The 234,315-nt window shown below is 50.0% G+C and overlaps 3 protein-coding genes and 2 non-coding genes across 10 annotated transcripts; 4 read left to right on the top strand and 1 right to left on the bottom strand.

The window, feature by feature from the left end:
- Positions 1-6,227: 6,227 nt before the first annotated feature.
- On the top strand, positions 6,228-216,431 carry RNF220 (ring finger protein 220). Of its 5 annotated transcripts, none has more exons than XM_027892781.1 (14): positions 6,228-6,949; positions 133,187-133,316; positions 146,475-146,520; positions 156,069-156,164; positions 160,176-160,218; positions 167,657-167,700; positions 168,790-168,922; positions 184,607-184,703; positions 185,740-185,826; positions 187,539-187,594; positions 189,319-189,400; positions 204,671-204,779; positions 205,883-205,957; positions 214,333-216,431. In XM_027892781.1, exons 1-14 carry the CDS (start codon positions 6,325-6,327, stop codon positions 214,402-214,404), a joined length of 1,695 nt encoding a protein of 564 aa, XP_027748582.1. In that variant the 5' UTR covers positions 6,228-6,324; the 3' UTR covers positions 214,405-216,431. The 5 variants fall into 5 exon arrangements, with proteins under 5 accessions (XP_027748582.1, XP_027748590.1, XP_027748561.1 ...); XM_027892789.1 differs by having other exon boundaries at positions 6,231-6,949; positions 189,322-189,400; XM_027892760.1 differs by having other exon boundaries at positions 6,232-6,949; positions 167,657-167,778.
- A 6,653-nt stretch (positions 216,432-223,084) lies between these two features.
- On the bottom strand, positions 223,085-226,654 carry TMEM53 (transmembrane protein 53). 2 transcript variants are annotated; one of them, XM_027892809.1, is made up of 4 exons: positions 226,566-226,650; positions 226,523-226,532; positions 226,020-226,138; positions 223,085-224,163 (listed from the first exon to the last, which is right to left on the bottom strand). In XM_027892809.1, the coding sequence occupies exons 1-4, from the start codon at positions 226,629-226,631 to the stop codon at positions 223,501-223,503; spliced, it is 858 nt and encodes a 285-aa protein (XP_027748610.1). In that variant the 5' UTR covers positions 226,632-226,650; the 3' UTR covers positions 223,085-223,500. The 2 variants fall into 2 exon arrangements, with proteins under 2 accessions (XP_027748610.1, XP_027748619.1); XM_027892818.1 differs by lacking the exon at positions 226,523-226,532 and having other exon boundaries at positions 226,020-226,139; positions 226,558-226,654.
- A 2,983-nt stretch (positions 226,655-229,637) lies between these two features.
- On the top strand, positions 229,638-232,251 carry ARMH1 (armadillo-like helical domain containing 1). The gene is made up of 4 exons (XM_027894826.1): positions 229,638-229,665; positions 230,459-230,743; positions 231,593-231,780; positions 231,961-232,251. Exons 1-4 carry the CDS (start codon positions 229,638-229,640, stop codon positions 232,039-232,041), a joined length of 582 nt encoding a protein of 193 aa, XP_027750627.1. The 3' UTR covers positions 232,042-232,251.
- A 157-nt stretch (positions 232,252-232,408) lies between these two features.
- Positions 232,409-232,523, top strand: LOC114063017. The gene has a single exon (XR_003572487.1). It is a non-coding gene; the product is annotated as a U5 spliceosomal RNA (small nuclear RNA).
- An 844-nt stretch (positions 232,524-233,367) lies between these two features.
- LOC114063012 lies at positions 233,368-233,482 on the top strand. The gene has a single exon (XR_003572486.1). It is a non-coding gene; the product is annotated as a U5 spliceosomal RNA (small nuclear RNA).
- The last annotated feature ends 833 nt before the right edge of the window (positions 233,483-234,315 follow it).

Consider the following 234,315-nt stretch of genomic DNA (forward strand, 5'->3'; position numbering starts at 1 on the left):
CGCACCCTCGGCGAGCCCCGAGCTGCCCGGATCCTCCCCCCCGGTGGCTTTCCGAGGGGGACCGGTAGCCACCAGGGGGATCAGGTGCCGGGGGCCGCCGCGGCAGCCCGGCTGGGGACGGCGCACGGCGAGGGGGGGGCCCGGCCGGACCCGGAGACCGGCACAGATCCCTCGCTCTCAAATAGATATATTTTTTTAAACTCCTTTATTTTTTTCCTTTTTTTTTTTTTTCCTCTCCTTATTTTTCGGTGGGGCAAGCCGGGCAGTTATTTCCTCGCTTCCCTGCGCTGCTCCCGGAGCTCGCTCTCTCCACGGTCGCTCTGGGCAGCGACAATTTCATTTCCCAGCAGCTGCAAAACAAAAACTTTTTTCAAAGGAAATAAGCAGATCCACGCACCCACCTAGGGGTTTGTTGGTTTGGGATTTTTTTGTTTGTTTGTTTGTGGTTTGTTTTTTTTTTCTCTCTTTCAAATACACAAACTCAGGCTTTTATTTTGCAATAAAAGTATCTGGAAAAAAAAAACCAAAAAACAAAAAACAACAACCACAAAAAAGCAAAACACCCGCCAGGGTTTCTGTGCGCTCAAGCAACACTGCCCAGCCAGTAATTTTATTTACTTTGAAGCTTTCCTTTTTGCGATCGTACAGTCCCCGGGTGAACTTTAGTTTTAAGCCGTCCCCAAAATGTGCGATCCCTGCTCGAAGACCGATATATTTTTTTTTAACCGCTCGTTGTTAAGTCGCACTTAGCTTAATTTTGGACGCGGCTGAAGTTTGTCCAACATCCTCGCCCCTCCTCGGGTCCTTCATCCCTAAAAGGTTGTCGCCCTTGCCCCCGGCTGCTTCCAGGTAGGAACCAAGAGCCTGGATCTCACATGCGGTGTTGTTCTGGTTTTATTATTGCAGATAAAACAAAGGTAGAGAGGCGGTTTAAATTGGCAGCGTTATTCAACGAATGAGCTAAAATTACTCCACATGTGAATGGCGTAGCTTGGACAGCCAGAAGAGGTGAAAGGAATTATCCCTGTTTTCGCTTTAGGTTCTTTAGAAAACTTTCTGGATCATCCAGCGATGCGATCGAGAAATTGCAGGATTTTCTTTCTTTTAACCAGCAACCCCAGCTCTAGACCAGGGAAGTCTGTAAATAGGTTGGAAGCATGGAAAATAATTCTTCACCTTCAGATCTAAATACATAAAAACCATCTGGTTGACCACAATGAAATCATTAGGAACTGTCTACTTAAAGAGTTGTATTGAATGCTTATCCTTCCACACAGGAAATGTGTATGGTAAGTGATTGTTGCAATAAATCCAAACAACTCTGGGCATCTTCGCGTTTGATGATCTTCCTAACTCCGGGCTTAAAGAGGAAGAAAAAGTGGTGGGGGTGGGAAAGGCGACTTAACGGGCTGTACGGACCGGGCTGGCGGTGCCCCCTCCCGCTGCCCTCCCCGGGATTGAATAATTCCCGAAGCGGCAGGAGAGGAGCGGCCCCGGCTGCGCCCCGATCGCCGCTTCCCGACGGGGTCGCGCGGGACTGAGCCGGGCCGGATCGGACCCGTCCGAACCGGACCGGACCAGACTGGACCGGGCCGGGCCGGGCCGTGCCCGAAACCCCGGCCCAGCAAACACCTGTTTAATGCGCCGGCGGGGAGCGGGAAGTGGCGGGGCTTGGCGGCGTCGGTAGGCTCCAGCCCGGGGCTCACCCCCGACGGATTTTATTTTATTTTATTTGGGCTTACTGAACGATCCCCTCGGGCGGCGGAGAAAAGCCGGCAGCGGGAGGGAGAGGGGGCGGCAGGCGGGTGCCGGCCCGCTTGGCCGCCCGGGCGGGGCGCGCTGCCTGAGGGGCCGGTGCCCGGGCCGGGCTGCCCGCCGGAGCGGGGCTTCCCCCGGGGCGACGCCGCCGGCGATTTTCGTTCGGATTTCGCCAAAATCGGAAGCGGGGCCGAGGATGCGAGCCGGGGGCGAAGCGGCAGCGAACCCCCTCGGTAGGCTGTGGGTTGTTTGATTTTTTTTTTTTTTTTTCCCTTTTCCTTTCTCTGTTTTTTTTCCCCTCTTCTCGAACCCGCGGCGCTTCCTCTCTGAGGCAGCCGCCGCCGCCGCCGCGGGAGCGCCCTCACGGCCCGGGGGCTTTTCCCCCTGGTTTTTTTTTTTTAAAAATTGAGGTGTTTTTTTTTTTTTTTTTTTTTTTTCTGGAAGAAGTTTACAGGCGAACAGAAGCGGGGGCGCAGTCCGGGACCGGGACTGGGGCCGCTCCGCCCGGTCCCGCCGCCGCCTCCTCCGCTCCCCTGATTTTTTTCCTTTCCCCATTAAACCGGTTTCCACAGCAGCTGTCCGGGTGTGCGGCTGCAGTTGGCATATTTAACGCGTTGGAAAAAAAAAAAAATTAACTGTTTTTCCTTTGTATCTTAATCCAGTGATGAGAGCTCTCCTTTGTTGGCTTTCGAGCTTGCATTTGTTTTATTTATTATAAGGAAATCCAGTTTGGTTCAAATATATAATCCATTTGAGCACCTAAATCCCCAAACAGCTGGCATTATTTTGTTTTATAATCTTTGGCTTTTCTGCGCAGAGCATATTTCTGAATTCCTACTTGACATTTATGGGGAAAAACTTTTTAATGTAAATGGATATTGTGATTTTTTTTTTCCTGGGTGTTTCCTAATTTACATGCATTACCAATTTTCCTGGATTTCCTCATGTTTTAATCTTTTTTCCTCCCTCGTATCTTGCTAATTAATTTTTTCCCCAGGAAAACTTTTTTTTTTTTCTGGAGGGAGAAAGACATTAATTTGCCCCATTATTTTAATCTCTGGCATTTGGAAATGGTTGAGAGACCACAAAAATGCAACCTGTTGTAGAAGCCAGAGTGGTGTGTTTTATTTATTTTAATCGATAGCAGAGAGGTGATTTAGTAATAGGAACTCCGAGTAACATTTTAGTAAAAGATTTGCAGATCTGGTGGCTGTGCATGGGGTGTGCATGTGCTTGCATATGAGCGCGTTTCTTTGCAGGCTGATTAGCAAGTGGGGTTTACGCTTGTAACCAGCGGTCACTGCTGTTTTCTCCCCTTGCTGGGTGTTTGTGGTGCCTGCTAAACCCAGCTCTGTCATGGCTTCTCCTACTTTTATCAGACTTTCCCCTTAACTAATGCAGCACAGTGCTGCAACCTCTGTAAGCAGAGGAATCAAAACTGAGCCAGAGAGGACTGATTACAACTTGTTCCTTGGTGAGAGATTTTTTTTTTTTTTTTCCTGTGGTTCAGAGCTAAAGGCTCTCGATTCAGTTTGCCTTGGTTGTGGCATGTTTAGCCTTGTTGTTAGTAACATACATGATTACACGGGTAATTTGTGTACATCTTAAAGAGGGTAGCTCTAAAAACCAATTACTCTGCATATAGGTAGCCATGAAAAAAATAACAGTAAAAAAATCAGAGTTACTTTTCAGTGTGTCCGTCTAACCTTCATACTTGGTAGACAGTTTATGTAGCGTCCTAGATTGATCTCCACCCCTCCTCCATCTACTCCTTGTTTAGTTAATTCAACAAAGACTTTTTGCAATCTGTTTGGAGTTTGTCTGATGCCGTGGAAAAGTAGCTGCTGATTTATTTGGTTGCTTTTCGATTTCTGTCTCTAGCCCGTCTTTTCTCCTCCTTTCAGCGGGGATGTCAGCTGTTATTACTTCCTATTGATCCCTTTGCAAAGTGAGAAGTGAACTAAAATTAATGTCAATTCCACTGCTCGGATCAATAGCTGGAGTTATTTTAATCTGGATTTGCACGAGGTGCTAAATTAAAAAAAATCAGCATAGAGGCAGAAAAGTAGCAGCTCCTCACTCCACCTGTGCCCACTGCCTTCCCAGCACCCAAATGTTCCCTCCAGCTGATTACCCTGCAATCCATATTTTTTTAATTAAGGAGGTCAGTTAGTTTTCTTATTTTTGGGTTCTGTATTTAAACCTATGACATTTTGACATTGGGAGTGTATTAACGATAGATTTTCATAATGACTGGTCCGCCGCAGCCTAATCTGCCCGTGTTGCTGGGGGGTGGGGAGGTGCTGGGCGAGCAAGGAGCAAGAGAGAACGAAAAAGGAAGTGGGAGCTGAAAAAAAATTAAATTTGGCTGGCTGAGATATTGTAATGTGTTGATTTATTCCCGGTGTAATGAAGTTTGCAAACGAATAAACGGCCATAGTGATTCACAGTATCCTACAGGAGTGTCAAGTGTTGCGGCCAGATTACTAATTTATGAAATACATTTAACGTAATGGGGTGAAAGCACAAGTAAAAATAGAAAAGCGGGCAGAGGTGGCTGCTTTCTTTTTTTTTTTTTTTCCCTGGAAATCCATGTTTTTCCGTGATTGCTCAGTTTCGCTTCCATGTTAATGATTGTTTATTTCTGAGAACAGCAGCTCATTTGCACGCATTTCTTTAGATATATAACTATGTGCATGTGTATATATATATATATTTACATGGTTACACGAGCCCCCAGCCAGTGGCTGCAGTTTCCTGACCTCCAGGTTTTGATCAGCCTCGTGTGAAGCAGCAGAGCAAGTGTACCCAGGACTGCAGTGCTGACCAGGATGCCCTTGGCACCCCTCGCTCTTCCTCTCCCCCTCGCTCTCTGTGGCAAGAACTCAATGAGAAAGTTATTTAAAATTTGGAAGAGAGCAAATCCGTTAATGCGAGATACATAATCTGGTAATTTAGCAATGATGTCTGTAAGGATGGGTGCCAAATGAGGAAGCAGAGAGATGATGTCCACTCATCTTCACAATTCATAACAGTCAGTGGAGTGGCTGGGTACAGGATGGGAGAGAGAGGAAATGCTATCACTGAACTGCATTAAAGCCCCAGACTGGATTTCATACACTTTGTTAACCTAGGCTCCCTCATTCATGGAGTACAAAAGGCACTCCATTAGGGAGACACTCTTTCACTAAGTTTTATTTGAGATGTTTGACCCTCTGGATTTAAGAGGCACAATTTGTAACAGCTTTTTATTATTATATGATTTTTCTGGCCCTTTGAGCTCCAGCAGCCAGTATATTGTTTCAAAGTTATAGTCCTTGTATTTTAAGCTGGGTTGTGGGGCCTGAATGGCAGGCGGCGGAAGCTTAAAAGAAAAGACATGAGATTGATTGGGGGAGAAAATAACAACACAAAAAGCCACTGCGAACTGGGGGAGACACAGAAAGGACCATTTTCCCTCCTTTCACCCTGGGAGGGGGTTGTGGCTGGGAGGGTGGCTGCCGCCAACCTGGGAGGCTCAGCAAGATGCGAGGCAGAAATTTTGTTAACATTTTCCTCTAAATGTTAATGGCACATCCAGGGCAGTTTGCAAATCTACTTAAGAGTGAGTGCATTAGGAACTAAAATTACTGATCCATCCTCTCTTGTCCCCGACCCGAAAGGCAGACACTTGCAGAGATCAGATGGCAGAAGCGCCCATTATGATTTTAAATATTGCCAGAGACGCCAGGCATTTTACTGGGGAAGTCTCTTCTCCCCTGGCTACCAGGGACCGTGTGTGCACGCGTGGGTGTTTGTGTATTACACACACGCACCAAGGCACGGTCGCATTCCTACATTCCAATGATGTGTGTATATATATATATATATATATGATGGTATTGAGTGTTGTGTCTGTGAGTACTTATCTACCCATACGTACTGTGAGAGTGAGAGAAAATACATGTCTGCTGTGTAAGTCTCAGGCATCGTGTACAGTGTAACTGTGTGTGCTGGCTGGTTTGGGTTAACTGTGTACAAAGGATATTTTTATATTGGTTTTACACCTCCTCCCCAAGCAAATAGTGGTGTGTGTATGGGGGGGCTTTCTTAAGTTTAGTGCGGTTACGTATACATGCCACTTGCCGTATAAAATCCCAATTATAATTTGGAGTTACTATGTTAATTTTAGGCCGAACCTTTTTCATTAGTGCATTATTAAATCTGCATGTTATTATGTTTGGTTTGCCTTTCATTCATCTGCGCTGGATGATACCCTTTAACCTGGAGGGCCAGGGCTGATTCCACTAGTGTGTGAAGTTGTCTATTGATTTTCTTGAATGAGAACAGTGGCGCGTCTCCGGCCGGTGGCTTGTAACACATGTGGCCACCCTGCTGCTGGGGCGTCCCAGAGAGATGAGTGCAGCAGCCTAACCGGCTGTGTTTTCTTTCCTTTTCTGTTTCCTTGCAGTGTTCGAAGGGTGACGATGCTCCAGTAATTTCCCCCGCTCCACTCCTGGGCATCGCCTTGCTTTCCTTCCAGGGAAGATCGTTCTGCTCGTGACCCCGCTGAGGAAAGAGACTCCGATGGACTTACACCGGGCAGCGTTCAAGATGGAGAACTCACCCTATCTCCCCAACCCACTGGCCTCCCCAGCACTGATGGTTCTTGCCTCCACCGCTGAAGCCAGCCGTGACGCTTCCATTCCCTGCCAGCAGCCGAGGCCTTTTGGAGTCCCCGTGTCAGCAGACAAGGACGTGCATATTCCCTTTACCAATGGCTCATATACTTTTGCCTCCATGTACCACCGTCAAGGCGGGGTGCCGGGAGCGTTTGCAAACCGTGACTTTCCTCCGTCCCTGCTTCACCTCCACCCCCAGTTTGCACCCCCCAACCTGGACTGCACCCCGATCAGTATGTTGAACCACAGCGGCGTCGGGGCTTTCCGCCCCTTTGCGTCTACTGAAGACCGGGAGAGCTACCAGTCGGCCTTTACGCCGGCCAAGCGCCTGAAGAACTGCCATGACACTGACTCACCCCATCTGCGCTTCTCGGACACCGATGGGAAGGAGTACGAGTTTGGCACACAGCTCCCTTCCAGCTCCCCCGGCTCCCTCAAAGTTGATGATACGGGGAAGAAGATCTTTGCAGTTTCTGGCCTCATTTCTGACCGTGAGACTTCATCCAGTCCCGAAGACCGAAGTGACAGATGTAAGTACCTCTGTTGACTTCTTGGTGGTTCTTTAATTGTGCCTCATTGAGATACTCAACAGGTGATTGTCCCACAGTGCTGTGATACTTGCTGGAGGTGGAGGCAAAGCAGCCTTTCCTGCTTGCCAAGCTCAGCCATGCAGTATTACCTTGTTCTTCTGAAAGGACTGACAGGTTTTAAGCTGAGGTGCTTGTGAAGGAAACTCACCTTCCAGCACATTCTGGAGGGGTGATATTGACCATGCAGAAAGCTGTCCGTGCCCCATTGCGAGGCTATAGGTGCTGGTTTATGTATGTGTGTAAACAGAGATGCAGCTGGAGTGCACAGCCAGAAACTTTCCCAAAGCTTGCAGCAAGCGTGTGGCCCCTGCTTCTTCAGATGTTTCTTTCTGACCTTTTCTTCATGCACACCATTCTTGCAGCAAATGATTCATCATCAGGATTTGTGCCTCCAGTTAGGACAAAAATACCTTTTCCTCTGGTTAACTTAACAATATTTCTGGCCACTGAGCTCCCTCTTTAAGGCATAAATCCAAATTGTTCTTACAACTCAATAGGCTGTTGCATCATGTGCTTTCTCTGAGTGTTTCCCCTGTTTGGTGCCGGTTGAAAGGTGATGTGCCCTTTTGCAGATCGGTGATCGGACTGAAGGAACCCAGTCCGCTTGTTGATGACTGTAACTCCGTGCTCTCCCATCACCTTGTCTCTTGTGGTGTTGCCTACACAGAAAGGCAGAACTGTCCTTCGTGAAGGGCAGGCTTCCAGGTTTGCACAGCTGGGAGGTGACCCATAATGGGGAGTGGTCTGGGGGCAGCAGAGCGTGGTACCCCAAGGAAGAGCACTGACTTATGATTAGGGTTTTCCTGTAAACCCAGAGATGTAGATCAAGGAGTGAGTGGTTTGCTTTTCACATGGGCTCCTTTGTTCTGCTAAGTTTTCTTCTTAGAAAACCATTCTATTGTTGTTGTTGTTACTATTATTGCTTTTTTTTTTTTTTTTAAACCAAAAGCTGCTGCACCGTTTCTTCCTCTCCCTTTCAGACGTGATTTTTCTTCTCCCCTTTATGATACCGAGGAGAGTAATAGAGACATTGTGGCTCTCTCTCCCCTGTCGGCGCTGCTTCCTCAGGCTGTCTCCTTGAATTAGGCACTGTGCTAACTTACCGGCGCTAAAAGGCATCTGCCTAAACCCAGCGTACCTTTTCAATAAAAGTCATCATAAAATCAACCTGCCTTGTAAATCCATCGCGCTTTGGTTTTGAAATACGCTGCAAGTGTGTCTTTTATGCCGGCATTTGCGGGGGTAGGACGGTTCCCACCGAAGGCAGGAGCCGTGTATTTCTTGCAGTACCAATGCAATGATGTCTTATCTCTCTCCCCCCTCTCCTTCTGATCCATCCCTGACCGTGCTACTTTTTGTGCTGTAAGCTCCTTTCATTGTTCAGCATCTCCTCTCCCTCCTTTTGGGTCCGTGGGGGAAGTGGCTGTGGGTGGGAGCGCGTGTGGATGTGGATGTGTGTTAAGCTGGTAATGTAATTATCCTTGGGGGAGGCAGGTGAGATGGCAAGGCTTAGAGACATCTTTGTTGATGCTCCTTCCCTTATCGATATAACCTGGCTGTGAAAATGAAGCTTGCTTGAAAGAGTACTCTGGGAGATAGCGGCGGAGGAGCGGGTCCACTACCTAAATGAATTTAGAGCGCATCAGCTGCTGTGGATCTTGCTGGCAAAATCCTGTCAGATACCCCATTTAAGGAAGTAAATCTGTTAAATGAATTAGACCACATGGAGCGCAGCTGTGGGCAGGCAGACGGGTCCACATCCACCGCTGTGCCTCGCCTTTGCCAACAGCGTGTGCCGAGCGTGGGTCCGCTCCTTCCTGGGAGCAGACGGGGCTTTGCACGGGCGCGTGCAAGAGGCAGCCAGGGTGACACCAGCTCCCTGTGCCGCTGCCAGTGCCCAGGCAGGGGACTTGCGAGGGAAAGGAAAGCAGCATAAAAACTTTGCAGGCAGCTTGGAAAACTTGGGCAGAAGTGGAAGGTGTTTTGTCATACTGTTGTTAGATTTCTTGAAGATGCTTTGCTGCGCGGTAGAGCTGAGCGAATGCAACATCCCTGATGCTTCATCGACATTAAAATTCTTCTGTAACTACCGGGATGGTGTACACTAAATATGTCTGTTGGCTCTGTATCATACTCCTATCACGTGTAGATACAGCACCATGGAAACTTTGCTCCATTTAGACGGCGAGTTTATTTGGTGTGTGCGTACACACGTATGGGTGTGTTTACCGGTGGCCGAAAGAGCAAGTGGTAGAGATTTTTAGGGGATCCTAATGGTCTTTGATGCTGAGCATCAGAAAAGCAAAACTTCCCCGGTGAGGGACTCGAAAGATCCCAGTTTGCAGATGTAGTGGTGATCCTGTTTTGCATGAACATTTGCATACATATTTTTGGAGTTTCTATATAAGTGTGTACTTGGGGGAGTTTGTTGTCTCTGAGAAGTTTGGTGGATTCCTTGAGTGATTGTTGTATATAACCCTTTGTAAAAGCTGCCTACTTTTGCTCCTGATGGAGAATCTATTGCAGGTAGGTGGCTGTAGCTTCAAGGTAAAAATGTAATTAGGCTTTTCTACAACTGCAAGCAAAAACTGTAAAATTTTCTTAGATCAGCAACACCTTCCCATGTCTAATGGGGGCTTTTCAGGTTTGCAGAGCTCAACTGTTTCGTTGTATTTTTCGGATTGGTGAAAGGGGTTTAGTTACATGGAAGCTGAATTGCTATGATTGCTCTGTGTAGTCTTCTGCTCCACTGCGCCGAAGCCTTTTCTTAATAGCTCATTAAAATATTTGTTTTACCCCGTAGCTTAAATGGTAATTTTCTGAGAAACTTCCATTAAAAAAAAATTATTCAATCGCTGAGTTTTAATTTTCCTGAAAAACAGGTTTATGCTTGAAATACTTCGCAACAAAACAAAATTCAAAGTCAGGCATTTACACCGCAAGGAGCGTTTGGAAGGTGCTTATTTAGTCCTCTGCAACATGGGAAGAAAGTCTTGGCCTGTTTTCACCAGTGGAGGAAATTGGAAGAATTCAGTAACATTTTTAGGGTATGTAGTGATGTATTCCAGGTTAACACCTGTCCCTGTAAGATGTGTGTTTGTGCAGCAGGGATCGCTCAGCCTGCTGGGTGAACCTTTCCTTGCTTTTAAAGCAGGGGGTTGCTTGGGCCCATACCCCACATCCCCCAAAGGGACAGCATCTCCTTTGGGGTGCATTTGGGTGGGATTGTGCTCTCTGTTAATCAGTAAATGGGGCTGACATGTCTGCATTTGGATTAGTTGTCTCTTGCTGTAAAATGTAACATGTAAAATTCAGGACACCCAGAGTGATGGAGTGTACAGGGGGCACATAGAAAAGTGGAGTCTTCCCAGGGAGAAGCAGACATATCGTGTACTGGATGGGCCTTAGGTGCTTACTGGGAGAAATAATGCCATTTGTTAGAGTTTAGGAGCTTCTTGTAAAGCATGTGTTAAAGACACTGGAAGACATATTTTATGGGTTTCCTTTAATAAGCGTACAATAATTGAGATTCCTAGAAGGAGTGGAAATAAATGGCATGTTCCTTTCTGCAAAAGAGATCTATAGCCCTATTTTAAAACCAGGAAAAAAAAAAAAAAAGATTCCTGGTTCTGTTCTTTACTTCCAATAAAATTTGTCCCGATGCCTTTCTATATCCAGTCACTGTGGCATTGCTTTCCCACAAAGTGACACACAGAGGTCCATGCTGAAGCTGGAACCTCCTGGCAGACAACTGGACCTTGTCAGAGCAGATACTCCTGCCTCCCCTGTGGGTCTGCCCATGGCCCCAGCCTCCTTGGGATCACAGAAGATGGTTTCCCATTGCTCTCTGCTGCTTGATCTCCATCACATGTTGTCTGTGACCTCTTGTGGAGCACAGGCCAACGTGTGGAGGTGATCCTCTACAGCCTGGACACTGATTCAGTTTCCAGGCTCTGGCCAGAGCCTGGCTCTCCATGTCTCAGTTTCCCTGCTTGTGCTGGTGGCTCTTACCAAGCTCCTGGTGTGCCCTGAGGGTGAATGATTGAGCTGGGAGCAGGCCAGGATCCCTTGGGATCATCCCTTGGGTGTGCTGGGTATAGTGGGGGTGGATCTATTAACAGTATTTTGCTTAGCATTATTTTTGATAATCACATTTAACCTTGGTTATCTGGACACAGTTTGTGCTGCAACTGGTTTCTTTTCTGCGTGAGAAGTTGTGTGCCATATTAGCGAGCTCTTTGTTCCACTTTGGGGTTTTAAAGAACATCATCAGCATGGAGTGAGTTTTCCTTCTGAAACAACTGGTTTGTTATTGATCAAATGTAAATTGCACTTCAAGTGATTGGACATCAGGGCTATGATGACCACAGCATGAATTTCTGAATAACGTGGTGCTTTGGAAATCAGATCAAACCACCCGTTCAGACGTGTGTGTGTGTTGGGATTTGTGTTTATGGGCTGGGACCTATGTAGAGAGCTCAGTGTGTGTATGTACATGTGCTGGGGGGAAGAAGGGGGTTTTTTTTCCTTATATTTTATGGCAGAACAATGGCTTGGGTGGGGAATGCACATGTGCACACATCCATCGCTCACAACTCTTCCCACTGGGATGCCTCACTTCCAGGGCTGGTAAAACTTGGGGTCTGATGTGAAGCGATGCTTTGTTGCTAATAATAATCAGCCGTGACCATGGGAAATAGCAAGCTTAACTCTGCTTATGAAATAATGAAATAAATCGAGTGGAATGTTTCTTTCTGTTTTGCAGTGCCCTGCATGATGCAGGAGTGAAGGAGCAACAGTGGGTTTTCTGAAGGGGTGGGCAGGCAGATGGGGCAGTAGCAGAGACGATGGCTGTGCCGTCCATCCCTGTTGCACCACCAAAACCACGCTGTCCTCATGGAGTGAGCTGTGTTGCGTGGAGGGAGGTCTTGGAGCATGCGGCAGTCACCTCCTTGTCCCGCTTTTCTGGCAACAGCCTTCCTGCTCCCTCTGCAAACTGTTGCCGAGACTCCTTTCCATGCTGTTCGGCTTAATTGTCTTGTCGGGATAAAGAAATGTTTGAACAGTTAAAGTGGGGAAGGGCTGGATGGGAGCAGCCCCTGCCGGCTGCGGGGCCATCTGGCCTGCCTTGGATCTGCCGGTCTCCAGTTTATATTTCTCTTTCTGTTATTTGGGGCTATCTGGCGCACTCGGAATACCTAATCACCATGGTGAGAGGAGGGATGGAGCTGCCTCCCCCCGCCGCCACCCCTCTGGCCTCCCCTTCCCATCAATTGTCATGCAGAGCCCGGCCCGGGCGCTGCTCCTCGCAGCCCTCATTTGCTGTCCTCGCCCGCTCTCGGCAGAAGGATGGCTTTTAATTGATCGTTTGAGGGGGAGGGCTGGGGCTGTTTGCTCCTCCAAAATGTTTCCCCGCGCAGCCGCTGCCATCCGGCCGGCCTTCGTGTCGTCTCAGCCATGCCAGCAATGCCTTGTGCCCTTTCTCTTCCTGTTTGGGCTCCCTGGGAGCCAGTGTCAGGGCTCATAACCACTGTCCTCGGAGTGCTGAGCAACACCGAAATGTCATATTTATCCATCTCCTACTGGAGAGATGGGCATGGACACAGTAAATATTTATTGCTCCTCTTTTGCCCTATGTGTCTGGATGCTGGCAGGAGGGTATTTATTGTACAATTGCAGGGCAGCCCCCCCCCCTCCCTCCCCACCTTGCTCGGTATTTCCCATCAAAACCACGGCCCCCAAACCACTGGCCAAACCCTGCTTTTCGAGAAGGAATGAATCACATTAAATCCTCAGCCCCATCGATCAGGCTCGACTGCTGTCAGGGAACTGCGGCAGGAGAAGTGCAGGCAGACTTGGCGGCTGCCATGCTGTGCTGGGGATCGGGAATCCTGACCTCGGGCATGGCTTGGAGTCGCGGTTTCCCGATCCCTAACGGGGGAGCAGTGATACCCCCCTCACAGCGGAGCGTGCCGCTTTGATATCTTCTGACAGAAGACACCAGGCAAGGGCAAAGTATTAGTATTATTAATATAGTACAGTTAGTAGAATATTATGAACTATTATAAATCATTACTGCTAAACTACAGTTATTAAAGGAAATGGCCAAAGTGCACTTTGCGAGCCAGGATCTCTGACAGTTAAAACATTGTTTTATTATTTTACTTGCTAACTTGCAAAATTCGAGAGTTAGCAACAGTTTCCTGGTTGATTGGTAGCAATTGCGTAAGGAATTGGGAGAAGAGGGGGGGAATGGGTGAACATTTCAGGAGGGAGAGAATGAATGAGCCTTAGTGCCTCTGTGATTTATTTTTCTTTCTTTGATATTTTGAAGGTCTTGGAGGAAAGAGACATACTCAGGCATGGGCCTAATCCTGATCCATAGGAGTGAGAATGTTCAAGGCAACGAGGTCTTAATGTTTCTGGAATTCCCCAATCAAAAAAAAAAATAGAAGTGAAGGTGTTTGTGAATCACCGCTGGTTGTTATTTGTTTGATATCATTTAGACAAGTCCCATTAAACGCTAGCAGCAGATTCATTTTTCCCTCTTTGTTTGCCTTCCAAGGAGCAGAAAACAGACATAATTATATTTTACGTGAGACTGTAAGATTTCCTCTCATCTCTTTTTTTTTTTTTTTTCCCTGGCTAATATCTGCAGCTATAAAATAAATTCCATTTGTGCATACATGGTGTTAGACTGAGGTAAATAACTGTCATCTAAAATCTGTCTAACCTTAATCTGCATCAGGAGCACTATAGAGAACTGTACCCATTTGTATAATATTAAGCTTTATTTTTATTATGGATTTCTAATGCAAATTCATAGTGGGAGCAAAGTTGTTTTCTTTTAATGCCATATTCCAAGAAAAGCAGCCACTGAAAGCAAATTGTGACGATTTTTATCCCGTGGTTCATGTCACCGGTGGTCTTCTATCATGTCAATGTGCTTGATAGCCTGTGAATGTTTCATCTCTCTTCTTCAGGCTGGAACAGCAGATTTGGGGACTTCTGAGGACATTTTTCAGCTATGCAAAGCAATTAAATTTCTCCGGAAATAATGGATTTCTATTTGAGAAATTTAATGTAGGATTGGATTCCTATACAGCGTCCTGTAAAAAAGGGCATGTGCATTTTTTGTAGATCTACACATGTAAACTGTGCTGTGTCTTTCTGCCCTTTCAAGCAACCTCGCTGTTTGCCTGCTTGGCTCTGCTGGGTTTGGTACTATCCGTGCCCATCTTCATCTTCTTTGTCCTGTCTTTTGAAAACGTGGGTGGTGGTTGTGATGGTCTGGGAGCTCTTCTTAGCCATCACTTTCTCCTCTCCTTTGACCGTTTGCTGGCTTCTTGAAATGCAGCAGTGCCCCGAACAACAGAAGAGGGGGAAAGGAAATGTTGGAGAGGAGCAAAGCAAGGAGAGATTTATTGTCTTAAAAGCAGATAACGTGGGAGGGAGACCTGGTGACAGCGAAACTGCTCGTGGAGTTCAGGTGTGGGACACTTCCGTTGTATTTTTCCTCACTTGGGACACAGTTTCTAATCAGTGTTGTTTTAAAACCTTCCTTTTTTTGCTAACTTGAGGCTGAGAACAGCTTTCTCACTGAATTGCAGAGCAAGAATGTGCTTTGTACTTTTTTTTTTCTTTTTGTGAATATTGGGCTGTTTTGCAGTGGAGAGGGCACCACGTGTATACCCCTAAAAGGAAGAACTGGAAACTGTGTCCTTCCCCCAGCAGGTACTGATTGTTAGGAACTGTTTCTCACCACAGTAACAATATTAAGTTTTTAATTTGGAAAGACCCAAGAGCTTGGACCTGTGAGCTTTTTGCCTGTGCAATCCTGCGGCCTTACCTGGGCTTTCTAGATGTGCGGTGCCACAGCCCCGAGCAGGGCAAGGGTGGCAGGGCACGTCCAGCTGCAGCTCCTGGGCTGGGTGGCATGACTGGCTCCCTGAGCACGGGCTTGTTCCTTGGGAGGCAGGTGAGTGCCTCGTGGTGCTTGTGTGAAAACGAAACCAGAAAGCACTGGGGCGAAGGCTCCACGTGACAGCCTCCTCAGAAGCAATTGGTTTTGTAAACAGAGCAAAGAGTGAAACTCGTGGGACTGCCCCGACAAACCCATTTGTTTCTATTGGGATTTTCGGTACTTTGATTTAAGTTAAGATCTTTTTAATTAAAAAGGACTCAACCTTTTAATCTGATTTTTATGTTGCTTCCCTGCACTTCAGGAAACAACTTGCAAAGCCATTTAGAATGTGCAGTTGTCTGTCCTGTAACATCCCTCGCTATAAGAAGACATAGGATAACCATCCCTCATTGCAGAGAGCCTGCTTTGGCAGTTGTGCTGGGATGGGGAAAGCCCTGGTACCAGATCATAGCTCTACCTCCAGCCCAGCTTCCAATGCTGAAAGATTTCTTTTGGAGTTTTCTGTTCCAGTCCTGTTTGGGTGGACGCTCCACAGAATTTCCTACTGGAGGTCCCGCTCGAGCCCTGCGCCGTTCAGGGGGCGAGGTGAGGGTGTTTGTGAGTGAGAGAGGAGGAGGGTGAATGGGGGCTGATGGCACCCTGGGCACTGCACCTCCGGCTGGGTGAGTGAAAGCCTTATCAGGGTGGCCTGGCCGTGCTGCAGCAGAGCCGCCCCGCACCCAGCCCAACCTTTGGCCCACGCAGGCTGGAGGGAGCCTGGTCTCCTTGCTGCTGTTTGCAGTGTGGATGATCTGGCGAGGCTCTGATGGCTGTGGATGGGTGGAAATCCCGAGTGTTGGGCATCAGTGCAGGTCAGAGGTGTCCAAGTGTTGCAGCACCGTCAAGGGGGCTGTGGAACCTCTCTTCCTTCTCTTGTTTATTCTCCTCCTTGCGAACCAGCCTCCCCTCACATTGCCAGTGCTATAGGTGGGAGATAAACCCCCAGCAAAGTCCTTAGCCAGGGTGACAGCTTTTACCTCCAGAGCACTTGTCTTCAACCTCCCTGAGGAGGCAGTTTGACCACTGGCTTTTTTTTTTGGTTTTTTTTTTTCCACTGGGGAGATGAAGGAGCAATCAGTGACCTGGGTAACCCCGCACAGAGCGCCAGCAGAGGAACTTAATGGTTACAATCAAAAAGTTGCCAGCCTGAGTGGATTCATACATCAGGGGGTGCCCCTTGGGCGGGAGAAGGGGAGAATGGGCAGCCAAACTGTCGTAACCCTGCTTCTTTGCCCTCGGATTTGCGCTTTGCTCAGCACACAGCCTGTCCAGGACAGCTGGCGTTGCTCCTGCCAGCTCTGCTCCTGGGGACTGGTTGCCGCCGTCTGTGCTGCTCCTTCCTTTCTGCACGTTTGGGTTCATGCACAAAAGTGTTGCTCTCGAGGAGCTGATCTGGTTACGGAAGAGGGGAGGGGATGGGCAGCCTTCGCTCGAGATTTGGGGCTAACGTGTCCGGGGAGGCTTTGTGGAAGGTTGCTGGGAGGTTCAGTAGTGTGGAAAGCAGGGCGTCTGCAGACCAGAAATTTAATGTCAGCAAGAGGTGTTTGAAAGAGTGTGAAGTAGAAAAATGCTGTGAGTTATTTCTGTCTTAATTTGGCAAATGTGTCCAGTCCCACATTTGGTCCAGGACTGAAATAAGTATGATGATATTTGGATCAGGACAAGGCTATACTGGAAAAAGTAAGCCATGAAAGTCTGCAGATCTCTGTCTCCATTAGACAGAAGTAATGTTCCCACCATCTCATTATTTTCCCCTCTTAAAATGAAAACAATGCGTTGACTGTGGAAACAGGGGAGGATTGTGTTAGAGTAAGACAGAGCTAGGCAGAGAGAACTTGAATCGGCCTCACTTGCATATAACAGAGATGTCGTGGGTGTAGGAGCCTGGGAAGCTGTGCATGGTATGGTCCAGATTGGGCCCCAGGTTTATGACACATCTAAAGGAAGAAGGGATCTTAAACTAAAAAAAAAGCAAAAAAAAAAAAAAAAAAAAGGCAGCTTCACATTTGTTCATCTCTTCAGGAACACTGTGGGGACCCAATCAGCCCTTGGGCATGTGCATCTCCCACCCCAGGGAGCGGGCACGCGTTGGCAAAAGCTGGGGAAGGTTACAGTGTCAATGAAAAACATCTGTGTGTATGCTCTCCCAGATGTTGCCAGTTCTGTCTGGGTTGTTAGCTGCACCTGGGCAAAGAAGAAAAGGAAACCCCTGGGTGGTGTGATGGATTTTGCAGAGGAGAAGGCAGTTAGACACCACTTGCTGATAGTCTCTCTGCTATGTACTCAGGTGGCTTCTGACAATCGGGCGATCCAGGACCCACATTTTTCTGTGCCTAAGGAAATGTGTCATCAACTTGTCACATACCAATTCTTTCAGTTTTGTTGCACGTTTCTAACTTGACTAGTGTGTGTGTGGGAGTATTGAAGATGAAGGGCAAGTTTATTGGCAGAGCTGAGTGTGCCTGATCCTCGCAGCCATGTGGAGCAGGAAGAGGGAAGGGCTGCCTGGGCAAAGCCCTGAGCATAGGCTGTGCTTGTGCTGTGGACTCTGTTGACCTTGGACAAGCAGAGTAATTTCTCATCACCCATCTTTAAAGCAGGAGTTATGATATTCCCCTGCTGAGGGTGGTTATGTTCACGTTCCGGAGCTGCTCCGGTCCTAGAGCAGTTGTTATAACCGTGGTACCCGGATTGAAAAGGCTGCGTGGGGGGAGGGATGGAGGCTTGTTTAATAAACATGATAATTGGGATTTTTTTTTTTCTGAAGAAACAGTTGCCAAATATTTTTTTTTTTTTAATGAAACTTGGATGATCGGCTGAAAGCAGTGGCGAGGAACAGTAGAGAAAGAACTGAGGGGGAAATATTTGGAGTAAGGTAGATAAAAGTGAGAGATAAAAGAAATAATGCAGGGAAGGATGAGTAATCAACATTCTTGGAGTCGAAGCGCAAGCTCTGGCTTCCTTCCTGAGCAGTAAAATAAAATTAAAAAAAAAAGTCTTTAGAACAACAAAACTCTGGACGCGCTGGTTTCCTTCCTGACAGGCCCAGCCTGGTGGTGTTTCGATGAGTCCTCACTGGCAACCAGGGCTGATCTAAAGGCCAAAGGCAGAAAGATTGGGGGGAAGGGAGAGGAATTTAACTCCTTGAGCTCTACTGGAAAACCAGAGATCTCCCACTCTGTGCTCATTCCTTCTCCACTGCTGGAGCAGAACAGTGCTCACTGTGGTTCAGAGGTCTGAGGGGTGACAACTACACTTACCCAGGTGCTTGGTCACAGTCAGATGTTATAAAACAAAAGTGAGTATTTTTAATCCTTGTGGATAAAATTCCTAGGACTGTGAGGGGTACAACATGACACAACAGCACCAGTGAGCAAAGCGGGAGGGGACTCTGAGTAGGAAGCCCTGATACGCTGCTGTTGCCATCTCAAGGATGCTCATTTTACTCACAGCACCCAATTTATAGTAAAGTGCTGCTCTGGAGTCTTTCAGAGCTGGGAACGTGGGAGGGGAGGCTGTGTGTGTGTGCTAGACAGGTTGAATGGCTTGGGCAGAGCTTGTTTTGCAACTAACTCTCTGAGCCTCGCCGCTCTCCGCAGGGTTCCCCTCTCTGAAAGGTCGAAGCTACTTCTTAATTCTCAGCAGCTGACAAAATATTTATTTTCAGGTACTTAAAATATTATAATTTGAAGTGGAGTCCAGGGCCCTGGCTGGAGCTGAGCTTTTGTACTAACAGCTTCAGTGAAATGCCTTTTTCCTCCTACAACTTGCCAACAAATGCTTGGAAAATAATTGTGGGACAGTCATCCCTTTAGTGAGCAGATCAAGAAGATTTGAGACTTGCCAGAGACTTTCAAAGGACAGGCCAAAGGTTCAAGTTGCTGCCAGTTCTATTTGTCTTAGCCTTTATACTTACTTTTGTGTCATTAATTTCATCAAATGTCTGTGGGTAAAAGGCACCCAGCAGGCTGCTGCTTTCGCTGAGCTCTCTGGGTGTACTTGGACATCTCTCAGGAAATAAGCCCACCTTTTTGTCTAGGGAGAGAGATTAATCCCACCCCAGCTGTAGCAGAAAGGCTTATCCACTAAACTGACACGGAGCTGGTTGTGCTGGGGGAGGAGGACCCTGTTGTCTTCTCTGCAGCCCTTTTTAACTGGTTTTGGCAGAGACATGCACATATGCACCTACAGCACCCACAGAGACCTACAGAAATAAAGTGCCACGCTTGAATTTTGTGGAAGTTACTGAAGTGAGTGCTCAGCAAGAAGGAAGGGTGAGCACAGGCCAGGTGGAGGGGACCTCAGTGCCCCGGATCCTGTTCCTGGCCCCGCTGTTGGGTTCTCAGGATGATCATCTACGTTTTGGTTTGCTAACAGGTTATTCTGTTCATTGTGGTAGGCAGGGCATAACTGTGGAGCTCTTCGCAAGGGCTCTTCTTGCTAGATTAACAGCTCAGTTGGCACTGTCCTCTCCTGGGGGCTGTGTGGTAAAAGAAAGCAGGGAGTAGGCTGTTTTCCCAGCAGGATCCCTGCAGGCAGAGCTTCCTTGCCCTTCTCTTGTGCCGCCAGCCTCTTTCCTTGGTGCTCCCATCAGGGCCTGCATCCTGACAGCTGCTTTCCTACCCTTTCTGCCCCAGTGCAGCCGGCCAAGCACGTTAATTTTTCGGCAGAAGTGTTGTAATAATTAGGCAGCTCGTCGGAGGGTTTAGCAGTACTTAACCAGATGTGAGAAGACTCATCCCATGGTCCCCGCTCTCTTGCTGGGCTCCAGCCAGCTGCCTTTTCCCGCCTGCTCAGGTTGCCTAGAAAGGGCTGTAGGAGATCTCTCGCCTTCCCTGGCTCCTCTTGCCTCTCTTCTTATGTTAAACACTCATTTGTAAAGGAGAAAGAGGGAGGGTGGAAATCCTTGGGCTGTTTGGGAGAAGAGCAGCAAAGAATTAAAAGCAGACACCTGCAGCGCTTGGATTTGAGACCTCCATCATTAACTCTTCCCAGGGCAGCATCCCCCAGGCTTGTGCCCCGTCTTTTGGTGCGAGGCAGGGCTCCGTGGTGAGATGGAAGGGCTGGAGTGGGTGCTGCTATCCAGGGTTCTAGATGACTGCTTGTTATATATAATCTCCATCAAGTTTCATATATATATAGAAATGCGTGTTGTGTCTATCTAGAAGTATAATATTTCTTTATATATGTGAAAAATCTCCATCTCCCCTGCCTCAGTTTCCCTCCCTGCCCTGTGGGGACGATGCTGTTTCCCTGTACACTGTGATCTGTAAGCATTTATACACCAGGCAGTATTATTATCACTAAGGTGGTTATAAAACAAGGTTGTAGTAAACTGTATTGTCTGCCTAATCCATATTAATGGAAAAAACTGTTGGAGACAAGATATTGGCCTGGATGACCCTTGGATTAAGACATTCTGACAATTGTTACTTTTCTATGGTGAAGTTTTATAAATCCACACCGACACCCTATATTCTGTTTAAGAAAATCTATGTACAACCTATAGGTTCATGGTTATAAAGAGAAAAGACGTATTAAATCAGCAAGACCAAGGGAGCAGACAAGATATAAAAATGATACTGTATTATGCTGGAACTTATTGAAAATCCCAGCGCATCTTTTTTATGTAAATGGTAAATTCTTTCCTATGTTCTGAATATGTTTCCTAATGTGTGTCACGTACCAGAATAGTAGCATGGACACAGTTGCAAATACGGTGTGTGTTTTATTGTATTATACTGCATAGCAGAGTGAGGGTGTTGAATGCTGCAGTCAGTTATATACAGCTGTAAATGGGAGCTACCTGCTGTTCTGTATACAGCCAGCTGCATATTTATTAGTAAATACCAGTCTAGGTAAAATGAAAATAAAACAGGAAGTCGTATTAAAGACTCGAAGGTTTAAAACTAGTTTGCGCAAAGCTCCTGGGATCCCGCTGCGGGGAACGGTCCGGCATTTTCTGACATTAAGTCTTTTCCATCTGATTTTTCTCGTTCTGTGAATTTGAAATCCTCTGCTGAACTCCCCCGCTCATCAGTTTGTGGAATAATTCATCGGTGTTTCAAAGCAGGGTAAAGATTGGGTTTGAGGCTGGAGAAATCACGGGTTGGCTCCTTCCCTGGTGTATCATCTCCAGCTGAGCATACTGAAATCACAGAGTCGTAGAATCATTTAGGTTGGAAAAGACCTCCGAGATCGTCGAGTCCGACCATTAACCCAGCACTGTCACGTCCGTCACTGAACCGTGTCCCCAAGTGCCACCTCTACAGGTCTTTTAAATACCCCCAGGGATCAGAGTCTCTCTGATGGGTGAGGTACCGAGGACCTGTGGCTACATGCACACACATTGCATACAGAGCACGGATGGCTGAGTTGTGAGGGCAAAGCAAACCCCACATTTTCTGGGGTGCCTGTGGGTTTTCTGACTGACAGACACCTCTGTGGAGATAAAGGCATCAGGGCAGAGCATGGGCTCCCAAACGAGCGATGGCTCTGAAATACCCGAGTGTTTGACCTAGAGGGAGCTCTCTTACATGAAGAATAAGACTTGGCACAGCCTGCTGGAACAGCTTTTAGCGTCTGTATCTTCAGCAAACTTCTGCCTTCTGCATCCTCAGCTTGTCCTGCCGGGTACAGCATTCCCCTGAGAGATGTACAGAGGGGTTGGAGAAGTCCTGTGGGTAACTCCTGTGGTCCCAGTTCTGCAGGGGCCAGAGCCAGAGCCTCGCTTGTTCTCCAGAATTTGCTCCTTGTGGAAGTTAATTTCTTTTGACAGCAGAAGAAATTCTTTCCCTGTTTTTCCTGCTCCCAGCAGCACCATTGCACCTCACAGATGAGTCATTACTCTTGGGGTGCCAGACACTTGCTCCCTTCTCTGCCAGGAGGAGGAAGGGTTCCTTGGTGAGGAAAAGTCTTTTGTTGGCTGCTGAGGGTGCTGTTAGCAGCCTGAATCGCTATGGAGATATTTATGCCATGGGGTGGCTCTGTTTCTGCCCTTGGATCTCTCCTTTTTAAATGGCTTCATCTCCCCTCATCCTCCTTGGGGTAGGTCCATCTGCTGAATACAAATCCACGTTTTGGGGTTAGATGAACTGGTATATCCTTCCCTGGAAGCTGGGAAGTGCTGGAGGTGATAGAGATGGGTCCTGCGAGGGTAATTCCCCAGACCACGGTCAGCTCTGGCTCCAGCCTGTGGTGAGCCCTTGGAATTCCACCAGTCCTGCTGCTCCGGGTACCCATCCCAGCAGGGCAGAGGGGACATGGCTCTCCAGAGGTGTAGCTCTGCACCTCCAGGCTACCCACCGATTTAAAAGTGAAAGAGAAACTTGGCTGAAGAAACTGCTGGGGCAGAGGTCTTAGCGAGCCCACAGTGCCTGAGAGATCACTTAAAAAGAGGACTGGATAAAAGCAGGACAGTGCAATTCTTTCCTGGGTCCAGAAAGCTGCTGTCTGGGAAGGCAGGGGGGGCAGAAGAACAGCTTTGTGGTGCAAGGGTCAAGCTGGAAGGATTGAGAGTGATGATGCTTCCCTGCTCCTCCATCCCATCCCATCCCCGAGCAGTCCAGGTCCCCACGAGGCTGGGTTCAGCCTTTTCAATACCTGGCTTGCAGGGTTGGGGGGCAGTTGTTCTGCAGCCCCACTATCTGGTGGCTGCTTTAAAAGAGGGCTGCAGAGAGGCAAAACTGGGAGGGAAATTAAGGACAGATGAGGTAGGACAGCATGTATTTTCCTGTGGGTGCTTTTCTTTCTAATTTCAGGGTTTTTTTTGTGGCTGTTGAACAAAGGAGTTTGGGGAAGGAAAGGGTGTGTGAGGGTAAGGAGCTGAATGGGGAAGGTGGCTGGAGGGAAGAAATGGAGAAGTAAAACACCTTTTAATTCTTTTTTTTTAAAGAAAAGCTTTACACTAACATTTTGTGGGCCTTCAGTTTGTAGTCTGGTGTGTGTATTCCAGAAGAGGCAAGAAGAAGTGTGAGCAGCAGAGGCAGGAGAAGTTACTTTGATATCAACCCCCAATTTGGCTTGAAAAATGCCAGAGAAAAGTCAATGGGATTAGAATAAGCACTTTTCCTAGGGATGACTACTTTTCTGTGTCTCAGATGATAGCCATTCCTTCCCCATCCTGCTGTCCTTGGTTTGTCCTAGCAAACCATACCTGAGCCTCCATCATGCCCTTCTCCAAGTTGGCACAAGGAGATTATGGGAAGCAGCAATTTCAAGGCTGTCTTCCTTGCATTTCTCTCAAGATTAGGGGATGCTGTAGAATAGTGAGCCAGGCCAGTTGGCACAGCCAGCCTTGAGGTCTCAGCAAATGTCTCTGCATGTCAGTAGTGCCCAGGCTCCTCCCCATCCCCAAAATTTCTGTCTTTGACAGGAGGAAGCCACTCAGTTGAGTGCAGCTCCCACAAGAAACAAACTGCTCTTCTGACCCATGAGATGCTGCCTTTATACCTAAAGGTATTTACAGTGCAGAGACAACCAGGAGCAGCAGCCTGTGGGGAACGCAGAAAGGACTTAACGCTCACAAGTTGCAAAACAAGGGCAGCTCAGGACATTGGAGTGAGGTGCTGGAGTCTTGGATGACGTGGGAGTGTCTGTAGAAATTGGGAGCAGGGATGAAAGGACTAGTATGGAAGGAAACACTGTTGCAAACTGAGACTTGTTAGAAATAATCGTGGAAATAAAAAGTGGCTCAGGGAGTTCTACATGTATCTGTTGTTTGCGTCTCTGATGAAACCACACCCCCAAATGAGGAGGCAGGTAGGGGAGGGCGAGTGTGTCCTGCACATGCAGAAGAAGATGAGCAGGAGAATGGCTGTTTTCTCCCTCTGGGTCCAATCTGACTTGGAGCAGCTGTCTGCCCTTTTCTCCAGGCAGCAGGGTGATGCTCAGCTGCACAGTGGAGGAGCAAGGATGCTGCTGGCTGCTGCCTCGTGGCTCCTTTGGGCCCCTTTGTGACCCTCAGTATGGGAGAAGAGGACCAGAACATCCTCAGCAAATGGTTTTGCAGAGGCCTCCCTTTCTCTGTATGGCCGTGTTTTCAGCTCTTACCTAGGCTTTACGCTTAAAAGGTCCTAGCTTAGTAAGTCGGGAGAGATGCGACTTTGAATTGCAAACTTCAGGCTTGATTTAAACAAGAACAGCACTTTAAAAATAAATCCTTTTTCTCCCGACTCCCTAAGATACATCCAGGTAGGGCATGCTCACTGCTCCATTTTAAAGAGATAATTCTGGCCAAAGCCACCCTTCTGTAGTAGCCTATAATTAGCAATTAAAGCATAAAAAATATTTCCATCGAGTGACTCCTAAATAAATGCTTGTCACTGCTGATCAGAGTTGGTTTATTTCCATGTGTGTTTTCCTTCCTTCTTTTTTTGTATAACTTACAGCCCTGTAAATGCTCAGCAGCTGTTAATATGATTCTGTCGATACGTTTACCATGGTGATTTGGCTATATTTGGCGAGCGTGTGAAGAAATCACTCACCGGTTAGAAGAAGGAAAGACAAGCTGTCGATATCAAGGGAGAAATGCTAATAACCCCGGTGACAAATCATTCCTGGGAATCTCAAAGGGTTAAAAAAAAAAAAAAAGCAGCAGCACTTCCCAGAGAGAGGGGCCTTGGCGAGTGAAGGTGACTCATCCGGAGCTGCAGACACCAGCTGTCATCTCCAGCTCCTCCTGTGCTTAATCACTTCACTTTTCTAAAGAAATATTTTGTTCTAATTCAAACAGACCTGGGCTTGTTTGTTTTTTATGAATTATTTACTGGGGAGGAGAACCTCTTGAGGTATCCATCTTCACTCAGAAATAAGTGGACTCTCAGAGCCTGCCACAGCACTTTTAAGCACACAGCTCCCTCCGTGATGAGCCTTTCTTTTTTTTTTTTTTTTTTTTTTAACGTCCACTTAAAATGAATAATAAAGCCTAGAAAGTCAGCTCTGGACCTTGGACCATGCTGGATAAAATGCACACAGACTTTGGCCTCATCTAAGTGCTCTTTGAAAGGCATCCCTGCCCATAGGTGTGGGGTAGTGATGCTCCAAGTGACCCCTGGCACTGCCACTGGTTTCCCAGCGTGGAGGTGGAGATGTGCCCCCATACCTGACTTGCTCCTAGATGCATTCCCATGGGAAGCATGAACTCCCTGTGCACAGAGCAAGTGCATGAAGGGGCCTGTGTGTGTGCCCCTGACCCCCATCTGGGCACTGATACCCTCCAGCTCTGGGTGATGTTTCTATTACTTAATAAACCCGCCGCCAAATTCCACCTGGCTCTTCTTGACTTCTGCTCTTTGCACATTTATAGCTCTTCCAGTGGAAAGAGGAGCTTGTGTGATATTTTGCAGTCCCCAAAGGTCTGATCCTGCAGCCGTGGAAGTAAATAAATGGAAAAATTTGCACTGACTGGACTGGGCATCAGATTAGTCCCTAAATGTTAGTTGATCTGCTTTGGGGTTATGACAGACAAATATTGCCCCAAGGTTACTGCTACAGGAATAATCGATCTACCTGTCTTGGGTATGTCTGGGCTGCCTATCATCACTGTAGCATCTGAGTGAGTGTTACCTCCCAGAAAGACTGTGCCTGACCAGATAAGTTGCCTTTTCTTTGTGTGGTCTGAGACCAGAGAGTGCCGTTTTCAGCGTGTTTAAGATCCTTTCTGTTTGGCACTTATCTGCTCCTCAGGATATTGCTGCTTGACTGCGATGTCCTTGTTACCTGCGCCTTACATTTATTTTAAAATTCTGGTTTAAAATTTATTTTTTACTAGCATAAATAACATGATCTGTAAATAAATTACTTGATCCTCAAAACAATTTAGACAGACAAAGTGTCTTGAGTGTGATTTAGCTCGAGTGCCGTAAGTCGCACGCTTATACAAGCTTCAAAATGACAGGAAAGATAATCCCATCAGGCAGTTTGTAAAACAGAGCAAGCCTGGAGAGGGGTTTTCTTGTATACAATTACACTTATAGGCACAGGATGAGGAGGAGGGGGATTCAGGACATGGAGAGGCTGAAAAAGGCAGCTGGTTGTGTCCTGGGCACACACTTGCACTAAGGCTCCTTCCTGCAAGCCTTCACAAGCTGGAAAGGAGGTGGGATACATGGACAGTAGCTCTGGTGCCCCACCAGCGTGGGTTTGGCTGAAGGGTTTTGCACCAGCTCCGGCTGCAGTGCTGGGAGTGCCATAGGAATGTGCTGCATCCCGCAGCCTTTTCTCCATCCCGTAAGTTATGTGCGTTGGGGCATATTGCTGCCTCATTTCAGGGCTGCTCTTGTGTGAGCCAGAAGCCTGCAGCCTGCCAGCTGCCCCTGAGCACAAGAGACAAAAGTTCCCAGAAGTCCTCCTTTGTGCCCCATTTCTGTTTGGAGAATGGGAACATCCCCTGGAAAATAGGGCTCATGAAAGCGGTGCCCTCACCGAAGTCAACAATATATTTGCTTTTGATTCCTCCCTTTTTTTCTTATTCCTCGCAGAGGACCTTTTGACAAACACTTTTTTTAAGGGGCACTTTTGACACCAAGCCTCTTCTTCCTGCCTCCTTCCACCCCCTCCTCCCTCCAGCCCACACAATCTTCTGGGTTCCCTCGCTGCTCCCTTCCTGGAGCAAAGATAAAATATTTGGGGTAAGAACGTGTAAGTTAGCAGAATTTAGGACTTTGGGGGGATTTTTGCCACTTACTGTGAACTCTGGGATCCCACTGTTTACAAAGCAGCATCTGGTGGAAGGCACAAGATACAGCAACTGAGGTTCATTTCTGAGCCAGTTTCTTGCCTTTTTTCTTGTGTGAAAAGTTCCTGACTCCATGTTGATTTTCTTGAGATCATGTTTATTTAAATCAGGATAATAATCTTCCAAATATACCCTAAAATTATATAGCCATATAAATCCTGTCATAATATATTCAGTAAAACTGTCAGGTGATCATTCTTAATGTAAAATGAGACCTTTTCATTTTCATCCAGTCAGTTAGCACTAAATTAACTCCTTGGAGCAGGCTCAGAGTCATTCATTTGAGTAAATACCCCAGTTATTTATTGAATATGCAGCATTGCTGTCTGTCTCGGGGCTGAGAGTGAGGGGCTCCTGTCCTTATCCCAGCTCCAGCTCTGATCAGTCAGGAGGCTTGAAAACTTCAGTAACACCCACACATTTTGCTCTAAATCTCGGTTGAGTCATGAGCCAATTCCCAATGACAGGTTCAAGCCATGGGCTGGTCTGGAAGCAGGACTCCTGACAGCCTGGGGGCAGGAATTGTCCCATACGGGCTCAAATGCTTGAAAATGTGGGCAGGAACCGTGTCTTGGCCATGCAGCTGGGAATTCTCTGCCAGTGGGCTCCTTGGAGGTGGACTCTCACCAGTTGGACTGGCTCTGTTCTCCTCGGACCCATCACCTCAGAACATCTATTTGAAGGGGTTATTTTTCCCAACATTTTTGGTTCCCAACCAGAGCAGGCCTTCTAAACATCCAGTCAGGAACTGGTCTGGGCACATCAGGGCCTCTGTCTGCTCTTCTTGGGATGGAAAGGTGCCAGCAGGTGTGGGAGAGGTTTGCTGTGGGGTTCAGCATGCATGGCTGTTTGGATGAAGCATCCAGAGTAGTGCTGGAGTCCTGAAGGGCTGTCATTGAGATAAAGATCCTCAAAGAGCTTCAGCTCATACTTCATTAGGGTGGGTTTGAGGAGCGCCTGATGTGTTACAGCCTCCTCTCCATCCCCAGAGAGGTGAGGGCCCCTCCTTTACCCCTCTCCATCCCTTCTCTGGCTGCCAGGCCAGCTGGGAGCGCGAACGATCAGCAGATGCCTGTCCCAGAACCTGCCACAAAACAAGATGGAAATCAAAGTGCTGTCTGCAGGGGATTCCCTGGAGGACTCAGATATCTTATCAGCACGCACTGTTTAGATGTCCAGTCTTACCATGGAGCAGGAGGGAGAGGTGAGCTGCTTTCCTTGCATCCCTGAGCAGAGAGTGGAAGTGCCTCCAGAGATGCACTGGCATCCAGCCCACAGCCTGGGAAACACCAACTCAGCCAGGTTCAGGGAAGCGCCTTCCTTCTCCTGGACCTAAGGAAAGAGCCTTATCTGCAGCCCTGTGCTCAGCTTGCCAAACACAAAAGCCAAATAAAAACAAACGAATCAATGAATCAAATCCTGACTGTCCGGAACTGGGCTGCCAGGAGACACACTCATCCTGCTCTTCTGGGAGATCAAATTCACTACACAGATCAAAGAAAGAAGAGGAAAAGCTCTTCAAAAGTCAGGAAACAAAATCTCCTCAGCCTTCCTTTAAAGAAGGAAAGTTACTGGACTGCAGCCTCAAAGATCCAGAGGAGAAAGCATCAAAGGGAAGCCCTTAGTCACATGTGGCTCTGTGAAAGGTGAGGTCTTCCAGGTACTAGATGTCCAGTTTGAACTGGCAAACTTCAGCTCCCTAAGAGCAGTCTCTTATCCTGCCTACAGGAGCTCTGCATCTTCTTCTCCTAGAAAAAAATGAGAAGACTAGAGTAAGAGAAAAAAAGAAATTAAAAGCCTAGCCAGGTTTATTCATAAATTCTTGGTAGTCCTGCAGAAAATGGAGGACTGTTTCTTTCTTATTTCTTCTTGTTGATGCCCGTTTCAGCTGTAGCCTGCCTAAAACAAAGGCAGTGAGGGTGGTTGGACTGCTCTGTCCTTATGAGGCTGGAAAACAAATCCACCCTCGTTTGAGGATGGCGTGGCAGGTGGGCATTGCAGGTTGAGGAGCAGGAAGATGTGCCAACTGCTGATGAGGCAAGCAGTTGAGAGCTCAAACTGAATCCTTTCTGTCAGCTGTTGTTTTCTAGCATGGGGGTGACAGAGCAATGCAGTAGGCTGCCTAGGCAGTGGGGAGCACTGAGAGGTTTCAGGAGCAAATGAAGCAGAATTATTTCAGGAATGTGCTAAATTTAGCTGCTTCTGCTTTTGGACAGAAAGAAACAGATAACTTCACGTTCACCCTTCCACTTCTGCGTGATTTAGTGACTGTCCAGGTGTCAGGTTCTCACTGTTGTGCAGACACAAGGTGTGGAGCACTGGGTGCTCTCTCAGAAATGCACTCCAGTTTCTGTGGGAGCTCTCTACTGAGGTAACCTGTTGAGTGGGCTTTAATAAGCCAGAGGCACAGCAGGTTATAGTTACCCAGGTCTCAGCAGAGAGAAAGGCAGGATGCTGAAGCCTGTTATCTCTGTTATCTCTGTTTTCTTAGTCTGGCTGACCCAGGGTGATTCCGATGCCTAACTGGGATTTCATGTAGTTTGTTTTAGTTTAGTATGACATTGTTTAGTGTTTAAAGGTTACTTGTGTTAAAAATTTTACTGTTGTATTGATTGACCGGTCTTTTCTTCCTTGGTCCTGAAGACAAGAAGGCATTGAAAAAAATGTTCCCAATTCCCCCACCAAACTGAGGCACTCTTCCCTACGGGTAGCTGGAAGTCTTCTTCCAGCATTTTTTCCTCTGCTGCCGTCTTGCTATGTGCAGACATGCACACAAGGCACGGGCTTCTTCCAGGATTGCATGATATGCTTGCAACTCACATTTTGCACATTGCTTTATGTTGCTGCCGGTGCGACTTCCGCGTGTGGATACGCACGGCAAGGTTTTGAAAAATCCAGCAGTAACCAGCACGATCTTTTTGAGCAAAGTGTTTGTGCAGGGAAAGCAGACCAGAGACCACAGGAGGATGCTGTGCTTTACTGTAGCCTAGGCATCGTCTTGCCAGCACTACCTCTGGTAATGCAAGGGCATTAATGGACAGAACCACGCATGTTCATCCACTGGAAGGTGGTGGCTCTGGGGGACTGCTGCACACCGATTCTGTGGCAGCATCTGCTGCAAATTTGGTCCTTTGCTACTCTTTGAATGACTGGAGGGTTCCTCGCTGCCCCAGGTACTTTGCCCTAGGGTTGGTGTGTGTGATCGTGCCGTGTCGTTGCCCCCACAAACGCGGCTGGGGTGCTGCTGTCGTATCTCCTCTGGCCCTTTCGCTGTGTTTATTGACGCTGTGTTCCTCCATTTTAGTGTTTAGCAATCATGGTGATAAACAGCCCCATAACAGTGCCCCGTGGGCACCTCTATCCCTGTGCTGCAAGGTGCTGCTCAAGAAAACCTGGTGCTGCAGAGTATCTCCAGATGGGAGCTGGTCTGAGGGCTTGCGGCTGTGGTACCTCTGGAGGTCGTGGTCCAAGGAGGCAGGTGGGCAGCAGGCACGAAGTTCTGCCTCTCATCTTTCACTCTACCCACAGAGTGCTGGAAAGCACAAATTCTGTTGAGATTAAGTTATAATTTAAGGCAGTGAACATGTGCTCTGCTGGCAGCTATAAAGATTCAAATCATAAAGTTTTACAGTGGAATGGTTTCTGTAAAAGCATCGTTAGAAAGGCGGAATCGTGCCTTTAATTCTTACGACTTATGGGGCTGCCTGGTTTGTTTTGGTTTTAGTGGTGCTTGGTGTGACACGGGGTGGGGTCCCAACCCCATCTTTCCATTTAAAATCAGGGCTTTCTTCCCAGGGGGCCTGCTTTTCCACTGCCTTGAAAAGGACTGGAGATGGGTGCAGAGTCTTCTGTGTTCACCCCATCCATGCATCAGTTTGAGACCCCTAATGTGTGCAGAGCCTTTGAGCTGTTGAACTAGCAGGAAGGAAGATGATCTGCTGTGTGCTGCACACAACATGTCATGGTGTGGAGACTGGGGGAATCCACAGGCTGGGATATAAGTGCGTGTATATATATATATATATACATATATAATTGACAGCTGAACTGTCAGTGTAGGTTTGGGGTTGGGTTTCGCAACCTGAGGGCTGTGAGGCTGTTGAATCATAGAATTGTAGAAAGGTTTGGATTGGTAGGGACCTGAAAGATCATCTCCTTCCAACTCCTCTGCCGTGCACAGGGACACCTTTCACTAGACCAGATTGCTCAACGCCCCGTCCAACCTGACCTAAAACACTTCCAGGGATGAGGCATCCACAACTTCTCTGGAATAGGAAGATTAGCTTCCTCCTTTTTTCAGGCTGTGAAACCAAGTGAGGGCTCCCAGGTCTGGGCTTTGGAAGTGGTCTGACACAGATGGTGGAAATCTGCAGCTGCTGTGTGAAAGGAGAATGAATTAAATCATAATATGAATAATACAGTCAATACAGCAGCCATGAGTTGTTTATTTTTATGTTAAATTCAATGCATTTTTGTCGCCCTCATATTTTTAGTGATCAATAGGCCAAAGATTTTCATATTAACAATACTCAGCTGCATTGTAGAAGCAGGGGGAAGTAGGAGGTTTTGGCAGCTGGGTAGACACGTAAGGTTTTTGTCACCTCTTTGGGACATGTGGAAAGTAGTTTGAGATTATGAATAAGCATCATAGATACATATATTTGCTGAAAAAAATCAGCAGTGAAATTGTTAAAGGTATTCCCATTTCAATGGTTATCTCCAGCTCCCAGAATTAGCACCCCACTGGGGCGAGTTCACTCCAGCAGACCTTGCCATGCGGTTATAACAGGATGTTTACAGGGGAAGGAACACTCCACTAGTGTGACTACACTGGGTTCATCTTTCATTTTTATTTATAAATTAAAGCACAGGAACTTATTCTTAATGAAAATTAAGGTCGTTGGTGCAGGTGGCGTGTGTGTAATATTTGGAGTTTTTGACCCTGGGTGGAGGGCTTGTGTTCTGCTGAACTTTGCAGCTGGACGGCTGAGTGAAACCGAGAGGGGAATTAAGCTCAGCTGTTAAGTCAGCTGGGTTTGAAATGGGGGAGTTTTATGGTCCCAAGTCTTGGGATTTTATGTAATTCTGGCAAAGAGCTTGAATAGGGCACGTGGAGATAGGCATTTCCCAGCCTTCATCTGCGAAATGGAGGAGCAGACGCTTAGCTGAGGTGCTGTCGGTATCTTATGGATGGAAAGAAGGCATTTAATCTGCTCCACTGGGCGGTGGAAGTCACTTCCCAGCCTCGGCTGGCAGCTGGTGGCTGGCAATATTGCCTTTAAAGCTGAGTGTCATGGGATTAAATCGAGTCCTGTGGCATTATGGCCAAGTCTTGTCCTGCCTTTGAATCCCGCCTTTGCCGAGCCCGTAGATCAGCTGGGCTCAGGCTGTGCGGTGGCAGTAACCCGGCATTATTGAACCTGTCCTCCTCGCTCTCCCAGGCAGTCACACGTGCGTCTGGCCAGATTTGCAGGACTCAGCAATGGACAGCCCAGGCCCCACTTACTCAGAGGGAGCAGATCGATAACAGAGGCGGGTGATAGATGAGGAGAGTTAGGGATGGATAATCTGCTGAATTTACATGACCCAGGGTGGTCCAGGGAAGGCTTGCAGCTTTGCTGGGAGACTTTCAATGGGAGAAAGAAGTTGCCTTAGTTTCCAGCTGCTGTGACTGCATTTAAAAAAAAAAAACATTGCGGGGGTCTGTTTGGGTGGGTGGAGGGAACTGCCAATTGTGAGCAGAAAATAAGAAGTGGCGTGTCCCCGCCTGCCTCCCGCACTGCATCCCCCTGGTCCTGCTCAGCCAGCACTGAGGGAGAGGGAGCGTGCAGTGCCACACACTCATCTGGCCGTGCCATCAGCCTCCATCCCACGACGGGGTTTCAGAGAAGAAGAATTTATTGCCAGGATGGGCAGGACATGCTTTGAGATATTATATGGACACCTGTCCGGTATCTGCGTTGAATTGGCGGTGCTGACTCACTCGGTGAGAAGCAGAGAGTTTCAGCCTGAGAGCTCCACATTTCCAGTGCCTGGTTAGCAAGCACGTCATAAAAACATGCACCAGCAGATAGAAGAGAGAAGCAAAAAGCTGTGCTTTTAAATAATAATAATATTAATTAAAAAGATTCCGGCTTTCCAGTCCCATTGATATGGGGGAGTGGAGTTTTAGGGCTTAATCCTATCAAATGTTGCTAAATGCCTTCTGCCATGAGAACAGAGCATATGCCGGTGGCTGGCTTTTGGGGAGAAAACTTCCCTTGAATTGAGGCTGCCCTGTAACTGTTTACAGTGGTGTCTTCCTTTTGTCTTACTTCGTTTGATCTTTCACAAAAGCATCTGGTCTGGCCTTTGCTGGAGACACCACACTGGGCTGGAAGGACCACAGGTCACTTCTTCTGCCCACAAGTGACATCCCTGGTGCCCATAAAACTATAACCTTCCTGCTGGCTGGAGTGCACTGCTGACAGACCAGCACTCTTTGATTTAAGTGGTTTAGGTTTTTCTGTAATGTGTCTGTGTCATTTGGTCTCAGATTCAGTTTTTGGCAAGTAATAATGTTTACAAAACGTCAAAAGAAAATAAAAATATTAAAACAAAATATGAACAAAAAGCCAACCTTCCTCCTTTAAAAGCCAACCTTCCTCCTTCCCTTTCATCTGTTCATCTTGGAGCTCAGGCCTTGCAGCATGCACAAAACACCGAAAGATAAAGCACTGCAGAGCAACTGGAATCAAAAGTGAGGACAGCAAAAACTGTTTTCAATATGCAGTCTGATAAAAGAGACCAAATTCCTGATAGTAGGAAATAAAATAGATTTGCATGACTCTTCCCAGCACAACAATCTCAAAAGTTTCTTTAAAAAACCCACCAGATACTATTTTTTTGAAAAAACACATATGATTTTAACCAAAATATCTTTTTTTTATTATTTTACTGGATTAAGCCCCAATCCTACAGTTAGATGTATTTTGGATGCATCTGATTGAGAACCACCTTACTCCCTCTGATACCAGAAAGCCTTTGCTGTCTGTAGAGTCTGTTCCTCTGTATATGTAGCTGCAGAGTTGGTCTTGCAATGAAATGCTCCTACTCTGCTTGCAGATGCCGGTCTGCAGGTAGAGCAAACATTCTGGGGTCTGGGATCTTCTGGGGGGAGCAGTGCTGGAAAAAAAAAGCAGGACACTGCCAGCTACCTTGTGCAGGAGTGCATGGGGCTGATGAGGATGTAAAATTGTTCACCAGCTCTGTTTGTTTTCTCTACTTTGCTGGATATTGGAAGTAACCAGGAGTAGACCATGGCTGAGGAGGAGTGGTTTTCATATCAAAGATCATATGCTGCCAGGAGGGCATCAGAGAGTCCTCAGACCGAGAAAAAAATTGCTGTTCTAATGCAAAAAGATCTTAAAGGGATTGATTTTAAAGGCTTTTCCCCTTCCTTCCTTCCTCACCTCACTGTATATCAGCAAATATGAGTAAATGGTTGGGGTTTGGCCCTAAGGCAGGCTGTCCTACTGGGAGGGAGGCACTGAGCCAGGATGGCATGGGCTGACGGGCTGCTGGCAAGGCTGTGGGGATGGGAAGCGCTTGGCTGGGGGAGTCCTGCAGCTCTTTAAATCATCTGTTCGGGTAGGTGTGGTGCCACAGCATCCCAAAGTGGTCAAAAGTGATTGAAAGGAGCATCCTGGAGAGGGAAAAGGAGGTGTGGAAGGGTGGGGAGTTGACAGGAGAGCAGTGGTACCCAGGGGTACTCGTACAATGGTCTTGGTAAACATGTGCCCTCCAAACAAAGCGGGTGTAGTTGCTGCTGAAGCTCTCTGCAGGCAAAGTCTGTATCTGAGCTCTCTTCAGCACCTTTGGTTGCCTTGGCCTTCTTCCAAGGAAGCAGAAGGTGCATTGCTAGGACCTGGCATGGAGGGGTAAGCCCGTACCCGTGGGTGTGGGCACAGGGAGCAAGGGTAGCCCAGCAGTGACAAATGTGCTCGTGCCACAGCAAACCAGTGGTGCTGGTGCCGGGGGCAGCTTCAAGGAAGAGTGGGCTGTTCTGGTGTTTAAAGCAAAGATGTTCTGAGAAGGCAAAACTTTGTGTTTCAAACAGTTCTGTATGGCAGTGAAGAAGAGATGCTCTTGCTCAACTACTGGTTCTCTGTGCGTGCAGTGCACATATGCACTGGCATATATGTCTCTGTACAGGCACAGCTTATGTGTCTTATGAAAAATTGCAGGCATGGACGTATCTGGACACCCATAAACTCACCCAGACCCGGGGCCTTTGTACATTTGTGTTTATTGAGTGGGCTTAATACAGGGCAAAGTTCCCTTTGCTTTCTGCTTCCTGACATTTCAGGGAGAAAAATGTCCCGACATAGCCTCAGGAAAATAACTGAGTGAATAACTTAAAGGAAGAAAAAAAAAATATCCAGGATAGCTCCAGTTAAGGAATTAGCCTGCCTTGCCTCTGCAATAAAGCTCCTCTCCCTCTCCCTGTCAGCCCTGAGCACCCTCCCTGCTCCGAGTTTTAATTCTAGTCTCTAATCTCAGCCGCTCCTGTGATAAATTAATTGTAATGATAGAGGCCCCAGTTACGAGGTCTGCACCGTTTGCTTGTAATCTGAGCGACAGGTTTAGGGCCTGCTTTATTTAAGATGCGAGGGTAATTACATGGGAGTTAGCATATGCAGGCAGGGAGATATGATTCATTCTCCCAGCGACGGCCATGACACAGCTGTTTGTCGGATAAAATAGAGGAACCGTGTTGTTACAAAATGTTCCCCTTATTATACCTCATTAAAAACAAGGCTGCGATAAGTCAGACCTGGCAATGAATAAAATGTATTGCCCCCTGTAAAAGCTGATAGGGAGAGAAAGAGGGTCTTCCGAGCAGGCTCGGGTCATTTATTTATTTTTTGTTCTCTTTCACGCTCCCTCTTCTTTCTTTCGCTCTGGTTTTCTGCCTCGCACTGCCTGCTGGAGGAAAGAAAATGAAGTTTTCTCTTGCCTTCTCTCTTTTCTTCTTTCTTCCTTTCTTTGAACCTGCCTGTGCCCTCCCCTTCTGGGAGCGATAGCCGATAAGGCAGGGTCGGGCCAACGGCAATTAGCGAAGCCTTTGGCAGGGAACAAAAGGGGAGATTTGTTCCCATCGGCCTAACACGAGTTGTGCCTCTTCACCTTGCCTGAATGCAACAGGCTGAGAGGGATGGGGAGCTCCGTCTCCAGCCCAGGGACCGGGGCCTTCCCAGGCAGGTTTTTTTTAAAAAAAAAAAAAAAAAAATCAAAATAACACGAAAGCTTTCCTATCAGAAGAGGAAAAAAAAAAATCTTTTTCTTTCCCTTTCCTTTTAAATAACCCAAGAAGTGTAAGGTGATTCTCTCTCCCTTTTCATCTGCAGGAAAACAGTGAAAATTTAAACAATAAAAGCCAAAAGTGGGAGAGAGGGCCACAAGTGACTCTGAGAGCCACATCAGGGTGAGATGGATAGAAAGGGTCTCTCTGAACTGGCATGCCGGAGCAGAAGCATAAATCCGTCGCCTCTGAGAGTTCTGGGGCGCGGGAGTTCAAAGGATGGCTTTCACTCTCTCGCCAGCGCTTTTCTCTTTGTGCACACTTTAAGCTGTCAGACTCGGTGGGTTGCAAGCATTCCTGCTTATTTATTTATTATTTAGGTGCCCTAAGGATACAATGTTGACTTTTGTCTCCAAATTTTTTTTTTTTTTTAATTATTCTGGGGAAGATAGAGTAGTTTTAAAGTAGTAGGAGCAGTGAGAGGTCTTGCCCGCTCTGGAGGGCTGTCATTTGGGAGAGAGGCACCCACCAACTTGAGCAGAGCTCAAGGCGGGCAGCTGTGGCCTTTTTGGAGCTGTTTGTATGGGTTGCATTAAACCAAATGACGTGTGTCTGGGTTTTTCTAACAATTTTTTTTTTTTTAAAACCCTGATCAATACGTTCAGCTGCCTCTCCTCAGACCATTTGCTTCTCTCTTGCGTATGTTGCTCTTTTCTTCCCACAATAGCTGAGATGAATGAATAAGGCTGATTGATAGATTGGCTGGTTTATTTTTAACTTAAGCTATTGAGGTAGATTTGTAAAAGCATCATCATTTCCCTCTGGATGGATATTTAAGTTATAAACGCTGTAACATTTGACTAATAAGATATTGAGCTGCGTTCGATTTAAAAATTAGACGCAGTATCTTAGAAATAACTTATTGAAGTACCAGACACAGCAAATTGGTCCCCTTTTAGGTTCGTTCCCTTAGGAATGGGTCCTGTTTGTAAAAATGCATATCTGGTTTGCAATCAGAACACCAGGGTTTTGGCTGTACCCTGGCCCTGTGCTGCCACGTGGCTGGTGGTGGGTGTTAGCACTGGGCTCAGGAGTGACAGTGACAGCAGAAGGCATTGCAGTACCATGGGTGACCATCAAACCCGTTAGGGACTAAGAGTAGGTAGAGCAGGTGTCCTGGGTGAAGAAGAGCAGATTCCAGGGTGTAACCTGGGTTGATGTCCTATTGCTGCTCATGGCTTCTCCCATTACAGCCAGAGGAGGCACAAGTACTTCCAGGTTTTGCCTGTCTGGGGGTGGTATTATAGTGGAAACAGTGATTTCCGGGTGAGGGGCAGTATCAGCTCATGACAGTGATGGTAATAATGGTGTCGTGCACCTGCTGAGCTTTACAAGGCCATTTTAGCCGTGGGGAGGTCAGTCCTGTCTGTTCATGAAGAGCCTGTTAACACCTCCTTGTTCCATGACAGGCAGTGTGAGGTTGAGGAGGCCTCTCAAGGCAAAACATCCCAGGCAGATGTGCAGCCATACAAGACTCTGCAGCATTGCCTTGGATGGCAGTGGTGCTGCAAGTTACAGGATATGAGTGAAGGCTGATGCTGGAAGGCAGGGGAGAAGTCAAGTGCAACATACACAGCCCTTGGACAGTTTTTTCCAAACCCCTGGGTTAACCACACTTTCCCAGACTGGCTTGCTTGTCCCCTCACCTCCTCTTCCCACTTCTGTATTGATCCTCTGCACCAGTTCTCTTTTCTGAGTAGATCTTGTTTACAGAGATGTAATGAAGTGTCTTATTTCCAAATAAAATCTCAAACAAGCAGGAGTAATGGTTCACAGATTCAACCACTCCCACACTGGTAATTTACTAAAATTAAAACTTAATTAAGCCAGGCTCACTCAAAGGTTTTGCATAATTTAGTAGTCTGTCTTGGATAGCCAAGGAGCGGTACAGGCAGGCAGCTGAGTCAGGAGCCAGGTCTGTCATCTACCTCTGGATTCAGAGCTGTTACTTGGCACTCTGTACATCTTTTTCTTTCCACTTGTAAGATCTCAGAGCAGCTTAAAGGAAAGAGCTGGAATCACTGCCTCCCTTTTACTGAAAAGGGAAGTGAGGTCCAGAGAAAAGCATCAGCTGTCTGGGCTGGGTGCTGTGAGCAGTAGAGAAGAACCTGGTGTCTGCTCCCCCTCATCCCCCTTTGTGCCATTCTCAAGATTTTTTTAAGTGGATTATCACACGGTAGCAAGCATCTGAACTAGGACATGCCTCTGCTGAGGGATGCAGCTTGCATTTTAAGGTCACATCTTGGGGGAACATGTCCCCTTTGAGCACAGGACCACTTAGTGTCATTTGGGGATGACAGCTTGGCAGTATGGGCAGCCAGCTTGTGGTCTGGGTACCCGTGTGCTGCTGTGGATTAGGGCTCCTTTGCAGGAGAGCATGGAGCAGGGAGGAGAGCTGCTTCCAAGGATCTTACAGTGCTGGGGAGCATGTGGGAGCAAAGACCAAATCGATGGGCTGCTATCAGTGCGCGTTAGGCTGTGCCATCTCCCCCACCCCTGTCGGAGCCTGCTGTTGAACTGGGAAGAAATCTTTGTACCCACAGCTACTTTGTTTCTTTTCTTTATTTCGTAATGGGAAGCGACAGCTTTTGTCACTGGAACCTCTGCTGCCTCCGAGAAAGCTTTGTCAAAGTCTTGGCGGTAGAAATGCCAGGTCCTCCCTCTGCTCGTGTAAATGGCATCACTGGAGGCGCCGCTATGGGAGGTTATTCCAGAAAAGCTGGTGGCTAATGTCTGAAATCCATGGCTTTGTCAGTGCAGGTTTGCTCATCTACTTGGCTGGAGCTACCCAACAGCATCAGACACACCTGACCACCCCTGTGGAGCAGTTTGGGCATTAAAGCTTATCTACCTCAGTTGTCCCCTTGGCCACATGGGGACAATGGATGGGGTCTGCCCAGACAGGTCAGCAGCAAAAGGCTTTGAAGCCCAACAGGCCATAGGAGTGTTGTTGGCTTTCTGAAGCTTTTGAGAGATGCTGTCTTGGCTGCAGGGGATGGATGAGCTACTGGAGTTGGCTTCCTACATAATCAGGCATGATTATGGGGCTTACAGAGAAGACATATGAGGAGAATATGGAACCAGGGAAGATGCTTGAGAGGGAAACAGTGACTGTTTACATGAAGATGTCTATAGGGGAGCTCACCTCAAAAGAAGAGTCCTGAAATGTCTCTCCCAAAGGGAAGGGAGCTGCAGAGCTCGATGCCTGGACCTTGAGCACTTAATGGGACACCCCGTGCTGGTGTGGAGGGGAGGGACACCAGCTAGCTGAGAGGTTAAGGATCACCCAGAAGATGCCGGCTCAAGAGAAGGGCGGGACAGCCACAAAAGCTCTGTGTGTGTGTGTGTGTGCGTGTGTGTGTGTGTGTGTGTGTGTGTAAAACCAAAGGCCAGCCCTCCCCTCCCCCTCGCCCCATAGAAACCCACGGGGGGCCGGAGAGGCAGGTGAGTAAATCACCCGCCCGTCTCCATCACCGCCCGGCTCTTCTTTGTGTGCCGCACAAAGGCGGGGAGTGGGTTATTTCGGGTGCGTGCGGGTGTGTTTTGACGCTCGGGACCCCCCCGGCCGAGGACGAGCGGGACTGGGGGAGCGGGAGCGGGGCCCCCGCCGGGCTGGGTGCCCCTTGTCGCTGGCCCGAACCCGCCCCGGCCAGACAATGCGGAGGGTGGGCTGGGGGAGGCTTTTGTCTCCCAGTTTTATACACTCTCTTTTCAAGGTGGGGAGGAGGGAGAGGGGCTGAAAAAGTTTTTGAATTTCAATCAGGTTGGGCTTTGAAAGCCTTTGGCTTTTGTTGCGGGGAGAGGCGGGGAGGTTTACATTTCAGCTGAGCCTGGTGGCCGGGCACTGGGGAGGCGAGGGGGAGGGCGGGGGGCAGCCTCTCTAATGACATCAGTTTGGCTTTGGGGCTAGGCATCCAAAAAAAAAAAAAAAAAAAGTGTCATCCCAGAGCCTGCGGATTTGGCAGGCACAGGGAGAGGTTGTCGCGGGGACTATGAGACACTGCTGTGGTGGCTTTCTCAGTAGCTCCGAGACAGGCTATCCGAGGAGCTGGGTGTGACACACAAGCCTGCCTGAATGGCTTGTCCTCGCCAAGCACTGGCCACCCCCCGACCGGCTTGTTCCCCCACCCCCCCCCATCGGTGGTAGCTTTTACTTGCGTAAGCTGTTGAAGAATGGACCCACCCATGCCTAGAAATCCGCCTCCTCCCTCCCTCCCTTCCCACCCCTTCTCCCCGTTTCTGAGAGGTGTAATGGAGCAGATCTTACAGGGAGCAGCTGCCTCTGCCCCCGTGCCTGCCTGCCCCGTGCTCCGCTTTAAAACCTTGGGGTGAAAGGGGTGCGTGGGGTCCCTGGTACCCCTCAAGATGCGTGGCTCGGTTCCTCTTTCCTGTGCAGTGCCCCGGCTGTCACCAGAGCGCAGGCTTTGGAAAGATTTGTTGTTCTGGGTGCTGCAGCACCCCTCAGTTGGGCACATGCAATTTCTAATCTCGCAGCACCGTGACGGGGTGAGGGCAGCACGCCGCGACTTCCATGACCTGGTTCATCTCCCTCTGCACCCCGCTCACCCCCTCCACAGTGCAGAGGCAACAGGGGATTACCCTCTCTGCATGGCCAGCTCGGCTGGGGAGGGGTCTGAGTGAGAGGAGCATCGCTCATTCCAGCCTGTCATCGTCTCCAGTAATGTGTTCCTTGCACGTGGTGATGCTGCCCTTGCCCCCCCATCTGCCCCGTGGTAGGGGGGACCTGTACCAGCTTCCCTGGCTGTATCAGATGGTGCAGATGGCCCTTTTTTTGTGTGTGTGATGGCCTTTTTGTGTGTGTGTGTGTCTGCATTTGACTCTGCCATTCAGCTGCAGAAGAGCTTATTTTCCTTTGTTTTGAGTAGACTTAAGAAAAACACAAACCAGCACTTCCGAGAGCAGATCTCAACTCTCCCAACGGGGAACACTCAGGTGCACACCTCTGATACTAAAAACCAAACACTGCCCTCTTCTCCTAATTGCTGCAGTTCTTTGGGGGACAAATTTTGGAAACGCTCATGGAAAGAGGATGAATATGGTTTCACATGATGGTTTTTCATTTTTGAGGCAAATTCTAGGTCATAGTTCCCAGTTCTCAGGTGATAGAGTGGGATGTTCCTGGCTTAGAGAAAATAAGCCCAACAACCTTTGTTTTTTGATCAGAGATGTTTTATGTCCCAGTGGTGTGTGTGCTGCCAGACCAGTGTGCCCTTGGAAGCGAAATAAGTTCTTCCTCTTGTGCATCCATCAGAAGCAGCAGAACACAGGGAATAGAGGGTGCTAAGAGCAGGTCTTACCTCTTATCACAGGAGGTTTGGAGAACCCATTTCTGTTCCTCAGAAATCAGAAGATCCAGAACTTCTGTCCTGCCCCAAGGGCAGCTCCTTTTCCCAACCCTTATTTCAATATCATTTGTGAGGAATTTCCACAACACAAAGAGTGGTTTGAAATGAGTCTCATTTAATCCTGAATCTTTCTTTTTAAGTTGAGTCTTTTGACAAATACGGGCAGTCAAAGGGAACCCCAGCAGAGAAGCACCCGTGAGAGCTCACCAGCAGCATGGCAGCAGCTGTGTGAGGGTGCAGTCTCTGCAGGGTGAGGTGTCCCTCCATCCTTCCATATTGCCTTTGTGCATTTCCAGTGCCTCTTAACAGTACTTACTAGGTAAAAACACATACAAAATATAAATCATATTTCTCAGAGTAGCCTTGTCGTGTGCCCTTTCTACCTGGTGTGGAGTTTTCTTCATCTTTAAAACACTATGAAAATTCGTACTGATTGCCTTGAGAGTTATAAAGCAGCTTCACAGAATCACTGTGATGCTTGACACAGAAGGATGTGAGTGAATTTTTCCTGCCTTCAGTCTGTGATGTAAGCCCAGCACCTTCAATGGGTGGCTGGTAAGGAGGTGTCCGTGTTCACCATGTCCACACTGAGCAGCGTTGGTGGACAAAGAAGACTCACCATCTACCTGTAACCCAAGGGTATGCCTGCTGTCAACTCCTATATTGGACAGAGATTGCTGGCAGCTGCAGGTGCTTTGTATCCCTCATCATGAAGAGCTCTGGAAATGGCCTGTTGACACAAGGGTGGCACGAGTCTGAGGGTGAAGGAGATACCTGTACCTACCCAGGCTACCAGGATTAGTCAGGGTCTCACAGCCAAACCCACCCTCCCAGAACGTGACCCAGCATTGCTCAGAGAAGGGATATTGTTCAGAAGAGAAACAGGTTTAGGGGACAGGAACTTTGAAAACTGAGGTGTTGAGATGTTTGTGTATGAAACTAGTCAGCAGAGCTTGGTGGGCAGATGTTGACTCCTGGTGGGGCCGTGTGGATGTGCTGATGAGAGTTGGAGCTCAGGTAGGGTATGTGCCCTTTGTACATTAACCTAAACCACAGCTCTGGGAACTCCTGCTGTGACCCATATTCATGTTCATATTTTATTTTTATCTATTTGCCTCTCAATTTAAGCAAGATGGGAGTGGATGTCTCCTCATAGAGGACTCACTTTTGGCCTCAGTTACATCCTGCAAAGTCTGCAGGAGCTTCTGCTTCCAGAAGCATTACACCAGGATTTACGCTGGCAAGGTGGAAGTCAGAATCAGTCCCTGCAACCCCTCCATCTTCTTGTAGGAACCTTTTTGCTTTGTGGCTTGCCCATGAGTCCCATGCGACTCCTTTTTGCTTCTCTCTTCTTTGACAAAAAACCCCACAATCTAATTTTTAACTCTCTGGCTGATCCCGGGGCCTGAGGTGCCAGCCCGAAATAAAAACGCGTCCTCCCTTCCCCAGGTCCAAGGAAGTTGTTTTGCTCTGCATTCTGCAGCGCAGGTTAAACCAGTGCCAGCTCTGGTCTCGGGAGATTCCCTGCAACCCCCACTTGCCTCGCTCCGTCGCCGGCAGCTTTTTCATTATTTATTTAATGTCTTGTACCGTAAATAATGGTGACTTTATGGTTATTAGGAACGGGTTAAGGTACATGCGGGCAGCACCAGGCTGCCTTCAAAAGGAACAGGCCCGGCATAAAATGTTGCGATAATTGCTTTACTGCTGAGTGCTTGGTCTTTATTTTGTGTCCGATTTGTCTCTTAAGCCAGCGTAACATTCTCCCCGCTGCAGGAGAATGCAGAGAGCAAATTGAAGGTCTGAGCGTGAACAATGCAACATGGTGCACTGCTGGGTTTTTCTTTTCTTTCCTCTTTCTTCGTTCCTCTCTCGACCTCCCTCCAGTCATCTCTGCTCCCCCTCCCCCTCCAGCCTCCTCTCCCTCTCTGCCGCTCTGACTCTTCCACCTCTTGGCCCCCTGTTTACGGCAGGTGAGGTGGGAGGCAGGAGGCTCTCCGGTCCTCTTCAAAAGCAAAGAAAAAAAATATAACAGTGGAAAGTACCTTCTTATACAAAGCCAGGCATGTCCTTCAGCCTGAAGCCCCAAGAACGTGTCTGTCCCAACCCAAGAATAACGATGGCTTTTCCGTGGGGCTTTCGATACCAATGTGCACGGCAGGTAAGGATGCTCCTGGATGCCAATGCCTGCATGGCAGCTGCACATGTACCACAAGTGCCAAGGAGGAGGCAGAAGGGAACAGGTCTTGGAGGCATGTGGGCTTTTAAAACGCAGCTCCCAAGGTACCGTGGTCTGGAAAGTGTTTGTGTCATCCTGATGTACACGATAATTACCCTGTTAGAAGTAATTACATGTGGTGTCCTGCTTTCGTTTGTGATCCTTCCAAGGTGAAGCTTCCCTTTCCCTCCTCTAAATCACACAAGGCAGCTGCAGTTCACTGCAGACAATGGGAGCATCCTGGAGCCAGGCAGCTGTGCTTGGTGCATCAGCCATCCCAGGGCTCTGGTGGCTGACCCAGCTCTTTTCCCACCCGTCCCCTCCTCTCTGGCCTGAAACCATTGGAATGGCTTTCCCCTAAGATTTATTTTTGGCAGGGGGGGGGAAAAGCTGAGTGCCAGCCCAGTGGCACTGCAAGTCTGCTCTGGGCCGCTTCTGTGACCTTGACAAAGCTACTCAGTTTTTCTGGACCTCAGTTATCCTGGCTGTGAAATGGAATCATTGGCCCCAATCTGCCCGATCGTGAGTCTCTGTTTAATAACTCTGCAGAAAGTGCTGTACCAGAGGGACAGAGATCTGCTGTGGAGCCTCCTGCCTCTCCTCTGTCAGAGGTGGTGGAAGCAAAGGATGCAGTTTCTCATCTAATCTCTGGTTGTAGAAAAATCATTGCTTATTGACATGGCCTTGTGGACTCCTCTGGAGTGCCTGAGACTCCTTCATGATGGAGAAACCTCCTCTGGCTGGGAAGTCAGCAGTTTCCTGGTTTTGCAGTACGTGCTGGCAGGGTGGGATGGGGTGATGGGAGCTGGCTTGCTACAGGGCAGTTCAACAGCTCTTCCTAGCAGTGTTGGGGATGGGGAAATACTTAGTTTACTAGAAGGAAACAGTGAAAGGGGGGTCAGTTGTAAAGGAGTCCACAGCCTTTTCCTGGCTGTTTTCTGAGATGTTCAGAATCTCTCTCATTTGAGATTGGACCTTTGTGTTTTGGACATTCCACGCCTTAGCCACCTGATACAGGAAATTTTAATCAAAAGTATCCCCCAGGCAGATGTCAGCTTTGGAAAAGCTTTGGTTCGCATTTTGCTCTGCAGTTAAGATTTGGTTGTTATCCCAAGGACAACAGCTACTCGCTGAGAAGTTCATGTGGGCAAAAATTCAATTTTTTGCTCTGCCCTCTCTTCCTCTCGTATCTAAAGACATGATGCTTACTGGGAATTAAATATGAGGGAGTTTTACTTTCACTGGGCCTTTGGAAAATATAATTAGCAGAGCAAATTATTACACAAAAGAAGTTGTGGTTTGTTTTTTTTTTTTGTCTTTGCAAGGGTCCAGGAGTTACTTCAATCAGAAAGTGCTAATCATCAATTTAAGCTTAAGAATCAATGGGTTGTATCCGTGGCAAAAGCCAAATCAATGCTGAAAATCTGACCCATGGATAGGTTTGGTCCCCTTTCTCACACTCCCCACCTGCCTCCCTTCCCCCTCCCCTTGTCCCCTAGAGCAGCGACAGAGGAATTAATAAGGCATAAGGGGAAATATGAATGAATTGGACTGAGCGAGAGAAGGAAGAGCAGGAGGAAGGATTTGCTCTCTGTATCTGAACAGCCTTAATTAGCTGTTTCTTAGTCTCTTTGGTTTGGTTGCTTGTAAGGGTAATCCAGTTAAAGAGGCTGCCTTTCATCTCCCTTGGACTTTTCTCAGCAGAGAGGGATGGGTGAGCTGTGCCGGAGCTAGGGGTGGTGCAGGCGGGTGGGAGCCGAGGCCACCCCAAACCCCAAATGCAATTGTTTCTACAGGGCTGCCACCTTTAAAAACAACTAAAATAACCCAGCTCCGGTGCAGTCCTCTAGCTTGCCACGAAAGTCAGCGGTAAAATGGCCAATGTGCTTCTCTGGGCTTAATGTGTCCTGTTTTCTGACCCCGAAACGTTTTCTTTATGAAAGGATCAAGTTGGGAGCATTGTCCCAGCGCCTTGAAAAGAGCTGCACAGAATGCTCTTTTGTGTTAAGTTGCCTTTTTTTTTTTTTTTTTGAGCCACTGCCTGCTGTGTTTTTTTCCTCCCCCCTCCCTTCTGCATGATGGGGGGAGAGGCTGGGACGGACAGTGATACAGACAGAGACTGTCTTGATGAACCATCTGTGCCACAGTGTAATCCAGTGGAGCTGAAAAATTAAACAGCAGTTTCAATTAACTTTGTCTCTCTGGCTCTTTTTTCTTCTTCTTCTACTTCTTCTTCTTGGGGAGAAGTTTTATTTTAACCCCTTGGAAGCCACGGGGATGGGGAGGGATATCAGCGTGTGCAGGGCACATGTAAAAACACACACCTGAAACCAGCATCCAGGGTCCATGAAACTCAGCATCCTGCCTGGTGCAGGACACGCTGGCTGTGGTAGGGGATGGTTCAGAAAGGTGTGTGATTTGGGAATAAATGGTCCATGGGAACTTTTTCCTGAAGGAGTGTGTACTCCTTCAAAAAATGCCACTGGCGAATTTTGTTTACTCTTGTTGCTATAACCCAGGATGTTTCCATTATCCTGTTTAAGTGTTTTCTTTTCTCTCTCTGATCGTAGCCTCAGCGCTATCTTGTGGCAAGGAGTCCCAGGGGTTAATTCTGCATTGTCTGTAACTATTGCCTTTTTATCAGTTGTAAGGGATTTTTGCCATTCATCTTCTTCATTCATTTTCCTTCTTCCTTTGCCGGAGGAAAGATGTAGTGGGTGTTATTTTATTAAAACTACTCACATTCCTTGTTTTCTACATGTTCTTTGTGACCAGTTTCATTTCTGCTCTACAGAAAAAAAATGGTTTTATTCTCTTTGGAAAAAGGGTTGCTCTTGACCTCAGATGGTGGCTGTGGTTCACTTGAACACTTCTGTTTGCAGCAAAGGTGCAGCGTGGGATGCAGTGTCCCTGCTGCTGATGCATGTGTGTGTCACCCAGGTTGTGTTTACCATGGCTTTTTTTGGGAAGAAAGCTGCCTTTTTGCCATTGATGATTCTAACTGTCTTAGGTGCATTTTAGAAATCCCCAAAAAGTTGCCTGCCAGTCACTGAGCTGAAGCACTTTGACAGTTCCCACAGGGAAAAGAGTATTTGCCTTTGGTGTGTTAAATCATGGCCATCTGAACGCTGTCCTGAATTTGGGAACTGTTTCCAGCAAGCTGCCTGATACTGAAGTGGGGCTTTGCTCATCTGTAATCCCCATGGCCATCTTTTGGCCTCTTTGAGAAACATTACCAATGTTTTGCCCTCCGGTCCTCTGGCTTAGCAGTTGTGATAATCCTTGTACTATTTTGTTCTTGTAAGCTCCTTTTACGGCTCTAGGAGTCTCAGTACTTCACAGGAGAGATAAACCTTGTTAGTACTTTATTCTGAAGGAGAAATGAAGCTCAAGGAAGCAAAGGGACTCACCAGAGTAACCAGGTAACCAGCATCATGGCTGAGCCTGGTCCATGAGCTGGAAATCCAGGCTGTTCCCTGTGTTCCGTGGAGTTGAACTCCTGGTGTTGAGGAAGCCATCCAGCCCTGTCATTCCCTTGCTTTCGTCTCTCCTGGGCCTGGGAACTTGAATTCTTGTAACCTGTTTGCTGTGCACACACAGAGGCAGAGTGTCCCAGGCTCTCATTCCTCCAGCTTATCTCTTGCCTCCCCCTCAAGCATTCAGCAACCTTCCTGAGCCCTTCCAGCTTTACATGCTCCTCCTCAGCCTTCTTCTTCAACGAGTTCCCTTCTACCGCACTTGCAGCACAGCAGCAGCAGCAACTTTTCCCCAGCACTGATCTTATGGGAAGACCCACGAGGATGGCCCTGTGCCTGTTTCCCCTCCCAGTGCTCCCACTGGGGGCATGGAGGTGGCAGAGGGGTGGGTGCAGAGCCTGGGACCGGTTGTTGTCACTGGGTATTGAACGCTCCAGGTCTCAGTCCACAGCTTTGTCGGCTGGAGGCCAGGGAGGGAGAGCCTTTACTGCCCACCAGAGTAAACTCAGGTGGTTCCTGGACCCAGGCTACTCTGTCCCACTCTGCAGAAGCTGGGATGAGGGGGCTGTGGGCGACAGCAGCCTGTGCATCTCTGCTTCAGGCCTGTTCCATGCAGCTGGGTAAGCCCACGCAAAGCAAAAAATATGCCCCCCCCAAGCCAGCATCCCCAATCCACCGACTTCTGCAGCCAGGAGGGGAGGTCACTCAGGCATATGATCCCCTTAAGCCTCAACTTGTCACTTCTCAGGCTGGCAGACAAGTAGGGAATGCTGCCACTGGCTGCAGCGTTCCCAGCGCCCACTTGCCCTGCACCCCTCCAGTCGAGGCAGCCCGAGGGTCTCCCTCTCCGTGTGGGCAGCCTTCCAGTTACCAGGGGCTGCTGCTGGCATGACGGAGTGGGGGGAGAACACTCAGCAAATTGCTTTGCTGCACATCTTAAAGCAGCCCTTGATTTGATTTAAACAAAAACAAAAGGGGGCTGGTGGAAAGCGGGGCAATTGGCGGGCGCAGCCCCTCTTCTGTGTCTCGAGCACACACAGACTCGCATAAGTGACAGCTCAGTGGGCCGCTGTTGAGCGCTTTCATTGCACTGGCTCAGCCTTTCGGTGGGGAAAGCCAAAGTGTCTGTCACTGCGTCCCTCTCTGGCCCCCCCACGCCTTTTCTTTTGCTTCTCCCTTTCTTTCCCTCCCTCTCTCCGCAGAGGAATGGGCAAGACCTTTGCATTCAAAGGGAGGATGGCTCTGTGAGGTCTCACTGAGGGTGGAAATCGCTTTAGCAGAGATGATGTTTCTTTGTTTAGGGGCAAATTGTGCCCCTTCTCTGTGGCTCCAGAGTTGCCAGATGCTGTCATCTGCAGGGGGTCCCCAGAGAGGGGTGCAGGAGCCACGAGAGGAGAGGAGGGACTCCAGTTTGGGAGGGGAGCTGCAGGCTTTAACACTTTTCAATGGGAGGCACAGATACAAGGGACAACAGAGAAAGGTTTGGAAGATTTGTGGTCGGTGTCTGGGGAACTGCATGTGAGCAAGGGCCCGGGGAAGAAGTGCAGCTGGGTGGAAAGGACATGTGCTCCTTCCTCACATCGTGGGGCTGCAAGCTCCATGTGGTTTCTGAGCACAGGCTCTCCCTGGATGCTTTGGTCTGAGCTTCTGCTGTTATTTGATACCACATCAGATTCCCATGCTGCTTCTACCTCCAGCTTTGACCAAAATGGAGCCCTAGGACTGAATTAACTGGCACTGTGGGAGATGGATTGGGTATTGCATTTCAGTGTCTCTAGTTCATTTTATTGGAGCTGTTCTGACCTTATCCAGCTCTCATAAGCAAGCTGGGATAGATCTATCCCTTGGTTTTCACATGAACCTCACACAAAATGTAGGATAGTGGAATCAAGAAAAAGCAGTGAACACCATCAGTGAACACACAGTGTGTTTGGAGATGTGATGGATTTGTGCCTATTGCTGTTCTCCCTGGAATCAGCACCCACTGCACTTTGTGCCTGAGCACTGAGCACACTGCAGACAACTGCAGACATTGTGCACCCTCTCCCAGCATCCCAGGGAGAAGCTGGGCTCAAGAGCACCAGCAGAGCTTTTGAGGACATGCCTAGTAGCTCTCTTCTGATGTCCAAGCATGTGGTCTTGGCCGGCTGTGGCCAAGAGTGGATGTGTTTGGGATGATACATTCTCTTGAGTTCCAGGACCAGGACTGCTCCTACTTTGACAAGTGAGCAGCCCTTGCAAGTGCTTGTCCCTCATCATCCTTCGTGAGCTGTTGACCCCCTCGCTGAGCTCCCCTCTCGGTTGTTTTCATGGTACTCTCATTCCTGAGAACTGAGAGCATGGTCACCTCAGCCCTCCGCAATTAGTCATCCTTCCTGGGCATGATGCTGCAGTCTCTGCCTCGATGGCAGCAGTATCAGGTCCGTGTACCTCCAAGAATGTTCTCAGGTCACCTGCAGGCTCAGTGCCAGCACACTGGGTGAAGGTGCTGATGTCTGGAAGCAAACAGGGTAGCTGCTTCAGCAGCAGATCTCTGGATGGAACCCCTGGCACGGGGAGTGTGATGTGGAACACGGATTTTGTCTTGTGTGCTGCTCCCAGCAGCCTTTTTCTGTGTTCTCCACTCCCAGCAGCAGCATCGGGCTCACCACAGGTCTGCTTTGGCAGAGGGGAAGGGAAGCAAACATCTTCCCTGTGAGGGTTAAGGAGAGTGACTCATGGGTGATCCCGCAGAGTACTCCTGCCAGCCCCCGATTCTTATGCCTGGGCTGTTCTGAACGCTTTCTCTCGGTCCTTTGGCAACCTCACAGTTAAAAACTTTACCAGTTTCTTTCTCTTTTTCCCTTCCTTCCTTTTCAGAGTTGACAGGGGCAAAATAAAGGCTTTATTTTTTTTTAAACAATTTTGTTCCTTCTGGGAGTGATGGAGCGAGAGTGAGTGAAGATTATAGCTCTGTGTGCCGAAGACCTTCATAATGGGGGGAGAAGCAGTGACATAATGGGAACCTAATGGCAGTAATTGGCCCTGGTTTTGACAGGGCCTATATCACGGCTCAGGAAAAAAAGAGATGTTTAAAGTAAAAATTTACACAAAATTATACGGTTTCGGGGGTGAAAACGGCTGTTTGGTTTTTATCTCTCTTTTTTTCCCATTCCTCTGGGGACATTGCCTTGCACTGTGTTTGTGTGTCTGTGTGTTTTCATGTCCATCACTTAATCAAAGTCAGAATGCGGGTCCCTGAACAAGAGAGCCCTCTGCGCAGCACCCTGGTTTTTAGAGCTCGGGTCAGATGCTGAAAGCCAGTGCTGCTGAAGTCTCCTTCAGGAGAGGTGGGACATGGGGACCCCACTGGGATTTCTCCGAGGCTCAGCCAAGACAAGGGTGGTGGGAGAGTAAAGCGAGGAGCACGCTGGGGCACAGAAGCCAGAGCAGCAGAGAGGGGCTGGTGGGCAGGGGTGTCTTTCTTGTTGCTGCCCACACCACAGAGAGAGGTCCCTTCTACCTTTCTCCCCTTGTAGGGGCTGTAAGAGCCCGTGCAAGCAGAGGACAGTGAAAATTATGTACATCCAGCGAGGCAGGGAAGGACAGTACTCAGACTTTTGTGTGCATACTGTGGTGTAGGTGTGCTTGTCACAAACGTGGTTGTGCCAGCTCAGTGACAAAAGTGCATCGCTGCAATTTGGATCACAGAGTTATTCTAGAAGATACTGAGATGTTTCTAGAGGGCAGTGAGTGACATATTGCTCTGCCTTGAAGCTGGATGTAGCACAAAGAACTGCTGGCCTTACGACCCAAAAGATGTTGAATTGGGATGCAGGTCTGTGTGGTTTTTTTCTTGAAAAGGTCTCGATTCTTACCCTCTCCTGTCTTTAGGACCTCTAGATGTGTCTATTAAATAAGCTCAAGGCTCGCCATGTCCATCGCCCAGTGGAAGTTGGACAATATTCTTCAACGATTGACCCCAAGGGGGCAGCCTGGATGCACAGCAGGGTACATTTATCCCATGGGAATGGGCAAAGGATGCTTGAACAGATGTCTTGCCCCTGCTCTGACCGAAATGAAAGCAGTGGTTTTGCCGTAGTACAGTTTGAGAGAGGCAAGGAGCTTAAAACGGGATCTCTCCATGAAAATGCCTGAGGGTTGTTGTTACACCTCTGTGTTAAGGGATCAATAGTCATTTGGACCAGACTGAGCAGAGAAAAAACTGATCTCAGCAAGCACCATTTCGCATGTAGCTGGGTTGGAAGTGGCATGCCATGGTCCTGGAGAGTAACCTGGGCTCACTGGGCACTTGGTGGATTTGCAGGCCTCAGGTGTTCCACCGTGGTGTGATGTTTTAGGAATAAATAAGTACATCTGTCCTCTAAGCTGTGAGCACTGTCTGTTCTTCAGCATGGGCAGGTGACAGTGATGACACAAACTCTGTGCTTGTCCACCAAGCCCACATAGATCACCCATTGCTGTGGTCTGCCTGGAGAAGGTCTTTCCTTGGCCCATTTCCTGCAGCCATCTCAGCATCCCATATCTCTCAGGCAGGACAGAGAAGATGCTTAACTCCAGTTTAGAGATTGGAATGCAAAGTCCCAGAGTCTGTGTCACTGGCTGGCTGTGAGGAAGAGAAGTCCTTTTAACACTAAAGGCTGAGCACTGCCATAACTCTTCCCAGTGCTTGCTTTCCTTTACTCTGGGGTGCCTCTCTGCCCACCCCACTGTCGAGCTGGTGTGTGTGACGATGTGCGCCTGTGCGCATGCACCTGACTGACCTTAAACAAGTGTGCAAAACTCGTTTGCCTTCCCAGCTCAAAGGCAGCAGAGCTGCTGGGGACCTTGGGGGCAGGGGGGAAGGCAACATCTGTTCAAAACCAAACAGTACCTCCTGCTAAATGGCCTAGAAAGCTCCTGCAAGCGGAGTCCTGGGTGGAGGCTCCAACGCTGGGAATGTTTTGTCTGGAGGAGCTGGGAATCGGAGGTGGGTGTCCACGGGGGCTCCCACATCCTGAGAATGAGCCACATCTGGGGAAGTCGTTTGGCCGCTGCTGATGATTCCCCAAGTGCTCTTGGCTTTAATGACTCGTGGTGCCGCAAGAAGTGGTCCTGTAATGGCCATTCCATGCTTGGCCAAGGGGCACGTGCTCTGCCCCCACACCGGCGTGTTTCCTCATTCCCACGGGGGACCAGCACCTTCCGCTCTCCAGCTGCCCCAGGCAGGGCCACCTGGAGACCCCAGTGCCTTCAGGAAAGGTCTGGGGGATTTGCAGGTTGCAGTAAGGTGTGCTTCTAGTGGCCTTTCCAGGTGTTTGCTCTGGCTCTGCTGTACCCAGCACCAAGCACCGGACCGGTGTGAATTCTCCCTGCATGCAGAGGGTTCAGAGGTTCTGGCTAAGCTGGGCTGTGGTCTGCACCAGGAGTGTGAATCTGAGCATGGATCTGCTGCTTATGCTGGGAGGGAGAAGGGCAGCACGCTGACCCTGGAGCAACAGTCTTGGTTGTTCCACTGCTTGGGATCTGGGTTTTTAGTGAGGGTGCCATCTATGTTTCATTGCCTGTAGGAGGGATGGCCAAGCACCAGGACACCAGCACTGTGCTTGCCTGCTGGAATGTGCAAAGGGACCAAGCACCCCAAAACATGGCCCTGTGTTCTCATAGCCCTTCTTACTGTGCAGCTGAGAGGCGGTGATGGGACTTGTCCTTCTTGTTCCTTCCAGACTTCCACAGATCTCCATTCAAAAAGGTCCTTGCTTTGGACCATGCACCCTTCACACAGCTTGGAGAAACCCAGGCCATCTTGTCAGCCCAGCAGCTGGTGGGGTCTGCCCCTATGGCCATTTTCAGCTCTGCTCAGAAAGGTGAACTGCTGTGGGACTTGTTCTGCTGGGAAGCAAATTAAGTTAATCTGTTTAATCCAGCACTTTCCCTGCAATGGTGAGTGGAGCTCAGTACTCCAGCAAGAGTCTAAGTATTCTGCAGTTGGCAGTTTGGGGGTATTCCCCTCCAGTCCTTGTGCCACTCACTAATAGACTTCAGTTGAAATCCCTTGGCTGCGTGGCAAAAGCTAAGGCCAAGCTCCCTCGACTGGAAGTGGCCTCCTTCTGGGTTGGTGTCCAGGAGCCATGGTGCTCCTGTGGCTTTTCTACTGTCCAAGTTCCATCATTATTCCTCCATGGGAGGGTGTTGGTGGGCATACACTTTCTGGTGGTATGTGCACATAGGGGCAGGGAACTCTGCTCTCTCTCCTCTGGTCAGCCTTGACACAGAAGCTGAAGCCCAAAGAGGGGCCAAGGGGAACAAAGCTGGCATGTTCATCCTGGCTCTCATGCAGACTCTGAGGATGCTGCTGACCCCATCAGGTGTGTGGGGTTGCAGTGGGCTGACCCTGTCTCACTTCCCCAGAGAGCAGAGTGCCATGGCTGAGTACCCACCAGTCATTTTGTGTGCAGACACACTGTGCTTCAGCCTCCAGCTGTGGTGAGGAGGGACAGAGAGACACGGTCATTGCCTGGTGGCTTCTGTGGTTCTTCTGTGGACTTTCTCCTTGGCTGCACTGGTGTGAGGGTCTGCTGCAGTCTGCTCCCACCCTTGCTGTCTTGGCAGCGTCTAGATCCTTTTCTGGAACAGTCAACCTGACACTGTTGACTCTGCCCCTCTTCCATGCCTCCTGCTCCCGGTGTGAGTCGCCCTCCTTTGGTGGGTTCGCTTGGTGCTTTCCTGCTCCCCACCCAGACCCTGGCAGAAGATTTGTTTTCACACCAAACCAAATGTAAAGCTATGAGATTCACGTAGGCATTCGGACTGCTTGCAGGGCTCGGTTCCCGCTCAGCTCCGGGTCGCAGCATCCGGTATCCCATCCTGGCAGGAGCCTGTCCGCCATGCCGGTGGGGAGCAGGGAATTCCCTCCCCCTGCCTGCCTTCTGCAGCGAGTGCTCATAAAGCCGCAGGTGTGGGATGTTTGTTATTTAGTCTACAGCCTGGTATGTGACAGTTTCTTTTCTACTCGGAGTGGTTTCAGATAATTAGTACATTATGATTCCACCACCTTGAGTGGGGGAGAGAGGAGGGGGCAGCCCACCCTCAGACTACTTGTAATTTCACATCCTGTGTTTTATGGACCCGAACTGTTCGGGGCGGGGAGTTGGATGGGGGGGGGGATCAGAGAGCAAACTGCGAGTCCTTCCCCCACCTTCACCATCAACCAAACCCTGAGGTTGTTAGGATGGCCAAATGTTATTTTGCAGAGTCGCGACTAAGTTAACTCAGAGATGTTTGTTTGCGCCTTTTTCCGCTCTCTCTCTTTTTTTTTTTTTCTTCCTTTTTTTTCCTTTTAAGTCTTGAATGCCTTAAAAAAGGAAGAATGAGAAACAAGATGCTCTTTCTCCCGGCCTGTCCATGCTCCCCTCTCCCTTTTTATTACACGCTTATCGCTTCTTTCCCTCCTGCTTTTGAAATTGATTTCCTTTCCTTTCTCCCCTATTCAGGGCCTAAACGCTGAATGTTCGATATTTCATTTGAGGCCGCTAATCGCATTACCACCCTTGACGTTTTACAGATATCATATTATGGGCGCAAATTTGGCAAATTATTAGCGTTGTAATGTATAGCTTGTCAAAGGTATTTAAGACACTAAGAGCCCTGGGCTTATCAGGGTTCGCAGAGAGCTCTCGTTGAGCTTTTGAAATGCAGAGAGCCGGTTATAAAACACACTGTGACTCTCTTTTCAGCTTGTAAAAAAAGAGTGCGAGAGAGAAAGAGAGAAAGGAGGGGGGAAAAATATCATCCGTCTATCAGGGGCTTCCAGGGCTGATAACAAGCAAAATTCTTCTCTGTGGGTTTCACTGGAAATGTGAGAAGCTTTTAAAACATTTCACAAGCTGTCTGGGAAAGAGGAAAAATCTTTATTGAAAGGATGTAGCAATCTTTTTACTGAGGTCTATTTATCTCCTGGGAACAAGCTGTAAGTAGGAGTTTCCCTCCCGGTGACTGGAGGGGTTTGGGGAGGGAGAGTGGGGTCCTGCAGTGCTCCTGCGGTGACTCCTCTTGGCCCACCCTGGGATGCTGGGGTTGGAAATGGGTCCCGACAGTCCTCCTTCACCCTGATCGGTCGGGATGCTCATTTCGACTCCTGTTTGACAGCAGAGATGGGAGACAAATGTTTCTGTGCTCGCTGAAGGAGAGGTTTGGGGGAGAAACCCCTTCCCTGGTGCCCCAGAGCAGCTCTGGGGCAGGCAGAGTAGGACAGAGCCAGTGTTGGCATTTGCTCAGTGACCCTCTCCCAAGGGGGGAGGTGTTTCCTCTACGATCAGTTTATTAAAATGGTTTTAAGTCCTTTTAAAGCCCTGTGGGGGATTTGTGCCTTCCCTTGGTGTCGAGATGTGAGCGTGTGTGTTTTCCCCCTCTCTTTTCAGACCGAGGGAGGAGGGGGGCATGGCAGCGCTGGGTCACATTTTGCTCCCAATATTGTGATGCTAACAAGCTGCGGAGTTCGCCAAGGCGAAGCGCGGGGTGACGGGGTTGGCGTGATTCACTCCCCGCTGGCAGCAGAATGGATATCATGCGTCTTATTACGGAGTTAGACAGACAGAGCCCCACCACTGAGAGCTGTCAGTCCTGCCTCCGCTTGACAAAAACAAGCCATAAATAAGCAAATGCTTCACAGCAAGGGGGCTTGTGTGTGTGTGTGTGTGTGTGTGTGTGTGTGTGTGTGTGTGAAAGACAAGGAGAATGGCTCTATGTGAAATACCCGGGGGAGGGGGGGGCTGCATTTGTAACCCCTGTTTGTAAGAGGGAAAATGGGTGGGATTTGTGCGCTGGGTGTCCACAGAAGAGAAGGTCTGTCTTCCTTTTGACTTGCTTAAGTGTTTGGAAACATAACCTTTTGTACACCAGGCAGTGCACATCTGGGTCAGAGCGTGCCAGCACTGGGGGTGCGTATAAGCATGGCCACAGCAGTTTGTTTGGGAGGCAGTGTCAGCAGGAGAGGTAGTTGAGGGGTTCCTCTTGCAGAGGTACTTTGATGGGAGGACATAGTGGGATGCTGAGGTTGGTAGGAGCTTTAGAAGTACTTGTTGCATACAGCTGTGGGCCTAGCTGTGATGCTCATGTGCTGGGAAAATGCAAAGCAGTAGGTTCAGAGAGGCAACTGCTTTTCTGAGCACAGAGCATCACTGAAAAGTGCTGAGCGTGGACACGGGTTGTGTGTAGGCAGGGGTGAAGTGCCCATCAGAGCAGCAAGCTCTGCCTGTGCCTGTTAAGGAAGGAGAACGTGCAGCTCTCAAGGGCAGGGAGCCCATGCTGTCTGGGGCAGGAAGGGTCCATGGTCTTGTCAGAGCTTTTCTAAGAGAACAAAAGTGAAGGACCCTGAGTCCATGCCCCTGCATGTGCCCTGTGAAGGCTGCAGCCATGTCACCCATCCCTCCTGGGCTGAAACAGGGGTTAGCACGTGGTCCCTGTCTCTGCTGAGGAGTGCAGCAGGTTTTCCTGGTAGCCCCATCCAGCCCCTTTCACTTTGGGTACTGTGCCATTCACACCCTCCCAGCAGCTTTCAACCTCTTCTCATTTTGTGGTGCCCCGGCGGGTTTCCAGCAAAGGTGCAGAGCCCACATGCAGAGCACCATTTGATCCTCAGTTTACTTTTCTTGTTTGGCATTCCTGGGTAGCTGAAAAGTAATCCATGGGTCCTTGGGGGCCACAGACCAAGGGCTACAAATCCCTGCACTCCTCTTATGTCTGTCAAGGAGTTTTGCAACTACCACTGTGCCTGTGGGTGGGCAGGAGGTGGTGTCCTCTGACCAACCAGGTGAAGCAGTGAACCACACGATTTCCAAGACTTTCAGTGCCATAAAGAGGTGCTCAACACCCCTGTGCCATGCAGCAGTTTTTGGGCAGTGCTAAGGGCTGGAAGGGCAGAAACAGCATCCACAGGGCAGCCAGCAGTGCACGGTCTGGAGGGGTGCTGGGAACTGTGGTTCGTGGATTTGCAGACTGCTGGAGCAGTGATGGGAAGGAAAAGATGCAGCAGGATTTGGGCAAGGGTTCTGGGTTGGATTTGGCTCCTCTGAGGACTTTGCCTCATTGCTGGCATTATATGTGTCAAATGGAGCTACTTTTCTCTGGTCATGGTCCTACTGCCCTAGAAGAAGGCAGTGGGAAAACAGCTCTGCCCTGTCCTCAATTGGTTTTTGCTGGGTCGAAGTCCATCCTTAGGGTTTTGGTCCCGCTTCCCTAGCAGACAGAAGTTTGTTTGATTTGAGCGTGGAGCCCTGAGCTGCCTTCCCCTCTCAGCCTCCTAAGGATGCAGCGTTCACCCTCTCTCTCATATGAAATGGCGCATCGGTAAGTGCTACTTAAGAAAACACATGTTCTCCCCCTTGAAAGCAACCCCCCCTCACTCCCCCCTCACACCAACACCTTTCTTTATTCGACCCAAACCTCACCAAGGGGAATTTGCAACAACTGCGGTGATAAATCCGCCCGCAGATAATTGGCAAGAAAACAACACTTGTGCAGTATATAACGTTTTATGGTTGTTTCATGTACTTTATTATAATACTAATGAGCAGTTATATATCAGGAGCTAACTGCACGCCGGATTAGCTTGTTAGCATGATATGAAACGGCAGAGCAAATAGTCCAGTCCCCCTCACCCGCGCGCCCTCCCCCTACCTCTCGTTCCCATTTGCACTGAGTAATTAGTATGCAAATTAGACCCCGGGACCACACAAGTTCTAGTATATTACAAGGGCTTTATTATGCTCTTGTGAGTAGATGATGGAAGCGGCCCATGACAGTGTTTATCTCACTACCTCTCTCTCTTTTTCTCTCTCACATACATTGGCAGAGAGTAAACACACACTGAGCTGGGCCCCGTACCATTATGACTCCCTGAAGATGCCACCAGCTTGCCTTTATCCCGACGACCAGAGTTAAGAGCCTCCTCTGGAAACATCATAACAATGATGTTAATAATAATAATAACAACCCTGATGATGGTGATGCTAAGAGTAGCCTTGGCTCTGGCAGTCGTGGTGATGATTGCAGGAGCAAGAAGAAGGATCAGAGTGAGTCAGAATGAGCTCTTTTTCACCTGGGTCGTGCTGCAGAGGAGCAAGGTTTGGCCTCAGTTTCCAGGGATATCCTGCTGTCTTGAGCACAGGATTATGGTGTGTTAACTGCTCTTGATGTGTGATAGTCAGAGCAAAACATCTTCATAGTCTTTGGTGATTTCCAAGCTTTGGAGTGACAAAGCTCAGCCGAAGTATGCTTCTGGGCTCCTCTCCCCTTCTGTTTCCTGTACACCAATATTTGGTGTACCACTTTCTCTTTTTCCATTTATTTCTCATTGAGGTGGTCTCCAAACATGTCTCTGATGATGGATAGACCTCCCTGAATATAGGTGCTTTCCATTTAAATTAAACTGTAAGGCACCAGCAGCATCCTCTGTCTCTGCTGCCAGCATGACTCAGATGTCACTGAGGCACAGACTGAAGTCAGTCTCCACAGTCCATGGGTGCTGTGCTGGGAGACTGAACATGGTGCCATGGGGCTGTACTCCCACCCATAGGAGCTGCACCCTCCAGCTTGGGTGCCCAGCACTCTATGGAGCCGTTAGTTATAATTTCTGGTTGTTGTAACCAGGGCTGATGTCAGTCTGGTCAGCTGAGTGTGAATGCATACATTCTGATTCCCACCCCTGACCCAGCTTGCTCTCTTGAGGTCTGAGATCTGGGGTCTCACTTAGTTGAGGGTGAAGCAGTGGGTGTTGAGCAGCTGGCAGGGGTGAAGGAATGGAAGGAATCTCAACAAAACCACGTCCACACTTCTTGGACCCTTGTGACATGCAGTCACCTCCACAAGTGTGTGAGCTCCATCTCAGAAACAAGCAGCTTTTTGCCCGGAAGTTTTCCTCTAGAAAGCCCTGGCTGTGAAGGTCTTGGGCTTTGAGCAAAAGATGTTGTATGAGGGGGCCATGCACTCTGTGGAAATGCAGCCTCTTGCAGTCACCACAGTGCTTCTGCAGGTGCCTAGGACTTCATAAAGGTACATTGGAGCCACATGATGGGCCTGGGGTGAGGACAGAGAGACCTGGATTGGCACCAGACTCTGTGCTGGGCTGCCCATGGTGCAGGGCAAGTGTGGCAGAGATCAAGTGTTGAACCATCTGTGGGGAGCTGCCTTTTTGGAGATCACTGCCAGCATTCACTTTGGTTTGTTCCTATTTGCACCCGGCTTTTTCTCACCCTGAGAGCTGACCATCCTGGGTGTTTGCTGTTCTGGAGGACAAAGAGAAAGGGAAAACCAGAGGGGTGGTTTGCTACTCTGGGAGATGTCTTCTCAGGGCTTAAAGCCGAAGAACTTTGTGCAAAAGGAGAGAGAGCCTGAAATCCCAGAGCGGGGGAAAAAAATTGGCCACATTCGTCCTGAGCATAAGCGAAGGGCAGGGGAGGGAATCTGTAGAGGCGGCAGTTTTTGTAAAGCGCTGAAGTGCCCCACACATCATGCCCTGACAGGCCCTGATGTTAGCTCCCGGAATGGATCACAGGAGACTCATTAGAAAAAACAAATATTATCACACGCTGAAATGATTTATGGAGAAAAATGAAAAATTTTGTGTTGTTGCGTCCTCGCTCTCCGGCTCTCCTTTGCTTTCGCTCGGGGAAGTTATTTATGGCAGCGGGCCCTTAACAAGAGCAAGGCAAAGCGCCGAGCCGCTCGCTCCTGCAAACTGCCTGCATTTGATTTTTATTAGCGAGTTAAAACTTCCTTCTTTTCACCTCCCCCCCTTCCCCTCGCGCGCCTTTATTATCCCGGACTAGCCGAAATGCATTTTAATGCCTACTACTTGTGCTTTTAATAGTGATCCTATCGCCACCCCAGCAGCAAATAAAGTGACATTGACGGAGGGGGAGGAAGGCCGGACAGACAGCCGGGCAGACAGGAAGGAGTTACAGCCCACGTGCGCTCGCTCCTCGGCTGCTCGGCGCCGATACCTTCCCAGTAACCCGAGAGCCGTTTTATTGTCAGAGCAGCAAATGCACACACCCCACGGGTCACCACCGACGTGTTGGCAGCCCCGGCAGCGTGCAGTGCCCCCGGCATGTGGCACTGGGTCCCCGCGGAGGTGGCTGGTCCTCTCCCTCCCATCCAACGTGACCAGCAGCGTTGGGTGGGAGGCATCACAGTCCTCGCGGAAGTGGCAGATCCGTTGAGTCCCACCCGTGACCAGGGGCGGTGGGCAGGAGGTGTGGAGCTTCCCGCAGGCTTTGCAGGTGATCCTGGGTGGGGGCTCTGTACCCTCTGCTCTGCTGCCTGAGGGGAACAGCCCTGCAACTTCCCAGTCAGGGCCCTGGGCTCCTGGCCTCACACAGGATGCTCCTTCACCATGGCCTTAGTTGGACTGGGAAGAGGGGCTGGTGCCTTTCCCCTCGGGCACGCAGCCTGGCTACTGGGGCAGTTTTCCTGGCCTCAACCCAGCCAAATTACCACCCTTGGTGTCACCCAGTGGGAAAAACCTGGCAGGGGTCAAAGCCAGCCTCCGAGGTGCCATCCCCTCCACTCAGTTGCTAAGTGTTTCCAGGGCCACAGTGGCTATGCCAGGCTTTGACCCCCCCAGGAACTCTCTGTGTGGCTGGATGGATCCGTTCTTCCCCAGCCAAGCATCTCCGAAGCGGCAGGATAAACTTTCCGGAGCAATGGTTATCATCTGGCCTTTCCCTCCGCTCCCTCTTTGTGAGGGGCTATTCGTGTGAACCCGGTCCGGGCATCCTCCCAGCCTGGGGGTCCTCCCAGCCCTGGACACGACGACTCCCTTTCCCGGCGGTGTCCAGGGCTTTCAAGGGAGCTGGGATCCCCTCACTGGTTAATGCCCGCTGACACCTGCAGCTCCTCTGCTGGTGCTGCTGGCTGGGGGAGGTGCAGGGAGGGGGGATCGTTGGTGGCGTTATTATGAAGAGCTCAGCAGGCCTGGGGCTGTCCATTGTCCGGGTGGCAAATAAATAAATAGAAGAAAGCAAGTCTTCCCTATGGCTCGGCAACGGGAGGTTAACAGCTGGACATGACATGACAAATTAGGCTTTTTTTTTTTTTTTTTCCTGCAGGGGCTGATCCCAGCAGCTTGGTGTGAGGAGGAGGGATGAGGGAGAGCAGCTGAAGGAGGGGAGGGAGAAATCCGCTGGGTGAGGGTCCCACTGGCTCGTAGAGAGGCTTTGTCCCAAGCCGGCTGCCTCCCTCCCCGCCAAATCAGGTCCCCAGGACAAGTCTCTAGAAATATGTTGGGGTTATCCTCCGAAAGGGAATCCCAAACCCCGAATCACCCAGCTTAACCCCGCGCACCTGATTCACGCAACGACAGGTCCCCGCAGCCAGGCCCCATGTTGTGTCCCCCCTCCGGCGCAGCTCCGCGCCGAAATCAGGCAGCACGGTGCCTTTTAACGGCCAATAAAACCCGGAATTCTCCAGCAGGAAAAGCAAGGAAATTAATCAAATCGTGGATCTGCTGTGAATTACGTGCTCACCTCCCATCTGCCCGTTCAGCCGGCTCACCTTCCCCTCCCTGCCTGCAGCCCCTTTGGCTTGCTGCGGGAGGGAGCCTTTATGGCTGTGCCTGGAGCCCTTGCCGTTTGTCGTGGGCTTAATAGAAAATGTGTTAAACATACAGGAAATGGCCCAAAAGTTACCAGTGGGTCTAGTTTGCTTGATTTGTTTCTCCTTTTTTTGGGAGTGGTTGGTTTCATTTGGAAATTGCAGGATGCAATAGCAGCTGGTCTTGTTCTCAATATGATCCTTTATGGAAGCCTCTGCTGGGACAGTGGCCCTGACTCAGTGTGCTGCTGGTGGCAGTGATGTCGGTCACACAGAGTGCCAGCCCTGGCACTCCTGTTAGCTGGGGGTTTTTTTGAGGCTCCTCTCCAGGCATTTCTACCAAACCCATTCTCCCTCCACTTCAGACGGCTGCTGCACTGCATGTCCAGTGCTGAGGTACCTGGGCCCCTCACTGTGCTTTACTGTCTTCTCCTTGTCTCAGCAAGTGGGCACCTTGAGCCTGGCCTGCCTCCATGGCTTTTACTCCCACCCTCATGCCTCCCAGGACCTGCCAAGGGCCTTGGTGCCCCCAGGAGGGACTGCTGCAGCTCCTTGGTGAGCCTCCATGTGCAAGCACTGTTCTGTCCAGAATTGCTCTTGTAGTCCTTTCTGTACAGTACAGTCACTCTTTGCTGCATGGTGACTTTGCTGAAGGCTTTGAGAGGGCTGGAGTCTTCTTTGTGCCACAGGTGAAAGTTGGGTGCAGTTATGAGTTATTTGGTGTCACTCGTACTCAGTTTGCTCTGAGTTCCTGTCACTGCTTAGGTGTGGCTGGAGAGGATCTGCTTGCTCCCTTCCATCCCAGCTGATGTGCCTGGGACCCAGAAGGGTCCTCTAAAGCAGCAAACGGGACTCAGGCTACCCAGCAGAAGTAACCAGGATGTTTTATTTCTGTATGGTGGACACCAGTGGAGCCATCACCGTGACTGTGGTGTGGATGGGCCCAAGGGAGCTGGAGCCATGGTGGGTGGTCAGCAGGGAGACTCTATAAACCCCATCAATCTTCTCCTCTGGCTCCCATACATCTGCTTGCAAAGGGAGGGGGAGGCAATAACCTGGCTATCCGCTCACCATTGGCGCTCTGGGAGGTGGAAGGGGGAGGAAGGGGGGAAACGCCAGCCCCGATCCCTTGGCAACTGTGGTCTGAAATATTAACTGGAAGAATGTGCCCAAGACTTGTCCCCCACGCTGGCCTGCTCCGGCACTGCCTCCTGGGGGGGCGCAGGGAGGGGGCAGCCTGTTTGCACAGCCCAAGTGTCAACTAATTAATAGGAGTTTGCAGGAACATTTCCAGGGCAGCTGGCTGAGGAGCGGTGAGGGAAGCGCCCCATGTTTCTTGAATCCCAGCCGTCACCCAGTGCTCTTCTCTGCATCTTGGAGGGACAGTAGGTGATTTCATTTGTTTAGGAGTCTGTGTGACCAAAGCAGCCCAGCTGATCACTGCATCGCTCCTGCCTGTGCTGCCACCGTGCAAAGGACTGCCCGTGGCTTGTTCTGGGGAATTCCTTTGGTGCATATGGACACACTTCTCTTCCCAGAGTTCAAAGTGACTGTTGCAAGACCCAAGTGGGCTAATTTGTTAATGTGTGTGTCCTACAGCATTCCCTGAGCTACCATGCTTGGTTGAGGAGCAGTGAGTTTTACATCCTGTTCTCTGTCCTCCAAGGTACAGGTGCGGATGAGTCCATTCCAGACCATAATTTCTCACATTTTCTCAAATAACAGGAAAGATGCTTCCTGAGAAATGAATATACCCACAGTAGTGTATGTGCTGGATGGTCCCCTCAGAGCACGTGCTCTGCTTCCTTTTGTGTTGACATCAGATTGTGTAGACATCAGTGAGAGGCTTTGCTTATACAACTGTCCTAATCCATAGGATGTTCCTTGGGACCAGTTCCTCTCCTGTGATTCACCTGGTCATGGTGCAGGGATCTTACAGAGGCAGCCAGGATGGAGCTGTCCTGGGGTAGGGAAGGGCACAAGCTGGGGGAGCACCCCAGGCTGCAGGGCAACGCCATGGACCACACCACAGAGAGCGAGGCTGGAGACCCCTGCTCCAAGCATCCCTGAATTTAAGGCCTACCTGGCTGTGATCTTTGAACAAACCAATAAATGAAGTGTAATAACCAAAACAGTGATTGTTTTCCTCGCAGTAGCTGTGGAAATCTCCCCCAGGGGAGCATAGAGCTGCCAGCCTCAGGTTTTAGATCACAATCCCACTAACCTTCCTGTCCCCTGGGCAATAGTTTACCGCTGCTGCCCTCAGAGCTAGGCTCTATTTATTATATATACTGGCCTCTGTGTGTGGTGATGTGTTCGTAAAGCCTGATTGAGCTGTGAGGAAAAGTGCACTCGAGGGGAAGGAGGAGACAAATGCCTGATTTGGCCTGCCCTAAATATGGGCTTATAACCTCTGTGGGTGCTGCCAGAGGGTTCAAGTCGATCATACAGATGCAGCCCCAGCCCCACAAAGCTGTTCCTTGATAGCCATCTTCTGGAGGGGACCGCAGTTGTCCCTGCCATTGTAGCCACCCCTGAGGTGCCCAAAGGGCTGCAGCAGCACAGCAGGACCCAAATAGCTTTCTCTGAGCTGGTGCCTTGTCCTTTGCACGGATCTGCAAAGTCCAGTCTGGAGAAACTGAGATTCCTGACCCTGCAGGTGCAGCTTGGAGCAGCCAGCAGATGGGACCCCAGCACGGCTGGGCATCTGCAAGTGTTTACCTTCAGGTGACGGCTGGACAATCAGGCCAGTGTGGGAAGGACAGTGCTCTGATCTTCTGACTCTGCAGATCTTTAGTGTGTGTGTGTATCTGTGCACAAGTGTACACAAACCTGCCCAGCAGTGCTCAGCTGTGTGTTACAGGTCTGATATTGCTCAACTCTGGGAGCAAATCTTCTGTACCACTGCCAGCAGTCACCTGGTGTGGATGGCTGTGGGTCACGGCACTGCTGCCCCATCCATGGGGCCCAGAACAGCCTTTCCTGGGTGTTCCCATTTCACTGTGCCTGGTTTATCTGGTTTGATACGGATGTGAACCGAGACTGTGATAGAACAAGAGACAAAATAGATAGGGCCCTGTCAAACTGCTGGGGGATGGCATGGCTCAGGAAAGCCCCAATGGACAAGCAAGACACTGTTCTCCACTCCAAAACCCCACTGTGAGTTGAGCATCGGCTGTAATTGCCTCCAGGCTCTGGAACCGTTTACTCCTGGATCAGGACTTGGTGTTTCAGACCCATATTCATACCTGTATCCCAAAGGTCACTCCTCCTAGGATGGTTGGCAGTGGGAATGTGCTCTGGCAAACAACGTGGCTGGAGTCTTCAGCATTTCCCTGCTTGTCTTGCCATGGTTTCTACTGCAATGTGTGTGATAGGTGAGAGCCCAGTGCACTGATGTGGGAGCTGGCAGACTGGGAATGACAAGGCTACACCAGCCACTCAAGAGGGGGCACAGTGGTACAGCACAGACATAGTTACTCTTCATTGGGGTAACAGAGGGCTACAAGATCTTTCATTTTCCAGGAATCTGCTCCCTCCCCCTACATTTAGCTTTCCTATATAATATTCCACGCTGTAGCCTATAAATGCTGCTCTGAGCCCACAGCCTGATTGAATTTGGAAGCCTTTGTTTACAGATGTCTGGCTGTACAGGGGTATTTATTGAATTTTCCATGAAATGTTGCTCCTCTAATGCTGTAAAGCACAAGCTGCCCACATCAGAGGAGCTCCGTGTTAAGGGATCGGGTTTCGCAGAGAGGCATTGCTCACCCCATCGCTCTTCCTCGCCAGCCTTTCCCCTGCCAGGGGAGGAAGGTGGGTGCTGGAGTCCATGTGCAGCAGGGATTTCAGGGGACTCTGGCCCTCAAGAAGAGAGCTGGCTGTCTTGTGGCTCTGAAGAGACCTGATGTCCTCAGGGCTTTTTTTGTGCCTTCCTTCGAGGTCTGAAGTGTTGGGGTATAGCCAAAACAGTGGATAACTTATTGAGACATCCCTTCAGTCACTGTGTAAGAGGGTCCATCTTTCCTTGTTGATCTGATCTACTTCTGCCCCACAAGCAGAAGGCCCTTATCAGCAAAAGAAACAGGATTTTCTTCCTGGGAGACCTTTGTGGAGCCCCTTGGAGCATCCTCTGACCTTGTTGTGTCATTTTTAACCTTTGCCTTGAGAGGAAAGTGAGGGAGAATCTGGTCTGTGAAGGACACATCCGGGACCTGCCATACTTGTCGTGGTAGCTGGAGGAATGCATCTTCCTTCCTCGTGGGGGAAAAGTACAAAACCATCTTGCAAAACTCTGGGTCAGGAGCCCCAGGATCTCTGATGTAAAATAAATGATTCTCGGGAGAGAGCATGTGTTCACCATGTTAGAAAAACAAGCCCCCTGCAAACAGCACATACCAAACTCAGCCCAGAGGAAGGGACTTCAGGGGTGGACGGAGAGAGCAGCCTGAGCATCAGAGCACAGCCTGCCCCCCTCTCCCTGGCTGGATCTTCACACTGGTCCGAGGAGGAGGCAGGAGGGATGGGGGGCTTGTTTTCTCAGATTTGATTGGTTTATTTATGTTTGGTCCAGGCTCCCATCTGGTCCAACTTCAAACAGGGGCTGCCGTGAAGTGTGGAAGCCACCAAGAGAGAATCTGCAAACAACAGTTGTGCAAAGTACATAAATATTTCTGGACATAAAAATGACTGTGTCTAAGGAGGGATCAATTTGAGCTGGGATGCAGGGTTCCCCGTCCTGCTTGAGATAAGTCCTGGAGGGTGGCTGGATCAAGGAGAAATATGTGCTTATCTACAGTTTACATGTGCATGTGCAAGGGCAGAACCAGGCCTGCTGAGTGCTGCTGTGCTGGAAGTTCTAAGGCCAGGAGAGGACAATGGGGAAGTCTGTCTGTGTGCTCCTGATCTAATAGCATGAAAAAATGTCCACTGATCTGGGGGGGGCCAGAATTGGTTTTGGGGCTTGTAACTCATTGAAAACTCCAGCATGGTCTACCTCAGTTTCCAAAATATAGCAGATGATTTTGAAAAGTTTGTTGCAGATTCTGGACATGAACTTTCAGTTGAAGATAAGGGGAAAATCCAGTTCAGTTAGTGATGGTCTTTTGTGCTGTTTGAACAGCAATGAGTATGTGGACCAGCATCCCTGTGCATCCCAAAGTGATGCAGCTGGTGGCTTCAGAACTGGCTGATGGATTGTAAATCGGATCAGCTCAAAGATTACACTTTGGATGGCATCCCTTAAGGTAAAAAGGCAGTGGCCGGTGTTATGCCTGGCCTAAGCCAATGTGTGAGTTGGTGATGCTGAAGAGGACATGAGGGCCATGCAGAGGAATTCATAGTTTATGCTACAATGGAGGGAACTGCAAATATCACTGAGGGCAAATAAATAGTGTCAGGGTAGAGAGGACAGTGCATGCTAGGTGGGGGATGCTCAGGTGTGGGAACAACACATGGCATTCCCAGATGGGCTTCTCAGTATTCAGGTAATGGTCCTTCCTTTTGTGAAGCAATGTGTATTTCTGGCTGGGATGAGAAAAGGGGCAGGGAGGACACAGCCAGCCACCTCTGTGGACTCACTGTCAGCTCTGGAAGCATTTGAGGGTGATGGATCTTGTGGGGTTCACCGGGAGTGTGCCAGCCTCAGACAAGGCATTCTCCTCACTGCAGCTTCCCTGGGGCTCAGCTGTCCGCTGACCTCTGGCCACAGGGACGAGAACCAAACCATGTGGGAGAAATCCAACCAGTCTGATTGTTCTCCGATCAGACAAAGAAGAACCCAAAAGCAGATATTCCTTGAGTTGGGTCCTGGTCAGGAGGGAACAGGGAAATTCCAGATCAGTGGATTGAAATCTGAATGGTTTGTGTTCCCAGGATTCAGAGGTTTTAATCTTTGAGGTAGCACCCCCAGATGTGCCATAGGCAGCGGGATATATCTGTCCCTCCCTCAGAGAGAGCCAGGTGCTCTCAGCAGTGTGTGGAAGGACTGGTAACCAAGGACAGAAGTGACCTTGTGCCTGGTGGAATCATGTCCTTTCCTCTGCTGTGGAGCTGCCTGGTCGATGTCCCAGCCTTGCTTCAAGAGGAACATGGCAGCCAGAGCATGTTGGCATGGGCTCAGCCCAGGGAAGACGTGCAGCTCTCCCCAGGCTTGGTTTTTGTTGCAAAGTGCATCAGGCAACAGAGTTAGCAGCAAAGCAAAGCCAGAAAATCCCTTAGGAGCAGAGGCAGTTTGCTGAAATTCCCCATTTGCCCCTTTTTCTCTTAGCAGGGACCAGGATCAGCCCCATGTGAGCTCCAAAACCTAAGGCACAGGGAGCAGACCTGTGGCTCTCCCGCCCTGCAAACAGCACCAGCTTCCCACACTGGGGCTCCCCAAAACTGGCGAAGCCCTGCGGAAACTCACTTGAAAGATCTCAAAGTTGAACTCAGTTTTGGGATGGAGAGTGTCAAAAACGTGTCCTGCCCACGCAGAGCCCAGCCCGAGCCCCGGCCCAGCCGCCGGCAGCCGCTCTCTGCAGCAGCCCTCAGTTAAACCTGATCCCTCGCTTTAAGGGGCTGCCTGGCACTTAGTGGAGACCATAAATAGCGATTTATAAACGATCTTCACGCCGATTCCTCTGCCTCTGCTCAGACATCAAAGTCTATAATTCACGCCCTCCCGCGTCCTGAGCCTTGCAAAACCGGAGCCTTTGATGTGAGCCCCCCCCTTCGCTACCTGCGCGCGGGGGCCGAGCCTGGCTGGGCTGTGGGCATGTGCTCTGCGTGCAGCAAGGCGCCAGGCCCGCTCTGCGAGGCATTTTATAAGGTGTCTGCTGTCACTCAGCCTGTTCCTGAGCCTGTTATCCCCTTTGGCGAGGCCGCATGGGACGTCTGCGGAACAATGGGAATGGACCGGGGGGAGATTGCTGGGGGCAGCGTCCAGAAAGCACCTGGCCTCTCCTTCCCCCCCTTCCCCCCAGCACCTGCAGATTAATGGAAACTTCTCCTTCCAATAGTGCTGCCTGTGCTGTTTAACAAGTCCAACTGCACGCTCTGAGGGCTGGAAACCAGCCTTGCCTCTCGGGGTGCAGACGGCTCCCAGGATCCTTGCCCAGCCCTACTGCTCCTAAGGCAGGGGCAAACATTGGTGCAAGAACAAGTGGTGCAAATAGGCCATGATTTTATGTCATATGAGGCTAAGAAGGAGTTTCTGTAGGATGGACAGTTTTCCCTTCCTAGTACATGTGAAACTGCAAAATGGAGGCTTCACGCTGTGGTTGGGCTGAGATCTAGGCGAGATGTGTGGGACAGGTGTCCCTCACTAGCCTGGCAATCTCTTCCTCTTTCTTCTGCCTCTTTCTTCTCCGTTTTTCAGCCATGGAGAGTACTTTCAAGATGTGAAACCAGTGCAGGCTCTGGAGAAGGCACACATCCCTGGTCGCATCTGTATTGAACCAAATGGTTGTTCGAGTCCAATCAAAGGGCTATCCTTGACTGTGGTACCAAAGCGCTGTGAGAAGGGAGAGAGAGAGGGCTTAGATCTGTATCCATGATCATCTTCATCACTGCCAGTTCAGCCTCTTGGTTCCCATATAAGAACCTGCAGGGTCAGGCACCAGAGCTGGATATAAGTCGCATGTAAAGCACAAATGAAACTCTGTCCATAAAAAAAGCTGCCTGGTGTGGTGCGAAATACTTTGTCTTACAAGCCAGACACTGCAAAGTTGATAGAGGCGTTTGGGGTGTTGGGAGGATTTCAATGTATTTTGCAGCTGGGATGGTTGTGGCGTTTTTCTTTTATTTTGTTTTATGTTAAGTCTGTAGAAATGTATTGAGAGAGTCTTGCATGTGCCACAGGCTGACAAGTGGTGAAGAAAGGGCATGAATCATGTCACTCAGCTCTGTATTTAATCATATCAAACTGGTTTGGTTCTCCAACAAGTCAACATATATTATCTGTGTAAAAAAGGCGTTTTACAGGACTAGGAGTCTAAATATCATTTATAAATATTTAATTCTACAAGTGATCTTTGCAAAAGAAGAATAGCTCTTCATTATCATACCTGTGTCTATTGAAATATCACCATTATTTATTATCTACTGTTGGTGCAGTGTCCCACCTGAGCCTGGAAGAGTTGTTTTCTACTGGAGGTTACCATGGGACCGGTCTTGTACTTCTCCCCATGTGAGGCACTGTGTGAAATGGTACACAGAGCACTGGCATGGGTCCCCTTCTCTATGGCCCTCGACTGCACCAGCACAGCAGCAGGAAGGTCACACCATGGAGGTGCTCAGTGACCCAGTGCCTAAGCTTGGGGGAGCCTCATGCCATCAGGCTCCTTAACCAAAGGAACCAGAGCTGCCAAAACCCTCTTTGTTTGTCTGAGAGGTTTTGTGGAGCACTGGTCACCCATCTTGCTGTTAAAAGTGCCCTGCTCTGCTGCAACTGGACTGCTCTTACAGTGGCCAAAGTGAATCATAAAAAGCAGTGGCCTTGCACGCTCATCCTGTCCCCATCCCCATCCCTGTGGCTTTCTGCCTGTTTAATCTCTCTGACATTCAGCCCAGCCTTGCCCTGCTCTGTTTTGACTCCTGACAAGCCTTTCAATTTGCTTTCCTCTCTGAAGAGCTGAGAAGCCATTGATAGCTCTCCCCCTGCATTATTGAACCTCAGCGTCGGGTTTCGGGCCCCAGGGAGCAGCCCCACACGCTATTGATCTGCAGGGCTCGGGTTCAGCCTGCTGCTGGCACACGCCTGTCCCCGGGTCCCCAGGCAGCCATGGCTCCCTGCATGCACAACTTCTTGCTCTGCTGTAGGAGGAGACTCCCATCTTTTAGGGATGGGGCTTCAGAAGATGCCACCTCTGGGGTGTACATCCTGCACCATCGTCCTCCCTGTATTTGACAGGGGTGGGAGGAGACAGACTTGTTGGTGGCCACCTTCCCATTTGTAACCAGCCTGACAGCTCAGGAACCTTGAGCCCTCTGTGCCCCCAGAGGTGCTGTCGAGGTAGCACCAAGATCTTCTGTGGGAGCAGAGGGCCAGGAAGGGACAAAGAATTAGTCTGGTTAGAAGAGGGAAAACTCTGACTTCGCTTTTCTTGGAGAGACAAATCTCCCTGGAGGAGACCCAGTAACAGGGAGTATCTCATTTAAACCCTGCTGGGATCTTGCCCCAGCTGCCCAGGACTTTGTTCTTGTCACTGATGTGCAGTCTGATCAGAAAGCAGGAACCCCTTCACACCACAAATACCCTCGGTGTTCTCACACGCTGCAGTGAATTGTTTTCCCAAGACCATGGGAATGTCTGATGACAGGCTACAGAAGACTGACAGCCTATTTTGCCAAACTTTCAGTAGGAGCATTTTTCATCCCCTTTTTTCACTGCCACCCTTACAGCCACTAGTACCATGAAAGGGAGCAGAGATCACTCACGCACCAGCCCATGTCACCACGCGTGTCCCCTGGCACTGCTGAGCAGTGCTGATTATCCAGGAGAGGACAGCTATCTTCTCTATCCCTCCCTTACCCACTTTGGGCATGTTTAGCCCCTGGCCACTTCATGGTCCTTCTCCCAGAGGCTGGCAGGATGCAGCGGCATGAAAAGGGGCTGGCCTGGGAGCCAGAGTGCAAATGCATTTCAGTAGGGGGGGAAGAGGAAGGGCAAGTGTGGATTTTATTAAGTGATAACACATCTCCAAATCAGATTATGGGAAATTTTCGGGGGCACCTCAGCATTGATTGGCTGGGCCAGCGTTGGCGAGGCTGTGTGGGAGCACGTCGGAGCATGTGCAATCGGATCCCTTCCATTAGCCTGATCGATAGGCACCCTGTGGGGGGAGCGGGCCAGAGTGTGGACAAAACTGCATAAATATATACGCAAGAGCCAAGAAATCACATTACAGAGAAAGAATCCGAGCACAACATGGGTAACCCTTTCACCCCAGCACCCAGGGCAGGGGGAGCATTAACGCTTTCAGGGCAGCCTTCTGTCTCCAGTGCTGGATCAGGGGTTGACCAGGTTGTGGGTTGATGTAGCAGTAGGAATGACATGGCTGGGCACCAGGAGTGTGAGCAGTGTATGCACAGTGTCCCCTCCAGCGCTGTCCCCTCCAGCAGTGTCCCTGCTGCCCTTTGAAGTGTGGTGCTTGTTAGTGGGTTACTGTCAGACACAGGATCCATGTGATGCACAAGGAGAAGGAACTAACTGGCAAATATCTGGAGAGTTGCTGCACAGCTGAGCCAAGCCCAGCCTGCAGGCCAGGTCTTCCCACATCACTTCTCCACCAGCAATTTGTTGTGCAGCCACAGGAGACTGGGAGTTACCGATCTCCCTTCTGCATCATCGCCTGCAGCATCCCCCGGTGTCACAGGCAGGCAGAGATGGGTGCACCCAGTTCCAGGCAGCCTGATGGCAGCGTGGGAGAGGGAGGAAGGGAGAACAAACACTTCCCATGGGACACAGAGCAAAATGGGACGAGGGGATGTCAAGGGGAGAAAGACCGAGCGCTAACATCAGACAAATAACACATTTATAAAATCTTCTCTGCTTCATGCAATCCTTAGAATTTGTTGGAACGCAGAACAGATCTTGCTGTCCTCTGAGCCCATCTTCTTTACATCTCACATTTATGATTTCTGGCCAAAAAAGTATCCAAGAAGCAAAAATGCTGCTGTAGGGACCTTCCCATTCTCACCTGCAGTGCTGTCTGGAGCCCCAGGATTTCATCTCCCTTTCCACCAAGTCCCACTTATCACATTTCCAGTCTCTCCCCAGCCATGCCTGCCTTTCCAGTCCTGTTTTGACACTTCTAATTAGCAGACATTTAACACCTTGTTTGGCTTGGACTCTGCCTTCAGCCAGACAACACATCGATGGCCTTTGACTTCTCCCCTGACCCCGGCTAACCTGGCAGCGCGGCGCTCTTGGCATCACTCTGAACACATCCTGTCCAATTTCCTCCCTCTGCCCTCTGCCCCCCCAGGTCCCCACGGCCCTCCCCAGCCGTGCCGGGGCGATGGCACCGCAAGATGCGATGAGCAGCCTTTCCCTTCGTAAGCGCTTTCCTGAACATGATTTAAAGCACTGAAGCAAGAAAAGGTGGGGGGGAGAGGGGGGGAAAGGCCTGTAATAAAGTCAGCACTCTGCTTATTAAGGGGAAAAGGCTGTGCTTTACTTATACTAACATTAATTAGATAGATATATAGGGAGCAAAGAGGCCTCTAGGAGATTTATACGGGGGCCCTAAAGATGGATGTGAGGATTGACAGACAGCAGCTCCCTTAGAGTGCCAGGAACACGGTAACTGGGAAGTGGTGATGGGGAGCCAAACGGCAGTGCTCGCAGTGATGCTGAAGTGCAGCAAGTATGAGGGCAGATAAGGATGTTTGAACCTGCCAAGAACACCTGAGGGTGCCATAAAGCTGGAAGAACATGCAGATAGGCAGCACCAGGGAGGTTTCTGAGAGCATCCTCAAAGAGGAGCATGTCTCCCTCTCCTGTTCCCCTCTGTGGTACAGGCAGGCAGGTGTACTGCCAGCTGAAGTCTTTCACACAGTAGTTTGTCTTTCATTCTCCAGAAACCTGTGGCCACCTGGATGCCATTACCAAACTGAAGAGACACTCCAAGCTGTTTATTTTCATTGTGAGACCCTTCTCCCTTCCTTGCTGCATCAATAAAATATTTTCCTACCATTCCCAGCGCTGGACAGACAGCAGAGCAGGAAACTCTTCATGGCCTTTTCATGATCCCCCTGCAGAAGAGTGCTCTGTTAGCTCTGATCGGAGCAGGTCCCCTTCTGCTCTGTGCATCATGCTAAGGTGGAAGAGCCATCCCTGCCCCAGCTCCCAGCCACGTGCAGTGGGGCAGAACCATCTGCATGCCACACTAACACAGCAGAACAGGTGATCATCCTCTTGGGCCCTCTGCCCTCATGGCCCTTTTTTTGTGTGTTTCCATTTGTGAAGGTGACTTTAATCTGTGGGTCCAGCAGGAATAGCTGAGCCCATACCACCTGCATGCTCTGTGTTTTTCACCATCTTTCCTCCTTCCTCATCTGTCATCTTGGGAATAGCAGAACTCCTCACTGGTCCTTTCCCACCGATGCTTCAGTAAGGACAAGTCTGGAAGTGCTCTGTGACACCTTTGTAACTGTTGAACTTTCCGCTTTGTCAAGACAGTTAGCATTCTTGGGCTTTGTTCACTCTCCTCTAAGCACTTCTTTTACCTGCAAGGACAAAGTCTACCAAGGGCTACCTAGGGAGGCTGCAGCAGAGGTGGGAGTTCAGCTGAGGTCTCTGATCCATAGCCTTGTGCTCCACCACAAGCCCGTCGTACTCTCAAATTACGGCTTGTAAAAGGCTTGTGGCTGCTGCTGACAAGTGAAGGGTGAAGGCTCTGGGTTGTTTTTTTTTGCAATTGCTGCAGCCTGTGTCCGTGAGCTACGTCAGGGCCGCTCATCAGCTTGTCCCGTCTTTGCTTTCTGAACTGGATATCTCCATCCTGCCCAGGCAGTGCCCCCTCCCCTCTTTCTCCCAGCCTGGATTAAATATAGCAGCTAACTTTGGTGGTGATTAGTAATAAAATTTTAACAAGCATCCATATGAACGTCGTTCTGTCACTTTTATGAGGCCATTTACAGCAGGGAGATATAAGAGCACCTTAAATCTCCCCCTAACAGGAGGGGTCATGTCAGAAGGGTGAGAAGCAGAGAGCCCAGTGTCCCATGTCACCTGCCCGGTGCTGCTGAGGGTGCTCCCTGTCCCCACCATGGGACAGGTGGCTCCCCTTTGTGCAGATGTTACTGGCTTGACCGGTCGCTTTCTGGACCAGTGGATGGAAAAGCAGGGAGATGCTGTGGGCATCTCAGGCACTGCCCATCTGCCGGGGAGCCCAGCACAGGGATCTTGTTGGAGCTGGGGACGGGCACAGCAGCACAAGGTTTGCTGAGGCCCTGCAGCAGGGCAGAGGCTTCAGTGCTGAGGCATTGCACTTAGAAAAATATACTCTGGTAGGAAAAAGTGTTCACATCAACCATTTTCCGTTCGCCTCCCAAGCACGTGGACTGCACAACAGGGAATGAATGATTCTTGTCAGGAATGAAGTATTCCTGCCCAAGCCTAAATTTGGGGCCTGACTCTACCCTGGCACTGCCTACCTTTTCTAAGAAAGGCTTGTAAAAGCTCTACACCCTTCCATGTTTCCGATCCATTTGGCTGCACACCAAGGGCAAGGTCTGCTCCTGCTTCCAGTGATGTGGATGACGTGCTCAGCCACGTCATGGCAGGAACTGGACTGAGTCCCTTCTCAGCAGTATGTGTGTGAGCAGCTGAAGGGATCCTTTCCAGGAGTACGGTAGAAGGAATAAACCGTTGTATTCCCTGTGTAGTTATGTGTCCCAGCTCTGCTCCTGTCCGTGGGCTTAATTTGTGTTACTGAAAACTATCTGTGTTGCTCAGCATGGCAGCTGCATCGGGCTAGAACAGGTTCTGGGCTGAGCACCAGGGACAAGCACAATTTCTGAGAAGTGATCCAGCCAGCAAACTGAGGATGTGAGATTGCACAGGTGATGTTCCATGCTGGGGAGGTGAGAGCTCCTTCTGCCCCAGGTGAGAGGCAGCAGCAAATTCCCACACCTACTGATATCCCTGAGCTCCCAGAGGAGGGCAGAAGGGATCCAGGACAGGGAGAGGTGCTGTGCCTTCCTCAGGGTCGCAGAAGCCTTTGGGTGATGGCAAACCTCAAAACAGAGCCCTTCTGTCCCAATAGCCACTAAACCACACGGCTTCACAACTGCTCTGCTTTTCGTGTGGGCTGCTCTGCTTCCTGTGCCAGCAGCACCACGTCAAACACAGCTTCACCAAGGCTTTTATTATTAAGAAAAATGCCAAGACTTGTGGTCTGAGCTATAAGTGGAAGTTTAGGTTTGTTCCTTTTTCTAGTTTTGTTTCTTCAGAAAAAAGGAAACACACCTTAGAATAGTGAAATGAGAAAATAAGGAAGCAAAATGTGTCCGAAAGGAGGGCTTGCTTGTTGTGAGCAGTGCCTGGTTATTATTATTATTATTTAATGTAAATAATAATGTTAATATTATTTGCATATATAATATACATTATAACTAATATACATTAGTTGTATAGAGACACATCATTTATTTTCCCAACCTCTTATATCTTACCCAAGTGCTAACTGTGCAAGGCAAGTATGAAAACCAGCAAAGGAGCAGAGCAGGGAGCAGATGCCTTGTTCTAGGTCTAGAGCTGGAATTATAATGCACTGTTGCAAACCTGCTGGTTTCTGAGGAGGTGAGACATAGCATCCAGCAATCCAATCTATCTTTTAGATACTGATAAAATGATATCAGGGATATCATAGCCAATTATAAAAGTAAGTGGAAAAGATTGGTATGGATTATTTTGATTTTCTGGTGAGAAGGGCAGAAGTGAACAGGCTGGCTAAGTCAGACTGTTACTTTTTTTCTCAGAAAAGGTGACGTTTCCATGTTTGAAAATTTCATTCTGGAGTCTTGTAGGATACACTGGCCCTCAGGTTTTGACCAAGTGGGAAACTGATTCCACAGTGTTGCTGTTTCATGTGAAAAGCAAGCCTTGTGAGCCAACAGCCCAAGCAGACAGCATCTTCAGGACTCCCCCTGTATTGTTCACAGGCCACAGGGTGAAGCAGGGCTAAGAGCACAAGACAGCTGCTGGCAGCTTGTGGGCGAAAGGAAGCAGTGGCTGCTGTCAGGCCAAGATGATGTTGGCATTGGCTGCACTTGGCAGCAGCAGGATGATCCTGTGTCTTGCTCCCATGCCGCTCTGTTGAGTTTCCCTTGGAGCCCAGGCTCCCCCTAGGCTGGTATTTGGGTGTTTTTCCTGATTGCTTCCTTGGGTCAGATGAGACATCCGTATCCCTGTGAGCAGGAAGGACCTGATGCTCCCTCTGTGCATCACTTCACATTGCTGCTGAGAGAGCCTTGGTACCCCAGATGAGCTCAGTGAGCCGGGATGTCCCGCACATCCTTGGTGCTGTAAATTATGCTCTCCATCCTCCACAAACCCAGTGTGCGCCACAAGTTCACTGTACATGTCGATGCAATCATAGGTAATGATTGGGATCACCACAGTGACCTGTTTGCAGGAGTGAGTTGTCTGAGTTTGGCAGAAGGCGGCACCTCGAGGCCTGTAGTAGGTTGGGGATGCAGGAGGCGATGCTGCGGGAAAGCCAGCCCGTGGACGGTGGGATGCAGGGGTAGCCCTGCTCCGTGGGGTTAGAGCCTGCTCCAGCAGGAGGTCAAAAAGGCAAAGTTTCTTGGGAGGTGAATTATCAGTGGGAGCAATATCGGTGGGTCAAGCACATCGGTGCTGGGGTAATACAGTTAAGGTGCAGAGCCTTGGAGGGAGCCCGGCCGAGGAGTGCAGCATTAAAGCAATGAGCCCGGCTTAATCTGCCCCAAGTGAGGGCAGTGGGGTCTTTAATATTGTGTCAGGCTCGCAGGCCCTTGTTGGCGGGTTATTCTTCACGGCAGCTAATGCCACTGGGCTAACTGAATTAGCCCCTCCTTCCGCGGGGTGAGCGTGGGGTTGCCGGGAGGGCGATCGTGCCTCGCAGCTGCAGGGAGAGCGAGTGATGGCCTGGAAATTCAATCAGGTGAGGAGCCATCACCATCCCCGAAGGACAGGGAGCAGCCCAGTTGGGGAGGAGAGCCCGAACGGGAGCGCCGACTGGCTCCATGCTGTCCCTGGGCAGGGTGCCCTCTGGGGACTGCTCCCTGCTCTGAATGGCATGGAATGCTGCCCCACAGTCTGCTGCTCTGCATCCATCAGCCTTCTGAGAGCACCCTGGTGGAGAGCTCATCCATGCCTCCGTGCTCATTTGCAACTTGCTTGTGGCTGGGTGTGGTATTCCCTCGCGCATCCATAGGGAACCGTGGCACAGGGACACGCAGGTAGGGACATGCAGTGTGTGTCCAGCCAAGCTGGGCATCCCTGGGGCCCACCCCCCAGCACACTTGCAGAATTTCTTCTTGACCAGAGATGAAGGTTCACCAGTGAGAGATGGCCTGGCCCAAGGAACTGGCAAGTAGGTCTTTTTCCTGGCTTTGCTGCTGGGACAAGGTGCTCCCCCCAGAAGCCACTGAGTGATTGCACCATCCTCTTTGTAAAGCCCTGAGGGAAGTGCAGGTGAGGAGGACAGCTAAGGGGTTGGGGACAGCAGTAGCCTATCAGAAGTCTCCCATCAAGAGGGATTTTTTGTCCTTCAAAAAAGGAAGGGGGAAAAAAAAAGCCTCTGAGCATCACAGGCATTTGTTTGTTGTCCTCCGAACCTTCCACTGCTTTTTTTCTTTCCCAATCCCAGCAATTGCTTTCTTCCTTCACATCTAATGGCAAGCACGCTCCCAGGGAATACTGCAGCACACCCTGCGTAGGTGACAGTGGCCATGACCACCACTGCCCTGATGGTACTGAAATCCAGAAGAGCTCACCTGTGTGCCGGGGGGCTGGGACAGCCTGCTCCCAGGTGGTGGCACTTTGTCAGCCCCAAAGGCAGGAGTGGCTGGTGGGGGCCACAGAGAATGCTGTGGTCTCAGGGCCTGGGACAGCAGACTCATGGCAGAGGGTTGCTGCCTTCCCGTGTGACACAGCACTTCACCCCACCATATCAGCCCTTTCCACAGTTGAAGCCAATGCCTCTTTGCCCCTTCCACCAGGGCGCCCCTTTGCTTTCCTGGGTGCCCCTTTGATCTTCAAACCTGCCCCATCTCTCTTTACCCCCCCCCCCCTTTTCTCACACTGATATAAATGGAGGCTTTGGCTGCCTTTAAATAGTCATATCTATCAGACAAGCTCCTGTCAGCCATAAATTTTACAGTAATGATGATTTTCTAAGTGGGTCGACTGGAGCTATTTCCGCTTCAGCCTCAAGTTACTGCACATGTCCCCCCCCCAGGGTCTGGCAGCCTCATTTGTTGTCCCCCTAATTGTCATTTCTCCCATATGCACTTGGGCAGAAGCTGGAAGGAAAACTGACTCTGCTGCTTGCCCCAGGCTGGGGCTCCTCTCTACCCCCACGAGTCCCTCTAGTTCTGCCCCTGGGAGGGGGATTCAGAGGAGGGGAGAGTGCTGCAGGGGTGAGACAGCACTGGCTGCCTCGAACACAGGCAGAGGGAATGGCTGTAGAAGCCCACCATATGGATGCCCTTACCTCTTGCCTCTCTCCCCCACTTCCCCAGCTGAGTGGAACAAGTCCCGACCTGTGAAAGCTGTAATTGCAGGTAATCCCCCCACACTGTGCATGGTTTGAATTTGGCAGAGCAAGAATGTGGAAGGGAGAAGGGGAATTACTGCCCAGACGTGCTGCAGGGCCAACATCTGCACGAGTCATCAGTGCACATCTGGCTGCAGCAGCCTGTACTTGTAGCCCAGCCAGTCACTTTTTAGCCCGTTGGGTCTGTCTCAGGCTCCCACTTAAGGGCAGCACATGGACACCCTGGGACTGGGAACCCTTAGAGTGTTAAAGGAATTACTCCCTTCACTTGTTGTTGCTGTTGATGCTGAGGTGGTCACTCAGACTCGGTGTGCCTTAGTTTTACTATTTGAAAGAGAGATTTGGGTTTCCTGAATGACCACACTCAAGGGTACCCATATCTAGCTCTTCTGGAGAGAAGGGTGCCTGTGGCACCCTCTTCCAGGTTTGCCTCAGGCTGGCACTGCTTTACAACCTCCCACAGGGAGATGCAGGATCAAAGGAGATGATTCCTGCCCCCACGTACAGTTGGGATCAGTGAAGTGGGTCCCTGCCCACTTTCTGTTTCTCTTGAGTGTGGTCCCAGAGACAGAGAGCTTTCTGCAGGATTCCTGCCTTGCAGGATCTGGTCTTTGAAAAGGAGGAAGTGAGGCAGGATGGGCAAAGTGGGACTCGTATGCTGTCAGTACCAGAGGGTCTTTGTTGAGAGACAGGCAGGTGGCTGAAGATCCACCCACCACCATGCTCCGGGATGAGGGCTGGCCCCGGGGAGCACTCTGTCAGTCCTGTCCCTGAGGTGGCCAACCCTGCTCTGTCTCCTTGATAGAAAAGATCTGCTGAACCTTCTCATCCTGACCCTTCATCTCTGAGGTTCCTTTGGGAACGTGCTTTGTCAGGACGTAAATCCTTGCTGCCAGTGAGCCACTCTGTGCTGGGGAAGGGGTGCTGAGGGGCTTTAAACAGCAGGCATGGGTGGTATGTCTCCTCACAAATGTGGCTGAGCACCCTCCCTCACAAGGAGCCTGCTTGGGACTGTCCTGGGAGCAAAAGCACCTTCTGTTCAGTCACTTCCATCCCTCTCTGCTCTCCCAGCCCTCAGGAAAGCAGCCTGACCTCTCTCTGCAAGACAGCGAACGCAACCTCCTCCCCAGGCAGGCGGATTCCAAGATAACACCCCCCTCCCAGCTTTCTGAGGGCAGTGCGGGTGTCAGAGGCATTGTCTCTCTGGAAATTAATTTTCCTGTCGATTTCCTTATTTCTCTTAATTGATGAGGGGCAAGTCTTAGGCGCGTTGCCAGCGGCACCAGCCACAGCCTCCCGTAGGTATCAGCAGAGCCAAAAGCACTAGCGCCGAGGGTTGGGGAGTGTAATGAACTCTCAGAGGACTCGTTGCAGCTCAGCCCGTGCTCTAGATTAGCTGAGGAATCATCTGGCCCAGCTATTAACTGTCCCATTTAACATCATAAATTATTAACCTAATTTTGAGGAGGGTTGGTGACGGATCACGCTGATTTTGTCCGCTTTTCTGCAGCCTCTCGCCCAGCCTGCCGGTGCCGGGTAAGCCGCAGGCAGGGCCTGAGGGTCCATGCCCCCAGAGAGGGGGAGAGACAAGGCAGCACAGCCTGGCTGCCTGCAGAAGGACCAGCTCTGGCTCTTCTTCCAGCCCAGTGGAGAGCTCAGCCTGAGCCTGAGCAGGGGGAATCCCCCAGTAGAAACAGGGAATGTAAGAGCTACCCCTGGGGGAAAAGCAAAGCCACCCACTCCCCAGCAGACCTGCACTCACGTGGGGCACATCTGCACCCCCTGGGTACTAGTATGTGCTGCCCATCCTCAGTGGAATCCCTTACCAGAGGCATTTTTTAGCTTGCTTAAGCTCTTTAGTTTGTATGGTAAAGGCCTGGGGTCAGGAGGTTTCTCTTCCTATGCTTGTTGTAGTCTAGAGCTTGTTCAGAAAGTTTCGTTCCTGGGAAAAGTTTTAAATAAAATAGGGAAGAAAAGTGGATTCTTTGGTATAAAAGTTTTAAACCTTTCAGAGTTGGAGGGTTTTTTCAGCCAATTGAAGTGTAATGAAAATTTAAGGGATACCATCTTTTCTTTCTCCTTTATCTTTCTTAGAGAAGAGAGATGCGTGCAGGAGCAAGGGGCTACGAATTGCACTCGAACCATCATTTCTTTTAATTGAGTGGAAAAATTTTGAAATCGTTTGGTCTGCCGAAAAAAACACACAAACCTGAAGGAGAGCAAGCTCTGAAATCCTCGTAAAACGCCTCTTTCATTCTGGCATCACAGAAAGGACTTTTTGTTGCCCCGTGAGCAGCTGCGCTGCTCGGTGCTGCCTGTCCGTGGTGTGAGAGCGCGTGGCCCTGGGCTGGCCGTGTGTGTGTGTGTCCCCAGGCTCTGTCCCACACAGGGGTGGTATTTGGAAGCCAGCATAGCCCTGGTGAAACACATCCCAAAAAACGAGCACAAAGAAGTGGGTTTGGTTATGGTGGGAGCATGGAAAGGTATCAGTCTGTATTAAATGGAGAACAGCCTGTACCACTCATCCCTGAGTACCCACCTACTGAGCAGAAGTGCCTGTAGCTCATCGTGTGCTTCCTGCCCCTTTTTCCCTTAGGCAGTGAAACAGGGAGTCCTGAATTTGCAGACTCTCAGCATTGGTGCTCTCATGCTCCCCTCACTTGATGCCAGGCTTTACACACATACAAGGAAATCGCCTTTGCCAGAGGCCCAAACCTCGTGCACAGGCAGTACAGACCCACACAGGACTGATGGCCAGCACATGGATATAAAATACAGCGCCCTGCCATAAAACATGCACTGCTAGTCTATATATTTTGCAATCCCTTTAAAGATTTTTTTTTTCTTTAAACCCCTCACCCCAGCTCCCTCCCCATTCTCCCCCCCAAAAAAATTATTATAAAGAATTATTGCCATTAGTACGTCTTTCCCAGTGAAAGGAGAAAATCGCCTCATTCATAATTTATACCCTCAATTACTATTAATAAAGAAATATTTCAGCAGAAAATCGCCTGGGAAAATTACACGTAACATTGCATTAACATTCTATTTGAACATTTTCATCACATTTGTTATAGAGTTAATAAGAGGGATATGCTCCCCTGACTTCTTCATGAAATTATGGGCTGCCTATGATAGTTTAATCTTTTAGACTTTATATAATATATTCACTTTACTAATTGAGCTATCCAAGGAGCAGTTAGGGATGTTCTTAAACGTGGAAGACAAAGTAATCAGGGCCGTGACTTCCTGACAAGAAGATCTTCTTCCAGAGATGAGGAGCTGCACGTGTGAGGGGCACACACATACGTGTTTGTGTGCAGATGTGCCACTCCATTAGCCCTTCCCTTAATGTCCTTCCTGTACTTGGAAGTGAATGTGAATGGAGGGTGGAGGTGATTTTCTGACTCGTGAAATATTCCCCAAAAGCTGCGTTTGTATTTCAGAGAGAAAGGAGGGGTCTGGTGAGCTTGAGCAAGGTATTGTTTTGGGAATCGTGTTGGGGGACTTCTCAGGAGCAGTACTTCATGTAGACAAGCCTTTACATTCAAATTCTCCCCCACCCACAGTCAGGCACAGAGTGTCTCCAAAACTCTGGGCAAGGAGCTGGAGTGGGGTGTACAACCCCTCTTCTAATCTCCTTGGAGCTCACCAGGCTGTGCGATCAGGGGCATGCAGTGCAGAAAGGCTTCCCCCCCACCCAGTGTGCAAACAAACCCAAAGTTGGGCCATAGGCAAGAAGTGAGGTTGGTGTGAGCAGTGAGACATGGGGAGGCACTTGGAAGATGGACACTGCTCTTGTGCACCGTGGGCATTGCTCTGGACAATCTACTCATCTCCAGAGAACGTGAGCAACAGGAAAGTCTTGGTAGCTCTCTCTTCTGCTCCTGCACCTGCAGCAAGTGGTCCCAGGGCAACACCAGGCAGTGGTTTGCACCAGGTCTGTGGGAAAAAGGGCTGCATCGTCAGCGTGTCGGAGCTTACTCGCTCATTAAGCCTAAGTACATGCAGCCCTGAGCAGGTGCAAGGAGGGATCCATCATTGCTGAGCAATGGCCCTGCCACGGGGGATGAGGCAAACCTCTGTTCAGACCTCACAAATCTCTGAGGGAGGCTGAGGGAGCACAGGACCAGCTGCTTCATTTCATATCCACGGGGTGCTCATGTCCCCTCTGCATCCACCAGGCACGGACAGGGAGGGGGTGACAGGACATGAGATGGTACACAGACTCCTAGGTGAGGGTTTTCAGTCACTTCTGAGACCACTCTTGTGATACCCAGCCTCTCCAAACTGGTGGCCAATGCTGACAGCAAACCAAAGGTTTAATGAAAAGCTTTCATGTGTTGGGATTCGTTAGCTGGGACTCATTAAACAGCAAATAAGAACCTGGATGTTGCAAACTGAGCCATGCCAAAGGCACCTCCTGGAGGTGAGGCAGCCTGGGACTGCAGGAGACCCCCAAACTAGAGAACAGCCAAGTGAGCTCCTGTCACTCCCCAGCAAACCACGGCCAGTGCATTCCACCAGAGATGGGAATTCGTGCAGGAAGAATGCAGGGCAGGTGTGGGCAGTGAGCACCATCTCCATGTCCCAGGGTTAGTCTGTTCACACCTTCGTCTCATCACGCCCGGCCGGGCTCAACCATTCAGCCCCCTGGTGTGACACCCAGTTCTGTCACCCAGAAGAGGGGCTGAGCTCCTGCCTGCTCTGCCCTCCCACCCCATATGAGCCCATCAGGGAGACCAGGATGGATAAGTGACAGCGAAAAAAAAAAAGGTGTCTGCAGTGTGAGGCAGGGAGAGCAAAGCACGAGATGTGCAGCTCCACTATTGCTTCCATGGTGCAGCATGGGTGTTCCCAGATGGTTTTTCGTGGAATGTGCTGCACCCTCATTGCTGAGCTTGCAACTGAAATTTTTACTGGTGCCAGCAGTGATGGAGGCTGTGGCCTCCTGGGCCACCATGTAGACATGCTGGGCGAGCAGCAGGACGCGTTAGCCCACATCTCCCCTTTGCTTCCCTGGTGGGCAGGGGGACACAGAGCTGTCCTCTGTGCAAGTACAGAGAACTGGGCATCTTTCCAGGGACCACACGGGCAGCCTGGGAACAGCAGAGGCTGAGGAAGGTGAGGCACCAACTGTCCACCCTGGCCTGGAGACGGCCACTGCCTGGTCCTGGGGCAGGATGGACTGTGCTGTAAACAGGACAAGACTTGTAAACAGGGCTCCAGCTGGGATAAATTTAGCCCATTGGGGTTGCAGCCCTGGCGCGGCAGGACACGGTGTCAGGGTATTGTCAAGAGGAGTGAGGGAGAAAGAAGCTGAATAAACAAGCACAGCTTGTCCTTTTTTTTTTTTTTTTTTTTTTTTTTTGTCCCAGCATTGTTGTTTCAGCCGGACAATTGCCCTGCAGATTGAGGGAACGGGCTGGAGTTCAAGTGAATTTGTCTTCCAGCGCCTCCCTTCTCACATTGTGTTTTCACATGGGAATGCATCCTGGCATACAGGGGGGAGAGTGTCCATACCCATGTGCGTGGTTAACTCCATGGATGCTCTGCACACATCTTCAGGCTGGCCCACAGGGATACCTGGAGGCTGCTTTGCCTCCCAGGTGAGGTGGAGCAAGTTGTCATTGACTGTCATGCAGTTACTTTGTCCTCATGCACAGCCCAGACTAACACCTGTGGGTGTCCAGGAGCACAAGTGCAAGGTGATCTGTGCTCCATACGTGTCTGTACATGCCTCTGTGGGTAGAGCAGCCCTGGAGATGTCCCTCCATGGCAGAGGGGACACTGTAGAGGTGAAAGTCTTTGCAGAACTTTAGAAATGGGGATCAGGACTCCTGAGATCCTTTTCTCTTTTTCTGTCATAGGGTTTGGACAAGTCGTATTCCCTTGCCAAAATCATCTGTGATCTCGGGAGCAAAGGGCATGGATGTTCTCTGTCAGTCCTGCTCTGTGAGGACCTAAGTCTTTTCTAAAGGCCATGTTTAGAGGCAGCCTAATTTTCACATCTTAATTTTATTTTTCTCACATCTCTCTCTGACACGCACATACACATGCACACTTCTATTGGAAAAACGATTTTAATACCCATGGCACATTGTCCTGGTGTGATATAAAATCCAATGACATGTGGCATTTGGAAAAGGTCACTTCCCCCATCAGGATTCATTATCCTACCTCAGCCTGGGAAGCCATGGGGTTGCCCCCTCCTTTGTGGACCCCTTGCCCCCTCCCCAGCTACAGCAGGCGAGCAGGGAGAGAGGATGAGGCATTGGGTGGCCACGCCACCGACTTTGGCAGTGTCAGGGCAGTCCCTGCAGTGAGAGCTGTTGTTTCTCATTTGAAGTCCCTGCCCTTCCCGATGCCTTAATTTTCCCCCTGCCAACAGAGCCAGAGGAGTTACAGGGATGTGCTGCTGGGAAGGCTCTGTGGGGTGCGTGGGGCTGGGTTTGGCTTTTGCCTGCCTTCCCCTGCTCTCTGCTCCATCTGGTCCCTTTCAAGCCAGAGCCGGCTCTTGCGGTGCCCTCGCTCTGCACGCTTGCGGAAGGGAAACGCTCCCCTTCCCTGTTTCACTTTTGGCTGGGTTGGTTGGGAAGTGCCTGCCCGAGTCGAGGCTCGCCACCACCTAGGCAGAACTGAGAAGAGAAAGTGGAGAGGACATGGAAAGCCCAGCTCCTCGCCAGGTTCCTCACCAAGCTGGGGATGCTCGCAGCAGGGCAGGAGTGACCAGCTGCCCTGGGGTGCTTACATTTTTGCCTTTCCTTGGACTCATTTCTGCTCAGTCTTCCCCAAGATCATCTTTGTCCAAGTATATCCACCTCCCCAAGGTGTTTCCAGCCCAACTTGGAGCTGTTCCCTGGAAGGCAGAAGGTTGCAGGAGGGTCAGACTTGCTGTGGAGGTTGTCTAGGGGTTCTCAGGGGATGCAGTCCATTGCAGAGCAGAGCATGGCTTCTTGCATGGGAAGGAAACTGGGAGTCAGGACTTTTCCACCTGTTCAGTAACTGCATTGGGGCACCTTGGCCGAGTCACACCCCTGTTCCCCACCTGCAGGGAGGGGAGAGGCAAGGGTGGGTGCATTGAGCATGCAGTGGGCTCAGGGCTGTGGGATGGGCAGGAGGTGGGAAACAGAAGAGGTTTTTCCTGGGGGGAAAAGGGTTATTTTTGCAGCAGGGAGCATGGTTTAATGCCTGATAAAGATTACTTCTGAGAGTGCTGAGGGTGATGCTGACTGCAGCCCCTTCCTACCATCTAAACACCAATGAGTTATGGGTACCCCAGCCTCTAATTACGCAGTCAGCCCCAAATAGGCTGTGTCTAACGAGGCTGACAGACTAATATCTCAAGAGCCCTTAATGTGTTATCATCTCTTGCTGTATGACCTCATATTTATAACTGCTCTGGTGGGAGGTTGAGAAATGTCCTTCTCTTCCCCCAGCTCCCTCCCCAACTTTCCCCCCCTTCCAGAGCAGCAGCTCTTCAACCTCATCTGTTAGGATCAGGAGGAGAGAGGCGACTTCCCTCCATCCATCATCAGAGGAGTTTGCGCTATTAGATGATTAAAGACATTTTTTATAATATTTGGAAGGGGCTTTGAAATGTCTCTCAAACGGTGTGATTAATGCCTGCTTAACCCTCGCCTGGCTGGGATGGTGTGGTGGGGAGGCGGGTGCATCCCAGGGCAGGGCTCCCCGGGCACCTCAGTGGTCACCCAAGCCGTTGGGCACCCCGGGCCCTGACAAGGTGTGATTCATGAGCTCAGGGCACCTGCAGGAAGCCCCGGCCTCCAGGCAGTTCCTGGCGCGCCGGGGACTTGGTGGTTTCTGAGGCTGCAACGGTTGGCGCAGGAGGAAGCGCCGCCCGCCCCCTCCCCAGCGCTTACACGAGAGGCCCCAGGGCTGTGCCGGTCCAGGTCCTCGATCTGGACCATCCTACACCAATGCTGTGGCTTTCAAGGGAGGGCAGGGAGAGCGGGTGAGCAGCCCTGCGCCCATTCCCAGATGACCTGAGCTGGTGGGGTGTTTGCTTTCCTCATTTCCCTTTCTTTCTCCTTTGCCTCTCCAGATGAAGTCTCCCAAAAAAGCTGTGGGCATCTTAGATGCTCTGGTAGGATCCACCTTTAGAATGCTGAAGTCTTGCTCAGAGTTTGCCATAAAGACCCATGGGGCTGGTGGACATGTTCACGCTAAAATTGGTGTCGGCATTGTCTGGTACCTGCCAAAGGCCAAATCCCTGGTGTTCCCTGACGTTGGTTCCCATGGGGGAGTGGAGATTTGGCCTTGGATGGGGGAAGGATGCCCGCCTTCTTTGATCACAGGCACAATGTTTCATAATCTCAATTTCTTGTCAATTGATTGCCAGATAGAAGCGACAACCAAAGAGGGCCCCAGGCGTCTGCAACTGCCACTCATCGTATGATTTTAACTCTCCCCCTCTGTAAGTTTGCATTATTTTCTTCTTGTTGTTGTTGTTACCTAAAGAAACCTCCCCTCCCTCCCCCTCCTAAAAGCCTCCTAGAAATCCCAATGCCCTTGTCAATTTGGTATTCAATGTGCAAATAGCTGAGAAGGGTTAATGCATGATTAATAGGTGTTTTATTAAAATGGTTAATCTGTCGTTATAGAGTCAAAAAGATCAATAGATTTCTTATAATCATGGCTTAAAATCATCTTTAGCACCATTGCTTATGGGCTTAAGACCCCGAGCAAGATGCTTAGGGGACCTGGGGGGTCCCTGTTAACTCCTTCTAACCAAAGTGTGACCCTGCAGACGGAGAAAAGCCAACACGGGGCTACATGTACTGTTATGGTTGCCAATCCACCTTATTATTGATGGGTATTAAAGTTGTCACACCTGAGTGACAGAAAAGGGAAATGGAAAGCGGGAGAAACTGGGAATGCAGCTGGATAAATGCTCTTTGTTACGACCGTCAGCAGCACCCGAGCGGAGTGAGGCGGGGGCACGGCTGGGCTGTCTCCCATCCATTAGTGCCTCTGTGAAGCAGCAAGCATTGGCCAGGCACTGCCCATCACGGCCTGGTTCCTTCCCTAAGGCGAGCTGCCTTCACACTGGGGTGAGGTGAGGAGGTTCCAGCCTTGCCCGGAGGTGAAGCCGTGTGCCTGCTGTGAGGCAGGGCGTCAGTGGCCAGGGAGGACCAGCCCAGTGCCACCTGAGTCCCAGCCTTGCCCTCAGCCCCAGAGGCTGCTTTCCTGGCAGCTGGATGATGGTGGGTGTGGCTGACCCGACCCTTTGGGATGCCTGTTCCAAGCTGCTGTTTGATAACTCCAGTGATACCGTGACGAATCCCAGAGATGCTGAGCTGCCGACCCCCAGCGCCAGGTCTCTGCAGGAGGAGGTGCTGTTTAGACAGGTTGACACAGGAGGGTCTGAGCCAGCCCAGGCAGGGGGACTGCAGCCCCCCTTTCTGCCTCCCCACTGCCTCACAGCATCCTCTCCTCCGCAGCAGAGGAGGGATCCTGAGGTCATGCAGGGGGGTTGTGGTGGAGCCTGGACAGCAATACAGGGTGCTGCAAGAGCAGCTGGCACTGGGGAGTGGTTCCCGAGAGATTTTGGGAGCCTTGGTTATGGATGTTGCCTGCATCACTCATGCAGTGGAGACCCAGCCTGCTGCCTAGTGAGCAGAGCAGATGGTTCTGTGCTGGGACCAGTCCTGGTGGGCAGATTTTTGTGCAGCTCCCAGCACCACAAGCCTGCCAACAAGTGCTCTCCAATGATTTGGCCATGCAGGGTGCCTCTGCTGCATTCCCCTTCCCTCACCTCCTCACCCTGCGTGAGGACTCAGCCCTGTTCCCTGCCCAGCCCCACAGCCCATGTCACCCAGCTGACCTCAAACCAGCTGAGGTAAAATAAAGGCAAGTTCATCCTTTTAACTTTCCCTTTCTCTTCCCTGCCCATCCTGCACTCAGGCTGGCTCGAGGAAGTCTCACCCCACAAGAAATCCCAAGTCTTCCCCATCCAGCTGCCAGGTGTGTGCCTGGCGTGGGGATCTCAGCCTGCCAGGAGGGTATCACTGCCTTCACCTCCTACCCCCACCAGTGCTCTGCGTGGGGCTGGGTGGAGATTTTCCAGACCCCCTGAGTCCAGCCCTCTCCATCCCTGCCTCATTGCTTATTTCTGGGCTATTACGTTCGACAGGGAGAATTTGTTTCTGTCCGGAGCAGATCCCCGGACAGTCTCAAACCTCCAAGGATTTATCATCCTGAGTTTTTGTTTGTGGGTCTCCAGGACCCTCTGCCCCACAGCCAAGCCCAGATTGCTTCTTTGTCTCCTCCACGGAGCCTGCTGGCCCCCGGGAGGTCTGACCCTTCTCTTCCCCAGTGGTTGTCCAGGCATGAGGCTTCCCTGCCCCTGGGCACACACATTCCTGCAAAGGCCACTGCTGGGGACAGGGTGCTGCAGTCACAGCAGCAGGGGACATGTCCTACCTACAGGCTGCAAAGGGAGGTGGCCCAGGGCAGGGTATGCTGGCCCTTCCAGCACAGAAATCCCCTGGGATTAGATCATGTTCAGCCCACCTTGGGACTGGTGTGGGGAGCTTAGGCTTGTCCCCTTGCAGCCCTGGAATTGCATCCCTGTTTGCCCCCCTGCTCCACAGCAGCTGAGCAGCTGGGAGGGCCGAGCACAAGCAAGATGTGACCCCCCTTGCTCATTTTGAGGGTCACAGTGGTGTACCCTGATGTCTGGTACCGCTGAAACAGCGGCAGCTGCCTGTGCCAAGCGACAATGGGGGCAGCTCTTCGTCTGAGCAGATGGTCAGCTGCCCTGTGGTCAGAGTGGAGAAGATCTGGGGTCACTCTCAGCAGGTTCAAGTCTCTTAGGACAGAACTATCACCTGGCATAGTTCATGACTGGGGTTGTGTTTCCAAATCAACGCTGCTGCTGTGTCATACGGGGACCCCGCTTGTCACCAGCCCCCTGCTCGCTATCACCCTGTCACAGAGGCCGCTGCAGCACAGAAAGCTGCTCTGGAGGCTGGTGAAGCGTGACAGAGAAGGAAAGAGGTGCAGGGCTGGTCCAACAAAGCGCCACCCCCACAGCCCCATCCCCTCCCTGGCTGCCCACATTCCTCTGCAGCAGCGCCAGGAAGTGGGGGGGGACCAACCTTTGGCATGTTTATTGACACTCCCTGAGTTCATACTGTGACTCTACAATCTTTCCCTGAGATTATTAAGAATTAATTGATCACTTTTATATTCCCCCCGATACCCGGTGCTGCTTCGCGACAGGCGGCAGGAGGAGGGAAGGGAGGCGGGAGGAGGGTGGGGTGTGTGTAAAAAACACACTGATAAATGTTAATTACTCTTTTACAGCCCTTGTCAAATTCCAAAGCAAGTCGTAAATTCATTAAACTCTAACGGATTAAGCACATGCAGCTTATTTAGTCGCCATAAACAAGATCATTTGGATGTTGATTTTCCCCTTTTTATTGCTGCAGCAGAAAAGGGGAAAAATCAGATGAGGAAAGCAGTTGGTGGTTATAAGGCAGTCAGAAAAGTTTGAATTTATTTAATATCTTGTTTTCTTGCTCTGTGGCAGCTCAGTCCTCAGCTTGTGCCTGGGCAGCATTTTAGCGGGGAGTCTGGCCATCCCAGGAGCCGTGTCCAAGCAGCTGAGTCTGCATGGACAGCCCTGGGATGAAGGGACAACGTTATACAAAGGGTCTGCAATGTCCTCTCCACACGCCAGGGCTGCCTTCTTAGTGCTGAGGCTCTGAAAGACCTGGATGAGCAGAGATGTGATGCTCAAAGACCTTTTGGTGTGTCTTTGGCTGGATTGGCTGCTCTGCTCTCCATCCTGCTGGGAGGTCTCCAAGGGTAGGTTGTGTCCAGTGAGGTTCATGCTGGCCCCTGAGATGCAGGGCTCTGCCCCAGCCACTCTGCAAGGGACTGAGCAGGCAGAGTTAGCGTAAAATCAGCTCTGCTTGTTCTGCGAGGTTTCAGCTCATTCAGTGCTGTCTCCAGGGTGCTGACTGGGCCCAGATAGTGAGATGTGACCTCTACCAAGCTTATCCATGAGGGAGTGGAGACAGGGAAGGGAGCCATGCTAGTGGGGAGGGACAGGGTGCCTTCAGCTGCTCTGAACACAGGAATGTGGCCTGAGGTCTGCCAACCCTCTTGGAGGGCTTGCCATCTTCTGCTTGTGTGTGTTAATAATCCAGGCTGACCTCCTGAGCTGTGGGAGCGGTAGAAGGAAAATGAGAGGAGGGTCATGAAGATTAATTAATACTCAGGGCTCTAATTACAAGTTTCTTCAACACTGGGCTTCTAATGAGGAACAGGCGCTGAGGCAACGCTGAGTCCTGCTACCCCCCCAGCTGGCCCTGCTGAGACATCTCCTGCTGCCTTGTAGGGATGGTTTTACTGGGAAAGGGATGGGAGTTGGCCCCTGGGCACCAGGATCTCCCACTGGAGCTCTGGGGCTCCAGGCTGTGTGTCCAAGGAGTTACCACACTGCTGTGTAGCCCCGTCCGTGCCTTGGGCTGAGCGTTAGAGACCTGCTGCCATCCTTAGCATGATCAGCTCCTTGCCTTAGTCCAGTGGAACAGGAGGGGCAGGAAGTGGCCCTGGGTACCCAGAGGTCCTTGATGGGTGTCACAGCCTGACTCTGTGCTATGGAGGATACTCTGTAGGTCTGGTGCTGGCAGGAGCCGTGGCGCTGCTGGCGGCTGGTTCTGCTGGTGCTGAGCAGCTCACAGTCAGCAGTGCTGGCCCTGGGACACGGCTCTGCTTCTCCAGCATCTCGCAGCCTCCAGCAAGGCTGAGCTCACCAGGAGCTGCAGGCAGCCGTGCACTGCAGGCAGCAGAGGGAACTCTAAACACCTCACTGGAGCTCGCTGCCTGGCTGCTGCCAGGAAAATTTCAGGCTTTTGCTTCAGAGCCCTCAGCAGTTCTTCATCTGAAGGAGATGACCTGGGCACTGGGGGGATAGGTGCCTTCCCATCTTAGCCCATCTCTGAAAAGGGTGCAGGCCCAGAGGGTCTGAGCCATGGGCACGTACCCAACTGCCCCAGCCCTGCTCCTCTCTGCAGTTGCCTCTCGAGGGGCAGAGGGAAGGAGAGGAGCTCGAATAGGACAGCGAGGGGATGCCAGCCTTCAGAGCCCCATTCCCAACAAGCATTTCCCTGCTGCAGCCCTCGCAGCGGGTACAGCGTGCACAGACAAGTGCCAGCAGGAGCATCCCCGCTGGCCAGATCCTTCCATGCTTTCCCACTGTGCCCTCCAGAGATCTCCCTGGGCTTCTGGGGCATCCAGGGGTTAACGGAAGGAGCGTGTCCCATGCTAAGCAGTAGCTAACAGCCACTAGCTAATAACTTTATGGCTTCAAAGCAGAGCATTTATCATGCTGAAGTTTGTTTATGCACTAGTTATATGGCACATTATACCAGCACTGTGTTTGGCTGATAAATTTTCCGTGACAAGCAAGGCTACCAATGGGGACTCACCGAGTCCAAAAGACCAGTAGCTTTTTCCTGAACTCTGCTTTCGGAGATAAGGATGTTTTTTCCCTCTTTTGTTTTGTAAGGAGAAAAGGAAAAATTTTGACAACCTGTAAACTTGAAAAAAAAAGAAAGAGAGAGAGGGTTTTGTTCCTGACAAGTTGCACAGTGCTGTAGTATCCCAGTGGGGGCAGAGGAGAAGCTCTTGGTCCTGGTGAGGACCAGGTGGGCTGTGTTGGCAAGTGATGTTCATGGGCCTGTGCTGGGAGATTTGGGCGTTTTTCTGACTGGGTGCTGACAGGCTCTGGGTGTCTCTGGAAATGGCCTATCTCAGTCTCATCTGTGTTCTTGGAGAGTATTTTTTCATAGAAGTTTTAGAAGGCATTCTGGCAGCCCTCTAGTTCTACCCTGTGTTTCTAAAATGAGATACAACAGTAGCATTTTCCACTATTTTGCGTTTGTGTGTGTGTGTGTGTGCGATTTGTTGCTGCTTCGGCAGAGCTGCTGTGTTCCCCTGTACCCCCTGGCTCTGGGTTCAGCTCCTTTAATCCCACTAATAATAATGACCTTCACATTTCTGGCTTCCTCTATCAGAGGAGCCAAACCCACTTCGCAAACATTAACGAGCTCGGCCTCCCAACTCCGTGCAAACATGATGGGTCAGGATTATTTTTCCTGCTGTGATGGTGGTGGTGAAACTGAGGCATAAAGCAAGGAGCTGGCTGACCTGAGCCCACCCAGAGGGGCACCCTTTGCTTTAACCAGTAGACCTCACCCAATTTAGACTAGGCTTTCATGGGTCTCACCTCTGGAGCAAGACCTGGGGCTGACAGGCTGGAGGGTTGCAGTGGGATGAATCCTGATGGCTGGGCATACCTCTGAAGTGCCACCAAGGCAGTTTGTGAATCAGCATCTGGGGATGGGACGTGTGCTGCTGGATGGCTGGGCGTGTTGTTGGGTGCCCACCTCCCTGCATGAAACACACTTTTATGTGCATCCTCAGGGTCTCCCCACCGAGGGCATCTCAGTGCCCTTACCTGTGCGCACACACAGGCGTGCACAGACACGGATTCAACAGTGCACTAGGTGCATCTCCTTTTCCAGTGCTGTGTTAGGATCCACCCACGGCTGCCCATCCAGGTGGGATTCCCAGAGGTGTAGCCATCTCCAGCAGCGTGCCTATTGCATCCCTGGCTCTGTACCTGTGCCGGCGTGCGCGGCCGTGGGGCTGCATCGGTGGCTGCGAGCGGTGGCCCCTGCAGGCTGTAAATACTGGCAGTGTGGCGGGGAGGTTGAGCGGTTTATGGCTCAAGGTCAGGCCCATGAATCATAAAAAGGTGTCGGAAGGAGCATTAACTCCTAGCCTTCGCTTGGTCTCTGTGTGGTTTCAGGCGGGGCCCCGAAGGCAGTGATTAAAGGGTGCACCTTCCCCTTTCAGTTTTACGGTAAAAGGAAAGCAGTAAATTAGAAGCCCACAGGCTGGGGCAGGCCAGGTCCCGCCAGTGCAACAGCTAAGCAAGTACCTGCCATGCGCCCCGAGACCCCTCTGGCACTGCACACCCCCACCAGCACAGCCCCCTCACAGCCCCTTCCCACGGCAGCCCCTTTCCGAGGGGCAGGGTCCAGCCATGCGGTGGGCATGGTGGGGACATCCCTCCATCCTTGCCCAGCAAGAGCTCAGGATGGTTGGGAATGCTCAGCCCTGTTCACCCTCTAGAACAGCAGCACCTCTTGCTCTGCACCTTTTTATGACTCTGGCTATAATTAAGTAGTAAAATTTTTTGAATCCAAATAGATATAATTAACGTTTAATGCCCCTGTTTTCTTGCGAATTGTCAGGACTATTAAGAGCTGAGTATTGATTGAAGAGGTGAGGCAGATGTTTCTGCTGCTGAGGTGGGACTGCTGGGACAGGGGCAGAAAGCCCTGATAATGGTTGGGTCCTGCCCCACATCCTGACCTCAGGATGGCACGTTTGGGCTGGTGAGAGCTGGTGCAATGTCCAGCACTGCAGGGTGACCCTGGCCCAGGGAAGTAGGGAGGAAGGGATGAGGGTTGCTCCTGGGATCCTGTTATTTTGCACCGCTCAGCTCAATAGCCTCCAGCGCCGCAGCCTCGTGGGGAGCACTCGTGTGTGGGGCATTGCTGCCAGCACATGCTTCAAACCCGCCATCTCCTGGAGAAGGGCTTTCAGGGACAGAGGTGTGAACACGCCCTGTTCCATCCTCATCCCAGCAACGGTGTCCTCCTGAGCCTGACCCGGCCTGACAGCTGCCCTGCCACCCCTGGCGTGTCCCCACTGCCACCTGCCGGGCTGACAAGTGGGACATGGGACAGGAAACAACGCCTTCCCCAAGCTGTTGCTGCTGCAGCCAGCCCCGATAAGGCATCGTGTGAAGAGCTGGGCCCCTGCCAGACTGATTTCTCCCAGCTCCTGACAGGGCTGGTGCACATCTGCACCAGGGACACTGCAGGTACTGCAGCCCTTACGGCCCTGCTTTCCAGCAGGGAGACTGGGGCTGGGCAGAATGAAAAATGCAGGCACATGATGTGCCTGGTCTGGACTGAGCATTAAATGTCTATGAGGAAGGGAGCCTTGCAGCATGCCGGGAGAGAAAATACTTCTCCTTTCCCTTAAAAAAAAGTGCTTTTTTCCCCTGGGGAATGGCACTGCGGAGCCCTGGAATTGACGCGGCTGCCAGAGCTGATGGATGGCGCTGGCCGAGGGAGCAAAGCGGGTCAGCAGAGCAGAAACCAGCAGGCACAAAGAGAGAGCATCCCCGCTAACCAAGGCAGGCGGTGACACCCTGTGCCGGGGCTGGGCCCACAACAGCCCCCTCTCTGTTGGGCCGGAGAGTTGGCACAGCTGGAGTACCTGGGGTGACATCCTGCGATGCCCCCGGGTTCACCCCAACTGCACCCGCTGACAAGAAGGGCCTTTCTTCGTCTCCTCACAAGCCCTGATTGTTTGGGTGCTTCCCCTGCCGCTGCCTTGTGCTTCTGCCCTTCCCAGAGACAGTTCTGGGAGAAAAAGCAGGATTTGCAACATCTGCAGGGCCTGAGCTGCTGCAACTTCAAGGTTTCAAAAGGAGCCGAGATTCCTCCAGTAGGTCTAGAAAGGTTGTCCCAGTCCCCTCAGCAGCTCCAAACCAGGATGTCTCACTCCCCTCAGCAGCTGTGCCCACAAGCACAAGCCCACAACCCACTGGTATTTCAGTTTCCCCACCAGGGGCTGAGGTCCTGCTTCACCTTTGCAGGTTTGGAGCGAAAGTGTGTGCGTTTGAGCCAAAGCACTGCCAAGAACTGGGGACTCACAGTGCCGAGTGCCCAGGGCAACCTGGCTGTGGGCAGTTGTGCTCCCAGGTCCTGTGCTCCCCTCCTCGGCTCACAGCATCCTGCAGGCCACCTTGCAGCTGAGAAGGGGGAAACTGAAATGTGGAACCTTGGGCTGGTGTGAGTCTTGGAGGACTGCTCCGAGCAGGGATCTGGCCACCTTTTGAGGCTGGTGGGAGGAACTGAGTTTTTGTAAATGGTGGAGGCGGTGGCTGCAGGGAGAGATTGAAAGACCGGGCAGCTCTGCAAAATCAGCCCACACATCACTGAAACTTGTGTGCAGCCTCTGCTTCCTCTCAGAGAGAGATATATAGGCAGCTTCTAGGCAGGAGAGGGGACAGCAGTTTGGAATGATGCCAGGGGGATGCTGGCTGTTGTGCTGTGACTGGGGCTTACACACACTCACTTCATCCTTGGAGCCCCTTGCTCTGCCCGTGGGAAGTGTCTTCTCCCGGACTAGTGTCCCCGTGAGCTGTGTGTTGGAGGGCAGGATATGTCCCCCTCTGGCATGGGTGGATGGACAGGATCAGGATCAGGAGGAGATCTGAATGAAGGCAGGCCACACTGAGCTGTAGAAAATGAGAGCTCTTTGGATGGCTGTAGTAAAACAGGGTGCAGTGAGCCTTAGGCTTGGTGCCCAGGACTGCAGGATGCTCCCAGTCTCTCTCGTGGGGTCAGCACGACCTTCTCCTTCCTTCCACCCGAGCATAAGGAGGAGAAAAAGCTCCTGCCTCGGCTGGGAGGCCATACCTTTTGCCCAGATCCCCTTGGACAGAGGCTCACAGTGCCCTCCAGGGATGCAGAGCTGCATTTTCCCTCCTGCAGCCCCTGGACTCTGAGCAGTTCTCCCACGGGCACATGGCGGGAAGGAGCCCAGGCATCCTGGCTCTTGTCCCATGCTCTGTCTCCAGCCAGAGGACACTCCTGAAGCTGCTAGGCTGAGGGACATGTCTCTGGAGGGTTCTCTGAACCCCAAACTGTCATCTTTGCTCTCCAGCAAGCCCAGCTGCTGAGTCCCTCTGCGGCACCGGGACTGCTGCTCCTGCAGATGTGAGGAGGAGCAGAAGGAGTGTAGGGAAGGGGCTCAGCTTCAAATCGATTCTGAGCACAGTGATAAGAATCTCTTATCGCCCTTGTCATTGTAATGGCTGGGACTGAAATGCCGGGCTGAGTAAGAGCCAGGTTTCTGCATGACCGGAGGTGAGGAGGAGACAAGGAGCAGCAGGGAGGCAGTCGTGGCTCTGAGATGAGGTCCCAGTGCTTTGAGCACCTGCTTGCTCTCCAGTAATGCCCCAAAATGTCTCTTTCTTCCCTTCCCAGCGTTGGGGCTGCCCCAGCTCCTTACAAAGGAGAGGAGCTCCCAGTGACACGGGTGAAATGCAGGGAAGGAATGGGTCCAGCACATCCAGACAGTGCGTGGGGGTAATGGGCACACAGAAGAGCAGCCCAGGGGGCTGAATATTGCCAAGGGAATATTTGCAGGTGTGGGACCAACAGTGAAAGGAAAAACTGGGAAGTTCCTGCTCCCACCTCTCCAGCTCCCTCCTGCCTCTTCCCACCTCTCCCTGGGCCAGGCTCAGCTCCAGCCCTTCAGGGGGTGCAGCACAGGAACAAGACAGGCCAGTGGAGCTGACAGGGTTGGCAGGAGTTTCCAGGCCTTTGGGAGTTCACTCTGTTCCCACTGCTGTCCAAAAGCAGCTTTTCCAATGGGTAACGAGAAGGGAGCTGCTAAGTTCACAGACTTCAGGTGGTATTAGACTAGACAGTGGCAGCACACAGTGCCCCCAGCTGTAAGAGGCTCCCTGGGAGCCCTGAAGCATGTTCTGTCTTTAACCCCTCGTGCTTCTCCCTTGCATTTTATTAACAACTGTTGATTGGGATTCCAAGGTCGTCTGGCCTTACAGAGGCGCAGATAAAATCTAAGGCCGCTGCACTCCCCTGTATCTCTGGCCCCACCAATCTCCCTGTCTATCTACAATCTCTCTCCTCCTGCTGAGCTTTCCTCTGGCAGACAAATCCCAGAAGGTTAAACAGGGTCTTGCAGCAAGGCCACTGCTCTGTCCTCCTCCAGCAGCCGTGCGCTGGGGGACGTGTCAGCTTTCTGCCCTCTATCCCTGCTCTCCTCTGCAGTGGCTGTGTGGGATGCCCTGCTGCCAGGTGGGGATGGCCAGGCAGGGGCCACAGTGCCGAGGAGGGCAGTGCTAGTCCAAAAAGCTTGCTGAGGGTCTGCAGCTGCCTGGGAGGTTTTGCTGTTGGTGTAAAATAAAGTCAGGGCAAGGTACCCCAGTGCATGGCAGAGCTGAGGACTTGCACAGTGGTGACTCTGTTGGGCCCAGCAGTTTTCTGCTGGAGGGAGTGACTCTGAGCTATCAACCATTTTTTCCTGTCGTGGACCAGACCCAGGTTTCATGGCTGCTTGGTGCTCGGGGAACTGGTGGGCAGGTGTGCTGAATAGCCCATCGCTCTGGAGAGACACCTTGGGACTTGCACGTTTAATTCCAGAAGGGACAGTGTCAGGTCGACTGAAATTGGCCCCACCAAAGGATTTATTCATTTCTCCTTCCCTCTGCCTCCTGAGAGGGGCTGTGCTGAGATCCTGTGCCACACAGTCATGTCGCTAAAGCCGAGGGGAGCTTAGTGCTTAAATGGTTTTCATGCTGCAGCAAAGTTTAGTGCTTGTCAACAAGTCCGAGGTCTTGCCAAAGAGCCTTGACAAACAGAACAGTAGGGAGACAAGGAGAGCAGACACCAGTGCTGGGAAGGGGGGGGAGCACATGAACTAGATGCCCAAAGCACCTGCATACATGAGAACATCGGATACCCAGCTCCGTGTATCCACCCTAGGAAATTTGGCTGTCCCACACTCCGTCAGGAGCTGTATTTGGCCGAGCTAAGTTTTAAAGCTAATGGAAAAACCTTCATTAAACCTCACTAATATGGAAAAGCAGAGCTGGCCTGTGGTTTTCAAGCCCTTGCTTTTGTAGGCTTTTGCAGAAATAGATGTACACATATATTTTGTGCTCTGTATCCATCAGGATGCTTTTACTGCTGGGGTGAGCCCAGAGCTGGCAGAGCTGAATGCTGTTGCAGTAACGTGCTGGCTCTGCAGATGGGGATAGCAGAGCTCAGAAACTAAACCCAGTTCCAGATGCCACTGAAAAAGCCGGCCTGCCTGAGGAGGGCCAGGAAGACTCTCTCATCTCCTCAGCCACCCCAGCCTGCCTCTCTGGGAGGAGAAGACCTTAAAGTATTTCCTTTCCTTTTGGGGAGCTGGATTTTCTGGGTATGAATTTGTTTGAGCATGGGATAACTCAATTCAAGCTCTGGGACACAAAGCTGGCACGGTGTGGATCTGCAACACAGATGGCCCAGGTGAGCCGGCAGTGCCAAGGTCTGGAGGCCCCTTGTTCTTTGGTCTCCTGGGAAGCCACCCCACTCCTTGGTGGCAGCATGGGGAGCAAGGAAGCACAGGTGGCAGGGCAGGCTGTCCCCACCATGGGTATGCAGCAGCAGCAATAGCAGCCCTCAAGATGCCTGCTCCCGTGGGATCTGTGGCTGCCAGCGGGTCGCCCAAGTCAAACGTTTGAGCAGGATTTGGAGGAGGGCTGGGTAGCTTTATGGGCAGTATCAATATTTACAGCCCTGCTGGCTGAGGCACTGATCTGGGGGCAGGGAGACCCCTCCCCAGCAAAACCAGATCACAACGTTATCTCACCTCCAGCCTTCCCGAGGGCAGGACTGGCCCCATCCTTTTATTGAAGCATCCCTGGTTGACCAGTGCCCCGTGAACACGGGGGTTGGTCCCACCTGGCACAGCCAGTGTTCCTGCACTGGTGAGGTCCTCACTTGGTGTAAACTCACATTTCTCCATGGATTAGGCCCTTCATTTTCATGGGAAGTGACAGAGATTTCCTTTCCTCACCCCACTCCTTGGCTTTGTCCTGACATCCGCAGTGACTGCCTTCCTTGGCAGCTCCCCGGGCTGACAGGCAGGGATGGCAGGCAGCCTTGTGCACACCCCACACTGTTTTCCCATCACCTGCCATGGGGCCCTTATGTTTTCATTTAGTCAACATAGGGGAAAGCTGTAAAACATATGTCTGCTTCCCAAGGAGAGTGGAAAAAAAATTACTCCAACAGCTTGGTCCAGTTAACGGCTTGGGCTCTCGACTCTGCAGTTGGATTTGCAGTGACTTTGTTTCATGCTCCGCATTTAGCTGGCCCCCATCTCTGGCTGAGCCAAGGTGTGCATCTGTGGGGAAGGATATCTGGGGGCAAGGATGCTTGTGGGGGAGAAGGATGCCCCCAGGATTTCAGGGAGCAGGGTGGGGCTGTGCTGCCCCCTGAGAGCCAGCAGGCAGGAGCCCTTTCCACCCCACCCTTTGCGGGCTCCTCCCAGCCCAGCTCCCCATCCATCCCATACATTTACCTAACGCTAATGAGACGTATTGATTGGAATGATGGGATTTGTAAAGGTCGCAGGGTTAAAGTACATAAAACCAGCCTTTCTGGAGCTGCAATATCAGGGCCGATGGGTCTGGTGGGAGAGATTAAAGGCCTCGTGCTGCAAGAATGGAGAGAGCTGACAGCAATTACATTTCAGATGTGTGCATAGTTATAACCCCCCCTTTCCACCAGAGAGGCGACCACGTCCCCACCGCTGCAGAGCAGGTCTCCAACACCCTGCATCTCCCCTTCACAAGCAGGATTTCAACGGAGTGAATGAGGGAATGAAAGAATGGGAGAAAGGGGGAAAGGGAGATAGAAAGATTGGAGATCCCATTGGAGAAGTCATGCCCAAACACATCCCTGTGGCTGGAATTCTGTTTTGGGGTTTCCAGCTGTCTTATTGTGGCATCAGTGTGCTAAAGTGAACTCCGAAAACATTGTGGTCCCTTTTGTTAGGGCAGGACTCCCACTACTGGTAATGAGATCATCTGGCAGGTCATTAGATCTCTCTGTCCCCTGGAAAGGTTCATGCTCGAGGGCTGAAGGAATCCTGATTCCCATAAGCTCAGATGCAGTTGACTGGAAGTTTGTGCCCACTCAGGGTTAACAAGTCTTGCAGTAGAAGGCAAATGGATCTGGACATCACTTTTTCTAGAGGGGTTTCTTACTCATATCAGGGACACCCAGGATCTCAGTCCCTCATGCTCTGGGCTGTGCCCACCACAGGTTTTCCTAAAGCCACAGGGCCAGCCCTGCTCTGATAGAATCATCTCACTCCATCATCCCTATTTGCAGGCCCCTTTCTGCACCATGTGGTTGTTTTTTGGGCCAAAATAGAGAGGAGCACAGCCAGGACAGTTGTACCACCTGAAGGTTGTGTTCTTTCAAGATCATGGGTTCCTGCTGTGGTTGTCAGATGCAGAGGAATAAACATGTATCTCAGGATCTTTCCCGGTCTCCAGAGGGAGCAAGTAGACAGAGACACAAGCTAGGCTGAGGGATGTGCTGTGTTCAGGATCAGTGTTGACAATATCACACAGAAACAGCTGAATTATCTCCATGACCAACTTTCATTAGCCCAGTCTTAAAGCTCAGCTCCAGACAGGAGGAAGCTCAGCTCAGGGGCCTTTCAGCCCCAGCTCATCTTGACTTCACATCAACCACCATTCCTCTCACAGCAGGATTAACACCAGAGGCACCTGGGACTCGGGAAGCCTGGCTCCATCTGGCATCACACCAAGCCAAGAACATGAGCAGGGGCTGCACTTCCCCAGGGATGAATCCTAGCAGGGAAAAGGAGCCATTTACCATGCAAGAAAAGGGGCACATTGCTTTCCTGTAACTGTAGCTGTCTCTAGCTCAGAGCCTTTCCCTGATGACAAGGCAGGGCTTAGAACACGGCACGAAGAACCAACAACCTTCACAACCCCCACAGAGCAGTTTTGCATGGCAGCTTTCCCCTGCTGCCCATCCACATATGCTGGAGGTTTAAATCCTTCCCCAGAGCCCCACCAAAGGGGCTGCACTGGGAAGCAGGAGCATCCCCAGTACTGCAGCTCATCACCAGTCCTGGGCACTCACCCATACAGCACAGTCTTTATTTATCCCTCCCGCGCACTCTCCTTCCCTCTCAGATGGTAATGAGTGGTTTGCACTGGGAACTAAATGAAGTTGATTGCCCACTGGTGTCTGCCATTAGTGGTAATTAGTTAAAACATCAGAGTATAAACAGTAAATTGGCTCTAATAATTAATACTAGCACTCGAGCATATGAGAGACACAGAGACTGGGAGAGAATCAGCGGCAAGCTTGTGAAATCAGCTGGGGCTGCTTTAATTAAAAAAGAAGGAATTTAAGTAACACGGTATTGGAAAAAGGACAAAAGCCATCAGGATCTTGCTCGTTAGGAGCGTGGTCGTGTCTCCCCTGGAGTGCTGCAGTGCTGAGGGCTCACCTCAAGCCTCGGGTGCAAGACACAGAGCCCACAGTGCAGAGGCTGCTGTATCCCTGAGGGGCTGGGACACCACTTGTGTGATGAGTTTCAGCCTTGTTGCCGGTATCCTGGGGCAATAGGGAGGACTGTAACCTGTGGATATGCTCCTGCAGATGTGAGGCCGGGCAGATGGGTGGGGTAATCCCATGGAATTTTTCACGGGCTGTCTGCTTGGATAAGAGTGGTTGGCTCATTCACCTGCTTCTTGCTTATTAAAGGCACTGTCCTCTTCTCTTTACTTTAGTGGCAGATTTGACCTGAGGTGTCCTTTGGGGAGAAGGGTCCAGCAGGGGGTAGGTGAGTCCTGCCAGGAAAGGTTGAGTTTACTCTTAGAATAACAATTTATTTTTTTTTCCCCACAATTTTGCCAACCTGCATCCTGCCTCTCCTTCCAGCCCCCCTCTTCCCCTTGTCCACATTCCCCTTGCCCTGGGAAGGCAGGGGGTTCCCGTAGCCCTGCCTGGGCAGAAAGACCTCTGACCCTGAGTGCGCTTCATCTTAAAAAATAATAATTATAATAATAATAAAATAAAGCACAAAGCAGAGATGCTGGTGGTGCTGTGGCGGTGCTGAGCGCTCAGGTTTCCCAGTGAGGGGGCACGGTGTGACTCTGCCTGTGAGGGCAGGTGAGCTGGCCATGCCCCTCACAGCCCCTGGCAGGGGCAGAGGTGGCAGAGGCGCAGCGTTTGGGGAGGAGGGGAGGCTGCCTGTACATCGCTATTAATCATCCCCGCGTGCGTTAACCATGCTAATGTCGTAAGTGACAATAGCCCATCTCGGCTCGTGATTTAGGGTCTGTGAACGGAAGCCGGGCTCCTGGGAGTAAATGCGTGAATCCTCCGCTGGTACTAAACCTTCTAATAAATCTAACGCACACCAAAAAGCCCTGGGCACTAAATCCCAGAATCCGGTAATTGAAACCCTTACAGCTCTCAGAAAAAAAGGTAACCGGTGAGTGGAAGTGAGTGTATGTTTTTACAGAATATATATCCTATCTGCACCTGATTACCGCCAGCAGAGACAAAGGAAACCTGGTAGCTCCTCGTAAAGCACCTTGTTCCTCAGACTTAAGATAATATCTTTGAAAAGAAGAACCAAGCAGCCCTGGGCTGCAGGGGCTGGTGATGTGCTCTGCAGACTAGAGTGGGCAGGAGCAAGGAGCCGTGGCTCTTTGCTGCATCCCCCTGATTGTCCCAGCCACTGGCAGATGCCATCAGAACTATGGCAGTCCATCTGTCTGCTGCCCTGCACTGCCGTACCTTGGTATCATGGGGGTCAGTGGGCTGGCACACTTGGGGACAGTCACCAGCCTAGCCTGGCTCACTCATGCCTTTGCTATTAGTACCAGCAGGGGAACATCTCTCAGCTGTCCCCACCCTACAAGCTGTAGGGGCAGAGGAAGGGCAGGACGTTCCCATGGGGTCAGCATCCTCGCCAAGGTGGGGTGGTGCAGGGCAACTGAAGGTTTTCCCCCACCAGCTTGGTGTTCAGTGCAGGGAGAAGCTGGACAAGCAGCAGCACGTGTGCAGGGCTGATCTCCACCTCTGAGAATGAGGTCCTTGCGAGGCACAGGTTGTGCAACACCCTGTTGTGGCAGCGATGAATTTGGCATCCCTCCCGCAGCTTTTGTGTTTCTGATAGCCTGTGCTGAGGCTGTTTATCGTTTTGTTTACTTGCAAAAAGATCACGTTGGTGTTTTTATTCTGCTTTTAATCTCTGTTACAGACCACTCTGTAATGCCTTGGCAGGGGACTTAATAAATATAGTCATTTGGATAATGAATGGTGATGATACAGGCAAGCTCGGGGGAGGGTGCAGAGGAGAGATGCTGCGCAGGGCACCTGGTGGCTCTTTGGAGGCAGGAGGATCGTGTCCTCCTGGGATCAATCCTCCACAAGGTCCTGCAGCCCCGCCTGGTGACTGGGACACAGGGGTTTCCCTGTGCTTTCCCTGTTCAGCATCCTTCATTGTGTGAAGAGGGCTGAGACTGCCAGGAATCAGTACAGACTCCCCAGTGTCCTGCCTGGCAGTAACCACCAACCTGTCACCCACCAGAGGTGGGGATATCCTGTGCCCCTGAAGCTTGAGGACCTGGGAGCTGTTCTGTGCTCGCTGCAGCGCCGTCTCATGCAGCACTTATGTGCAGTGGCTTTCTGTGGGAGATTTCTCAGAAACAAGAGAGAATTGGGGCTTTTATTCTCTCTCTCCCTACCTTTCACTCTACTGCTGCCTGACTGTCCCTCTATATCACTGTGGATCATCCTCTCAGCCCCTATTGCCATCTCCCACTGGAATCCTGCATCCTTCCTGCCGTGCCTCTGCACACCAGCACACAGAGGCACAGCCGTTTTCAGGAGAGCCAGTGCTGGGCTGCAGGTGAGCTGCCGGTGGCTGCCCATCCGCATCTCCCATCCCATGGCAGGGCACTGGGACTGTCCCCATGGGACAACAGCGGGATTGCCATTGCCTCTCTCCTTCCTCCCCACCAAACCTGGGGGGGAGCCCGAGCACCCTCATTTCTCAGGTCACCGCTTGGCTAATGGTCTATTAATTTGTTCAATTGTCCCCTGTGAGGCAAACTCAATTTCTGCCCGAGATTCCTCCCCGGCTGTCGACACGGTGATGGATAGGACGAGTGGCTGTCACCACCAGCCCCGGCGCCCGCTCGGCACGCCGGGCACCCACATCAACCCGCACCCCCGGCACGGCTCCGGCGGGGCCGATCCGCCGCCTGGCACCCAAGGACCTGCCTCTGGCAATGAAAAATGACAGAAATATTTAAGGACAAATAAGGTTTACAAACCCAATTTAAAATTATTATGGAAGGCCCCGGCTGCAGATGGGCCCAAGCTGATTCGCGGCGGCAATCAAATCGAATTTCCTTATCGTTGTATTATTTTAGGGCGTTATCTGGCCCCATAATGCAGTTATAAATTCAATTTCGTCTGCGAGCGTTCATTGTTTACTGTCGCCTGTTTGCTGGGGAAAATGTAAACACTTTGGAGCCCTCGGCTGCAAAATTAATTTCTGGTGGAAAACAGGAAAGAGGAAAAAAAAGTGGAGGGTGCCCAAAAAATAAGAGAGGACAAGGAAGGTGGTGGCAGAAGTGCTGCCGGGCTTTGCACAAGGGTTGGTCAGGGCACCAGAACTGTCTGAACTGCTTGTGCTGGTCAGCTGCTGTGGCTGGCTGCCACGCTTGGGATGTCAGGGAATGGGGATGAGTGGGGATGAATGGGGATAGGCAAGGATTGCTGGGGACAGGTACCTGGGTGGCATTGGCAGCTCTTGCCTCTCCCCTCTGCTGCCAACACTTCTCCCCTGCGCAAAAGGAGAAAAAAAAATACTCAGTGACCTGATGGGGCTGCCAAGGGAAAGTTGAAGGTCTCCCATTAATTCCAGACTAAAAATGACAAATTCATCTTCTACGACAATTAAATGAAGTCAGTAATTGATGCTAATTGATCTTCAGCCGAGAGGGCTCTTACTGCTTTGCCGTGCTCTCCCTGATGCTCTGGCACTTTTCCCCCTTCTCCACTCCTCCTCCTCCCTCCTGCAGTCCCCTGGCCATGGGGATGTCCCCAGGGTCCCGATGGCCGCTCCTGTTGTGCCTGCCCATCCCAGCCAGCCCCTTGCATCTCTTTCGGCCACTCTCTTCTTGGAGTTTGCATTTATTTTCTCCCTTTTTTTTTTTTTTTGAGGCAGGTCCCAGGCCTGGCTGCGTTAGCGACAAAGGATTTATAGCCTACAGCTGTGTAGGTTTCCACTTAATTTTTATAAGCCCAGCATAAGAGCCAGCGGGGGGTAAAGCACACTTGGATTTTCTCTACTTAAAATATTACAATGTTAGCACTTTTGCTTGGGCTCTGAAAAGGGGGCGGTGGGGGGGCTGGATGCGTGTGTGTGTGTGTATGTGTGTGTGTGTGTGTTTGGGAGTTTTTTGGTGTTGTTTTTTCTTTTCTTTTTTTTTTTTTTTTCTTTTTTATGAGAGCCCTTTAATCTCAAGCCAATATGTCAAAATCAAATTAAGCCTTGGAAGGGGAGCGGGCTCAGCGTGCCAAGCTCGCTCGCTGGGTTGTAAATGTACAATTGTTTCTGGGAGCTGTTATTAAAGCGAGGTGACTGCTGCCTATTAAGGGACCCTGACGTCACGTCCTCCAGCCGCGCTCGGGAAGCAGCACCGGGAGGAGGGGGACAGGGCTCGGCCACACGGTGACCATGGGGAAGGGATGAAACCATGGTGTCCCCTGGAGCGGAGCAGAAGGGAGGGTGGCAGCAGCCCTCGTGTGGATGGGATGCATGGTGGCCCCAGCAGAGCAGCCCCTGGGGAACCCTAGGGACCCTTGGGGACGTGGCGTGGGTTTCCATGCAGAGGAGCAAGTTGAGGTGTCCTCCAGGGAACTGTCAGAATGGGGTGGGTTTGGGGCTTACAGCAGGGTGGGGGTTTTGGAAGTAGGAGTGACTGCTCAGCCAGAACTTTCCGTGGCCCTTCTGGAGAAGCAGAGAGGGCAAATCAGGGTTGGGGGTTTTTCAGTTTTATGATGAAATGGTCCCCAGTTGCTTTGGTTGAGAAGCCCATTTCTTGCCCAAGCAAAACCCTTTCAGCAGGTTGGTGGGGCCAGCCAAGAACCTCACCTGTAGAACCTCCCTTACCTGCAAGGCATGGGATCAGTAATTAACATCGCTAATTTAGGGGAGCTGGGCCATTTTGTGGGACCATAGTTAGAGGCAGAGGGGGCAAAGCTTACCCCCCTGATGGGGAGGAAGGATTCGGGGTGCTCTGCTGTGGGGTACACACTCTGAGGGGGGGTCATGAGCCTTGCAGGGGGTCTTACCACAGTCAGATGCTGACCATGCTGAGATCAACGCCATCAGGAGTATTTAAACTCCACATATCTGCTGAGATTTGCTGCAAGCAAAGTAACAGCAATGACTATACCATAAAGTATCACCGTTCTTCACTTGGAACAGTTTGTAATTATCCATAATGCTGATACCTGACATTATATTTAGACTGTGCAGGTCTTTAAGGTGGCCCCTTACCACCTTTTATTTCGTACAGTGGAACTGAAACAGGCTGGAGAAGCGTGGGAGGCAGCGGGGAGCTGTGTTGGCACACTGAGATCTGCTCGCCGCCCACTCTCTCCGACCTGACTTCAGCTCGTACACATGCCAAGGCAGGGTGGTCCCTGCTCCACATCCCCAAATCCCTGATTTCAATGCACTGAGATGGGCAGTTTCATGGGAAGCCATACGAGACTGGATGCTGGGGTCCCAGCAATTTTACCGTCAGCACTGGGGTGAGGACCCGGCACAGGGAGAGCCTCCTCTTGGCCATGCCATGTTGGGCAAGAGAGACCAACTGACATCCGAGATAATTAGTCCTGGTGAGAGGCAGTGGTAGTGAGATGGAGCACAGCACTGCACCGGTGGGGCTGCCTTGCTTGCCAAGACCATGAGACAGTATTTCTGTGTGGCACTGGGCTGTCCTGGGTGGACACACAAGCTGAGAGACATTTCACATGATGCCCTGGGCAGGGTGTCAGACCCCGGGGTGAGCAGCCCCCGGGGCCCTGAGGGATGTCAGTAGTGGTTCTCCTGGTTCTCCTTCAGCTGGGTGATGCGGTGGAGAAGCTGCATGGGTGCTGCAGGTTGCCTTCACTGGTCTGGCTGGGTTGCCCCTGGGAAGCAACGGCATGGGGAGTTGTGTTCTCAGGTCTTTATGGGTCCCACTAAATCCTATGTAATATACTGTAAATAAAGTTTATAGCTGAAATTGGTGTTTTACAGGGGCAAACCAAAGTCCAGCTGCAAAGCTACAAACAAATGCGTTGTATGCAAAGGCGTGGCAGCACCAGTACCTCCCACCATGCCCCAACCCATTTTTTGGGCTTTCACTGGGTCTTAGGGAGAGCATAGCTTGCACCAGCTGCCTCTGGCTTTGGCCATGCTCATCAGCTGCACGTGGCTCACGGCTCTTTGCCATAAGCAACTTGAGACCAAAAGTCATTTGTAAAGTGAAAATAAATTACTTTCTGCAAGTCCTGCGGGGAATCATTGCTGAGGGCACAGGTAGATGCCACACACAGGGAAACTGAGGCAAGGAGTTGTGCTTCGGGGTCATGTAACAATGCTCCAGCAGAGCCAGCAGGAAGACTGAGAGCCCTTATGTCACCTTCCTTGTGTCTCTGCTGTTGGTGCCTGAGACCGTGCAGGGGCTCAACCCTGTGCATGGGGGCCATGGAAACCCCACTGTGTCAGAGGCACCCGAAATACCCCCATCACCCCTTCTCCCACAGCTCTGCAGCTGGAGCAGCCGGCGGGCAGAGCTGCGCCTGCGAGAGCGCTCCGGGTTGCTCAGCGATTCCCAGATGTGCTGTGCTCGCTGTTTTCCGGGAACCCAGTGGCCTGAGCAGAGATAAATAAGTGATACAGACATCTCTGCACTAAACACACATGACGCGCTGCCTCCCGCTCCCCCAGCCCCGCGCACACAGTTCTATTAATCCTGACAAATTATGACGTACAGACGTGTAATGCAAACTGATTCATCATACATTCAAATCTGCTGTGCGGGAGCAGCGGGAGGGCAGAGGCAGACAAGTGTATTACACGGATAATGTATTTGACGTATTAATAAAACCAGCCGCATTGCTCAATCTGGGGAGAGGGAGGGATGCCGATACATCATGACAGATCACATATTGATGGAATCCAGATGTTGGGAATCATAGTCTTGGGGCCTTTCTTGTATTGACTAAAGGTAAAAAATGCAAGCTGTCAGCACATTAAATCTCCGCTCCACTCGCGGAGGTTGGGGGATGATTATTTATTTGTGGAGGACAAGGAAACTGCTCCCTGTGTTCCCTGTCCCGTTAGCCCAGCCATCTGTGAGGGAGGGTTGGGGAAGGAATTTTGAATCCTCTTGCTATTTCATTGCCTAGAGACTGCAATGACCAGCTGAAGTGCATGCCAGCCCGATCCCATCGTCTTGAAATCCTTGGTTCAGCTGATAGAAATCAGTGTCAAAGTGATCCCCACTGAGCACCTGGTCCTGGATTTTTAGTCAGAGAAATACCGAAAAAAACACTCCTTCCTTAGCTTTGCCAGTGTTGCCGCTGCTTCCCATGTTTTGCTCCTCTTGGACAGGGATGCTGCTCAGCATTGTCTCCCTTTGTATCCCTTCTGTATCCTTCCTGTCTTGTGTCACTTCTGTAAGCTTTGTATCACTCACATCCTGAGTGGTTTGAGGGAGCGTTACAAATGTGCTTGAACACACACGTGTATGTAACCATAAAATATTTTTAGTGTTTTTCAGGGAAAGGTGTTCTGTTACTCACTCTTCCATGGGTAAAGGTTGTTGTGCCAGTAACAACTCCCAACTTTTATTTTACCTTGCCGAGTCCTTTTAAAACGAAAGCATCTTGTTTCAGATCCGTTTGGGTTGGACGCTCTTTTAAGGGCTGCTTGTGTTCTTGAAGACTGATTGACTTTGGCTTGTGTGTGACAAGGTGTTACTCACACGGTAATATTACCTGTCGGGGGACACAAATATAGGAATGTCCTGATTTGGCTTTGTGCTCCTCCACAGGAATAGCACCTTTCCCTCGAGCACCTCGTTGCAGAGGGTTAAACCCACCGCTGGGTGCGTGGCCAGCACGGCTGGCAGGATGAAATGACACTGAGAAGATGACAGAGCTTTGTGCTAATGGTCTTTCCAGGGCTATTGCCAGCCTGGAGAAGGCCATATTCTGTGTATTTTTGGGCTCTGCCCCTGCAAACTTGCATTACCCGCAGAGGGGAGGGATAAAGAAGTGGCTGGGACACAGATGGGCATTGCCTGGAAGACCAGGGCAGCTTAAAGAAGTGATGTGGGTTTCAAAAGTAACGGACTTGCAGCAGAAAGGAAGGTCTGAGCACTAGGAAGACTTTAAATGATTGGGGCACAGCTTCCTTGGATGCAAACCACTGGGACTTATATATAGGATCCTACAGAACTGTTATATAGGCTCAGAAAGAGAGAGGAAAACTCTTTATTGGAGTTCTCTATTAGAACTATATACATATATATAAAATACATAAAATACAGAACTATTGTATTATATAGAACTAATATATAGGACCCTGTAGAACTATTTGTGTGGCATTTTTTCCCCTACCAGAATGGACTGAGAAACAGGAATAACGAAATTTAGGGAAATAGAAAAGCAGACATTGGCATATTTGTGTTTTCCCTGGGAAACCCCAATAAGTGCATGTCATGGGTCTGTGCCCAGTGGAGGGGGATGCTGGGATGTTTCTGGTTTGCAGAGGTGTCGATGCCCAGGGCCACCCTGGCAGCCTGGGTCCCCTGCAAAGCACTCCTGAAATCCTCTGCTCCCGGGAAGGGTGACCCAAATCGGAGCTATGCTGAGGGATTAACCTCACCCAGCCTTCCAAAACACATCCCCAGCATCCTCAACCTGCTGGCAGCTGGGCAGGGATTGGCACTCAGTGGGTTTGCCGGGTGGGAGCAGCCTGCCCTGCGCTCTGGGGTCAGGGCTCCACCGCCGTCTCTCTGCAGGTCTGTGGTCTCACCCGACTGAACAGGAGCTGGCACCGCCCGTGGGTGGCAGTGGCCCCACTCGCTGTCCCCAGAGCGAGCAAGACCCTGCCAGCCCCATCTTTGAGCGTGCACAGCAGGGCTGCTGCCCTCGGGCGTGCCCGGGGCACGGGGCTGGCAGCGGGGCCAGTCTCTGTCCCCTGCTCAGCTGCCTCTCCCTCTTGAGCTGTGGGCGACCTGCACCATGCAGGGCTGTCAAAAGCAAGGACACAAGTCCCGGCAGAGTCCCCAGGTGCCTTTAAAACTCTTTCTTTAACCTCTGGAAGCCGTTTCCTTGCATGTGAAATGGAGACAATAAACACCTGAGATGAAAGGGCAGCTTTACTCTGCTAAGATAAAAGGTTTTGCTCTTTCCCCCAACTCATTCGGTAGGAGTGGATAGGTCTGGAGGCTGAGCCACTGGCAGGGAGAGCTCACCAGCACCAGTAAGTAGCAAGATCCTTTTTCAAGTTGGAGAAAAGCAACTTAGAGGAAATATAAATTGCACTGAGTGAGCAGGAGTTGAAAGAAGGGAGGGCTTCTCAGATGGGGAGTCGGAGAAAATGATGGAGGGAACGTAAGAATGACAAAGCATGTCGTTCCAGTGGAGTGCAAGATGATTTGCTTTAGCTCATTAAATACTGCAATAAAATATTAATAGTTATTGTCCCTCTATTTTTTGTAATTATCCTTGCAAAGAAGGATCTGCTGCAAGTCACTAATGTATTCCCAGCAGCGGGTTGCTTTTTAATACGGTGATGGCAGTCAGGGGTGAGGAGGGGGGGGAATGAAAGCATTTATGTGTGGCCAGAAAATAGTTGTATGATCAGGGTCATTAAGGAACTGGCACTATCTACAGAGGGAGAGACAGAAGGAGGGGAAGAGGAGGCTGCAGAGATAGGAGGAGGGTGCAGGTCAACTCGGGAGCACTTGAGAAAGGACAAGATTTGAGGACAATCTGTTGTCCGCATCCCACCAATTCCCAAGGAAGGAATTTGTGTTGCAGCTGCCCAGACCAGTTTGGCCAGGTGTTTTCTGGTGAACACAGTGATTTCTCCATCTGGTCAACATGATGAGGCTGTGAAGTACCCTGGAAGTGCCAAGGTACTGCAGCAGGTGCTCAGTGGGACAGCTCAGGCACCTCAGGGTGCTGCATGTTGTGCCAGAAGGGTCCCCTCCATCACAGCCCTCTGCAAGGCAGACCTAGTACATATTAGTTGTGCTGCTGCCTTTCACTGCCCTTTATCCTGTGCCTGTTCCACCTGGCTTTCCTGGGGCTGTGCCCACTCTGGTCAGTGCCACGGCTTGTGCTGTCACCTCCGGGTTCTTGGACTTCAGCATTTCTCAGTGGTCAGAAGACCCTTTGCAGGAGTTGCATCTGAGCAAGTACCCTGTGAGGGGTTCCCCAAGGTGGCTGGGTACCCAGGTGATGATTGGTGGGTCAGGCACCATCTGTGGCCATAACAGACTCTGGCAGAAAGCTTTAACAATGTGGTGGAATGATTGCTACCAGCAGCAAAGCGCTATTCTAAGGCTTGAAGCTTCTGCAGCATCATCTCCTCTGTAGTCAGCCCAGGAGAGGTTTCTTCTTTGCTTCTTCTGTCTCTGGTTCCTGCTGTTTGAGCACAGTGGGATGCAGAGAGGTGTTTTGCTGAGCCTGGGCGAAGCTATTGGCTCAAACACAGCGTGAGGTGCAGCTGGGGCGGCTTTTCCAGCTGGGGGCAGCCCATGGTGCCTGGGGTGGGTGAGCAAAACCTGAGCCCCAGTGAAGGGCTCCTGGCGTATGAGACCAACCTTGTGATCACCATGATGTGGCTTGGAAGGCCTTGGCCAGAGGAGACAGAAAACGCTCTGCTGTCAGAGTTGGAGAGAGCAGGGATTGGAGATCCCACTATAGCTCCTGGCCCCAGGCAGGGGAAACATGGGAGTGTAGATGCTGGCTGGTAGTGTGGGCAGCAGCAGGGCAGTGCTGTGAGCCCACCTTGGGGAGCAAAACCTGTCCTGGGTTATCTGCCCATCCATCTGTCCAGGCAAGCTGGGGACAGGGCAGCCGTGTCCACGATGCCCCTGCTTCCCGCGCCGGAGGAGGGACCAGGGCTTTGGCCCCTCTCAGATCCCATCAGCTGACCCTCAGAAGAGAAACGGTGCTGACAGGTACCTAAGCGAGGCAGAATTAAGGGAAATGATAATAAATGTAGATGGTCAGGCGGGGGAATGAAATGATCCATCTTTTGCATGTTAGTCAAGAGGTGCTCGCAGGCTCCCCCCTCCCCGCTCCTATTCAATCAGGGCCTGTCAGACCTCCAGCAGGTTGGCATTTTTGTGAAGAATCTCTCGGCTAAAAATTGTTGTCATTCCTATTTCCTTGTTATCAGTCGGCGGCACCTCGGCGGGGCCCGGAGATTAACGCAGAATCGCCGGGCGAGCATCCATTCCCGAAGAGCCCTATCCATTACGCCGAGCTCGGCGGGTCCCTCCCGTCTCACCTCCCACATTCATCATCTTTAACGCTGACAGCCCGGCGCAGGCCTTTCAAATTTATCTCACCGCGTCCCGGGCAGGCTCTATCCGTCAAACTGCGCGAGAGGGAGCGAGCAGAGCGCCGTCTCCTCTCCCCTGTTCGTCGGGGAGGGAGGGGGGGGGGAAACAACCTGCCCGTGTGAGGGACTCGGTAAAAGATTGGTCCGAGATACACAATTAATCATGGCTCGCATCAATTTGCTTGATTTACTCCCTGGAGGGAGAAGGGGCGTAAACACGGCATGTGCAGAGGCAGTGTGGAAACATAATGTGTCTGTCTATAGGAAAAACATTAACACATCATCCCCGTTGTGGGTGATTGATGGGGGAACGGGAGAGGGACAGCCCGGAGCTGGCAGGGTGACAGCCAGGAGCTTGCCAGAGAGATGGACCCGATGGAGATGAACCTCAGGGGCCACCGGTCAGGGCAGGTGGCGCTTGGCACATCCGACCCGCCTTGTGCTTCCCTCCCGGTACTCTTCCTAAGGTGGCAGCCCATTCCAGGCATCTCCCCCCCCGCACCAGGACCCTCTGGGCGGGGAAGGGAGGTGGAAGGGGAAGCTGCCGGCCGTTCTCTGTGTGCGAGGCAGGTGCTTCAAAGTACAGGTGTGCGAGGTGTCCCGTCTTCAGGGTGATGCAGAATCCCGAGCGAAACTGCCTTTGCACATGAAAATTTTCAAGGCGTTATTTCGTGTTCGCCATCACGGCCTAAATGGGTGGCCTCGCAGCTCATTCTGTCCTGCCTTCCCTGAATTCCTCCTGAAAATAACTTTTCTTGCCTGTCGCTGGAGGTGGGTGCGTTTCAGGATGAGATCCAAATGTGCGGAGCGTGCTTGTGAAGCCCTTCGGCAGCCTTCGGGGCGGGAGATGCTGTAGCAATGAAAGATGTTGTTATTATTAGATCCCAAGCACTGGGTTGTGCCATCCCTTGATGGCTGTGGCGGAGAGAAGAGGCTGACTTTTATGGAGAAAGTTACTGCTGTATTTACAATCCAAACCTCCTCGTAACCAGCCGCAGGGTGGAGGAGGAAATGCGGAGAGAGTGTGCGATGATTTAATGTGTCCTTCTTGTGTGCCTTTCAGCTAAGGAGCCTTCTCCCTCCTTCACCAACCCACATTTGGCCAGGCTCTGGCTCTATGATCACACCCCTACGGGAGGAGAGGTTCAACCAAGGTCAAAATGGGGAACCAGGAACTTTGGAGACCTGTGTCCCAGACCTGCCTCTTCCTTGGTAAAATCTTTGTGTAAATAAATGGTACCCAGGCCTTGTTGGGCCAGGTGCTGTGTTTTCCACTAGCTCCGAGGCAAGTTACGGTGTTTGGAGGGGGAGATGGGAGTTCCTGAGGGCTCGCTGCCACCTAGTAAGTCTGTACCTGATATGTGCAGGGAATAACCAAGGTGACAGGAACACAGGAATACTGAGGAAGCAACCTGCGTGAACCAGGTGTAATCTGCCTTAAATGAAACCTGGAGCAGTGTGGGATGATTTGAGTATCCAAACAGACTGTCCATTAATTGCCCTCTTGTTTGCAGGTCCTTGGGAGAAAAGCCTGCCATGCTATCTTGTCTGTCTCCCAGTTTCTCCAGCTATCAGTACAGTGTTTCAGACTGTTCCTATTTCTAATTCATAGAGTAGGAATTAAACTCTGAGAATCAGCACTCCTGCTGGGGGCTGCTCCCATCCTCAGGAAAGTTACCATCCCCGTTCCATGATGTGCAGCTCCAGCCCATGCCTGGATGCCTGATACTCCCAGCCCTCAGCCCTTCTTGGGGCAGTTACTGTCCCTAAAGCCCCCCAGGCTGAGCTCAGGAAGGATCAGGTCCACAACCCACAGTTCTGGGATTGCTTATGGTCCAAATTTACCAGTTTAATTTAGTTTTTTTCTCCCCTCATTTAGTTGCATCTGAAGAGGGGTTTTGTTCCATCTTATCTTGTGGAAATTACTCATAATTTTGTAGTGCCTGTTTAATATATATATATATATATATATATATATATATGTATGTATATGCTAGGTTTTACAGCCCATTTTTATCACCTTTTTATTATCTCGGGTCAAAAGCTTTACTGGGTTGCATTCAGGGAATTATGCAAACTAAGAGAAAATACCATAGCAAAACTATAGATTTTCTCATTAAACTCTGCTTGGACATGTAGTTATTGTAGTAAAACTCTAGTAACTATTACAAGCCCTAATATAAAATTATAGTTTGACACCTCAGCATGATTGGCCTTGCACTGCAGTTAAATTAACCCTTTCTGTCCCTTGCCTGCTCACACTAAAGGCTTTTGCTGGAAGCTGGCAGGCCAGGGTGGCTGCCCAGGGGCTTAGCCTGGGAGTGCAGCCACAGCCCCTGTGTAGTGTGCAATTCCAGAGAGCTGTGTCAAAAAAAACTCCACTCCAGCAAGAATTTAGAGACACAGGGATGCTCGAACGAGGGAGGGTCATGCAACTCCGGGTGGACTAAGTCCAGCAAGGATGAAGGAGTCTGCTGGAGTTTGCAGAAGTTTCTCATCCCAGAAATTGCTTTGCTCCCACCGCCCAAAGGCTGTGTAATTCTCCCTGCTCCGTGCACAGTGGATTTAAGGAGCGATAAGCATATTCAGCGACTTAATTACCTCAGACGAGATTTTCTTCTCAATTACACTCAAGTAAATCTGAAGTGATTCCATTCAAGTGGATGTTGCTAGTCCACCCTTGTAAAAAGCAGAACCAGATAAAACACCATCCATGCATTTTAGCAAATCTCCGTGCCTTTGCCACTAATGCTGCAGCAATAGGTGGGAGTTTTCTGGGACCATCTGATGCAGTGACGGTCGGTCTGTGCCTAAAACAACTTGGATGGTCCGGCAGGGCTGGGGGACTATTTCCTTCTGATTGCCTGATTAACATTTTAAAACCATGTTGATAATAACCTGGGGTAGCCTGACAGTTCAGCAACTTCATTCGAGGGAAACACTTAATCATATTTATTATGTAAACACAGCTTGCCATGCCCCCATTAAATTATTAATAGTACCATTAACATATTTACATATAAATCTTATAGCAATTGATGGAAACGGCTTCCAGAACCTTGCGTTAGCTCCCTTTTTATAATGGATTCTCTCTCACAAATATCCATTTATTAAAGAGACAAAATATTAATTTTTTGTTAAATGTTCATGTCAAAAATGTCACCTTTGCAGTTTTGCAAATTGCCGTTTACGCAAAGCCTACTGGCTTCGTATTTTCCTGTCTTAAAAATGACCTGTTTAAAAATATTGCTTCAGCAGGAGCAATTAAGGAGAATAAGAGTGAGGATATTTCAGTGATCTTGTGGAATTTTTTTGCAGTGGTAAAGTTGGTAGAGTTGAGCAACACAAACACTGGGGGTTTGTTCTATCACTCCACCCCTTGAGGTACCCTAAAATCCAATCCTCCTGCCTGGGGGTTAACTTCTGAGCAAAACATACATGGTTTCTCTGCACTTTAAAATTTCAGTGCTATTGCTGAGACCTGTGGTAATTTACTTTGGGCTGGAGACGCGTCCAGATGCCCCATTTGAAGCTGATCACTCTGACAGGATGTCATCATCCACTTATGCATGGGGGACCCTGGACCAAACTCCCAGGGAGGTGCTGCTGTCCTGGGGAGTTGCCAGCATGGAAAGCAGAGGATAAAGCAGAAGGGATGCAGTTTGCACACACACACACAGGTTGGAGGTCCTGACACCAAGGGCCCAGCAACTCTCCTTCTTTTTTCTTTTCCCCCTGTATTTTCTGTGAAAAGAAGTGAGGTCTCCTTTCAAAACAGGAGTGGGAAACGGAAGGAAATAGGTGGCATTATATGGTGGGACATGAAGGGAACAGAAGAAAGGGTGTAGAAGGTACAAAGGCAGGTTTTACTGGACAGGATAGAGAGAAGAGGATGGAAGGTAGGTTAGTCCTTTTCTGGTTTCTCCTCCAAATTCTGCATCATTCCTAATCAGCCCATCCCTGCTAATAAGCCTAACTAGGCTGTATAGTGTGATACTTTTCAGGTAGCAGTATCCCAGGGTGATTCCTTCTCAGGACTGCCAATTTTCGCAAGTTTATCATAAGACTCTCAGGATTTTTTTTTTCATTTTTTTTTTTTTTGCTCCCTAAAGTTTCAGCCCCTGCAATCAAGTGGTGACACATGAATCTCAGTTTTCCTTTAAATAAATGGAAAGGGAACGCTTTGAGCCCTGTGTTCAGGGAGGCAAGCTTGAGTACCTGCTGTGATCCTGGTCTTTAAAGCGTAGAGACCAGAGAGCAAAGACAAAGATAACCGAAGGGTAGTGGAGTTGCAGGATAATTTAGATTTAAAGAGACCCAAGGAGGTCACAGTGCACTTAATATCTGGCGTATCTCAAATGGCAACTTTCATTAGCGTTTTTAGTAATTAACAAGGCATAGCTCACGGCTTTGTGTGAACTATGTATTCTATACATCTCCATACAGGGAAGTATAAACCTCCACCGAGAGCCCGTCTGCCCCTCGCCCCTCCGGCACTCCCGCAGCCATCCCGCAGCAACAGCTCTGAGCTTGAGCAGTGGGGAGGATAAAACCAGTTTGGTGGGAGGGAGCCAAAACTGCCTCAACTGGGACCCTCTGGGGACCCAGAATGGGGACCCACGGGTCCCAGCTCCGCTCAGGATGCGTGACCTTGGCAAGTTGTGCCTCCCTTCCCCACCACCCTTCTTCCCACTTGAATACCGGGGTGAAGAAGGCGCTTTCCTTTCGGGAGAATTACTGGAGAATTAGGCCTTATTATGGTAATGCAGGAGCCGAGGAAAGACGGACAAAGCATTTACAAAGGATTTTTTTCCCTTTCTCAATTAAATGAATGTTCTCCTAACCCGTCGTGCCCAGCCCTCATGTGTGCTGTTACAATTGTCTCTAAAAACTCTTGTCTGATTTTTCAAGCAATTTCTCACGAAACAGGCACTTTCAGAAAAATCATAAGAAAGCAATCGTTTCAAATTGGTCATTTGGGACTCAAATTACTAATCTAATACATTTTTTATTGAGGGTTCCTGAAAGGTTCCATAAAACACGGTCTTTGAAGCTGCCCAAACTTGCCAGCCTCCCAGTCTGACAAATCGAATCCAACAATCCACTTTGTAGCTCAGGTTTAGGGCTGTGAAGCCGCCACCAAAATAGCAGCATTTATATTTCTCCGTCAATAGTGCCTATCTGGTCAGATTTTTAAATTCCCTGGGGTGTTTTGTTGATTTTCTTTTGCCCGTGCTGGATTTCTGTGTCTGTGTCCAAGCTGTAATGCTGATGTTGGGGATATTTGAGGGGGGTGGTTGAGCTGGAATCTGCTTCTGAGCATCGTCTCTGGCCCTGCTGGGAGGATCAAGCAGGGGGACAAAAATTGAGCCAGAGCAGGAGAGGACTGGGAGCCAGAGACTGACTTTTTTTATTATTTATATTATTTTCATTATTTATATAATTTTCATTATTTATAGCATTTTGTTGGTTTATATTATTTATAATGTTATTTATGTTTTTCTTGAGGCTGTGCTTAGATGGGGTCCCTATAACAGCAGAGCACTGAGCACAGTCCCTGTCCCACTGAGCTTGAAGACTGAACACAGAAAGGAACTAAAATATTCGACGTACATGGAATGTTGATCTCATTTCTAGAAATGGGGGCTTAAAGCATGGGTAAATTAATGAGATTAAATGGGCAGTCTCTGGTCCTGAGCCCCTTTATCATGTCATGGCCACAAGACCATGCTCCCCTCTTTACAGCTGCTTTTTGGGAAATAGGGGTAGTGCTGACCCACTTCCCAGTGGCCATTCATGATTACAAAGCACCAGCCTCCCTACACCCAAAGCACTAATCAAATATATGTTAATTATCATTTTGGCAGACACTGAGGGGCATCTGAGTGCCGCCTTGAGGTACAACCTAAAAAACAGCGCCTCTCTGATCAGGTCTAATAAAATCCAGAATAAAACTCTAGGGCTTGACAGCCAGCTCCTTCCTCATGCTGGAGAGGCAGCATCTAGCTAAGAAAATCAAACAGGTCGAGGCCAGCACCACCTCAGCCTGCCAAGAGCCCAACCAAAAAGTCTTTTCCCCTTCAATGTCTGGTGGCATTTTTATTTTTGCAAGGTCTGCCAGTTGGGAGCAAGGCAGAAATGTGGTTTTGGGGGGAGTATTTCCAAGCACTGCAGAAGGGAAAGGGAAGGATTGGGGGAGCCCAAGAGAAAGACACAGAAGGCTGCTTGGTTTAAGGCAGAGATGGGGATGGGGAGTTTGGGAAGAGAGGGGTTACCTCTGTCTGCAAAGCACAAGGCTCATGGAGGAGGAATGGGGCTAGTGCAGCACTGATATTCTTGGCTCAGAATTTATGCATCTACCCATGTTAATCAACACAGGGCACATCCACCACCCCCTGAAACCTGCATGCACCAGCCTGCCCTGCCTCTGTCCCTGCTGGGTAGGAAAGCCACCAGCACCGGGCACGGAGAGGTGTCAGTCCTCATCTCAGCGTGAAACCCCTGCACAGAGACACGTGGGGCCCACGGCAGGTGGGAACCATCACTCCTCACGCCACCAGGCTGCAGGTGTAGCTCTGCCAACCCCCTGATCCTTCCCACTGCCCTTCCTTGAACTCCTGATGGCATCGTGGGGTGCGTGCACCCCCGTCTCCTCCTCACCCTGAGGATTCTTGCCTCTCCCCAGCCGGGGTCGGTGTCCCCGCCGCTCTGTGCCGTGGCTGCCTGCCACAACGTGGCCTCCCCGGGACGGTGTCTGATGAGCTGTTTGCTTTAGCTGGAGGGAAGAGCCAGCCACGGGGCGGGAGCAGCGGGCGGCTGTGACGGAATGTCTCCCGGCCCGCCGCTCTCGACAGACTTGGATGCAGAGAGGAGCGGAGGTGCCAAGTGCTGATCTGGCTTTTGTGCTGTCGAAGCCCATGATGTTGCTTTGGATTTACACCCGTGGAAGCGGGATGGGAACTTGGCCCGAGGTCTCGGTGCTGTCGTAAAGCTGAAGGAGCCTTCGGACCCGCCGCCAGGCTTTTGACTTGGAGTGGGGGTGCAGTGGAGGAGAGGAGGGGTGAGGCTCAGGGCAAGGGGAAGGTAGCCCTGGTCTTCTTGGTCTCCTGGGGAAAAAGGGATGGTTACAGCAGCTGGCCATCATGGGAGGGATCACTGAGAGTCTGGGCAGGTCAGGACTCAGAAAGAGCAAGAAATCACGACTTTCAATCCATTTCCCATGCTCCTCCACATGCCCTCAACATAAAAAAGGTGCATTTCCTTGTGCATCAGCTGAGGCACCCCAGGGCATGGGGATGAAGGTGTTCCTGTGCCCAGAAGCTGTGCCTGTGAAGGTCAGGACTTCCTGTGAAACACCAGATCCCAGCAGCAGATTCAGAGACCGAAGCACCAGGATGCATCCACGCCTTGTGCTGAGCGTCCCTCTCCTGGGAGGGAAGGCTCTCAGGGCAGATTTCACCTTGTACTAAGGGGTCAGTGAAATACTCCTGTGCCACTTAAATCCCACTTAAGTACTCTGCACTGGGGTGAAATTAACTCTCTCCACAGAATAAGCCATCAAGAAAAAATGATCTAAAAATCTACGCTGGGCCACAACCGAGCCACACTTCTATTAGCAAGTAAAAAAATATTTCCCATCCTTAGAGTTAAATGAGCCAACAGTTCAATCACAGAGCAAAAAGCAGCAATAGAGACAGGGATGCTGAGTGCCTCAGGTACTGGGAATCTATGCAAGGAATCACAATAAGCAGGACTCGCCTGTGTTCTCTGTGTTTAGCAGCAGTGTTATTCAACAACCTATTTGCAAATGCCATCTTCCAAAGTCCTTTTTTTTTTTTTCCCCCCTCGTTAAAGTTGCAGCGATAATAGGGCGATTACAGTGCAATAAGCTAAACGCAATCCATTAGTGGCATCACGGCCATTTTTAGATCTTAAAAAAAAAAAAAAAAAAAAATCAAAGCTGTTTAAGTTTTCTTATTATGCACATTAAAGGCAGGCAGCGGGGTCTGATCAAAGACACCACCACCCCTGTGCTCCCCCCACCCGCCTCCTGTCCCTGCGCCTTGTCCCCCCTCTATTCATTAGTGGTCACAGCTGTGCAGTTGGCCAATTACTTGGGAATAATAAGTACATTTTGCAGTAAATTAAATATTAATTAGTCTGTGGCAGGTTGTTTTGGGTTTTTTTTTTTTTGTTTCCCTCCCTCCACCTGAAAACAGTGGAAGGGATGTGACACTGTTATTGCCTGTGTCGGCACGTGGGTGAGGGTGGGGGAGGTTCTCCTCCATCCCTGTGCTCCATCTCCTCTGAGATGGCTTGCAGCAAGGTCTTTCCTGCTGTCCCTAGAGGGTTCACTGCTGCTGGGCCAGGATTTGTAAAGCCATCCCCAGCTTTGACGATACCTTCTTCCAATCCATCTCACATCCCATCTCTGCCTGAGTTCCCATCCTGCATCCTCTACTCGGGCTCCTGGGGCAGGGCATCATCCCTGATTGTTTGTGCTGTGCGTGTGAGAGTGGTCTGGAGGGAGAAAATAAATCTGTGTGAGGTTTGTCTGGCCATGGAAGGGTCTGCTCCACGAGGTGTGAGAGCAGCTTGGCTGGTGCAACCCTTTCCCCAGCTGTGCTAGTGGGAGAGATTCTGCCTGCTCCTCTGGACATCTGTGTGAGGCCTGATCCTTCCCTGCTCCTGCATGGCAAGACCCCTGCCCAAAGAGTGTGTGCTGTGCCAGGAGATGAGGAAGAACAGTAGTCCCTGGCCAGGGGATCAAAGGGTCTGCCAGGGAGTGTGGGGACAGAGTGACCTGATCTGGTTTTGTCTCTTCCCATAGAAGTCAGACTGACTTGAACAAGTGCAGACCCTGGGGAAAAAGCCCTGCAGACTGTGGGCAGGTAAAGCCCAGATCAGATCCCAAGTGTGGATCTGCTGGGAAGAACAGTTCCTTAAAGTGAGTCAGGTGGGCTAGTTTTGATATTGTCAACATATCAGCATGTATTAAGTTTAAAGAACAAATGCAGTGGAAAGAAAAAGTGGATGAAAAGAGCAGCTAAGGTTTGCAGAGGGGAGTTGAGAGCCTGATGTGGAGGGAAGACCTGTCCTTGCTCTAAGAGCCCCCCAGGAGCACTGCAAAGGCTGGCACAGGAATCCCTGGGGGCCCTCAGCAGTCAGGTGCTCTGGTCGCTCACCCATTCCCTGCTGCCTTACTCCAGTTGGAGCTGTTGTCCCTGTCACCTGGGCTGTGCCTCTCTAAGGTGCAGCATTACCTTTGCTCCCTGCAGACAGGCAGGAGCCTGGAAACGAGGAGATGGGGTCTTAGCATCCCACTCACCACCCGTCCTTCCTCCCTGCCACCAATTTCAGTGTGAGCAGAGGAGAGAGCATTCTGTGCTCCCTCTCCTTACAAACCCCTTACCACGAGTTTCTGGGGCAGGAATGAGCTACATTAGCAAAGCCAGAGTAGTCTGCCTGTTGGCAGATCCCAAGGTAAAAGGCTCCACTTGTTCAGCTCTTGGATTTACACTTTACTAACAGCTCTGCAGGCTGCCTTGTGATGCACCGTGCGCCACTTTGCCCCTCAGTGCTCTTGAGTGCAATTAAGTTGTGGAGTTTTTTTCTAAATGTAGCTTGACAATATGCAGGTTAGGTTTGTATTTTATTTACAGCTTTTACTTGGGGACCAATAAAACCCCAGCTGGCTAATGTGAGATCTAAAACTTGCATCTCACTCTTTGCCTTGGATATCTTTTCTATGGTAAACTATTTATTTGCGTTTCATCTCGTACAAGCTCCTCTTTCCATGCTGAGAAGCCAAGAGCTCCAGGGGCTCTTTGAAGACTATTTGCTATAGGATAGCAACTGGAATTCTCTTTAAACATCCGTGCCTGCTTTGTCCTACAACTGGCCTCTTGGTGTCAACACGCAGTTTTGTGCGAGTTTCCTGTGCAAAGCTAACATTTGCACGCTCCCCTGGCAATTGCGCTTCCAGATCCCTCTCATTCAAGCATATCCCATCATTTATTCCTGCAAGAATGAGCAGCAGTTAACTCCACGTGCCAAATCAGAGGCGGCGTCAAGGCCTCTTCAAATAGCAGGATTTAAGTGGGTTAAGAATGACCGCTGTGCTGCTCGGGTGGGACAAATGTGACTGGTCAAAATGGTCCACACTTGGATTGCAAGTATGTGGTTCCCCCTGTTTCTGAACCTTCAGGTTCTCATCACGCAATTACAGTGCATCAGAATCTTCTCTGAAATGGTTATTCAACAGCAGGATGAGGCGCACCCCTGCAAAATCCCAGCGCATTTCAATGTCGGGCAGTCAGACATCCCCACCTACGAGCATCCCCCAGACACTGACCCTGGCATGGCAGCAGAATGCATGTGAAGGGTGAGGTGGCATCAGGCTAGTGACACAAATCATGCTAAAAATGCCAGAGAGCTGCGTTTACATACATTCACAACCCAAGGGTCTTGCTCTTGCCACAGAAAGGGAGATGAACCCTGGTGAGATGGGAGCGAAGCTCCTGAGGATGCCTCTGGGAGGGAAAGATCAAGAACCATTGCTCGTAATGGCATCAGCTGCTAAAACAGTTGAAATAATAAGGGGGTGGGGAGGATGCTGAGGGGATAGATGCAGCCGTGGGATGAGTGCCCGTTGTGTGCCGGTGCCCAGTGACACCCTGATGTTCTCCCTGGGTTGTTGCAGTGTTGCCCTCAGTGCACGTATCCCAACATCCAGCCCCCTTTTTTAAATTCCATCAGTTGTTTCTGTTACGTGGATGGAAAAGGCTGGGACAAGCCCTAGGAAGGCACAGAAGGGAAAATATTTTTCTTCTCTCCGAAGTAATTTTTTCACTCCTTGTGTTTCCCTTTTTGCCATCTCATGCCTCTCTAAATTCACAGGAGCTTTTCCTCAAGGTGAAATGAAGGCTCTGGGCTGCATTTGGTGGTGCCGACAACGGGGGATGAGGGTCAGGGAGGGTTAAGCAGGGAGGGGGAAGTGCAACAAGGCAGCCTGATCTAGTGATTAAACAAAGGGATTCAGCCAACATGTGTAAAATTAAGTGATCAAGAGTTGATTACAGAGTGCATTGATTGTGTACTGATGGATTAAACAGAGTCGTGCTCGGGATGCGATTTTCCGAGCTGGGCACGGAAAGCGCAGGCAATCGACGTGTTGGCCAGAAGGACCCGCTTCTCCCAATCCCTGGCTTTTATACATTCTCCAGATAAATCTGCAGAGAGGCCCGTGGAATTATAATCGATTATCCATTTCTCAAAGTCACTTAAGGGCCCTGAGCTACAAGCTAAAGTGCCGGTGCTGCGAAGAGGCATTGGGTATGCGCCGGCATGTGCAGGTGCTGGCGCGAGGGGAAAATGTGGCAATGACCCTGTGTGCTGCAAGCTGATGAATCTATTTTCTTGTAGGAAATAGTTTTGACAGTTCAATATCTGTGTTTTCGATATGTGCCCCACACACCCCCGAGGGAGGAGAGGAGAGGAGCTGGGAAGTGGGAGGGAGAGAGTGGGTGGGAGGCAGGGAAAGACTCTACCCCATCACCCCTTCGAATTATAGGCGTATCAGTATATCACCAACTTAACAGGCTGCCCTCCAAGTCAAGGGCATGGGAGTAGCATGGCTGCCTGCAGGCATTTTCTGCAGGGCCAGAATGGGGCTGAAGCTCCTCTTGGGGCACCTTGCTGGGCTGGGGGTGACCCACAGCACACCCCTGGCCCACTGGCAGTGGGGTGGTCCCTAGGCTCTTGTTTCACTGCCAGTGGGGAAGGCAGAGACCCATTTCCAGGCTGGTCCTGTTTCTTAGGATACGACCAGATCCTTTACCAGGGACCCAGAGGAGAAGGAGGATGGGGCTGAGAGAGCTGAGAAGATGCTGCCCAGTGCAGGATTGTCCTGCAGGTTTTCCAAGGAGCTGGATGTGCAGTAGTGGAATGGGGCTGGGAGGGAAAACCCCTCCAGCTCTCTCCCAGTCCCTGTGCAGGACTGTTGCTCCCAATCCCGACTGCATCCCTGTTTGTGGTCCGAGTGAAACAATCAAGGCATGATGCAGGCCCCAGAAGTGCCCAGGACCTGAGACTCCAGCTCCTGTACAGGCTCCCAGCCAGATATGGGGATGTTTCTGTGAAACTCCCACCTTCCCTATTTCCCACTGTCACAATTTTTTGGCAGTTAAAGAACGTATTTTGCTCCAGATATTTTGCATGGGTAGTCAAAGCACACTTTGGCAATGCCTCTACACAGCAATGGAGGGCAGCTCAAGGATATGGGGGAAGGAGGTGCATCACTCTCCAGGAGATCCCCCAAGATAGAAGGACAGAGCTGTAGGATTCCCTCAGGAGTGTTTCTGCTGTGTCATATTCACTGAAGCCAGGGACCACACAGATGCTGGGGAGACCCAGATGCTCCCCAGGACTTGTGTATTGTGGAGATGAGGCTCCAGTTTCACTGCCAGGGCAGAGTGTGGGTGGCAGCAGGAAGGTCCAGAGGTTTCCCAAACACATACTAGAACCCATCAGAGAATCTGGAGCAGAGAAGGGGGATCCCTCTCTGTCCTGATGACCTTGTTTGGTCAGTCTCCAGCACAGTGAGGGTTGCAACTGGGCCCCAGAGTGCTTCCTTGGGGGAAGCCTGCATGGGCAGCCTGCCCCGCTGGGAGCTGTGAGGGAGGAGGGTGGGGAGGGGGGCAGTGCAGCCCCTTCCTTGGCTTTCTCTTGGTGTTTCTCTACTTTCTTCTTGTGAAGCCCAGGAAAGTGTTTCTGCTCTGCTCTGCGGGGCCACCTTGAGCAGCACCATGGGGAGACAGGATCGCAGCCCGTCCCAGCCCTCCTCTTCCCCTCTCCCTTCCAGGTCCCTGTCACGCTCTCCCTTTCCAGCTCTCCCAGCGGCCTGCGTCCCTCTCATCGAGGATTCATTGTCTTGTCAGCCTCTAGTTAGCCGCCATGCGTGCGAATCATAAATTACCCCGCCCGGGCCTCTGCTATGCTTCAGCACAGACAAAAAAATTGCACTCCATCACCGTGTCTCCCGGCTTTTAGTGGTATTGATCAATGCTGCTCCCATCCCGCCCCCCCCCTTTTCATTTTAACCGAGCCGGTTAAGTGCAGTATCTTATTTTGTGCTGGGACAAATGAAAAGAATATTAGCAAGGGCTGAAATATATCTCTTTTTTATCTCTCTGCTACTTTTTTATTGAATCTTTCTGAGTAGGTGGCTTTCCGCAGGATGACAGCCTCATGACAGGCTCCTCATTAGAACCGAGACAGTAATTGTGATGCATTTCCCTGCGCGGCCTTTTCACTCTCGCACCCCCCCCCCCCGCCTTTCCTCCTCTCTCCCTTTCCCCTGATTTGTAAAGTGATTGGATGTACAGACTCACTCAGTTTCTTAAATTATTGCCCAGCTCAATCCATCTTCCACTGCCCCGCACCGGGCAGCCATGATCTCCGCAGACGGAGAGCCAGGGCCGGATCATGGGCGGTGGGGTCAGGTGCTCCAAGGGGTTCCTCTCCTCGCTGCCAGGATGCAACTCACCATGTGAGATGATCCCCAACGGGATATGCAACAGCCCCTGAAGAGCCCAGAGTGCTGTTTAAACACGTGTTCTTACTGAGTGACCCGTGGGATCAGCCCCAGCTGGGGTTAGCTGCATGGTGTAAGCACTGCACCAGTTTACACCAGTCCTCTCCAGTATCCAGCTCGTCTGGACAGGCAGATACAAGAGCAGCTCTTTCCTTCAGAAGGAAATCAGTATTTTAGCAAGCTTTTCTGCCTCAGATCCCTCTGTAGCTTTTACCCACAAGAGAAGCAAGTGTATTTTCTAAGTTGCTTGGCAGCCTGGGTACCTTAGCAGGGAGCAGCGCAGGGGATCAGACTCTTGGTGGGGATGCAGCAGGTTTGAGAAAAGCTCTTCTCTGTGACCCAGTCTGTTCATGGGGTTGCAGAGGTCCTTCTGTCTTTCTGTGTCTCTCTGTGTTTTAAACACAAACCCAGCTGTCACTTATGCCTATGCCTCTTTTTGCTGGAGTGGCCTCGTGGTGTGCCCAGCACAATCCAAGTCCAGCTTCTGCTGGTGCTCTGTGGCAGCTTTGCACTGTCATGCAGGAGTAGAAAAACAATACCTCAAATAGCCTTTTCTTGCATGAAAAGCCATTTTTCCAGACTCTGACAACTTCCTGCCTGCACAGATTTCCAAAGGGCACGTGCTCCAGGGAAGGTCTGCTCGATGCAGGGTGATTCCTTGCCGGTCTGGATGTGCTTGCTGCACTGTGGGCTGTTTGCAAAGTTAAGTCATGCTGTGGATGCATTTATGGCCAGACACTGAATCAGCCCCACCACACAAACCTGGAGTCACCTCACTGCCCATCACTGTCCCTGGCACCTGCATCTCCACTGCCCTGTGCAGAGCAACTGCGAGAGGGACCAGATCCAGGGTGCCTGGTCCTGGGCAGCAAGTTGATCTCTGCATCCTACACAGCCAAGGTGTGCATCCCACAGCCAGGCAGGAGCCTATGGGATGGGAAGGGCCTGCTGGAAGGAGTGGGAGGTGCCCTGACCTCAAGTGCAGGTGTTTGAGGGCCATATACCTTTTGGTACCAACCAGCAGGATGTGAGGCAACACCCAGCAAGACAGGATGCAGCCCCGTGGGGATGGCACTGGCACCACACCAGTAAATAACAGGGAGATGGGAGAGCAATGAGCAGCATTATTCCTGCTCGCTCACTTGATTACCAAATACTTCTTTGCCTCTGCTGTTCTTCTGGGGTGCTCTGCACTGACACACGAGCCTTGTCTGCCTTCCTTGTCCCACTGTTGTCATCCCCCCTTGGCTGCCACTTACTGCCAGTGCTCTGCGAGCCTCATCAGCTGCGGTGCAGGCTCGCCGGGGGGAAGAGCGAGTGTTTTGCTATTTCCAAGATAATATGGGGCTTTCTTTGAATTATTGTTTTTTGAGCTGGAAGGAAAGGAGGCTTGTCACACGAGATATCTGCTATCAGTACACAAATAACAGCAAGCCCATCATCGAATGGAAAATAATCGCCGCGGAAACGGAGTTGCAGGGCGGCCGGGAGGGATTATTACAGGCGCTGGCAGTGGCGATGCTGTCAAGGAGCCTGTGTCAGCACTTCCATTACCACCCACCTGGTTTCAGAGCGGCCCCCGAAGCAGCGTGCGGGGCCGCGGGGCCCCAGTGTGGGGTCATTTCTATTCAGAAGAGTTTCAGATCAACTGGCTTTGATTGGGTTTAAAAGATGGAGTGTTTAAGAGGGAGAGAGAGGAAATGCGAGGATGAGATGAAGGGAGGCGTCTCAGAGGAGGAGGGGGTTTGGTACTCAGAGAAGTGGAAAACAGTTTGAGATGGGAGAAATTGGGAGTTGGGAGAGAGCAGCTGGTCCTCATGGAAGCAAGTTTCAGATGGCCCCAGGGAAGGACAGCACAGGGAGAAGGGAGTGGCACCCCCTGTGCCACCCCTTGCAGCAGTTCCTTGGGAGGCACCTGAGTCTGCATTAAGCCATCAGTGCAGATGAACAATTGAGTTACAGACAATTTATTTCATTCATTTGGCAATGTGCTGAGCTCCTGGGCAGAGAGAGCCCTCATGTCTTGTAAACTTTGCTCATTGAGTGATTTGGGAGGGTCGTTCCCTCCGTGCTGTGTAGTGGTGAGGCACTGTATGCACCCCATGCTGTCGTGGCTGTTGGTGGGCTGGGCTCCCTTTTTTCTCACTTAAATGCTCTCCAAAACAGCAGTTTGCATTCTGCTTGTGAGGGAAAGCTCTCCCTTTCAGGTGACCCACTCCCACCCTGCATAAGCCCCACAGAGGTGTCAGGGCACAGGCACGGGGCAGGAGCAGGGATGACTTCATGGCTCCGTGCCTGTTCAGTGTCACACTTGCGTCCCCATTACCTGAGCCCCACTGCCAGCCTGAAGGAAGCCCAGGTCCCATTACCAGCTGCTTTGTGGTGAATCAGGCCTTTCTCAGAGGACTTACGGGAACTGTGTTGGATCTGTGTCACTGTAACTGAGTGTGCAGGGTCTAGCCCTCCATCCCCGGTGGGATCAGGAGGGTTCGGTTCGGTCCCCTCCTGGGCTGGGATCCATTTGCAGATGCCCTCCGAAGGTGCCTGTGGATAAATTCCTCCACACAGGGGTGCATCTGCACACGGAGCCCTCTGCTTTCGGAGCAGGAAATATTCGGTTTCAACACTTGGAGTTAAACATTTCCGCGGAGCCCAGGAGACCGTGCAAACAGCGGGAGCACCGAGGCTCTGCCTTTTCATCTCTCTGGCACCGGCAAGCGGGGGGTCGGCAGCAGGGGAAGCACGGCAGAGCCGAGGAGGGTAAACACTGGAGCTGAGCCTACCGAGTAACCAGAGAGGGAAGGGGAGAGAGAGGGGGCAAAGAAAACAAAAACACAGCTGCCAAAAAACAAAAGCCTGAAAAGGGCCATTCAGCGTCTCCCAGGAGCGGGTTTGGCACAGGGCAGGGAAGGACAAGCAGGGAGTAGGCGCAGGTCCATCCCACTCCGGGATGTGCACCCTTTGTTTCGCCCTGTGCAAATCAACGCCCTCTGCTCCATCCAGCGGGGTGAGCACCTACACCCCACCCAGCATGGCCCAGCCACACACGTGGTGCGCCAGGCATCCTTTGTGTTTTTCATGGATATCAGGATGTCCCTGCTCCCGAAGGGAGAGGGGGGATATACGCATCCTCCTCCACCTTGGTGTTCACAAACATAACCTGAGGACTTGCTAAACCCATCCTCTCCCCCTGCCCACAACCCAGCATCCCACGCCGTGGAGCTGGGTGCCGCTGCCCGGCAGGAGACACCGCAGCGTGGGCGTGCGCGAGGCTCTGGGGCGCGCTGCGGACGCGGGTGCTGCTGATCTGGGGAGACGCATCCCAACAGCAGCCTCTGTGGAACCACTGCAGGGTTCCACAGACCTGGGGAGGCTTGCGTAGGTGTCCTGCTGGCAGGGGAGATGGTCCCTGCCTTCTGCCTGTCACGCGCACTTAGCCCTGCTCCTGCGAAAGCGCGGTTGTCAGCCCCTCGGGCCTGGAGCCGGGGCTCCTTCTGTCTCCTGCTTTGCAATCTGTACGTCAGGGACTTGGCTGCATGTCTGGGTTCCTGTTCTCCTGCCCCTCTGGAAGCCCTCATTTCAGTGCAAGCGCCATCCTGCCCGCACTGACCAGAGCAAGGGGATCTTCCCCGCCTGTCACAAGGATGAGGGGTGACAGCTGTCACATCCTTCCTTGGCATGAATTCGTCACTGTATCATTGGTGTAGCTGGTGGAAAAGGCCGTTGCTGCTCATTTCTCCTGCTGGCCTGAGCTGGGGTTGGGACCAGCCATGGAAGACAGCGAGGCTCCTTCCCATGGCCTGAGATCCCTCCTTGTTGCTCCAGCCATAGAAATCCAAAGTCACCTCTGATTAGGAACATGCACCCATGGAAGAGTACTGGAGTTAAAGCAGGGAGTGAGGACTTGGGTGTGCAGGAGGTTAGAAAAGCCACCTGTCTGGTGTACAGAGCTGGTCCCTGGGAGGGACCCCACTTACGCTTCCTGAGGCTGCCAATCCCGGGTCCAGGACACTCCATCACCTCCCGCAGCAAACGAACACCTCTGGGCTCTCTGAAGAACAGATACAGGGATGCTCAACCTCTGTTTCACCCTCCCACGCTGCTGAGAGCATCCCTGCCCCACCAGCTGAAGCTGTGGACAGCAGGCGAGGGGGTCTCACAGCCCCCACAGCGGTGGCCTGGGCTGGGGGCGGGGATGCAGCGCGGTAGGGCGGAGGGCAGCCTGTTTACCCATCCATCTGTACACCCCACAGCGGGGATCCAGCAGGATTTCCCGTCCACTCAAAGGCTGCCTGTTTATTTTGGGAGGGAGACTCAGACAGCTCCATTGTTTTGCTATGAAGTTGGGGTTATAAATAGCAGGTGGTCGGGGACGCTCCTGGGCTATTTTGGGCCCCCACTAGACAAAAGTGGAAAAGCTCCAAGAGGAAGGTGGAATTACTGAAATGCCGACCTTTCCAGCAAGGGTCAGCAGGAGCTGGGTGTCTGGTTTTGGGTTGGGTTCTGGACATTATTTAAACATGAGGGAAGGAGGAGAGAGGAACGTGTTCCCAGTTGCTTCATGGGCTTCACGCTGTGTCCTCCCCAGCACCCAGAAGGGTGGTGGGGATGAGGGCTGAGGCACCTGAGGTCTGCTTCAGAGCCTCTGGGAGTAGCCCAGGTCTGGAGGAGAGGCCAGAATGGGGTTTCGTCTCTGCAAATGGGAGAGTTCCCAGTGGATAGGGAAGCTGGGGAGGTGGGGAATGCACCGTAGCACTGGCCTGCCTCAACTTGCCCCTCATGCCTCAGTTTCTCCCAGCTCCTGTAGGGATGCTGAAGGAAAGGGCAGGTGATATCCCAGGGATAGCCCTGCTTCCACCAGGCACATACACTGTGTCCTGCTGGAAGGCAAAGATGAGCCAAGGTGACTCTCAAACTTATTGCAGACCCTTTCTCTCATTAAACGCCTGCACCAGGAGGTTATGCAGGGAGGAGCAGGGACTCAGTAAAGCCACTCACACCAATGTTTTATCCTTTGAGAGGGTCTATTCCTTTAATGGGGATTCATTTAACTGGGCTCCACCATTGTTAGGAGCCATAAAATGGCACCTTTTGGCTCCTGATTGGAAGGCCACGTTTCACGCAGCCCCCTCGTATCCAGCGCCGGCTGCTTTATTGTGCATTGCTGCCTCTCACTCGGATTTAACCAATTTGATCCATGTCTAATACATAAATAAATAATCCAGCAGGAGGGTTCACGTTGGATGACAACAGGCGGCTATAAAACACGTTTCTCCCTGCCAGAGCCATCTGAGCCAGGCTCCGCACGCCCTCTCATGAGCAGAGCTGCTAGTACAGCTGGGAGAGGGGGCCTGGGGACCCACGGGCTTCTCTCTTTTATTGAAACTTCATTGTTTGCTTTAGAGTTTTATTTTATGTTAAATAGATGCTGTATATTCCTTACACAGGGGGCAATAAAGTTTCTGAGCTGGAAGAAATTGGCTTCAGAGCAGGGAGAGAGCCAGGGAGATATGGCTGGGCAGGGGAGTGATGGGGAGGATTTGGGGTAAGGAGGGTGTGAGGAAGCACCTCGCTTCCAGAGCTGCCTCAGGGACTCAGCCCAGCTTGGGATTGGGGCGTAGGGGCACCCCCAGATCTCACTCAGGGATGATACAACCCCAGGGGGATGAGGGCTCTGGCAGCTCTGGGGTGCAGAGCTGCTGGTGGTGTGGGGAGGACAAGGAGCCCCAGCCCAACCCCGGGACAGGGTGAGGAATCCTGGATGATGAGCATCCAGGCCTACTCCCTGCCACGTGCAGCCTGGTGCCATGGGTTCTCCTCTGCCTCCCAGCCTCGTGTGCCCATGGAGAGTTGCTCTCCACTTCAGGGGAGGGCTCATCCCGACCCACTCAACTTCAGGAATGCCAAGGAGGATGAAGACAGCTCTTCATAATTAACTGTTATTAGTTAATAGGAACAGTGAGCAGGGCTGTGTCATCCATCTGCCCCAAGTCACACCACCTGCACCACAAACTGGGGAAGCTGGGATTGCACGGGCTCACTCCTGAAATGTGGCTGTTGCTGCTCTCTCTGTAAGACTGGAGGGCCCACGGCCAGGGCTAGGATGCTCTTGTGCCAGTTGCTGTCCCACTGCAGAAGAGAGCCAATCTCTGCCCCAAGGAGTGTGGGATGGGGAGAGAAATGGGACTACACCATGAGAAAATCTCCTGGTTTCAGTCCTGTGCTAGGATGGGGACCAGGGCAGAGCAAAGGCGATGCTGATGGCGGCCAATCTGAGCTAAAGCTTTCTCCCTTCTTTTCCTCCCCACAGGCAAAAAGAAAGCAACTTTGTTTGACAGCCAGGCTCCGATCTGCCCCATCTGCCAGGTCCTCCTTCGCCCTGGGGAGCTGCAGGAGCACATGGAACAGGAGCTGGAGAAGCTCACCCAGCTGAACATCAGGTAAGCAGCTCCTTGGGGACCACCAGCATCTCTAGGGAGCCAGCTGGGGCACCTGCAGGTGACAGAGGAGGTGGTGGTACCCACAGCTACCAGATACCGGAGATCCAGTGCTAGACAGCGAGGCTGAAACATTTTCCTGGAGTTCACTGCAGTGGTAAAATCAGGCAGAAATGCCTCCTGGAGGGCACAGGCATCCCTTTCCCTGGGGATGTGTGTTTGGTGAGCAGCACTCGTGTTGCATGGTAGAGCAGCCCTGCAGCATTTGTGCACGCTGCTCCTGAGCTACCTTCAGCTCTCTTCTGCTTTCCCCAGCACGGAAAAGTCCTCTATTAAAAAAAAAAATAGTAATTGCATTTTAACTGCTGGCAGTTATTTAGGAAATGGCTGCAGCCAAGGGTTGGCATATCCCTGCCCCTGCCTTAATAAAACTCGGCAGCCCTGGAAAAGAGCGTGTTTATTTCAATTATTAATGAATTCTCCGGTCATTAAAAGGTGAGGAAAGGAATCAAACTGCTGACTAGAAGCAAAGTTACGTCACCAGGTGGTAGGAGAGGAGGGAGAGCATATGTGTCAGCGTGTGTGTGTACGCCAGGGCGATGGGGTGCACGTGGCTGTGCGCAGTGTGGAGGATGCAGAATCCATCCCATCTCTGCCTTGGATCTTCTTTGATTCAGCAACAGCCATTGCACAGGGAGGGACAAGGAGGGAGCTTTAGTTGGAGAAAGAGAGACCTCCCCAGATGGATCTGGGTTGAGACACCCCCCAATTCGGCACCCACAGCCTCAAGCCGAGACCCTCATCCCCCAGGCATTGCACAGGCAGATAGAGAAGGGGGGGAGCAGGGAACAGGCAGCCCATTTATCCCCTGCGACACCCAGTCCCCTTGCAAGCGTAATTTATGGCGTAATTTGGGCCGCATCCAACTTAATAAAGGGCCACTGCAAATTAGTGAACAGGTTTAAATGAACAGAAGCAATTAGTGCTCAGAGGAGCCCATCAAAGAAGTTGGGCCAATATCAGAGTGAAACTGAAACCGCAAGCCAGGAGCAGAGGCTGGCTGGCGCGAAGCGGTGATGGGAAGGTGGCGTTTAATGGGAAAGGAAAGGAAACCCTAAATCATAAAGCATGACAAGGGCCATTGTGGGCCAGCTGACAAATGAAAAAGAATGGCATTATTCCTTTAAATAACAGCAGCAGTTAGAGAGGAGACAGCTCTCCCTGGCTTGCCCTCGCTTCCCTGGCCTGCTCCACTCGGCCACGCAGGCGGCGAAGAAGAATCAGAGGTCTTTATTAATTATTAAATAACGACTCCCTCCGTAGCATGATAGATAACGTTCAATCTAGACGATGGATTCAGGCAATGGAGGCTAATCTGTAATACAGCAGCTCTGCACAGGGGTGGGCTCTCCCAGTCCTGGAGGGGAGCGATGCAAGGACCAGCAGCAGCAGCAGCAGCAGGGAGGGAGGGCAGCAGGAGCGGGCAGGAACAGCAGGCAGCAGAGTGAGAGAGGGTTGAAGTCCCATGCACTGCCCAGCTCCAGCGGGGCAGCTCAGTGTAGCGGGTGGCCCTGTTTCCCGTTCCCCCACCTTTCCTTTCCCGCCTGGAGAAGCCAGGAGCAAGAACACATCAACAAGAGAAGAGAGAGAAACTAATAATGATCTCAAATAACCCAATAAACATAAAAATAAAATGTGGGCCTATAAACGTGACGGGCACCGGCAGCCCTGGCCGCTCCCTGCCAATACCGACTTGTTACCGAAATGGCCGAGCAGCTGTTACTTATCAGTCTGATGGGGAGAAGCAAACCAGGGGGCTGCTTTCCAAGGGCTTTTTTTTTTTAATTTAAAGAGGATGCAGCCAATCATGGCTTGTGATGTTAAGTTTTAATAAACCTTAATGATTTGCAGCAAAATCATACATTTACCATTCTCGGGGTTAGGAAGGCAGATTCCCCTCCTGCCTGCTGAACCTGCAGCGCCGGAGATTTGGCGGGCACTGCATCAGCTGCTGCTGCAGCATCGGGACTCCTTGGGGAGTCTCTCCCGAGGGACCATGGCCACAGGGTTGTGTGGTGGGGTGAACCAGCCAAGATGCTGTTGTAGGATCAGATCAAGAGGCTGGTGGAGAAGCAAGGAGGGGGGGCTGCCCCGTGCCATCACCTCTGCCGGGTGTTGGGCACTTTCAGGCATGGTTGGAGTGGGGAGCTCAGAGGAAGGCAGAGGAGGGAAAAGGAATTTCTCCAGGTGACTACAGGGGCTTCTTGGGGCTGAGATACAAGGGAGCCGTAGGCACCACCTGGATGATGCTACTCATGGTTCCAGATCACTGGGAGCAACTCACCCACTCCAATGAACCCCTTGCTCAGCTGGTGGCAGTGGGATTTCCTATCCCCCAGAGACAGGGACAGCCCTTTTTCCTCCCATGGGCAATGCTGGTGTGACCATCTTGGCCTCAGGACAGGGACATCTCAAGGTCTACCCAGCTGGAGCATCATGCAGTAAGGCAGGAGGAGCCGAGTGGCAACAGGACAGCACCCATCCATGCCTAAGGGCTGTGTGCGTCCAGGGGACGAACACCAGCTGTTGGAACGGTGATGAACATCACTCAGGAGGATCCAACCCTGGTGGAGGGTCAAGCTTTCACTTGGAAAAGCAGACCTGAGTGGGAATGAGGTACCTGGCTTTCTAGCTCTGCTGCCTTCTTGGTGTGTCCAGTCTCCCAAAGCACAGGGAGACACCCGCTCGTGCTTGCCCCACGGCTCCTCCACCCCGTGTGGGTCCGACCGAGCCTCGTGAGCAGCTCCGTGCTGCGAGGCAAGGCTCTCTGAATGCAAATTTCATTTCTGAGCCACTGGCGCTGTTTCAAGAGCGGCAGCCTCCGAGCCCTTCTCGGTGTTACATATGTAACAGCCTCATTGAACTTGACATGTCAAATTCAGGCCATTTGTGCAAAATCTCCCTTTAATAATACCGTTTCATTTCGCTCAAATGAGACTTGAATGCATGTAAAATGGAAAAGGATATTTAAGCGCTAACATTAGGCAGATGTCTTGCCAGAGGCCGATTGAATATATGAGATTTTGAAGTGCTTAACACGTTTTCGGTGCTCCCTCTTAGAATATGTCACCTGGCTTTCTTTTTTTCTCCCCCTCGTTTCTCCCCCCCCCCCCCCCCCAACCCCTCTTTAAGTGAAGGGTATAAATTGAAAGAAAACAAAACTACAAGCCTTGGTTTTATGGGTTTTAACTCTTGCCAGGCAGGACTGTTGGTATTCCTCCTCCAAAGAAGAAATTACCTTGTAGCTCACCTTTGCAGAGCACGGGCTCAAAGCAGCAGAGAGCGGGAGGCAGGCAAGCAGCAGTCCCATGATGCAGGGCAGAAGGGATGCTCTCCTTGCTCTGCATGTACAGCTCAGAGAGCAAAAGGTGCCCAGCTGAGCTGCTAAGCGCCACCGAGGTAAAAATGAGAAATAATAACAGTGACCCTTTGTGTACGCTGTTGCCCTGCGCCCCAGCCAGGCTGCAGAATATGTGAATATGCCTGGTTTGTGTGCATGAAGCTGATCTGTGCACTAGGTGCGAGCCTCCTGTCCTCACTCGATTTATATTCACTTGTTTTACACCCCCTCTGTGCTAAAGGCTTGCAGTAAAGCACACTGAAATGTGAGACTCTTTCTGGAGCTGTCGGTGGCCCCAGCTCCAACCTTGGGCTGGTGCTCTGCCTGCAGATGCATTTCCCCAGCCCAGGGCTACATGGGGAGTGCAGGGGAGGTCGAGAGCAGCACCCACGGGTGTCCCTTGGGACAGGCACACACGCTCACACATCCCTGTGTGCGTACAAGTGCGTTACTGCACATGTCACTGCAGGTAAATACTGTGAGCAGAGGGGATGCTGGGCAGGGGGACCCTTAAACCCTGCCCGCTGCTCCCTGGGCAGCCACTGCAGAGGACAGCCCCCTTATGGAGGAAAGGCTGGGTGAAAGGCAGGCTTGGGGCTCTGGTTTGAGTTTGGGGTGGGAGGGAAGATGAATCTGAGGACAGAAGAAAAATAGGAAGCTGTGGAGCCCCACCTCAGCTGGTGCTCCACAGTGGGTCCGTGGTTCTTTCTAGTGTTTGGTCAGGAGGTCTTTACTGGCTTTTACTGGTTAAAAAACCTTAAGAAGCCATATTACAGACATTACAGGTGCTGAGTCAAGCAATTTGAAGGTTGGAAATGTGCCTTTGGATGCAGGTGTCCTACTAGCACGATCCTCTGTTCTTGGATATGCAGTGCTCTTTTTTAAAAAAAAAATATATTTGGCAGGGGGTGTTTTTATTTCTCTGTGTGACGACTGGCAGATTCTTCCCTCCATTACCAGCAGCAAACACATGCTTCTGAGCTGGGATTTTCCCTCCCCAGAAGGATCAGGTGTATATAGCTGGGGAGTGGTCCAGAGGGTGGGCCAGTGAGTTGGTCTGTGCTGGCTCTGTTCCTGCTCTTGGAGCTGGAAGGACAGTGTGAGCTCAGACAGGGCTACCTCAGCTCTCTCCCCTTAATTTAAAGGGTTTTCTAAGCTTGGAAGACATAGCCAGCAGTATTCTCATGCCATATTGTAATATTATTTCTGCCTGTCTGTGGTATCCCAGGGCTGGGCATAGTGGTGCCTCTGGGAGTGGGTGTGCTTAGGTGGAAGGGTGAAGGATGATGCTGTTCTCACAGGGTCCCATGGTTGTGCAAACTCTGCCCTTATTCACTTTTCTTCTTTTTTTCCTCTGCAGTCGATAATTAATCTGAGCATATTTGTGTTTTAAAGCCCATGCCCACCTGTTGGCTGCTCACAGCCTGGGCTAGCAGCTCTCATTGCTCCTTGACACTCTGCTGGGAGCATGGAGCCTGGATGCTGCACATCCAGCATCTCAGGAGCTACTGATTTCCCCTAATGACCTTTCTGTGTGTCCAGGAATAATTTCTCCTCTGATTCTCTGATTACGAAGCATTTCCCAGAACACAGAGGGCACCGGGGTCTGTCACCTTGGTGCAGATGGAAAGTGCTGTGGGCTGTTTTCTGGTGACCTCAAAGATGCTGTCACAAAAAAACCAAATAGTGTCAGGCAAAGGAGGGCAGAGCAAGATGCAGTGGGAAGGCCTGTGACAAAGCAGGTGAAGTGCCCAGATGGGGGGTTTAGCTTGACTCTTAGAGCCAGCTTTGATTCATGTCAGAGGAATAAAGAGCCAACCGTGGGACTATGGTGCTCCAGCTCCTGCAGGAGTGTTCAGTGCACCTCTGCCCAGGCTTAAATCTTCCTTTAGCATCCCCCCGAAGCTTCCTCTCCCTCATTTGCACAGGTGCTCTTTTCCTCTCTCTGTTCTTAATCCTCCCTTCTTTGGCAGCCAGGGTGGAAGCAGCAAGTCCTGCACAGATCATCCTCACCCTATTGTAAGGGGTTTCAGCTCCTGCTTTCTTTATGTAGAGAGGCACAGTAGGGGCTCTTCTCCGGGGACACAGGCAACTCTGGGCCCTCTGGGATAAGGAATAAGGAGGAAGCTGGCAATATAGCTAAAACGTGAAGGCTGTGGGACCTTGAGAGATGGATTGGTCACTCCAGGCAGGGTGACTTTTGAGAGATGTCTCCAGACCTCTCGAGATGCATCCTGGATGCATCCTTTCACAGGTTGCTTTCCCAGTGTTTCATGGTCCTTCTTACATGTCTTTCCCATGGTCTTTCTGATTTGTTTTTCCCGCTCTAAATCCCTCAGAGTCTGCACTGGAGATTCCTGCTGATGGGTGAGTGGGGGAAGCACATCATCCCCGCGGTCCCTGTGTGCACAAATGACAGGGGTTTCTGTGTAGCTCTTGGTCAGCATAAGGACCCAGAGCAAGTTATGACCTGGGGTTCACACCCTGGTCCTGCTCAGGGAACCTTGTGTTTAACTGCAGCTGCTCCTCACTCTGCCCCAGTGCTTCGTTTCTGTGGGATCTGCCGAGGGCTGTGTTGTCCCAAAGGACCTTTGGAGGAAACCTTCCCGGGCCCAGCGTGGGTGGCTGCTCTGGGCAGGGCGAGTGGCTTTGCTGCCAGGCCTGGCAGGATAAATAGAGTGTGTAAAACGTGAATTAGCTCTGTTGTCATGTGTCACATCAGGGTCATGGCTCTTGCCGCAGGGCTCCTTGATTTATGCCTGGGGACTTCTACTTGATGGCCAGGTACTTCCCCAGGCTTCTTGTGCAGCAAAGACTGCAGGTCCCCCAGCCTCTGAATGAGAGATTAGAGATGTTTTTGAGTGAGAGGGGTTTTTTTTCCAACACTCTGTTGAAATTCCCTTCCTTGCATGCAGTAGACACCAGCAGGTGCTCCAGACAGGGCAAGGAGCCCTGACCAACAAGTTGAGATTGCAACTGGGGAAAAGCAGGCACCGCAACATCCTGCTTCTCAACTTGTCCCTGTCTTTCTTCTTCCTTTTTCCCCCCCTCTTCTTTTTCCACCTTCCTCTTTTCCTTTCTTCCTTCTCCCTCTCTTCTTCCCCCTCCCTCCCTCCCCCCCCCCCCCCCCCCCCCCCCCCCCCCCCCCCCCCCCCCCCCCCCCCCCCCCCCCAGTATCAAGGCGACATCTCCAAGCCAAGTACTTTTAATTTCGCCCGTGGCCCTTGCTGACACGGTGGATATGCACAGCAAGTTAAATTCCCGCCTGATCAATAAAGCAGAAGCAGTGTGTCCGACTGGTCGATATTTTTTTATCTGTCTTCAGCCCAGTCCTGCTGATGACAGCCCCCTGTGCTTCAGCAAAGGCACTCAAGGGCATCGGGCTTTGGCAACACAGCTCTTTTTTTTTTTTTTTTTTAAATTAAAAAAATCCAGATGCCTACCAAAAAAAAAAAAAAAAGTTCATGGAGTTTGGCCTTTGCTTAATAACGTTTTATGATTTATCTTAATTTTTAATTGAAAAAAATTTGCGAATTAATTGATTTCTGGGACTTGCCAATTAACATTGTAATTGGGTGCATGATAAATTTCGAGGGAGCATCATTTTTCTCCCTCTCCCCCTTGTCACCGAGAAGGGGAATCGCGAGGGCAGCTGCTTCCTATCCATACACCCCCCGCTCTTTCCAGAGGTGCCACTGCCCTCCTCCCCCCTTGCTACTGTGTCTTAAAGAAGGAACAAGAAAGCTAATAAAGTCATGTTATTAGAGTCTCGCCAGAGGTGACCCCTCAAGGCATAAATCCAGGCTGGGGAGATGCTGGGGACAGGTGCTATTAAGTGCCTGACTGTGCTTTGCAGGCAGGACTGGGTACCTCTCCTGTGGCACCTTCTCCCTGGGTGTGGGGAAGGCAGCCGGCTCTCCTGGGGCTCCCAGGGGCTTTCCCAGAGGGCTCTGATACCCTCCAAGGTGTTCAACTGATCGTTTCATTGCCTGTGATGTCTCCCCGGTGCTCATCCCGGGTGTGAGTCCTCCAGGCAATGCCCAGCTGCTCCAGGGAGAGACCCAACAACAGCAAAAACCACATCCCACAGTGCCTTCAGCATCCAGGGGCTGTCCAGCAGCCAATGTCCACCAGCAAAGCCAGGCTGCTGGGGCAGGCCAGTGTTTGAGAGCTGCTCTGGGGACACAGAAGGGGTTGTTCACATCCTGCTCTGCCCCCATCCCCTCAGGGAGCGAGTTCTGCCACCCCAAGGCAGAGGTGTTCAGCGTGGAACCTGAGCTCTGGAGTTGTGGGTGTCCAGATTCAGGCATGGGTGAGTCTCCAGGTGGGTGGTATCACCTAAAACTTTCTCCAGCAATATGACTCCTGTCAGATTTAAATTAAACACCCTCTGTCACTGGAGAAACCTGCCTGGAGGTGTCTGATACCCGAGCAGGTCCAGGACCACCTGCCTGCGTGAGACAGGTTCACGTCCCTGTGGGGATTGTGGAGAAGTGGGTGAGCTGACTGCTGCCAAAATGAGGAGTGGGGGCAGAGTGTGGTGCCATGGCAGTGAGGACAAGACACATTTTGGGGGCTGAGCCAGTAGAAATACCAAATAAATTGAAACCTGGTTGGTGTCTTTAGTGACTCTCCACCCACTTCATGTGCTAGTATGGATTATCTTGCAATCAGCTCAGGTCTCCTGCTTGGATGGAGCTCCACTGTGCCAGTCCTGGTGGAGCATCCCAGGCTTCCCTGGCAGAGCCACAACTCTCCCTACCCGTCAAGATGCCAGAAAGGCCAGGATCAGTCCAGCTCCAAGCCTGCCAGTGTCAATGGCAGGGAAACATGGGGGAATGGAGAGAAATTTATGGGGAGAGGAGTCTGTTTATTATCTAGCCAATGTGGTGCTGCTGATACCGTGGATTTATCTTCTTTCATCCCCTCTCTGATTTGTGTCCCTGCCCCTCAGTGTGGCAGATTAATCATGGACAGAAAAGGAAGAAAGACCCTCCAGCTTCCTCCCGTGCACTCAGAGGGTGGCAAGGACAGCAGCCTGGACCCTTCATCCATGGCTTCTCCAGCAGAGAGAGCACAAGCCAGGCAGCTGCCTGCCCTGCTTAGGAGATGCCCCATTCGTCTCCTGCCATGGCAGACCCCAGGGAAGACAGAGGTTGCTTGCTGTCTATAACCTGTGGGTGAGAAGCACTTCTCCTGGGTCAGAGTTTCCAAGGTAGCACAGTGTGTGAGGAAGTGTGTGGATCATGTTTTCCCTCTCTCATGCAGGGCCCTAAAAGTGCTATGAACTCTCCTTGAACTGCCTTCAGACCCGTGGTACCTGCAGCCCCATTCCCTGACTCCAGGGCAGGGGTTTGCAGTCCGGGGTTTGGGACTTTGGAGGGCAGAGCTTTCCTCTGCTACTGACTCTCAGGGCAGCAGGAGTCCTGGGAAGGGATGTGTGGAAACCCAAGGGTGAGAAATAAATCTCCAGTCAGTTATTTGCCCTGAAGCGATGCATGTCTTCTGCAGAGCCTCTTCTGAACTGCCACATGAGCTGGGAATAATTAAACAGTCATTATAGCCATGGTAGCAATGAGCCCCCCAGCTCAATCTAATGCATGACCTTTCCCTCTGATTTTTTTTTTTTATTTTTCCAGCCACCTCCTTTTCAAACAGTGGGAGAGAAATAAAACAACGCCCCCACCCCACTTTCCTGTTTGGCCCGACACACGTGGACCATCACATCCTCACCCAGAAACCTGTTACCCACTCTGAGCAGGGACATGGGGCACCAGAGATTGATCAAGGAAAACCCAGCAGGGCAGGAAGAGTCAGGGATGCAAATAGGACAAAGCAAATAGAGGATTTCAGCATGGTCAGGTCATGCCACAGTGTTTTATGATTCTGCTGCATTTCTCCTTCAGCTTCATGTTTTGTGGGGAAGTGGGTGACTGCCCTGTGGTGTCAGATTTGTCACAACTGACCATGTTGAACACCGAGGTCTCTCAAATACTAAGTGGGGAAGCATTTGGGAAGCGTGTCTGGCACTGTAGGTGCAGAGTGTTTCTAGTCCTGACTGCAACCTCTCTGGTAATTTTTTACCATCACTTCACCCCTTTCCCCATCATGGGATGCAAGTGCTGCTGGAGGAACCACAGCAGGTTCAAAATCCAGTTTCCCAGGCACAGATCTCACCTGGCCATTCTGGGGGTTGTCACCTGCAGCTTTAAAAAAAAAAAAAAAAAATCAAAGTCCAATTTCCTTATTTAGGCTTCAGAAGACACTTCCTCTTATTTAAACTGGTGTTCACAAAAATCCAGTTCCCTCTCTACCTAACAACTGCTTCCCTACAGCTGGCCTTGCCATCCACACAGCTATGCTGGAGGCTTGCTCTGCTGCCAGGGCTCCCATCCCAAGGCTGCATGTTCAACCCACAAGTCCTGCAGCTAAAAATAAATAGTTTCCACTGTGTTTGTTTTGTTTTGTTTTTTAAGAAATATATCTATTGGCTGCAACCTGTAGAAATCTTTTGGTTTTGCAGGATCTCTTGCTGAGAGTAAATGCTCCTCTTAAAGGTGATGGACCCTAATATATAGAGGAGTGATGGGTCGCCAGCGAGCACCCTGGGGCACATGGGGACCTGGCTGTGCTGCTCCTGTTAAAGGGTGATGCAGCTGCAGCCCTCTTGTATCACTTGGAAATGCAAAGTCTTTAGGAGAGAGAGAAGGAGATTGCTGGGTCTTCCCAGGGCATTTCTTACTCCTCTTTGGTACTTTAGGGGGGTTGCCTAAAAGGGAAAGAAGTTGTTTGGCTGTAATGAACTAGATAAACAATTCCCCAAATAGATTAAAACTAACTGTAACTTAGAAAAGCGGGTAGTAATTATATTTTATTAGCTAGCAAAACACCATTTTTTTATTTCATAAGATAATTCTGTGTAAATCACCTTAATTAGAAGTGTCAGACGAGCCCGTGAATATCGTACTTAGTAACTAATTTCCTATGTACAGGTTATAATTTAAAACACATGGATCACTCGCCGAGTGGAAATATGCTAGCCATGAAATAATGTGAGGAGTGTTGGGGTTATTACTATGTAAATGTGTAATCATTTCAGACCACTGCAGCCTGGCTGGGTGATTAAAGAGAATCCCAAGGTCTCCAAAGATTGCGCTGTCTGCAAGGGCCTAGAGCGAAAAAACTTTAAAAGGCACCGAAAAGTGTTTGAACTTTAAAGGTCTTGATTTCCCTTTTACCATTTTTAATTTGTCTGCCGTGTTTATGGAGGGGAAGGTTTCTCTTTGCTGACGGCCTTTCGATCGTCAGCCTGCTTGCCAGCATCCTTAAGAGGCGTGGGGGGCTGCAGCCCTTGTCATTTGGGGGCTGTTTGACAGGATGGAGACAAGCACCATTAAATTGCAGGATCTGGGTGCTTGGATGACCAGGGGTTGTACCCATTCCTCAACCCATCTCTGGAAATAAATAAAAACAAGTTGCAGACTCTAGCAATAGAGTAGAGCTACACTGCAAGAGGGGGGTCGGGTATTAATAATCCTCCAGATGAAGAATAAAATAAAGTCTGCCAAGTTATCTAAACTGGTCCCTTTCCTTATCGTTCCCACGCAGAGGCTTGGTCTTTTGGCTGACCAGAGAGACTCTCACTCTGAAAACTGCAGTTTCCTGGCGGTAATGCCATTTTTAGGAGGACTTAATGATATTCTTCCCCTTCCCCTTGAAAAGAAATAATTTTAAACACCTTTAACAGGAAAAGGGAGGAAATGAGTTTGGTTTTTTAACATGGCATTTGGATTATAAAAGTTGTTTCACACTTTGTGAGATGGAGAAGTTCAAGGTAGTGGTGGAGATGTAGAGGGGTTGGAAATCTTTCCCATCGTGCTTGTTCTTGCACGGGCTGGAGGCGGTGCAAGGTCTGCATCTCAGCGGGCAGCAGAGACTCAATCCTGCTCTGAGCTGCCTCCTGAGAGCAGGGGGCAGAGCGGGGGGACAGGCCACAGGGGGCATCCTGTACCCCACAGGGGGCATCCTGTACCCTCCAGTGAGCATCCAGCAGCATATCCCCTCAGGGATGATGGCTGTGTGGGAGATGGTGCCCCAGCCCATCCATTGGTGGTCTCCAGGAACTGGAGCTGGGAGTGGAGCTGTGGCATTTGGGGTGACCTGATGGCAATGGATAACTGTGTATTTCCACCGCTTCAGGGCTGGGGGCGAAAGGCAGTGGCAATGGGAGAGGAGGGGGGCCATAGCCCCAGGAGAAAACACCTTCCTCCATCCCTGCTCATTTCATAACACCCAGCCATCTGCCAAATCAAGGCAGATTAAAGCCAGCCAAATTCAATTTCTCCCTGCTGGCACTGCAGCTCGGCATCTGGGGCTAAAGTGTCCCCGACAAAGCGAACATGACAGGCACATTGCTTTTTTGTCACATCTAGTACCGTGTTGATCTTCTAAAAGTCTCATAAAAATTTATTGATGCCTCCCATATTGCTGTGATTGAGAAGAAAGGAGCGCGGGTGTGCGGAGCCGGGCGCGCGCGCGCGGGCGAGCGTGTGTGTGCGTGTGTATATTAATGCTTCTGAAGTAGATCTGATTTGATATGTCTTGTTCTATTGTCAGCATCTGTTTAGCGAGGCTTTTTAATACTTTCTGGCTGCCGATCACTCATCCTTAGCCTGGGATGCAGGCTTGCATACAAATTTTGTTATTAAACACAATTCCATCCTCCCCCCCACCTTCCCCAACCTCCGCCCCCCCCCCCCCCCCCCCCCCCCCCCCCCCCCCCCCCCCCCCCCCCCCCCCCCCCCCCCCCCCCCCCCCCCCCCCCCCCCCCGCTAACCTCCCCCTCCACCCACCCACCCATCCATCATCTCCCTGGGGCTGTGGGGAGCTGGGAGCCAGCCACCCCACCGGCGTGTGCTTACAGGCACAGGCACTGGGCTTGGCAACATATTTCAAGAGCCTTTTGCCTGCTGCAGGTGCTTTGCATTGACAAATCGAATCATGGGGAAATAATTTATTTCCTAATGCTGTTTGCAGCATGTTAGCAGGAGAATTTACATGAGAGAGATTACTTTAATAACCAAAAAATTACAGTGCAGGCCTCCCCGCCATGTCGGCTTTGATATGTAATTGTTTCAAGTTTAACCTGTCTGGAGGGGGGAAGGTGTTATTAAATCTATAGCATCTCCCGCTGGCGAGGGCAGGCGAGGAGGAGCACTGTGGCGGGGACCTCCTTCCCTGCTAAATGGGGAACAAGCTGAATTAACAAATCACTCCAGCCTCCAGCAGAGCTGCTGCTTCCCCAGTGCAACTGAAGCTGAGGGGATCTTCTTTCCTTTGCTCTTGTGCTGATTTAATTCTCATCTCTTTCCTTCCCTCCTTTTTTCCATTGTTCCTGACCCTACACAGGGCTTGCCACCTCCACTCCCCACTCCCTGGCTTTCCTCCCTGTGTCCCTGCAGACTTGCTCCCTGCTTTTCCCCAGGGCTGAGAGAGGAGCTGTGCAAACCCCAAGGAGGGGAAGGGTCAGTGTTTAACCCCTGTGGCTGGATTTGGGGAGTTCCACTCATAGGGCCGTTTAATTCCATCTGGAGGCACTGCCCACCTTCCCATGCCACTCCAGTCAGGATGAGGAGGCTCTCCCTAGTCCAGTGAAGAGGAACCATGTGCTTTACTATTTGACCTTGTGAGATCCCTCAAGGCACTCCCCTCCTTGCCCACCAGTTTTGTGATTCTGACCCCGTTCTCTTCTTTCTTGGCAGCAAGAGCTCCATCCTGAAGGATGCCATGGCAGCGGGCACCCCCAAGGTAAGTGAGCACAACTCTGCATTCTTCCCCCCAGGGAATGCTCTTTACACCCCCTCACCTTCCCAGCCTGCTTCGTGTCCTGCTACTCAGTGTCTCCCAGGAAGGTGGCCACGCTTTGGGGCCGGCCAGCAGTGGGGAAAGCTGCTGTCCCCATTCAGCCGCTGGGCTGCAGCAGCCAAGTCCCTGCACAGGGCTCTGCGATCCTCCTCCCCTGCAGCCAAGGGATGGTGGAGCTGAAGGACCCGGTGGGCTCTGGGACTCCAGATTGTGTCTAATGACGGCTAATGAAAGCTGATCACACACAGGCTGAGCTCAGCCTGGGAAATCACGTATGGGAGTTCCGGGAGCCAGAGCCATATGCCAGCTTTGGAAGAGGGGACTGGGCCTGCCTCAGAGGAGAGGAGCACACCCGAGGAGGAGCCCAAATCACTAAAAGACCCCGTCTCAGCCACATCCCCCTCCCCAGGACCCACCTCCCATCCCCTTGGCTCAGAATGCAGAAATGTGAGGTGTACAGAGCACTTTTTACTGGTTGGTGTTGCTGTTAGCTGGACTTCATGTGACACAGCAGTGGGAAGGGCTGGAGCTTAGGCAGGCAAGTGGGCAGCAGGGAAGCACTGCAGGGGCAGCTGGGCATTGCACAGCATCCGAAAACTGTGCTGTGCTCCCCAAGGTGGGCAAAGGCAAGTGGTTCAGGTTCTCCTATGCTTCTGGTGGCACAGTCCAAGTGTGGGAGAATCCTGGCTTCCAGACAAGTGCAGGGCATCTCTAATGGGATGTGTCTTCATGCTTGTTTTGCTAGAATCAACTTCAGGTCTCATTCTCCCTTGTTTTTTTCTGGAAGCTTATGGTCATATTTTGGCATGTGATGTCAGAAACGAAGACTGACTTTTCAGCTCTAGGTTTTCCCCTTAGGGCTGGGTGTGTTGCCAAGCACATCAACACCTTTTCTGCCCTACCCAGGGGGAGCCACTGTGCTGACCCGCATTTCTGGAAGGTAGGGATGGATCCCAAATAACCCCAACAGTTTCCCAAACCATCCAAGGGGAAACAGAAATCACAGTGATACTCCATAGTGCTCCACGCCTTTGCCTACTGTGTGACTATACTTGTCTCCCATGCCCCATCACAGGTAAACTAGTAGGAGAGTGGAGACCTGACTGTTTCTCCCATGAAGCAGAGCAGAAAGCAATCCCCAAACCCACCCACCGCTGATAATCCACTGAGTGTGAGGCTGCCTTGGCATGTCTTGAAGGAGCTGGAAAGGGCACCAGCAAAATGAAAGCAGTTGGGCTCTGCAATCTTCCCTTTCCCTCCTCGTCAGGTCTCAGTGTAGATAACTCAACAGTCCCAAACACATCGCCTGTGAGGGAGAAGGACAGCTAGGAAGACAGATTAGCTGTTTGGAGGCAAACACAGTGAGTGACTGACAGAGACCAGATAAAGAAGAAGGTCCATCTCGCGGCAGGGCCAGGCTTTTGAAGTTTCCATTGACAAAGAATCCCATTTGCCTTGAGCGGGGGGATTAAACTGGGACTGGAGCGTCGTTCTATGTAAAAGAGATCAATCGTCCCCTGTCACCACGTGGATCTTTTCCCTTTGCCCGTCACGTCTGGGGCTAAGAACATTAACTTCAAGAAGCCAGGAAAGCAGGGAGGGAGAGGGTGAAATCAGGAAATCTTTCATTCCCTTCTCAGAGAGCTTGAAAGCCTCTCGGCCCAGGAGGATTCATTATTTCTAGGTGGCTTTTGCTGGGAGACAAGTCCTGTGTGGCATGGGAAGACACAGTGCTGTCACCTTCACCTGAGTTTGGTATTAAAGACTCCTTTGTACCCAGGTGGGATTGAGGAGGAGGGTGATTGGGAGATGAAGCCTGCTCTTTCCCTTTGTGCCCGCTTTATGTTTACAACGTGGGATGCAAGTAGCCCATCGAGATGTGAAGTCCTTCTGAGAAGGTCCTGATGGGGACAAAGCTGGGCCTCTGGGCCACCCTTAACAGGGGTCCCAGGCAGTGGGAGGGGGGACAGACCCCCAGGGTGGGCTTGCAGACCATTTCCAGGCACCCAGGCATTACTGGAGGTCTGGCAGGCACCACCTGGGAAGAGCTGGGACCTTCACCATGTCCCACTTCCCACCCTGGACACTGGTAGAAGGGGTTGAGAGGACCATGGGGACTGCTGCAACGTTTCCCAGCCATTCCTTCTCCTGATGCCAACAAAAGGGGCAGCAGCTCCAGCAGCTCAGCAATGGGAGAAGGGGCTGCACCTTCCTATCCCTCAGGAGCATCCCCTGGCAAAATGAATGGAGGCAGGCTGGTTTCACTCAGGGACATGGGAACTGGGATAGGGTGCAGGCTGGCAACTACTTTTGGGGTCACAAGTGGCTTTGAGTCCGCTTTAGGGCTCATGTAGGACCTTTGCTTACAGCACCACTACCATCACTAGTGCTGGCCCGAGGATCTTCCTGGGGTGCAGCTGGGGCAGAGGATTTAACCTCCCCATGCTCTGTCTCCTGGCTTGGCTCCCACCTCTTCCCCACGGTTGCCCCAGCAAACGCCTCTCCTGGCAGCAAAAGCCCAGATGTAAATGCATGTCCCTCGCTCACTGCTCCCCTGCCCCTGAAGAGCTGTCACTCACTGCACTGGGTCAATTTTCATGGCAATATGTCAAAGAAAATCCAATCACTCAACATGGGATGTGATGAATGCAGGATTATTGTATCAGATTCTTCTATTATCGGAGCCGACTGAGGCAGTGACGGTCAAGCGAGGGCTGTGAGCTGGGGGCTCCAGCCAGCACATCTGCTTGGTGCCCGGGCTCCCTCTCAGCAAAGGCAGCTCTGGGGGCAGCGCTGAGCACCACAGTCCTGCAGCACTCAGGATCCTCATTTGTTATTAGAGACCAAGCCCAGTTGATGGTGATATGCCAGTGTGGACAAGACACTTGGACAAGCAGACTGTCACTCAGGAGGACACTTCCTGAAGGTTTGTCCGAGCCAGTTATGCCCCAGACCTCTGTGAGCCCAGAGCTTCCCTGCACCACTCCTCAGCATGGCCAGATGCTGGGTCTCAGGCAAAGCAGGCGACAGGGATGTGTTCCAGAGGCACATGGTCAACACTGCAGGCTCTGTTCAGACTGGTTGCCCAGGGGTGTGTCTGTAGCTGTCAGCAGCGTGAAGTTCCCCTGGGCATCATTCCTGGAATTCACACTCTCCCCTTGCCTTTCCCCTCTTGCCTTGGCTGCCTCTTGCAAGGTGTTGCGCAGGAGAGGAGCACACATTGTGTTGCACCCATTCTGTTGAGGTGTTAGTCCAGCTGGTGGTAGTTCTGAAGAGACAGCATCCCCAGGTCCTCCTGGCTACCTGGGAGGACTTCCTTCCCACTGCCCGTGTGGCCTGTGGCTCTGCCTCCAGGGGCTGTTATCTAGGTGAGGTATCATCACTGCCCAGAAAGATCTCGGTCCCTAAATTTCAGAGTGTTAACTGCAGACTGTTACCTGTCACCTAACAGGTAAACTTACATCCCCTGTGGAAGTGCTGGTACTGACCACTGAAAGGGAAGAGACCGGGCTCCACGAAGCATCCCCACTCCCGTGGCGGGTTTAACACTCATGCTTCCCAATACATGGCTGCGAATTGCCTTTCCCACTAACACTCCAGCCCGTGCTCCGGATTTTGAGGAAAACACACAGTGTCGTGAGCGGCCACGAACGAAATCCATCTCATGCACCCGGCAGACGCTCGTGGCTGGTTTGTTTAGGTGTGCACCCAGCTCCACGGAGGGTGCCCGCAGGCAGGTGGCCAGCACACCGCTCCCAGACCTCCGGCGGAGCTGGGAAGCGAGCCACAGTGCCAGAGTGCTTTGATTCCCCCCACCCAGCCCCGTGATTTTACGGCTTCACCGAGCAGTTTGAGAGAGAATTACAGCATCTAGTGGGAAATTTGACCACTAAAGTCCTCCAAGGAGAAAGTGCTTCGAAGCAAGCAAGATTTGGAGCCTTAAACCTTGACAGAATGTCTGTATTAAGCCCTTCCCAGCTGCCTCAGTCGAGATGAAATTTCTAGCACAATCATTTAACTTCTCCATATCACATCTGGTGGTAGGAACTGAAAATGGGTGTCAGGGCCCCAGGGTTTTAACTCCTTCTCTTGTGTCACTGACACACTGGAGAGGTTGGAGAAGCCGTTCACCGTATCTGTGTCTCCTCCTTCTGTAACTGTGATTTACAAGGAAAGATTAAAACGCTAAATCTGGGTACTGTGGCAAACCTGTGGCCAAGCCAGGGACAGGAGAACAGCCCATAGATACACAGAGGAGAGGAAATTACGTGGGATAGGTGTTGGCTGGCCAAGCTCCCTGCCGTTTTGGGGTGATGAATACCGGAGTCACTCCAAAAACAAATCTCTGCCAGGTTTTATTCTATAAAGCAAATTACCCCATGAACAAACAAAACCCCTCACTCCCCTTGGGCCAAACAGCTGTACCCTTACATTAGACTGGGGGAAACCACTGCATTCGGCAGAAGAAGCAGAGAGGGATGTGGTTGTAGAGGGGAGCAGAATAGGCTGGCAGAGCCCGACAGACTTTGGCCAGACCCCTTTCCCCCTCCATCTCTGGAGTGCTGATGGGCAGTTCTGCTGGAACTGTGTAGCTGGTGTCTCGTCCAAGAGGACCCAGAGCTCCGTTACAGTCCCAGGTGTCACTGTAACATGCACAGAAATAAATTAGTAGCTCACATTTCTAAAAGCTTGTTCTGCTTGCAAACCACTGGAATCTTTCAGCAAAGGCCAAAAGCTCCTGATACTATTATTTCTGTTCCCTTTTCACACCCTTCTCACATTTAAGCCTTTCATCCCTGGCTCCATCCCACCTTTATCTCTGCCAGCTAAAAGCCACTAGATAATTTTACCTCTAACTTTCCCAGTAGCAAATGTGGACCCTCCAAAAGCTTCTAGGAAACTCAGCTCTAATAGCAGCATCTTTGTGTCGTGGATCCTCCAGCAATAACATAAAAAAACGGCTACCAGAGTTAAGGGAGAAAATCGCAGCAAGGCCTGGTATCACTCATTGCTTTCGGGTTACAGTTCCCAAGTGATAACAGCTATTAGCAACACTTTGACGGCTTCCCTACCGTGGAGGGGAGGGCAGGAGACAGAAAACATGTCAAGCCATCACCTCCATGTTAAGTGATAAGTACCTATTTAGACGGCAGAGTTAAAGCTGAATGCATCAAGCAGGGAACACTTTGTGCCAAAAAAAAAAAAAAAAAAAGGAAGAAAAAAAATTTTAAAAGGCCATATAGATACATAAAAAGCAGGGTTAGGGTATTTGTTCTGCTGACAGCAGACGTGATGGATTGTTTAAGAAAAATAGACTCCTTGTGTTTTTCCAGGGCTATCAGAAAGCAGGAGTCCAGCGCTTTAATACTCTCAAATGACTGGCCTTGAGAGGCAGCAGAATGTCAGAGCCACCGGCTGGGCTCTCCCAGCGCTGACACCTGCCCCGGCCGCCCGCCAGAGCCAGCGCTCAGGGCTGGGGGCGGCGTGTGCCGGCAATTTCCATCCATTTCCTCGTGCTGGCGGCTGCACCCTGACACCCATCCCCTCCCCTCGTGCTGCCCCCCGGCCCACGCCTGGAGCGCCCATGTGTCAGCAGCCAGGGGTGTGTGTGTCCTCGCTGACATTGCCTCGGAGCTGCCCAGGGCTCCTCCACCCCGGCTGGGAGGAGCGGGCCTGGGGGTCGGTGGCCTGGGGATCGCAGCAGCCGGCACACCCGGTTGGGCGATGAGTGTTCTGCTCACACCAAACCTGCCCCTGTCGTTATTTATGTACATAACGCTGAGCGCTGTCCCTCATGGTGGTGAGCTGCCAAAACGCTCCCTGATGCTGCATCCCATCGCCACAGTCCACGGAGTGCGCCGGGAGCGGCCAGGGTGTGTGAGCCTTGCCGAGTGAGCGAGGCTCGTGTGGTATCTGCTTCCTGCCGGGAACCGTGGACACAAGCAGGGAAAACCACCCACCCCGAGGTATCTCTGCTCCATGGCACGGCACAGCTGTGCTCCAAGGGGGTGGGAAGGAATCGCTGAGCGCGGCCATGGCTGCCCAGCATGGCAGGAGGGGCAGGGGGAAGGAGAGAGTACAGGGCTTGGACAAGATTGATGGCCTCGTTGCCATTAAGAAAAAAATTAGCCGGTGGCGGCTATCATATTAAAGGGTGAAGAAGCCGTGAATTATTTTCTTAAAGATCTTATCACTTACAATGATAATTTTACCTTCCAAAAGGCCACTTTTAATGAGGCAAGCCAGGCAAAAAGTCATGATTTAATGCCAGATTTTTTTTTTCCAAACACATTTTACTGCTTTTTTGTCCATGTTTAAAAAGCGCCGGTGACCTTTTTTTATTTAGCTTGCCCCAGGTGTAATGCTCAGGCTGATCCTCTCAGGGTTTATAACCTCCACGGAGAGTGCCTCTACCCAATGGAGAGATGATTTAAAGAGGAGGGAGAAATATGAGGCTGCACTGCTGCTCGCATGAGGCCCTTGCTCTGCCTTTGATGGTGGGAGCTGTGGTTTGACAGTGGAGGGGACACCGGGTTGAGAGGAGGGCGCTCTCACCCCATTATCCTCACTCAGGCACGCTGTGAAGTGGAACAGGGATGTACTGGCAGTCAGGCTGGCTGGTGGCCTTTCCCCAAAGAAAAAGGAACATCTCAACATCAAGTCTTGTTCCTACCCTTAAGAAGTGGCTGGTCCCCAAGTTAGGAGCTGCACACAGAGCACCCAGTGCCGTGTTTTTGAGGTGGGATGCCAGAATTTGGGTCTGCCCTGCAGCATGGGCATGCCTGAGGGCTGGGAGACCACATGTAAAGCTACGTTTTTCCTCCACAGCCATCTACCCAGAACCTGGTCGAGAGAGGAATGGGAATTGCTGCCTTTTCCCTGCTTGCCTGAATCTGGGTGGGAATGAGCAGAATGGGTGAAGGGGACAGCCAATCCTTAGATTGGCTTGCTGTGGACAGGCATCCTCGCTGCTTAGCCATTGTAAAACAGCCTCAACTTGACAATTCAGGGTAAAAGAGGCCAAAATTGGGATGGCAGTCACCCTGATGGCGAGTGCCTTTTCTAATCCCTTAGCCTCTGAGCCTGCATCCCTGCCTGCCCCCGTGGCTGCCTGAGAGGCAAAGTGTGGCACAGCTCACGGAAATGAGAAAAACAAATGAAGTCAAGTTTCCTAAGAGTGAAGGGGAAGTGTGACTTGGCATCTCTAACGCTGTGTTTAACATGCCGGCGAGGTATTTAGAATTGAAGTGCTTGCACACAATTTAAAAATAGACAGTTTATTAATCTAAACTGCACGTGTATGTAGAAGAGGCCTTGAGATTGACATCTTTGGGATTAGTTTAGCCCTGCGTTTTTCCAGAGGTCATTGCCATGGTGCTCAGGAGGTTTGTGGAATAAATGGGGCCGGCATTCTTCCTGGGACCACACGCTAAAAACTAATACATAACGTTTAATTTACTGTCTCCATAGCTAGCCCAACCATTTTTCACATAATAATATTGAATTAGAGCTACCAGAAGCTGAGGGGGGAGCTGGAGGCGGGGAGGGTTTGTCTGTCTGTCGTCGAGGAATGGGGAGATGGGTATTTTTTCCCCTTCTCTAGAATACATTGGGAGACAAAACAGATTTAACCCTCGCAGCTCCAGGGTGCTTGGCTTATTAGAGGAGGGAAGGGCATTAACGTTGCTGCAGTCAGGGCTGTTGTTCTGAATCACAGCTGAAGGCTTTGAGCCCCATCCCTCCGTTTGATAGGACATGTGTAATCCTGCTTCTTCAAAAATGGTCTTCATTCTCCATTTAGAAAAGAAAGAAACTGCACAACAGCAGGAGCTTGTGGTCTGCACTCTGCAGAAATTCTACAGTGGGCTTCTCCAGAAATGAGTGAGCTGTTCACCAAAATTCAGCAGCAGTTGTGTTCAGCCAACACGTGAAGCCAGAGCGCTCCTCTGCTCTGCCCGTCTGTCCCCTGGGAAGCGGGGGCTGGTCTCTTGAGGCAGCCCTTACTGGGTGCCCCCAGCCCCACGGGCTCCCACTGGCCCTCCCAGCGCCTGGCATCCCTGGGCTGAGCTGAGGAGTGAGGCAGCTCCACGATGTGGTCAGCACAGCCCTCAGTTGGCAGAAGGAATTGTGCCTGAGGAGATAACAAAGCGCCCCAGTAGGCATTTCCTCTGTGACCCCTTTCAGGACATCACACCTCTCCACAGCTGGTAGATCCGTGCTTTGTGGCAGAGATCTGCGGTGCACACCAGGATGTGACTCTTGCCCTCATGACTGTTGAGGGACTGACAGCTCATACCCATGGGGTTGAACCCCAGCATCCCAAATCCCTCTCCTCCACCTCCATCCCAAGCCTGCCTTCCCTCCACATCCATGCCAACTGCCCTGCTGTGCTTTTCTCACCGGAGAGCTGTCCAAGCCTGGGGGATTGCATCCTGCTGACTGAACCAATTTGTATGCTGAGTCATTTTTCCCCTTGCTCATATCTTTCCAAAAAATGCACATTTTTTCACGTTTCATTTCAGCCCAGAGGCAAATGTTTCTGGAATACTTCCCTTTCTCCAAGGTATTATGCTTTTTAATAATGTTGTCACCACACTTGACCTGTCCAATTCAGATGATATCTACACTTCCCCTCACAAACACACACATCTCCGAGCAGTCATTTATTGTCAAATCTTGCCAGCTGATTCTCAGAAACAAACATCTGGAGAGCTGCATTTCCAGTGTACATTTTTTCACAATGTATTGGGCTATATTTAGCCTGCTTTAGCTAATTTATAATTTAAATTAGAATTTTAAATTGCATTTTTCCCTCAAACTATTCTAATAATAAAGTTCACTTGCAGCTCAGTGTACATTTCTTTAGATGCTGTCAAACTCCCACAGTAATTTTCCTGCTAGAGTTCACTGTGTGTAGAATTTAGACTTACCTACTATTGACTTGAAGTTTATCACTGATTTCTTAGGTCTCAAATATCACTGAGCTTTTTAACCTTCTAAAAGGCCTCTTTTTTTTTTTTTTTTTCCTGTGCTACTTATTAAAATAAATAGCATCATTACTGAAGGAAAGGGTAGTTGCACTGCAGAGGTGCTGAGGGCTTTAGTGTAGTTTACAAAGCCATTGAGAGATTTAGTGGCACTTAAAAGGGGTGGACAAGGACAAGAAAGCACCGCTCCACCTCAGCATGTGAATCTCTGGTGGTGTCCTCACGTATCATTTCCAACAGGGACTGATTCTGCCCCAGCCACCAGACCTGGGAGAAAAATGACCAACCCACTGCTGCCTGATTCATTTGCTCTTTGCTAGACCCAGCAGCCTGGTTCCCTCATGGGGCAGAATCCCCTGGGAAGACCAGAGCCAGCCCCACAGCCCAGGATTCCATCCCAGTGCAGTGCCACAGCTTGGCAGACGCTCTCTGTGGCTTTGAGGACAGTTTAGAGACAGAGAGCTCGGCAGTGCTCACAGCATGAATTTCTCCTTTCTCTTGCAGTCAATTTTGTTGTCGGCCTCAATCAAGCGGGAAGGAGATTCCCCGACAGCATCACCCCACTCCTCAGATGACATCCATCACTCGGACAGATACCAGGTAAGCGGGTGGATGTCGTTGCCGGTCTCAGCCTCAGGCAGGGAGCCAGCTCGCCCCAGTGCCCACAGCTCTGTGTGTGAGAGCTCTGCCCTTGGCTGTGCATCACTGCACCAGCTTGCCTCCCTGCAGGATGGGGACGTGAGCACTTGGTCCCCTCACAAGGATGTGAAGGTGTGTTTCTGTCTGCAGAGTCCTCTCAGCTCCAGAGTGAAACCACAGCAGTACAAAAATGTTTAAAATCTTTGCAGGGGTTCCTGTTACATTGTATTCATCATTTCAGTAATTTCCATGGCTATGTTTATCATTACCCTCCCCGTGCCATTGAGAAACCTTCAGAGAAGTGACTTTTTTTTGGTAAAAGAGTGAATGGTGTCAGGCCAAAGTTCTCCATTTCACTGGTGTGCCACTGCCCAGCAAACTGACTCATGACTCCCATCCCAAACAGAAATGTTCTGAATCATACACAGCGGTGCTGTTTTATAAGACACTCTCTGCCCAGGGGAGCACCAGGTCCTGACTTGTGATGCAACGAATAGAAACTTGAGGGAGATGGAGCAAGAAAAGAAGAGAAAGGCAGGAGGGGAGCACAAGTACACCTTGGCTGGTTGTAAGTCTGCCTGTATTTTTGGGGCAGGCTGATACACTTGACTCCAGCTCGACTCACAGCCAAAGTGTTTGGCTGCAATCCTGTGCTCAGCCACTGGCTTCAGTAAGCTCTGAAAGGCAACAGATAAATTAGTTGAGGTCATCAGCACAGACCCAAGCGTGTCTCCCTGCTGTGTGGACAGGCTGGATAGGCTGAGGCTGTACCAGCATGACAAACACCCATCACCCTGCATGCTGTGGTGCACTGCAGCCATATCCAGTGCCCAGGGTCAGGCAGGTGGTCACATCTTCCTGCATCAGCCACTTTGCGTGTGCCAGGTCTTTATTTGGACCTGCAGAGAGAGGCTGATGACCAGTTTTGGGGCTCTTAGCTGAGCAGACCCAGTTACAACATGTGTTCCTGAAGATAGGTCCTGTTAGTAGCAGATTTGTACATTTGTTACCTGTTATTCCATCATCTGTCCTATTTGTTGGTGATATTATCAACTGTGGACCAGATCCTCCATTGTTTGCTACGTATTCCCATGTGGCTTTCAGTCATAACTTGGTGTCACATCCCAGTCACTTTACCCTCTCGTGAACAATAAGGCCTGGTGCAAAGTAAGAGAAGCAAAACCCTGCAGAAGATACAGAAATGCCTGATTCAGGTAATCCTGCTCTCTTTCCCGCCTTGTTTATTAAGGCTAATAAATAAATTACGTTCTTCTGGAAAGGGCATGGAAGAGACTTTTGCCATGGCTCCCTTTGTTGGAGAACACCCCTCCCTTCCTGCTCTGCCAGACATGAGTCTCTGTGAAATTGGTGGCCCCTTTGCAGACATTTTTATTATGTCATTCTGGAGGACAAATACTCTCAGCAGAAGCCCCTCTCTGTGCTGAGTCCAGCCACTCTCCAATGTGCTTTAAGTTTGTAAGCGCATTTTATGGAGGGCTGCAGCCCTTAATACAAATGTGTAATGGGAGTTGTAAGTCTGCACTGCAGGGAGAAAACACCTCTGGGGCCTGATTTTCATTTATGCTTGTGCTGGCTGCGTTGTGCTGCGCTGGCAGTGTAAAGGGACCTCGGGGTGGGTGCCAGGGGTGTGTAAAGCCTCGATGTATTCCTTAATAAAGCCACAGTGTGAGTGAGAATTCAGTCTGCCTGGCTCACCAAGGGAAATGCCCAGGAAGCAGAGCAGAAGACTCTCACGGTGGTGACTTTAAAGGCTGCAACGTTTAGCTTCCCATATGTAGAGGTGTGCTGGAATTACCAATGTCCCCTGTGTTATTTGTGATCTAATCAAGATTATACAGCGTATTAGTGACATGCTAGAAAGTGAGTTGTGGGCATTTAGGTTTTCAGAATTCCTGTGGCTCTGGGGTTTTTTTAAGTCTTTGTGCTGATATGCCATGGGGATATTTAGGGAAGAAGGAGATTTGTGAATAGGACTGCTACACGAACATGGGCTTGCAGAGCACTTGGGCTGCTTGCATTGCTCCCCATGCCGAGGGGGAGCTGCAGTGGAGGCAGGGGGGTGGCTCCCAAATGGCAGGAGGGGGGATACTCTTGTCCCCTCTGTTCCAAGCCTGGTTGATGGAGTTTGGTCCATGGATGCTGATGGGACCGAGGTGGCAGCGGCCGATGCAGTGCAGGACCTTGTGACTTGATCCATAGTGGCTGCTCCTCCTAAATACAGTATGTTCGGTCAGACAGGGTTTTTCCTGTGCTGCCAGTAAGAATAAAGCCATTTTAGAAATATTTGTATAAAACCCTGAATCCCCAGTGGAAAAATCAACAGCAAAGTAATTACAAGCAATACATTGTAGTGCAAAGATGACATTTCAGGCTTGGAGGGAGACCCCCCTTGCCTGGGTCATCTGGACCCACAGGATATTTGTGACTGAACACCAAGTGTAGCACAACTGAAAGCCTAAAATCCTTGTCCAAGGAAGGCTCACCTCCCTCCCCCCAGCTCAGCAGAGAGTGTGACTCCCGAAAGACAGCTCAATTCATTAACAGCGTAAAACCAACCGGCAGCTTTGGCTTTGTGAGTGAGCATTGAGTATGAAAATCCAACTGCAAGTTCCGTGGGCAGGCAGAGCCGGGATGCAGGACGTGGGTCAGGACTGGGCAAAGCTCACCAGCCAGAACCTGACCTGGCTGGCTGCCCATCAGCTCCCGGGACACAGAAACATATCGAGGGGAGTTTTGGGTTCCGTCTGAAGAGGGAGCAGCAGATTGTGAGGTGCCAGAGTAGAGACCCGAAACATAGGGTTTGATTCCAAGAAGCAAAGTCTGGGGAGTCTTCAGAGGGGGGGAACAAATGGAACCTGTGTGTGTAGGAGCCTCTGCTCCCCACAGCAGTGGGGAGGGCAGGCAGGGTTCAGAACCCCGGAACTGAGGTGGGCAGACCCAGCTGGTGTCTGTGTCCAGCTGCGCTGAGCCTGCAGGACATCCAGGAAGGACAAGGCTCTGCTCCCACAGCCAGGGCTGGGAGCAGCTCTGGGCTCCATGGTAGAGCTGGACAAGAGCCACTGAGCACCCACTGGCCATGAGCCTTTGGGTCTTTTTACACTTTGGGTTGGGCCCTGATTTGCCAAGGGCCCTCGGCGCCCCGGCCCCTGACTGGGCAGGAAAAGTTGGAGAGTGTTGCCTCTGCCGTCTGATTGGCCAATGCCTTTGGGTTACAGTTGGGGCCAAGGCTTTGATTGGCCAGTGATGTTGGGCCTGAAGGGTGCTCAATTCCTATTGGATGAGGGAAGCTGCTTCCAAGTTGCTCCCAGGCTCTGATTGGCCAACGGCCCCTGGGCACCACCTGCTCCCAGGCTCTGATTAGTCGTGACCCTTTGGTCTCCAGTGGCTCCTGATTTCTGATTGGCCAGGCCCCCAGGGTCCCAGTCACCCCTGATTCCTGATTGGCCAGGCCTCCCTGTGTTCCAGTAACCCCTGGTTGCTGATTGGCCAGTCTCTCGGCTCCCGGCCGTCCCGGGACTCTGATTGGCCGGGCCCGCCGGGCGCTGCCGCCCCCTGTCGGTTGCCATGGGAACTGCCGGGTGAACTCTCACCCGCGCGCGGCCGGTCACATGACCGGGGCCAACATGGCGGCGGCCGCCGGGGGCTGAGCGGCGGCGCCCGCCGGGCCGCGCCGCATCCACCCGCATCTCCCCGCATCCCGGGCCCGCCGCATCCACTCGCATCCCGGGCCCGCCGCCCGCCCGCGGCTATGCAGAGCGGCAGGAGGGGGCCCGGCGGCGGCGGCCGGGAAGAGGTGGGTGCTGAGGGGGAGCGGAGGCCCGCGGCCGGTGCGTTGTCCCGGGGATGCGCGGGGCAGGGGTGGGCCGGGCCGGGTCTTGTGTACGGACGGGGGGGGCCGAGTTGTGTACACGCGGGCCCTGACGCTTCTCCGCTCTTGTGTCCCCTCTGCAGACCTTCCTGCGGGTGCGAGCGAACCGGCAGACTCGGCTGAACGGTGAGTGCGGCCCCCGCCCCTTCCCCGCCCGGGGAACTTCACGGAGTTGGGCCGAGTTCTGTGACCTCCCCTCCCCAAGTCCCATCGCGGGCCGGGAGCCACCTCCGGCCTCCCCGTGCACACGCAGGGGAAGCCCCGCTCCCACCTGGGCTCCCCAGGAAAGCGGCTCCCACCGCCTGGGATGAACCAGGCCCTGGATCCCGTGTTTTCCTTCCCGGGGCCCGGCTGCTGAGCTCTCACAGCTCACATGGCTGGATCTTGAAGTAAACTTTTAAACCAGCAGCCTGAGCGTCGTCTGACGTCATGGTTTGTTTTCTTTGGGTGGTTGTTTTTTTTTCTCTCAAACCCACGGATACTGACGCTAGCTTGTATCTGTGTGTGCTCCTAACAACAAGTAAACAAGTATTTCTCGTGGATAGCATCTTGGTACTTTAAAAAAGCAAATCAGACCTCACTTCACTTAAGAGAGAGGTATCCTGTCTCTGTGCTTCTATATTGGAAAAAGAAAGCTGAAAGAAAACTTTTTTTTTTAGAGCTGAGGGAGTTGAAACTTTTCTCAAAGTTCAGTGGAGTCAGAACTTGCTGCTTAAAGAGTAACAACAATCTCTCATCTGGTTTTGTATTGCTTGTAGCTACTTCACTTTGTAACATTTAGTCAGAATTTGGTTTTTCAGGCTATCAGGAGGCTCATTAGCTAGCCTCGAGCTTCCTGATCTGTTAACTAAAGATAACACAAATGATGTTGTGCTAATGGAGCTTATTTAGAAGAAGATATACTTTAACAGAATAGCAAAAGGCTTTAGAGTGTGCCAATAGCAAACCAGTTTGCTTGAATTTGAAGTCCTCCATGTTTAGTGTAGTCTTAAGCAAACAGAGTCTCCTGTCCCAGATCTGTGATAAGTCACACGTAACTGAATTCAGAGCTGGCTTGGGGGAGTTTTAAATATCAACCCAGAGGGCCAAAAACCTGTGAACTCTTGCAAGCCTGTTAAGTCACACAACAAAGAGGTGAGTTGCCTTGCATCAGTGCCAGGTGACTGCTGGCAGGTGTGCTCATATCTGCACTCTGAGATGAGTGCAGGGAGCTGCCAGCACTGGCAGGTGGACGCTTTCCTTACACAGAGACTTCAGAGGTGCTGCCCTGCGGCGGCTTGTTTTGTGTGACAGAGGTCTCTGGAGTCAGGGATGTCAAGCTGTTCCTTTATCATTTTCGGATAGCTGGGGCTAAGCTCTCGCCTTCCACCTTTCTTCAGGCCAACAATTGTGCAGTTGCCTTATTTTAAATATTTTTTAAAAGCCAGACTTGTGAGATTCTTGGTGCTGTGGAGTCCTTCAGTGCGGACGGAAGCTCTCGATGGCAGCGTGCCCTGCTGAACTGGCTCACAATGCTTTGTGCTTGGGGCTCTAACCCGAAGCAGGGCTGCAGCTCAGTCTGGGCAGCCTGTGATCTGATCGAGGAACTCCTCTTGGCCCCTGTTCTTGGATGTTTCTGTGAGGCTGGGTTCATCTTTAGGGAGGCCAGTAGTTTTGTACAGCGTTTTGCTGGACCTTTTTTACTCTGTGTGTGTGTACCTTTTGGGGTGGAGTGAAACTTAGAGCCATATTCCAAATGAGGACACTGGGTTAACTTACATAATGCCTTGTACACCCTGACAGTACGAGGTGCAGATGTTAGGAGGCCAGATGCAGAAATTTGGCTGAAGTGCTTTGGGTCCTGGAGGAGATAAAACTAGACCAGAACTGGTTCTTCCTGGACTGAGCTTTTTGTGACTGATCACTGCTGTTCCCAGAACATACCTGTAGGGATGATGCCTGGTCCAGTCCTGTGTTAGGTCAGTATTCAGCTGGATGGTTGGGTAGATTATACTGCTTTGTATTTGTACCTCTGAACTCATCCTTCTTGTTTGTTTGCACTAAAATATCTTTGTGGTATTTGTAAGTTTTGCCACGTTGTTGTTAGTTGTTGAACATCTCAAGATGGAGAACACGGGAATGCTTTGGGGAGGGGGGAAGGCTTATTTGTCTACATCTTGTGTTTTAATGAGCTTCTAATCAATCACTCAACCTTATAGCTTACTCTGTGAGAGTGGTTTCCTTGTCCCAATTAGCTCACATGAACAGAAGTTGTGTAGGACTTGTCCAAGGGTAGCTGGGTTTTTGTTTCACATTCTTACTGGTAAACTGTAGAGACTTAGCAAATGCAGCCTGTCTGTCAAAGAACTATTTCATTGGGGTTAATGTTTTACATGAACTTCTCAATATTGTTGTAACCAGTTTATGTTGGTATCTGCTGTCAAGGTTTTATCAGCTGAGTTCCAGCAGCACTTTGGAAACTCCTCCCATAAAAAGGGGCAGTATTTGCTCTTCTGCCACATAGTCCTTGAACCAAATCTTGGCTGCCTGGGCTGTTTTTCCTGAGTCTTCTTCGGACCTTTATGTGTTCTATGCTGCTGTGGTCATTTGGGAGTGTGCAAAAGGAGCTAGGGCAAGAGAAGGTGGAGAGGGAAATGTCTTCTGTGAGCTGCTGTTGGCCTGGCTGCAGCATGATTAGGTTCTGACAGTTAAATGGTTCACACGTACCTGAGTGGCCAGAATTTTAATTCTGTAAGTCAAACCTGTGACTTAAATTGAGCTGTAAGCAAGGCAAATGCATTTTCAGGCTCCTGGAGCAGGAGATTAATGTTCTGTCTTTTAGGCTGTTGGTTGAGTGTTTGTATCCCAACTTCCCTGTCAACCTCAGTGAGTTAATCCTGCACCTCTCACCTGTGCTAAACTCACCACCCAGAGGTTGTGTCCTTGTGAACCCAGGAGTATGAGGTACTGATTCCCAATGAACCCATGTGATAAAGAAGGCATTTATTTCATTTGCCTTATTTCCAGTGTTGCCAAACTGGAAACTTTAAGCCACCCTGTAAATTGATGCTTATGGAGTTTAGCAGTGCAGAGCAGGTTAAGTAGTCATTCCGTATTAGAGGCACAAAGTTATGGGTTAGTGTATCAGAACATGGACTCAGCAGGTTAAGTATGTGCCAGCCTCAGAGAATAGTGTCAGATTGAAGGTTGCTGACAGTCATCTCTGTTGGCCATGCAAATCTGAAAGCCCCACTGAGACCCTTCTGTGAATCTGGCCCTTAATGTTCTCTCTCGGGCAGATGAGCAGCAAATTGTACGTAAGGTCTGAAACAGATTCCTTCTTGACCATCTGTTTTCTTGCTTTTTCTTATTCTTGAGGTGGCTTTTTGTGCTCTGCCATTGCTGCCTTTGTTCCCTTAGATCAAGTGCTCTGGATAAGTTGATCATCCACAGAAGCTTTTGGTGACAGGCCTAACAAAAAATAGGTATAACCACTCCTTAAGACTTCTCTGGTAGATTTGCAGAGAGCAGGTGCTAGCTCTTGTGCTTGAATATCTTTGCTTCAAATTTGGGGCTGTTTGCAAAACTGGCATTCTCAGGTGAGTTGTGAAACGGGTCCTTGCAAAGCTCCTTTTGCTCCTTTCCTTGAGAAGCTGATTCCCGTTTTGGTGGTGACCCTAAGCCTGTCTCTCTGAACGGACCTCCATGGAGGAGGTCACCACACAGTTTGTTGTTGAACCACCACCACCAGCATGTCGTGTGCCTTTGTAGCTGATGGGTGGGGGAGGAATAATGCTGGATGATTTTCACTGGAAAGGAGACAAAAATGTTTCCACTTAATTTGATTGGCCTGCCACTGCAGGAGCTGCTAATGACGTCTGCATAGGACTCTGGGGACCACTCAAACTGGTGGAGGGAATCATAAGAGAGATTCCTGGTAACTTAATCATCTCCTTTGATGCTGCAGTAGAGGTTGGTGTAGTGTCCACTGCTAGACACCGTGTAAGAGCACTTCTGAGGTAATTAGTGACCTGTCCTGAAGGTGAATTTTTTTCTTGGGGAGGGAGTACCAGTGAAAACTGAAATCCATTAGCTTTTCTCACAGCCAGTTGTGCTGGGCTTGAGAGTAATATGATCTTCAGGCATTCATAAGGTTTAGCCTTGCTGGGGAGAGCCCATTGTGAGAAAAGATCCCTGGACTCTTCTGCCCATAAGGCAGCAGTGGTGGGCTGGCTCCTTCTCTCCACACCTGTGGGAAGGCAGGATCTGGTCAGTGTTCCCTCAGCAGTCGAGGCTTTCTCAAGTGCAGTTTGGCTCCTTCTCTAGTGCAAGCAGCCTCTCACCTTGCATAGTTCCGTATTAGGGAAAGGAGGAGCAATTCCCTTTGCCAACACGGCTCCTAAGATAAGTCAGAGACCATAGCTGAGATCCTGGCTCTTGCAGAGGGTCCCAATTCTCGCTCACCTCCATGAGCTACTTTCTCATTCATCTGCCGTAGTGGCTTAAAACTCTCTGGCCTGATGGTTTTGTGTGATCTGAAGGAGAACATGCACTTGCAGCAGGAGCAGTGTGTAGGGTAATGTACATCTGTTAAAAGTGAGGCCTCAAAGGTGCTGGAAGCCCTCTGATGGCCTAATAATAATTATTAATGCTAATAAAAATTAGTGAACTCCTCACCTCCTGGCAGAAGGTTGGAATAATAACTATGGAGTCTTTGTTCAGTCAGAGGTAAGAATGGGTCAGCCTTGTGCAAAAGCCTCCTTCCCTGAGTTCTGTCCTCTTCGTGCATCCAGTCCTCTACTGTCTGTATTTTTATCTTCCTGAATTACGACAGGGAATGGCTTTTTCTTTTTCTTTTTTTTCCTCCCTCTCCCATTCTCCTGCGACAGGAGCACGGGGTGGGGGGGGGAGAGGGATTAGTGAGCTAATTAGAAATGATCGCATCTATCAACACTAATTAACAATCCTGTGGTCTCACTCGCGCGTTCTTTTGAGCTGCTCCCCTTCGGGACAGCGCCACAATCACCCCCTGCCTTTGGGGCCGCTCCGTCCCTGCTGCGCTGATTGGAAGTGATGGGCGGGCTGCGCGCTGTGCCGGGCAGGGACAGCGCTGCTCCCGTGTGGCTTCCCAGGCTTCCCGCAGTCACCAGGGGCACCCTTGGCCTCCCTGGGCACAGCGCTGCCGCTGCTTAATGACCAGGGAACGAAAATGGCAGGGGGATTTGTTTTCAACACCTCTTTCTTCCAGTGGCTTTTTTCAGTTGTGGCACTGCAGCTTGAAGGGGCGCTTCTCTGCGGAGCTAAAGGAGCCGAGAGAGGGGCCGGCTGCTGGCTCTTGTGTGGAGCTGGAGCACAGTGAGGTTGTGTTCCCAGCTCTACACTAACATTTCAGCACCAGATCAGGTGCTTGTTCTGGCAGAATGGTCCCAGGAATTTAGCAGTAGAAGACCTAAAACAAGTATTCTCCCTTTTGTCACTGCTACAGTGCATGAACTGGAAGATGGCAATAAAAAAAAGTTAAAAATACTAATAAATTCACCAGGCAGACTGACTTAGCTGAATTGTTTGACCACAGGGAGTCCTACCAGAATAATTAAACTGTTTCTGCCCTGCATTTCCCTGGTTGAAAACATGATGAGGTGAGAGAAATTTGTCTGCAGTCAGGATAGAGAAGGCTTTGTTCCTGTGTTTCTCTCTGATCAGTTTGCTGGAGAATGCTCAAGTCGTGTCTGATTCCAACCTTCTTCCCAATTTTGTACTGGTTCTGCAGAGCTAGTGAGGCAAGGAAAGGGTATCCTTAACTTAAACGAAAGAGCCATGCTGGAGGATACAGGTATGCACTAAACCAGAACTTCAGAAGTCTCTTGTGTACTCAAGTACAAACCAGAAAGAGCATGGCTTAACTCTGACTGCAGTAGAGGGTTGTGGAACTATCAGTGTGGTGCACCCAACACAAGGGAGGGTTGCAGAGCATCAGCAAATAGAATTTAGACAAACAATGAAAGATGTTTGTGTTAACTTGAGAGTCTCTGTAGTTCAAAGTGCCAGATACCAAAAACATTCTTGTTTTGGTCTCAAGTTGCTGTCCCTTATTCTGGGAATGTCCCATTTGCAGAATCCTTTTCATCGTGTGAGGAAGGGAGATGAATTTTTCAGGGAGTTTTCCCACATCTCTATCTCAGCGAGAAAAAGCAATGCCCAGGGAATAATTTAAGCTATTTTAGTGCTAGAGCATCAGAGAACATAGGGCATGATGAATACTCCTAGTTCTGGATTGTGGGAAAGTATATCCTAACCCAGAGGGTCCTGTGTCCAGGGAAGCCAATGAGAAAGCCTTGCGAGAGGCCTTTCAGGTCTGTGTTGATGTGTTCAGCTGAAACTTTATAAATCACTTGGTGCTGTGTATGCTTTAGAAAACAGTTGACAGAAACTCTCCTGTACACTGGTCCTTCTCATCCTGCCGTTCCAGCAGCTTTCTCTGACTTGTTGGCTGCAGGGAGCTGTCGATCCCACAGTGTTCAGGCATGAAGGCTTTCAGAGCGTGCTGCAGCGCTCACAATGTCAGTAACGATTTCTGGCTAATGCAGCTTTTTGGTGGTGTCATCTCTCATTATCACATGGGCTTTCCTTGGGCTTTTCCTTGTCTCTCATTCAGAATTTTGACCTTCCTTATTAATTAAACAGTGACTTTCCTGCAGCCAGTGATTGAGTTATTCAGTAATACCTGCCTAAAGCCATCATAATAAAAGGCAGAAGTTCTTTTTAATGCAAATGATTTGGTTCCAGATGTTTTGATCACATTAAACGATGGCTCAAATTAACCAGATATTGGATTAAGCAACAGGCTACCTTGGCTGCTTTTTCTAATCATCGTGATTCCTAACATGTTTGTTTCCCAGAGCTTGCCCAGTGTAGCCCCCAGTTTTCATGAAATAAAATAACAGAGAGCCAGAAGCTATCTAGCAGGGGTGCTGATTTTCACAGCCAAGATCTCTCCTTTCCTTAAATGTTACCTGCTACTAAGATGGTGCTCGGACTTGTTTGTAGTGTCCCGGGAAGGAATTTTTCGGAGTGTACAGGAGGCTCTGTGGTCCTTGAGATGACTGTTACATACCTTGTCCAAGGCTTTCAGGTGCTACATTATCCTTAAGCGTTTTAAGCTGTAGGGAATAGATGTATTAGTGTAAGGGCCTCGGACTTGGAAGGCAAAATCCAAACCAGAATTCACTGGCTTGATCACTCAACTTTGAAAACAATTTCAGCTTTCCAAGAGAAAGTATTTAACCATTTTAATAAAGTAGCTGGGGGTGTGCAGCAGATATTGCCTCTCCTAGCTGCCTCTATGAACTCAGGGAGTACTCAGCCACAGATTACAGATTTAATCTGAAAAATGCCAAGTAACAGTCTCTGCACTGTTTACAGAGGTCAGAATAGGGAGTTGCAACAGGATTTTCTGGTGTGAAATCTTACCGTTTCTGCCAAGGGTTTATGATTTGGAGCTGAGCAAGTAAAGAGTGGATCTACGAACTTGACATGTGTTCCTTTTTTTGTTTGTTTGTTTTCTTTCCCTGGTCTCTCCACGCAGCTCGGATTGGAAAAATGAAACGGAGGAAGCAAGACGAAGGGCAGGTATGTCCCCTCTGCAGCCGCCCTCTGTCAGGATCCGAGGAGGAGATGAGTAGGCATGTGGAACAATGCCTTGCAAAGGTAGAGGCGCAGCAGGATCACCAGCTGCCATTCCCTTCTCCCTTCTCCCAGCTTTGTCTGCAGTTGAGCTAATGTGGGGCAAAAACTAACATTGCTGAGCTTTCAGGCAATGCTGACTTTCTCTCTAAGATCTGTAGTCACTTCTGTTTATCTTGGGAGATGGATTCTTCTGGATTTTTCTGCTTTAGTAACTTTTTCTGCTTTATGCACCCTCCTGCTATTACGGAAGTTTAAGTTGTAGATTGTAAAGGTGGAGCTGCTGAAGTTTATGAAGCCTTTTGTAGGACTTCAAGCTTCCTATGTAGCACAGCAAGAAGAGTTCTTTCTGATCTGTGCCATTCTTTCAGATCTTTCTGGTTTGAACATTAGAATTAGTTTTTGTTGGGTTCTAACAGACTGGAATTTGTAAATGTTGCATGACCAGCTTACTCCAAGAAGTGCATTTAAATCAAATAGCAAGGAAGAAGGACAAACAAGCCCTAGGGGAGGGAGGCAGTTGTATCATAGGGCTTTCTGTTTGTGTTTCTCAAGAAAATCCCTCAGCAGAGATGATAACAAATTCATTCTTGCTGCCCTGAGAGGTGCATAGTGTAAAGAGAGGTGTCTTTGATGAGTATGTCCCGAAAATATGCATGGAGAGGAGAACATTCCTGCTGGGGGTCAAAGAAATCTATGTTTACACGATAGAGGAATTGTACATGCAAGGCAGGGGAGTACATGTTGAAGTGAGCACCGGCATTGTTATAGGAACCAGAGCTTAAATTTCCATGTGTAACAATTACGAACCTTGCAACTTGTTTTGATCTTCAGCTTGTCAACTTCTCCCAGCCCCTACTTCTAGATTTAGGTCACTGGGAATGGGGGTGGGAGTAGACGCTGCTGTGTAGACGCTCCATACTTAGCTGTCCTGGGAACAGTCCAGCTTTCCTTTTCCATCCCACCGTGAGTTATTAACCCCAAAGAGCTATTTCCTACATCTCAACACTCTGCCCCTGCTTTACCCCCGTGCAGAGAGAAGGTTCCTGCATGACTGAGGACGACTCTGTGGACATCGAGAACGAGAACGGGAACCGCTTTGAAGAGTACGAGTGGTGCGGGCAGAAGAGGATACGGGCCACTACCCTCCTGGAGGGAGGATTCCGAGGTGTGCCGGCGTTCCGGGGGCGCTTGTAAATCTTTCTGCTGTGGAAGTTGGTCATTACCTGTCTTTAAAGGGAGGGGGATGTGGGGATTTGCCTTTCACGAAGGGCGGAACCATCAGCCTTTGCCGGAATGTGAAGTGTTTTCTGTGTCTCTCTTGAATGGTGAGAGTCAGAATTCGTGCAGATCTTGAACAAAAAGCGTGGCGTTTGTTTCTTCCTCAAGAAACGTGTCTGAGGAGGGAGCGAGCAGGAACAGGTAGATCATTTGGGGAAAATAGCTTTTTATATCTTACACATAGTAAGAAATACGTGGGAATATGTGAACAGAGGGAAACAGAAATGAAATTGTAAAAATTCCCAGCCTGGAGTGACGAAAGCTGGTGTATCAGCCTCTGGTGATGTATTGGAGGTGACAGCTAAGTCGCTGTAGCACCTGCATAAAATATTAAAGGGCCAGTTGTGCATTTATCACTCCATCCCTTTTAAGGTTGATAAATGAGAATCCAGGAACCTGCTCTGCACCTCCAGCGCTACAAGCCTTTAGGGCTCTCAGACAAACACATTTTATTTTTCCTTCTTCTTTTGCTCCTTCCCCAGTGACGGGGAAATCAGTTACCGAAGGGAGAGTGAGTTATGGCAAAATTTGACCTCTCATGAGCTTTATTGGTGAATGTAATTTTATCTAGAAACCTGGCCCCTTTCTTACACTAAGCCCTTTGGCCTCAAAGAGGAGGATTTACTAAACTGTTCGTTGGCATGAACCTCAGGCACTCAAAAGAGTCTCTCACAAGCAATCCACGTAGTGCATGCCTAATGAGAGGGGGAATGCTGGCTCCCTTCGTTCAATAAAGAGGATGGGATGTGATCTCTTCCTATATCAGCTTGGATTTTAATTTAAAATATCTCAAGGGGAAAAGCTGCTGCATAAGGGAGTTGGACTTAAAAGCCAGCCGTGTGCTGAGATACAACCAGACACTCCTGATCTGTTCTTGCCTTCCTCCAAAATTAAATTGTATCTGGGTTGTAGCAGAGCAGATGATGAGGAGCACAGACTTGAAGGAACAGCTTCTTTGGGTTTTTAAGGACACCCAGGGAAGCTCACACTGTTGCATCCTGTGTCTGTAACCTAACTTTTTTGTGACTCCATGGAGAGTTGCAGATACCTGATGAGACCATGCAAGGTGTTGAACTCTGTTTGTGTAGTATAGACACTGCAATCCATCGTGGGAAAGTTTGGGATGTCTCTGTGCCTTTATTGTTGTCACTGCTAGTCCTGATTAGAAAAGGCTACTTAGTTCATTTCTTCCCCTTTCTGTGCATGAGTAGGTTGTTCCTTCACCCCCAACACACACCTCCATTTGAGGAGAGCACAATTTTCCACTTCCTTTGGTGTGGACATCGTGCTGCCTTCACCTTAATGTTCCAACTCGTTTTTGAGTTAACTGACTGAAATGTGACCTGAACCTTCCATATTGCTTCAGTCATATGGAGGCCCTCTTTCAAATGAGGCTTCAGATGGACAAAATATGTGTAACTGATGTGGTTAGGCTGTGTAAATGTAAAGTACTTTCCCTTTGTTGTGTTGTCTTCATTATTTTAAAGAATTTTCAAAGCTGTGAATTTGCATTATGTGGATCACCTGGTGTCCTCCACCAGAATTTAGACAGGTTCCAGTGTCAGCCAGTGCTGTAACCTCTGCCAGATGGCTACACACACATGGACAACAGATAGTTCTGTGATTCATACTTAGAGATGGCCTTGCTTCCACCAGGAAGTATTGGGGACTGTCTCTTCTTTCCTTTTTGAGACCTTCATGACACCTTCTGGAGTTACATGAATAGACCCAGGAAAAGACTGGAAGACCAAGAGAAAAGCACAGCACAGCTACATGCAGTTCTGAAACCCTCCATAATTACCCTGGTGGGAAGGCTTTTGGGTTTGACTGCTTCCCTTTGTGGTGCTGGATGAAAGGTGTCTGTAGATCAGCTCGCAGGGACATCCCTGTAGCATTTGTAGCAGGCTTTTTGTGCAGTTTTTTGTGGCGGAGCCACTACTGAAGAAGTGACTCCACCTGAGCTGCTGGCAGGTCTGTAGCACCTGGCCTTCCTCCTCTGGAGCACAGCTCTGCCTGCAGCTGGATTCAACAGCTGCCACGCTTCTCTAGAGAAGTGTCCTCTTCCCTAAACAGGGAACCTTTCTGCCACCAACTTTCTACCTAGTGTTTTGGGATAACCAGGCAATATATGGAGGATACCTACCTACTCTGCACGAGAAGTGGCTGTAAAATTTGGAAAGCCAAAGCTAAGCTGGAGTGATATCTCATAGCTGGCTAGTTGCATTTATTTTTAATCAAATTACACTTTTTCATGCTCTCTTTTGTGGCTCTCAAATTGTCTCTGACTGCTGTCATTCAGAGGTCTCCGTCACTCAGGCCCGCTGTTTGCGCTCTCAGGTAATATTAAGGTGGTGACTACCTTTCTTCTTTCTCTGCCAGTGTTGGCTCTTGCCTTATTTTAGGGACAGAATTCTTAATTTACAGCCCTGAAGCACAGCACAACGTTTTGTGGATGCTTTCTAATGCTTAAAACTGCTTTGTCTGGAGTTGGCAAGGCCCTCGTTAACCCCTGTCACCCGAGGCTTTGCATTTGGCTCTGTTCCCTTTGCTGAGAAGTTGCAGCGATGTGGAAATCAAAGGTCTTTTATAATGCCAGACAGCCCTTGCCAGGCTACAGGGATGTCACCAGTGTCTAAAGAGATGACATGGGGAAATACATAAAACCAGAGGGGAAAATAGATGGCCATGTGTCTCATTAATTTCGGTTTTAATGGTGTGTTGCTCTGAGGAGATGTCACAGCTGGGTGAAGGGGGAGCAGGACTTAACACAGGTCCCGGCTTCTTCTTTTTATCATTTTTGGTTAATGCACAAAGTCACTCTCAACATGAGGAATACTCTCTGCCAATTTTATGAAAGGGCATGACAGATTCCCAGGTGGAGTGAGGTTGGGAGATCTTGGGGTTTTTCTTCTTAAAAACAGAAAGGTCAGGGAAATGAACACCCCTGTTCAGATTTTCTGGAAGATGGTCTCATACTCAGGAGCAATCACAGGCTGAAACTCTCACTTGTATGGTTCCTAGGGTGACACTTTCTTGCTTCCAAAGCACTTGCAGGGAAAACTTGTTCCTCTAACTTGAGGGGCTGTCTTAGAAGACAAAGAGTTTCCAGCTTCTGTGTTGGTGTTACAGCTGCAAACCCACAGTGAGGTCTAGTGCAGCAGAGCCAAAGCACACCTCCTTGGCTGCCACAGCTCAGCATACCTGGGGCAGCAGGTGGAAAGAACAGGCAGTGGCAGCAAGGAGGAATATGACATAACTCAGAAGTGCAGGGATCATTTTGTTGTCTCTGAAATTGTTGAGTTTGGTGAAGACTTTTCTGTCAGGAAATATTTGGTGCTTCTAGCATCCCTCCTGGCTTCCTAAAGCATCGTCTGCTACCACTTAATTTGCTTACCAAAACTGGAAGGATGCAGGGTGTAAATTAAGATTATTGGCAGCTTTATAGGGTTTGGAAACCACTTCATTTCCACAGAGGTCCTGCTTGAAGTAGGGGTTTGTAGGAGAGTTCTTGGTTCTGTTTGGGGTGGGTTCAGAAGAATACCAGCATGAAATACCAAGCTCTTTAAATTAAGCTCGTGCTTCAAAGTGAAAAACTGAACAGATGCAGTAATCAAATATTTCCCTGTCTCAGTACAGTGTCACAAGACTAAAATTTCTCTTAAAATACCTGAACATTCAGTAACTATCTCTCCCCACGTCTCTGAATCGTCCCTCTCTGAAACTCGTTGTTGCAGGGGATTATTTCATGCCATCTTTAATGAGTTTCTGTGTTTAGGATGCCAACAAGGCTTCGCAAGTGAAAGCATCAAGTGGCTTCCTCTCTGATGGATTTTTTTTTTTTTTAACACTCAACATATTTGTAGCATTTCTTCTGTTCCTCTGCAGAATGGATGCACGTTACCCTCAGTGTTTACACTGTAAGGTTATCCCTTTAAAGAATTCCTGAGGGAAGTTCAAAAGGTTTTTTTTTTTTCTTTGAAAGATTCAGTGTCTCTTTTTGTGTGTATGTCTCTTACTTGAAAGAAGGGAAAGGCGGGGGGGAAGTGGAAAAAAAGTGCTTTATCTGAAAAGAATCACATCAGCTTCACACTGATAGAAGCTGCTGTCATCTCTTAAACGGCTTAGCACAGTCAAAAGGCAAGAGGACTTAAAACAGTGTCTTACACAGGGATCGATGGGTGGAACACATAACTCGTAACTGCAAAAAAAAAAAAAAAAAGGCAGCGCGGGGGGAGAGATAACGGTAATGATTGCATTGAGGGAAGCTTGAGGGAGGCTTGTTCTTTGTAACACAGCTTCAAAGGTGGCTGGACTGGTGCCTGAGCAAACTGTCCTGTGAAGTCGCTGCCTCTGTAGGTCTAGGAGAGGTGGGGTGGGGGGGGGTGGGGAGATGCTTGCACCCTTCTGCTTCCTAACAGATGGGACAAAGATTAGTAAATGCCAGGTTAGCAGCTCCCTTCTGCTGCCTCGGATTTGAGGAGAGGATTTTGTCCCTTGGTCCCCAGCCGGCCGGCCAGCCGTTCCGGGAAGGCAGCTTGTCCAGGAGAGGGGAAGGAGGCGAGGGGGCGGTTGGGGAGCCGGGGGTGGGGGGCGGGATGTCAGTTTATCGATCGCACCTCAGTCAGGAGAGCTGCGGGCGCAGCGCTCTGAGCACGAGCGGCAGCGTGCTTAATGTGATTGAAAGGCAGTTAAAATGGCGGTGACCTTTTCAGGGGGAATTAGATTGCCTGCCAAGAGTGGTTAGAGGGAGTGATAACGCCAGCTTGAGGAAGCTGTCCAGTCTGCTTCAAAGGGAGAGAGACAGGGAAAGCAAGCTGGCAGCAAGTACCATTTAAAGCACGAACCGCGGGGTCTGACGGAACAGAGATTGCTGTCCTCTTTAGATATGAAAGAATGGAAGAATTCTTGCTAAGTTCTCTCCAAGTGCCCCGTCCTCCGCTTCTCCCCTCGAGCTCCCCACCGAAAAGCCGCCTTCTAGGGTGCAGTAGCAAGCTAGTCACCGCTGCTCTTCTGGGTTTCTTTTCCTTCAGCAGATCAGTTGCATCAAAAATAACACAGAAGAGGGAAAGACTTTGAAAATGTTAAAATGGCAAGCAGGGCATTTTCAGGGAAGGGTACTTTCTAAGAAAGATCAACATGACAAGGATATGTCTGATAGATTGTGATACTCTTGAAGAAGGAGAAACACAAAGGGATTACTTAACTCTGAAGTTTCTCTTTATTTCTCTGATATTTCTCTTTATTTCTCCATGCTTCCCTCCTCCCAAGCTAGCAAAGGGCTTGTATCTGTTTGGTAATGTCTTACCAAGGGAAAAGAACAGCACAACTTACCACAGAGAGACTTGGTAAAGCCTTATAAGCTGTAACGAACTACAGCTATCCTTGGGTGCCCATTTGCACTGGATCTCATGTCATGTACAATTAAGGCAGCTGCCTGGAAAGTGGGACTGTATTAAAATGTCTAAAAGTTTGCAGCAAATGGCTGCAGTCCCACTGTCAGCTTTCTATGGCCAGAGAATCAAGATGTGCTTCAGTTTGAGCAGCAAGTGGTATGGGCCAGCCTCCATCCACTGTGGGTTAGTTGTCCAAGAAAGAGGTTTGGGGCAATGGCTGTATGCTCCTCCAGTTTGTCCTCCTTCCAGATCCGTGCAGCAGTAGAAGTGTGCTCTCCTGGCATCAGATTCTAAGTAGACACTTTTCAGTTCAGCAGCAGGTGTTCTGTGAACACAGCAACTTCCTGTGTCAGGTAACTGGCTGGCAGAAAGCTCTAAACAGAGAGGGAAAACTCACTTTCACTTCTCTGTGCAATTTCATGAACATGGAAGTCTAACACAGAACTCCTGAAATCTTTGTTTGACACATGTGGAAACTGAACCATGGAGAAACCTTTAATGGTATGAAGATAGTAGCAAAGCTGGCAACAGACGTGAAAAGTCTTGTTCTAGAATGTCACCTGGTAGCCAGCTGTGCCCTCTTTTTCAGATAAAATATAATGAAACAAGCAGGAAAGCTTCAGGAGGCAAGGAGATTTTCCTTTTTTCCATGCCTGGAGGTTTAGGCTGCATTTAAGGTTATACCAGTAAGAGGGTATAAACTGATCTACTCAAATGCAGCAGAAGCTTTGAGTTGTACAGTAAAAGTGTGACTTCTCCTAAGAGACTCTGGGGGAAATGGAAGATATTTAGGCCTTTTGGAAGAGTGGTCTGGTAACTAGAATCATCTTCCCTATTTCTGTGTATATGAAGCAGAATTCATTCATTTTACCCTGGCAGACTAAAGCAAACTTCAACTTGAATGCCAGAGCAGTCTGTGGTACCTGCACATCTGAGCATCCTTCCCAGCCTCTCTAGCCTGGTATTTTAGCCTTCCTAAATTTGGGTTTTTACTTTCTGCTGGTCACTTCTACCTGCTATAAGCTTCCAACCGGGCAAGATGTATAAATTTCATGTTTCTCAAGTGCTTATTCTGTGCCTTATGCCCCCTTTAGAGGGCTGCTGAGTCCCAGACCACTGGTATACCTTACCTCAGCCCTTGTGTAAAACAATGGCAGTCCTGGTAGTCCCTCTGTTGCTGAAGGACAGTACTTTGGACTGGTCTGACAGAGTAGCCCAACCTCTCCTTAATGTTTGCACCTCTCTCCTTTGAGAGAAAGTACTTGTCCATAAGGTAATACTTGACCAAAAATGTTAGCAGATCTGTTTGCTTAGTGTTAGATACAATAATTGGACGGGCTGTACCCGATTCTCTGTCCATAGTTTGTGTCTGCATAAAGAATTTAAAGGATTCTGTGGCTAATAAATGTCTCTTGGGTATTGTCCTGTATATTGATACCAGAAGTTGACTCTAGTGAGCAGGAAAAACAGATTAGAATAGTATGTGATTTAAAAAAGAAAAGAAATCCTACCTTACATACCCAAGCCAGCATGACCTGCCATGTAATTGATGCTCAATGTCAGGTGTGTTTAAAGTTCATATAATGCTTCAAGGAACAGCATTTTCTTCATTGTGGAACACAAAGTAATTAACGTACTTGGCAAAGTAAAAATCATTTTAACTGGAAAAAAAAGAAATTGGTGGGTATAGCTGTTAAAATTTCTCATTGTTGATTGTACATTTTTGTTAACTTAAATGCATGCAAAAATGTAAGAATCTAATTTTTATGCTCAAACTGCCAGAATGCATTAACTGAAAGGAGCACAATCAACTAAACCCTGCTGGTTGATTTGTGTAACACCAATAGCCACTCTAACCAGGGAGAGATTTTCTGTGGCAAGAAGGGGAATTCTCTCCATTTCACAGTATTACGTATCATATTTGGGGGATGAGCAAGGATGTCTGTCACCCACTTCCTAGACGAAGGAGGTTAAAAACTGTCTGTCACCTACTTCCAGGTTAAAAAGAAAACAGAAAATGTAGTTGTAACACCATGAAAATTGGCAGAGGGAGTAAGGGAGCAGCTAGAGCACCTGAAGGTACTCAATTTTTTGAAATGGACTGGGTTTCAAGTTGACAGCATCTCTTTAAACTTCAGTTTTACTGGATCTCAGACAGCAGTTGCTCTGCAATCTGGTTTCCTAGTGGTCTGTCTGCTGTGGTTTTGAAAATCCCAGGCTTTTAGACAGTAATCTGATAATTTTTTAATTTCTTTTCCCAAGTGCCTGCAGTTTTGCTAGAACTGCAACCTACTTCTTGGACACTCGGGTCAAACTTCAGCCTTAAGCACACAATGGTTGATTGACGCGATTTTAATAGCATTTTAGAATACAGTTGTTAAGTCAGGGGCAGTGAGATGTTTCTGAGGCAAAAAGGGAGCACAGGTCTCAGTGGCTCCAAACAGCTCCTGTCTCCGCGTGTCGTCCCTTACACGCGGCGGTGAAACGCATTATCGAGTGGTGCCCGGAAAGTGGCTAACTGCGTTTGACACACGCCAACTCCCTGCCTCCACACTGGATAATTGCATTGTCAACTGTTCAGCAAAGTGGCAGGTGACACTGCAGCCGGATTGATTGTCCTACTATGGAGGCTCCCAAGACTGTCAGCCACCCAATCGATAGAGTTTACACAAGACACTGTGACTGCATCTGTAACTAATTTCAGTTTGAACCTCGCAAGATGCGGCTGTCCCTGTTTCCTGGCCTCTCTTCTTTGCTTGCATCTTCTCCCTAGACGAGGCAGTTGTTTTTCCACTGAAAGCCTGGTTTTATTTCTTGTTTTGGAGCTGGAAGTGAAGAAATCAATGGTGTGTTTTGTGGTTTCAGAGTTGAGGGCATTACAGCACATGGCTAACTAGCAGCTCCAGTTTTGCAATCGATAGGCTGATCAATTGATTAAATTAGCACTGATTTTTCTTTCTTCTTTCCAGCCTAGAAAAGAATTAGTTTGGGGGGGGGGGGAAGAGCACATGTGTTTGGCCTGTGAAATTTAGCCTTTGGTTTTTCCAGTCCTTGGTTGCCTTTCCCCCATGAACACAATCTCTGTGCTCATCATTATTTAAAGCAAACTGCATCGAGCCCCGCCACTGGCAGCAGCCCCGGTGTAAGCCAGGGTGTCACTTTCAGCTGTTCACCAGCCCTGCTGCTTCATGGTCGGCTGCCTTAGAAAAGTCATCCTCCAAGGCTCTGCTGTGCTGTTTTATTATTGGCAAAGCTGCGACATTCCTGTGATCCCTGTCAGTGGTGCTTATTGATCCAGTGATGTGAATCTGCTTAGTGATTCAAGATTACTTTAATTCTCCCTCTTCCTTTTTTGTTTGTTTCCACCCTCTCCCCAGGGGAACAAAAGCTTTCAGATCCACCTTTCCCTGACTGTGGAAAACGAGCTGTAGCTGCAAAGACCAGGGTTGTTGCTGCTGCTTTTGTACTTCAGCTCAAGGTTTTGAAGAGCAGCCTTTTGAGATAGACCTGGGGCTGTTCTCACCTTAGTGCATCAGGCCAGCACGAGGCTCTAGGAGCCAGCCACGAATGGCCACACCAGATCAGACCTTTGGTCTGAGTGCCTTTTTCCATCTGTAGCCATGATCTGTACCTGATGGGTTACCAGAGCCATAAAAGACATCTCTGGAATACTCCTCAGTGCTGCAAGGGGTGGGGAATCCTCTTCCCTGAGCCTTGCAGCAGCTGGCTCTTACCCTGTACAGCAGGGCTTGCCTGCCCTTTGTTCAGCACGCTGCTGCAAGATTATTTTAGTGGTCGTAAAATTATATGGCCCCTTTCTTTAAAGGCAGCTGTTTCTGTGATCTGTTAGCAAAGATCATTGCAAGCATCCACACCAGCAAGCAGTCAGGTCTCTGGCAGCCCATTTGTGCCTCTGTGAGAGCTAATGGACGGCATCAGATGGATGCAGCTGCTGTTTCAGGTGTGTGCTGTAACGACACATTTGGGTGTCAGTTTTCCAGGTAAATCACTGTTTTGCTTTAAATGGATCTGGCTCCAGAGAGATAAAGCCCTTGTCTCGTAAGCAGCTTTTCTTGGCCTCTGAATGTAATTTTTGTCAGCAGCAGGCTGGGGGAATGTCACCAGAACTATTCTGTCCCTGTCTGTGCTACGAAAACGCAGGGGAACAATTTCACAGTCCAAAAAGAAGGCTGGGGAGGTATTACAGATCTGTGGAAAGGCCTCTGTTCAACATGGCCTCGTCTCTGCCTTCCTCTTGCTTTCCAGAATTTTTGATGGCCTTCTCTTTCTTCCCAAATGCCTTTTACAATAAAACGACATCCAGGCCACCTTGTCCTCTTAGCAGTAGTTTGGGATACTTCAGCAGATGATGAAATAAACCCAGTTTAGAGCCGTTCTCGGGAAGTGTGTGAGGCCTGGCCGTGAGTCTGCATAAACTGCTTTTATTGCCTTCATTGTTTTTACTCTCCAAGAAGCCAACGAGTGACATTTCGGTAAGAAAATAGAGTGAACGTGCTGGAAAGGGAGGTTGTACAGAAGGGGGTCACTGCAAGGAGTGTAATTAGCAAAGGCTGCAGTTCTGGAGATTTATGAGAGGCTTTTTTTTCTTCTTTCCTGAACGCGTGTAAATTACCTGCGAACAGAACGAATGCCTCTTCCTGGCCAAAACAGGCCCCAGTAGAGCTGTATGCCCCTGAGATGGATTTGAATTTAGACCCATTTACAGAACTTACACAAAATTCTGGATTTCTACAATATTTCCAGTATAGATTTGACACCCTCCCCTCCTATTCCTTGGGGGCCATACCAGAGAAATGTTAGTTTATCCAGGTGAGTTTGATCCTCTGCATGAGTAGCATCTAGTAGCTGCGTTCATAATGGTTGTGCAAATAGTATTAGTGACATCTTAGTTTTCTTCTTTGGCTTTGTTTGGAGTGATAATTAAATATATACATATAATTAAATGTATCCAGAACAGCTGGCCCCTAAAACTGACTTATCTGCCCAGATAGGAGTTGAGGAACAGAGGTGGGGCACAGTAAATCTGTGCTTTCCTACCTGTGCTCATGCAATTAGGCTCATTTTGGGTCTGCAGTTGTCTTACCATTCTACCTCTAAGACCGCCAGCCTCCATGTGAGCTCATGCCTGTGCAGGAGCCAGCAGTGCTGCCAAGCACCTGAAGCAGCATATGTTGTCACTTTGACCATCTGCCACTGAATGTGATGGAGAAAAGGAGGGACTTGAATGTGAAGTCCTTTTATCTGTTCTGTGAATCTGCTTGTATATCATGTTAATGACTGTCTTAGCCTGGGCCACCATTCGCTTGAGAGATCTTGAGGTGACCAGTCACTGGGGGAATTACACACAGGAGGTGAGATTTGAGAAGCAGTGCAGAGATCAGAGAGGTTGGTTAGGCATGGGAGATGACTTAGGAGAAAGAAAAGTGCTATGACGACTTACAAAAAGGGGAAGGGAAGGAAAGGATTTCTGATGGGACTCATCTCCAGCCGTTATTAACAGGTGCACGGAAAGGGTGTGTTTTCTCCTTCAAGCTCAGCTGACTCCTGTAGCCTGCCTGTGCTTGCAGCTGGCAGCGTTGAAGAGACAGGCAAATTTTTTTCTGCTTTTCAGACCTCTGAGTATTTCAAAAACACCGTTGCTTGTGTAGAGTACCTAAATTTTTCACGAACTGCCTTGAATTGGTGCTCAGGCAGACTGCTCTGAGGCCAGCCCAAAGAAAGCTGTGTACACAGTGCTAGGTAAGTGATGTTGATAGGTACATTCTGATTGATGGGCGAGTTTGTCTCCCAAACTGTCACAGGGTTTATAGAGGTGCCACTCAATACCAGTGCTGGAATTGCTTGTCAGAGCACCTGGCTACAAGAGCAATGGGGATTGGAGACAGAGCTGTAACTTTGTTTTTTCTCTGCTTAATGGCCCTGGCGTCTGACCTGCCTGCTCACTCCTGTTTGTCTGGACCTTAAGGAGGCAGCTGGGATTAAGACTGTCAGAGAATCGTGCTGCTTTAGCATCAGAAGGCTAATTGTATCAGGGCTGGCAGCCTATGACAAGTGGTTGCCTCCTACCAAATGCACAGCAAGAGCAAAAAGTTCTTCAACAAGGAACAGCAACATTATAGGAGAGGCTGCAGTGAGTTTGTTCTTTTTGCATCTGAAAGCAGCGTTTTCAAATTCACAAGTGGAATTAGGTTCCTCAACCCCTGGGTGACTCCAAAGAGTCACAGCTGCTTCTGTGAATAACAGATCGTGTCTCTTACGAATTCCCAGGTCAAACTCGCAACTTAACATTCAGCTGTCGGATTTCACTTCATTAACACGTGGGGATAAAGTTCTGGTCCCGAGCATTGACCTCTGGAGAGCAGCGCTGGCTGTAGAGGTCCACTCTGGGCAGTGTTGCTGATGGCTGTGAATTACTGCGTGACCTTCAGAAGCCGAGCCTTGCTGAAGGAACCCTTCCCTGTTCCCAGTGCACGCTGTTGAATTGCAAATCACTCAAATCACCCCTAGTGGTAAGGGGTCTTCTGGAAGCTCCTGTTCTCCTCCAATAGATCCAAAACGATGCTGTTGCAAAGGCCATTTTATTGCGCCCTGCCCTCTGCGCTCCGTTTCATGTTTTCCTTGCTCCTGGATGGACCCCACCAGCAGGAGCTGGAAGTTGTGAGCCCTCTTTACATTTGGGCTGAGTTACTGAGAAGCAGGTGTGATCCTTTTGGGCCTTCCTTGCATTTAGTGGTCCTCTTAATCCATTTATAACAGCACTTGTCCAGAAATCTGGTTTGAATGAGCCTGAGATGAATGAATAATGTCAAGCAGTTCAGACGTCAAATATTTGAACAGCTGCGTGGGTGTTTTCACTGGCTTTGTGCATGGAAGCAACCCCAGGAAGTTAGGCAAGGAGGGTCAGGTTGAAATTGTGGCACCAAACGCCATCCCACTGGAACTGGCCTCAGAATCCATCCCTGCTGCAGAAGAAAGGGCATTAGGATGCTGATGTCAGGCCGTTCATTCCACAGGTGATGCTGGGCCAAGCTTTGCATCCTGTCCTTTGGTGTTCTCTTGCGTGCAGGGGCAGTATCGGGTTTTATGAATCTTGATTCGCATCAGAAACGTGTTTTGTGGGGTTTGTTTTTCTTTTTTTTTCTAAAGCAGCTTCTGAAGTCCCAGAGCTGATAGCACAGCTTATATTCAGAGTATTTTCTGGATTCACAGAGGTTACTTTGGTTAGCATACGGTTTCTGAATCGGGGAGGTTTTTTCCATATTGCAGTGGAGTACACTTGTTCATGTCAAAAAAAAAAATCCATATTTATTGAAAAACTGAGAGTTGGATCACCTCACTGTGCCTTCTTTTAGGCATCAGTCTGGGAGTCCTTGTTTGATCAGAAAAGAAAATTCATCCTTCTCGTGCCCTTCACCTTAACCTGTGAGCTTCTCTGCTGCTGTGCCCTCCTCAGAAAGGCTCTATCAGATCACCCCACTGTGTATCTGCCATTGCAACACCGTCCCCCTTGTACTCCTCCCTGTGTACAGAGCATAGTACTCTGTCGGCAATGCAGTGGTTCCTATTATAGAGATGGATTCAGCAAAAGCTCTGGAGTATTTTCCTTTCAGACTTAAAAGGGATTTTCTTAAGTACAGAGGTTTTGAGAGCAAGGACACCAGGATTCTGAAGTCAAGGTGCCTTGATATTTGTAACCTGTATCGCAGTAAGCAGATCTTCTTGTCTTAAGCTCTAGCCATAAACCACTAGTTGGCTTGAGTCACTTGGAAACAAAATTGATGGAAAGGTGGATGTTGGCTGTGTGCTTGGCATCCTTGCAGAGAGAGGAACACAGGGAGTGGTCCCACTTACATTCACTCTTTTGGACACCTTCCCCCGCCAACCAAGGCACTTGCTCCAAGAATTCATTGTCTGGCTAACGTTCAGATCACCTCCTGGGACTGGCCAAGTCACAGCTCCAGCTTTACATGATTTGTGTTTCCCACAGCTACAAGAAAAATGAAGACCTGTGTGTCCAAAGTTTATGGCCTTTGAGAAGTGATGGGCTAAAGTAATGCCAGGTGCAGGGGATGGCGTTACTGCAGGTTAAATGCCATGCCCATAAATTACCACCCCCTCGCCCACTCTTGACTTTTAAAGCAGCTTTGAAAGACTATCCAGCTTCTTTGACAGGTCTCTCTTGCTCCTCTAAATCTTCTCCCAAACACTGTGATGAGCTGAATGAGTCAGGATTTACTAGATGAGCCATTGCAGCTCGTGACACGTGTTGGCTGGCAGCATAAAGCCACTCTGAGACACTCTAGCAGGGGTCTGCTGGAAGGGGGCTGCCACAGTGACACCACAGGGCTGACCTACAAAGGTGGCTCCTGCATTGTTGGTGCTGCCTGTGTTACCTCTGCTAAAAATTAAGTCTGGCAATTACTTGGAAGTAAAAGGTAGTTTATGTTCCTAGGGAAAGGTTAGTCTTAAAATCGCTGTCGTGCTACAGCTATCACTCGTTAAGGACCTTCTTGGTATTCAGGGAAGAGAAATATCAAATCCATATAAACAAATTTTTATTGGGGGCTTAATGAATCGGCAAGAGCGTCCATTCCTAGAGAGCCACAGTAAAGAACTGTGTCTGAATGGTGTCCTTGGAACCATGAGACCTTGGAAATGAGACCTTTGCTTTGCCCTGCTCCCTGTACTGATGCAGACTGTTAGAAACACAGTTCACTCTTCTGGGCTTTTGTGAGTGTGCTGCTGAGAACCCAGTGGGCTGAACAGGCTCAGACATCTGTAAGCACTAAAAAGGCTGCCCTAATGCTTTGGAACATCCTCATTCTTCAGACACATATATAATATTCAGTGCTCCTACAATTATTATTGCCTGTGTTCTGCATTTAGAACCACCTTCACAGTGCAGGAACCCACCTCTTGTGGGGCATTTGTGCAAGGCTGAGGCAACATCTACCTTGCTCTTTCAATACTTGCAGCTGGCACATGCTCCCTGGTCTACCACAAACTTGGGTCACCAGCTATCTGGATGGTCCTTCAGGCTCCAGCAGGTACCTCTGTCTGAGCCAGGTATTAAGTTAAGGAGTACTGAAGGCAGGTGAAGTGAGCACATTTCTATCTGAAAAGCTTATGTCCCCAAACAGCTTAGTTCTGCTGCAGAACTGAACACAAAAGAGGACCTTCCAACACTCTGGGGCTCAGGAGACCTTTGCCTAATGTCCAGTCTGGTCGGAGAAAGCATATTCAGTGTTAGCTCTCATAAAGAGTAAATATATGTCTTCTATAGTTTCTCTCCTATTAATAAACCTTAGACAGCAAATACCATGTGAAGATTAATCCTTGTAGGGTTTTGGGCAGATTCAATTAAAAGAAGCCTGGGTGCAGTTTGCAGTAACAGTCAGCAAAATGCTTGGGAACCAAAATAAATGTGTAAGTTGTTAGAAAGTGGCAGTTGTTGCACACTCAGTCTCAGATGGAACTGTAAAGGCTTGCTTCCTGCTGGAGTTGGGACTGGTCGTGTGCCTGACCCACCAGTGCTGGAAGAGGACAACTCTTGATGAGTTGCATTGGAATTTGCTCGTATAAGAAGTGCTTGTAAGGAGCTGTTAATGACTGTGAAGACTGATTTTTTTTCCTTCTTCTAGAAACCAGTTTGCTGTTCTTAAGTGTGTTAAGTTGTAAAAATCTAAGCCAGAACTAAACACATTTTAAAACGAAAAAGATATTTCTAATTGTATCTTAGCCTTTCCCTGCCCTCTGCATCTGAATTCAAGACTAATTCAGAATGTTCCTGTGGCCTTCTCTTTCTTACCTGCTGGTAGTGTAGATTTTGTGTTGTTTCTGTGAAAAATTAGTCTGGCGTATTTTGCTTCATTGTTTTTTCTGCCTTTTGAGAGAGACCCTTACATTTTAAAATAACTCATGTGGAGCTAAAGGTCAGGAATGCTTGATTTTAAATGTTGGGGGGCATTCAGAGCATAAAATCTAGGAAGTTAGAGCATTTCTGTGAGTGTTCCTGTGCAGTCTTTGGAGGTGACACCTTTTATGAAGCTGTTAAGAGTAAAGGACATCATGCAGACTGGTGCTGTGGCACCGTTCTTAGGAGATCTGCACTTCATCTCCAATTTAAATGCTCATCCATGTGTTTTATTTCCCTTCAGGTTCTGGATTTATCATGTGCAGTGGCAAGGAGAATCCAGACAGCGACGCTGACCTGGATGTGGATGGAGACGACACACTTGAATACGGGAAACCACAGTATCGTTTTCGAAAGGCTCTTACTGAGAGGGAACCCAGCGGTGCTTCTGCAGCTGCCTTTCATACAGCACTGCCCTGGGAAGTGGTGGATAGTCTGTGTCCAGCCCTACTCCAGCCTTCTCCAATTACCATGTTGTTTGAATGAGTAGGGATTCCCAGTTACTCCCTATGAGATCCTTCTGTTGATGCAGCACTACTTCAGACCTGGTTGAAGTCTGGAGGAGACATTGCAGGGGATCAGTTAATGTTTTTTATTTTGTTCCATAAGCAATCTGTTGTCTCCATCCAGGTTTCTTCCATATGGATAACTTTTCCTGCTCCATTGGTAGGAATTGAGTTTATTTTCCACAAGACAGCTCTTTTTTTTCAGGGGTTTTGTTCAGTAAGCACTTCCCATCATCCCCTCTGACAGACTGATTTTTTTTTTCCCCCTTTCATTAAACAGTTTATGGGCAGATGTATCATTAAAGGCCTTTCTATAATTTGGGAAATCATTACTCTTATCAGCTGTCATTTGGAGATTTCTCTATCTGGGAGCCAGGCTCTTTGGACACAACTCTGGGAGAGCTGTGAGCAGATTTCTGCCCCATAGCAGCTGTAACAACCATCAAGGAGGAATTCCTGCAAGGGTATTGGCAGACACTGCCCAACTGTAACGAGGAGCAACGTATAGCTATGGAATTAGGTTTTATTGAAATCTGTACCAGCCTTTAAGATTGAAACCCCAACCCTTAGCTGGTAAAAGATCTCTGTACCTCAAACAGAAATAGTGGAATTGTTCAGGTTAGGCTTGCAGGGGTTGTGGAATTGATTTTCCCCTTCTAAGGGGCTGTGGCATTATGTTACTCTCAAAAGACTTTGCCGTTTCCTTCCACCTAAAACAAAACTTTAATCCAGAGTTTAAATGCAAGCTCCTTCATGGTTACCAGCCCCTCTTCTTTTGAGGTGTTCCCTGTTGGAATTAATTCTGTATCCCAGATAGTATCCCAACCACCTCTGCAGCAAGGCTGTGTGTTCCTTAACCCCTTGTGCTCAGGTACACAGAGGCAGACGTTATCCCTTGCACTGGAGAAGAGCCAGGTGAAGCCAAAGAAAGGGAGGCGCTCCGAGGTGCTGTTTTAAAGTAAGTATCGTGCCTTTCTAAATCACTTCAGTTACTTTTGGGGAATCTCAGTTTGCGGGAAAGCTTCATTGTCTTGAGTGCAAAGGTCGCAACGAGAGACTTACAAAGAGGCACAGTCTGACAGGTGGGTCTCCACTTCTACCTGTGCAGCCTCAAGAAAGCTTCCCTGCATGCTCTCCCTCCCTGAGCCGCACCACTGCCCAGGCAGTGCAGTCTTTGCCCTGAACAGTGCTGGACAGAAGGTGAATTCTGTCGATGAGGAAACTGTGCTGTACTAAGGGATCAGTCTTGCTTGACGATGAAGTGTGGTCTCTTAGTAGTATAGTGGGAGCCTTCCCAAATCTTGTTCAGCACAGTAAGAGTCTGGCAACCAGGCTGTGGTTTCATTGCATCCCATTACATGTTGTGGCATGTGCAAATTAATCCTTCTGTATTCAGCTCTGGATTGGGGCAGGGTGTGTGCTCTGCCCACATCCATATGTGGAGAATGTAGGCAGCCAGCATTCAGGGCACTTGGGAAAGCGTTCTAGGCAAATAAAATGAGTCTTACCAGGGAGCTAGGATTGCTTTCTAAGCCCTCTGCCCTGCATAAAACATGACTTAAATTACCCCTCTGTCTCTTTCACTGAGTGATCCTGTGAGGTCAAGGTTGAAGGGATTGATAGAGCAGTGAAATGAAGTTTTCTTACTGCTTAGCCTATTGCAAACACTAGTTCAAAATTAGGTTTCACTCCATAGAAGAGTGGCATTTGCCACACTGGATCCAAACCATTGGTCCATTCAATACTTTGTTAACCATGCTAGTCCAAAAGGCAGGGCCTCAAAGATGCTGAGCTCCTTCACAGCCAAGACTGTGGTGTTGTAGAAGAAGACACTGGATTGTCAGTAGCTGTGGACACTTAATGCTTGGTGAGACAACTGAGGGCCTGAGGCCAGGAGAGCCAGGTCCTTCATGTGGCTTGCACCCAACACATCGTTTTGCTGTTTGGGCAAGATCCTTTCAGGTTTCTTGGGCTTGTTTGCCCATCTCTAAAACAGGAGAGGTGATGTTGTTTGTAAAAGCACCTTGAAATTCCTGTGAGTTTCTGTAGAAATGCAGTGGTGTAGCTGAAGCCTGAGCCTGTGTTGCCTTTGAGTGCAGCTGTTCTTGGCACAGAGAGCTAAAGCATCACACACTCACAGCCTGCTCAGAGGATTCCTTTCTCTCACAGTCCCTCTTACTGGCTTGCAAGTGAATGGACAGGTTTAGGAGTTGTCTGTACTTCAGTGCTGCTGTTTTTGAAATGGGGTTTATGAAGGTGTAAAGTTATTCCTAAAGGGAGAAGCTATTCCAGCGCAGTGGGTTTCTGTTCACAAGTAAAGTTCATCTTTGAAATGGTGCATTCAAAAACGAGCCTTAGGTCACAGGTGCTGTTTGAATCCCAAGCCTTCAGTCAGCATCACAACCCCTGTGGGATTCTCCAGAGGTCACAGCTAGAAGTGCAGGTAGGGAGAGCACTGCTAGAAATGTGGAGCAGCAGCACAAAAACACCTCCTGCAGCCAGCCATCCGCTCACGTTTTGAAGCCTAGACTGATGGAGAGAGAGAATTAGGGAGTATTGAGAGAACTGAGAAGTATTGAGAGAGAAGTGGTGAGTGGGAGGGGTATCTTTTTTCTGAGCAGCAAAATTTTCCATATTCAACCTTTAGCATTCTGCCCTTTTCTCTTTCAGTGGTGGCACACCCAGTACTCGAATAACACCGGAGTTTTCTAAATGGGCCAGCGACGGTGAGTGTTGAACTTGTAAATTACTGATTTGTAAGCTACAGGAGGGCAGATTGATATTCCATATCTTTTGCTTTCCAGTACTTGGGCAAGGTAGTTACCAATGCTCTTGCAGAGTGTCATCAGATATATATGCACATACAGTCACACCATCTTTATGAAACTTTACAGCACAATTAATTGTAGTCAGTGGCAGCTGGGGAAGTTCCCAAAAATGCCACCTTAAATGGTATAGTGATAAGAGATAGGGATTGGATTGACTTTCTATTGCATCACCAAAAGGCAAACTGCTGTATTACAGAGGGAGCCTGCAGAGCTTGTGTGATGGTGGAACTCAGCTGCTGAGAGTTTAAACTACACAGGCACACCTATTGCTTGAGTTTTTTTCAACTGCTTGCTTATCTTCTTTAAAAGGGCATGCTAGAGACTTGTATCACGATCTTTTGGGTAAATCTTGTCTTTGCTGGCCTCTGTATGGCAAGAAAAGTCTGCATCTCTGAAACCTGCACCTTCAGAGTGGTAACTCTGGGATCTGTCCTACGTCATGAGCTATAGTTGAGACTCCAGAGCAAAGGAGTTAATGTGAATATGTACCTTTGCATGCACTGCTTGAAAGCTCATAGCATTAAGGAAGGGTTAAAAGCGTTAAAACCATTTGACTGCTGTTTTTTTTATTTAATGCCAGCAGCACTAAAAGTGTAAACAGCAACCTAGTGGAAATATGAGAATAATAAAACCTGGCGCTTTCCAGCTGCAGATGCCAAATCCATTTCCAGAGCTGGGCAGTGCTGCTCCAGCTCCCTTAGGAAGGGAACTGAAGCTCAGCGACCTGAAGAGACTTGTCCCAATGATTTTATTCCCTGTTTTGTTACTGTCATGCTTTGGGCATTTGATTCCCAGCCTTGAAAGCACCTACAAGACATAACTGCTTGCCAGTGGGAGGGGGTTGAGTAGAACCAGTTTTGCCAAGGGCAGGATGGTTAAATGGAGAACATAGGATATCTATCGCAGGCATTTTCTTCTGTGGGATAGGCAATCACATTTATTTTCTGTGATGTAGGAGCACTAGCTTGTAGGTATGATCAGCTGCAGTAGCTACAGCCACAGAGGTGATGAGGGAAGCAGCCCCCATGACACTTGATATGAGCTGTGTTCTTCGTACCTTTTATTACCTGAAGCTACGGTGCTGAGCCTATAGCCCAGGGGCTGGCCCCAGGACAGTTCATCTGTCTCATCTCCAGCTGGTGTCTCACACGCTCTCCAGTGCTGGGAGCAGCCATGATGGGCAGTCCTGTCATAATAGTTACCTGACATGCATTTTTCTGCTTGTGTGTGAGGGGTCTCAGCAAAGGAAGAAGCTGAGAGCAGGGTCTGGGCTCTGTGAATTTGCTCTGTAGCCACCTTTCTAGAAGTATAGTTCTGTGTGGCAGCTGCATCAATCCTTCTGAATGAAATCCTGGCTTAAACAACTGGCACATCTGTGAGCATCAGTCAGGATGAAATGGGGAGGGGGTAGGGGCTGTATCTTCAGCCTTGAATCATAGAAGAATTCTGTCCAGAGAGAGCCTCCTCCTGCAGACAGAGACATGTAGCGTAGGTGTCTTCTCTCTCTTACTGAGAATTGGCATGAAAATGACTCACTGGGGTCCTCTGAAACTATGACTCTCTCAGACTATTTCATTGCATTGATCAGGTGTTCCTCACTAATTTTTCTGTTCTTCCCTCAGCAGAAATGCCCTCAACGAGTAATGGTGAAAGCAGTAAACAGGAGACCATGCAGAAGACCTGTAAGAACAGTGACATTGAAAAGTGAGTGTGAAGTGGATAGTTTCCATTTTTCTTGTTTTAAGGAACCGTAGTGTCCCATTCGGTGCCGCCAGAAACAGTGGTGGTTGGGAGGGGGGGTGGGGGGGCATATTTGAAGCTTTTACCACTGAGAAGGGAAGTTGTGCTCCCAACATGAAGCCTGGACTTGGAGCACTTGCCACTGTTGTGGTCACAGAGGGCCTGTGGGGAGTTTTCCAGCACGTATCTGTGTGGGCAGGTACCCAGTGACAAGGACTTGGGCACAGCTTCCAGAGGGCTTCTCCACTGCAAGTTGCTGCCTTCTAAAATATGTCAATAGATCTATCCATGCTTTCCATCATATTCTAGTTGAGGTGAGTTTTCAAACGTTGTGCATTGCATAACAGCCTAGACCAGAGCTGGAACTTTGGACAAGAGGTAAAGATTCAAAACCTGCTTTAACCTAATGAAAGCAATTGGCTTGTCAAGCTGTACTTTGATCTTTTGGATTCCCTCTGCAAATGTATCATGGGATCCTACTTTTACTGGAGGAGTTATCTTGTCATTGCACCTTGGTTTTTGAGGGCAGTCTTTCCAGTGGCCTTTATTCTGTTTTGTCCGTGGTGTCTGCATGTTCCACCTTCCATCGCTCCAGCAAAAGGGAGAGGTGCTGCTCCTCAGCAGCACTGTAACTTGGCAAAAGCCTCACCGAGAGAATTTCCTTTTCCATAAGATCCATCCTGTGCCTTTGTATGGTTTCTAACAGAAATAATGTCTCAGTTCCTGAGTTTTTTACCTACAGCCCTTCCAGTGATTTAGAAGTTTAAGTCCCAGTGTTTGAATATACAGTAGTGCAGGGGACTCCTGGGCATCTCCTTTCCTGTCCCGTTCTGCTCACTGAATGTGCTGCAGTCTAGTCTGGGATAGAAATAAATGGTTTTATCTGCACTGTTCATTTGAGTAACAGCCTCTATCCTCGGCCTTCTTCCACACACTGCTAGAGTGACTTTTACTGCTCAGACAGATTTGATGGTCCAAACCTAAAACTGCAGGCTCTTCTCTGCTGCCATGAACTGCATTAGCTGGGATGGGGTGATGTTTTCAGTGGATTATTGCTTGATATAAAATGTTGCCCCAAGATCAAGTGAGAGACCAAAGAGCTTGAATGAGGTGGAAGCAATGAGGTAATGGTGGGTTTCAAACATTACATTTTGGGGTAGCATTAAGCTGATTTTACAGAAAGTTGTCATTTTTTAACGCACTTTGTTCTCCTTCTGCCCCTGGTCCTGACTTGAGAGGTTGTGTCCCCAGTACATTTCTGGATCTCTGAGAGTTCAGGCAGCCTGGCAGAACATATGTTCACCGTCAGGGGTTAACTGGGGAAACTCCTGCTGCAGAGGAAACTTTAACATTGCTCTGCTGTCTTGGCACTTTGGTTTTTACAGGCCTTTTTTTTTAGCATGTCCCAAATGTTGGCTGTCTGCTGTTCGATACCTCTCGGTGAGCAGAGTTTGGCCAAGGACCACTGAGTTTGGGAGCTTGCAGGTCAGTGCAGAAGCAGATTTGTCCTTGGAGTGAGCCAACCAGTGCATGCTGTCTTGGTGGCGAGGACTCATGCCTTCTGCCCTAATCTGTCAGCCTCTATCTCAGCTGCTGCTTGGCTTCCCTTTGGGCCTCCTGCCTGTCAGCCCAGCAGCCCTCCACCCTCCCAGATCCACTCCTATTGAAAATCTTTAAACTGCAGGAGCTGAAAGGATTTGACATTTTCCAGAACACTTGAGCTCAAGTGATAAAATTGACATAGCTTTAATAATCTGATCAAAGAGGCTTTAGCTAGCACCTTTTGAAGGGTCCCAGAATCCTTTCCAAACAACTCTCGTGCTAACACTGCTGTGAAGTGGGGAGAGCGTGTATGTGTGTGTGCATGTATATGAACACACACATTGCTCTGCAATAACCTTGCCCCACTAAAGCTTCAGTTCTGCTAAAAGTCAGCAAAACCCAATACAAATTGCAGGAAATTCCTTTAATGTCTTTCCAACAATGTTAATTTTTTAAAAGTTGCAGGGGGACCTTTTTATTTAAGGTGCTTTATTTTACCGTGCTTCAGAAAACAAGATGGTGTTTTAGGTGGAGAATTCCTAGCTGCCTTTTTTTTTTTTTTTTTTTTTTTTTTTTTTTTTTTTTTTTTTTTTTTTTTTTTTTTTTTTTTTTTTTTTTTTTTTTTTTTTTTTTTTTTTTTTTTTTTTTTTTTTTTTTCCCCCCTCTTCTTTCCTTTGAGACTCATGTGTGATAAATAGTTTCTGTCCTGCCATTTAAGGAGTCTGAATGCTCTGTGTGCTTGTCTGTGTAGAAGGGGTTCTGTTAAATTAATTGATAACAGGGATCAGAGCTAGAAGCCTACAGAAAGGAGGGGGAAGGGTTTCTCACTGTCTGGCTGTTTCCCACTCCACTGCTGAGCCATGATATATGGCGACCCAGCCCAACAGGCTAAATTGATTCATCTCTAGTTCCTGTTTCTTAATCTGGAGCTAAATTGGTTTCATTTTTCTTGTTTTGGGTGGCGCTTACAGGAAGTTTTTGGCAGCATCACTTTACTCCATTGTTTGTAACTTCAGTTTTTGCCTTTAAATCTGAGCGTTATTGATTGGCATGTTAAACCTTGTGTAGCATCTCATTAGCATTTTAAAAATTGTCCAGAAGCACGTGGCTTAGCACCTGTGTCAGCCGTGCTCTCCGCTCAGAGCAGTGGCTAATAGAGTTAGCAGCGATCTGCGTATTGATCCTTCTCTCGTAAGAATGACGTTCCTTCCTCCCCTCTTCCAAAAATAAGTCCAGGCAAAGAGAGCGGTGTGGGTTTGTTTGGTTTTTAATCCATTAATACAGTACAGTGAGCAGTCTTCCTCCTCTTGGCTGAAATTCTTTGCCTGCCCAAGTTCATTTAATCTAAACTTGGGGTTTTTTTGTGGGAGAGTCTCTTGCATGCAGAACAACTAGATGGGGTTTGGAGTCAGTCTGTGTCTGTTGCTCCACTCCTTGCGCTGTGCCAGGTCATCAGTAGCTTGGACAAGCTGATCTCATCTGATAGTGTTGAACTTCAGATGGCAGCCACAGCAGTGAGAGACGAGGTGCTGCTCCCAGCCCTTCTTCCCAACACTGCAGGGTGTCTCAGCCAGCCCTGCTGAGCTTTTCTAATCTCGGCCATGTGGGGTGTCTGGGAGACACCCTGGGGGGCTGAAGGCTCATGGGGAGAGGTGAAGGAGCGTCACATTGTCTGAGCCTTGCTTGTCTGCTGAAGACCCCAACCACTGCCAAGGCAAAGCTCAGCTGGTGCAACGCTGCTTTACCTCAACTTGAGATGCAGCTTTGCTCGGGGAGAGCAGCTGGTCCCTAATTGCCCAGGCATCCCCCCCACCCCCGACTGCTCCGCCAACATCTATTCTCAACACTGTTGCGCACAGAGAGCTGCAAAAAGCACCCTCCCCACAGAAAGTCTTCCTTGCTGCTCCCTCCCAGGATGCCTCCTGTGAGGGTCTGGTGCCGTTTTGAAACCGAGGTTTCCCCGGGGTTAAAAGCCAGCATCTTAATTCAGAGTGCCAATGTTCAATTTTGCTTTCTGCCACCAGACTAGATTGCAGGCCAGCGAGAGAGTCTGGGTTAGTGGCCCACTGGGTCACCTCCCATTTGTTTTCCTCAATTTTGTGTTGTCATAAATTCATTCCAGCCCGTTGTGGTTGATCAGTTTATCTCCGCCGGGGCAGGGAGCGCTGCGAGCATGATATATGGCACAGAGCATTGTAGCCAGCCTCTCCATGAATCACTCCAGCTGTTTGGTGTCAGCCCCAAAGCAAACAGGACCCGGCCGCTGAGCGTTGACTACGATGAGCTCAGTATGGGAAGAGACATGACGTATGAATGTTTATTTAATAATTCTCTAATATTTCCAGCGGAGTGTGGCTGTGCCTTCTGGGAGGGGTGAAAGGGGGGGAGGTTGAAGAGGGAAACTCTAATCTGTTGGGGTGGGTCATAAATCAGGCAGACAACATCATTAATCAGGGATGGGACAGAAGTGGAAGGAGGTGGGACTGGAACTGCCATCCTCAGTGGGAAGGGGGCTGTGCTTTTTTTTTTTTTTTTTTTTTTTGTAAAACAAATCTTGTTTCTGATTCCGCTTGGCCCCAGCCGTGCTGCCTGCGTAATAGCAAACCCGGACACAAGGCTGTTTAAGTGAGTATGCTACCTCTGCTCTGAACCTTGCGATACGAGCCTGCCAAGCATTAAATCCCTTTATAATTATCTTCTTTATATAACACTTCATGCTTATCATGCTTCATTGGACGAGACGCTCGTTGGGTTAAAAAGAGGGTTTTAGAGACAAAAAGCAATTGTGTTTGTTTTATTTTTCCTGTCTCCTCCTTCCTCCCCTTCCCCCCCCCCACTTCCACCTTACCTCTTTCCAATCCAGCTGCTCTGAAACATCAGCTCTGGAGGGGCTCTGGTGCAGCAGCACAGGAAGGAGCATCAGTTAAAATTGAACAAGTTTAGGTTGGGGTCCTTGTGTGAAGAGTCAAGCGTGTGAGAGCAGTCAGGGAGGCAGCAGTGCCTGTTGTGGGGACCCTGCTCCCAGACAGGTGGGTCAAAGCAGGAGCAGAGTGTGTGTAAAGCCAGAGGATTAGCAGAGGCCTGAAAGGGAAGGAGCCACGCTTAAGCTGGTATGTCAGAGGGAAACAGAAGCTGCTATGAATTCACACCACAGGATAAGCGCTTCCCAGACCTTCTCCATAGTGTCACACCATTTAATAGGCTTTGCCTGGAGACAAGAACATCTCATAGCAAAGACAGAATTAAAAAATTAACTGGAGTCATAAATGAACTAACCCTTTGTGTTCTGCAAGAGCATGATTCTGCTGGTGGATCCAGTCCTAGAGCAGCCTGTGTGAACTTGAGAGAGGATCCAGGAAGCTGAACTGAAGCGTGGGATTGTCAAAGCCAGGCTGAGAAAGAGCTGCTAGGCTATGCTGCTTGTGTCTAGATTTTTATCTTTGTTAGGTTTTAGTCTTTTTCACTAATTCAGTGATATGTAATATTGTGTTAGTACTGTATACTGGTGTTCAGTGTTGAAAGGGTGCAGAGGTAGGTGCTCCATTTCATCCCTCTGGGTTGTGACAGTGGAGAGCTGGGCTGTGTTTCTTTATTCCGCTCCCTCTTCTAACTGTTGGGTAGAAGTTCCATGTGCCGCTGGTGATCTCAACCACTTAACAGCCACTGTGCAAACTGTAATTGTATCAGTGTCTTCCCAGGGTGGTGGTTAACGAAGCTCAGCGAGGCAGGCTGACTGTACCAGCCCAGACCTGGGGGAAGGTGGTATCGCTGTTTAGTGCAGCTGTTGTCCAGAGGTTTGGTCTAATTTCGTGCCTTGGAGCAGTTTTCTATAGATTTTGTCATCTTCATATAGGAAGGAACTCTTATGTCTGTTGATCCTGTGATGTTTTAGAGCTAAACCATCTGCAAACTCCAGGGGTCTGCTGGCTTCAGGGCAATAGCATCCCTGTCCCATTACTGGTGAAAACCCCAGGAAGGAATTTTATTCCTATGCTGGGTGTGCAGTTTAAGCATCTTGCCATTTATGTCTCTTTGCCTGCCCCTTCTTTTCTTTTTTTTTTCTCTCTTTTTTTTTTTTTTTTCCCCCTTAGTTTCAGAAATGCTGTTAACTTTAATTTGTAGAGTTGCTTCCTGGGAATGAAAAATCGATGGGGGGCTATCGCAGTGTGAAATTCGACTGTCACTATTGAGCTATAGAGTTACCAAGATGTCTTAGAAGGTAAAAAATAAATCGTGGCCCAGCAAGTGCTCAGCTGTGCTATTTCAAAGGGGATATGAGGCTGATGGTCTGTTAGAGGGTACTTCAGTTAGATGGATGATGATTCCCTGTGAAATATTGGAGTTATTCCATAGGTAAAAGAAACTTTAGCTTATAAAACACAAACAGCTGCCTTCTAGCAGACGAATTCTGCCCTTAGATGTGTGAGCAGCTTGTCAGAGAGAGGACTCGTCCCTAAAATTAGCCTGTTGTGTTTAACAATGTCTCTGATGGAGCATTGTGGACCTTGTTATGTTCCTTCTGAAAATATTTTGAGGATGTGACTGTTTATTCACATCCCTTAGCTACACTGCAAGAATTAAGAGGCAGGTACTGATATTTTTTTAGGAAATGTTTGCATGGTGCCCAGATGCTCTCAAGAGAGAAGTAACAATTATTTTTACGTAGGCTGCGTTCCCTGTTTGGATGGAAATGTTCCTTTGAAAAGCAGAAACGGGATCATGTTGTGCCCCCATCCACTGCCAGTTTGCTGTCGCTCTCCTGCATCTGCTGAGGGGCAGCCCTGGCTGCACAGGCTGCCTATGTGCTGGTGGTGACAGGGCTACTGCTTTCTTTGGCACTCAGTGACTGTTGTGGCAGGACCCAGTAAGTGTTTGTGCTGTGCCAGCTGCTGTATGACAACAGGATGATTGCAATTACAGCTCTTGGTAGTTTATGCATTTCTCAGGCTGCAGTTAGTAAGTATAAATATGAAATAGTACTAAAAAAAAAAAAAAAAAACTACAGTTTGTGTTGCACCTCACTAAACCATGTCTGGGACAACTGTAGAGTTGGTAATTATTTCTCTTACACTTGCATGCACAGTTGCAGTACCGCTGAGGGGAGCTTACCGCTGCTAGGAGGAGTGTTAAGCCACGTTTAGTTAAAGCTTGGTAAAGATCTCCTGAAGAATTGACTGACAGGAGAATTCATTGTACTTTGAATGAAAACATTCGCTGCTGTAACACAGAACCCATTGCTGCCTTTACAGAAGCAGTGTAATAGCTAGTAATGTAATTAAGGTAGTTTAATATCTTTGTTGATTTTTTGCCCTCGCTTCAGCGTCGATGCTTGTCCTAACCTTACTCCACACCACTACGGGCACTTCATCCTATTTTTCCATTCTCTTCTTTCTTCCTTTCTGATGGTTTTTGTCTGCAAAAAGCTGTTGTTTCCCACTCGGTTGCATAAGCATTCCATCTTTTCCCTCAGATAGCCAGCTCATGACCTGTCCTTCCACTGCACTGCTGGTTTCCTCTTCCAGCTCTGGGACCACAGTTGGTTATGTGATACTAATGTGCCGTGGCCTCCTTTAATAGCCTCATGTTTCTTTTTGAAGGCGCGATTACCTTAAATGATGCTAATTCTGATCCTTTCTTTCCCAGTAAAGGAAACAGCAACAGTGTAAAAGTTCTAGGGCGGCAGCAGCAGTTGTAGGAAGCTGTCTGGAGGATGTGTTACCGCACTACCCTTGTGTACCTCCAATCAGCGGTCATGAATGGAGGTTCTGGAAAGCGTATCACCTCCGCGGTGAAGCCCTTAAAAGGCTATAGATGAGTCCAAGTGCTGCTGTAGTAGCGGAGATATTTCCTGTTTATTTCGGTCGTTTGGACGTGGGCCATGGGAGTAGAAGGCATTTATTTAATCGCTTGCAGAGGCTGGCTGCAAGACTCGCCTGCATGTCCAACCTTCTGAGCACCTTTCAGCCCTGGGAATCTGCTATTCCTCCTTCATTCACCTTCATGGATATTTTATAATTTTGTGCCCTGATCATCCAGCCAGAGCTACCAATAACCCCAGACCAGCTCCAGGCTACAGTAAGATGACAAGTTACAGCTGCCATAAGTCTTCCAGTAGAAAAATAGACCTGCCTGGCTATACGTGGAGTTTGGTCATAATCCAAATATGTTTACTCGTGGATGGAGGCAAGTTTCAGTAGGCTGGAACCTCTAACCTGTGTGCCTCAGAAGAGCTGCATTTTCCATTTCCACTGTCTGCCTTTTTTTGGGCCTGGCTTGTACTAAGATAAAGACCACGATGCACCTTCACAGATCTGTTAGAAATACAATTAGTCACCAGCATGAAGGATACATTTGAAAAGTGAACTGAGACATTAACACATTCGCTGAGTAATTATTTCTGTTTAGGAACTTTGTTTAGAGAATGATTTTCTAGCTCAGCATGCACTGCCTCAACAAAACCTTGCCGCAGCAAACCACTTTTCTGTAGCACGGCTTTCTCCTTTATCGCCAAATCTGCTCCAGTAAAGCAATGGGATTGCATTTATTTTCTCTTTGGAACAGGGGACATAGTCTCTAAATCTAAATCAGAATGACCCACGCATTCTTTCTCCCAGCTTTCATGTCGAACCATAATTGCTCAAATGGCACATTTAAAATTTTGGCGCAAGCTCAGCCTTTCACTCGCCGCCTTTTTAAATCAGTCCCAGTGGCCAGCGGATGCTGCGTAGCCCTACAAATGCATCCAAACGTGCTGACTCCGAGGCTCCTTCCATTCTGAACGATCAGCGGTGCCATCTGTCTCTGTTTTGATTGGGGCTGGGCACATGTGTCCCAGCGAAACGCGGGCCAAAAAACGGGGGAGAGAAAGAGCCAGTGCCTGAATTTACTTCCCGCTCCTGTAAAGACATTGTTTGGTTCTGTGTTGTGGAGGCGGGGGAGATATGAAAGCAGAATGAATTTTTCTGTCATTAAATTCTTCAAGGAATCTTTACCCAAGTCCCTGCTAAACGTGGCTTAAAATGCCTTCTTGCAGCGGTGAGCTCCCCACAGTGCTATTGTGACGGTGCATGCAAGTGTAAGAGAAATAATTCCTCTGTGGGGAAAAAGAGACAACATTTTTTTTTGGTTTGCATCGAGATGAAATTAGTCAGAAGCAAACTCTGAATTTGGCAGGCAGATGCCAGTAATAACAAGTTGTGCAAGCAAGTATAAAATAGAGGCGCTCGTGACTGAGAGCGCCTCGGTGTTGTGTGTGTGTGCCCTTGCATGCACCCCGCTCCAAATTCACAACTTAGAACACGGAAATTAGAATGGGGAACATTGCATTATTCATAACTTGGCAACCAGAAGCCGGGGCAGTTTGCCAGAGTAAACTATTCTCTATAATTACAGGTGAAGCAACATTCTTTAATATCTTACAATACAAAAACATACATTAATCAAGGAAAGAGGGCTTTTTTTTCCTAGAGGACAATAAATTAGCATCCTTGCCAATTTCCTCAATACATGTGACAATGTTTTACAGGATTATAAGTCAGCCTCTTTAAAGAAGGTTAGTCTAAAAACAAATAAACCCAATAAATGAGATTTTTAGCTAAATAAAGGGGAAGCCAGCTCCTAAAACGCTGATGTCTTGCCAGAAGATTTGCTTTTAGCACTGGCAGTCTTGCAGACCCAGGGTCTGAACTTCACTTGGTGTGATTTGACATGGCTCTACTGTAAACAGCTTTGCTGGGCAGTTTTTTGCAGCAAGGGAGCTGGCCCCTTCTGCTGTAACCAGCTCATCTAGTGAAATAAAATCTCAGTACCTTGTGCCAATCCAGTAGCCCACATGTTGTGGGGTGATTCGCAGTCAATCTGCCACCAGCCTGACACTGGGCTTCTTTCAGAGAGTTAAGATACTGAAAACGCCTGAGCTGTGTCTGTTTCCTTTTAAAGCCACCTGTCACTTTTCTTTTTAAAAACTTTCTTATCAGTGTAAGTGTTTTGCTTGTTAGTAACAATGGGCTGGTTTTTTTTTTTTAGCTTCATGTTATGTTCTTGCACTCCAGTAAGTGTAAAAGGCCTTTGAGTCTGACTTCAGTGGTGCTCACCCACATCTGCCAAAATAAAGTCCCTGCATCTTTAGCTCTAGCACTTGCTGCAGGTGATGCTTGCTAAATGGAAAGGGGGGCAAATTCCTTTGTCACCTTGAAAATGGAAGCAATTCTTATCCCAAAACAGATAAAGGTGTTTAGAGCTAGTGTTTGAAACTCAGATAGCGAGGGAGTTGTGTTGGAGGCAGTGCATGAGTGAGAGCTGAGACAGCATCACCGTGCTCTGCTGTTCCACAGTGCTGCCAGTGCCACAGAGCTGTGCACAGCACGTTACAGGCTAATAAAACAGGGTCTCTCCTATGAAAAAGTTGCCCTTTTACCCAAATGTAAATTGGCTATGAGAGAAGGCTTGCAATTACAATGATTGTGCACTGATGGTGGGGTCGTTTTTTGGATCTTTTTTATCGAGTCTTAAAAGATTTGTGCCCCACAAAGTGAGGACTGCAGCAGGCTCTCTCTCCTGCAGTGTAGTTGTGGTTATGATAATTGTCATCTACGGCCGTGGTTGGATATGGCCAGGGGCAATTTCTCTGCTCCTGGAATCTTACTTAACTTGACTCCGCCGTCAAAGCATCGACCAGTCTGTTTCTAATATTTATGATATGTAAGCTGCTAGTGACCTGACCTCTGCCCTTGGTGCAGGGAGATGGCATGTATGTTCTGCTGGGATCAGGTTCTCCACTTTGTACAGGGGAAGATAAAGGCTTTGTTTAAAAATAAATGCGTCGCTCTTGGGTTTGTCAGTGGTACTGTACATTTTCCTCTCTGCCAGTCTGTGTTCACAGGCACAGGAAAGGAAAAATAAATGTATGAGGAAGAGAGAAGAAGGTCAGAATATCAAGTGTCAAAAGTAGCCCATGAAATTTTATTGGTAGAGCGTTTAATCAGTGCTAAGCGTTTTTTACAAGGTACATACAAACAGTGGAATTGTAAAAATTTATGGAATGCTGTGTACAGTGTGGCCGTTTATGAAGAAAGGAAAATTTATATCCAGTTGAAATAAACCAAAGGGGAATGTTTTATGGAGACACCTCAACAGCAGGATACATCAAGTTAGGTCTAGATAAGGTGAGGATGGAGTATTTGCAGAGGCTTGCTGATCTTTGAGGTGTTTTTCTGCTTCTTCAGCAGCTAACACTTTGCATCTTTCTGTCGCTCTGAAATAGGCAGGATGCTGGATGCAGTGGCTGTCTGATGTTTGTGTTTTTCTGTACAGTGGAAAGGGAACACAAGTGAACAGCTGCTGCTGGTATCTGTGGTACGAGGCTCTCGCTCTTGGGCTCGTTCCAGTACAGCAGTTTCTTGAGCAGCCCTTAATATCCAGCTGGGAAGGGTTAACCGAAGCCAATCACTCTGACATCAGCATTTTTTGTTTCCTTTTTGGTCCAGTATTTTGTTGATGATAAAGCACAGACTTAGTCAATTGAGAGATTCCAGAGCTGCAGAATCAGAGATAATTTAATTAACGGAATTGCCTGTGATTGCCCACTGGGACAGTGGGTAGGAATTGCTCGATTTAATTTGGAGAAACAAAGATCACATGCATGCTAATGTTTAACAAATAACCAGTGTTTGGGTTAAAGTTTTTTTCAAAGAGGGGGGGCAGCCATTTCCCGGGGGAGATTTCCCAGGGGGTGATTGCTTCCTAACAGCTCGAAGCTACAGATAGGTCTTTTTTCCTCCACCGTGGTATTTTTGTGCACTTCTTCTGGCCTTTTATCTAAACAAAGCAAGGCTTTGCTCAGAGAAATACAATTTGTTCTTATTTTAAGTGCTCAGGGGAAAATGCTGTGAGTAGTAGAAAAATGTGTGTTGGGCACAAAGACTGAAAATTACCGCGTGCTGTCTTGCCCAGTCTCACAGACTTGCTCCTTAGCACCCAGCATCCTGAGCTGTGCCTGCCAAGCTGTGGAAGAGTTAACCACGAAGTTCAGAGAGAAGTACAAGACCCAGCTTCCTCCACAAGGAGCTCTCCCTTCTTGTTTTCGCTCCTGTATAAATGTTCTCTCGCAGTGATGGTGTAGGTCCACAGCGAGTCTCTGCTCTGTCATGGTTGTGCCCTCTTGGTGCGGCCTCAGCCAGGGAGGACAGTTCAGGTGTCAGGGAGGCCACTTGCACCTGCTGGAGAAGCACCAGTGCTGGGTCTCAAGGTATTGCTCTTGGCAGCAGTCGTGCTCAGCAGGTCTCTCTGGAGGCTGATAAATGACGTTATCCCGACGCGTCAGATCGGAGCGCTGAGGCGCAAAATTGTCGAGAGCCCTCCTGCATCCAGCACGAGGTCAAGGCGAAGCAGAGAGCCAATTCCTTCTTCTGTGTAATCCCCTCTGCCTCACTTGGCAGGGTAACTTGTGCACAGCCTTACCCTGTCCATGGAGCTTGGCTTTCTGACCCTCGCTCCACCCTGGCCTTACCCTGTAAAAATACTGCCCAAGGCTGCTCCCAGCTGTGTCCGGGCAGGCACACATGAGGTGTGCACACAAGAGGGAAGCCTGAGGGAGTTCCCAAGATTGCTGCTGCAGGAAGAGTTGCTCCTAAGCGATGCTTATCTTTAGGATACAAGCAGCAGGTTGACGGTAAAATGTCACTAAATGGAATGGCATGTGTCCCAAGTGTGCTGGCCACCACGGGAGCCAGACACATGGGAAGTGACTCGGGTCTTTATTCCATCCCTGGAGGTAGTTTCAGTTTCCTTTATTTACTAATGTTCTCCCTATTTCCCTTGACCTCATTTCCTCTGGCTTTTCGGAAGCAACCATGCAATTATCGCTCACTTTGGGTTGACCCTTGGCCGCCACGTCCCTTGTTGCTGCTGCTCCGAGAGGTTTTCCTGAAATCTCAAGTGCAAAATACTCACTTGCGGCCAAAACTCCTATCTCTGTCATGAGTCAGGAGCTGTGTCTCCAGCAACTGTGCTGTGCGTCAGGGTTTGTCCTGTGAGCACACTTGGCAGGGAGAACATGGGGTTTAAATTCTGTCATAGCTGAGCTTTGATCAGCACTGGGAGATGCTGCGGTGGCTAAAGCTCCCTCTCTTACCAATGCACCCCAGTCTTGTTAATAAATGTATATTTAACAATGTCTGGAGCGTATGAAGTGATAATAACTAAATCAATACCTCCCACATTGATTGTCCAGGATCCCTACAGCGTGACGCACGCAGCGGTGCGGTAATTTTCCAGCTAACTAGCACCCTGATCTACAGCCCTCCTATTGATTGGCCATTGTATCAAGCAGCCTCTGAGCATTATTGCTTATGCCTCTATTCAGCCTCCTTTTCTGATTCATTCGTTTATTACTGGACAGGTGCGATTATCTCAGAGACTTTCCAAAATTGGCCGATGAGGGTCAACCATTTAGATTTCTATAAACAAACCATTTTCTATCTCCTCTAGTTGTTGCAGGGGCAAATTTTTCCTCTTCAGGCTTTGACTTGTTACTGGGGTTGAAAAAGTGTTTGCTTGTATCTGCTCAAGAAATCAACTTTTCCCTTTTCTTGCTGAGTCACCCACCCATCAGAGGAGGACAGATAGCTCCACAGATGGTGAAAGGGGAAGACAGCAAGGGCTGAGGTTCTGCTGGCCACCTGCTCTGGGCAGCAGTCACACTCACTGCCTTTATACCTCCAGTGCCCTTGTGGATGCAGGAAAAAGAAATGGATTCTAGGAAGTCAAATTCAACTTCAGCCTTCACCCAGCATCAGCTCGTTGGTGGGCCAGACTGGAAGGCAAACAATTTTCTCAGCCAGCAGTAATCTTCAAGATATAAATAAATAATTCTGTTTCTTCCTTAGACAAAACTAACACCTTTCTAGGCTTCCTTTGAAAATACTAGCAACTCTTCCTTAGGGGTGAGAACTCAAGCTGGGATATGGTAATAATTCATACCAGTGGGTAGGAGCAAGTGGGTGTTTCACAGCAGGGAAGGCTGTCTCCTACTGAAGCTCTTTCATCTTGCTCCAGAGAATATTTATTGATTCTAAGACTTGAAGCCACAGTGTTCCTGTCCCCAGACAGTCTTTACCCACTAGGCCATCATGGGACATGTGTATTTCTTTGCCTTTTTTTGCAGTTTTAAAATTGTTACCATTTCCTAGCAACTGTCACTTCCAATGAATCTCCTTCTGATGAAGATCTCCTCTGGTAGCTCGTGCAGAGCACGTCTGATCTGTACAAAGGCAGGAGGGAAGTTGAAGGAGCTTTATAACACGAGTACTTAACCATATGCACTCGAGCAGCTCCGCTTTCTTCTGAAGTGTCATAATTAGAAAAATCATCCAGGATCTCTTTGACTAACTCTTTTACCAAAGGCTTGGGAAAAGCCAGCAGAATCACCTCGTGGGAGATACCCCAGGTCCTTCCTTGCATGCCGGCAACAGGTGACTAATGAACAGAAGAGTGAGCGAGTGTGTGCAGAGAGAGAGCTGAACCTGCAGCTCACTTTGCTGGTTGTAATAATTCCACTAGACCCGTGTTACAGCCACCTGTTGATGAATCATCCTCTAAAAAGGCAGAACACATGGGTGCCACTGTGGGTTATGTTGTGATTGATGATGCAGCTTCTGGTGGCGAAACACTCTTCAGGTTCTTCTGAGCTGGAGTCTGCTTGGACAGACCTGAAATTCACTGACATAAATGAAAATCGTTGTTTTGTTTCTATTCACAAGAGTGAAGACCTTTATGTCAGTGCTTTAAACCTTTCCTGGGGAATGCTTGAGGGCCCTTCCCTATTCCTGAACTGTGTAGAAATCAGATTTTGCAGCATGCCAGTGACGCATCCTTGTCTATAATGCTCCCTGCGTCTCATTTGCTAAGCATTGCTGTCTGCTCTTGCTTTTAGGTTGGCAAGTTGCTCTTTTCACCAGCCTTGCAGAACCACGAAAATACACTTGCCTGCCCTCAGCACAGCGCCTCTGTGACAAAAGAGAGAATGTTGCCTATCAAAAATGACCCTAGGAAATGGGAAAGCAGATTGTGAAGCTGCCTTTATAACCACCCTGTTGGCAGTGTTCAGTGCTTTTGGTTTCTCCCTTTTTTTTCAGTATTAGAACCCAAAAAGCCAGGGCTTTCATTAATATAAAAGCACTGTGTTGATCCTGTGTAATGAGCTGATGTTGCGTTACATGAGGTTGATGGCCAGCAAAGGCCTCCATTCTCTGAGGGGAAGAACAGCTCCTATTGCCCACAAAAAGTTCTCAGCAGCTTTAAAGCAACGTACAGAACTTTGTCTCAAGCGTGTGATCCTAAGTAATCTCTTAAGGGAGACAAGAAAAAAGGTAGAACTCAAACAAAACAAAAAAAAAAAAAACAGCAGAAATACCCGTTCTTTAAATGTCTGTGTCTTGTGGAAATTTGCTCTGTATGAAGCTGCCAACTCCAGCATCAGTTGTGTTCTTTGGTGGTGTGTTTGGAAGTATTTAGTAGGACACTTTAAGAGTTCACAGTGGGCTTTTCAGGAATTCTTCTTTACCCCAAGGTGTATGTATTAGTTTGAGTGTTATGCCATTTCCTGTGCCGTACCTGTTGTGGGATCCTTTTTCTCCCAAAACTCCAAACAGTCTTGCGTGCTCAGTGATGCTCACGCTCCATCATCTTTTGCAGAATTACAGAAGACTCTGCAGTGACAACATTTGAAGCGTTAAAGGCTCGTGTCCGTGAGTTAGAAAGGCAGCTTTCCCGTGGGGACCGCTATAAATGTCTCATTTGCATGGTGAGTAGCACTCCAGTGGTGCTAATGAATCAGAAATGCCTTGGTATCTTTGCTGAGGAGGGGGATAAGCTTTTCTTCTTTTTTCAGGCAGAATGGGGGAGCTCATCACCAATTATTAAGCCTTCCAAATGAAGGTGGTTTTAGCAACCAAAATTTCTGTAGGCGTTAATTTGTTCCTTTGGTATTTGCAGCTGTCCATCTATATCCAGGCAAAAAAGTTCCAACTCCAAAAGACTTTGAGCCTTCCTATAGAACACTCCCAGATACCAAACGTCCTCTTCCTACATGTGCACATTTACATACATAGGAGAGAACAGAATCTGTGATCAGAGACCCACCTTCTCCAATTGGGGAACAGGAATGTTGCCTGAGCATTTTAAAGTTGTTGATGCCCTGCTTGCTCCGTGCTGACGCTGTGGCCTTCCTAAAGAAGGGCAGCAGCTCCCTCTGATGGTCTGAGCCTGCAGGGCTCTGCATCTCCTGTTGGGTTTCTGTTCTGCTCAGAGCAGGAGAACATTCTGCCTGGTGGAGAGCTCCCTCTGCAACTTCAGCTGGATACTCTGCCAGCCAGCTCACGGCTCGTAGCTGTGGGAGTGCAGCCCTTGCCATTCACCCCACGGAAAGAAAAACAGCTTGCTCTTGCTGCTCGTTTCCAGAGGTTTCTTAGGAATGATAGAAGATACTCAAGAAGGCATGTCTGCTGAAAGAGCAGCAGTATTCTTGGGATGTAGTTAAGCTGTTCCTGCAGAGCTGTGAATTGTGGTAAGGGTTGATCTTGCCCTGTCACTGGTTTTTGTGTGATCTGGTGACCTTTCTGATGAGAATAATGGCAGGTGGCCACAGCAACTTCAGATGCTTTTGCGATAACTCTGCTGAGCCAGGTCACCACGAGAGTGGATTATGGGCTTCCAACAGGAGTTCTGGGAAGCCAAGAAAAGGGACTGCAGGAGACTCTTCTATACAAACATTACAAAAATACAACTTACATATTGCACAAAATACCAGGCAGTGTTACCCACAAAGAGAGGCCTTGTGATGGGGTTGGGAGTGAGGAATCAGTACATCCCTGCTGTGGAAATAACCTGTTTGCTTCTTCTCCTCAGGACTCCTACACAATGCCCCTGACTTCCATTCAGTGCTGGCATGTGCACTGTGAAGAATGCTGGCTGCGGACTCTGGTGAGGCTCTTGACTACTTTCTTATTGACTTACAGCCTTTTTCCTCTCTTCTTTGATACTTTATTTTAGATCATCACAGGGAAAGGTGCTTTTTGCTTCATTTTAGACAGTCTGAGCGCTGTGCCTGCAGACTGCCCAAGCCTTGCTGTGTAACACCCCACTCTAGCTTTGACATGAGAGAGTTTTGTTTGAGTCGTCGTGACCAAAGTGCTGTCCTGCCCCTTGCTTGTTGCTCCACTACCTGTGGGCACAGCCATTGCTCCTTGAAGAGCTCTGTGCCAGGGACTACCTTGCCTTAAAGTAATTTCCTGTGGGGCATCCATGCAGAGAGGTAAAGCTGTGAGAATGGAGGCCAAATTGGCTGAGATTTCATGGAATGGGTGGCTTCTGAGAAATGTAATATTCCCCCAAAGCAAAGGAAATCATCTTCAGTAGAGAGAATATGGGAATGGAGCTTTTATGAATATGGATCTGTATTTTTTAGATTATTTGAAATAGCACTCCCTAGTTTTCAAGCATGTGCCATCCTGTGTAGAAGTTTGGGGACTGCCTTGAACATGGAATAGGTGATGCAGCAGAGCAGCAATTTATACATTTATTAAAGAACATCGGGTTAAAATTTGTTATTTAATAAAGTGTTTCCTTTTCCTGTGTTTAAACTGTGGGTTTTATAATCAGCCTTTAGCGTCCCCTCTGCAGCTGATTTTGAAACTTTATTTTGCTTAGGTTGGGGAGTGGAAAATAGTTGTGCTTTCTAGTTCTCCTGTTAGCAAGATGATACAGTGTTGGGTTGCAAAAAACGTAAGGGAGTGCCACTCCTAAAAACTTGTTCCTGTAAGGCATTACTCTGCTTTATAGAACACGTTGTGTGCTTGGAATTACGATTAAGCTGACTATGCTCCTTTAAATCCTACCTTTTAAAAGTCTTGTCCAAGAAAAGTTACCAGGATGGTGAAGTGCCTGTGGGCTTGAGCACTATTAGCAACTCAATAACTTGGCTATCCCTTGGGCTGTATTTTACAGCTCTTCAGCTACACCCCGTCACTATTTAGTTTATACAAGCTTTTGTAAACATTTTAGCAGCATGTTATAAAAGACACATATGTGGGCACGTAGCTGTGAGGTGTTGGGATGAATGTGTGCTCTGCCACCTTTGCTAAGTGAAGAATAATCTTGTCATTCAGCAGTGCTGCAAGCACAGGATAAAACACTAACATACTTTCCATTTTATTTACTCTGAAGTCTTTGTTTTCTCCTCTTCCTGCCGGCCTCAAGTCACCTTCTAAATCCATGGCACCAATTTCAGGCTTCTCTTAGACTCAGCAGCAACTTGGTTCAACTTCAGTCAGGCCCCTTTGTGTCATGTTCAGCATGAACACTGCTCATGAGAACAGGGAAACTCACTCCAGAACTGGCATTTTCTTTGCAGAGTGGGAGCCATCTCCCCCTAGAATTCCATGAGAAAGGTGGGGATGAAGCTGGCTGTGTGTGATCTGCACGTGGCTCTTCTGCTGACCAGGCAGGCAGGATGGGAATAGTCCAGCAAGACATCATGTTAAGACTTGGCACTTGCATAGGGGAAGCAATTAATAAGTGACTACTCATGTGTTCCCCAGTCCTAGCCTCTCCCTGCAGCCCCCAATTTATTAAACCAGGCCTTTTCACAAGGCATGCTTGCGCTCCCTCTCCCATCTCAAAAAAAATCTCCCAGCCTGTGTTCGCATGTTTCTAATGTAACCATTAAAATGTAGCCTGAAGACAGCAATAAAAACCCTGGAACGCCTTGGTGCTTTTGTGTCTTGATCAAAGTCAATGTGTGTAATCTCGTTAAGACTGCCCTCCTTCCCCCCCCTCCTTTTTTATGAATTTAATGGCATACAGCAGCTGGGCTCAGTGTTTAATGCTTACCAACCTGCATTGTTCTAATTAAGGTATCTCCTTTTATTTCGGGCACAAAAGAGACTCTTGTTTTTTTTAACAAGCGAGGAGCTGTGGGATAGTGTGTGTAATAATCGCTGCTGTTACCTTTCCCTGGGTATAAAGCTGGCTCCCCAGTGGGGTTGGGAGGAGGGAGCCTGCGCGTGCAGCACACATGGAAAGACTTGGCTGGGGGGAGAGGGGCAGCATTTTTCTTCTGTTGTGCAATAAACAATTTGTTGGAGTTAATAGGAGTTGGGGCGGGCAGGTTGTGTTGGGCTTCCGGCCCCTTTTGAACATTCTGGAGATCTGCCATCCCTGCTGGTGAAAAGTCCCCTTTCTCCCGTGTCCCTGTGGTTCGTGTGCCCGGCCAAGATCTGATATTAAATTAGGGTGTGAGTGTGTCTGAGGGAGTGAGGATCGTGTACTGAACAAGGCCCCGGAACTGAAGGTTCAGAGTTGCCTGGGAGCAATTCTAAACCTCTGCAGGGTATTGAACACAGGGTGAAATTTGATGCTCACATCCATCTGTGGACCTAAGGTTTAAACATTTTCTAGGATTTGATACTACAATGATCTAGAGCATCCCTAGTATCCTCTGACTTTGGTGGTGTCAAACCACAACCATGAGCTTGCTGCTCCCTATTTGCTGGTTGTCTGGGACACTCAACACAGTGACATTCTTCATTCACCTACCCTGCGTGCTGAGAACTAGTTGATATCTTAAACTTATGCAGAAACTGGGACACAAGTCTGGAATAACTTGTCTGTGATCCCTTTTGGAAAGCCCTGAACACATGTGCAGGTTCTTCCAAGGTAGGAAAGAAATGATGTTGCAGGAGGAAGGCTTAGCCTGGCAGCAGGAGGTGGGTTCGTGTCCCTGAACAGCGACTGTCCCTGTGGCAGGTGTCTGTCCTCAGCTGGTTGTTGGACTGCAGCCCCGAGTCACTGGGGATGAATCTCCCTGTGGAACAATCTGCCCCTTCTCCATCCTTCCCAATTAACTGAGAGTTAACATTAGTACAGCTACTAGTGTGTGGAATTTGTGTTTTCCTTTTCCTGGGAAGGGTGCTCTAGCAGTAGAGACTGGCCATCTGCCTTGCTGGGGAGGTTTGGCACCTCCCTCCTCTGAGGTTTGTGAGAACAGGTTTGGTGCGTGTCTGTCAGCAGTAACTCAAGTTGAGGTGATATTTGCAAGGGGAATGGGTTGGTGAGTTCTTGACATCCCTCTGAGCTGTAATTCTGTGATCTCCCAAACCCTGGTGTCTTTCTTTAGGAAGTAAATGTAGTTAGAAGCTAAGTCAGGCTGTTCTTTGCCAATGATGGAGCTGTTTGTGGGTGCAGGGGCTGAAAGAGGACAGGTTTATTTGAGCAGATGCAGTTTACTGAGTATCCCCCATCACCTCTACAGCCAGAGCCAGCATTTCCCATGGGTATTTGTTGACCCCAGGCTTGTGCTTGCCTGCCTTGGGCTTGTTTGGAAATGACAACTGTAAGAGCAGAAAAAAAAAAAAAACACACTTCTAAAAAGCCTTCTTCATCATAGAATGCTTCCAGGGGATCCATCAATAGATATATGTCCTCAGCAGGTGACACACTTGTATCTTTGCAGGATTACTGCATTTTTAGCTTTGCCATTTCAATACCCATGCAAGCTGGAGTAGTTTTGTACAGAACAGCACAGAGCAGTCCTTCTGGGTGATCCCTGGGTGCTTCCAGCAGCACAGGGACCTCCTGGGTCAGCAGCTGCATGGAGGATGCTGCACTTGATCGTTCATGATGCTCCCTGTTTGCAGTGAGGTTCTTGGGTCATTTATTAACATTTTTTCAGTTCTGGCCTCCAGCAGCCTCTGGGGGTGAGCTCCACCCTTTGAGGAGGCTCTGTAAAAAAAACTGTTCTCCTGGTGGTTTGACCCCAATAGCTGACAGCTGGAGGGTACCCCCCAGCGGCAGTGGGGAACAGCTGCTTCTCTGGGAATTGGCATTGGCAGAGAAGAAGCTGCCACTTCATGTGAAGGCGTGGGTGGGAGAGAGGGCTGTCACCTTGGTTGAGAATTGGATCTTGGCATTGTGTTCCTCTCCTGGCAGAAGCTGGCTCTTGGTTTGGGTCCCTCTTGCATCTCTCTATTTTGATTTTACTTCCTCTACTTGCTCTGTGTGTGTGTGTCTCTCTCTTTATTCTCTGTGCCTGGTAGCATATTGTACTTGGAAATTGCCCATTTTTAGACCCACAGGACAGCAGGAAGTGCCTAAAATCCTTCCTTTTGAGTTTCCCTGCCTTAGCCAATTTATAGCAGACGTCACACCATTTTTTTTTTTTTTTAAGAGGCAACTTTAAGACAAACTCCTCCAATCCTTCCTGGCACCGTGTAAGCCCTAACGACTTTTCAACATCTCAGCTCTCGTTAATGTATTTTTCAAACTACTACCCCAAGTGATTAGCCTGTATTGCGGATCAATCACTTGCCAAATTTTAATTAAGAAAGGAGGAGAAAAAATAAACTCCATCCTGGTTCCAGCCCCGTTTCTTTGCTTTGTAACAGCCCTGGAGCAAACTTCTTGCAGCAGAGTTTTATAAACCCCTCAAAACTGGGGTTTATAATGGAAAAGCTGAGGTGGCCTTTACTCTAGCACACACAGCTATAACACATCAAGGCTTTTCCATGTAGCTATGATGAAAGGAGCAGAAGGACCTGGAAAAAAAAAAAAAAAAAAAGAAAGAAAGAAATGGCCGACAGGTGGGACTTATTATTCCACAGCATTTTTATTTCAAGGGAAAAGTTTAGTAACCCCAGCTGGCAGGTGAGCAGTAGGGGAGCAAACGCTTTTTCATTGTGCCTGTGCCAGCATGTGTGTGTGTACAAGCTTATGTGCCTCTCCACAAGAGAGGAGAGCTTAAACTCTGGTGCTGATAAACCTCGTACACCTACTCGGAAAGTCAGATGTAAGGAACAAGGTTCTGAGTAATTTCAATCTAAAAAGAAAAAGATCGGGACTTAGTTCTGAATTTAACACACATGCTTATGTGTGCAGAGGAGGACGGTTTTATTTCACAGAAAGAAAGAAAAATGCATCCCCAAGGGTCCAAAGTAATTATTTTTGCCTGAACTGTTAATACCGAGCATAAGTACTAGAGAGACCCTGAGCCCAGCGTGCCACGTGCAGCCTGTGCAGCGTTCAGGCCAGGCTGCTGAAGGGCTCCAGGTTGCCATTGTTCCCTCCAACATACCCAGGCTTCAGAGCTCCAGCCCACGTGCAGGTGAAGCAACTTCCACCACTGCCCTAAATCAGTCTGTGATCATGCAGCTTTTGCAGAAAATAGGTCAAGCTCTATGTGGTTGTTTCTGCTTCGTGGCGTGGTTGAAGAAACTTGGGATGCCCAAGCTCAGCCTTGGGATGTGCAGCTCATCCTGAGGTGAGAGAGCAGATCCCCCTAAAGCCATCGGCCTGTGGTACAGAAAATAGATCTCAGGGTCAGAGATCCCAGGGTATGGCAAGATAAATCCACCCATCTTCCCTTTCCCTGTGGCGTAAAGGAACTACACACCTGACCTTGCTTTGCCAAAGCTGCAGTTGGTTTAATCAGGCTTGTTCTGCCATCCCTGCAGGCTGATTGTGGAGGGCTGCTGCAGACCTGGTCAGAGTGGCTTTCCAGGAACCCAAACTTCCGAAATTTTCTGCTCTGAGCTGTCTGGTCTGTGTTAGCAAGGTTGCCCTTGCTAAGGGTCACACACATCTGTCCACAGCTGTCTCAGTCCAGCTCCACATCCCAGAATGGAGCAGGAGGTACAGGAGTGAGGTGGCAGCAGCAGCTGAGGTTGGCTTTTTTAGTAGAAGCAAAGGCAAGGAGGTTCAGTGCTCTGCCCCACCCTCCTGCAGGCAAATGTCTCTGACTGCAGTGAAGGTGAAGGAGCAGCTGGAGAAGTGCTGTTGAGCCTTGCACAGGGGCACTGAGGAGCAGGGGCGTGGTCTGAGGTGGCAGCAAGCACTGTCCATCCTTCGCCCCAGACTGAAGGCAGGCTGAGGCATTCGGTGGGTCAGAACGCTGGTCCTGCAGAAGGTCCATTGTATCCTGGTGCATTGTCCAGAGAGGCAGAAGCTCCAACTGCTTGGCTGGATGCTTTGCTGCCTTCTGTGTGTAAGCCGTGCTTGTCTTGGGAAAGGGAGCGTGGACACAGATGTGGCCAGTAGTTCCATCTGGAATGCCTAACATCCCCACGCACACTTAATTCTGCTTGTCAGGGCACACAGGAAAGCTGTCCCTCAGACAACATGCTGTGAATTAATTCCTCAACACCTCCCTGCCACTTCCTTTGGGACCCTCCGGCTACAAAGATGATGCCAAGAGGGCAACCAGGTGCAACAGGTGCCTTGATGAAGGACCAGGGAACTGCATGGAACTGAGCAGGGACTCAGATGAAACAGGCTATTTCGTGGCATTTGCATCCAGATTAGTGAGCCCCTCCTTGGGAGTGCTGCTGTGCACACTGGCCCACAGTGTCAGAAAGGGCAGATGTTTACATTTTTCTCTTCTTTGTATTGGTTGGCACTGCAGCAAATTTTTATTGGGATAGAGCTTGCCCTTTCTGCGCAGGCACAGTGGGATGGTCCCTGCCCCAGAAGGTAGAAAATCTAAACAGGCACAGTAGTTGTCCCAGATAACTAGAAGGACATGTCCATAGGCATTAGAATCAGAGTTGGTGGTCTGTCCCACTGCCAGTCTGTCGCTCACCCTGAGAGTGATGCCTAAGGTGTTTCGGGTGTCCATCACGTGTTTCATTCAACTCTAGCTCAACAAGACTTTGTGTGTGGCTGGTTCAAAAATCTCAGGGGCAAAGGCCCATGGTCCCCTCGTGTGTCAGGGCAGCTGTTGAGCCGCTATCAGCAAGGGCTGTCGAAAGGCAGCCTGATTGTTCAAAAGTCCAAAGCTCAGGGAATAGCAAGTGTGTGAAGTCCATGTCTGCCAGGAATAATGTGCACTGGGAGCAGGGAGGGGGCTGGTTCAAAACTAGTCTGCAGTAGTACTGAGTCCTGCAGAGCAAACATGACTTGCACCTCTTTGGGGCTGCACCCTTGCGAACTACTTGCACCCATATAAATTTTCTGTGTCTGGGAGTCTCTCCTCTAGATTCTCCTTAGCCCGAGGAACTTCTAGGGGAAAAGGCCCCTGTTCTGCCTTTGCAGGTGTGGTCACAGAGCAGAGAGGGCCTGTTCTAAGGGTGCTTGCCTTTTGTAAGCAGCAATGCCACCTCCTCTGCTAGGGATGTACCCAAGTGCAGGTAGCAGTACCGAAGCAGCGCCCTGCCCTGCTGCCACACTCACTGCTGCAGGTATTGCGAGAAGCCCTGCTCAGGGAGAGCAGCAACATCACTGAACCAAACGACCTCAGCTCTGCCAGCCAGCCCCGTGCAGGCTGGCAGGTTCTCAGTGTTGCACTCCTTGTCATCTCGCTTGTCACGCCGAGCGCTGGGCGGGAGCTGTTGGAAGGGCCTGTCTGACAGCAGTGACCAAACTTGAGGTGCTTGGACAGAGCCTGTGCTCAGTTCTGCGCTTTGGGAGGTTGTGTTGAGGTGCTGAAAGCCAGGGCATCCCGATTTCCTGTGCTGCTGGTGCTGCAGATGGGAGGCTGCCTCACAGCAGAGCCCTCTTCCTGTCGTTTTTCCCATCAGTTGTCTGTCACATCTGCCAATCTAATGATGACCGGCTTAGGCTGACCCCGATTCTGAGGCTTATTAACACCTCTTGCTGTCAGGCTCTGTGATAGATGGCTCATCAGCCCTTGTTTTATTTCATGTAGTGTTCATGTCGGCCGCCCATTACCCCACCCCAGCTCACATCACAGTTTGCTGGTTTCAGCTCACCTTGGCAGAAGCGACTCATCTCTGCAGCATCTGTGTGAGCTGGGGGGAGACAGGACAAGGGTTTCCTTCGTGCCAACAGCTCGTGGGCTTTTGCAGGATGTCCCAGGCAGTGCCCCATCGTGCTGCCCTGAAAGGGATGGTCCAAGCCCACCATGAACCAGCTCAGTCATCCCTCCTGAAAACTTAACTTGTTCCAAACTTAACTGGCTTGATTTTCTGCCTGTTCAGGCACCTGAACTGGCTCATTGAGGGCTGCAGGTGAGCGAGAGAAACAGAAAGGAGCAGATCTCCCTGGGAGCCTGTGGTGCCAAGTTTGGTGACACACGCTGGCTCTGGGTTTCAGCCCCCCAGAGCTCCTGCTTGCCCAGCTGCCTCACGCTGGGGACTGGAACAGGATGAGGGGCTGGCAGGGCAGGCAAGAAAGGCCTTGGTTGGGGCTCCCTCTTCTTGCAGCTTGTTGGCAGGGCAGCTTATTCCCCCCTCACTGGGGGGGGAAGGGGGGGTTGTTTCTGCTCCCCTGAGATTGCAGGCCCAGGGCAGGGCCGTGTGGGTTGTCCTTCGTGCTCTCACACTTTGTGTCTCGTCTGCTGCTTGCAGGGTGCCAAGAAGCTCTGTCCCCAGTGCAACACCATCACGTCTCCCGGAGACCTTCGGCGCATCTACTTATGAAGGAGCCGGCGGTGGGGCAGGACCCAGCGACCCGGCTCAGCTCGTCACACCCAGGGGGAGGAGAACGACCGCAACAAAAAAAAGACGTTTTAAAACTTAAAGAAACAAACGAACCAGAGACTCCAGACACGGACTCGAGGATACAGGAGCAGTGGGGAGCCTCGGCTGCCAGGTCCCGCAAGTTGAGACCTCCTTCAGCATCTGCAGCGGGCAAAACCAAACCCTTTGTTGTGAAGCCCCCCCCTTTTTTAAAACCAGTGTTCCCCATCACCCGTTCCCTGGAGCTGGCTTTGCATTGTGGATGGCTCGTGAGCCCTCCTTTGGACTGTGTTGTTGACCACTCTGCCCCCAGGAGACTGGGGAAGGGACCCTTGACAGAAAGATGTTAAATAACCTGTAACTTGTGTTCTTTGTTCAGTTTTGTTTTGTTTTGTTTTTTATTTGTTTTGGTTTGGTTTTCGGTTTGGTTCTGTTTTGGTTTTTTGTGGTGTTCTAGTGATAACAAAAAGGTTTAAAGAAAAAAAAAAAAACACACCCAGGCAGAAATGAAGCACATGTAATATAGATTATATATGTTTACAATGTTGTGTATAAATGGGATAGACTCAAACATTACATACTAATAAGTTTCCCTTTCTTTTCTTTGGGTTGTATTTTTTTTAAAGAAGAAAAAAAAAATGAGCAGAGAACATTAAACCCATATTTTTCTTGGTTCAGCAAAGTTTTGGCATTAAAGTCATTAGTTTAAAAAAAGTATATATATACATATATATAATATAAATGGTTTAATGTTCTGTGGTGTATATTTCCTCATTCAGATATGAAGTTAACAGCTTTTAGTAATGGCTGTAGCATTGCCCATAACTTACAGAACTTATGGGGAGTAGAGGAGGTGGATTTTTGTCATTAGTTGTAGCTAATGGGGCTATTTATAATAGAATCGTTATCCCCGGAAAGACACAGCTTTTAACTCCTCACCGGGGGGCCGGGCAGGATAGAGGAATCTGGCTCAGCCCTTTTGCCTTTTCCAGCTGGGGAAGGGGCAAAGCGTGTGGAGCTGGAAGGAGGGAGTCAGCTGGAGCCCTGCCCTCTCTCCCTGCTGGGAGTGCCTGTTTGAGGGGTCCAGCTGATCCCCTCTGCCTCCTCCAAGGCTGTAGCACCTTCCCCTCCCCTGCCCGGCCTTGCTTTCCTCTCCTCCAAGCAGCATTTGCTGGCTGAGGATTCCTGGGCTGCTCAGGACGGTGGGGAGGAGGGGATGGCAGGGGACAGGGTGGTCGTGCAGGTGGCTTTGCCCGGAGATCTCAGCCAGTTCCCTCCCGGGCGGGGCTGCAGCAGCCCGGAGCTGTGCAATCCCTGCAGAGCCAGCCCTGCGCCCACACCCCGCAGCTCCCACCCTCCTACAGCCCGCATTTTGCCCTAGAGGTCTTGGCCCTGAGGCAGAGAACTAAGCCAGCTCTGTCTCTTCCCCACCACCCCCCCAGGGTGTCCAGCAGAGACATTTCCAGCCGAACCCAGAGGTCTCCCACAGCCCCAGCCTCTTTCCACGCAGTCTCTCATGCTTGTCCCTGTCTCCCATACCCTCAGCCTTAACCAAAGCTGCCATCAGGTCTGGTTTTCTTGTTTTTCTTTCTTTTATTGTCAGGACCCAAGAAACAGATACCGATCCGTTTCCCAAGACCTCGTGTGCTGAATTCTCCCGGCTCCGCTCCGTGTGTCCCTGCCCTAGCTCCCCGCAGCCAGAAGACAGGGAGATGGGGAAGCTCATCTCCCATGCTCCTGCAGGGTCTTTCCAAGCGGATCCCACCTGGCAGCAAAACGTGGCTGGGGTGTTTTAAGACAGTCTGGAAACAGCAATGGAAGAGGGGTTTGGAACAGGGCCGCTGGGGTATTTCCAGAGGGGGAAGGGCTGGGAAGGCAGGATGTGGAGGGCAGGATGTGTTCCCTGCCCTAAGTTTGGTGCTGTTTTGCAGAGAACAGCCGCTGGCCTTGGCGTCTCCTGAGTGATTTCAGAAGGATCCCACTGCATCAAAAAAAAAAAGAAAAACCAAATTGAAGGAGCAGTTATTTCATAAATATCTCATCAAAAGGTGACAATTCCTAATTGGGAGTTTCCCGGGTCTCCAAGCTCATAGCAGTGTGTGGCCTCTGAGACCACAGAGCTGCAGCCTTCTCTGCTCAGGGACCTGCAGAGCTCCCAGGGACCAGAGGAAGCCGAGGCACCCTCAGAGGGTCCTGCCCCACGGGGAGAACTGCAGGCAGGGCCTGGCCAGGGGCTGTCACTGCTGAGTGACCCCGCAGCCAGCAGCACTCGGGCAGGGGAAGGGCAGGCACACACAGCTCGGGCTGGGTTTGTGAAGGGAGAAAAACCTGGGCGGGGGAAACATGGCTGAGCTGGGAGTGTGCTGGTGCTGAGGTCTCAGATTTGGACAGGGTGCAGCAAGTGGGTTTGAGAGACAACCAGGGAAGGCCAGACAGGGCAGGACACCCCAAAGCAGCCCTTCCTTGGCCCTGGGAGGGAGCCAGGCTTTCTGGCAGGTGTTGTGGACCAGCCGTGTGCTCTATGTACGTATGTGTAAAACCATATGTAACTAGTCATTGGTTCTTTGTTTTGGGGGTTATTTTTTGTTTATTTTTTTTTTTTTTTGTTTAAATTGTAAAGCCATCCCCTGTTTTCAAGGGGGGGGAGCTGCTGAGGGAAGGCTGGGGAGAGAGGCACCCCGGTTTGTAAGAGGCATCTGCCGCTTCCCCTCTTCTGTAATGAGTTTAAATGATTTAAAAAAAAAAAAAAAAGAAAAAAAAGAAAAAAATACTGAAATATCAGAGTTACCTATCTTCGCCCAAAGAATCCCAGTTGCACAAAGCGATATTCCGGTGTGTCGATGATTGTGTGTCAGTGTATATTATACAAAGAGGTACTTGTCACTCCCGTTTGTAAACTACATTTGACATTAATTAAACAAGTATAAATCTTCTCAGGCGCTTTCCGCCTCTCTGTGTTTCCCTTTGCAGGCGAGAGGCAGCGGAGGAGACGCTCCCCCCCCCCCACCTCACGGCACAGCCCCTGGATGTGGGTAATGTCCCAAAGGGGAGCCCTGCTCCTGTTGGCGATGCAGGGACAGATGCAGGGGGATGCTGGGACACTCGCCAGACCCCACCACCGATGGGTTGCCCCAACTGGTCCCCCCTCGTAGAGCCAGGAGGGCAGGGCGAAGGGCACCCCTCGGGGGACACCCCCATAATGAAGTCTCCTCGGCTGCATTAGTTGGGGGCAGGAGGCGCCCAGCCCCAACAGATCCATACATCCTGCATTAGGGGCCCCCAGTGCAGTGTAGGGTTACCCCTGGCACAGGGACCGGGCCGGGGGGGCAGAGGTCGGGTTCCCCCCGGCACGCGGCTGGCGCCGACGCTTTCGGTTTACAAACATTTTGCAGACGGGTCGATGGGGTGTTCTCAACCCTCTCCCCATGGCTGCCTCCCCCAGGGATGGGGTGCTGGGGGTCCCCAGGATGGTGGGAGGAGGCAGTGGGGATGTCAGGGACCTCCTTCCATCTGCTGGGGCAAGGATAGGGAATGGGGGCAGGGGGGAATTTGGCCGCTTTTTTGGCTGGTGAGGAGCAGCAGAGCGTCTCAGCCACTCTCCAGTCTGCTTTCAGCCCAAAGGAGGCCTGAGGCCAGGGTGAGGGGCTCTCCACCCACCCCGCAGCAGGCTGCTAATATTTTATTTAAAATATCTTTAGGAAGCGGAGGCCCGTGATGTATCGGATATATTGAGAAAATGCTAATGTGTAATAGCGTGTGTCAGGGGCCTCGTTCATCACCCCGAGCCGCCTTCTGGGGGATCCATATCTAATTAACAGTAATGAATGAGGGAGCCCACCTAATGACAGCCCGCCAGTTTGTTATGGAAATGAGGCAATCCCATTAGGCAAAACACTTAATTAAACAAACTGCTCCGAGTGTAGGCCAGTGCAGGATGGGCACAGGCCCTTTGGGGAACAAGGGGGGCCCTGGCACCCGGCCCCCCACATGCCAGGTCAGGGGCACAGAGGCTGCTGCAGCCCCTTAGAACTGAGTCCCCATGGCCAACCCCAGCAGCACCGGGCTGGGGAAGCTGAGGGGGACCCACTGGGGGGGGGTCCCAGCTGGGGAGGGGGCAGCAGGGCAGTTCACATCCCCCTCTCATCTTTCCAGGACGTCAATGGGCACAGAGGCCAAACACAGATTTCCAATCAAACGTGTGTACTTGGCTCCTGCTCTATTGACACTGAAGCAAGAAGGGCTCAAGGTTAATTCCTTATCAATACCCTATTGTCAGCTCATTCATCACTTGGCAGGGGCTGCCCAAGCTCTGCCTGCCCCGGCCCCCAAGGGTTTGGGAGGGTGACTGAAGGAGGAGGCCCTGCACACCTCTGCCCACCCAGCCTGTCCCTGGCCGGTGGTGCTGGGGCGGGATTGCAGCCATGTGAGGAGGCAGAAATGAGGGCATGGGGAGTCAAGTTCAAAGGGAAGGGGATGGGGGGGGTATCAGGCGGGCAGAGTAAGCACCTGGATGGTGAGCCCCTGCCTCCCTTGCCTGAGTGCAGGAGGTGTGTGTAGGGTGAGCTGGAGAAGGGGGCTTGGCAGAGGGGGTATTCAGGTAGTGGCTGTGCCCCCCATTTGTGCTCTCCTGTTTCCTGACTGCCCCCCAAGTCCACAGCCCTGTGTGCTGGGGGGTCCTGCCAGCCTTTTCAGGAGAGCAGGACTCATCTCATCTTCCCCAGGGCTTGGGGACTGCAGGGAACCCAAAGGAGTGCCACAGTCATAATATGTGGAGTTTCCAGAGCTGGGCCACGGTCTGCTAATCACAGTAGTACAGAGTCACTCATAAGCCAGATAGCCTTCCCTAGGTGATGAAAAGGGGAATGGTGTGACCTGGCCTGCCAGGGTGGGAGGGGCAGTAAAGCTATTTTTGCTGTTAGACTTTTTGTTTCAACACTCAGTTAAAACCGAGAAATAGGATCTATCACAAATCCCAGGGGCAAGCAGCTCTAGGGATAGATGCTGTCCTGTATTAACTCATGATCTCTACTTACTGTTGTTGGAGTTAGTTCTTGCTGGACTTTCCTCCTTGCTCCAAGAGGAGACTTTTCCCAGGAGACGCTCTCAGGCACACAGAAGTGCTGGGCTGAGCCGTGTTGGGCTCTTCTCGTTGGCTTCTTCTCCAGGGTCTGCTCCGCAGTCTCCCAGACCAGAAATCCCTCCACGCAGGAAAGAGGGGGCCTGCTGCCACCTCGTGGAGGTTGTTCCCACCCGGCACGGAGCTCCCACGGGGGTCGGCACAGCCGCCCTCTGCCAGCTCCTCCTCCATCACCTCCGGGGTCGATGGAGACCAGCCTCACACCTCCCTCCTCCTCCTCCTCCTCCTCCTCCTCCTCCTCCTAGGAAGCAGCACACGAGTTGGGTTGCTTGGTTCCATCTCAGGCCATTCACACTTTGCCATCACTGGCAGAGCTTCAACCCACAATCCTGGAACATCCCAACGCGCGCCAAGGTTGGACCCCAGCCCACGCACTTTTAAAAGAACATCTTTATGAGGTGTGGGCACGGGTCTGTCTTCACCCAGGGGCCTGGTTTGAATTACTTGTGCTGCAAGATGCTCCCCCCAGCTCCAAAACCTGACCCCTGGCTGGACTGGATCCTGTCCCTGGCCTGCCCAGTTCCCCACCACAGCCTCTCCCACTGCCATGGGGTGCCCTGACTGCACCGGCACGTTCCCACCCCTGTCAGCAGCAGCTGAGCACCCTCCAGCCTGGACACGTGACCACTAAGTGGCTTTTTTTCTTTTTCAAAACCTTCCTGTAACATCACCACTGCCTGGGGAGAGAAGGCAGCACAGGGGAGCGAGCCAGGAGCCAGCTCTCTCACGGAAAACACTCTCAAATTGATTTTGTTGCTGAGGGGAAGTTAATTTTGTTTTTCCACAACACTGGCAGCCAGCCCCTGGGCATCCTCCTCTCCCACCACTGCTGGTGTTTCACCCACACTGCTTCATGGGCTGCACAGGAGGGCTGGGCTGCAGGAAAATAAAGCTCCAGGCCACATCCCACTCCCTACCCACGAGGCAAGCCCAGGGACGCTGCATTTTTCCTCCCAAAGAACAGATCTGCAGTGCCCCCCCTTCCCACAGCTCGTCTCAGAGATTTACCTGGATTTGCCAAGATATCACAACCTTTGGGCTTTCAGTGTTGAGGCTGAAGCTCTTTAGGAACACCGGCTGCGCCAAACCGTGACAGTTTAGCAAGGATTAAGGGCCTGAGGCTGGGTTTTCATAAATCCAGTAGTTCTTGGATCAGTTGTCGGCCGTGTGCCTTCGGGCTCCAAGTTATTAACCTTCTGTTTCAAATAACAAGCCACAGGAACACAGGGGGCAGGAAGGTGGGGGCACACGCGGCACAGGAAAGCAGAGGGTGACGTATCACACAGTGCATTTCACACTCTGCTCACAGTGGGAATTAAAACTTTTGCTGGGACTCGGAGAACAAGGCCCACCCAGAATGCTGGTGCTGTAAATCACGCACTTGCCTGAGACCATCCTGCTCCCACAGAGAGGTGTGTGCACAAATTACCCCCGAATTTCACGTCACTTTTTCAGCGGTGGAAAGGCCTGTGAGCAGCTTCCTGTTTGCGAAGCCCAGGGCACCTCTGAGTGCAGAGCTCCATCAGGGAGCACCCACTCCCTGCTTGATGCCCTGGAAAGTGGGGAAGTAGGGCAGAGCTGCACTGAGCTGGGGAAGTGGTGAACCCGTGGTGAGGAGGTGAAGGTGGGGATGGAAGGTGCAGCTGACACGTGAGGCTCTCCCCAGAGGAAGCTCTGCCACCCTGTCACGCAGGGTCAGAGGGTTTACCTCCAGCTCCTGCCAGCCATGCAACAGCCTGAGTCCCTAAATAGAAGTTCAACAACACCCACAGCAATAAACAGGAGCAGCAGATTCCCAGGAACAACTGTATTAATTCAGAGGTGCATATTACGGAGTGTTTAACTGTTCTGTAAATACTGAACCCATAGAAACCAGCATGAGGGCAAGTGCTAGTTAAATAGCCTTTATCACCCCTGCTTCCTAAGAGTGTTCATGGTTCCACAAACAGGCTGGATGCTCAGAAGACCCAGCCCAGCTCTCTGGGAAGGCAGACAAACAGTGCCCGGCTCAGGAGTTATGGCACTGACGGCACAGGAAGACCAGGGGTCTGCTTTGAAAAGGTGGAGATCGCTGACAGGCTTTCTGAGGATAGGGGACCATGCCTGGATTTTACAGGTCCAAACCCTAAAAACAAGAATTCCTCCATGAAAAGGGGAAGGCTGAAGGTTCTTACCACAGGGTAGCCCCTCACAGCCCATCCTCACAGTGGAAGCTGAAACTGGGACCACACCTAGGGAAGACGGGATCCTGAGCAACAAGGGCTCCTGTGCCTGGAGACAGCTTTCACTTAAAAAAAAAAAAAAAAAAAAAATCAAAGACAAACCAGGCCATCGACCCCTTCTCAGTTAATTCCCACCTATTTTATACACCCCAATCCTCCCTCTAAAACCACGCCCAACATGGGGTTGTTCTGCTGTAAATGAGGGTTCCCACACTAGTCTGCCAAAAACAGCTGTGCTGGTCACCCCTGACCTCTCACCCTGTGCTTCTGTGAGGTGCTACAGTTCTTGTTTTAAACTTCCAAATTATTTTAGTGCCTCCCAAGAGACCTCCCCCCTTGGTGTTTGGATCCAGAACAGCCAAGTGTTTTGTAATTGTGGATGACAGCACCCCAAGGGTGGGCAAGACCAGCACAGGCAGCAACCACCTGCGGAAACCCTCATGTCTTTTACGTGCCAACCTCTCAAGGGCAGCTCCTTGTTCAAACAGGCCCATGTCACAGCCCTCCAGAGCCTCCTCCTGGCAATTTAAAGTTGGCTAGTCCTGTTCACCATGTTATTAACTTGCTGGCAATGCCGTGACATAGCATAAACATATATTAGCAGGCTCTCCTCTGTCTTTATCCCCACTTCTCCCCCAAATAAACGACAAAACCTAAAACCAAACGTGGCTGAAGTTCAGTGCAACAAGCTACTCTTCCACTAGGTGGAAGGAATTAACTTCTACACATTGCATGGACTGCAAAGATTGATCATCTGAACAGAATAAATCATAGCCCCAAAAAACAGTTCCATTTTCCTCTGCAGTTTCACCTTTTTATTTCAGAAGTCTGGCACAGCTGTAACCCAAAAGTTTCCCTGAATATCCAGATGCAGAACATAGGCTGCTCAAAGACACTCGATAACAAAGAAGCAGTTCTCCCAGAAAGCAAAACTACTCAGTGGAACACAAAAAAAAACTGGAAGAAAGAGAAACAAAACACAAGACACATTAAAAACCATTAACTTAATTTGGGTTGAAGAACGCAAAAGTTACCACAAACATTTGAGCTCCCACAAAGGATGAGAGCTTTGATTGTTCTATCTCAGCTATTTAATGAAACCAGGTGACAGACCGGTCGTAATGCCCTGCACACACCTTTTCCAGGTCTTAAACTTGGTTTCTGGGCCTGATCTCCATCAAGGAGCACTGAGAGGAGTGAAAAATCCTGCAGACGGTTCTGTTTGCTCGCTGCAATTAAAAGAAATGGCAGAGAGAGAAAACAAACAAACAAACAAACAACAAAGACATGAAAGAGCTGTATTGTTAAATCAGTACAAGCCACAGAACATGCACATTGGACATCAGGGACAAGGAGACAACACAGAAAGCAGAGAACAAGAAGAGACAGGAAGAAACAAATAACAGTGTGAAACTCTGGTCTGTGACACCTTGGCAAAGTACATCAACATGAACCATGACAGGATTTCACCTTCGGTACTATAAATTAATCCATATCTACTTTCTGCTGTAATGTGGCTGGTCCAAAGACCAGGCTGGAGGCTTCCAGACTTGGCAGGCAGGGGTGAGGGGGAAAAAGAGCAGAACCAAACCAAACAAGAAGTCTCTGCTTTCCTCCCTTCAAAGACACGAAGGCAAAGGGGGGTGACAATTTCCCTTACAAGCTGAGCAAAGCAAACACTGAGGGTCTTTACGGCGCCTAGGGGGGTGAGCCGCCCACACAGTCGGACAGGAAGGTGGTGCAGAGGCTGCTGTAGTAGGTGGGATACACCCGCATGTGGCTGACGTGGGCCGAGTCCGAGAAGTCCACGGCCTTCACGGGGACCCCGAGCTGCTGCCTGGTGTCAGCCATGCACTTCACCTCGCTGGCCCTGATGATGGCGTCGGCCTGGGAGTAGAGGTACAGCTCGGGCCAGCGCGAGGGCGCCTTCAGCAGGGCGTCGTAGTGGCTCTCGTGCAGGAAGCGCGTCAGGGGGTACAGCAGCACCTTCAGCCCCACGGCGGCCGTGGCAAAGGTGAGCAGGAGGAAATACTTGAGCAGCACGTTCATGGAGACCAAGACGATGGCCAGGGCGCGAAGGGCTCCTATCAGGTTTCTTCTGCCGGGGCTGCTGTCGAAGATGGTGCCGGCTACTCTGAGGTTCCGGAACGGCTGGTGGGTGTGGAGCGCCTCGAGGATGTAACGGTACAGCATGACGCCACCGTTGCTGAAAACATGGAAAAGGACCGGTCTGTCTTCAACCCTGTAGTCAAAGAGCAGCTCCAGGAGTTGCCTGGCTGGGGTCTGCAGCGATTTGATGCCAAAGGTCTCCGAGAAGAATATCATCCTCCATGGAGCCGTGTAGCGGATGACAGTGCAACCCTGAGAAGAACAGAAAGGGACCCCAGACACATTTAGGCTGTGCTGTAACTTACAGGTTGTAGGCAAGCATCAGTACAAAGAATGCAAAAATTTAGGACAGGTTTCCAACAGAAACCATGGGGCCAGAAGAAAGTCTTTAGAGTCAGCAGCAAGGCACTGATACAAACAGGATTACAGTAATCACAACATTACATAATCATAGCACTGTTATGAAAAGGTCTCTGTGGAGGCAGAAGCCTGGCTTTGCTGATGTCTGAGATGCTTTCAAATCTTGCACTAATAGCCCAGCCCCTGGGGACACTGCCACCCACTTACACGAGTGTTAGTCCTCACCCAGGAGGAGAAAACCACCTCCGTGACTCACAGACCTCCAGCATCAGCCATTTTGGAAAGAGGAGCCTGACGTGGTGCACATCCATGCACAGCTCATGACACTGGAATAAATACAAGGAGGAGGAGGAATTTCCTCCTCTCCTTGGTTAGCACTTGTTTGCAGCTGTCTCTGAGATTCACCCTCAGCCTCCACTGACAGGGTTTTTGTAAACCTCCCTGAAACGTTCCAGCTGTGCAAAAGAAGAGCCCTGGCTCAGAGACTCAGAACTCCCGAGCAACTGCCTTTACACTTAAAGCCTTGCACAGGAAACAGGATCATGGAGGATTTTCTAAATAGAGCAGATGGAACCACATCTATAAATGCTCTAGATCTTTTCTGTCACCTAAGCTCACTGACATTACACACTGACAAACACAAGGCGAAGCCACCCAGAGAGCCCAGAGCTCCCTAAGCAGTGCAGAAGGAAGAGGAGAATACCAAGTTCTTAAATTAAATTCTTCTCAACCACCCTGCCACAGTTACTCCCCTCAACCACCCTGCCACAGTTACTCCCTTTCCCTCTTAGGGAGCTAAGAAAACCCTTTCCCTCCTTTCCCCTTTCTATGACCTTTCTGATAGGAAAGTATTATCCAAGAAGTTATCACGCTGCCCTGTAATGTATTCCTCATCTGCTCTGCAACATCTCTTAGTCACAGCAGCCACTTAACAATTAATTCTTCACTAGATCGAGCCAATTAATGACTCCTGCACCGGTTTACACATTAACAATAGACTTGTTAATGTGCAAACTTTACCACCTATAGCTGAAGCAGATTTGGGTAAATACAGGATTCCTTGTAGGCTGACCAAGAAAAAAAAAAAATGTAGTGTTTCACTGGGTCCTCACACTACAAGCTGAGGTCATTCCAGTAAAATACAGCATTAGAAAGGAAAATATCATGACTTAGGGAGCTGGCAGCAGCATGGACCTCCTTAGTTCAAATACAAGGAGCTCCTAGTGAGAAGCTATGAACTATCACAAGATGCCTGTTTCAGAGGCAGGATAAAATTAATTTAGATTACAACAATTAGAGGAATCATTTTCACAGGAAGGAAGAGCCAAAGGGGCGACAGATGCCGACGTGCTCTGTCAGCGCCCAGCCTTGCCAAGCTTGTGCTGTGGCCAAACAGCAGCCAGTAAATGCAGGATCTTTCCCTGCACGTTTACTCGTCTGGAAAACCAACACACTTCACGTCATTCCTGAATAATCCCACAACTTTAAAAGCCTTAAAATACTTCAGTGATTCACAACGCAGCTGAAAGTTTCTCCGAGGAAGTATTTTTGTCCCATCTGCACACAGGAAGGTGACATCGGGAGCTGTTAGATAACACTGCCTGGCCTCTGGCAGATAAGGAGCTCTCAATGACAGGAGAACTCGCCACTCCCTCCCCATGACTCTGCAGATCGAGAGGGGCTTCAGAGCGACTTCACCGACATGCAGAAAAGAGGCAGTGCCATGAAAACACAGACAAGCTACTCACTTTCTGGCTGTAGATTGCGCTGTACTTGGCCAGGTATTTGTCCTGGCAGCCCGCCCAGCCCAGCAGGATCACCACGGGCTGGCGCTCTGCGTGCCCTCTCTCTGCGCTGCTCTCTGAAACAGATCACAGACTGGCCGGTCAGCAGAGTTTCAGTGCAGTGGCGGAGCAGCAATCAGCTCGGTCTGTGAGCGCGGCTTCAGCCCGGTGTCCCCGCAGGGCCCTGCCCGCCGGACAGCGCCGCGCCAGCCCCCGCAGCTCACACCGCTCTGCAGCCAGGCCGAGCTCATCCCTACGAGGGGGGCCGATAGCCTTGCTCCCGGGGGCACCACCGGCTGCTGTGCCCCCCTGTTTTCCCTGGGGGTAAAAAGGAAGCGTCCTGATCTGCCCTGCCTTGCCCTCACTGCCACACACCTGCTACGGTACCCCCCTCGGGGGTCCCACAGCCCACTTCCCACAGGGCTCCCCCAATCCCTGCCGACCCTGGTGTCCCGCCCGCCCCGCACCGCGGTCCTGTGCCGGTCCTGTTCCCGCTCGCCCCGCATCGCGGTCCTGTGCCGGTCCCGGTCCCGGCTGCAGCTCCACCACGGCCGCCTCCAGCCGCCGGGCGCCCATGGCCGCCACCGCCGCCGCTTCCGCCCGCCCCGACACAAGCCCCGCCCCTCGCCCCGCAGCCAATGGCGAGGCGAAGCGCCCGCCCCACCTCCCCTCTGGCCACGCCCCCGACTCACCACCCCTTCCTTAGCAACGCGCCCTTAGCGCCGGGCCCGGCGCCCCGCCCACTGAGCGCCCATTGGGCCGCCGGAGGGAAAGGCGGCGGGCGATTGGTGCAGCCACATGTCAGTTATTGCGCGGGGTAACCGCCCCCCCGGGATGGGGTCAGTGAGGGGCTGCGGGGCCGGGATGGGGGGAGCGGTTGGGCCTGGAGCGGGGATCACGCTCAGAGGGGCTGGGAAGAGAGTCTGGGGTCAGGAGGGGCGATGCAGGGGTTGGGCGTGGGCGTCAGGGAGCGTGTGAGGGACTGTAGGGGCACAGTGTGGGGTTTGGGAGCGCAAGGGCCTGCGGTTGGGCTGGATCGGGCCTGTGGGATGGTGGGCTGGGGCAGGGAACGCTGAGGCTGCAGTGGGGCAGGCGGGGCAGGGGTGGGATGGAAGCAGGGTGGGGGTGGCGGGGTGAGGCCGTGCAGGGCTGGGTTTGGGGCCGTGGCTGCATTAGCAGCGGGGCTGGGGGGCAGGACAGACAGTAGGGTGGTAGAGGCTGGGCACACTGGGGTACACCGAGGAAGGTGCATTGTGCGTGAGGAGGGTGGCGGGGGATTTAAGGTGAGGGTGAAACCTGCCAGGGAGCAGAAGCTCTAAGTTCTGCTTGAGGCTGGGCACAACCTCGATGTGCAACACCAAATCACCGCCACTCTTGTCTTTCTACGAGTCCAGGGCACCTCGCACTCGGACTGAGGCTGACGCAGCACCAGCCTGCCTTTTGATCTCAAACTGATGATTTAGCAGCACTCTGGATGTAAAGAACTGCTGAAGTGCCAGGGCCAGTTCCTAAATCACTGGTGTTTTTCTTGGCAGGAATAAAGCCCTGCCCTGACCCAGCCTTGTTTTGATTATTAGGTCCAGTGGACTGGGGTGGCAGCCCAGCACTGTGGAGAGCAGAGTTTGAAGCCAACAACCAGGAGTTACGTGCTGATGCTAGCACTGACAAACGACTCAGGCAAGCCATTTAACTCCTCTGTGTCTGTACGTTCCCATATGTAAAATGATCATAAGAACAATATTAATGCACATTTTCAGGCTACTTTGCAATGTTGGCTTAAAGATTACTGTGTCAGCAGATGCCGTGATTGTAGCAGCCAGGGTAACCACTGTATCCTCTGAAGCCCCATGTCATCACTGTTTCAAACTCCTCTTTTTTTTTTTCCATTGATCCATAGGCAAGCCCTTTGTATCAATAAAATCCTCACGTCCAGAGGCTGGTGCTGGCGTTTCTGAAGAGTGGGAGGGTTACTGCAGCTTTATAATAAAAAATGGGACAGCACTACACCACCAGCATCCTAAACATAAATACGGAAACGTTAATTTAGAATCAATTTTGGGATGTTTCAGACTGTAAAGTTCTTTTAACTAGATCTCTGTTGAGGACAGAGGAGCACTTTATGGGACTGTAAATTTCATGCAAACAGTCTCTGTGAAATACACATTCCCCCTACACACGAGCTGTTCTCTCAATATCAATCATATGCCTTGTAAGTAATGTTTCACAAATATTCTGTAAATCACAGGAAAATGCTTGCAATAATGTGAAATATGACTTTCACTTGACTGTTTCAGCAGAGGCCCCTAACAGGCCATTCTCCTGTCAGCACTAACATTTGTTATGGCTAATAACATTTTCAATCACAACTATTTTGGGAAAAAAATGGATTTATTTTAAACCTGCTTCCCCGCAAAGGAGATCCTGAAAACGCCCTGCCAAGGGCACAGACTCCTTACAGAGCACAGACCGTTAATTCCCAAATGAAACTTCATCTCATCCTAATTCTCAAACATTGTTCCTCAGACGGCTTTTTAAAGACTTTGTTTGTTTGTTTTCAGGCTCTGAGATACATATTCACCTCTTAGTCATTGTTTTCCGTCTGGTTCAGATAAAAAGAATAAAAAGTTACTTTTGAGCAAGTATCTTGGGGATATTCTGGAACTGCTTTGGAATTTTGTTCCAGATTCTAGGAGAAAGGACTTAAGAATTTTGTAGATAGGGAATTGGTAATCTTGGTGATTTGTATTACATTGAAAGAAACTTCTTGTTTTGAAATCCAAAGATTGTGTGTCAGTCTATTTTTCTCTTAAACCACACTTAAATAAAACCTAAAACGGTGCTTCTCTTATGTAGGAAGTCCAAGAAGTGCGTTAGACAAGCAGAGAACTCCTTTCTTACCCTTAGGCATGTTGATAGAGCTCGGTGGAGGACAAGGCACTGTGTCAATGCAGCTGTTTGCAACCTTATCCCTCTTTCTGTATCCGTGTATGGACACAGATCCTGGTGTTTAACTCCTTAGGATGGTCAGTGTCCTCTAGCCAAACACATACACAGCAGTGGGACTGCCACCTCCCTGAGCAAATGGAGAGCTTGATCCCTGATACTTCATCTCCCTAAGTGCACCTTCACATTTGTCAAGCTGGAGTAGGGTCAAACGTTTGCCAATTTGGCAAAATGTGGGCTGCTTTATTTAACCCCTGTGTGAAGGGATGGAAGGAAGTGCAGACACAGGATGTTTCTGGAGCTTCTGCCTTCTTGCATGTAGGTCTTATCATTTCAGCTTTTCTTAGATTGTTTAAAAACAATGCCTGGGAAATTAGATAGGAAAAAAACAAAGCAAATGTCTGTAATGCCAAAGGGTAGCAAAGCATTCTTCCACTGCCAAGGCCAGGCACATATTCCTAGGGTGGATGTGGGCCAGAAGACTGTTGCTCCAGCATGTGTGAGGGCTGCGCTGCTTTGCTAACAGGCATTTATAGCCCCCTTGACCCTGTCACTCCCCATAAATCCATACCTATTTCTGCTCTCATTTCACCCTATTTATTCCCTGGCAGGTCAGATATGAGATGCAGTGTTCATATCATGAGGCTAGTGAGAGACCAGGGCTGGGGTAATGGGAAACATCAAAACGACTCTATTAACAGAACAGAACAGAGAAGAAAGCTCCTGTAGTGAAACCACCTGCCCTGGAAAATAATCTCAAGCTGTCACAGATTCATGGTGCAGCTTCAGACATACCAGGAACTTTCCCTTTGCCTCAGTTTTCCTATCTATGAAATGACTATAAGGGAAAATGAGACTAAATTAATGATTAGTAAGTGCTTTAGTATTATTTGCCAGAGATTTTAAATGTGATTCTGGTAGTAATTCCTTAGTATGGTCTTTCTCTATCTTCACAGCCCTTTTTAAAACTTCTTTCTCATTTTTCTCTAGGAAGAAGAGATCCTGACTTCTATCAAAAAGCAGGAAGCCATCAGGAAGCTCACAGTTTTCTTGCATGATTGGGATAGTGCCCACAAAGTTGCTTGAAGCTGCATCCTGGACAGCTTCATTAAAAGCAAGGCAGAACCAGAGCTGGAGCTGGAGTTCTCCCAGGGAGCCAGTTTGTTCCTGGCTCACCCGACAGCATGGCTGGGGATGGCATATCTGTTTCCTTGGACAGCTGGAGGTGCTGTGTGGTAGTGAGACGGAGAAGAGGAGCAAGTTCTCTACCAAAAATTAGGTTAAAGAATAAGCTCTGTATGGAGACATCCATATCCAGCAATGTTCTGTAGGACTGAAAAACAACCTGGTTATCTAAAGATGAAACTGAAGGGAAATCCCATGTAACCTGTCTCTGAGGAACCTAGAATTAGCGTTTTTCTTGCACTGGGATGAGCATGCTGCCTCTGCCCACCTGTGAGAGGAAGGTCCATGCTCTCTTGCAGAGACAGTACCCAGTTCAGACCTCCACCTGCTGCAGCAAGGTGATGGCTCACAGGAGCACGGCCTGCTGGCAGAGGAAGATGGGCTCCAAGGCAGGAGAGACTTCTGGCTTTGTTCCCCCTATCCTGGAAGCCACACATACCTTACTGAATTTCTGGAGATCGGAGGTGTCTCGATTCCCCTGGAAATACTGGGGCTGAACCACCTGAAAGTAGAGGACAAAAGGGAGTCTGTAAAGCTGCTGCTGCTCGCCGCAGACACTGGTAGGGAGTATAAGGAGCTCATTTGCAAAAGCTACAGTAGGCAGTGTCCATCTACTTAGGAATTGTCCTTAATTCAGGCAAGGATGTTCTCCCTGACCTCTGGCCCCTGGGATTCCTTGCTGTGCTGAGCCACTCCCTCCCCTCCAGCTGCAGATGGCAGATCACTGCAGCCCTGGTCTGGCTGGAAGGAGTTCAGAGTCTCAGCTATTGTTGAGTGCCTGCATTTCATCCCCTCTCATTTTTTAACGAGCTCACTTTCTTCAGAGTCATATTGGCACAATATTGCTGCCCTGCTGGTTAAAACCACAAAACAGTTTCTATTCTTACCTGCAGCACTCACCTTCTACAAACTTTCCCAGAGTCCCCCTCTGGGGTGGGAGGGTCTCACAGCTCATATCTTTGAAAGACCGTCACAACATTTTTTTTCCCTGTTTTTTTTTTTCCCAGGCAGTGGAAGCCAAACCCTGTTAGTTCTGTAGCTGGAGGATGTTGTCAGAGGCCATGGGGTGATGCATGCTGTCACAGCTTCCTCCTAGAGAGATGAAGCAACAAGATCAGCAGCAGGATCCTTATGAGCTCTGTTTGGCATTCCAGTGCCAGACTCCACTTCCGTAAACACTCGCGGAAGGGCCTTCCTTGGCCACCTAAACCAGCTGAGAATTTTTCCAGTTGCTTTTCCAGTTGATGGTGTGGCTCCTGACAAAGGCAGAGAAATTTTTTTCCTGGCTCTTTGAACCACACTCCAAGTGGGATGTGATAGTGGGTTCTCTTGGGGTGGCAGTGAAACAGCTGAGATGGGTGACCCATTCTCCTCCAGGCACATGAGCTGGCATGTCTTTCTCTGCATAGGGGTACCAGACCTCGCCAAGTTCTTGGCCTCTTCCAACAAAGCAGTGGGTCAAGACGACACGCAGATTCTGCTGGACTCTTCAGGCTGTGGCAATCCCAAGTACCAGAGCCAAGTCTACCTTGTAGCTGTGCTGCTGTGTACCTCCACGGGCCCAGCATGGGCTCTGCCGATGCTCAGGGTCGTGCAGGTGGGTCCTGAGCCTTGGCGGGGCCAGGGGTGGGAGAAAATGGGAAGCATTTGCATCTGTGCCAATCCTTCCTGCCCAGGCCTGGCACTGGGGCTGCACTGAAGAGCCCTGGTGCCTGGAAGGGAACAACCTGGAGAACTGTGTGAAAGCTGTCCCCGTCACTCTGTCCTTTCCCCTCAGCATATGGTGGGAGAGGTGCCCTGTGCCCTCGAGGAGCCCGTGCTGGGTGTGCTGCGCTCTGTGCACCTGGAGGTCCAGTAGGAAGGCAGGATTTGTGTACCCACCCTGAGCGCTCTGGGGCAGGCCGTGGCTGGCCTGGGCAAGTGTGGCAAGGGCGAGCTCAGGAGGTCTCAGCCATACATCCCCAAACCCCGCTCCCGCCGGGCCGCGCCGCCTCATTAGTATTCCCTCATTTGCATACCCAGGGTGCGCCGCGCCCGGCACCGCAGCCCCGGTAAAGCCTTTCGGTGCCGCCGCTCTCCGGTCGTTGGCTCCGGTGTGGAGCCGGGTCGGTCACTGCTGGGGGGACGGGCCGAAGAAACGGAGGGTGGAACTGAGAGTCGTGGAGATCGCCATGACTCTAGAGGAAAAGCTGGGAGCGGGTATATGCAGGGGAAAGGTGGGAGGTATACTCTGGTTTCTCTTCAGATCGTATAAATCTTTCGCCTTTTACTAAAGATTTCCGTGGAGAGGAACAAGTACGAGTGCGTTTGAATTTTTTGAGGCTCCATTTCGGTGGAGCTATTCTTGTGTTGGTTAAAAACAGAGAAAAGATGGGTATTGGGGGACTGTGATAAGAGATCCCACTGTGCATCGCAGCATCGCATTTAGGATAGGGTCGACTACTCCTCTTCCTAGGGAATGGAGAGGTGTCTGCTGCGGGGTCGATTCCGGACCGATGCTCAAGGTGAATCTGGACCCGGTTCGGTTGCCGGCAGCGCTGATACCCGGCACTCGGTCCCTCCGCAGCGCCCTCTCCCTACCGGTGCGGCCCCCTCCGATCAGAACACGAGGTCCGGGGAGAAGCGGCCAGCCAGGAACCTGCCCCGCTGTCCCGGGCGCTGCAGCCCCGCCAGGGCCGCCGCTCCGTGGAGAGGAACAAGTACGAGTGCTAATGAATTTTTAGAGGCTCCATTCCGATGGAGCTGCCCTTATTCTGTTCAAAAAAAAAAAAAAAAAAGCGATGGTAAGGGGTTTCTCATCCGCGCGGTTATCTAGTTACAAAACTGCGGAGCCGCGGACTAAATGGTCCCTTGCGATTCGTACCGTGGGGAGAAGGGATCCGCTCCAAGGCTGGGGCTGGTGCCCAACCATTTCACCCGCCCCTTTCCGCCCGCACCGCCTCCTCCTCCTCCCTAGCCCCGCCCCGTTACCGGTGATTTGCATACCCAGCGTGCCCCGCGGCCCCGCCGGTGTCCGGCGCTGCTGCCGCTGCCCCGCCCGGGCTGTCGGGGCCGCCCGGTGGGTGCAGCCCGAGGGGCCGGGCCGGGCCGGGCCGCGGGGCCGGGAGCGCCGGGCGCGCCCGGGTCACCCTGAGGTTCGGGGCGTGGGGCAGGCGGGGGCAGGGTCGGGGAGAGAGGGAGGGGTATACTCTGGTTTCTCTTCAGATCGTATAAATCTTTCGCCTTTTACTAAAGATTTCCGTGGAGAGGAACAAGCACGAGTGTCGAATAATTTTTTGAGGCTCCATTTCGGTGGAGCTATCCCTATATTGGTGAAAAATAGATGAAAAATTCTTTTCTATATACTTTCTTAGGGAAATCTATTGAACTGCTCCTACTAGGCTGCTGGAAGTACCAATGGGTATCAACAGTCCGTGGGTATCCAGGTGACTGAGACGTGCTAGGGTGACCAGCGGAGTGTAGATCTCAGGGTCCCTCATCTTCTGCAAGGTTCACCCTGACTGCCACAAAAGCCATTGGGTGAGAGCAAAATCACCGGTGGAGCAAAATCTACAGGACCATGAAAGGGACCTTAGAGATGTGGCTTCCTTTGGGTGGGAAAGGACTGCAACATGTTCCTCCCAGGGAGGGTTCACCCATTCACCACTGGCACCGCTCCCTGGCTGAGTACCCCAGTTGTGCCAGCTCTCTGGACCTAAGCTGTTCAGAGGTGGGTGTGTTCAGGAACAGGGCAGCTACCTACAGGTAGAAATGCTTAGATGCTACGAGCTACTGCCACTGGAGCTTGCTTGAGGTTTTATTTACAGGGAGATGTGAAATCTGTTCTTGGCCTTGCATGCTGTCACCTCCTACAGCTGGGCCTGGAAGCAAGCTATGTCCCACCCAGGGCTGAATGGTGCTGCATTGCTCATGGCCACTGTATTCTCCACATAGCTAGGAGCCACAAAAAGCAGTGAAACACTCCTTTTTTAAACATCAGCCACCCATTAGAAAATCTAGTGCCCACGACTGACTGCAGAATCCTTAAGGAAATTCAGCCATTTATGCTAAAATCGGTTCATTCAGTATGAATTTCCTGCGGTGTCCACAAGATAGTGCTGTCAGAACACTTTTCCTGCAAAAGCAGATGACA

Source organism: Empidonax traillii, unplaced genomic scaffold (assembly GCF_003031625.1).
Source record: "Empidonax traillii isolate 1590-97213 ecotype Southwest subspecies unplaced genomic scaffold, ASM303162v1 scaffold15:size5535645, whole genome shotgun sequence".
Taxonomy (NCBI): Eukaryota; Metazoa; Chordata; class Aves; order Passeriformes; family Tyrannidae; genus Empidonax; species Empidonax traillii.

Bases quoted from the DNA above. Each gene is read 5' to 3' on its own strand.
- RNF220 (XM_027892760.1), top strand. From the start codon at position 6,325: ATGGACTTACACCGGGCAGCGTTCAAGATGGAGAACTCACCCTATCTC. The intron at 160,219-167,656 runs GTGAGTGCGGCC...CTCTCCACGCAG, and splicing joins CCGGCAGACTCGGCTGAACG to CTCGGATTGGAAAAATGAAA. The intron at 184,704-185,739 runs GTATCGTTTTCG...CCTTGTGCTCAG, and splicing joins CTTGAATACGGGAAACCACA to GTACACAGAGGCAGACGTTA.
- TMEM53 (XM_027892809.1), bottom strand. From the start codon at position 226,631: ATGGGCGCCCGGCGGCTGGAGGCGGCCGTGGTGGAGCTGCAGCCGGGA. The intron at 224,164-226,019 runs GTGAGTAGCTTG...TGTTCTTCTCAG, and splicing joins GCGCAATCTACAGCCAGAAA to GGTTGCACTGTCATCCGCTA.
- ARMH1 (XM_027894826.1), top strand. From the start codon at position 229,638: ATGAGGCTAGTGAGAGACCAGGGCTGGG. The intron at 229,666-230,458 runs GTAATGGGAAAC...CCCACCTGTGAG, and splicing joins AGTGAGAGACCAGGGCTGGG to AGGAAGGTCCATGCTCTCTT. The intron at 230,744-231,592 runs GTAGGGAGTATA...TTCTCTGCATAG, and splicing joins GCTGCTCGCCGCAGACACTG to GGGTACCAGACCTCGCCAAG.